The sequence below is a fragment of the Eulemur rufifrons genome, chromosome 20, assembly GCF_041146395.1.
Source record: "Eulemur rufifrons isolate Redbay chromosome 20, OSU_ERuf_1, whole genome shotgun sequence".
NCBI classification, from domain to species: Eukaryota; Metazoa; Chordata; class Mammalia; order Primates; family Lemuridae; genus Eulemur; species Eulemur rufifrons.
The window spans coordinates 24,922,468-25,178,165 of record NC_091002.1 but is presented as its reverse complement, the minus strand read 5'-3'; the positions used below and the strand labels follow the sequence as shown (position 1 = coordinate 25,178,165).

The following is a 255,698-nucleotide window of genomic DNA, read 5'->3' as shown; positions in this document are numbered from 1 at the left end:
CATTAATTCATCCTTTTTATGGGTGAGTAGTACTCCATGGTATATATATACCCCATTTTATTAATCCACTCAAGAATTGATGGATACTTGGGTTAATTTCACATCTTTGCAATTGTGAATTGTGCTGCATTAAACATTCAAGTGCAGGTATCTTTTTGATAGAAATACTTCTTTTCTTTTGGGTAGATACCCAGTAGTGAGATTGCTGGATCACATGGTAGGTCTACTCTTAGTTCTTTGAGGAACCTCTATACTGTTTTCCATGGAGATTGTACTAATTTGCAGTCCCACCAACAGTGTATAAGTGTTCCTGTCTCTCTACACCAATGCCAGCATCTATCATTTTTGGACTTTTTAATAAAAGTGATTCTAACAGGGGTAAGGTGATATCTTATTGTAGTTTTAATTTGCATTTCCCTGATGATTAGTGATATTGAGAATTTTTTCATATGTTGTTGGCCATTTGTCTATTTTCTTTTGAAAAGCTTCTGTTCATGTCTTTTGCCCACTTTTTAATGGGATCGTTTTTTTTTCTTGGTGATTTGCTTGAGTTCTTGTAGATTCTGGTTGTTAGCCCTTTATTGGATGTATAGCTTGCAAATATTTTCTCCCCTTCTATAGGTTGTCTATTTGCTCTGTTGATTGTTTCCTTAGCTGTGCAGAAGCTTTTTGGTTTAATCAAATCCCATTTATTTATTTTTGTTGTTGCTGTGATTGCCTTTGGGTCTTATTCATAAGTTCTTTGCCTAGGCCAATACCTAGAAGAGTTTTTCCTACATTTTCCTCTAGAATTCTTATGGTTTCCTCCTGCCTCAGCCCCCAAGTAGCTGGGACTACATGTCTGTAGCACCACATCTGGCTAATTTTTTAAACAAAATTTTGTCAGATGGGGTCTGTGTTGCTCAGGCTAGTCTTGAACTCCTGGCCTCAAGTGATCCTCCCACTTCAACTCCCCAAAGTGCTGGGATTACAGGTATAAGCCATGACACCTAGCCACTACAAAGGTCATTTTTTATAAGAGTGGTTGAAGTACATCCCAGGGTTTGGGTTTTTTTTTTTTTTTGAGACAGGGTCTTGCTTTGTTTTCCGGGCTAGAGTGCAATGGCACGATCATAGCTCACTGCAACCTCCAACTCCTGGGCTCAAGCAATCCTCCTGCCTCAGCCTCCCCAGTAGCTGGCTCTACAGGTGTGTGCCACCATGTCTGGCTAACATTTTCTATTTTTAGTGAAGATGGGGTCTCACTCTTGTTCAGGCTGGTCTCAAACTCCTGACCTCAAGCAATTCTCCTGCCTTGCCTCCCAGGGTACTAGGATTACAAACGTGAGCCACAATGCCCAGCCTGTTTTTAATTATTAAAAGCGCAGATCATATTTTCCCCTGAGGTGCCAGAAATATGACATTTTGTCCAGGGCCCAGAAAAACTCAGCTGAGTGAGGAAGTCTGCAGGATCCTGCATTGGGGCTGGGGTGATGAACAGTTATGCACATAGATATGTTGTGTGTACCTGAAGAGTGGAGTTAAAGGGAGATAGCATTCCTGGTGAGGAAAAGCCCCGGAACAAAGGTATATGGAGGCTGGTGACCTCACAGCGCCTGATCAGAGAAAAAAGGGCAATAGAGGCAACAATTGGGTAGGCCTGGTGTTGACAGGAGGACCCTCTGGCCTATTCCTCTGGCCAGCGGGAAGCCACTAGGCAGTTGTGAGCAGGGCAGTTCTGCAGGAACAGAGAGGGGTAGCCGAGAACGAGCACGGTTTACAAGGCACTGAACGTGCTGAATGTGCTTCCACAGGGCCCGTCTCAAATCAGTTAGGTGTTTGTGTCTCCTCTCTGCGAGTCTCGGAGCCTCCAGGGAGGAGGAGAATGGGGACTTTTTCATCTTGCTGCCCTAGAGATACACCCAGTATTTGCAGAGGACTTGAAAGAGGGAAGGGACTGAGCTGGAGCCACCAGAGGGGAGGCAGAGGGGAGCGTGTGCTCAACACATGTTCTTTCTGGGATTTTTCAGTTCTCTCAGTGGCCTTCCTCTTGGTGTCCTTACCCTCGGCCACCACACTGTGTCTGTGGATTATCTGTCCCCCTCCAACCCACGTGCTCTCCCTTTCACCCCCTGAGCCCACTTTCCTGTGGGCCAAGAATGTACGTTTGAATTTATTTACTTCTGATGTTCCTTGGAAAAAGCCAGAAGGTCACACCCAGCTGATAAATGGTAGAATCGGGTCTCGAATCCAGGTCAAGTTCGTGAACTTTTATACCGCACTGTGCTCTTTGGGCCACTACTCACCGGCTGTGAGAAATCAAGTTTCTTGGCCAAGGCCTCACGGCTGTGGGTGGCAGACCTGGGAGCCAGCCCTGGTGAATCTCCCCAACCCTGCACTCCCCAGTGTCCACTTTCCCTTTAGGGGAATCACCGTGCTGCTCCCATGTGGCCGTGAAGTACTGGGGCATTCCACTACAGCTCTCCATTATCACCTCCATCACAGACATTCTCTGAGTCGTCCAGCAGGAATCACTCCCAATTCGTGGATGAAGAAATGAAGGCTAAGAGACAGAAAGTGACTTGTCCAAATCCACATAGAATTGGTATGTCCAAGACTCTCCATGCTTCCAGAGTCCTAGCCCACTGCAAACTCTACATTTTAGCCACTTCAAGGTATCTCATTGCTCCTAAAGGCATGTCCTCCACTCAGTTGTTTCAGTAAATGTTTCCTAATGGGTCGGCCCCTCCTGTGTCACATGCCAGCTTCCTGCACAGCCTAAGTCTGGTTGTGCCCAAAGCACTGGAAATGGACTTGCTGTTCTGGGAAGGGAAGGGGAAGTGACCATAACCTGATGGACCATCATGACTCTTCAGTTGGTGACCATCCCAGGGTGATGGTCACCACATCCAAGATGGTGGAGTTACTAATGGTGACCTTCACTAAGACCACAAACAAATACTTTAAAAATACACATAATTCTTGTGTACTATATAAAATTTAGAAAATATGAAAAGGTGTTAAGAAGAAAATAGGAATCAACTACAATCCCTATACCCAAAGATGATGATCACTATAAATATCTGATGTATTTCCCTCTAGTTTTCTTTATGCCAGCACACACGCTCATATGCGTGTGCACACACACACACACACACACACACTCTTCTTTTTAAACCAAATGCATGGTCATGAAGTAACTAGAGTAACATACCTGTGGCAGATGCTGTTGATTGTCTACTCAACACACACACACATCCTTCTTCCCTGTTCACACAACTCCAATTTTGTTTTTAGGAAGCAGTGGAGTGGCCTTACTCTTAATTCAGCCTGTCCTGGGAGATGAATCATGACTGGTGTGGACCAATCATAACAATCTCATTCCCCTTCTAGATTGTTTCACTGCACTGTCCAATATGGTTACCATCACCTACGTGTGGCTTTTTAAATTTAAATTAATTAAAATTAAATCAAATTTAAAATGTAATTCCTCTGTTGCACGAGCCATGTTTCAAATGTTCAAAAGCCACCCATGACTAGTGGCTACTGTATTGGACAAAACAGATATAGGACATTTCTGTCCTGTGCAAAGTTTCATGGGACAGTGCTGGAGGTGTGCATGGTCCAATTCTGGCCAATGAAACACAAGTGGTAAATTTGGGGGAGGGCTCCCCTACATGGATAGAAAGAAGGAGCCTCGTGCTTCTTCCTGTCTCAGATGCTGGTGTGAGTGTGTGATGCCTGGAAGCCATCTTGCAGCCACAAGGTGACAAGTGCAAGGACAAAAGGAGAACTTGCTGAGGATGGTAAGTGGAGTAGGATGAAAAGAACCTGCTTCTTCTTTTTCTTCTTCTTCTTGTTTTACTTATGGTAAAATACACATAACATAAAACTTACCATCTTGGATAACCAATCTCTAGAACTCTTTTCATCTTGCAAAACTGAAACTCTGTACTCATTAAACAACTTCCCATGCTTTCCCCTCCCCAGCCCCTAGCAACCACCATGCTCCTTTCTGTCTCCATGAATTTGACTAGTCTACATACCTCATAAGGTAGAATCATATAGTATTTATCCTTTTGTGACTGACTGGTTTGTTTCATTTAGCAGAATGTCATTAAGATTCATCCATGTTGTATCATGTGTCAGAATTTCCTTCTTTTTTGAATAATATTCCAATGTATGTTTATACCACCTTTTGTTTATCCATTTATCTGTGATGAACACTTAAGTTGCTTCTACCTTTTGGCTATTGTGAACAATGCCACTATGAACATGGCCGTACAGATATCTCTTTGGGACCCTGCTTTCAATTCTTTTGGGTATATACTCAAAAGTGGAATTGCTGGATCGCATGATAATTTATTTTTAGTTTTTTGAGAAACCAACATTTTGGCACCTGTACCATTTTACATTCCCACCAACAGTGCATAAGGGTTCCAATTCTCCACTTCCCTGCTAAAACTTATTTCCTGGCTTTTTTTTTTTTTTTTTGGTAGTAACCATCCTAATGGGTATGAGGTGGTATCTCATTATGGTTTGATTTGCATTTTCCTAATTATTAGTGATGTTGAACATCTTTTCATGTGGTTTTTTTTTGCCATTTGCATATCTTCTTTGGAGAAATATCTATTCAAGGCCTTTGTCCATTTTTTGTTTTGAAACAGGGTGTTGCTGTGTTGCCCAGGCTGGCCTCAGACTCCTGGGCTCAAGCGATCCTTCTGCCTCAGCCTCCTAAATAGTTGGGATTACAGGCGTGCACTGCTGTGCCCAGCTCTGTCCATTGTTTTAACTGGATTGTTTATGTTTTTGTTGTTGAGTTATAGGAGTTCTTTATATAACCTGGATATTAACCCCTTATCAGATGTATGAATTATTTTTCTCCCATTTCTCCCAAATATTTTTCTCCCATTCTGTGTGTTGCCTTTTTCATTCTGTTCATTGTGTAAGAAACTGTTTCTTGGTGACCACCCTGGAGCAGTTAAAAATTTTTCCTAATGGATATAGATATCTACTCTTCCCCTTATTATATTCCCATGAGCGTTTCCTCCTATCACTGGATGCTCTTCAAAAACATCACTTTTGTGGCAGCATAATATTCCCTCTTATGCCGTCTCTTAGTTTATCTGTCCATTTCTCTAACGTTGGGTGTAATATGTCCCTGTTGCAAATGAAGCTGGGGTGAACATGCTTATATCTAAATCTTTTGGAGCACATCTCATTATCTCATTATTTTCTCAAAATTGATTCCTAGAAGTGGAATGGGCTGACTCAAATAGTTTTTAGTCATCATGCTAATTTTCCTTACAATGGGTGCCAGTTTCTCACTACCATTAGCAGTGGGCTGCAAGTACTCTCCTCTCCCTCCTTGCCAACATTGGGTATTACGCCTTTAAAAATAATCTGCTAGTTTGAGAAGTGAATGATGATAATGTATGTTTTTATTTTTATTTATTTATTTTGTTATTCCCATCTAGGTTTTTATTTTGTTTATTTATTTAGAAACAAGAATCTCACTCTGTCACCCCAGCTAGGCTAGAGTGTCGTAGCATGATCATGGCTCACAGCAACCTCAAACTCCTCGGCTCAAGTGACCCTCCTGCCTCAGCCTTCCGAGTAGCTGGGACCACAGGCATGTGCCATCACACCTGGCTAATTTTTCTATTTTTTTGTAGAGACAGGATCTCTCTCTTGCTCAGGCTGGTCTCAAACTCCTGACCTCAAGTGATCCTCCCGCCTCAGCCTCCCGAGTGCTAGAATTACAGGTGTGAGCCTTCTCGCCCAGCCAAATATATGTTTTTAAACAAGTGTGTTATGTGCTGCTATGCACCAGCCACTGTGCTAAGCACGGAGGGTGGAAATAAGTAAGATAAACCCAGTCCTGGGACCTACGTTCTAGTCCTGGTTCTGTCAGGGGCTTTCATGACCTCCTTTTGTCTGTAAAATTTTAATATCACTGTTTTCTTCATCTCTCACCACGTAAGTGCCTTGCAGCTGGGAAATCATTTCACACTCACTCACAGCAACCCTGCAGGAGGCAAATGGGGCAGTGAGGCCCAGGAAGGTGAGCTCACTTGCCCAGGGCTGCACAGCCAGTTAAGTGCCTGAGGAGGAAGCAATTAGCCGCCAACTCCTGTCTGGCTTTCATCAGAAAACATCAAAGATGTGAACTTAGAAGCCATTAGCTTGATTCTCAGCCCTTAGAGCCTCCCTCAGGTCCCAGAGTCCCATCATTCTGAAGCTGGGCACTCAGCCAAGTGACAACCACCAGGCACATCTCAGGTGCTTGGCCTCGGTCCAAGCCTGGCATCTTGCTTCTTCCTGAAAGAGACGCTGGGATGCCACCTCTGTGCATTCTAATAAATTATTCCCTTGCAGTCTTTTTACACAACCCTTTTTCAGCCCTCCTCCCCAAATGGTATTAAATCTCCAAGAAGACTAAACTCTCTTACCAGCATGACTCCTGACATTTACAATTATTGTTTCACTGGAGAACACCATGACCCCACCCAATAAAGGAAGGAAAGAGAGCCACCATTCATGGAGGACCTACTAAGTGCCAGGCATTGTCCCACACTATGTCTTATTTAATCCTCACAACCAACCTCAGCAGTAGCATTTCTAGCTCCATTTTTCAGATGAGGAAACTCAGTCCCAGCGTCTCCAGTAGGCCTTGAGAGCACCAGTCTGGATTAGAGCTGATGTCTTCAGGAGAAAAACACAAAACAAACTCATGGACTATTTGTTGTGTTTAAGCACCTGGAAAAAATCACTGCTAAGTATTTACCTGATTTATTGGACATACAGTGAAATATTACCAATAGCTACAAAGAAAACTAATGAAAATGAAAATAAATTGAGGCAATTGTTAGCCTCAGAAAATACCAAAAGATGTGAAAGATATGAAATATAAATATGATGAAACATAAACATAAATACATACATTACTTGGCTCAGTAGATGATAATATCTGCAGTCATTAAAAGGGAAATATTATTTATTGACTTAATAATTAGAATAATGGTGAGTAGGGGTAGGGTGGGTTACCAGGGGAACGGAAGTAAACTGGGACTCAATAGATGATTCAGAGTTCGGCATCTTAGTTGGGGCCAGCTAACTACTGTAAAAAAAGCCTCCACATCCCAATGGCTTAATCCAGTAAAAGTTTATTTTCTTATCCAACTTGGATGATCCAGGTTGGTTGGTTTTCTGGCCAGTTGTCCTTTAAGGGATATCTGATTGATGTAGGTTCCTCCTATTTTGTAGCTTAGCCATCTCCTGGGGCCTCAGAGTCCTTTAGTTTATTTATTTATTTATTTATTTTGAGACAGAGTCTCCCTCTGTTGCCCTGGCTAGAGTGCCGTGGCGTCAGCCTAGCTCACAGCAACCTCAAACTCCTGGGCTCAAGTCATCCTCCTGCCTCAGCCTCCTGAGTAGCTGGGATTATAGGCAGGAGCCTCCACACCCAACAAAATATTTCACTTTAAAGTAGAGAAAGTGTATACAATTGTATGGGAGGTTTTTATGGGCCAGGCCTGAGAATGGCACACATATTTAATTGGCCAGAACTTGGTCTGAACTGCAAGGAAGGCTGGGGAATATAGTAGAGCTATGTGTCCAGGAGCAAAAAGAAGTTTCCCAGAGCTGGCCGGGCGCGGTGGCTCACGCCTGTAATCCTAGCACTCTGGGAGGCCGAGGTGGGCGGATCGTTTGAGCTCAGGAGTTCGAGACCAGCCTGAGCAAGAGCGAGACCCCACCTCTACTAAAAATAGAAAGAAATTATATGGACAGCTAAAAATATATATATAGAAAAAATTAGCCGGGCATGGTGGCGCATGCCTGTAGTCCCAGCTACTCAGGAGGCTGAGACAGGAGGATCGCTTGAGCTCAGGAGTTTGAGGTTGCTGTGAGCTAGGCTGACGCCACGGCACTCACTCTAGCCTTGGCAACAGAGTGAGACTCTGTCTCAAAAAAAAAAAAAAAAAAAAAAAAAAAGAAGTTTCCCAGAGCAAGCAGCAATAGCTGCCACACCAGGCAAAAAGTAGGGGGGGGGGGGAGGTGGGGAAGAGCAGCCCTGGTATTCATTCATTCAACAAGCAATACATATTTATTGAGCACCTGCTATGGACCAAGCTTGGTTCTAGAAATGGAGGATATAACAGTGAACAAAGGGAGACTCTGATCTCATGGAGTTTCTATTTAGTGGGGAACAACAGGTGTGAGTTCCTATGGGGGATGGAATCTGGCCTTCTAGGCCAGTGTGGCTGGAATAGAGTTTTAACGATTTTGTAGGAAGTGCTAAGGACTTTGACTTTGATTCTAAGAGTGGTGGGACTCCATTAAAGGGTGCTAACCAGGGACTGGCATGATCTGTTTTATGTTTTTAAATCATTACTCTGGCCCTTGGGGAAAACGAATTGCAGGGCAGAGCTGGACAAAAGAATGGAAGCAGAGAGGCCAGATGTTTCAGGTAGGCTAGAGATAGGCGTGGCGTGGCCTGGCCTTGCCCGGTGCGGTGGCGCCGACATGGAGAAGGGTGGATGGACAAGAGCAATTTTGAGAGGTAGACTGAGGGACATGGGGACTGAATGGACGTGAGGGGTGAAGGCCAGGAAAGAGACAAGAATGACTCCTAAGTGTTTGGCCTGAGTCATGGGGTGGCCCCTAAATGAGACCTATCTCGGTAGCGGTTTGAGACACAAGTCAGATAACGATGTGAAATCGCTTTTAGAAAAGGCCAAACGGTGGCTGATGAAATCGCATTGCGCGACCAAGGCAGTGAGTTCCATTTTACAGATGGGAAACTGAGGCACGAAATCTCAGCGGGTGGAGTCAGGCCACAGCGCCCTCGGCTCTCATTCCTTCCGTGGATGAAAAGACCGAGGCGTGTGGGGCACCCATTAAGAACCCTCACCGCCCAGCCAGCCTTCCCCGTCCGCCGCCCCTGTTCCAATAAAGTTATTGAAATTGACACAGGTTGCTAAGGAAGTGGGTCGCCGAGCCAGGTTACTAAGGAAGTGAGCGGCCTCCGTCTCTCCCCATCCGGGGCAACGGGGAATGGCTGAGTCCGGGGTTTGCCGCCCCCGCCGCCGCCGCCGCCGTCGCCGCCGCCGCCGCCCGCTTTCGGCTCTGGCCGCAGGTGAGTCGGGAGGGGCCCGGGCGCCCCCGGGCAGGGCAGATCCTTCTGGCCGCCTGCGATTTTCCCGGCCGTCCGCGCCGCCGTCGCCGCTGCCTGGCTTTGCAGCCCCGCGAGCTGGAGCATCCTCTGCCCTGCCTCCCGGGCATCCTCTGGCTGTCCCGGCGGCCTCGCCCCTCCTCCCCCGGGCGGGGTCGCAGCCCGACCCCCAGACACGACTGCCTGGGGTCGGAGTTCTCCTGGGGGGCCTGGGGCCATGGTCAGGGCCCCTGCTCCGGAGGGGGACACGGAAGCGAGAGCCTGGGGTCCAGACCTTGGCGCTGTCCCTGGGTTGCTGTGTGACCTTGGGCAAGTCCCTTCCCCTCTCTGGCCTCAGTTGACCTGTTTGTCCAATGGAGTCCTAACACTTGCTGCTCAGAGTAGTTAAGATGATGAGGTGTGTGTGTGTGAAAGCGCCTTAGAGGGGAAGAGGGAGAATTCTTAGGAAATGCTAGCATGGGGGGCCAAGAGTCCAGTTGGAAGTCTGAGTGAGTTAGAGACTTGGCATCTCCACTTAGTAACTATGTGGCTTTGGGCAAGTTAATCTCTTTGAACCTTCTTTTTCTTATATATAAAATGGGATAATGGGCTACTGTGGAAATCCAATGAGATTGGGCATGGCAAGTAGCTTGGCACGTAGTAAGTGCTCAGCAAGCTATATTATGAGGCATCTCTGGGGTAGGAGGGCAAGACTTCCAGGAGGAGATGACTTTGGGACAGGTAGGACTTAGGTGTGTAGAGCACCAATTCCTGTGGATAGTTCTATCCCTGTGACATCCCTCCCACCCCCAGTTTTACTTCTCCATTCTGCTCAGAGCAAGGGTGGTGGTGGACTTCTGCAGATAGCCCTAGTGGGTGAAACCTTGGGGTCCACTCCTTGTAGATGGCTGGGGTTATGGTTTTCTTCTCGACCCTTCTAGAAGAAAAAGGGCATCTTTATGTCCTTGGGAAGTGCTTAAAGCAGTAGTAACTATTTACAAGTATATGATTCAGAAGCATTTTTCAGGTATGTTATTTCATTTACTCTTTACATAGACTTTACCAGGTAGCTGGTGGTGTCATCCCCATTTTGCAGTTGAGGCAACTGAGGTTCAGAAAAGTGAATGACTTGCCTAAGAATCTTATACCTATTAAGTGATGGAGCTGGACATATTTCTAGGTAAATCCTGTATTTTATCCCCCATACTCTGCTGCCTCTGATTTTCCAACAGTAGCTGTCATAAGGCCACAAGGGTATTCTTTTGTTACTTCTAACTGCTATGGCTGGAGGCTTTTCTTTCAATGGCAAGGAAACAAGATCACACATAAAGCTTCATTTAAATAGATACCGTCCAAAGTGTGGACCTGAAAAAAGACCTGGAATGTTTAAAAGGGGGCTTGTCTGTCCTTTGTGCCCTCCTCTTTAAAATGAGGGGAGTAGGCAGCTGGGTGGGTGGTTCATGCCTGTAATCCCAGCACTTTGGGAGATCAAGGCAGGGGGATCGCTTGAGCCCAGTAGTTCGAGGTTGCAGTGAGCTGTGATTGAGCTACTGCATGCTAGTCTAGGTGACAGAGCGAGACCCTGCTAATCAATCACTCAATCAGTCAATTAAAAATAAAAATGAAGGGAGTAGGCTAGATGATACTGAAGGCCCTTTCAGTGGTGTTGTGCAATTGTGGTTAAAAGCATGTAGTCAAGCTGCCTGGGTTAAAATCTTGGCTCTGCCACAATTTACTTCACCTTTTTGTGTTGCTCTCTCCTCGTGTATAGAATGGGGATAATAATAGTACTTAGGCCGGCATAGTGGCTCACACCTGTAATCTTAGCACTCTGGGAGGCCAAGGCGGGAGGATTGCTTGAGTTCAGGAGTTCGAGAATAGCCTGAGCAAGAGCGAGACGCCCCCCCCCCCCCATCTCTACAAAAAATAGAAAAATTAGCCAGGTATGATGGTACGAGCCGATAGTCCCAGCTACTTCGGGAGGGTGAGGCAAGAGGATCCCTTGAGCCCAGGAGTTTGAGGTTGCAGCCATTGCACTCTAGTCTGGGCAACAGAGTGAGACCTTGTCTCAAATGAATAAGTTAAAAGGGGCTGGGCACAGTGGCTCATGCCTGTAATCCTAGCACTCTGAGAGGCCAAGGCAGGAGGATCGTTTGAGCTCAGGAGTTCGAGACCAGCCTTAGCAAGAGCGAGACCCCCGTGTCTACTAAACATAGAAAGAAATTATATGGACAGCTAAAAATATGTATAGAAAAAAGTTAGCCAGGCATGGTGGCACATGCCTGTAGTCCCAGCTACTCAGGAGGCTGAGGCAGGAGGATCGCTTGAGCCCAGGAGTTTGAGGTTGCTGTGAGCTAGGCTGACGCCATGGCACTCACTCTAGCCTGGGCAACAGAGTGAGACTCTGTCTCAAAAAAAAATAAAAAAAGGTTAAAAGGATGTGATAATACCAGGTCTCTCAACTTCACAGGGTCATTGCAAGAATGGAACAGTAGCCATCATAGCATTATGTAAATGTTGATATTATTATAGCATTGCCCCAGGAACCTGTAATCCTTTGCCACAATGGGTTGCAAAGAAAGGTGAAAGATGATTACAGGATGCCAGTTTTGGTAGCTCAGCACCCAGTTCAGGAAAATGTGTGTTAAATCCCTCTATGCCAGTCGTATGGAGGATGTAGAGCTCAATCCTATCTCCATATCCTTCAAGAAACCTGAGCTTAATTTGCAAATTACTAGCACTTGACATGATTTGACTTCTTTAAATGAATTTATATGTTGCATTTGCCCCTGGTGCATAAAGCCTCTGATGCAAATCTTTTCTATTGTATCCCTAGGCTTGTTTTAGGTACCTGGATTAGAAGCCTCACATGGCCCCTTAAGCCTTTTCATTCATTAATTTATGGGTCCCCGAGAAAGAGGGTGGTTAACAATACAATACTCTCTGTATAGTGCATAATGGTTTACAAAAATGCTTACACCTGCCTTTACTCACTTGGTCTCATCAATAACCCTTCGAGGAAAGTCAGGTGCAGATTAAGATCCCTATTTTACAGTCAAGGAACCTGAGGGAGGAGAAGCCATGCTGCTAGTAAGTAGCCCATTTCCCATTGGAATCCAGGTCTTCTGACTCCAAGTTCCATGCTCTTGCCACTGTGCTCTCTTGGTTTTATTTATTCAACATTTGCTGAGCATCTGGTATATATCAGTTCTGTTCCAGCTTGGAGATACGATGGTAGAACCATCCTTGCTCTCATGCAGCTTATGTTCCAGTAGTAGCAAACAGAAAAATAAATCAATAAATGAACAAGGTAATTTGGATAGAAATAAGTGATGTGAAGACAATAAAACAGTGATGTCACAGAGAGTAACTTCTCCAGAGGATTGGGGATGCTGCTGCTTTAAGTGGACAGTCAGAAAAGGGCTCTCTAAAGCAGTGACATTTTTACTGAGATTTGCTCCCAGGGAGCGACCAGCCATTTGAAGATGTGTCAGAAGGAAGAGCACAGGGAAAAGCTCTGACGTGGGAACAAGCTTGGTAAGTTCCGGGAACTGCAAGAAGACTTAGGATGGCTGGGGCAGGTGAGTCAGAGGGAGCCGAGAGGTGGGCGGATGTAGGAGGGGTCTCGGATCATATAGGGCCCTATAGGCTGGAGTAAGGAGTTGGGATTTTGTTCTTAAAAGCGGTAGGAACCATTGATAGCTATGAAAGGGGGAGTGACATGATCTATTTTTTGTTTTTTAGAAAAATCACTCTGGCCTCTATGTGGCCAGTGAATTTTAGAGGGCGTAGGAGTGGCAGCCAGGAGACTAGGTCGGAGTTTAGGTGAGAGGTAATGGTGGCCTTCTAGGGTGGTGGCAGTGGAGATAGTAAGAAAGGATGGATTGGGGATGTGTTTTGAAGGTAGAACAAGCAGGATGGTGTGGGGGGCGGCGGTGAGGGAGTGGGAGGAATTAAGGATGACTCCTGGGTTTTGGAGGTGCCATCTGCCTCTGAAATGATGAGGGGACTTCTTGGTAAGGGCCCCTGTGAGGAAGAACTAGCCATAGTTCACTTTGAACCCCTTAGAGGAGAGGCACAAGGTATGAACATCATACTTTATAATCTGTGAGGAGGAAATCGCAGATTATGTGGAAGGAAGTAGCCAGGTACATCTGATTAAAGCATCTACCTTAGACCAACAAAACAAAACAAACAAACCAATAAAACCACACTGCTTTTCCCACAGGCTGACTGTTTGCCGGCTTGTGGAGCAGCAGGTGTGGGCCTTGTCAGGGCAGTGCCCATCTGTCTTGTGCTGTTGGCATCGCTGTTCTGACTCAGGATCTTGGCTGATGGAGGCTGAAGGAGGCTGGCCAGCTCCGGGAGAGGGAGTAGACTCACTAGCGAAGCTCGCTCTCGATGCCTCCAATGGCCACCCTCTCCCTGCCAAAGTAGTTCTTTCCTGGCCACCGAAGGACAGTTCTAAAGTTTCAGAGCTTTTGATTTGGGAATCCCTTGAAAATCTGTTGTGTTCTGCCAGAATTCCTAGAGGATTCTTGAATGGAGTATCTCTTCTGAGCAAGGGAATTCAAGCCTTGTTTTTATATATTGCAATAACTACTCTTGTAAACTTGGGCATTACAATGTTGTAAATTCAACATTGTGAATAGTAAGACTAATAGCCTTGCCACTACCACTTGTATAACTTTGCAGTTTAGAATGCTCTTTCCTGTGCATTCTCATTTACTAATTTTCAGTCAGTTGAGATGTGGAACATGTATTCCCAGTTTACAGATGAAGACATTGAGTTGCAGAGAGTTTGCTTGTTTTGTGGGTGATATTAAGCAGCTGCTAGGAGCTGGGTTAGGCAGATTCGTGCTGCTTGAAGTGTACTCTGCATGACAAAGGTACCTGTGTACCTGGGAGCTTGGTAGAGATGCAAAACCTAGGCCTAGATCTAATAAACCAGAGTGTGCATTATACCAGGATCCCTGGGTGTTTCCTGTGCACGGTAAAGTTTGAGACGTACTCATCTAGGTAATCAGGAGCAAAACTAGGACACGCCAATGGTCATGACAATGAAAATAATAATAATAGCTAACATTTATTGAGCCAAGCACTGTTCTAAGCACCTTACAGATGTTTCATTTAGACATCACAGCAACCCTGTAACAGGTTTCCAGAAGAGGAAAGTAGAGGCATAAAAAAGTCAAATAACTTCCCCACATCTGCTGACTCCAAGTCTGTTGCTCTTTCTACCACTCACTTGTTCATCTGTTTTTCAGGTGGACGGTGACCACATCCCTGGTGTTTTGTCAAAAGCCTTTCTCTTCCATACCTGGGTAACTAATTTAAAAAAAAAAAGTTTTATTGAGACAGGGTCTTGCCCTGTCGCCCAGGCTAGAGTGCAGTAGCGTCATGGTAGGTCACTCGGACTACAGGCATGAGACACGTGGCCCTGCTAAATTTTCTTTTTTTTATAGAGAGGGGTCTTGCTCTTTTCTGGGCTGGTCTCAACTCCTGGCCTCAAGCAATTCCTCCCAAAGTGCTAGGATTGCAGGTGTGAGCCACCAAGCCCTTTAGCTATTTTAGCATAATGATGGGTGTCAAACAGATATCTAATTCGATAAGATAGGCCACCTCTTACAGTTCTTAGTGGTCTAATTCGAGGGCTGAAACAGCTGAAACTGGTAGGAACTGTGAGTTTGTATTCTGAGTCATTTAGCCCAAAACTGTTCTTGGTTCTGGTGATAATATCTACACTGGGTGAGAAGAGGGTGACTAAAGTCCTGTGTAACACCTGCTGACTAATTTTAAAAGATTCAATCTCATAAAGCCTTAGTTTTCCCTCTCTGCCCTATGGGCTCATTTTTTCCCTTTCAACAGCTCCTATCTCTCCAGACTCTTAGAAAGATTTCATGGTCAAGGCCTACGCCATCACAGGAAATTCTGTGGGGAAAAGGCAGTGGGACCTGGGTGTGACTTGCAGCAAGTAACTCAACCTCTCTGCCCCTCTCTCCCCCCATTCTTAGACTTGGGACAGTTTTTTCAAGGCCTTTCAATCCCTGCCCAAAAGACTGAGCCTTGAGTTGGGTGATATTTTCTCCTTCCGTGGTGACTTCATGCTGGGCTTTCACCCAGACCTTCTGGTCGGGCTTTTAACATGTATTTCTTGGCAGTCGGAGAGCATTACAATCAGCCCATCTTATCAGCATCATACATCTGCACTGCACTTGGGATGTTCTTGTTTAAGGCTCAGTTAATCATGGTGACACATTGTGTCTCCTCACTTTGTCACATTGATTGCGGGCATTGAGCTCTTCACACACAGGCAGATCTATCTTTAGTATGCTGATTTATTTAAATCATAATTTGCATTAGAGAGGGAACCAGTGATAATCATGGTGGGTGTGGTTTTATTTTTAAAGTTTTTGGCAAGATATTTGCAGCACTTGCATTTTGTCTTACTTGAACATAGTGTATAAATGGAAGTGGGTCCAAGTGAAATAGAAATTGCCATAGATTATTGGGAGCTTGGGATTTAACATACTGTTTCCCACTCTGGGGTCTTTCATATCACCTTCAGCAGTGGTTTCAGGAAGGGCTTGCTTGGGCTTTTGTGTGTGACATAAATTAGACAGAAACTAAAAGCTCACAGCACAATCTCTGGCAGCTTAGTGGATTGCAGTAATCATTACTTTATAACACATTTCGAGAACCTAAGCAAAAATTCTAGCTGGTAAATCATAAAAGATTCCATCCAGGTAAGATAAAATATCAGCTCAAGTTACTTAAAGATAACCACAAGAAGACAGTCAGTCCTTGGTGGAAATAGTTACTGGTTTTGCAAGATCTGCAATAATAAATTAGGTTCTAGCCTAAGAAATGTATGCAATGTTTTCCCTTCTTTGGTTGTCCAATCATCACCTTTTTAAAATCTATCTATTTATTTAGAGACAGGGTCTTGCTCTGTAGCCTGGGCTCTAGTGAGGTGGTGCAATCATAGTTCACTGCAGCTTCAAACTCCTGGGCTCAAGTGATCCTTCCACCTCAGCCTCCCAAGTAGCTGGGACTACAGGTGTGCACCACCATGCTCAGCTCACTTTTTTTTGGCAGAGATGGGGTCTCACTTTGTTGCCTAGGCTGGTCTCAAATGCCTGTCCTCAAGTGATCCTTTTGCCTCAGCCTCCCTAAGTGCTGGGATTACGTACATGAGCCACTCACCCAGCCTGCTGCTGCTGCTGCTTTTTTTTTTTTTTAATAGAATTTTTTTTCCTGATTATACAAATAATAAATTTCCCATTGAGGAAAACCCTGAAAAGATTAAAGTAAATAGGATTCACCTTCAGTCCCACCACCCAGAAATAACCACCATTTAACATTTTTCTGTCCATATGCACATATATTCCTAGATACATTTTATCTTATAGATGTGCAATTCTTACCTATTTCTCCATTGTCATTTAGGCTATTTTCAGTATTTAAGTGTTATGAATAATGCTACAGAGAACATCTTAATGATTATCTTTGTGTAAACCTCTGTCTGCATTGGTGATTTCTTTAGACTAGATACTTTATTTTTTTTTATTTTTTTATTTTTTTGAGACAGAGTCTCACTTTGTTGCCTGGGCTAGAGTGAGTGCCGTGGCGTCAGCCTAGCTCACTAGCTGAGCCTAGCTCAAACTCCTGGGCTTAAGCGATCCTACTGCCTCAGCCTCCCGAGTGGCTGGGACTACAGACATGCACCACCATGCCCAGCTAATTTTTTCTCTATATATTTTTAGTTGGCCATATAATTTCTTTTTATTTTTAGTAGAGACGGGGTCTCGCTCTTGCTCAGGCTGGTCTCGAACTCCTGACCTCGAGCGATCCACCCGCCTCGGCCTCCCAGAGTGCTAGGATTACAGGCGTGAGCCACCGCGCCCGGCCTAGATACTTTAATTGTTAAAAATTTTTAATTATAAAGGCAGCCCCCTTAAATTTTAACAAGGTAGTGTTTATGCTGAAAAGATAGACATTATAGGGCCAGGCACGATGGCTCACGCCTGTAATCCTAGCACTCTGGGAGGCCGAGGCGGGAGGATTGCTCGAGGTCAGGAGTTCGAGACCAGCCTGAGCAAGAGCGACACGCCGTCTCTACTAAAAATAGAAAGAAATTATATGGACAACTAAAAGCATATATATAGAAAAAATTAGCCAGGCATGGTGGCGCATGCCTGTAGTCCCAGCCACTCGGGAGGCTGAGGCAGAAGGATCGCTTGAGCCCAGGAGTTTGAGGTTGCTGTGAGCTAGGCTGATGCCATGGCACTCACTCTAGCCTGGGCAACAGAGTGAGACTCTGTCTCAAAAAAAAAAAAAAAAAAAAAAAGACATTATTATAATTTTGGGGGGGGAATTATCCATGATGGTATCCAAACTCAGATTTTAGCTTACTTGACCATTCGCAGATATATTTTTAGATAGATGTATTCAAAGTCTGTCTCCCATTTTGTATTTGGAAATGTTCACTTAACATTGTTTCATAACCATTTTCCCATGTGTTGATAACTCCTAAACTTTCCCTAGCATTGGGCATTTAAGTTGTTTCCACCTTTTTATAATCACATATGCTGTTGTAGGGAACATCTGCTTCTCTCTCAGCCTCATAAGAGAACGATTCTAAATAAGTGGTTTGTGAAAAATTAGAACTTTAAAAAATTCTAAAGAACTTGTACATTTCCCTTCTTAGGATTCTCTAAAAGTATCTTTAAAAAAAACCCCAGCTTTATTAAATATAATTCACATGCCCTAAAGTATTCTCCTTAATCCATTTCTCTTGAGACAAGGTCTTGCACTGTTGCCCTGGCTAGAATGCAGTGGCGTCATCATAGCTCACTGCAACCTCAAACTCCTGGTCTCAAGCAATTCTCCTGCCCCAGCATCCTGAGAAGCTGGACCACACGAGGCTAATTTTTCTATTTTTTGTGGAGATGGGGTGTCGCTCTTGCTCAGGCTGGTCTCAAACTCATGACCTCAAACAATCCTCCTGCCTCAGCCTCCCAGAGTGCTAGGATTGCAGGTGTGAGTCACTATACCTGGCCCCATTTTTCTTTCTGATGGAGAATTCCCTGTGAGTAGGACCCTGAATGTGGGCCTTTGGCATTTAAACCCTTCATTATCTGAATAAGCTGTTTGTTGACAACATTAATCAGAAATATTGTATGTACAATATCAGTTATGTGCACTGTGTGAGCTGCATATCGTTATAGAATTGGACAGTGAACCAAGACAGTTCTGATGGACTTTGGAAGAGGAATTTTTTAAAAGTATTTAACTCATTATGTTACTGAAATAAAGTCTATGATTTATAAGAAATTCTGTTTGATCAACTTTGGGAACTGTATACTGTAGAGGTAGCATGTATAGGCATGAATTACCAGGGGTCTTTTTGTTATTTTTTTTAGACAGTGTCTCACTCTGTTGCCTTGAGTAGAGGGGCCATGGCATCAGCCTAGCTCACAGCAACCTCAAACTCCTGGGCTCAAGCGATCGGATCCCCCGCCTCAGCCTCCCGAGTAGCTGAGACCATAGGAATGTGCCACCACGCCTAGCTAATTTTTCTATTTTTAGTATAGATGGGGTCTTGCTCTTGCTCAGGCTGGTCTTGAACTCCTGCCCTGAATTGATCCTCCCACCTCAGCCTCCCAGAGTGCTAGGATTACAGGTGTGAGCCACCGCACCTGGCCCAGGGATCTTGATTAAACACAATTCTGGTTTGGAGGGTCTGTGTGGGGCCTTATATTCTGCAGAGCTGAACCAGGTGGAACAGGAGGAGACTTTAGGTGACACACACAACATCTGGAATTATGTTGAATGCCATGGGGAGAGCTATTCTCTTTTAAGCTCACTTTTGGTTCTTCAGACTATGTCAAGGAGGATACTATATTTGTTTGGTGCCAGTCTATTTCTTAACACTTGCTAACCAATAGAGATCAAATCAAACCCTTTCAAACCAATAGAAATCAAATCTCAGGCCTTAGATAAGCTATAGTATCTAGCTAGAATTTAATAACATTGTTGTGTGTCCTTATATTTGTTTTCACAGTTATCTTCCATTTATAACACATCATACTAATTTTCTATTCACGGTAGTGATATAAGGATTCTTTTTAAAATAAATTTATGGTAAAAGAAAGTAGATTTAGGCATGGCGTGGGGGCTCATAGCTGTGATCCCAGTGCTTTGGGAGGCTGAGGTGGGAGGATTGCTTGAGGCCAGGAGTTCAAGACCAGCCTGGGCAACATAGCAAGACCCTGTCTTTACAAAAAAATAAAAAAAATAGACACATGTGATGTCTCTGAAAAGAAAGAAAGAAAGATTTAAAGAAAAATCTTAAGTAAATAATAGTACAGATGGTGCTGTTATTGTGAAGGGACAATCAGATGACTGACATTTAGGACATGTTGGTGTGGAAAAAAGGCCATGGACTTTGGAGCCAAGACAACCTGGTTTCTGCTTGCTTTGCCACTTATTAACTCAGTGTGCTACGTTACTTCCCTGTCCAGGTCTCAGGTTTTTTTCTTCTATAAATTGGGTCAGAGCAGAAGGCACCTCTTGTGGGCCAGTCACTGGATGCTTATCCTCATCTCCTCCTTACATAGCCCCAAGGAGCAGGGCATTGGTGGTAGTCCCATTTTACAGATGAGGAAATAGGCTCACAAAGGTAAGGAACTTGTGCAGAGTGCCAGAACTAAGAGTGGTAGAGCTGGGCTTCAATCTCAGGTATATGTGAGTCTCTTTTTTGTTATTTAGGCCACTTTTAAACACAGCTTTTGCTACGACTCTCTACCCAGCTGAATGGCAATTTGATTAAAATGGAAAGCCATTGAGCACACCCCTTTTCACTGCAGGGTTATTCACAATAGCCAAGAGGTGGAAGCAGCCCAAATATCCATTGTCAAATAAATGCATAGAGAAAATGTGGTACATACATACAATGGAATATAGTTCAGCCTTAAAAAAAAAAAATGAAGTTCTGATACATACTCCAGTATTGAGGAACCTTGAGGACATTATGCTGAATGAAATAAGCCAGTTGCAAAAGCCATAATGTATATAAATAATAATAAATAAGCCATACACAAATACTGTATGATTCCACTTATTTGAAGTATCGGTAGTAGTCAGAACATGGAAGCATGGTTACCAGGGGCTGGCTGGGGGAAGGGGGAAATGAGGAGTTGTTCAGTGGGTATAAACTTTCAGTGTTTCACAGGAGTTCCATGTGTGAAAAAAGAAAAAAATAAAAGTTTCAGTTTTACAAGATGAAAAAGTTCCAGAGATATTATAAAACAATGTGAATATACTTAACACTCCTCTACTGCACACTTAAAAATGATTAAAAGGGTAAATTTTATACTATATTGGGGTATTCTTTTTACCATACTTAAAAAAAAAAATTGTAATGAAAAGCCGTTGGTCAGAGGGTGATTTTTTTTGTCATTTTTGGGAAATCCCAAGCATACATAAAAGCTGAATAGTACTAGTGAATCATGAACCCATGAACCCAGCTCCAGCAGTTATGAGCACATAGCAATCCTGTTTCACCTGTAACCTTCCATCCACCCCCACCCCTGATTATTTTGAAAGAAATCCCAGGTAGCATATAATTATCTGAAAATACTTTTGTTTATTCTCTAAAAGATAAGAACGTTCTTTTAAAAATAATACCACTTTTATACCTAAAAAAGTCACAGTAATTCCTTAATATCATCTCCTATCCACAGTGTTCTAAATTTTGATTGTCCCGCACATTTTTTCCTTTTTTATTAATATTTTTGAGAGTAAAGTGTTGTAGATTTTTTCACAGTTGGTTGGTTTGAATCAAAATCCAAAAAAAGGGACCCAAACAAGAGCCACATGTTACATTTGGTTGATTAAGGCTCTTAGGGTGTAAATTTTTAGCAGAGAAACAACTTCATTTCTTTGTGAGATTAGTACCTGGAACAAGAAGTTCCTGGCAGAAAGGCTCTTCCAGCTTCATAGCTTAGTGGTGGTTTAGGAGCATGGCTCTGTATGTCGGGATCGTGTGGGAAATGGGGTACACTGATGGTGGAGGATAAATGGTGTAGCCTGGGGAAGGGGGCAAGATGGTGCCTTCTGTCAAAAAGGAGCGTGCTTAGCATTCTCACCTATGGGAATGGATCCTACCAATTACACCCACCTGTCCTAAAGGTATATATGTTCAGGATAATCATTGCAGTGTTGTTTGCGGTAGTGGAAGACCCGAAACAATTAGAAGGTCCCACAGCGGGGGTCTGATCAAATACATTACAAGACAACCTCTAGGAATGGATCCTACCAATTACACCCACCTGTCCTAAAGGTATATATGTTCAGGATAATCATTGCAGTGTTGTTTGCGGTAGTGGAAGACCCGAAACAATTAGAAGGTCCCACAGTGGGGGTCTGATCAAATACATTATAAGACAACCATACTATGGCATTTCGGTAGCTATTTAATAAAAGAGTGAGAAAGGGAGGGAGGTCTCCAAGATCTACAAAGTAAGAAGTACAGTGGTGTATGGCAGCAGTCCCCAACCTTTTTGGCATGAGAGACCGATTTCATGGAAGACAATTTTTCCACGGAAGGGGGTGGGGCTGGAGCTCAGGCGGTGATGTGAGCGCTGCCGCCCGGCTGTCAATACAGATGGCGCTCGCTGGCCCGCCACTCACCTCCTGCTGCCACTCACTCCTGCTGCACGCGGCCCCCGGATTCCTAAGTTTCATGGAAGACAATTTTTCCGCAGAAGTGCGGGGGTGGGGGTGGGGGGGTGAGGGGCAGCAGAGCTCTGCTGCCCGGTCTCTAACAGGCCACGGACCGCTACCAGTCCGCAGCCCAGGGGTTGGGGACCGCAGGTGTATAAGTATACTGCTAATTGAGTTAAAAAGATTAAAAAAAAAAAAGACGGGGAAGCAATGCAGATACGTTAATGCTTGCATGTGCACCAGGTATCTCCCCAAGGGTAGGGGGAAGATTTACTTGTTCATTGTATACTCTCTGTACAGCTTGAATTGTTTAATCTGTATATATTGATATACACACATATATGTACATATGTGTAAATGTGTGTTTTAAAAATATGGTTTATATATGGTTTTAAAATAAGATAAACTTGGTTTTGAATCCTGACTCTTCACTTGATTGTTGTGTGACCTTGGGAAAATTAATATCCCTGAGCCTCCCTTTTTTTTTCTTTTTTGAGACAAGGTCTCACTCTGTCACCCTGCCTAGAGTGCAGTGGCCTCATCTTAGCTCACTGCAACCTTCAACTCCTATGCTCAAGCGATCCTCCTGCCTCAGCCTCCCCAGTAGCTGGAACTACAGGGGCAAACACCACCACGCCCGGCTAATGGCTAATTTTTCTGTTTTTTGTAGAGACAGGGTCTTGATCTTGCTCAGGCTGCTCTCAAACTCCTGAACTCAAGCGATCTTCCCACCTCAGGCTCCCAGAGTGCCAGGATCACAGGCGTGAGCCACTGCACCTGGCCCCATTCTTATTTTTAAAATGGGCTAATGCCTTCCTTCCACATAAGGTGATTTTGAGGATTAAAAGAGGATACACTTAAGCTTTTGATATACTGTGAGTTGTGACTATTGAATACAGTAAAGCCCCAGACCCACAGTGATTCTGAATGGGAGATGTTCTATAGACTTGAATATATTTTATAAATGTTTCACAATTGAATACAAAAAAAGAGTTTCTTTCCCTCTTCCCACCCTAAATAAATGCTTTGTTTGCCTGTTCACATCATCAAATGACAGGGATCGTATGGCACCCATTTGAATTCAGGGCAGGCATTTATTGTTCCTGTTACTTGTTTGTGACCTTTTTAGGTTTCTTTCTGGAGAACTAGCTTATATTTTTAAGACACTTAAGTTAAAATCAAGATGCTAGACCTTTCCCTGAAAGAAAAAATTGCTTTATTGTATCCCCCCACCTTAATTATAAAAAACAAAATACATGCACCCGTCAAAAAGTCCGAAGAAGGCTGGGTGTGGTAGCTCATGGCTGTAATCCTAGCACTTTGGGAGGCTGAGGTGGATCACTTGAGGGGAGGAGTTTGAGACCAGTCTGGGGAATAGCCAGACACCATCTCTACAAAAAACAAACAAACAAAAAAGTCTAAATAAAGCAAAAAATATCACCTGCAAGCTCACCACTCGGAGATCAATATTGCTTGCATTTCCTGACTATTACATACCTTTCACTAGGCTAAGCATTTAACATTTATTAGCTCATTTAATGCTTAAAACAGTTCTTTAAGGGAAGTGTTGTTATTAACCCCATTTTATAAAATTATGTAACTTTCTCAAGACTTTATAACTAGGCTGGGCACAGTGGCTTATGCCTGTAATTACAGCACTTTGGGAGGCCAAGCGGGGAGGATCATTTGAGGTCAGGAGTTCCAGACCAGCCTGGGCAAGCAAGTAAGATCCCCATCTCTACCAAAAAAAAAAAAAAAAATTAGCGAGGCTTGGTGGCACATGCCTGTAGTCCTAGCTACTCAGGACCTGGCTGAGGCAAGAGGATCCTTTTTTTTTTTTTTTTTTTTTTTTTTTTGTTGAGACAGAGTCTCACTTTGTTGCCCAGGCTAGAGTGAGTGCCGTGGTGTCAGCTTAGCTCACAGCAACCTCAGACTCCTCGGCTTAAGCGATCCTACTGCCTCAGCCTCCCGAGTAGCTGGGACTACAGGCATGCGCCACTATGCCCGGCTAATTTTTTCTATATAGATTTTTAGTTGTCCATATAATGTCGTTCTATTTTTAGTAGAGACGGGGTCTCGCTCAGGCTGGTCTCGAACTCCTGACCTTGAGCAATCCACCCGCCTCGGCCTCCCAGAGTGCTAGGATTACAGGCGTGAGCCACCGCGCCCGGCCGGCAAGAGGATCCTTGAGTCCAGGAGTTCAAGGTTTCAGCCTAGGTGACAGAGTGAGACCCTCTTTCTAAAAAAAAATTAAAAGTTAACAACAACAAAAAAAGATTTTATAGCTAGTAAGTGGCAGAGCAGAAATTCAAACCTAGACTTTTTAAACACTAAAACTCATGCTTTTAACAAAGTGACTTTACACAGTGTCCCCAAAATATCTCTCTGCACATGTACACACACAAACATTAATTGCATCATAGTAATTCTTCTGTTTAGTAGCCTGCTTTTTTTTTTTTTTTTTGAGACAGAGTCTTACTCTGTTGCCCAGGCTAGAGTGAGTGCCATGGCGTCAGCCTAGCTCACAGCAACCTCAAACTCCTGAGCTCAAGCGATCCTCCTGTCTCAGCCTCCCGAGTAGCTGGGACTACAGGCATGCACCACCATGCCCGGCTAATTTTTTCTATATATATATATTTTTTAGCTGTCCATATAATTTCTTTCTATTTTTAGTAGAGATGGGGTCTCGCTCTTGCTCAGGCTGGTCTCGAACTCCTGAGCTCAAACGATCCGCCCACCTCGGCCTCCCAGAGTGCTAGGATTACAGGCGTGAGCCACCGCGCCCGGCCTTAGTAGCCTGCTTTTACACTCAGCAATATATCATGAATATCTTCCCATATCTAAATACCTAGAGGTTTATTGACATTTTTAATGACTCCATAGTTTCCTATTGTATAGATGTGCCATAATCTAACCAATCCATTATTGGTGAGTATTTAAGTGTTCAGAGATGGTGCTATGATCAACATAAATATGTACATACATCTTTGCACATGTATTCAGTTACTCAATTATGTCCTTAAAGTAATTGTAAGAGGCCAGTGGTGGCTCACACCTGTAATCCTAACACTTTGGGAGGCAGAGGCAGGAGGATTGCCTGAGGCCAGGATTTCAAGACCAGCCTGGGCAACAGCAAGACCCCTCCTCTACAAAAAATGAGGAAAAAAAAAAAAAGAAAAAACCTTAGTTGGGCATGGTGGCACACACCTATAGTCCCAGCTACTCCAGGGGCTGAGGCAGTAGGGTCACTGGGGCCCGGGAGTTTGAGGTTGTAGTGAGCTATGATGACTCCACTGCACTCCAGCCCTGGCAACAGAGTGAGACCCTGTCTCAAAAAAAAAAAAGAAAAGAAAATCCAAGACATGGAATTTCTATTTCAAGGGAGTATTCACATTTAGTTTTGGTATTGATTGCCCAAGTGCCCTCAAATAAGTTGTACCAATTTGAGATGCCATGGCTCTAATACGTCATGTAAGGCTGGGGTCCCCAACTCCCAGGCTGTGGACAGTACTGCTCTGTGGCCTGTTAGGAACCGGATCACACAGCAGGAGGTGAGGGGAGGGCAAGCAAGTGAAGCTTCATTTGAATTTACAGCCACTCCCCGTTGCTGGCATCACCGCGTAAGCTCTGCCTCCTGTCAGATGAGCAGCTGCGCTAGATTCTCATAGGCGGGGAACTGTGCATGCCAGGGATCTAGGTTGCGTGCTCCTTATGAGGATCTAATGCCTGATGATCTGAGGTGGAGCTGAGGCGGTGATGCTAGTGCTGGGGAGCAGCTGCAAATACAGATTATCATTAGCAGTGAGGTTTGACTGCACAATAAATGTAATGCACTTGAATCATCCCTCTCCCTGGCCCGTGGAAAAATTGTCTTCCATGAAACCGGTCCCTGGTGCCAAAAAAGTTGAGACTGCTGCTGTAAGGGACATTTTGAAACTTTTTAGACACCTCAGACAATTATCTGGCTTACAGAAAAGATGACCTTATGTTTATAAATAGTCCCTTTAACAACAGAATATATCTTGTTAGTCTTATTATTTTGACATCTTTGCTCTTAATGTCTTTGAGAGCCGAGGCTACATGACTTGCTCTATTATTAGAAAGTTAAAAATTCCCTTTCAGTGGACCTCATATAAGCTCTTTTATGAAGCTTCATCATAAATTTGGGATAAGTAGTTTTACTCCTAGATCTCATTCATCAATTAAAATGGTTTTATTACTTTATAGTGGAGAGCAAAAGTGAGTAGATGAAATGGGAAAAGTGACTTTTAATGCTTGGATATTGGTTTACTTAATTTCACAAAACTTTTCCACCTCTTTTTTTCCCCCTTATTTTTTTGACTAGGTAATATATTCACATGGTTCAAAACTCAAGAGATATAAAAGGGCATGCAATGAAAAGTCTCCCTCCTACTCTTGGCCCTTATCCACCCAGCTCTTTTAGGGAAAGCCAGTGTTGCTATCTGGCAATCGTTGTTGTTATTTGGCTCTTGCATACCCCTGCAAATATATTTTATGCACATATAAGTAAATGTAGAAATATTCCCTCAACACAAACATGTCCTTTTGAAAGTTCTGCAGGGCAGTGGTGTTATTTTTCAACTGCAGATGGATAATCTTGTTTTGAAAAGTGTATAACTCCCATTATGATAACTGGCCTTTATAGGAACCCAAGACCCAGAATTGGACTGGCTCTCTTGGTGTGGTTCAGAGATTGCAAACAAGGAGACCTGGTACTTCAAAAACAATTAGACACAATCGTGAAAGAGAGTAGTGTTGATGGTGATGAGGTTGGATACAGAGTAAAAACAGCTGCTTCCCCTGAGAGACTCCTGGGCAGGGAATTAGTTTAGGCTGGTTAATAGGGAGTCGCTTTTGTCTTCTTGCTCAAGTGTTGCAGTGCTTCTCCGATGGCTCATGTGATCTATGGTTCAGGCTGCGTTTCAGATGCTGAGTCCTTGAACTCTGGGCCAGGCAGTTGGCAGGTGGTTGCCTGGTGTGATCTTAGGGGACATTGCTTTGGAATGCATTGATTAGAGATGCATTAGTATGCAAGCTGTGTGCCCGCAGATCACTTCTCCTCACAGGGTTATTCCTGGGGAATTTCCAGACCTTTATTTTTTCCCATTTGGAGATACCACATGCTCAGTAAAGAGAATTTGGAAAATACAGAAATGTTGAAAGAGCGGGGGAAATCACCTATACCCAAAGTGGACCACTTTTGATGTTTTGATGTGTCTTTATATATTTGTGATTGTATGCAATCATTCAATTTTGCGAATTGCTTTTTCATTTATGATAAGCATTTTCCATGTCATTACAGAGCCTTGGTAAATGTCATTTAAAAAGATGGACTAGAATGACAGGCCTCTCTTAATCAGATCATGTATACATGAATTTGGTCCTAAACAAGAGATGCCTACAGGAGCCAGGCAGGAAATATAAATGAGCAAAGCATGCTGGGTGTGAGACAGGAGGGAGTGGAGTTGGGGAGGATTGGAGAACCCAGGCCCAGTAGAAGGGCTAAGCCCCCATTGCTACCACTTGGGGCTCAGATCAAGGGCTGTCAGACATTCCCATTCTTCCAGAAAAGCAGGAAAAAAAATATTTTTTAAGTGTGAAATTAGTTGTTGCTGTTTTTTTAAATTAAAAAAAAATTCAGAGGATAATATAGGAAATAGCCAGAATCCACAGTTGTTAACATTTTCTCCTATGTGCTTCAGACCCTTTTCCCCCATTTTTGTTTTTTAAGAGAAATATTAAAATATTACAGATTAGCTGGATATGGTGGTGTGTACCTGTAGTCTCAGCTACCCAGGAGGCTGAGGCAGGAGGATCTCTTGAGCCCAGGAGTTTGAGGTTGCGGTGAGCTATGATGATACCACTGCACTCTAGCCAAGGTGACAGAGTAAGACTCTGTCTCAAAAAAAAAAAAAAAAGAAAGAAAAAAAAATTACAGATAACGTTGAAATATCCTTCCCATCACTAGTCCCATTTTCCACACTTTCTACTACCCAGTTTGGCAGCCACTATGGTAAATTGTTGTATATCCTTCTTTCTTATTTTTTTATACTTAGACATACATATGAGCACCATATTGTTTTGTAAGTTTCTAATCATAATTATCACTCTGCAGCTTGGTTTTTCACTCAACCTGTAGATATTTATCCATGTTAATATATGTAACTCTAATTCAGGAGTTGGCAGACTTTTTCTATAAAAGGCCAGGATATTTTAGGTGTTTGTTTTGAGACAGGGTCTTGCTCCGTGGCCCAGGCTAGCATGCAGTGGCATGATTATAGCTAACTGCAACCTCAAACTCCTGGGCTCAGGCGATCCTCCCACCTCAGCCTCCCACGTGGTTGAGACTACAGGCATGCACCACCATGCCTGGCTAATCTTTTTAAAAATATTTTTTGTAGAGACAGGGTCCCTGGTGCTTGGGCTGGTCTTGAACTCCTGGGTTCAAGTGATCCTCTTATCTTGGCCTCCCAAAATGCTAGGATTATTGGCGTGAGCCACTGCACTGGCCTTTTTTAGGTTTTGTTGGCCATATTTTCTCTGTTGCAACTACTCAACTCTACAGTTAATGCAGCAATAGATAATACATAAACAAAGGGGTATAACTGTTCCCATAAAGCTTTATTTACAAAACCAGGCTGTGGGCCAGATTTGGATCCTGGGCCGTAGTTTGCTGACCCTTGCTCTCATTTATTTCTTATAACTACTGAATGGTATATATTGTCTGGTATATGATTATACCATATTTTATTTTTCAATTCCCTTGTAAATGGATGTTTAGGTTGTTTTTAGTTTTTCTACTATTTACAGCAATGCTACAGGGAACATCCTTGTCCATGTTTCCTTGTGCAAAGGTTTTCACCAGGACACACATATATATATAGAAGTGGAATTGCTGAGGGGTTGTTGTTGTTATTTTAAATACTGGATGGGCCAAATAAAATGTTTCAGGTAGAATGCGACCAGCTGTGACCTGTCTTAGAATCTCTAGAGGAAGCCAATAGTTACTGAGGATCCAATCCATACCTAGTTCTAGCCTCTAAGGTGAGAGTCCATGACAACTAGCAGGGTAAGGACACATGCATCCAAACATGAAAGAGCTGGAGAATGATCTGGAAGAGTGTGGCTGCCATGAGAAATGTGCAGCTGATTTCCTTAGCGGACAAAAGAAATGAGGTTGGGGGAAACCTCAGTTTTTCATGTGTAATAGCCAAACAGTAGGTGCTAACACTGAATGACACGTCCGAGTAGAAAAGGTATTCAGGATGAAGGTGATGAGCTGCTGACCTGTGGTTTCTTCTTTCCTGGCAACACTGTGAATTCCTTTAAAGATTTATCACTCTGTAATTAGACCCACTAGAAGAAGAATAAGGAAGGTAATAAAGATTATCAGGGCATCCTTCCAAGAAAACTCTTTCCTTTGAGGAGAATAAGATTTTAAGTCTCAGTGGCAGGAGATTAAATTAGTCCTTTTCCTGAAATAACATATATGTCAATAATACTTGACTAGTTCAGTCTAGCTGGATGTGTTCAGAAAAGAAATGGTGTCCTGTGTTCAGAGTTGAGGAGATTTAATTAAGGGCCCTCATGCTTTGGGAATTCCTTTCTTTTTAGAGATTTTTAAGATTCATGTAGGTCATTATCGTTCCTTTGTTTTTATCATATTGGAGAGCTCAAAAAATATACAGAGCTATTAGAAAGCTGAACCTTCGGGTCAGCTTGCTGCTGCTGCTGCTGCTTTTTTTTGTGAAATAGGTTTGAGACCACAACGTTTTGAGAAGTGAAAGTTGGATAGCTCTGCTCTCAGGAGTAGGTAATGCAGAAGAATCAGTACTCTCCCCTAACCTGTCTCCCTGCCCCGCCCTACCCTTACATTTCTCTTAGTCTTCCAAGTCTAGGATCTTGTCTGGCTGTCTCCTGCACTGCAGCAGAGCATCCACAGAGCTGGCTCAGGGCGCTGGGATTTTCACTTTGCACCCAGATCAGCCTTGGCAGGCCTCTTGAAATGGAGGGAGAGACAGGCTGTAGCTGAGGGGCCATTCCCCTTGAAATGAAAAGGAGACACTGTAAACTGGCCATTCTAACATGTTTCTTTCTGCCCGTCTGCAAAATTATAATAGCATCTAGAAGATGAAGAATGAACGGAAGGGCTACCTTTTGCATAACATTCTTTACGTGGCTTGCTCTTTAGGTCTTACTGAACATCAACTAGGTATTTAGATCCCAAATTAATCTGATTTTTTTTAAAAAAAATGATGGCTTCAAATTGAACAATAGAAATCTTATTTTAGTGACGTTTAATGCATAAAATTAGGGCTCACCTGTAATGTCTGGAATGGTCCCTTGACAAGGGTTTTGGATGAATCTATATTATTAATTTTAATCCAGCTTTATATTAGTTTACAAAGTATTTCCATCTTTGTAAGCACCTCTTAGTCTCACAATCAACATAAGGAGGGAGAATTACCCTATTTTTACAGATTTTACAGAAAATAAGTTCAGAGAGGGTAAGAGGTCTTCTAGTCCTTCATTCTAGGCAACAATATTACATGTAACAACTAGAAGAAGTATGAAAAGTTACTTTTTGTGTTTCCATGTGCTGAGCAGCAGGGCAATCTATGATAGATCAATGGGGAACGTATTGACTGGGTATTAACCTGCAGCACATATGCCGAAAGTGGTTCCTCACTGCTTCGCACTCTCCCACCCTTTGGTTGGTAGGGAATGGGTCATTCTCAGGACTAAAAAGAATACTGTTGTCACTGTTCTAAATATCTTTTAAAATTAAAAATTCATATATCCTTTGATTCAGCAATTCTACTTCTAGGAATTTATCCTTACAGACATACTTTCCTGCACATGAAATAATTGTATGGCCTTGGCTTTTTGCAGCAAAATATCAAAAACAGCTGAAGTGCATCAATTATGGTACATCCATACAGTAGAATATTTTGTTCCTGCTGTAAAGAATCAGGCAGCTCTGTGTTTACTGAGGGAACAAACCCTAAGATAGATTGTTTAGTAAGAAAAGGCCAAATACAGGACACTGTGTATTATTGTGTATAATATGCTTGTATAAAAAGGAGGGGGCTAAGTATTATTAAAACATATTTGTTTTTTTTTGAGACAGAGTCTCGCTTTGTTGCCCGGGCTAGAGTGAGTGCCGTGGCATCAGTCTAGCTCACAGCAACCTCAAACTCCTAGACTTAAGTGATCCTACTGCCTCAGCCTCCCGAGTAGCTAGGACTACAGGCATGCGCCACCATGCCCGGCTAATTTTTTGTATATATATTTTAGTTGTCCATATAATTTCTTTCTATTTTTAGTAGAGACGGGGTCTCACTCTTGCTCAGGCTGGTCTCGAACTCCTGACCTTGAGCGATCCACCCGCCTCGGCCTCCCAGAGTGCTAGGATTACAGGCGTGAGCCACCGCGCCCGGCCTAAAACATATTTGTGGCTGGGCACGGTGGCTCACGCCTATAATCCTAGCACTCTGGGAGGCCGAGGCGGGCGGATCGTTTGAGCTCAGGAGTTCGAGACCAGCCTGAGCAAGAGCGAGACCCTGTCTCTACTAAAAATAGAAAGAAATTATATGGACAGGTAAAATATATATATAGAAAAATTAGCCGGGCATGGTGGCGCGTGCCTGTAGTCCCAGCTACTCGGGAGGCTGAGGCAGAAGGATCGCTTGAGCCCAGGAGTTTGAGGTTGCTGTGAGCTAGGCTGATGCCACGGCACTCACTCTAGCCTGGGCAAAAGAGTGAGACTCTGTCTCAAAAAAAAAAAAAAAAAAAAAACACCAAACATATTTATGCTGGGCGAGATGGCTCATGCCTGTAATCCCACCACTCTGGGAGGCCGAGGCGGGAGTATTGTTTGAGTTTGAGACCACCTTGAGCAAGAGAGAAACCCCATCTCTAGAAAAAATAGAAAAAACATTACTCAGGTGGGGTGGCACGCCTGTAGTCCCAGCTACTCGGAAGGCTGAGGCAGGAGGACTATTTGAGCCCAGGAGTTTGAGGTTGCAGTGAGCTATGATGATGCCAACTGTACTCCAGCCCAGGCGACAGAGCAAGACTCTGTCTCAAAAAAAGAAAATAAATCTAATAATGCTTGTTTGTGGGCAGGGAAACAGGGTGGCTGGAGAACGGGTCAAGAAGAGAGACCATAGGGCTATTTGATCAAGAACCATGTGAATTACCTATTTTTAAAAATCCCCATGCTGAGATTTTCAGGAGTTTGAGGTCCTCATATGTACCTCTTTACTCCCACCTGCTCACTCCCTACCCCTTCCCAAAGGACCCATTGAATCCTTTCTTCTGTTCTCTGGCACCTAGTGAAGTTCTCTTTTTTTTGTTCTTACTTTAAAAATGTTAACACCTCTTATTTGCATTCACGTTCTCTCTGTTAAGTTTATTGATTCAATTAGTACTTTCTATGTACTGCATTATACCACATCCTTATTTATTTGAATACATTTTGCAGAAGCTGATTTTTGTTGATGATTTTAGAACTGAAAAGTGTTGTCAGCACAAGCGAGGACATTCAAACAGTACAAATGAGTACACGGTGAAAAATGTTTTTCTCTCTAGACATCCGAGTCCCCTAGGCTCTTAGTTCCCCTGCTGAGGCTGCCACTGCTACCACTTTTACCTGTTTACTTCTAATAATATTATGTGCACAGCAAGCATACAACATGTATACAACCCCCCCTTTTTGTATGTATTTACTTGTTTTTTTTTTAATTTCAGCATATTATGGGGGTATAAAAGTTTGGGTTACATATATTGCCCCCAATCAGAGCTGCGTGTCCATCCCCCAGACAGTGCGCATTGCACTCATTATGTATGTATACACCCATCCCCTCCCACCCCCAACATCTGCCTGACACCTGATTAATGTCACTCCTAAATGTGCTTGTTTTTTTAATAGACTATAGAGCAGTTTTAGGTTCACAGCAAAATTAAGCAGAAAGTACAGAGATTTCCCATATACACCTCCACACATGCACAGCCTCCCCCATTATCAACATCTCCCACCACAGTGGTACAGTTGTTACAAGTGACAAACCTACATTGACACATCATTATCGCCCAACATCCAAAAATTACCTTAAAGTTCACTCTTGGTGTTATAGCCCGCATTTTACACACTGTGTAAACTGTGCTACACGTACTGTTCGTCACCTGCTTTTTTCACTTAATGTATCTTGGTATAGGATTACATTTAGATTACCACATTCTTTTTAATAACTACATAGGATTCCACTGCATATAGATGAAATATATATAATTTAATCAGTCTCCTCTTGATGGGAATTGGGGTTGTCCATAGTCTATAGCTACCACAATAAATATCCATGTATATATGTCTTTGTATGAGACATGTATCTGTAGGATAAATTCTTAGAAATACAATTGCTAGGTCAAAAGGTATGTGCATTTTAAATTTTGATAGATAGTTCCAAATTGCTCTACCTAGAGGCTGTGGTAGTTTAACAGTATATAAGATCACCCAGGCTTTTAAAAGATTTCCAGCTGCCTCAGTTTGGTAGTATGAGATCAAGTATTGATTGAGGGGACAACAGGGTAGTTAACAATATTGGTGGACTGGAGTTTTTTTTTGTTTTTTGGGGTTTTTTTTTTTACCAATGAAGCTGAAGATCCTGTGAGGAAATACCCAGTGTGGTATAGTTATTAAATATGGCTGTCGAAAGGTTAGCAAGATGAGATGACTTGGGTGTGTCAGCTGCTATCAGGCAGCCCCCAGTGACAACTGTACTGTACTTATTTACTTTTGCTTTTTTTCTAGGCCCTTAGCATCCTGAGACATTTGGATTCATAGCCCTTAAGACTGACCCCGTCAGACTTCATCATGTCAAAGCTGAAAAGCTCAGAGTCAGTCAGGGTGGTGGTTCGCTGTCGGCCCATGAATGGCAAGGAAAAGGCTGCTTCATACGACAAGGTGGTGGATGTGGATGTGAAGCTGGGACAGGTGTCTGTGAAGAACCCCAAAGGAACAGCCCATGAAATGCCCAAGACCTTCACCTTTGATGCAGTCTATGACTGGAATGCCAAGCAGTTCGAACTCTATGATGAGACGTTCCGACCACTCGTGGACTCCGTCCTGCAAGGTTTCAATGGGACCATTTTCGCCTATGGACAAACCGGGACTGGGAAGACCTACACGATGGAAGGAGTCCGTGGTGACCCTGAAAAAAGAGGGGTCATTCCTAACTCATTTGACCACATCTTCACCCACATCTCTCGATCCCAGAATCAACAGTACTTGGTCAGGGCTTCCTACTTAGAGATCTACCAGGAGGAGATCCGAGATCTGCTCTCAAAGGATCAGACAAAAAGGCTTGAGCTCAAAGAGAGGCCTGACACTGGAGTGTATGTGAAAGACCTGTCTTCCTTTGTCACCAAGAGTGTGAAGGAGATAGAGCACGTGATGAATGTGGGGAACCAGAACCGTTCTGTCGGTGCTACCAACATGAATGAGCACAGCTCACGTTCTCATGCAATTTTTGTTATTACTATCGAGTGCAGTGAGGTGGGCCTCGATGGTGAAAACCATATCCGTGTAGGGAAATTGAACCTTGTAGATCTTGCGGGCAGTGAACGGCAAGCCAAGACTGGTGCACAAGGGGAAAGATTAAAGGAAGCTACCAAGATCAACCTCTCCCTTTCGGCCTTGGGTAATGTCATCTCTGCCCTGGTGGATGGCAAAAGCACTCACATTCCATATCGGGACTCAAAGCTTACCAGGCTCCTCCAAGATTCCCTCGGTGGCAATGCTAAGACTGTGATGGTGGCCAATGTGGGGCCTGCCTCCTACAATGTAGAAGAGACTCTGACCACTCTGCGATATGCCAACCGTGCCAAAAACATTAAGAACAAACCAAGGGTCAATGAAGACCCTAAGGATGCCCTCCTTCGAGAATTCCAGGAAGAGATTGCTCGGCTCAAGGCCCAGCTGGAAAAACGATCCATTGGCAGAAGGAAGAGACGAGAGAAGCGGAGGGAAGGTGGTGGCAGTGGTGGGGGTGGGGAAGAGGAGGAGGAGGAGGGAGAAGAGGGTGAGGAGGAAGGGGATGATAAGGATGATTACTGGCGGGAACAGCAAGAAAAACTGGAGATTGAGAAGAGGGCCATTGTAGAGGACCATAGTTTGGTTGCAGAGGAGAAGATGAGGCTGCTGAAGGAAAAGGAGAAAAAGATGGAGGACTTGAGGCGGGAGAAGGATGCTGCCGAGATGCTGGGTGCCAAGATCAAGGTACCATACCCTTCCTTACGCCCTTGCCCGATCAGTGCTTTTTCTTTTATCAAAAAGAAATGATACAAGGGATGATGTGTCTCTTGGTTTTGCATTCCCCACTAGCTCCATGATATCCACTGCTCAGTATACCTTTGTCGAATTGACTTGAAATGGTTTTTCAAATTTAAAAAAATAAAAAATAGAATTCATAATAAGGATAATTATTACGTATGTGCAAGGTGTAAAGAACAGCAGTAAAACTGACACCCATGTGCTTTCCACCCAATGTGAGAACTAGAACAGCTCTCATATCTTTAGAAGCTGCTTGTGTTCCCCTCCTCCAGACATAACCATCTTGCTGAATTTGCTGTTTACTGTTTCCCTGCTTTTCTTTATAGTTTTGCCATATATGTATATATCTCTAAATAAAACATAGTTTAGTTTCACATAATTTTTTACTTTTGTATAAATGGAATCCCACTGCTGTAGTTTGCTTTTATCTGGCCAACATTATTATGGATTGTGTTCTTGAGATCCACACTGATGCCTGTAGCTGTTCGTTACTGCTGTTCCGAGTATTCTGTGGTATTCCTTTCTCCTGATGGTATGGGTTGTTTCCACTTTCTGCTGTGAACGTTATTGTACTTGGCTCCAGGAGAACATGAACATGCCAGAGTTTCTTGTCTGGCACCATTAGGTCCTAGGGTATGTGTAGCTTCAACTTCACTAGACAAGGACAAGTTGTTTTCTAAACTGGCCGGGCATGATGGCTCATGCTTATAATCCTAGCATTTTGGGAGGCCAAGGTGGGAGGATCACTTGAGGTCAGGAGTTCAAGACCAGCCTGAGCAACATAGCAAGACCCCACTTCTACAAAAAATAGAAAAATTAGCCAGGTGTGGTGGCACATGCTTGTAGTTCCAGTTACTCGGGAGCCTGAGGCAGGAGGATCACTTGAACCCAGGAGTTTGAGGTTGCATTGAACTATGGTGGTGCCACTGCACTCTAGCCCGGGCAACAGTGAGACCCTGTCTCAAAAAATTAAAAAAAATAAAAATACATAAATAAAAATAAAGTAGCTGTGTAGATTGAAGTGTTTACCAGCAGGGTATAAGTTCTGGATGCCCCTCATCCTTACAAACACTTGTGATTATCAGACTAACATTTGTGTATGGCATGGTATCTCAGTGTGGTTTTAATATTCAGTACCTTGATTATACAAGATACAAAACAGTTCTATCACCCCCAGAATATCCTCGTGCTGCTCCCTTATAGTCAGGCCTCTACCCCAACCTCTAACCCCTGTGTGCCAATATATTTCCTTACATACTCATTTTCCACCAGTGGCTGAGTAGTATTCCAGAGTGTGGAGGCTCCCATTGTTTTGAGTCTTCTTTCTGGCAGTGTACTATTCCCTCAGGTGCCTGGACTCTGGGCTGCCACTGGGCTTTACTGGCAGAGAAGGGTGCAAAGGTGGCCTTGAAGGTGTGTGGATGGCCACTGGCTAGCCACAGGCCAGAATTCCCTGGAAGTGTCCGGTTCTATCTTATTGAATTTATGCAAACTGTGATTTCTACCCTAAAAGGTATCCATGTTTATGAATTAAAAATTGACAAGTTCTCTCTTTCTTGCCTCTGCGTGCCCCACTATATGAAGCTGTGCTGTTTATCTGTGGCTTCACAGTAGCCCTTTCACAGAGCTGGGTGCTATTTGACTTCAGAGGCAGGGGTCGTAAAACCTTGAAAGTTGCTTCCAGGCCTTGTAAGACCTGTTGCGAAAATGGAGTCATATACTATACACAATCAGGCAGTAATTTTGTCCTAGGGAGGGGCTTACTGTGAGATGCCATCGTGTCGGATGCACTTCATCTCTCCACACTGTTGCACTCAATGTATGACTGGGTGTGCCCACCTTTGAATTGCCCACTGTTTTTGGGATCACACCTGTTAATCAAGGCCAGGAGCACCCAAATTCTCTAAATAACCTCTCAGAGGAGGTTAAACTCTCAGAGGCCGAGTATGGCAAGATTCTGCATTACCTCAAGGTCACCGCATCTCCTAGACATTTTGTCTGTGGAGAATGACATTACTTCTGTCTGTCTCAATCCCTGGATGCTGTAAAATTATAGAACAAAAGAATGTTAGAGCTGGAAGGTATGTGTGTCGGGGCTTAGTAATCTAGTCCAGCACCTTCATTTGACAGAAGAGGAACCAGGCTCAAAGGACTTGCTGAAAGATGGCAGCAGGGTTGCAGTGAATGTTTATAAGTTCCTTAAAGGCAAGGTTGTGGAGTTTGGGGTGTAAATCAGTCCCATGGCTTCAGCCCCCGTGTAAATGCTGAAGGCTCCTAATCTGTGTATCTAGTCCAGAGCTGTCTCCTGCCATGCAGGCCCGGTAGCTTCTGCCTACTGGACATCTCCACCGAGATGCTCACAGCCCCCCAGAGCCTGCTCCTGCTTCGTTATCCGTGAAGCCAGACCCCTGGGAGTCATCCTTGCTGGCTGCCCCTCCCTCTCTCTTCAGAGCCCATTCAGCCCCAAGGCCTCTGGATCCTGCCTCATCAGGGTCTCTTAGACCCAGACTTTGCCCTCTCCCACTGGGGAGGAGGCCTAGCCCAGGCCTAGCCCCTGGCAGCAGCCTCCTGTCTGGTCTCCCACCATCCTGCCAGCCCTTTTCCAGTCATTCTTCCCCTTTCAGGGGAGTAATGTTTCTAAAACACAAATCTGATTGTAGACCCTCATGCTCAAAGCACATGCCAGTGGTTCCCCGAGGTCCTCAGAGTCAAGTTTGGTGTCCTTCACAGGGCTTTAGGCCAACTTCGTGTGCCATCACTGCTTACCCTGCCCTCTCAGAAAAACCCTTTTTTGTCTTAAGTAGTTCCCATTTCTTACTTCAGCGCTCTGGGCAGATGGCCCTCAGACAGGAAGCTTTCCCTGACTCCATCCCCAGAGCACCTCTCCCACTGACGACTCTGTGCTTTCCTGCTGCTGGCGCCTGGCGCCATAGGACTAAAGCCCGCTCGTCTCTGTCCCTTTGTGGGGACAGAGCTTTGCGATTCACACTCACAGTGGCCTACCCAGTACCTAACATGTAGGGGTTGCTTAGTATGTTCTAAGCGGGGTTCATACTTTATACCAACAAATAAAAACATATTTTGTTAAAGAAAGGTGAAATACGTGAATGTCTGGCTAAGCTGTATCTTGAGGTTACCAAGGTAGAGACCATAGTGAAGCTGCCCAGCCCCGTGCCAGTGAAGGGACAGTACAGCTGAGCACAACATATTTTTCCCAGAGTTTGTCCCTTTGGCTCAGTCCTGAGCTCTTTGTCTTTCATGGGCCCCTCTATGAGGACCTGGGTTTTGAGGGAGACCGTTCATGAGATGGATTCTGCTCTGCTTCTCACTCAGGCCATGGAGAGTAAGCTGCTTGTTGGAGGAAAAAATATAGTAGATCATACAAATGAACAGCAGAAAATTCTGGAGCAGAAACGGCAGGAAATTGCAGAGCAGGTAAGTTTTCATTCTTTTTGGGGGTGAATGGAGTGGGGCAAGGTGTGTTTATGCCACAGAGTAAATATCTCTTATGTTAGATTCTCATTAAGGGAAATGTTACAAGTTGTGTCAATCTTATCCTAGCTGGAGACTCTGACCTGTATTCTTGTATAGACAGTCTCTAGGGCAAGCTAATGAATTTTGTTATGTTGCTCAGAAACGTCGAGAAAGAGAAATCCAGCAACAGATGGAAAGTCGGGATGAGGAGACTTTGGAGCTTAAAGAGACATACAGTTCATTGCAGCAAGAAGTGGACATCAAGACCAAAAAACTCAAAAAGGTATAAATGAACAAGGCCAATCAGACGTGCCTGGAGACTTGGGGGAAAAGGAGAACTCTATTCTCTGGATGGACACTGTCCTCACCTACCTCTCCCCTCGGTTCTAGCTCTTCTCCAAGCTTCAGGCAGTGAAGGCTGAGATCCACGACCTCCAAGAAGAGCACATCAAGGAGCGCCAAGAGCTGGAGCAGACTCAGAACGAGCTCACCAGGGAGCTGAAACTCAAGTAAGTGCTGGGCCTTCCTTGGCTCCCTCCAGCCACTTGCTGGGACATTGGTCTTGTTTGTTAAGTTAAACACACTCCTGATGACAGGGCCCCTGCCCACTTCTCTCCATCTCATCCCTTACCACCCTGTTCGTCTTCTGTTTCTTCCTGAGAAAGTTACTTTCCGTCTCTGGGTCCCATCTGGTAACTGAATGGCTTCATCAGATGATCTCCAAATTCCCTTCCATCCTACCTTTTGTTTTAAAGGTTCTGGCCTCCTATCTATCTATTGATAAGAGGGAATCTTTTGCTGACTTGACTTCTTATTATGAAAAAATTTTCTGAATGGTATAATGAACACCCAAGTACCCATCACCCAGATTCAATGATTAACAAGTTTTTGTCATCTTTCATAAAAATATTTTAAAGCAAATCTTATCTCATGTTATCTCACTCCTACATACATACATACATACACGACCACAATGCTATTTTTAAAAAAGCTTTTTTGAGACATCATTTACATACTATATAGTTCACCTATTTAAAGTGTACGAATCAGTGTTTTTTTAATACATTCACAGGGTTGTGAAATCATCATTATAATCTAATTTTAGAACATTTTTATCCCCCCCCACAAAAGAAACCCTGTACCAATTAGCAGTTATTCCTCATTACCCCCTCCCCAACCCAAAGTAACCTCTAATCTTTCTATTTCTGTGGATTTGCCTGTTCTGGACATTTCATATAAATGGACTCATAAAATGTGGTCTTTTGTGACTGGCTTCTTTTGCATGATGATTTGAAGGAATTTATGGATCGGTAGATATGTAGTTGTCTCGGCATCATTCATTCTTTTTTGTGGCTGAATAATATTGCATTGTATGGATATGCCACATTTGATTTATTTATTTATCAGCTGATGGACATTTGGGTTTTTTCCAGTCTTTGGCTATATGTATAAAACTGCTATAAGCATTCATGTATAAGTTTTTATATGGATATATGTTTTCATTTCTCTGTGATATATATGTAGGAGTGGGATTGCTGGGTCATATGGTCACTCAGTGTTTAACTGAGGAACTACCAAACTTTTCCACAGTGGCTGCACCATTTTACATTTTCACCACCAATTTCTCCACATCCAAGTTGACATACTTGTTATTGTCTGTCTGTCTTGTAGCCATCCTGAATGGCTGTGATGTAGTACTTCATTAAGGTTTTAATTTGCATTTCCCTAATGACTGACGATGTTGAGCATCTTTTCATGTGCTTATTGGCCATTTGTATATCTTCTTTGGAGCAATGTCTGTTCAAATCCTTTGCCCATTTTTAAATTGGGGTGTCTTTTTGTTATTGAGTGTTAAGAGTCCTTTATATGTTTCTTTATGTGTTCTGGGTATTAGTCCCATATCAGATCCACGATTTGCAGATAACTTTCTCCTATTCTGTGGTATGTCTGTCTTCTTGATGGTATTGCTTGTAGCTCAAAAGATTTCAATTTTGATGTAGCCCAATTTATCTATATTTTCTTTTCTTTCTTATACTTTTGGTATTGTATCTAAATTTGCCTACTCTGAACATTTTATGCAATATAAATTTATAAATGGAATAATGTGGCCTTTTGTGAAACTGGCTTGTTTCACTTGATATAATGTTTTCAAGGTTCATCCATGTTGTAGCATGTACCGATACTCCATTCTTTTTTTCTGGCCAAATAATATTCCATTGTATGAATATACCACATTTTATCCATTCATCATTTGATGGACATTTGGATTGATCCTACTTTTTGGGTGTTATGAATAATGCTGCTATGAACATTCATGTACAAGTTTTTTGTGGACATGTGTTTCAATTCTCTCAGGTCTTCTAAGAGTCTTAGCAATTTTAGGTCTTACATTTAGGTCTAAAATCCATTTTGAGTTAATTTTTGTGTATAGTGTGAGGTAGAGTTCCAAATGCATTCTCTTTCATGCAGATATCTAGTTGTCCCAGCACCTTTTATTGAAAAAACTCTGCTCTCTCCACTTCATTATCTTGGCACCCTTATTGAAAGTCAATTGACCATAGATGTAAGGGTTTATTTCTGGACTTTCAGTACTGTTCCATTGGTCTATATGTCTTTCATTATGCTAATACCATACTGTTTTGATTACTGTAGCTTTGCAGTAAGTTTTGAAATCAAGAGACGTGAGTCCTCCAACCTTATTCTTTTTCAAGATTTTTTTGGCTATCAGGGTTGCTTGCATCTCCATATACAGGCATACCTCATTTTATTACACTTTGCTTTATTGATCTTCAACCCTGTGTCAAGTAAGTCTGTTGGTGCCATTTTTCCAATAGCATATGTTCACTTTGTGTCTCTGTGTAAGCATTTTTTAGCAATAATTTTTTTTTTTTTTTAGACAGAGTCTCGTTCTTTTGCCCTGGCTAGAGTGCCATGGCGTCAGCCTAGCTCACAGCAGCCTCAAACTCCTGGGCTCAAGCGATCCTTCTACCTCAGCCTCCCAGGTAGCTGAGACTACAGGCATGCACCACCATGCCTGGCTAATTTTTTTCTATATATATTTTTAGCTGTCCAGATCATTTCTTTCTATTTTTTTAGTAGAGATGGGGTCTCGCTTTTGCTTAGGCAGGTCTCAAACTCCTGACCTCGAGCGATCCTCCCGCCTCGGCCTTCCAAAGTGATAGGATTATAGGCGTGAGCCACCGCGCCAGGCCTTTTTCTTTTAAAAAAATTTTTTTCATAGTTGACTCATTGAAAAGTCTAGGTCAGATAGCCTGTAGAGTCTGCTACGGCCATACCACCCTGAATGCGCCCAATCTCGTCTGACCTCAGAAGCTAATTAGGGTCAGGCCTGGTTAATACTTGGATCAGAGATAGCCTGTAGAAATAGGCCACATTCTGGATTTGGTAGTCGCTTTCTTCCATTAACTATGTCTCTATCCCATTTATTTCCCTTTAATAGAAAGCTAGATCTGAATCACTGGTTCTCAACCTTGGCTACACACCGAGGAGTTTTGTGATGCCTGGGCCTCACCCCAGAGGTTCTGATTTAATTGATCTAAGGCAGTGGTCCTTAAACTTTAGCAGACATCAGAATCACCCGAAGGGCTTATTAAACAGATCGCTGGGCTTCACACCCAGAGTCTGATTGAGTAAGTCTGGGGCAGGGCCTGAGAATTTTTATTTCCAACAGGTTCCAGGTATTCCTCCTACTGGTTTGGTGAACACACTTTGAGAACTATTGGTCTCCATGAGATCCAAGTAATATATTTTTCAAAACTCTGTAGGTGATATTAATGTGCAGTCTGGCTTGAGAACCACTGAGCTAATGGTTTCAGCCAACAATGATCTTTGTCTGAATCCATTATTTCATTAGGGGTTACAAAATGGTGTTTTTCTATTCTGCATCAGTCCTTCCACATCATGAGCTGGAATTTTTCTTTAAAGAAAAACTTTTAGGCCAGGCACGGTGGCTCACGCCTGTAATCCTAGCACTCTGGGAGGCTGAGGCAGGAGGATCGCTTGAGGTCAGGAGTTCAAGACCAGCCTGAGTAAGAGTGAGACCCCCGTCTCTGCTAAAAATAGAAATTAGCTGGACAACTAAAAATATATAGAAAAAATTAGCCAGGCATGGTGGCACATGCCTGTAGTCCCAGCGACTCGGGAGGCTGAGGCAGAAGAATTGCTTAAGCCCCAGGAGTCTGAGGTTACTGTGAGCTAGGCAGATGCCACGGCACTCTAGCCTGGGCAACAGAGTGAGATGCTGTCTCAAAAAAAAATAAAAATAAAAACTTTTCAAAAGGATTCTTTTAATAACCAAATTTTAAATTTGGAAAGGAACTCTTAAAATTAAATGTGTATGTCATAACTCCTTGTAGGTATGTACATCTAGAAGAAAGATCAGAACAAAATATACCAAAATATTAATAATAGTTATCTCTAGGTAGTGAAATTGTGGGTAATTATGTTTTTTATATTTTCTAATGTAAAAAATAGGACATTTGTAATCAGAAAAAAACCAAATATATGTTATGAAAAATAATTTCTGAGATGGCAAACAAAAATCAAGAGAAAATTTCATCTCCCCAAAAGATTTTTCCTAAGGAAGCCATTTTGATTGTTATAGTTCTTTTTAATATCTTTTGAATAAACAATGAGTCAGCCTGTTTCTCACAGTACCCTACACCTCTGTGGTGTTTGTTCTGCATCCCTCCCACATTAGCAGCCCTTTGGCATTGTTCTGTCCTAAGGTTTTGGAAGAGTAAGGCAGAGCTGTTGTAGGAGACAGTCATCACCATGGAGAGACGCAGCCCAGTGGGTTCCAGTTTCCTTGTTTGACATGTTTCCCGGGCACTTGTCAGGCAGAGACTCTCTCAGGACTGGTCTTCATTCTCAGTGCTCTAAGGGACTGAAATCATTTGGTTCTGCTCTTTGTCCTGATTGATTAGAATGGGAAGTTTTCCAACTTGAACAATAAGCCTTGGGACTAGAGGAAGGCAGTTTAATTTCTAATCTGTTTTCAGCATTTTGTTTGTTTTGAGACAGGGTCTCATTCTGTTGCCCAGGCTATAGAGTGCAGTGGCACAATCATAGCTCTCTACAACCTCAAACTCTTGGGCTCAAGCAATCTTCCTGCCTTAGCCTCCTAAGTAGCTGAGACAACAGGTGCCCACCATCACCCTTGGCTAATTTTTCTATTTTTTGTAGAGACAGAGTCTATGTTGCTCAGGCTGGTCTTGAACTCCTGGGCGCAAGCCATCCTTCCCATCTCAGCCTCCCAAAGTGCTAGGATTGTAGGCATGAGCCACTACACCCAGCCTGCTTTCAGCATTTTAGAAGTTAATGACCTGGGTTAGCAGCACCAGTCAGTGGCTTTCTAAAAGATACCTCAGAGTAGCAAATGTTCACACCAGTGTAGCCCAGCCATTGCTTCCCTCTTCAGCCCATTCATATCCTCAAGCTGCTCCTGCCCAGGCAGAAGTGAGTTCTCCATATTTCTAAAACAGACCACTGTCAGCACCTGTCAAACATAAGAGTGCTACACCTTACCTCTTTGTCTCAAGCAGGGATCAGGTGTCATTCACGTCTGTACCCCAGCTGTTCGTATGATGTTAGGTCCATAGTACCTGCTCAGTAAATGTTTGCTGAGTGCCTTTGACTTTTACCTTATTACTCACTATACATGAGACCAGATAGCCAACACTAGTGTGTGTCTTCATCTGTATTCACCCATGTTATATGTGCTCTTACAGGCATCTTATTATAGAAAACTTCATCCCTCTGGAAGAAAAAAGTAAAATTATGAATAGATCCTTCTTTGATGAAGAGGAAGATCATTGGAAATTACATCCTATAACCAGACTGGAGTAAGTCACTATTGACTTTAGGTAGACTTTCACGTGGGGAGAAGGGCAAGAATGTTGATAAGCTGGACTTGGCCATGGTAAGAACACAGTTTGATTCATTTAAACCAAGAATCAATTGTATTTCTGACTTTGTGGCTGTTGTAGGTCCACCAGGTAAAAGTTTGTTGATGAGTGTGGTGTTAGGAATTAGAAGACTTTGTCACCAGTGAACTAACCTTTCCCAAGCTCCTGCATTTCCATTTCCCCAGCTGTGAAGTGAAGTGTGCTAGGCCAAAAGAGGGGCGGCACTGTGTCAGTCTGACCACAGTGTTGAGGATTCTCAGTCTGAGTCTGGGTCCTGCTGGGAAGGTGGGAGACGTCCGCTAAGGATGCAGGAGTGGGGAATATTGGCAGCTATGCTTTGTGTCTGCCGTCTAAAAACTGGATGATGACTAAGATCCCTTCTGGCTTAAAAGATGAATGACATTCACATCTGAATCAGAAAGCCACTCAAACAGAAAATATAAGCAGCTCCTGCCCCACTTATGTCAGGCTTCGGTCCAGGAAGTTACTTGTGTCAAGCTCTGTCTGGCTCAGAGTTTTCTGAGTGCTTGTTCCACAGGACCAATCCTGGGGCTGGGGCTGTGGAACACGCTCCAGCCAAGCCTTTAACACTGCAGTCCCTTTCCAGGAATCAGCAGATGATGAAGCGGCCAGTCTCAGCCGTAGGATATAAGAGACCATTGAGCCAACATGCAAGAATGTCCATGATGATGCGTCCAGAGGCCCGATACAGGGTGAGAAGATTGTTCTTGGGTTTTTAACTCTTCTCGTTTTTGGAGGACTTTAGATCTATGTAAGCCCTTGAGCACTGTTCTGCCCGGAGTTTGTGCCCTGATGATTTCCAGAGCTACTTGAAGATATTTATAGTAATAACAACAATTACAACAAATAATAAATAAATATAATAACAAATAAAAATAATTAATAATAATAAATAAAAAAGTAAAATAGAATAAGGTTTAGAAAGTCAGGACTAGGGAAAGAAGAGAGTGCAAAACATCCTGTCTGTAGTGGCCAGTAAGCGTTAACAATGAACTTCACAGTGCTCTGTGGGAAGACAGGAAAGAATGCAGATGCCTAGTGACAGGAGATGAACTTGTGCTAAAGAATTTCCAGTGCGTCCATCTCACATAATGCGTGTCAGTCGTGTAGTCATTTAAAGTGATGTAATTGAGGACTACTTAATGACCCCAAAATATTTTACAATAAAAATGCCATGAGAGCTTCTATTTATAAATACTTGCTGTATGCTGGACACTGTACTTACAGTTGACTGCTTTCTGTAATTGAACTCTCCCATCTACTTGATGCAATGAATCAGGTAGCTGGCAAGTAGGTGAACTGGGAGACACAATGTATAGTTATAAAAAAATTTGTACCGGAAGTGTGGATATGAATAAAAAAATCTGGTACAAAATATATCAAAATGTGAACTGGTTGGTGGACGTACACTCAGTTTAAATTCTTTTCTTTTTGCTTATCTGCATTTTATAACTATAAACAGGGAAGCTGTATTATTTTTATAATGGAAAATTTTCACTTAAAATTTTTAAAAATGTGTTTGAGTCTCCCTTGGCAACCGGAGCCAAACAGGAGATTAGGATTAGTTTGTTCCTCAGGTGCTATTCTTCTTGGCATTGCATTATTTAAATTAAAGAAAGCAAAAGCCAAAAGGATTAGGTGAAGTTTTATATGGTGGAAGATGAGTGGTGCGTCAGACAGAATCCTCAGAAGCATTTTTCTAGTAGTTGCCAATGGTGCATAACTTGCCAGTTATTTCATGTGGTAAGCCAAAAATGTGATTTTAAAGCCCCCAAATTAAATAGGTAGGTTTTTAGGGGACTAACCTGATGCAAAAGTAGAATTTAAAGCAGTGACTCTCAAATGTCTTTAGCAATGGACCTGTTTCTTGCAGAGAAATTCTGGGCACTATCTCAATATCTAAAACTGATAAATGGAGCCAGTCTCTCTCTTCACCTTCTCCCTGCAGTGGCTCCACCTGCCCCACCTCTGGAGCCCTGGGGCTGGAACTCCACTGACTGAGAGGAGTCAGAGGAGAAGATGGCCTGTGTAAATTCGTGGGTGCTCTTCCCTCTGTATACTTGTCTCAGGAGTTAGGAAAGGCTCACCACGGGATATCAAATGAAGGAATGGATCAGTCCACAAGGCCAGTTATGAGGTGGGGCCCAATCTGGTTTTTAAAATGCACATACAAGCACATGCACTGTGCAGACCCTCCACATACAACATCATACTGCCTTCTCCCTTCTACGCCTGCAGAGTTCATCAGTGCTAGGTGGTGACTTTATAGGTAATGACTATTTTCTTCTTTATACCTTTTTGTATTTTCAAACAGTCTGCAATAAATGGGTTTTGCTTAATTAATAATTTTTCCTGGATTATTTCCCTTAGAGTATAAGACATGTTCATTATTTAAAAGAAAAAAAAAAAAGGAAAATATAGGAAAGCATAGGGAAGGAAATAATCACCTGTAATCCCACCAGGAAAAAAATTATAAAACCACATCACTTCTTCTAGGCAGGTTCTTTCTTGGTAGGCCCTAAATAGTTCTGTTCTTGGAGGGGGCCTAGACTGCTTGTACTCTCTGTGTCTGAATGGAGGCCAACCTAGCTGGTGATGGCTGTGCTTCTGCAGGCAGAAAACATTGTGCTGTTAGAGCTGGACATGCCCAGCCGGACCACCAGAGACTACGAGGGCCCAGCCATCGCCCCCAAAGTCCAGGCTGCATTGGATGCAGCTCTGCAGGATGAAGATGAGATTCAGGTGGATGCGTCATCCTTTGAAAGCACTGCAAATAAGAAATCCAAGTCCAGGTGAGCGGCTTTGCTGACCTGTGTTTGACCAGAACATGTTTGAACAAGTTCAAACCAAAGTAAAGGGTGACAAGAGTGCTTGTTTATCATGGAACACTTTGCAGAATGTGCTAGAAAATGTTGCCATATTACTCCTATGTTTACTTATTTATTCCAAAAATATTTATGGTTGAGGCACTATGCCAGGTATACTTAATGCACCCAGACCTGTAAGGAGCATGTATTCTGGTGGAATTGGGGTCAGTTCTCCAGTTCCCACCAGGTGTCAGGTGAGACTGTACAATTCTCTTAATGATTTCCTACAAACAAACTTATAAAGTAGATATTATTAGTAGTCCCATTTTATAGATGAGAAAACTGAGATTTAGAGGATTTGAGAAAATAGCCAGGTCCAAGGAAACCCAGCAAGTAAGTGGCAGAGCTAGAGTTTAAACGTCAGTATATAGATGTAGAAATCCACAACCCAGGCCCTAGGCCTCCATGCTAAGTTTACCTCTTCCATTTGGTGCAAAAGTAGAAATTCTGTCTTATTAAATTCTAGATTAGAAGTTTTAGGAAAACAACTAAGTGGAAAGCCAAAAATGGAAGAATTCTACCTGTAAACTTAATACTGTTATATCGATTTGGAGAAGACAACCAAGCTTTGATTTTAATGGAAGAGCAATTGCTGGGCAATAGAGTCCCTTCCCTCAGATTTCACCCCTCTGTCGGGAGGCTGTGTTAGCCATGCACAGACGGTCAGGCTGTACCTGCCTAGTGGTTTTACAGTTGAAAGTATCCTGGTTTTCAGTCCATTGAAGAAAGGCCACCTTGGAATGTTAATTGTACTTGATGTATCAGGGACAAAGATGGGGAATTGCAATGTAAACATGTGTTTGACTTTTGCAGGCCTAAAAGTGGAAGGAAGTCGGGATCCTCCTCTTCTTCCTCAGGAACCCCTGCATCTCAGCTTTATCCACAGTCTCGGGGGCTGGTTCCAAAGTAAAGCCAGCTTCTCCTCTCCCAGGGCGTGAACAGCATTTGCCTTCTGAGAGAAGAGACAAGCAAAAAGCTGCAGAGAGGACCTGAGGCCAAACTCAGAACCGTTCCCCTGAGGAGAAGCAATGGCCTCTTTGCAGATTAACCAACTTAATCTGATCGAATGTGCTGGTCCTAATCTGGCATTGAGCCCCTCTGGGAAACGTCTTTTAATTAGCATCTCAGAAATGCATGGGTAAGGTAAAGTGCGATAGTCCAAGTGGAAAGCAAGAGAATGACCAGTGACCTTGCTTCCCTTCTCCCTTTCCCTCTTCTCCTCCCTGTTTCCCTGCCCTCTCCTCCTTCCCGTCTCCTTTTCTAGCCTGTTCTTCATGGTGGGCTCCCTTCTTGTTGAACAACAGGGCAGAATCAGGAGTCACCTTGGTGGGACCACATCTTTGGAACCTCAAGATAAGATGAGAGTGAGGTTGGAAAGTGAAAGCCCTAAAACTTGAATAGGTTCCTGTGCTTGTAGGGAGAAATGAGAAATGTCATCCGGACCCAGGCTCTAGGTGGGCGCCATAGTGACCTTGCTTCCATGCACCTCTGTGAGAAGTGGATCTGCCTTTGGGATCTGCTCAATGAGGAAATCTCTTCCAGTCTCTGCTCCTGAGGGATTCAATGTTGGAAGCAATAGAAATAACATTCCCTTTGCCTCCTTGGAGCATTTAGGAAACAGCTTCTTTAAAACCTCAAAACCGTGACCATCCTGTCAAAGGCCTAAGTCTATAAGCTGGTGCCATGTCCATACAACACACCATGTCACTTTACTCTTCATTTGTCACCATCTTTTCCCATGCATGCATACTCTGAGCGTCCTTGCATAGGTCCATCCTCTGCCTCCAGAGCGTGCTCTGCAGTGGGCCTGCGTTGTGGGAGAAAGGAGGCTGGCTCTGCCTCCTCTGATGGGACTGGAATTGAGGGAAGGAGACATATAGTGGCACTTTTGAATTGCCCATTTTGTTCCATATTGGCATAAAGAGCAGAAGAGTAACGAGGCAGATGCGAGACTCGGTGCAGTGGGAAGGGAAGACGTACAGGTGGAAGCAAAGGAATCCTGTCTGCCTGTGGCGACAACTCACCGAATTCTAGAACTGTGGCTCCGTCCATGCGGAGCCTGAGATGCTGGTGAGGAGTGGCTGTGTGATCGAATAGGAGGCTCGGAGGAGAGTTCCGCATTCCCGTTTACATATACTAGTTTGGTTTGTAAGTTTTAGTTGCTTGTATTATTGAGATTCGAAGGTTCGTTTTATGTTGGTCATTAGGTGACTGTTACTCATATTCCCCGCAAGAGCAGCTCTTAAGTGTGTTTGGGTGTGTGAGCACAATGATGCTTGTTTTCTGTGAGTGTGTCCATGTGTGTCTGTAAGAGAGAGAGAGACCAAGAACTTGCCCAATTTTAGAAATATACTAATGTGCAGTTATTGCCTTTTGTCTGTATTAAAGGCCCATTGAATGACTAATCCAGGCTGGAAGTGCTCCCACGTGGGTGTCTGAGTCCATGAGCCAAGCCTGAGGGGACGATAGGAGTCCCCAGGTCTGCCACACTGGCGCACCTTGCTGGCACGGTGCCTCAGGAAGGTGGCGACTCAGGTGGGCCTTGAGTTCTAATTTAACTCAGCTGCTCGGTTCCCAGGGCCCAATTCTGGATCAGAGCCTGTGGGAAAGAGGAGGTACCAAGTGCAATGTCTCAGCGTTCTGCAAGATGGAGGTCTGTTGGCCGGCAGCTTATCTCCTGTTTAGTAACCATTCTTTTCAAACCCGGGGCCCTTTTCAGCGGTTCCCAGAGCACAGTGGAGCCTTCCCTCATCTTTTCTCGGAATCAAACCCTGCTTCTTTCTTATCGACTAAGAATTTGCCCGTTTGAATAGGAACCAAGCAATGAGGTGGGTAGCCCAAGATGGTTATCTGCTGGTTACATGTGTCTCTCACACCGTATTTCCTCAAAGCTAGTCTGAATTCTGTAGGCTGAAAATATTCGTGTAGCATATCTGAGAATTGAAAACGACAAATAACACCACACCTTAATACTAATGTCTCGAGGTGGCTCTTCTGACCAAAAGTGGTTAAGTGGCACGTTGAACTGTTCTACAAAAGCAAAAGAAGAAAGCCAAGTTGACAGGCATGATTATTAAAACACGCGCCTGGTACTAGCTGTGTTCGTGTGGTGGTCTCTGGAAGCAGAGTAAAAGAACACCCACTTGGAGTTGAAGCTGTCACTTTCCAAGCAGTCTCTGGTGCTTTTCTTCTCTCAAAATGGATCCGATAAATATTTGAAGAGAACAGATGGCAGGATGTCTTGCTGCCACCAGAAAGCTGCTGCTTTGGGTTCTGAATTGAGCCAAATATGTAGAGGACCTACCAAGCCCACCGAGGGACTGGGTTTTAATCTCTGCAGTCATGCTAGAATGTTCCAGCCATCTGAGGGCCGCCATGCCACCTGCAGCTAGTGAAAGCAAGTCCAACAGGATCTAAGGTGACCATTGGGAGAAGGAGTTTGAGACTGTGTGTGCCACCCTCGTGAGACCCCTGTGTGCTCTGATCAGTAGAATGTATCTGGCTTCATATGTTAAAGTCACATGTCTCTCAGACCCCTGGAGTCAGAAACCAAGGCCACAAAATCATAGGCATGAAGCACTTTCTTAAGACTCTGACCTAAAGTTGGATCGTTCCCCGCCTAAGCCTGCATGCTGCTTGAATTGCTCCACCCACACCTCCATGACCAAGGGAGCCGGAGAGCTGCAGCTCAGGCACGGGCCGCTCTCTGCTTTTCCTGTCTGACTCTTGTTAAGTCCTTCCTCACTGAATGTAGAACCGTTGCCAAGTGTCTGAGAAGTGTCGATTCCCTGTTAACACAGGATGTCAGTTCTGCCTCAGCATTTCCCACTTGAGGTCAAGGCATACTGCTAACACCACCTTGGACCATCTGAACCCCATCAGTGGATGAAAATGGGGCTATTAATATACTCTAAAAGCCATACTAAAATTGCTCAGAGGGAACCGGATAAGAATTGTGGGCCTGGCTGTTGTCTATCGTGCAAGGCTTTGTCTCGTATTGTTCAGAAATCTGTCACCTTTCTGTCTGCCCTCGTTTCTTGAATGAAATGCTTTTGAGGTTATTTATGAAAGGAGTGATCCTGGGGCAGGCAAGAGGTGGTGGGCTTTATGGCTCCTTGGAGTTGTGATTGATCTTGACCTTCTCTTTGGCTACCTTTAGACAAAGAATATGCCAATACTTGGGGCTCTAAGTTTTACAATTGATATTTATTTGTATCATCTCTTTGTTTAGGAATGTAAAAGTGATTCTAAACTAAGATGTGTAATAAAAATCAATCAGATTTATTGTACCTACAAAAAGGTGTCCTCATAAATGACTTTGAAAATGACATGTCCGTGGCTGACACACTGCCATTTTCATTAAACATTTTAATTGGATGGGAGCAGACAATGAAGATTGAATGGGAATGTTGGCATTATAAAAAATATAGCAACAAGGAAAAGGGACATAAAATGAAGAAAGAATGACAAATAAGTACTTTTCACGTTTTTCCGTGGAGGTTCCTGAGATAGGCCTGGGCAACAGGCATGAAATTTCTTTTGACTTTTGTGCTTTGTTTTTTAAATTCCTTTGAATTTATTATTCTACATTATACTTTAAAATATATCTGTATTTTTTAACATAGAAATGTTTTATGTTGTTTGCCATCAGGAAAAAAAGAGATACCAAAATGGGTCACACATTGTCATGGTTTCTCCTGCCCCTGGGCCTGCCAGAGTCTACCTTTGGGGGTTGTGCACCTAGTTGGGAAGGACTGAGTAGAAGGAGCACACACTCTTGACTCTGGGTTTGAATTCTGTTGTCGCCATTGCTTATAAGCTATATGACTATGAGGAATTTAATTTACCTTTCTGCACACTGGGGTCCTTGTCTGTAAAATGGGGTGATTGTCCCCACCTTACAGGGCCATTGCGAGGATTAGCAATACATTTAAAGCAAGAAACACAGTATGGGGACTAGAGCAGACATTTTAAAATGTTGTTGTTATTGCTGTGATAAGGCCTTGTGTTTACAAGATAACCATGAACAATTTGTATCCCAGGAAGCTGGAAGTCAGTATTGGGCATACCATCTTTAGAAAAAATCTGAAGGAAAGCCACTGACCGTTTAAAAAATACATACGGAGTACTTACTATGTGCCAGGCTGTTCTAGGCACTAGCTATACAGCTTGCACTTTAATGGGGAAGGAGGAGGGGTAAATGTTAATTATGAATTGTGACAAATCCCAGGAACTGATATTATAAGAGAATAGTGGAAGCCTAATGTAGAAGGGGTGAGTAAGGGAGGGAAGGGCTTTTTGAAGAAATGGCATTTAAAGTGAGATCTAGAGGACAGAGGTTAGCTGGGTAAGAGGGGAGGGAAGGGCAGTTGTGAAGGGATGGGGGAACAGCATTTGCGAAGGCCTCGCAGAAGTGGAATTTCCCAAGAAGGCATCTGCAGTCCCTTTTTACCCTCACTAGAGGGAAGCATGGAGAACTACTATAGAAAAAATGACAGTATAGGCCTTTAAAGATACCAACAAGAAATTTAAAGAGCACAAAGAGGATGATGGCCTGTGTGACTTAGGCACACATTTTGTAATTGCCTTCTTCATAAGATGCTCTCAAACTATATGTAATGTCTCTTCCCCTCCCTTCCAAGCAGTTAAAAACCGTAGCTTGGCTTAGCCTAAATAATTAGTAGTTTAGAATAGTTGAGAATTCATTACCCAGAAAGCAAGAGTTCAAAGTGTGATGTGAAGAATTGTGACTGCGTTCTTGAGAATGACAGAATTCTGGGTTGGGCCAGAGGCTAATTCATCAGGGCAGATACAGGACAGGGCACCTGGGCGACTTCGACATTCCTGCCAACTCGGTTGTGTTTTCATCTTTTGAATTAATGTTTTTCAAAAATCAAGAAACTATTAAATCTTGGAAACAATAATTTAAGTCTTGGGGCTTGTAATTTTGGCAGGCAGGCCCTGCTATACTAGAGTTGCCATCTGATTGAAGTTTACCCCTAGAATCTGGTCTCCAAGGACCATGTGGTGGTCACATCTGCCAACTGAGTTGTCAGTGGCATTTGTCAAGGACGAAACTGTAGCTCTTGCAGCTGCTCCCATTTCATCCTCAGTTGCTATCGCTAGTCTTGTGGTTAACCGGTCCTGGGTGCTTCCGTTAGGGCAGCCAACTGGGGACGTGCTGTGGAGGTGGGGGCAAGGGCAAGGGAGAGGTCGCTCACTGCATCTCTGGGGACCGAGCAGCCCACAAACACTTGTTAAGTGTCTGTCCTGCACCAGGTGTCTTGCTCTGCCCTGGAGGCAGAGAGTAGCAAAATGTGCTGTGGCCTTTCTGAGGAGAGGGGAGACAGCAATTCTGAGCACTTGGTGCCTATGAGAAGGTCTGGCTCCCCTCACGCCGCCCTCCCAGCCCTCCGAGGCTGGGGCCACACAAGCCGCCATTTGGTTCCTGGGTTATGCCCAGTGCTTTCCTGCCCAGCACCTTCACACCTTCACACGTGCTATGCCCTCTGCCTGGAAAAATTTCCTCCCCATTCTTTGCTTGGCTAACTCCTTCCCATCCATCAGGAACCAGTTTAATGTCACCTCCTCAGAGAAGCCTTCCCCAGCCATCTGCTCTGATTTTCCCACCCACCGTCTCCACCTGGCTGTATGGTGTCTCTCACAGTACCTTGTTTGCTTTTTAGCCCTCGTCCCAATTTGCAACCATGTAGTTCTTTGCTTTGGTCGCCCCCACTAGAAGTAAGTTCCCTGCATGGGGACAGGCATGTTCCGTTGTCTTCTCTGAGCTTGTCACTGAGATGAGTTGGCTGGCTGGATAGGTGCTGACACCTACAGCTCAGAACGAAGTGTTACCTGTCAGAGGAAGGAGTGATGTGTCAGGGGAGGGAGAGGAAGGCTTTGCAAAGGAGGCAACAAAGAATGAGTAGGGTTCCACCCACTTGGGAAGGAGGGAAGAGCATGCCAGACAAAGGGAACAGCATGAACAAGCGCCTGGGGAAGCTGAGAGGCCTGAAGGGACAGAGTGTAGAATGGAGGACAGGGCTGGGAAGTCTGGGCTCCATGGCTCTATCTCCCTATAGATAAGGGGAGAGTGCTTGAAGGCTTGTGTGTGTGAGTGGGGGATGTTAGGGAAGGAAGCACAGGCCTATTTACACGAGCATTTTCTCCTTAAGCCAGCCTGGCATGCTGTTATTTCTCTTTGAGATAACAAAAAGCAACTTCACTAAGTGCTTGCTTTAAGTTTGCCTGCTGGGCTTAGTTGGCAAATTCCATTCTACAAGGAGCTTTCCCTGGCTCAGCTCACTCCCTAAGGAATTCCAAGGCTCACTTGAGCTTGACTTTAAGGTCTTAAGATCCCCAGGAATGGGGCCCAGGAATTTTTCAGAGTACTGGGCTTAAAGGTGGCCCTTTTGCTCTGTTTGGGAGCTGAGAAATTAAACTTCTGCCATTGGTTTTAAAATTTATCTTCCTGTTCCGTCAATAAAAGATTTACATGTGCCTTTCAAGACTGTGTCATGGGTTACAGCTGGTGGACCCTGCCCTTCCAGAGCTCCCGATCCGGTAGGAATTCAAGGTGGGCAGTGGCAGTGGCACAGATATGGCACAGAGGGGGTCACAGATTTTGGTAAGGGGCATGCTAAATGTAGTGATCAGCTTCTTTGTTAGGTTAGCCCAGGGGCAGTGAGGAGCCAGCCTTTGGCTTCAGATTCATTTATTCATTTTTTGAGCATCTACTAAGTACTGGGCATTATTCTAGGTCCTAGGGATACAGGATGCCCAAGGGATGTCGCATTCTAGTGGTGGAGACAGATGGTTAACCAAGATGCATGTACTGTGCTAGGTGGTCAGAAGTGCTCTGAGGTTATTTAAAAACCTGCAGGTCAGGCCGGGTGCGGTGGTGGCTCACGCCTGTAATCCTAGCACTCTGGGAGGCTGAGGTGGGAGGATTGCTCAGGAGTTCGAGACCAGCCTGACCAAGAGCGAGACTCCGTCTCTACTAAAAATACAAAGAAATTAGCTGGACAACTAAAAATATATAGAAAAAATTAGCCAGGCACGGTGGCGCATGCCTGTAGTCCCAGCTATTCGGGAGGCTGAGGCAGAAGGATTGCTTGAGCCCAGGAGTTTGAGGTTGCTGTTAGCTAGGCTGATGCCACGGCACTCTAGCCCAGGCAACAGAGTGAGACTCTGTCTCCAAAATAAAAAAAAATTAAAAAAAAAAAAAACCCTGCAGGTCAGAGGTTAGAGAGTAATGAGCAGGGTGAGGGGGTATCAAAGCGTGACTGGAGGTCAGGGAAGGCATCTCTGGACAGTGAGGTGTACATTTAAGCAGACCCCTGAGTGAAATTCGAGAGCAAGCCGTGTGAGTGTCTGGTACCTGGGGGCTGAGTATTCCCGGGAAAAGGAGCCACAGTGCAGAGGCCTGGGGCTGGGAGTATGTTTGGGGGCAGCGAAGGAGGACGTGTGGCTGGTGGGCGGTAGGTTGGGAAGGTGGACAGGGCCAAATGTGAATTGTAAGGGAATTTTATTTGGGGCCATTGGACACTTCTGAGCCAAAGAGGGAAATAATCTGACAGGAATGCTTTCAAAGGATTGCTCTGGCTGCTCTGCAGAGAACAGACCACAGGGAACAAGGAGGCAGCAAGGGGACCACTTAGGAGGGGTGCGATAGTTCAGATGAGAGGGCGGCGTGGCCCAGGCTGTGGGGGCAGAGAAGCGGGAGCATGCCTCAGATACATTTTGTCTGCTGATAATCAGATGTGGGACATGAAAGGGAAAGAAGAGGTGACGATGGTTCCAAGGTTTTTGATCTGAAGCTTATTGAAATTCCACCTCTGCCACTTCATTCCACGTGGCCCCCCTTTTTAGAAAACAAAACAACTACAAAAACCAGCACAGTTTTATGGAGATATACAGTCATGTGTCACTTAATGGAAGAGATGTTCTAAGAAATGTGTCGCTATGGACTTCGTTATCGTGCCAACATTGTAGGGTGTACTGACACAAACCTAGAGGATGCAGCCTTTGACAATCTAGGCTGTATGGTACTGGGTATTGTTCTTGGGCTACAAAGCTGGACAGCACATTACTGCACCGAATACTGTAGGCAACTGTAACGCAATGCTATTTGTGTATCTAAACATATCCAAACATAGCAAAGGTACAGTAAAAATACAGTATTATAATCCATGGGACCACCATCATACATGGGATCTGTCATTGACCAAAATGTCCTTATGTGGTGCATGACTGTAATGCATTTACCATGTAATTCACCCATTTAAAGTGTACAATTCAGTGGGGTTTTTTTTAGTATATTCACAGTTGTGCAATCATCACCATCATCAATTTTAAAACATTTTCATTTTCATCATCCTCAAAAGTACCCATTAGCAGTCACTTGTCATTTTCTGTCAACCCTGTGGCCGTAGGCAAGCACTAATCTACTTTCTGTCTCTTCTGTCTCCTTCTGGCCCTTATAGGGTCTCTGAATCCGTTTGCTCATCTGTGACTTCATAGGGTGACTGTGAAGCTTAAAAAGATAACATGAAACACAAGAGCTTGTCTAACAGGCCAAGCAGAGTGGCCCTGCCTTTGCCCAACTGTCCTGACCCTTGGTTTGCCATCCTAGAACAGGACAGCTATGACAACGTGTCACTGAGGCAGCATGGGCAGTGGCGAAGAGTGGGCGCAGCCATCCCAGATGGCTGGATTGTGAATTCTGAACTCCCTGGATTATGAATTTCCTAGCTCTGTGATTTTGTCAACATTTTTAAACCTCCCTGGGGCCTCAGATTCTTCAACTGTCAAAAACGGATCATAGCAAGTATAGTCATGCATCGCTTAACGACGGGGATGCTTTCTGAGAAATGCATCATTAGGCGAGTTCGTCATTGTGTGAACATCATAGAGTGTACTCACACAAACCTAGAAGGTATATGTATTTTTCATAGGGGAAACCACATGTCTCAGCACTATTACTGAATATCAGACATTTTCTCTACTTGATCTGCAGTGCCAGTATCAGGTTTGTGTATATGTCACTGTAATCTTATGGGATCGCCATTGTGTATGCTGTCCTTCGTTGACCGAAATGTCGTTATGCCGTGCATGACTGTAATTCCTGTGGTGAGTCAAAACATGTGAAGCACTGGGGACAGTGCTTGGTATGTAGCAGGTGCTCAGTGAATGTTAATTGGTACTGTGTTAGCGTTATTAGTCAATTACTAAGTCCTGCAGACAGGTGGTGGTTCCCAACTTCAAGGCCAGGAGTGGACGTTTCTGAATCCAGACAGTTGCAAGGGTAATGGAGAGAGAGAATACCGATCTATTTTTAGTCTTGGCTGTGCAAGTGACCTTTGCAATGGTCACTTGCCCCTGTGAGCATCAAATTGCTCATCTGTAAAGTGGGGGTTAAAAATCGTCCTTCCTTTAGGGGGCTTTGTGGAGAATTCAGTCACTATTTAGTACTTACTATGTGCCAAGCACTGTTTTGAACACAACAGACAAAAACTCCTGTCCTCCTGGAGCTTGTGTAGAGCTAGTGGAGAGAGACAGAAAGTAAATAATAATCATAATAAATACGTAAATCGGAAAGCAATCTGTAGAGCACCTAGTGCCTGGCATGTTGCCACATGCTCTCTGTAAGTGGTAACAATTAGGATTATTATGTGAAAACATTTTGTGCAGCTGGCTAGCACAGCAGATAGGTAAGGCTAAAGGTGATTGTGCCACGAGCATGTTGCCTTCCCCGAAGCCTCACCTCATCTGCTCAATTAAATTTCGCTTAGTCTCCAAGGCCTCCTTCCTGTTGCCTGGGTGAGATCTTTGTCTCTCATAGTATAGAGCTTTCTTTTTACCTCTCTTCAGAGGCATTTATTGAATGCCACTTTGGGTGATATGTTCTGCTGGGTGCAGGGGCTATTGAGCTGCAAAACCCAGGAGAAGTGTGGTCAGGAGTGTGCACAGAGGGAGCCTCAGGCATTCTGGGAGCCTTGTGACCAGGCACGTGAGAGCTAGACTGTGAAGGTTGGGTTTATTCTGCCCGGGAGAACCTGAAGGCTTCTGAGCCGGGTAATAAAGTTGGCAGATAAACTAAGACTTCACAACATTCTTGTTTAAGTGCTACATGGTAAAAATAAACATTTGCATTATGGCTAAAAGCATAATCTATATTTAAGCACTGCAGTCAAACCCAAGAGCTACAAAATGGAGATGTAAGGACATGTAAAGGAGCAAAGACCTCAGGGCAAATAATGTCTCCAGGTGAAGAGAGTATGCTACTAGATCAGCAGGAAATGTGGCAAAACGGAGCAGGGAGGTTTTGGAGCTGGATAACCCTGGCTTAGCACTTACTACCCACAGCAAACTATTGCACCTCTGTGGGAGGGTAACTACCGACCCGGCAGAGTTGCTAAAAGGACAAAAGAAATATCCACCAAGTGCCTAGCACTTAACAGGCACACAATAAAAGGCATATGTTGTTAGATATTTATAGCAATATTTATTATTAAGTAGCCCAGCATTATGGAAAGAGCTCTTGTGTCCGCCAGACCTATATTCAAATCCTGATACATCCAGAGCAAGTTGCTTAACCTTTCTGAGTTTCGGGTTGTCGCCTCGCCTGTAAAATGAATGAATGATACCTCCCTTGTAGGGTTGAGGTAGGGAATAAATGTGCTAATACAGTTTCTAGGCTGTATAGTAGGTAAGTGCTATTTTAAAATCAAGCCAAGTGTGGTGGTACCTGCTCTTAATCCCAGCTACTTGGGAAGTTGAGGCAGGAGGATCCCTTAAACCCAGGAGTTTCAAGTTGCAGTGTGTCATGATTATGTCCGTGGATAGCCACTGTACTCCAGCCTGGGCTGGAGTGACGTGGCAAAAACCTGTCTCTACTAAAAAAAAAAAAAAAAAAAATCAAAATGCAGTGAGCTTTATTGAATTTTCTGTTTATAAAAATTATATATTCTGATGATAAAAATCCAAATATTACAGGAACATTTAAAGAAGTAATTATAAATCACTGGAAATTCCATCACTCAGAGCTGATGATAATCTTTTAGAGGTCTCTGTATGTAAACTTTTTTAGTTTGACCTTCATGATATGCGTAGGTTCATAGTACTTACCTGTCCTGTTTTCACTCACTAATATGCTGTGAACATACATTCAGTTGATAAATATAAATTTATATTATTATTTTTATGGCTGCCTTTTCTATTGTATTATACCAGAATTTATTTAACACCATTGATGGTCATTGAAGTCATTTCTAGATTTTTACCATTTTATACAATGCTATCTTAAGCAACCTTGGACAAAGATCATTGTTTACTTACTTAATTTCCTTCTGGGATGAATCACTGTAATTTAATTACTAGATCAAAAGGTTTTCCCCCTTAAAATTTTCTTTGTCAGCCAGACCTCTATTCAAATCCTGATATACTCAGAGCAAGTGTGATTTCTGTTACATATTGCTTAAACTGTCTCCTAAAACAACCGTATGAATTTGCATTCCCACTAGTAATGTAGTAGTGCCCCTTTCCCTATATTCTTGCTAAAACTGAATTCTGTCAATCTTTTTAACCTTTGCCAATCTGATCTACTGAGAAATGATATCTCAATTTTGTTTTTATCTGTAGTTCCAAGATTACTAATGAGGCTGAAAATCTCTTCAGGTGTAATATTTGTTTCCATCTGGACCTCTTCTTTTGTTAATAGCCTATTTAGGCCATTGTTATTTGACCAGTTTCCTATTGAAGCGTTTCCTATTAACCTTTAAGAACTCTTTGTTTATTAGGAATCTTAACCCTTGGTCATATATGTGACAAATATTTCCCTGCACTTTATTATTTGTCTTTAACCTTGTATGTGGTCTATTGTTGCCACATAAGAATTTTTAATTTTATGTAGTCAAATCTATTGACTTACTTGATAGATTTTCTTTTAACTTTCATATCATGCTTAGAAAGACATTAAGTTCCAGGATTATAAAAGTATTCACTTTTTTCGTCTTCTAATACTTTATTGTTTCTTTTATCACAAATCTTTGATCTAGGTAGAATTGATTTAGATTTAATAAGGGAGGTGGAGCTCTAACTTAATTTTTCTCCAAATGGCTAGTCTATGGCTAGCACTATTCTATTTAATTTAATTTATTTTATTTAGAAATGGGGTCTTGCTATGTTGCCCAAGCTGGAGTGTAGTGGCTGTTCATAGGCATGATCATAACACACTATAGCCTTGAACTCCTGGGCTCAAGTGATCCTCCTACCTCGGCCTCCTGAGTAGCTGGAACTACAGGCACATGCCACCATGCCTGGCTCCATTCTGTTACTGACATCTACCTTTTCTCCACCAATTTGAAATGTCACCTTTGTCATACACTACAATTCCTTATACACCTGACTCTGTTTCTGCACTCTGTTTGGTTTAATAAGTTTGTCTCTTCCTTTGTCGAAATTTCTGTTTTAGTTGTTGTAGTTACCTAATACATTTTAATATCTGGTAGAATAAGTCCCAGCTCATTAATCCTCTTCAAACTTTTCTTGGCAGTAGAGCAGAGTGGTTAAATTCATGGAGCTTGAGGTCAGCCAGCCTGGAGCTTTAATCCCAGGTCAGCCAGTTACTAGCTGTGTGACCTTGAACAAGTTATTTTTTTCCCTCTGAACCTCTGCTTCCTCATCTGCATAATGTTAATAATACCAGTATGCACCTCATGGTGTTTTTGTGAATATGAGATGAGATGATATATAGCAAGTCCCTGGGATGGGGTCTGGCACCTGGTAAGTGGTCAGTAAATGTTAGGTCTTTTTGTTATGAAAACGATACATCTATTTTTCCAGTTGAATTTTAGGATCATTTTGCCAATAAAATCTCACTGGGATCTTCACTGGGATGATTTTACTTGATGGGCTAATTTTGGGATAATTAATATCCACATTCTCTAGAGTCTTCCAGTCTAAGGCAAGCTCTGGTCACCATTGGTCCAAGATTTTATCCTTCTCCGTAGAGTTTTATAGTTTTCTTCATTTATGACTGGCACATTTTATGTTAACTTTATTTCCAGATGGTGTAATTTTTTTGTTGCTCTTGTGAATAGAATCCTTTGCCCCCATCATTTTCCAATGGGATTATTATTCGTACATAAGAAAGTTATTTACTTTTAAATGTTTATTTTGCACCCAGAGTAACTATAATTGTGGAGCTGGGAAATAATTTCTCCTCTACGTAGTGTCAGCTTTGAGATATCCTCCCTTCTCTCAGCTCTAACAGCACCCCAGACTTCTATCTACTAGGGCATTACTACATCGGCCATCACTTGTTATCCATCGGTGTAATGCAGGGACTGTGTCTAATTAGGCTGTAAGTGCCCAGGGCTGAGCACGGGGCTCACATCCTAATAGGAGGTTATCAGTGCCAATGGAAGAAGGTGCCCCATGCTGTACTCCTGTTGTTTTCTGGAATAGAGGCGTCTCTCCTCTAGGATGGAGGGCAGGGCAGTGAATAAGCCAGCAGTCCCTGACATCATCTGGCTGACAGTCTAGCTTGGAGCAGACATTGAAGTCATCATCAATGTCAAGAGTGAATTATATTTTTCCTCATTATATCTTGAAGGAAGCCTTGGGTGCTGTGGGAGTGTGGAGGGCTTAATGAGTGTAGGGCATCAGGGAAAACCTTGCTGAAGAAATGACATTCAAGGAGGCACGAAGGGTAACTCTGCAACCCTATCTTACTTTCTCTTCCCCACTGCAAACCAGCCATAGCTCCCAGTCCTGCTTGAATGAATCCATTCAGCAAACGATGAACACCTGCTCTGTGTCAGGGCCTATGCTGTTGGGTCTGGGGCCACAGGGGTGGGTAAGAGCCTGTATCTGAGTTCAAATCAGAGCTCTGTTGACTTGGAATCTACCTTCACTTGGGATCTACTAAGCCCATCTTTCTGGCTTTGTCTCCTGTGCCTACCTCACTGGACTGCTGGCCCCTCCCCACGTGAACACACTTGCACTTGCGCACACACAGTGAGGCTGCCCACCGTCATACTGCTGCTTCTACCCATCACCCACCCAAGCCACCCCTCTTTCCTTCGGGCTTTCAAGGCCCAGCTAAAGTATCACCTTCTCTGTGAAGTCTTCCCTTTCAGAGTTTGATGCTGCTTCCTTGTTCAAAAGGACCTAAGATTATAGGTTTTAAAAGTGTGTACAGTTATTTGTTTTCATCTCTAAGATCCCATTCGACTAGGGGCCCTTAGAGTCAGGGACCTTGTCTTTGTGTCTTTGATGGGTTCTAATACACAATGGGTCACTTAAGATTTGCAATTAAAATGGGGCCAGAGAAATGTGACCTATAAGATTAAAGGGGTAGAATGCAGAAGGAAGATGAAGAGGTAAGGATTACTTAGTTTTAGAGCAGTGGCTCTGAACCTAGGACTTCAGGAAGGCAGAATAACAAGGTGGCAGAGTATAAGCTATGTGCAGAGGCAGGTGCGTTGGGTTTGAATCCTGGGCCTGGCATATATTAGCTCCATAAACTGGGACAAGTGTTATCATTTCTCTGGGCCTTAGAAAAAAATGGAGTACTACAACTATTCTTACTACTTTTCCAGTGAAGTGGCTTCAGAGGAGCTGGTAACACCCTTTAACATTACACAGAATTCTGTATAAATATGTATAAGTAAAGTTTTTCTGGAGAGTCCATAGCTTTTTGTTTTTTTTCTTCTTTTTTTTTTCTTTTTCTAATTTCTTTTTTTTTTCAATTTAATTTTACAGAATCAAAGAGTCTAACAGTATATCTTGTTAGATACAGTATGTCCTCATAATGTATACATTACTTCTTGTACAATGATATGAAATAATATGGGAAATATTCATGATAAATTATTAAGTGAACAGTGCAAGTTAAAAACAACAGTTTCATATTTTTTTCCCCACCCCCCCTTTCCCGAGTCAGCACCTTCAAGTGTTACCACTCCCCAAACGGTGCGCAATGCACTCGTTGTGTAGGCATACCCCCATCCCCTCCCCCACCCCCCACCTCAGTCTGATGTCCAATTGGTGTCGTTCCCAGATTTGTATTTAGGTGATGATCAGGGAAACCAATTTTCTGGTGAGTACATGTGATGCTTGTTTTTCCATTCTTGGGATACTTCACTTAATATAATGGGTTCCAACTCTCTCCAGGAGAACCATAGAGATGTCGTATCTTCATCATTCCTTATAGCTGAGTAACATTCCATGGTATACATATACCACAGTTTACTAATCCAATCATGTATTGATGGGCATTTGGGTTGTTTCCACATCTTTGCTATTGTGAATTGTGCTGCTATAAACATTCGGGTACATGTGTCTTTGTTACAGAATGACCTTTTTTCCTTTGGGTATATGCCCAGTAATGGGATTGCTGGGTCAAATGGCAGGTCTACTTGAATCTGTTTAAGATACCTCCATAATGCTTTCCACAGGGGTTGCACTAGTTTGCAGTCCCACCAGCAGTGTATTAGTGTTCCTGTCTGGAGAGTCCATAGCTTTTTAACAGATTTCACAAATAGTAAGAACCACCCAGAAGGGGAGGCACTATGTCTTTATTAGTTATCAATTGCTGTGTAACATATTACCTCAAAACTCAGTGACTTTTTAACATTTATCATCTCACACAGTTTCTGTGGGTCTGGAATCCAGCTTATGTGAATGATTCTGGCTCTGGGTCTTTCATGAGGTTGCAGCCAAGATGTTGGCCAAGGCTGAAGTCATTTGAAAGCTTGTCTGGGGCTACTGTCATGTGGACTCTCCAGAAGGCTGCTTGAGTGTCCTCATGCCATGGTGGCTGGCTTCCCCCAGAGCGTGAGATCCATGGGAACAAGGCAGAGCTGCAATGTTTTTCCTGACCTAGTCCCAGAAGAAGCCACCTGTGGTCATTTCCACAATATCCTATTGCTCACATAGCTCAGCCCTGTTCAAAATGTGAGCGTCAGGTGGTGGAGTCCTTGGGGGCCATTTTAGAGGCTACCACAGTACCTTAGAATTTGGAATGAGGGGCTTGGGGTTTTAAATGTTGTTCCAGCAACAACTAATTGTGTGATCTTGGGAAAGTTCCTTTCTTTTACTGGCCCCAGTTTTCTCACCTAATGTGGTGGTTTTGATATTCAAGAGTTGAAGCCTGTGAAAAGCCATTTATATAGGCCCTCAACTTCACATTTAGACATTAGAATCATTAAAGAAGAGGAGGAAGAAAAGCCCTCCCCCCTTTTTTTTTACCGTGGATTTTTGTAGAGAAGTAAAGAAAAGCCATTTGGGGTGGGGTGTGATTTAATGTTTTATTATATTAATAAAACACTGAAAACAACCCCATTTGCCAATCTTATCACTTTAGCACCACCCTCTTAGCATTTTGATTTTAAAATGCACTTTAAAGATTCTTTTCCTTCTTTGCAGAGAAAAGAATAAAGGAAATGGCTTAAATTGAGGCCAGAAGGATTTATGGTAGATTTGAGTACATCTCTCTGTAGTTAAGAGAGATGAAAAATGGGATGTGCACCTTAGTGAGGTCCTGAAATCTCCACCTGAAAACCTTAAAGAATCAGGCAGGGAGCTGCCATGTTCCACAATTTTCATAAAAACTAGCGTAGGTCATCCTTTGAGGCCATTTTAGGGGGTCCCACAAATCTTTTTAAGCAAAATGAAAGGAACACCTTATTATTAACGATGTTCTCAGGCTGGGCATGGTGGCCCATGCCTGTAATCCTAGCACTCTGGGAGGCCAACTCGGGAGGATCACTTGAACTCAGGAGTTTGAGATCAGCCTGAGCAAGAGCGAGGCCCAGTGTCTACGAAAAATAGAAAAATTAGCTGGGCGTATCCAGCTGCTCGGGAAGCTACGGCAGGAGGATCCCTTGAGCCAGGAGTTTGGGGTTGCAGTGAGTGAGCTGTGATGATGCCACTGCATTCTAGCCCAGGCAACAGAGTGAGACCCTGTCTCCAAAAAAAGAGAGAGAGAGAAAGATGTTCTCACATTGTTGAGCTATATTGCATTGAAAGTTTTTTTTTGCATCATCAGAGTAGCGCATACTCGTTCTAGCTTTGGAAAATACAGACAAGTATAAAGAAGAAAAAAATAATACCCATATCTGTCATTTTAATCTAAATGTTCTATGCTTTGTGGTTGAAATGAAAAATAATTTTTTAAATTAAAAAATGTAATACTTTGTAGGGAAAAAAAAAAGAAAACCAAAATTACCCATACTCCTATAACCCAGTAGTAACCATTATTTTCCCATTTTGGTAGTTTAAACACTTTTCCCAGCCTCCTGGGAGACTGAAAAACAGCAGGATTTAAATGATGGTGAATGACAGATCGGCCGTGAGTTAGGGCCTCTCATTGTATGCCAGATTCTGTGACTTGACAACAACAGACAACGGTGAAGTCATGAAGTCTCTATTTCTGAACATCTTTACACCTTGCATAGATGTGTTTGTGTGAAATCCTTAGTCTTTCCTGATTCTGCCCGCACAGGTTCCAAGTACTGTTTAGGGCTCATTCTATGGGAAAATAGTCCCCAGAGATTTTCTCCAATAAAGTAATTATTGAGATAGGGTCATTCATTTAACAGACTGGGAGCCTACCATGTGCCAAGACTGTGCCAGATGTCGGGGATACGATGATGAACCCAAAGAGATCCTAGCATGAGCACAGTCACTAAACCAAAAGTCAAACAAAGAAATGAAATGTGGGAGGGACCAGGAGAGCTACACATTTATTGATCATCGGCTATGTTGGAAGTTTCTGTCGCAAATATGATCTCATTTAATCATCTGGGATGTGTGTGGCAGGGTAATTTGACTTCTCAGAACCTCAACTTCATTTGGAAATGGGGATAGAGTTATTGAGAGAGAATATTCATTAGAAGGGCAAATGCTGTTCTAAGGCTTGGTTCATTGGAGTATAAAAACGAGGCACTTTTTATACTAAACACTGAAACTTCTCAGAGGCAAAGAGAGCTGGCCTTTAGTGAGTGTCTACTGTGTGCTAGGCGATTTACAAAGATCCCTTTTAATCCCAGTTCCACCTTTGAATTTGCTATGTACCCTGTGTCCAAATGATGGCACTGAGTCAATGAGAGGTTTCATAATTTGCCCAAGGCCACAGAGCTAGAGAAAAGACTGCAAAGAAATTCAAACCCAGGCCTGCTGAAGTACAGAGCTAGTGGTAGTATGTTATCTCATAGTGAGGTTCAGAGGGTATATGTGTCCTTTTGGGAATTCCTGGGTGTCTGCTGGTGGTGTGTTTGTTACTCAGATTCCTGAATATGTGCTTTGCTTAAAGCTGTGCAGTCTGAAAACAGTGACTCGTCCCCAAACCGGGCAGGGTTGAATATCAGTCCTGTTTATCTTATACTACCCCATGGCACCTGTGTTGACTTTCAAAGATAATCTGTAATGAAAGCATTGTGATAAAAACAGAAAAACACACACCAAGGAAATAAACTCATGAGTCTCATTAATTAAAAAAAAAATCACATCTCCTTAAGGTTTAATAATTAAAGCCAACTTTCCAACACATCTGTACAGTCTTCTGAAAATACTCTCTTCACACTTAACTATAATGTTGTCATTAATTTCTGTTTGATTCTGCAAGGGCAAAGACCTTAAAATATTCACATCTGGATTGCCCCATGCATGGTTTGACTCAACTGAGAATCAGGTAGTGTTTGCTGAAAGAAATAACAGCATTTCTACAGTGCCTGTATTAGCGTTCTTGTGTTGCTATAAGAAATTACCACAGATTTAGTGGCTTAAAACAACACATCTCACATTTCCTGTGGGCCAGAAGTCTGGACTCTGTGGCTCAGCTGGTTCTCTGCTTCAAGTCTAACAAGGCTGAAATCGAGGTGCCTATATTCCTTTCTGGAGACTCTGGGGGGTAATCTGTTTCCAAGCTCATTCAGATTGTCAGAATTCAGTTCCATGAGGTTGTAGGACTGAGGTCCTCATTTCCTTGCTGGCTGTTAGCAGGGCTTGTTCTCGGCTTTTAGAGGCTGCCTACATTCGGTGGCTTGTGGCCACCTTCAAAACCAGTGGGTTGTATTCCTCTCAAACTTTCAATCTAATTCTTCTTCTGCCTCATCTCTCTCCAAAACATCTCTTCTGCCTTCCTCTTCTCCTTTTAAGTGTCCATGTGATTACACTGGGCCCACCCAGATACTCTTCCTATTTTAAGGTCCTTATTTCCAATTTGCAAAGTCCCTTTTGCCATGGAATGTAACATATTCACAGGTTCCAGGGACTAGGGTGTGGACAGTTATGGATGAGGGAAGAGGACATTATTCTGCCTACCACAGTGCCTGTACTACGTATAACATGTAAATTTTAGAATGAATCTTTTCTAGGTATTTCTTGTAGGTCAGAGGGGAATGAAGCTACTCAAAAAGACAGTTGAAAAAAGCCAAATGACTTGTCAAAATTTACTGTGTCAGCTACAGATTGAAAAAAAAAAAAAGTAAAAAAACCTCTAAGAAATCAAGTCAATTTTTGGAGGTAGGGTTGTTTATCTTCTCTCTCTCTTTGGGTAATGCTAGAAGGACCGAAGATTTAAAAACATGTCTTATTTCACCTTTACAGTCGTTTTACTTTGCAGGGTTTTGCTTACTGAACTCGAAAGTCTTCTGTGTGGCCCGTATTAGAACACTGAACCCCATGGCATTAGGGGTTGGGCTGCACAGTGATAGTCTTCTCTCAGCACTGGCTTTCTCCTATGTGCTAACACCAGGGAGTGGAGGGTGCGTTTCCACACTCAGGGAAAACTTTCAAATGTGGCCACTGACCCTGCCTTCACAGTTTTTAAGAGCTGGTCATTAACCTCATTCAGGACTGATTCTAGAAATGTTTCTGGACATTGATTCAACAAATAGGGACAAAAAAACTTCTATGTGCTGGGTGCTCTGAACATCGCATCATTTAACTCTCTGCAAATAAGGCTCAAAGAGGCTAAGTACATTGCTGATTGTTTCTCAGTTGGTAACAACAGCTACTATTTATTAAACATTTGCTCTAAGCCAGGAGCCAAATTCTATCGACCTAATATTGTCAAGGTCTTCCTTCACATCCTCTTCCAAACATAAAACACCTATTCTGCCAGGTGTTTTATGTTAATTTTAATTCCAATAGTGCTGTGAGATACTGACATTGACCAGAAAACTGAGACTCAGAGAGGTTGAGCCAACAGCCAGGAGTGATTCAGCCAGGATTCCAGTCTAGGTCTGTTTGACTCCAGCGCTTGAGCTCTCTCCAGGGAACTGTCTCTAAAGATACACACTGGTGCATTCTGGTCAGCATAGCCCCAAAGTCCAAGTTCTTTACACTACTCATCATGGTATCACGAAGTGGTAAGAACGCTCTAGGCTGTAGGCGCAGACTTTGCAAATACATAGCAGCATGAAAGTAGAGGAGGAAACGGAGAACCGTCTAAGTCGACCAATCGTGGAATAACCGTTTTATCGGTATGAGTGTCTTTTTGTCTCATTATTATGCGGCAGTGAGTCATCTAGGGCGGACCAAAAGGGAAAGTCCTGCCTCTCGTCACCTACGAGAAGTGTAGGTAACAACTACTTAAGCAAGCAGAAGCGCAAAGGGGGAGCTGGGAGTCTCGATCCCCACCCTCAACGGCCTAGTGGTGCCAAGGCAAGAAGCGCCGAAGGGGTTAACTGTGGCCTGGGAGCCCAGCCACCGCCCCTTCCCAGCATCGTCTCCCAGAATCCCTCAGGTCCCCAGCCAGTTCCCGTACCTCGCGAGACTCCACCCAGTCCCTTCCCTGAACGACTATCCGTCCCCCTTCTGAACCGATCACTGCGCGAGGCGGAGGATGGGAAAGGGAGGGCGGAAAAAGCTGGCCGCGGGGCACGCCGGGAAGTGTGGTCCAAGCGCTTCACGCAGCCATATTCTTCCGGAGCGGGGGAGGCCAGAGAGGCAGCTGGGACTACGATTCCCAGTCGCCCTTTCGGTTTGTTTTTGTTCAAAAAAAAAAAAACCCACACTCCCCCTCCTCACTCTTCACACACACTCACACACACCCACGGCAGACACGCACTCACCCGGGCGCCGAAGGGAAAGCCGCGTCTCGCCCTCCCGCCCCGCCGCCCGTCCTGTCGCGGTCCTACAGCAGAGCGGGAAAGCGGAGGCCTGAGCTGTGACCTCTGACCCCGTGGTTATGCGGAGCCGCCGCATTCCTTAGCGATCGCGGGGCTGCCGCCGCCGCCGCCGCCGCCGCCGTGGGCGACTGACGCAGCGCGGGCGCGTGGAGCCGCCGCCGCCCCTCCCCCACCGTCGCCCTCGCGCCGGGTCTCGCGCCAGCCGGTCCCCGCGCGCCCGCCCCTTCTCCCCGGCCGCACCCGAGTCCTCGCGCGCCGCCGCCGCCGCCGCCGTCGCCCCAGCCCCGCGCCGCCGCCCCAGCCCGCCCCGCCCGGAGGTCCCGCGTGGAGCCGCAGCCGCCGCCTGGGAGGAGGAGGATGAAGGACAAACAGAAGAGGAAGAAGGAGCGCACGTGGGCCGAGGCCGCGCGCCTGGTGAGGCGGGCCGCCGAGGGGGGCTCAGTGGGGGGTGGGCTCACAGCGCACCCCCTACCGGGAGGGGGAGGGGCGAAGCCCTGCCCGCCGCCGGAGGGGGCGGGGCCACCCTTCTTCTAAGAACGGGACAACCCCACGAGGCGTTGGGTGGGGTGAGGTGCCCCGCCGGCCAGGGATGTGGCGCCTTTTTCTGCACCCCTCCGCCCCGCGCCAAATTCCTGCGGAGGGGCGAGCTGGCAGGCCCGCTCCTCCCCCTCTGGGCGGCGGGGCCCCAGCTTCCCCTCCCCCACTATTTGGCAGCGTCTGGGGGTCTGGGGAAGCTTCGTTTATTCACCCGGGGGAGTTAGGTTTCCGGGAAGGGTCGGAAGCTCCTCCTCCGCTTCCTGGTGGGTAATGGGGTGGTGCGTTTGACTCCGGGGGTGGAAAAGCGACCCCAATTTCAAGGACGCCAGTGACATTTTGAGCTTTCCCAATCTAAACCATGTGTGTGGAGGGAAGCAAGTGATTACTCCCAGCTTGAACCCTTAGCTGTGGTTTTCAAACTTTAGTGTGCTGTGGGAGACACTCGGGAGGTTGTTAGAAATGCTTCTCCTGGGGTCTTTCTGAAGATCTACTGAGTCTGAGATTCTGGAATAGAGCCTGAGAATCTTCATTTTAACCAGCTTCCCTGGTGATTCTAATGCAGGTGGTCCGCGGACCACACTTTGAGAAACGCTGACTAGGGTGTTTTACTTCATAAGCTGGACCGGAGATAGGCACTTTGCAGAGAACTGAAAACACTTTGCAAAGAATGTATGTTGGACAAAGACAAAGTGTCTCTGTTTGAAGATACTGTTCACTGAGGATTTAGCAAAGGAGAGTAATTTGAGTGTTTGAAGCTGCTTGGTAAGGGAGAGTGTGAATTTTCTGTTTGAAGCATCAGAGGATTTGTAAGTGAAATATTTTCCTTTCGGATTTGCAACCACATAGCTAAGACTCTTTGAGGCCTGTTCTTATAAAATTTGCTGATGACGGCAGTAACAGGTTATACTTTTTCCGGAGATGTCACTTTTTCAGAACTGTCATACAGCGAGGTTGTGGTACACATAGTATAAGGGTCTCTTGACACCCCGTAGTTATATATGTAATTGCTATAATTCACTTTTAAGATGAATGAAGCGCAACCTTTTAATTTTCCCTCTTACTGCGAAGTGAGTTTTCTGCTTCAAAGAGGTTGTTCAAAAAAAGATGAATATGTGTTGGGGGCTGTTGCAAACCTGGAGTACACCTTAGTCCACCTTTTTCTTTCTTGGAGTCTCTGGAACCCAGTTATTGATTTATAAGAACTCAAGCTGTTTGGGCTACAGAATTTTTGCTGGTGTTCCGGATCCTCTTCTCTGGGCATTTGTTGCCCAGGGAACAGAAATAGCTGTTGTTTGTATGCTGAAGTTTTGTGCTTCAGTTTATTTGTTTTGGTTTGGCATGTGAAATCTGAAGATTTTCCAGTCCCTAAATATTTTTTGTGATTCAATCAAAATTGGAAACTTTGGTTAGTTTTCAGGATCTTTTGGAAATTTCAGGATTTCTCTAATGTTGCTTCACCTGGAAATAAATTTAGGCCTAAAGTGGAGTCAGAGAGAGCCAAGAGGATGTACTCTTTTTCTTCTGGAGGTTGAGTCTTATGTGTTCATTGAAATTCTCCTCTGAGTTTCTGTTATGCAGGTGTTAATGATTCTGGGCACCTGAAGGAAATTTGCTTGCCAGAGTTTTACTTGTTAGAGGTAGGTGAAAGTACCTTTAAATCCTGGTTATTTATGTCCTGACAGAATTCTGAAGTGTATTTGTCTCAAAGCTCTGTTGGCTTTTACTAGTTGAAAGACTAACAGTTTGGGGTCTACTGTTACGTTAAGCCTCTTTAGGTTCTTGAATTTACTGTGGTCTGAACTCCAATATTGAGCTTGCTATTTCTGTTTTTACCATTGGCTCAACTTCAAGCCAGTTTATCAAAGGTATCAAAGGGAATTATTTCTCTTTTTTTTCTTCTGTGGCTCCTCATTAAAAATAGTAACGTGATTAGGAATTATTTTGTGGTGCAGCTCTACGTGTAAAAGAGGACTCATGAGAGTGTGGTTGTAATTTTGTGTATCTTTTATGTGTTTTTTGTTTTAGAGTTTTCCTTTAGATGGGCCTGGTTGGTAGGTGAAGAAGAGTCCTCTTTCTGCTTAAAATAAAATTGTAACACTGAGTGCTGGAGAGTTTATGAGAGCTTATACTAGACAGAGAAACTTCACTAGGCGTGAGTTGTAACGGTAGTGCAGTTAATTAGATCACCTGCAGTTAATTAGATCACCTGTACGTTTAGTAATCTACTCTTTGGACAGGTGAATTTACAGTGCTTGCAATTGCAATCACATGTACTTGTTTGGGGGCACTTCAGATTGCTCCCACCCTCAGATTGGTGACCAGAGTGATACTGGGAACTCTTTTAAAAACTGTTTTTCTAGAGAAAAGAAGAGACTTCTGGAGAATTTCAGCAGAGTAGTGTACCCAGGGAGATTGACTTTTCAGCTGTTAATTGTGTTGTTGAGAAATAGATAACTCTTCTTTTCAAACATTTTGTAGTATTGTCTTTTCTGGATTTAAAAGTAGACTTTAGGTGGTTGGGTGTGTATAGATCCTTCTGCTTGTTATGAACAATTTGTTTGGGAGAGTAGCCAGGGGGATTTCCCTTTAAATTGAATACCCTTAAATGGATTCTCCCTGGCTTTGAGAAACTCTTCATTGCAAGCTTTATCTTTTGCTTTGATTCAAGACTGACCATTCTTAACATCAAACATTTTTTTCCCTTTGAAGTAGGAGATACTTTTTTCTTTCTTTTTTTAAAAAAAAGACAGACTGAGACTAGAACACTGCTGAATTGTTCTTATACTAAAAGCTGGAGGCATATACAGTTTTAATAAAAGTGAATATTGTGTATCTTTTGATGTAACTTCCCTTTAGAGATTTAGTTTCCTGTCTTAAATTTTCAGGCTGTTACTGACTGTTGTGTAAATAATTGGTAGATAATTTTTCAGTCATGCTTCTTTAAAAAAATTATCCTACAAAAATTCACTAACTCAGCCCACACTTAATTAGTATCAAAGAAATGATATTTGTGACAGTGAACATTAGTAACTTGTACCAGGGTTTATTGTAGGTCTGTCCAAGTCAAGGCTGCCTATCTTGGCACTTAGGTTCACAGAATACAAAGATGGATTAAGGTTTGCCCCTTATCTGGGGATGGAGAAGGTCCAGACACATGAACAGAATTTTACTACAGGCATGATAAGTGTTATCAGAGATGTGTAAATGCTTAAACAGATATCCTGGTTCCTGCCTTTTGTCCAGGCATAATCATGAATAGTTCCTCCTTTCACTGTCAAGTTTGTAAGGTAACTTTTTTTTTTTTTTAAATATATGTGTTGTGAAACAATGGGGACATGGAGAAGAGACACTTAACTCTGTTTGGTGGAGATCAGGGAAGACTTCTGGAGGAATGTACTTTCTGAGCTGAATCTTGAAGGTTAAGTAGGAGTTAGGCCCATCACAGAGGGCATAAGCAGGAGGTGGTGAAATGAATTAATAGAAGAGAGTGAGTGTATGTGAGAGAAAGTATATCTGTATTTGCAAAGTGTGGGAATTGGGTAGAACTGTGAGTAGTTACTGGAACATAAAGTTTGTGGGGTGTCAGTGTGGAAATCAGGTAGAGAGGCAGAGACCAGATTGTGAGGGCCTTGTATGCCATGCCAGTGAGCACCTACTCTGTGCCAGGCACTGTAGGCCTGTGGTCCCCAACCCCAACTGGGCTGCACAGTAAGAGGTGAGTGGCCCCAAGTGAATGAATGAAGCTTCATCTGTGTTTACAGCCGGTCCCCATCGCTTATGTCACCGCATAATCTCCATCTCCTATCAGATCAGCAATGGGCTTTAGATTCTCATAGGAGCGCTAACCCTACTACAGACTGAACATGTGAAAGATCTAGGTTGGATGTTCATGATGAGAATCCAATGCCTGATGATCTGAGGTGGTGATGCTAGCACTGGGGAGCTGCTGCAAATACAGATTATCATTAGCAGAGAGGTTTGACTGCACAATAAATGTGATGCACTTGAATCATCCTGAAACCCCTGGGCTATAGTATGTAAGTTCTGTGGGAGTGGGGATTTCGTTTTGTTTACTGTGAATCCCTAGAATCATGTCTGGCACAAAGTAGGTATTCTGTGTGTTCGTTGACAACAGTAAGAGTGGATTTGAGGAGAGCAGGATTAGATGGAGGGATATTAATGAAGAGGCAGTTTTGCTGGGGTCAGGTAAGAGACTGACTTTGGCTGGAGGGACAGATGATAGAGAAGGATGATGCCTGCGTTTCTGAATTAGGTGACCAGACAGGCTGTTAACCAAGGTAGGGAATATAGGAAGAAGGGGGTCTGGAGAAGAGATGACTTAGAGTTGCTGATTAAATGAATTAGGATGGAGCTGAATTAGAGTAGACCGTCAAGGGGGTAGTATGTCCAGTACAGAATTGAATATTTGAATCTGAAGTTTGGAGAGAAGTTAGAGCTAAAGGTAGAGATTTGGGAGTTACCAGAATTTAGGTAGTAGTTGAAACTGTGAGAGATGACAGTGTTACCCAAGGATAATGTAAAAATTGAAAAGGGAAAGGCTGAGGATGAGACCATGGGAAATAGGGGTTTTATTTTAGTGCCTACTTCTCCAAACCTTGACTTTCTTTAGTGCTAAGGACTTATGTTCTAGCATAGGGAGTACCTTCAGTAGTAGTCCTGTCAGACTTCTTGCTTTACTTTTTGTGATAGCCAGCACTCGGTTGTTACCATTAGTGGTTAAATGGACTGCAAGATGCTAGTTTGATTTGGAGTAACCTCGGTTGCACAGGTGGAGAAAGTACAAAGATAATGATGGTCTTTTTCTTCCCTTAGAAGACTCACATTTCTAAAACAATTCAACTTTTTAAAGTGAGACAGTCCACTTGTGCACTAAGAAAATACTGCCATGACTTTCCACTGTGGAAATGCCACTGACATTCCACTTCTTGTTGTTTGCTTGCACCAGTCACACAGAATCATAGCATCATGTTGCCAAATGGCAAAATGTACTGTGGCAGTTAACACCAGAATTTCACAACACAGTGGCAAAAAACACCATTTAAAAATGAGTACTGGCCGGGCGCGGTGGCTCACGCCTGTAATCCTAGCACTCTGGGAGGCCGAGGCGGGTGGATTGCTCAAGGTCAGGAGTTCGAGACCAGCCTGAGCGAGACCCCGTCTCTACTAAAAAATAGAAAGACATTATATGGACAACTAAAAAAAATCTATATAGAAAAAATTAGCCGGGCATAGTGGCGCATGCCTGTAGTCCCAGCTACTCGGGAGGCTGAGGCAGTAGGATCGCTTAAGCCGAGGAGTCTGAGGTTGCTGTGAGCTAAGCTGACGCCACGGCACTCACTCTAGCCTGGGCAACAAAGTGAGACTCTGTCTCAACAAAAAAAAAAAAAAAAAAAAAAATGAGTACTAATCATACTTCCTTAGGAAATAAAATTTGAACACATTTCTGTGTTAAAATTTATTGTACAGCACTATATATTCTGTAGTTTAGCCATAGTAACAGCATCAAGTTAAAGCAGTAACCATCGTTACTAAGGTCTCACGTACCGTAACATGTATGCCAAGATGTGTGTTCTTAGAATTGTGAATTAGAATATTTCAGCTAATTGCAGTAACTTTCAGTAACTGGGTTTATATGTAATTTGGTTTCTGAAGTAATTTTAACTGTGGAAAAACTAGTCACTAGTACCTCATAGCAGAACTGTAGCCCATAATACAGATTAATGGATATACATGGAAATTACACATTGAAATCAGGACATTTATATTTCTTCAGGTATTAGAAAACTACTCGGATGCTCCAATGACACCAAAACAGATTCTACAGGTCATAGAGGCAGAAGGACTAAAGGAAATGAGGTTTGTATTGCTCTTATTGCTTAACGTGAGGGTTTCATAGGACATGTGTCTTTCCATAGTTGTGTAGTGATATGAGTAAGTCCACCTGTGTCTATATCTGTGCATGTGTGTCTGGTGGTTAGGTTGAACTATCCACCTCCCAGGTTGTGTGTCCTCTGAGTGGAGGGTGGGAGTGGGTGAACATCCATTTGTTTTCATCAGAGGTACGGTGGCTTTCCCCATCTTTGCTCTCCCTTAAATCTTGTCATAGAGCTTGTTTTTGCGTAAAGAGTCAGGGCACATTTTCTCTTGTACTGTTTTGCAAGTTTCAGTAGCAGAGAAGGGACAGACCCTACAAGCTCCCCTGTGCCTATAATTACCCTTTTCTCTATGTCACACCTCTAAAGTCCTTTTAGAATCAAAGAGAGGTGGTCTCAGCATAAAACCCATTGGCTTTTTCCCCCCTCTTACTGATTCTAGCTGTTTATGATATGAATATACTGAATTTTGAGATGACCTTGATTTTCTTTTAATGTAGTTTTCCTAGAGAAGCAACAAGTTAGAAAGACAGAAGGAATTGCAGGCATGGAAACTAGTGACTGTCCTTAATCTTCCTCTTTTCTTACCCTTAACCCAAACTTTTTTTTTTTTTTTTTTTTTATTTTAAATGAGGAAGGTGGAGAGCACAGCACAATTCTTTTCTGGGAACTCAGAACAAATAGCATATGTTGTTGCTGGTCAAGCTTTAGGTGCTTTAATTGACCTTTTAGGGTCAGAAGGTCTTCATTTTCCAATTGTCAGTTTAGTCTCAAATTGATATTTTGTGGGGAGGGAAGATTAGGATTGTCTAGATCACATTTATTTGACTTGTACTTATGCACTGTATAGTCTTATAATTGTGCTTATTTTTGTTTTTATGGGCTATTTCCCATCATGCTGCTGTCTGCGCTGCTGTTGGACCACTATCCGTATAGAAGGTAAATTAGTCCCTTTGGGACAGATGGAATTAAGAACTTTAACTTGCTTCTGCTTCTTGCTCTTATAGGAATTATGAGGCAGTCATGGTGGCTCATGATGAGTGAGCAGCTCTATAATTTGTAGACAGAGGTATAGTGTGTAGGAGTTACAGAAGGACTTTGCCAGCATGCCATTCCCCCTTGTAGCAAAGATGCTAGCACACCCACTTGATACTCCAGATTCTGCACAAAGTTTCTTTTAGAGATTGGTTCTTGGTGAAAAATTTTTTAGCATCCAGTGTGTTCCAAAGCAAAATAAGTAATAGTTTTTTTAATGGCTTTTTTAGACTCAGAATTTATTTTTAACACTGCATAAATTAGGGCCTTTAGTTCTAAAAATTGCCAGGAGCCTTTATTTAAGGTATTTATATTTTTAAGAGAAGATGCACAGGTGAGTCTTAGCACTAACATGCTAGTGCCAATGGGCATTTGTCTATATGTTTGGCAGCTTTTCTATTTTAGATTCAGTAGGTAGGCTCTATCTCACTGAATTGTCACTGTTTAGCGCCCTACTCTTGTGGTAGGGACCAGGAAACAGCTTAATATGCCATCTTTTTAGTTTAATGTTTAAGCATTACTGGATACTAAATTTACTTAACTTACATTTTGCATTCAGATTAAACAATTGTTCCTGGGTAGATGTATTATAAAACTTATTCCCCCACACACAACATAGAAGAAAGCAAATGAAATATTATTCCTTTTGCGTGCTTATCAGAAAATACTTAGCTGCGAAAAAAGGAGTGCTTATTTTATTTGGACAGCACAGTTGATTATGTGGTCTTTGTGATGGTAATAATGTATGGCAGTTTCTGAGCATGATATGTGGGTTGCAATGTAGAGACTAGGAAGCTCTCAATTTTGTTTTTAATAGTAAAATTTTATGAAAATTTAATTTTAAAAATGTTATTAAAATATAACAAAAAATCATTATGTACTTTTTCTAAATTTTGGGGGGGATGTTCATATTGTCAAAAAGCACTAAAAAAGTGTTAGATATGGCTTTTGCGTATCACATAACATATCTTATCTCAGAGCTCTCTGAGTGTGATTTATGAATTTCATTTGGTTATTTTATTACTTTCACAGTGATATTGTTGTCATGAGATCTTTTCTTCTATATTTCTTGCTCTACTTCTCAGTTTGAGAATGAGTTAGAGGGATTAGGTCTTTGAGTAAGTAGGCGTATGGATTTGTATGACCCTCATCCATCCTTTTGTGTTTTATAGCGGAACATCCCCTCTTGCGTGCCTCAATGCCATGCTACATTCCAATTCAAGAGGAGGGGAGGGGCTGTTTTATAAACTGCCTGGCCGAATCAGCCTTTTCACACTCAAGGTAAGTAACATAAACTGTTTTCATGCAGTGATTCTCAAAGTTTTAGTGTGCGTTAGAATCACCTGGTAGATCTGGAATGGGGCCCATGAATTTGCATTTCTACTAAGCAGTCAGGTGACACTGATGCTGTTGGTCCTAAATGGCACTTTGAGATGTTCTGGTGTGAATAGGGTATTAAGAATTATTTAGTCATAGGAGTTCTTGTCTTTGTTCAGCTTTGCTTGTCTATATCTTTGTAGGTTGTACAAAATTGAAGGGTAAGTATGCGTGGGGGTAATTGCAAATGTGCCTTAATTAGGATTTTGTTGTAATAATGATGTGAAGGATAAATTACCAGGCAGCTAAAGTAAGACCTACTCTATGGAAAATAACTGAAATGTGAACATATTTGTGGAAATTCAAAAACTCATTAGCACGCACTAAGTGACACTAATTACAAAAGAAGAGAACCTAAATCAGGTAGAGTTCATAATAAAGCTTAAAAGGGTGAAATTAATAGACTGATTCTTTTCTTAGCATTTGTGATATATGTGGCAGTTATTTAGACCAGAGGTCTGTAAACTTTTTCTATAAAAGTCCAGAAAATAAATATTTTAGGTTTTATGGACCATACTGTTTGTTTCATAACCACTCCAGCTCTGCCACTGTAGCAGGAAAGTAGCCATAGACCATATACAAATGAATGGGCATGGCTGTGTTCCAATCAAAAAAACTTATTTATACATGTTTGTTTTGTTTATGAAAAAAGGCAGCAGGCTACATTTGACTTGGGTCTATATTTTGCCAACCCCTGATTTAGACATAATATGACTTGCTGACTCTGGGGAAACTGAAAATTTGATGCTGACCTTTGTATTCTTCTATAATGTGTTTATAAATTGCAGTAGCCATTATACAAACATTTTCCTTTTAATTTTTTTTCTTGATAGACTGTATTAATTCAAATTTAATTAAAAACCTGAACAAATACCAACTAATAACCTGAAGTCATGAAATTGAGTCTTTTAATAGTTTGGACTTTTTTTTTTCTTTTGGTTTTGCATGTTTTTCTTATAATTGAGCCGTGGGAGAGCCCCTGATTTCGAAACCTAGCTTTATAATCTAGGATGGATTTAACCCCTCTTTTTATGGTGGTGTATGCATCCCTGGCATTGAGTCAGTCCTTAAAAAATGGTAGCCTTTATGTTATTCTTAGGTTCTTCGTCCTTAATTGCCTGTTAATGGCACTTTTCTATTATTGTATATATATTGTATATTATATATATTGTAATTATATGTAATTATATATAGTTATACATGCTATACATAACAAATATGCCTGTTAATGGCATATTTCTGTTACAAGGAGGAAAGAGAATTACTTTTTTCTATGAGTACCTTGAGGGTAAGAACTGAGTTTTGTCTTTGTAATTTGGCTTTGGGGTGAATTCTTGGCAAATAGTTAATAAGTGTTTGAACAGAATTGCATTTCTTCATCTTAATTTTAATATATCATTGAGTAAATACTATTGTATGAACGTGCTGTAGGCTAGGGAGTGTTATATTAGTCTGCAGCCTGTGTCTGAGATGCACTGATTGAATATGTGCTTAGCACATCATCTCATCTGCCTTTGACTTTATGTTGCTTATTCTTCATAGCATCTTATTCATTGGCCTTGTGCAACTGAAAGCATCACCTCTGTGATATTTATTGTGTTCTTTTTGGGTTAATGGTTTGCTTGTCTGGTTCTTCAGTTAGACTGTAAATTCCTTGAGGGCACAATCTATCTTACTCTTATCCGCAGCATCTTATATCTTATCCACAGTACTAGGTACAAAGTTGCCTTCGATAAATGTATATTTAAGCTGGGTGTGGTGGCTTGTGCTTGCAGTCCCAGCTACTTGGGAGGCTGAGATGGGAAAATTGATTGAGCCCAGGAGTTTGAGGATGCAGTGATCTATGATTGTGCCACTGTACTGCGGCTTGGGTGACAGATTGAGATTTTGATGCTATTAAAAAAAACCAAAAAACCCCACCACTAACAAATGGTATTTTTAGTGAATGAATTTAGTGAATCATGGCTACATTTTAGAACTTCATTAATCTTTTGACAGTTGATGATAAATACTGTTCATAATTTTGATGAAAGTATCCCTAGATATGCCTCTGGCTGGCATCTAGTGCATATCTCAGAACCAAAGTGAAGGATGCTGTGGCTTTGGTAGAGTTTTAGCTTGGTTAATTGTGTGTGTCTCTTAATGTTTTTGACCTATTATAAAAGCAATATATGCAAATGCAACAGAGAAACTGAAAGTAACTCGTAAAATTCTACCTGTAACCTAAATAATTTACATAAATATTTGAAAAAATTGGATCATACTTTCCTTATTACATTTGTTACTTGTTTCATTCAGTTAATATTTTTTTTTTTTTTTGAGACAGAGTCTCTGTTGCCTGGGCTACAGTGCCATGGCATCAGCCTAGCTCACAGCAACCTCAAACTCCTGGGCTCAAGAGATCCTCCTGCCTCAACCTCCAGAGTAGCTGGGACTACAGATGTGCACCACCATGCCCAGCTAATTTTTTCTATTTTTAGTTGCCTGGCTAATTTTTTTTCTATTTTCAGTAGAGATGGGTTCTTGCTCTTGGTAAGGCTGGTCTCGAACTCCTGAGCTCAAGCGATTCTCCTGCCTCGGCCTCCCAGAGTGCTAGGATTACAGGTGTGAGCCACCGCTCCCAGCCCCCTTTTTTTTTATTTTGAAAAATTTCAAACCTATAGAAAAATTGGAGTGCCATAGTGTCTTGGTCTGTTTTCAGTTGCTTATAACAGAATGCCTGAAAGTGGGTAATTTGTGAAGGAATTTACAGTTATGGAGGCTGGGAAGTTCAAACTTGGGGGATGTATCTGGTGAGAGCCTTCTTGCTGATGGGGACTCTCTGCAGAGTCCTGAGGCAGCTCTGGGCATCAGATGGTGAGGGGGCAGAGCATACTAGTGTGCTAACTCAGGTCTCTACTTCCTCTTATAAAGTCATCAGTTCCTCTCCCATGATAATGCATTAATCCATTAGCCCATTAATTCATCAGTGGGAATCTTCATGAAGGCAGATCCCTCATGACTCAATCACTTCTTAAGGCCACCCCTCTCAATACTGCCATATTGGGGATTGAGTTTTGGAGGGGGGATGTATATTCAAACCATAGCAGATAGTGAACACCCATCTACATTCATTTAGATTTACTAATTGTTACAGGTTTCTCACATTTGCTTTATTTTTCTCTACATATGTATGCATTTTTTTCAGACAGTTGAGTATGGACATGGCACTTTACCTCTAAATATTTTACAATGTATGTTTTAAGAACAAGGACATTTTCCTACATAACCACAATACCATTATCTCAAGAGACTTAACATTGATACAGTAGTATATAATATATAGTACATGTTGAAATTTTTCTTTAGTTCCAAAATTTCTTTGTGGCTTATTTTTTAAAATCTTGCATCCAATGAAGAATGCATTACACTTTTGTTGTCATGTTTCTTTAATCTCCTTTAATGTAGTTCCCTTGCTTTTGTTTTTCATGGATGGCATTGATATTTTTTAACAGTCCAGGCCAGTTGTTGTTTAGAATCAAGTACATTTTAAAGGATTAATAAAAATGTGGAAACCTTGGTTAATTCCAGAGTCCTTTATGTTTTACTGCCTAGGTCATGTCTACTATTCCAAGTTGTGGACCACAGCTATTCAGTAGTGGAAGATGGAAATGGTGGGATGTTTTGCATAGTGGTCTATCAAGAGCTAGTTTGGTCAGCATCTTGCCTATAATAAAGGACAGGAAGACACCAATTATTTAACTGATATTTCTCATTTTTGCTTTTGAAGGTAGTAGTGACATCTTTGAAATCCTTTGGCTTTTTCTTTGTCTAAGCTTTCCTTTGTGTATTAAGGAAAAGCTTATGTGCAGAATGGCTTGTTAGATTTTTTTGTTTCCTCTTGCAGATCTCTTCTGGTGGGCCATCAAAGTCAGAATTATATTTTATCCAGGTAGTTTGCTACTTACTGAAAATGGTAGCATTTTTTTTCCTTATCTGCAATTACCAAAGATTTACTGATAAGCTGGAGTCTTTCTGTACATGCCACAGGGTTCCTTCTCTGATAAAAGTTGTTCTGGTTAATGTGATGGTACAGATTGGGTATCCCTTATCCAAAATACTGGGGACTAGAAGTTTTATGGATTTTGGATTTTTTGCATATATAATGAGATATCTTGGGATTGGGACCCAAGTCTAAATATGCAATTAATTTGTTTCATGTATACCTTATACACACACTATATATGTGTGTGTGTGTGTTTTTTTTTTTTTTTGAGACAGAATCTCACTCTCTTGCCTGGGCTACAGTGCCATCGCGTCAGCCTAGCTCACAACAACCTCAAACTCCTGGGCTCAAGCAATCCTACTGCCTCAGCCTCCTGAGTAGCTGGGACTACAGGCACCCACCACTGTGCCCGGCTAATTTTTTCTATATAGTTTTAGTTGTCCAGCTAATTGATTTCTATTTTTAGTAGAGATGGGATCTTGTTCTTGCTCGACCTGGTGCACACTATATTTTTAATAATTCTGTGGATGGAACAAAGTTTTGACTGCATTTTAACAGCGACCTGTCACATGAAATCAAGTGTCGAATTTTCCATTTGTGGTGTAATGTCAGCAAAAAAAATGATTTTGGAGCTTTTTGGATTTTTGGATTAGGGATGCTCAACCGCATGTTTGACACTTTATATATAGATGCTTGTGTACCAGTACTCAGAGCTAGTCCTTGGTTAGATGGGATTGATGAAATGTATGTATCTCTGCTTTGAATTCTTGATTTGAATTGCTTTCCTTAAGCTATTCTTGAAGTCATCTGTCATTGCTTGGTTAGAGTTAGGATTTATATTGTTTTTTACACTTGGGATTTCCTGTTGACATAAGACTACTGTGAACTCCTTTGTGGTGTTCTACATTTTTAGGACTTTCATGTTGAAATAGTATGGTTTTGTGACAAGCTGGTTGTGTCACTGGTGAGTTTAAATTGAGTTAGTGGATAATCATTTCAGCACTCACTGTCAGGCATAACTGCAGTCATCTCAACATTATTCAGTTTTGTTGTTGTATGGTGCTCAAATAGTGATGTTACTTATGGCTGTTTGTACTTTATTATACCAAATGTGGTGATACAAAGTTGAGCCTTCAGGGTCTTTTTTCAATTAACAAGCTCAGTGGAACCTTTTTAACGTATAGACCATTTTAAAAGCATAAAAAATATCTTGGTAAAAGAAAGAGATGACTATACTTGAGGTATCCTACCATTAAAATCCATAGTTTGTGCGCTGTGCGTGGTGGATCATGCCTGTAATTGCGGTGTACTTTGGGAGGCTGAGGTGAAAGGATTGCTTGAGGCTAGGAGTTCAAGACCAGCCTGGGCAACACAGCAAGATGCCATGTCTACAAAAAATAAAATTAGCAGAGTGTGGTGGCACACACCTGTAGTCCCAGCTAGTTGGGAGGCTGAGGCAGGAGAATGGCTTGAGCTCGGGAGTTTGAGGTTGCAATGAGCTATGGTCACACCACTGTATTCTAGCCTGGACAACAGAGTGAGACTCTGTCTCAAAAAAATCAACCCACTGTTTGCAAATAAAAGAAAGGAAAAAGCAGTGGAGGAAGAGAGGGACATAATTATTGTATTCTTACACTGTTATTTAAATAACCAGAATTAAAATTTTTGTGTACAACTCCACACTTAACATCAATTTCAAAACTATATTACCAGCCCAGCATGGTGGCTCACACCTGTAATCCTAGCGCTCTGGGAGGCTGAGACAGGAAGATCACTTGAGCTCAGGAGTTCGAGACCAGCCTGAGCAAGAGTGAGACCCTGTCTCTACTAAAAATAGAAAAATTAGCTGGGTGTTGTGGCAGGTGCCTGTAGCAGCTACTAAGGAGGCTGAGGCAAGGAGAATCGTTTAAGTCCAGGAGTTGGAGGTCAATGTGAGGTAGGCTGACACCATGGCACTCTAGCCTGGGCAACAGAGCGAGACTCTGTCCCAAAAAAAAAAAACCAAAACAAAACTATATTACCATTAAATACCAAGAAAAGAACAAGTGGAGTAAGCCTAGATTTAAATACAATAGAATCATAAAGCTTATTTGAAAGACAATATCAGAACCCATTTTGATTTTCAGTAGGTGCATAGCAAAGAGAGTGCTCTTTTTTTCTTTTTCTTTCTTTTTTTTTTTTTTTTTTGGTGACAGAGTCTTGCTCTGTCACCCTTGCTAGAGTGCAGTGGCATCATTGTGGCTCACCGCAATCTCCATCTCCTGGGCTCAAGCGATCCTCCTGCCTCAGTCTCCCAAGTAGCTGGGACTACAGGTGCACGCCACCATGCCCGGCTAATTTTTTCTATTTGTAGTGAAGACAGGGTTGCTCTTTCTTAGGCTGGTCTCAAAACTCCTGAGCTCAAGCAATCCTCGTGCTTGGCCTCCCAGAGTGCTAGGATTATAGGCGTGAGCCACCAGTTCAGCGAGATTGTTTTTTAAAAATGCAAATCAGATCATGTCACTAGCACTCTCCTGCGTGGCCCTTGCTTACCTCTCTGATCTGCTCTCCTAGCACTTTCCACTTCGTCATTCATTATACTTCAGCCACTCTGGCCTTCAGTCTGTTTCTCAAGCATCCCAACTTTGTGTACTCTTTAGGACCCTTATGCTTGCCAGTCTCTGTGCCTGGAAAATTCTGCAGTAGCTTCTTGTCATTTGGTTCTTAGTTCAACAGTATCTTTTTAGTGATGGCTTTCTCCTACTGCCAATCTAATTCTGCAACATTATTATGGTTTTTGTTTGTTTCATATTCCTATCAGTATCCTAAATTACCTTGATTGTTTGGTTACTTGGTTATCATTAGCTTTCCCCGTCTAGAACGTAAGCGCATAGACTTTGTTTTCACTGTATCCCCATATTTGGTACACAATAGGTACTTAATAAATATTGGCTGAATGAAAAGTAAAAGATAGTATTACCAAAATCTTAAGCCAGCTAATTCTCCTTGTATTTCACCTTGATTTCATATCAGTTTTTGTTATAGAATATGCATATTTGGGGTTATTTTTTCTCCTGCTCAGCAAGTTAACTTTTAAGAACTCCTTTTTTCTTGCCCTCTTTGGAGCAGTTCACATAAATCTGTGAAAGAATCTGCTGATGTTAGAAATAAACCTTTCTTTCACAGGCAATGGCTGTAATCTGGTTTTTCTTAATTGCTGAAGGAAGAAACTTGAACCATTAGAAACAGTTTAAATATTTTATGTACTTTTTAGATATCATATTATTCCTTTTGGAGCTTTGAACTTTGATCATCTTGTTAGAAAATAATTTTTCTGTCTCTTGTTCAGGACTGAAAAAAAGAATTTTTACTTTCACTTACAATGGTGGGGTATTCTTAGTGCCTTTTGTAGTCTGTGTGTGTCTTATCAAATATGTGATCTTATCAATGCTTAGGATCCTAGAATTTTAGTGGAGGAGGGGGATCTCAAGTCATCCAGTACATTTTCATTTTTCAGGTAGAAAATTGAGCTTCTCGTAGATTAAATGATTTGTCTGTGACTGTACAGCTGCATGATAAAGGCATATGGCTGAGCTGGGACTAAAACTCAGGTTCCTCACCTTTGAGTTTGATTTCTTGTCATTATGCCAATTTAGAATAAAGAGTTTTCTTCAGGTTTTGTGAACTTTGGGCACTTCATCTTTTCAAGGATCTTGCAAATTCCTTTATTTCTCAAAATGTCAGTTTTATTCTCTTTAATGAAAATGTTTGTAATTGTTAAGCAAAAGTAGCCTTTCATGTTCTTGGATGTGAACCCTTTTGTTATGTCTGGTTGCTTTGAGTTTCTGCGCTCTCCATTAATAATATTGGCATTTCTAATTGTTGGCTTTCTTTTCTGTGCCAGAATGAGTGATATATGGTGGTGCTAAGAACACCAGAATATAGGAGTCAAGGTCTGGGTTATAGCATGGTACCTCATGTATTACTTCTTTTTTTTTTTTTTTTTTTTTTTTTTGAGACAGAGTCTCACTCTGTTGCCCAGGCTAGAGTGAGTGCCGTGGCGTCAGCCTAGCTCACAGCAACCTCAAACTCCTGAGCTCAAGTGATCCTCCTGCCTCAGCCTCCCGAGTAGCTGGGACTACAGGCATGCACCACCATGCCCGGCTAATTTTTTTTTTTTCTATATATTTTTAGCTGTCCATATAATTTCTTTCTATTTTTAGTAGAGATGGGGTCTCGCTCTTGCTCAGGCTGGTCTCGAACTCCTGAGCTCAAACGATCCGCCCACCTCGGCCTCCCAGAGTGCTAGGATTACAGGCGTGAGCCACCGCGCCCGGCCCTCATGTATTACTTCATATTTCCACTTGTACTTTCCTGTCTCTGACACTGAGTAGATAAAATAGATTGAGTGTTTAAAAAACTGCAATTGTAAAACCCTTTTATCTCATGAAAACAGGAAAGTACAAATTGGTCACTGTGAAACTGCTCTAGTTGAAACGAGCTTGAGGGCCCAGTTTCTCCATCTTTTGTGGATTCTACCATCTCTATCCCATACCCCAAGCCTAAGGCATCTTCCCTGGACCCTAGAGCTCTGTTGAAAACCCCTTGGGCGGAAAACCAGTAAAGGTACTAACATTCTAGTATCTAGTCTGTTCTGTGTAAAAGGTAAGTAAGCCGTGGATATTTTTCCTTTCTGGTTTTTTTTTTTTTTTTTTTTTTTTTTTTTTTGCGATGCATTTGAGGAGGCTGACTGATATTGCAAACCCTGTCCCACTCTGTACTGTGTAGAATAGGTCTACACAGAAGGCCCAGTTAGTAGAGACCATTTGCTCTGGTTAATTGCCGAAGCAGTTTGGTTTTGATGGAGGCTTTGATTCCTCAGTTGGTGAAAGGTTCTTTATTTGAATAATTCTCAAGGGACATCTGGATCTGTCTTTGAAAGAAGGAGTATTCCATTGTCAGGATTCCCGGCCAGCTCAGGGAGAAGAGAGAACTTGATTGTTTTCAGATCCCTGGTCAGAGTCTGGTTTTCTGTCTGAGAGATGAACTGCCTTTTGTCCTTCTACCTCCTGAAGTTCAGAGCTCTGTATGAATGAAATGGTAAAGGTCAAGTAACAGTGGTTTGGAAAACACTACCCACTACCACTGGAGTGATTTTGTGGTATCATAGGGGAGTGGGCAGGCTGATAATTTCAGGGTTGTTAAAGGATATATATATTTGAAACAAAAAGGTTATTTCTGTTAAGTATGATTTTAAAGCACCAGGGTTTTGGGAAAATGAGATTGTACATGTTCTAGGCGTCCTTGGGACTTGTTTGGAAAAAAAAAAAAAAAAAAAAAACCTTTTCTTTGCATCAGCCAGTATGAAAACTGTGCACTTGATCTCTTAATCCTTCAGATCAGACTTTTGGGAAGAGTTAGTTGAAGAATTTGTTTAGTCTAAGAAAGTTACTTCTAGCTTAGCTAAATCTAGAAGATAAGATGGCAACGGATGTTTAATTGAGTGCTAACTATATTGCAGCCATACTCCTCATACTGGTGGTCCCTTTGAAGCATAAATATGTTTACAACTCCTATACTAATGAGAAAATGGCCTGAGAGAGTTAAGTAAATGGTACAAAGTAACATTTTTGGCTATTTGAGTGATTTGTATTACACAGAGGACAGGTAAGGAACTTTGAAGCTTCAGCTAAATGAGTCAGTTCTCAGATGTTTGAGAAGCATGCCTCAAGGTTCTAGAAGAATAACTTCAAATTAAAAAATGTTTATTTTCTTCTATTCTGAATGATGCTCTTTTTTGATTCAGTGGTACCAAATGGGCTTTGAAATGTCTGATGCCTCTTAAAAGTATCAGCTGGTCCTTTTGTTTTAGTCTTCTCTTTTGAGATACAGATGACTCTTCATGCCAGTTTTTCATTGGAAAGCTATCTGTCCTAACAATTCTACTTTTAAAACTTCAACTTTTTTTTGGGTCTTCATTTCCACCCTAGCCTAAATTATCCTCTATGTGGGATACTGAAATAGCTACTGCCTGGTCTACTTGCTTTCATTTCATCCCGTTTATAATCCAGTGCTTTGCTCTTTTGTAATCCACATAGCCACCAGAGGGATTTTTTTTTGAAACATAATTTGATCATGACATGTTTTTGTTTGATACATGTTTTTGTTTGTTTGTTTGTTTGTTTTTTGAGACAGAGTCTCACTCTTGCCCAGGCTAGAGTGAGTGCCGTGGCATCAGCCTAGCTCACAGCAACCTCAAACTCCTGAGCTTAAGCGATCCTCCTGCCTCAGCTTCCCGAGTAGCTGAGACTACAGGAATGTACCACCATGCCCGGCTAATTTTTTCTATATATATATATATATATATATATATATTAGTTGGCCAGATAATTTTTTTCTATTTTTAGTAGAGACGGGGTCTCGCTCTTGCTCAATCTGGTCTCGAACTCCTGACCCTGAGCGATCCACCCTCCTCGGCCTCCCAGAGTGCTAGGCTTACATGCGTGAGCCACCGCGCCCGGCCTGTTTGATACTTGTTAATGGTTTCCCATGGCATTTACAGAAAAATCCAAACCTTGCTTGACCACACTGCCCTTCTTTCAGTTCTTTGAATTCCTTAAGCTCTTTCTAGTTTTAGGGTGTCCCATTTTGAACTCTCCTTCCTCTACTTTTTCCTGGCGGTGGGTCTCAAGAACTGACAACTTATGTCAGTTCTTCAGAGGAGCCTTTTCTTACCTCTAAATTGGATTTTCCTGTTGTGTCTGAACTTCTTATCACTTAGACGTTTATAATTATATAATTATTTGGATGATTGTTTGATATGTCTCTCCTGACAAAGCCTTAGGGGCAGAGAATGTGTATTATTTTGTTCTTGGCTATATCCCTAGCACCTGTGTTATAGTAGGTGCTCAATAAATGTTTATTGAATAAATGCAGTGAAAAAACACACAGAAGGAGATTGTTTTAACTTGCCGTGATAGCATTTCTCAATGCCAAGCAGTTGAATTGGTTCAGGATAGTAATTTTTAGTGTCAGAATGGAACTATGTAGTATGGAATGTTTAGCAAGATCTCTTTTTCATGGTATGGAGTGTTTGAAAACCTCCAAAGTATAAGCTTTTTTTCCTCAAAAGAAAAAAGTAGCGTTCAGCATTGCTTTTGAGATCTAATGCTACATTGATTCCTGATCTTTCATGTATGCCCCTCCCCCTTTTTTCTACTGCTTCTCCCTGAAAGCTTTTAGGATCTTTTCCATGATTATGTACCTTGGTATGGGTCTTTTCTCACCCCGTGTGCTATTGGATCTAGAGACTCATGTCTTGCAGGTCTAGGAAATGATTTTACATATTTTCTGGGTGTTCTGATGCTGTCAATATTTAACTTTGTATTAGGAACATTTCATAATACAAACAAAAACTTTTAAATATTATGTATATATTATACAGCCCATGCTTTTACTGTTTCTTGTGCCCTGCTTCTTTCACATCACAGCCTTACCCAGTTGCCTGGTGATCCCTGGTTGAGGGCTGATGCTTGAGAGTCAGGCTCTCAAATACTAGAGGGGAATTCAGTGCCTTGTGGTTTTGTGGCTTCATTTGTCTTCTGCAGAAGTGGGGAAGTGGTTGTCGCTTAGATGCGTGGTGCTGTAGTAGCGGTTTCTATCTCCTAATGCAGACTTTTAACCGTCTCCATGTTTTCAACCCCATACCTCATCCTTGTCTGTCATGGTACGTGCTTTAAGTTCTGAGCCTGTCTGGAGTTTAGGGGATGAATTTGGTTCTTTTCAGTATCTCCCTCTGTAACACTCGGATCTCATCTTCCTTTGCTTTGCTAACTTGTCTCCTTTGCTTCTCCATCTCTCTGTCACTGATGACTTCCAGGTTATAACGCTATCCTGGATATTCCTCTCTGTACACCAGACTTGTGTATTCAGTTACCTGCTCAGTGTCTCCAATGGCATCTCAGATTTAACATGGATAAATCCAATCTCATGATTTTTCCACTCCAAACCTTTCCACCCTTGTCTTGCCTATGTAAATTAATGGGAACTCCATCTTTTAAGTTGCTTAGATCGAAAACCTTGGATTCTTCAACCTTGGAGTCAGCTGTTTTGCTCTCATGGCACATGTAATCATCAGTAAATCCCATTGGTTCTACCTTTAGAATATATCCCGTTTTACCACTCCTTTTGCTACCAGCCTGGTTTATGCCACCAGCATCTCTCCTTGATTATTATAGCAGCTTCCTAACTGGTCTCCTTGCTTCCATTCTTGCCACTTTCCTCCTCAACACTGAAGAGATTTTTTAAAAATGTCAGTCAGATCATGTCACTTGTCTGTTCAAAGCTCTCTAGTTTTACTCCATTCCTCCCTTGCACTCAGAGTGAAGGCCAGAATCCTTTGAGTGGCTTGTGGTGCCCTTATTCGATGTGCCTCCCACCCTCACTTCTTTCTAGCCCTTTTCATGTGACTCTCTCTCTCTGGTTCACTGTGCTCCATAAACGCACTGGCCTGCTTGGTGATCCTTGAACGTGCTGGCACTGTTCCTCTCAGGGCTCTGCCCTTGCTCACGTCTGTCTGAAACCTTGCCCCAAACGCCTGCATGCCTTGCTCCTACGTTTCCTACAAGTCTTTGCTCAAATCCCTCCTTGTCCCCAAAACACCCCCTTAGCATACCCAGGTTACCTGTTCTTTGACTTATGTTTTTCTCTTTGGGTTTTATCACTGTTTGATATACTATATTTTGTATAAATATTTTTTTTTTTATTGTCTGTCTGCCTTGACTAGAACATAAGCTCTTCTAGGGGAGGGATTTTTAATTTTAGTTACTCTTATCTCTCCAGACCCTGGGAAAAAAGTAGGCACTCAATAAATATTTGTGTGAGTAAATGAAATTTTTATTCATTTGGATAAATGGGATTATTTTATTTGTTTCTTTTAGTTTGATGTCACTTTAAGTGGTTTTCTTTTTAAATATACATAGCTGGACTTAGATCATAAATTATTTAGGATTTTTGCATCTGTATTCATCAATGACATATCTGTGATACTCCAGTTTCAAACCTTGTCCAGATTTGGCAACAAAACAAGCTGTGCTGTTTTTTCTCTCTTGATTCTCTGTAGTGGTCTCTTTAAGTAGAGATTATTTGTTCTTTTTGGTAGAGCATGCCTGTAAGACCTACTGGGCATTGTGTGTTTTTATTGTGGGAATATATTGTTTTTACTTTTCTTGTTGTGAAATATATAATTTTTAAAAGAGAGTATGTACAAAGTTTTTCTTTTAACGAATAATAGCTAAAAAATAAATTGCTCACCCTTGTATCCAACAGCCAGCTCAAGAATAGGGCATCCTTTACACTCTTAAAGCCTTTGAAGATATTCCTTCCCTTCCCTGCTGAAGATAACTATCAGTACTATCCAGATTTTCATATTAATGATTCCCTTTCTTTTACCTCACATGTGTGTATTACTGACGTTTAAGGCCTAAATAATATGTTAATTTTCCCTGCTTTAAAAAATATTTTTGGCCGGGCGCGGTGGCTCACGCCTGTAATCCTAGCACTCTGGGAGGCCGAGGTGGGCGGATCGTTTGAGCTCAGGAGTTCAAGACCAGCCTGAGCAAGAGCGAGACCCCATCTCTACTAAAAAAATAGAAAGAAATTATATGGACAGCTAAAAATATATATAGAAAAAATTAGCCGGGCATGGTGGTGCATGCCTGTAGTCCCAACTACTCGGGAGGCTGAGACAGGAGGATCCCTTGAGCTCAGGAGTTTGAGGTTGCTATGAGCTAGGCTGACGCCACGGCACTCACTCTAGCCTGGGCAACAAAGTGAGACTCTGTCTCAAAAAAAAAAAAAAAATTTTTATGTGAGTAGAATCATACTAGATATATTTTTCTCTGACTTGATGCTTTTGCTTATCATTTCTGAGCTTAATCTGTGTTGGTGCATTTAATTAAATTATATTTCCTTTTGTATGCTGTTTTATGAATGTACCGTGATTTGCCTGCTTTGCACTCAGCATGTACTTGGGCTGTTTCTAGTTCTTGCTGTAACCAGACAGTGCCACACTGAGTGCTCATGTACGTGTGTTCTGGTGCATTTGTTCATTAGCTTCTCCTGTGCATTAGGGTGTGTGTTTTGCTGGGAGTGAAACTGAGTAGTAGCATTTTCACCTGATTGTCATTACTAGGTAGTAGCTGTTTTTCAAAGTGATTGTATGAATTTACAGTCCTTCTAACAGTATATGAGAATGTGTTTTTCTACAGAGTGAGAATTGAGTGTAAAATAATATCTTTGTTTTTTTTCTCAGTTTTTAAATTGACATAATTTACATACAGTAAAATTCATCCTTTTTAGTGTATGAGTATACAGTTCTGTGATTTTTAAAAATTCGTTTGACATTATATTTGGTATTTTAACAGTGCTATTTAAATGTATACCACATGTGGGTTGAATGCAATTACCCTAGTACAGATGCTCCTTGACTTATGATGGGGTTATAGTCCAATAAACCAATCATAAATTAAAAATATCATAGCTTGAAAATGCATTTAATATGCTTAGCTTACTAAAAATCCTAGCTTAGCCTAACCTACCTTAAACATGCTCAGAACGCTTATTAGCCTACAGTGGACAAAGTTATCTAACACAAAGCCTATTTTATAATGTAATTTACTGAATACTGTACTGAAAGTGAAAAACAGAATGGTTGTATTGGTATTTGAAGTATGGTTTCTACTGAATGCATATCACTTTCACATCATTGTAAAGTCAAAAAATCCTAAGTTGAGTACTGCCTAGTGATGCTAACATGCTCCTCTCTCCACCTTTAAAATTCGGTTGTATGTTTATTACAGTAAAATTCACACTTTTTAGTGTATAGTCCTGTGACTTTTTTTTGTTTTTACAGATATATAATCATCATAATTAAGGTACAGAGGAGATCCATCACTCCAGAAACTTCCTCCTGTACCCTTTTGTAGTCACCCGCTCTCTCCATCCCCAGCTTCTGGTGACCATTGATTTATTTTCTGTGCTTGCAGTACTGCCTTTTCAGGAATGTCATATAAGTGGAATCATACATTACGTAGTCCGTTCAGTCTGGCTTCCTTCACTCATTGTGAGGTATTTGAGATTTAGTCAGCTGTAACACGTATGGCATGCTGTTCTGTGTATCAGCAGTTCATTTCTTTATATTGCTGAATAGTATCCCATTTTATATGTGTACCACATTTTGCATATCTGTTCCTCGGTTGATGGACATTTGGATTATTTCCTCCTTTTGGCTGTTATGAGTAATGCTGCTGTGAATATTTGCATACAAGTCTCTGTGTGTGGACATACATTTTCATTGTTGTTGGGTAGATATCTTGGATTGGAATCTTGGTGGGTTGTGTGGTAATTTCTGTTTGACTTTTTAAGAAACAGCCAAGCTGTTTTAAGTGGCTTCATCATCTTACATTCAAGGTTTAGTTTTTATTTTTATTTTTTTAGAGAGAGGGGCTCACTGTATCGCTCAGGTCTGAAACTCCTGGCCTCAAGTGATCCTTCTGCCTTGGCCTCCCAAAGTGCTGGGATTACAGGTGTGAGCCACTGCACCCAGACTCAAGTTTTTTTTGTTTTTTAGTAAAATTTCTGCTCTTCCTGGCAATATTATTTTTTCTGAAATCAACTTTGGTATTGATATAGCCAATCTAGCTGTCTTAATGATTAGTTTTTGCATGGTGTATTTTTCTCCATCCTTTTTCTGTTAACCTGTCTGTCTTCGTATTTAAGATTTCTTTATGTTTGTTGGTGGATCTTGACCTTTTTTTTTTATTCCAGTCTAATAAATTTCCCTTTTCATTGGGATGCTTGGACCATGTACATTTAATGTAATTATTGGTATGGTTGGGTTAAGTCTACCATGTAGTTACTTGTTTTTTATTTAGTATTCTCCTTTGTCACCACTATTAGCTTATTGACTGTATCTCTTTATCTTTTTCGGAAGTTACTTTATCTTTTACAAAATGTAACTAATCACAGACTACCTTTAAATAGTATTATATCATCTCACTTCAAATGTTGGATCCTTAGGATAGTATTTTTTCTTTTACCCTCTCTTGGCCTTTGTATTAGCCCTTTCATAGATTTTACTTCTATTCTGGTTATATACTTTATAGAATATTATTACTATTTTTCCTTTGAATAATTCTTTTAAAGAAATTTAAAAACAGGAGGGAAAGTTTTGTTTTTCTTCACATATTTACCATTTCTGATATTCTTCGTTCCTTTGCAGAGATCCAAATTTCTGTCCTTTCCTTCAATAAATAACCTTAAACACTTAGAGTACAGGTCTGCTGTGACAGATTCTCTCAGCTTTTCTGTGTATGAAAAAGTATTTATTTTGCCTTAAGGATATTTTTGCTAAGATGCAGAATTTTAGGTTGAAAGTTATATGTTTTTCTCTTTATCAGCATTTAAAGAATCTTTTATCTTCCGGTTTGCATAGTTTCTGACAAAAAGTCTAGTGATTCTTAATATTTGTTCCTCTTCTTTCTGTGGTAAAAGATTTTTCTCTTTATGTTAGGTTTTGACAGTTTGATTATAATGTACCTTGGTGAACCTTTCTGATCTATGGGTCAAATTTGAAATATTTTCAGCCATTATTATATTTTTTAGAGACAGGGTCTCACTATGTTGCCAGAATGGAGTGTAGTGGCTCTTCACAGGTGCAGTCATAGCGCAGTTACAGCCTCAAACCCCTGGGCTCAAGGCATCCTCCTGCCTCAGCCTCTCAAGGGCAGGTCTAGAATAGCCTTTAGTCTAGGGGTAGTTTAGCTGTAATACTAAGGTATTTCCTTTCTGGAGTCTCTACCAAAATGCCCAAGATGTTCAGCAGTGTCCCTCCACTCTGGCTGGCTACAAACTCTATGCCTTCTGCTCACTCTAGGAATTATTTGTCCATTGATTGCCCAGCCTTGTGGATTTTCACCCTATTCTTATAAAGAGACCCTATACAGATTTCTGGAGGTCTTTTCTGCACAGCCCCCTCCTCTCTGGAACTCGACTTTGCAACTTCCAGCCATCTCAGCCTGGTTCTCTGTCTCAGCTCTGGAAAACCGCTGTGCTCTGCTTAGGATCCCCCCTCCTCTGTAGCCCGATTGTGCCTCCAGGCGGGGCCATGATAGGACTCAGCTTATTTGTTTTTCTTCTCTTCAGGATTACAGTCTTGTTCTGTCTGTTCTCTAATGTTGAAAATAGTTGTTTTATATGTTTTGTCCACTTTCTTAGATGTTTATAGTGGGAGGGTAAATTTGGCAATTATTAATCTATCATGGACACTTTAGGAAGTCTGTATATATTTTTTTAAAGATAAAATACTTATTGACAGATAATTCCAATTCAAAAGTAATACTATAGGGCTTTTTGTATAAATTTGTGGTGTACAAGTGTGATTTTGTTACACGGATATGCTGTGCGGTGGTGAAGTTAGGGCTTTTAGTGTATCTTATCACTGGAATAACACTCATTGTACCTGTTAAGTAATTTTTGATCATTCATTCCCCCTCCCACTCCCACCTTCTGAGTCTCCATAGGGTTTTAACTTGACTTTTTTACAATCTTACATGTGTATACCTCCTTTCTGTCATGTGAAAATTCTGATTCTCATTGTTATCACATAATTACTCATTTGCTTTTTCCAACAGTATACGTACAATAATCTCAGAATAACAATACCAGCGCTGCCCCAACAATATGGTTACTCTAAAGGGTTTTTGTCGTTGTTGACCTTAGGGTATATCTCACTAGGAATTTTTATACTTTATTGCAATTTAAAGTAACTAGAAATAATATGGTTATGCCATCAACTTGATACACAGTTTGGTTCATTCATTTTATTTACTTTTTGGGGGGGATTGCCTTTAGAAATTCTAATATTGCTTCCTAATGATGTAGAATTTATATATGGTTAAATATATAGCACAGGGTTTATTCAGTGGATTCAGGGAATCCAGTCCCTTTTACCTATTCTATCTATTCTCTGTGAGTAAGCATTTTATTGTTTTTATTATTTTCCTTCCTTTTTAGAAATATTTTTGTAACATAATACATTTGTAATTGTATTTTCTTTCTTTTGTTTTCTTTTCCCTTTCCTTTCTCTGTTACTGGCACTGGAGTGCAGTGGTGTCATCATATGTCACTACAACCTCAAACTCCTGGGCCCAAGTGATCCTCCTTCCTTAGTCTCCCAAGCAGCTAGGACTACAGGCATGTGCCACTATGGCCGGCTAATTTTTTAAAAACATTTTTTGTGGAGATGGAGTCTCACTATGCTGCTTAGGCTTATTTTCCTACTTACTTAGAATGGAATCATACGCACTTTCCCCCACTTTTACTTTTTTTTTTTTTTTTTAAGCTTAACAGTATATCCAGGACATCACTACATCGCAGGATGCAGATGCACCTTGACATAATTATGATGGGGTTACTTCCCAGTAAACCCATCGTAAGTTGAAAGTGCATTTTAATACCTTGATAAAGCCATTGTAAGGATGAACCATTGTACGTTGGGGATTGTCTATATTGAGGTATTATTCATTCCTCTTTATAGTGGCAGAGTACTGAATTTTTTGAATTTATCATTGTTCAGTGGTAATCAAAGTGTGATCCACAGACCAGTGTCAGTTCATGAACTATTGTTCCTGTTTGTGATAAGTACAGGAATCGGGAGTGTTTAGAAACTTTTATAGTAATTTAACATTGCCACAACATCTGAGTATGATGAATGGAATCGTTCCTGCTCTAGAGTGTAGATCAGCTTGGGTATTTTGAAACTCACACAGTAAGTCATGTGGTATGTACTGTGTACTAGTCACATGCAGTAGACCACATGTTGGTCTTTGATAGTTTGGGGGAACAGCCCAGAACTGATCCTTTACCCCAGATATATTGAGGACTGCATTTATTCTGTATGTCTATTGGTGGATATGACCCCACAAATTCTGACATGTATACTTTTATATTTCTTCAGTTCTAAATATTTTGAGATTTCTATTATGAAATCTTATTTAATTAATTCATGAATTAAAGTGATTTTTTAAAAAAAGTTACCAAATATACAGTATATTGTGTTCCTTCTTTCCGTTTTACCCGTTTTATTAAATCATTGTCAGAGAGGTGATTTATAAGCTGTTGTTTTTGTTTTTGTTTTTGTTTTGTTTTGTTTTGAGACAGAGTCTCACTTTGTTGCCCAGGCTAGAGTGCCGTGGCGTCAGCCTAGCTCACAGCAACCTCAAACTCCTGGGCTTAAGTGATCCTTCTGTCTCAGCCTCCCAAGTAGCTGGGACTACAGGCATGTGCCACCATGCCGGGCTATTTTTTTTTTTTTCTATATATATTTTTAGCTGTCCAGCTAATTTCTTTGTATTTTTAGTAGAGATGGGGTCTCGCTCTTGCTCAGGTTGGTCTCGAATGCCTGACCTCAAGCTATCTTCCTGCCTTGGCCTCCCAGAGTGCTAGGATTACAGGCGTGAGCCACCGCGATGGGCCATAAGCTATTATTTATAAGCAATAGCAAATGCAATGACAGAGAAAAGTTGAAAATAAAAAAATGTTAAGAGAATAGGGCAACCATATCCTACCCAAAAGACAAAAGAATTTAAAGCACTGGTAGGGATAAAGGAGGACATTATTTAGCAATAAAAGAAACATCCAGAAAGCTGTAACAGTCAAAAAACCTTTTCTGCCTTCTTTTCTGGCTTAATATATGGTCAATTTTTTTTAAATGTTGAAGGTATTCATTAATAGTATATCTGTTCTCTATTTGTCTTTCTGTATCACAGTATTCTATATGCACATTTGTCAATTGAGCTTTTTAATTAAAAATATTCTATACTTCTAATTTTTTAATCTACTTGATGTATCAACTTGAAAAATATCCCCCTTTGAATGTGAATTTGCCAGTTTCTCATGGAGATCAGACAGTTCTTTATATTTTTGAGGCTAAAAGTGTTTTTAGTCACATATTATTGCGTAGTAAACCACCCCAAAGCTAAATGTCTTAAAACCATAACCATTTTGTCATGTCTTAAGAATCTGTGAATTGACTGGGCTCAGTAGGGTGGTTCTTCATCTGGGTTTGCAGGCATTTGCAGCCTGCAGATGACTGAATTAGATTATGTCCAAGACCATTCACATATGTTTGGTATTTTGGCAGAGATGGAGGGAAGGCAGGGCTTTGCTGGGATGCTTGGGCTTTTGTGTCCACATGGTCTTAGGGCTTCTCCTTTTACCGTAGTTTCTCCATCAGGGGTATTCAACTTTCTTATATATGGCAGCTCAGGGTTCTCAAAAGTGCAAAAGCAGAAGCTGTGAGGCATTCTGAATGTTCAGGTGTAGGACTGGCCGTATAACTTTTCCCACAGTATATTGTGTAAAGCAGATCAAGGAATCAGCCCGGATTCAGTAGGGGGGGACTGTACAATGACAGAAATACCAGGAAGGCTTCATTCACTGGGTCCATTTTTGGCAACTAGCTACCACAATGTGTATTCAGTGTTTTGACTGTTACAGCTTTTTGGTTGCTGCTTTTATTGCTAAATAATATCCTCCTTTATCCCTACTAGTGCTTTAAATTCGTTTGTCTTTGGGATAGGATGTGGTTCCCCTATTCTCTTAAAATTTTTTACTTTCAACCTTTCTCTGTCATTGCTTTTGCTGTTGCTTATAAAAAATAGCTGGATTTTTAAAAATATTAAGTCTGGGAGTTTTGGTATTTTAATAAGTGAATTAATTCATTTATATTTATTGTGATTACTAATATTTTTTGTCTTTTTAAATACTTTCAATACTTTTTCTTGTGTTGCCTCTTTTCTGGCTTTTAATTGGACTGATATTTTAACAATCTTTTTTTAAATTGCGGTAAATGTACATAACATAAAATTTACCCTTTTAGCCATTTTTTTAGTGTACACTTGTGGCATTAAGTACATGAATATTGTTGTGCAGCTATCACCACTATCCATCTCCAGAACTTTTCATCTTCCATAGCTGAAACTCTGTACCCGTTAAACACTAACTCCTCATTCCCTGCTTCCTCCGGCCCCTGATAACCATCATTCTACTACTTTTTCCGTGAATTTGACTAACCTAGGTATCTTATATAAGTAGAATCATACAATATTTGTCCCTTTGTGACTGGCTTTTTTCACTTAGCATAATGTCTTCAAGGTTCATCCATGTTGCAACATGGGCTAATTTCTAAAATTCCATTTTCCCCTTCTCAATGTGGGTCAGATTTCCTGGTTCTTTGCATTTCTGATGATTTTTGATTGGATGACATTGTGCATTTTACTTTGGGTTCTGGATATTTTGTATTTATGTCAATATTTTTTGGCTTTGTTTTGGAATGTAAATAAGTTGGCAATGGATCCTTTTGAGGCTTGCTTTTAAGTTAAGTGGGGTATGTCCTTCCTGTTTTATTTTTATAAGGCTATACGGATGCCTTCTTCCATTTCTTTCTTTTACAAAAATAGTCTATGTATGTTCTTTTCATTCATTCTTAATGCTGTAAGTCTTTTTCCTTACAGTTCTAACATTCTTAATCAGGCAGTAATTACCTCTTGCCTAACTATTGCATTAGCCTCTTAATTGGCACTCTTGTTTTCAGACTCTTTCCATCTCTAACGCAGTGTACAAATTGCTGTCAGAATGATTCCAAAGCACAACTCTGATAGTGTCACTGCATTGCTTTCCAGTGCCTTCGGCGGTGGGATTCACTTTTTTAAAAATTATTCCCCTAATGATAATAAAAAAAAAATTTGAACTTGCACCCTCATTCTCACTGTATATTTGCTTATACATTATGTTGCATATTACTGATGTGAGTTTCGCCTATATTCTTTCATATATGTCCGTTGTGAAATATACCCTGAAACATAAATTTAAGAGTATTAAGAAATTATACTATATTTAAATTTAACTAGCTAACACTTGGGGGAAATTATTAAAAGATAGAGGATATGTTTTATTTCAACTGGTCTTATATAATTTCGAATGTTTTGGACTAACTTCTTTTCAGGCATAATTTGATCATTATTGATTTTACCTTGTGACATGTCTGATGAACTTACTTGGTATAAAAAGTCAGCTCTGTTGTTTTCTTAGTGTCCCTTTTAGTTGCATTATCAGTATTAAATCCAAACTGCCTTTTCCTTATGGTAATAGTTTTAAGCCTGGTTAAAACTAGATAATAAAATCTGTTAATCACCTAAGTTGGTATATGAAACATGCTGAAAACAAATGAGTGATTTTCAGAATACTGGCTATGATGTAGAACTGATGTAGGCATTGAGAAAGAGTCCAACTCATATACTAAACGAGTGAAGCTTAGTTTCTTGTTTTATCTTTAGATTAAAAATGTGTATGTATACATTTCATTTTGCATTTATTGGCCCCATCAATACAAATACCTCTGCCTGATCCTTGAGCCTCTCCTGATAGTCCTATGTATGGCTAAGTATTTTATGTGTTTTGTATCAGTTAGCCATTGCTGTGTAACAAACCACCCCCAAACTTGGTGCTTTAAAACAACTCTTGTTTATTTAGCTTGCCATTCCTTGAGTTGGATGAGCTGTTCTTCTGGTCTAGACTGGCTCAAATTATCTGGACTGGGCTCTTTCTGTCGTCAGCTGGTGGCTATATGTGTTAGGCAGATTTCTAAGGTGGTCCCTGTTAACCCACACCCTTGATAATCTTTTTTTCCTGGTGTGGGTGGGAACATGAAGAGATTTTGTAGATGTAATTAAGGTTCCTGTCAGTTGACTGTAAGTTACCTAAATAGAGCTTATCCTGGGTGAGCTTGACCCAGTTAGGTGAGCCCTTTTATCTAGAGGTCAGAGATGGAAGAAGTGAGTAATTCTCTCGCTAGCTGTGAAGAAATAAATTGCCATGTATGAGAGGACCACATAGCAAGAACTGTGAGGATCCCTAGGAGCTGAATGCAGGTGCCAGCTGACAACAAGAAAGTGACCTTGGTCCTAAAACTGCAAGAAATTATTTTCTACCAATAAGCACGTGAGGTTGGGAGAGATTTCTGAGCCTCCAGAAAGGAAAACAGCCCAGTTGACACCTTGATTTGAACTTTTTGAGACCCTGAGCAGGGGACCCAGCCAAATTTGCCTGGACTTCTCGTCCATGGAAGCTTGAGATAATAAATGTATGTTGTTTTAAGCCGCTAAGTTTATGGCATTGTAATTTGTTACGCAGCAGTATAACACTAATACACTGGATAGTCTAGCATGACCTCACTCCCTTATCTGGCAATAGGCAGGTTGTTGGCTAGGATGTTTGGGGAAACTGCCACATGTGTCACATCATCCAGCAGACTAGCTCAGGCCTCTTCACATGGGGTACTGGTGACAAGGTTCTTGTTAGCAAGGTGGCAAACCCCAGTGTGTAGGTGCTTTTCAAGCCTCGGCTTGCATAATTAGAGCAGTGGTTCTCAACCAAGGACTGTTTTGTCCCCAGGACACATTTGGCAGTCTGGTGACTTTAGTTATCACAACTGGTCTGGGGTGGATGCTACTGCCATCTAGTAGGTAGATATGGCCAGGGATGCAGCCAGGTAGATACAGCTACTAAACATCCTACAATGCACAGGATTTCTACAACAAGGAATTAATCTGATTCAAAATATCAAGAGTGTCAAGGTTGAGAAACCTTGCATTAATCCATTGGTCACAAAGCAAGTCCCAAGAGCAGGAGTAAGATTGTTGAGAGGAGCTACAATGTCTTACGACAAGGAGGCACACATGGGAATGGGAGGAATTTGTTGCGGCTATTCTTGCAGTCTACCACCTATATTACGTGATACACATAAGAAATCTGAAAAATGGCTGGTATTCCAGTTTTTCCTATTAACAAGTCTCTAGATTTAGAAAAAAGTTTTATAAATAAAAAAGTACAGATAAATTAATATAACAGATGACTATGAGCCTACCACCCAGGGTTGAGAATGATGGATACATGTTTTCTCAAGTCTTTGATTCTAATTTTATTTTTATCAAAAATTCAGGAAATCAAATGGTGCTTTAATCTTCAGATGAAAAAAGCAGTCCCTTGCACCCCTTCTTCCTACCTTGGTATTCATTCCTGCATACTGTTGCCCTGTCTTTCCCTCCTCTTCCTCTGTAGATAGCAGATACTTTCTCCCAGTGTACTTAGGTCTGACTTTGTCTGTATCAGTATTCAGTATTTTTGTCTTTATTTAAATAAGTGAAATTGAGGTATAATTTACATATAAATACACCGTGTATTTAAAATGTCTAATGTGATGAGTCTTGACATATACGTATATACGTATGTAATTGCCACTTCAGGCAAGATAGCATACATTTCTATCACCTCAAAAAGTTTCCTTGTGCTTCTTTGCAGTCCATTCTGCCCTTCACCGCATCTCCATACAACTATTTGCTTTCTATCATTATGGATTATCTTTGCTTTTTCTATAATTTCACATAGATAGAACAATATAGTATATACTTTTTTTCCTATGTGTGTATGGCTTTTTTCACTCAGTGTGCTGATTTTGAGATTGGTCCATTGCTATTGTGTATATATGGCAGTTCTTTTTCACTACTTAGTAGGGTTCTATTATGTGGACATAACCGTATTTTTTAATCCACTCACCTGTTGAAGGACAGGTGAGTTTTGGTTTTGGGTTTTCCAGTTTTGAATATATATGTACAAGTCTTTGTGTGGGTTTGTTTTCATTTTCCTAGGTAAAATCTGAGATATGGAATGGACAAGTTGTGCAATAGATACATGTTTAACATAAAAACAAAAACAACTTTATTTAGAAACAAATTTACTTTTATAAAAGAGAGTTGCAAAGATAGCACAGAGTTCCTGTATACCTTTTTTTTTTTTTTTTTTTGGAGACAGAGTCTCGCTTTGTTGCCTGGGCTAGAGTGAGTGCCGTGGTGTCAGCCTAGCTCACAGCAACCTCAAACTCCTGGGCTCAAGCAATCCTCCTGCCTCAGCCTCCTGAGTAGCTGGAACTACAGGCATGCACCACCACGCTCGGCTAATTTTTTTCTGTTTTTAGTTGTCCAGCTAATTTTTTCCATTTTTAGTGGAGGGCGAGGTCTTGCTCTTGCTCAGGCTGGTCTCAAACTCCTGAGCTCAAGCGATCCTCCTGCCTTTGTCCTCCCAGAGTGCTAAGATTACAGGCGTGAGCCACCATGCTTGGCTCCTGTATACCCTTTACACAGCTTTCTCCAATGTAAATGTCTTACATAATTGTGGCACATTTATTAATAAAAATCAGAAATTAATATTTATACAACACTATTAACTACAGACTTTGGATTTCATGGGTTTTTCATTGTTATTTTTTTTTTGTTACAATACCCAATGTAGTATACCACATTGTATTTAGTTATCATGTTCCCTTAGATGTGAAACAAATTTGCCAATTTTAGTACAGTATTTATGTATAGATCTTTTTGTTTGTAGCCTTATAGTATCCAGTGAAAGCATTGTTTTCTAAAGTTACTATTATGTAGCCTTTTGGGTCTGGTTTAACTTAGAAAAATACATTTAAAATTCATCCATGTTGGGTGAGTGAATAGTTTGTTTCTTTTTAAAGATTGAGGTGAAATTCACATAACATAAAATTAACCATTTTAAAGTGAACAATTAAGTGACAAGTAGTACCTTAACTGGGTTGGGCAACCACCATCTGGTTCCAAAACATTTTCTTGACCAAGTCAAAAGAAAACCCCATATCCATTAAGCATTTTCTCTCCACTCTTTTACGAGCTTCTGGCAAACATCAGTCTGCTTTCTTTTCTGTGGATTTACCTATTCTGGATATTTCATGTAAATGGAATCATAGAATATGTGAGCTTTTGCATCTGGCTTTGTTTTTGAGAGATGTTTTTGCTGGATTAAGGATACACAGTTGACAGTTTTTTCCCCCCTTCTGTACTTTAAAGATGTTATGCCACTGTCTTTTCACTTGCCTTGTTTCCAACGAGAAATCTGCTCTTTGTTTTTGTATTTAGCATGTCCCTTTTTTTTTTTTTTCCTTTTTTGGTTGCTTTTATTATTTTCTCTTTATTACTGCTTTTGTGCAATTTGATCATGATATTCCTATGATATGTAGTTTTCTTCATATTCCTTGTGCTTATGATTCAGTGACATTCTTGAATATATGGGTTTGTGGTTTGCTTCAAGTTTGGGAAATTTTGGCCATTATTTTTTCAAATTGTTTTCTGTCTTCTGTCTTTTTCCTTTTATTAGATGCTCTGATTATCTATATGTTAGGCTGCTTGAAGTTATCACAGCTCACTGATAGTCTTCATTTTTTGGATTCTTTTTTCTCTTGTTTCTCTTTTCATTTTCTTGGATTCTTATTTTGAAATAAAAATAATTTTCATTTGAAAGCTATTTCTGTGCCTTCAAAAAGTTAGTCAAATCTAGCATTTTAAAATCTCACATATTGTGCTTTAGAATTTTGAGTCCTTTTTTTTTTTATCTTCCATGTCTCTAACTTTTTAAACTTACAGAACACAGTTAGAACTCTTGTGACATTCTAGTCTATTTATTCTAACATCTGTATTATATTCTGCATTGGTTTCAATTGATTATTCTCATCAGTACAAGTAACTTTTTTCCTCCCTCTTTGTATCCTTGGTAATCTTTGGTTCGATGCCAGACATTGTGAATCTTACCTTGTTGGGTGCTAGAGATACTTGTATTTTTATAAATTTCCTTTTACTTTGTTATTGGATGGAGTTAAGTTGCTTGGAAACTGATTCTTTCAGGTCTTGTTTGTAAGATTTGTTAGCTGGGAACAGTGCAGTACTTGGTTTAGAACTAATTTTTTTCTACTACTGAGATAAGATTCTTTGTAAATCTTGAGGTTATTCTTGAGATTTCCTGTCTGTCCGATAGCAATAACCACTATTTTGAGTCTTGGGTAAGGACCATGCACTGTTCTCTAATTCTTTTGGGGGATGTTCTCCTCCCCCTATTGCCCCTGTTCTTGGGTAGTTTCATGATAGTCATGGTCTGGTCAGTACTCAGATGAATACTTAAGAGGTTTCCTCTGTAGATCTCTGCATGTCTCTCTTGTGTGGTATTTTGTGCTGTGAATTCTAGCTTGCCTGCCTTCTGCACACACACTCTGTCTCTTCAACTCAGAGTCCAGAAGTCTCCATAGGGAATCTACCTGTCTGCACAGTGTCCTGGAAACACTCTCCAGGCAGTAAGTTTGTTAATCATAGGACTCATGCCTTTTATTTCCTCTCATTTGGGGATCCCTGTCTCTCATTGCCTGATAGTAGCTATCTTGGAAACTGTGGTTTCTGTTTTGTTAGTTTTTTTGGTTGTTTTAGGTGGGAGGGTAAATCTGGGCCCAATTTTTATGCTTGAAAAGTTTTCAGCTTTTCATTTAGAAATAATTTTAGGTTTACTAAAAGTTGCAAAAATTGTAGAGTTCCTATGTATCTCTTACCCAGCTTCCTTCTATGATAATATATAACCATAGTATAGTTATCAAAACTAGGAAATTGACATTGGTATAGTACTGTTAACTAAACTCCATGGCTTATTTTACATGCACTCTTTTGTGGGGGCAGGGTGAGTGGTCAGTGTATAGTTCTGTGAAATGTTATCATGTGTATAGATTCATGTAATTATCACCACAATTAGGTTAAAGAACTGTTCATCATTTTAATGAAATGCCGTTGTACTACAACTCGTTAGTCATGCTCTGCCCCCAACTCTAATCCTTGGCAACCACTGATTTGTCTTAATTTTATCACTTTCACTGTAATTTTATTCTTTCAGAATGTTATGTACAGTAGTTCCTCCCTTATCCTCAGGGAATACATTCTAAGATCCCCATTGGATTCCTGAGATAGTACTGAACTCTATATATGCTCTGTTTTTTCATATATGTACACACACACGCATTTATATACACATACCCCTATGCTAAAGCTTAATTTATAAATTAGGCACAGTAAGAGATTAACAACAATAACATTAGTTATAAATTTAGTTATAAAACAATTATAACAATGTATTATAATAAAAGTTATGGGAATGTATTCTCTCTTAAAATACTGTAATGTTTTCAGACTGCACTTGACCATGGGTAACTGAAACCGTGGAAAGTAAAACCTCAGAAAAGCAGGACTATTGTAAATAGAATCATATAATGTGTACCTTTTGAGATTGGCTTTTTTTTTTTTTTTTTAAGACAGTCTTGCTCTGTTGCCCGGGCTAGAGTGCTGTAGCATCAGCATAGCTTACAGCAACCTCAAACTCCTGGGCTCAAGTGATCCTCCTGCCTCAGCCTCCCAAGTAGCTGGGACTACAGGTGAGCACCACTGCACCTGGCTAATTTTTCTATTTTTAGTAGAGACAGAGTCTCACTCTTGCTTAGGCTGGTCTTGAACTCCTGAGCTCAAGTGATCCTCCCGCTTTGGCCTCCCAAAGTGCTGGGATTACAGGGATGAGCCACCTTGCTTGGCTGAGATTGGCTTTTTTCACTCAGCATAAAGCTGTTGAAATCTATCCAAGTTGTGTGTATCAACACTGTTCTTTTTTATTACCAATACTCCTTTCTTGGGCATACCACAGTTTGTTTATCCATTCTTCCATTGAAGAATATTTGAGTTCTCAGTTTGGGGCTATTACAAATAAAGCTGCTATGAACTTTTGTATACAATTTGTATACATTATTTAGGATTTCAGTTGCTTTGTTGAATGGGAATGATGAGTGTGGACATCCTCGTCTTGTTCCCAGTCTCAGAGGGAAAGATTTCAGTCTTTCACCGTTAGTATGATGTTATTTATAGTTATTCTGTAGATGCTCTTTATCTGGCTGAGGAAGTTTTCTTCTATTCCCAGTTTACTGATAGTTTTCATTATGTGTATGTATGTTGAATTTTATAATATTGTATGCATTAACAGATATAAATAACCGTGTTTTCTTTTCATATCCCAACATTTTATCTCATCTTATGCATTTCTCTGATAATGAATATTATACCCTAATTGTCCATGTAATGTCCTTTATGCCTAAAGGATCTAGTTCAGAATTACGTATTGAGTGTATTTGTCAAATGTCTTTGGTCTCCTTCAGTTTAGAAAAGTTCTTTCATCTTCCCTTGAGTTTCATAACCTGGACTCTTTTGAGGATTATAGTTATTTTGTAGAATGTTTTTCAGTTTGAGTTTTTTTCATGATTAGATTTAGGTTTTGCATCTTTGTCAGGTGTAACAGAGAAGTGATGCTGTGTTCTTAGTGTATCCTGTCGGGTGGCTCATTATTTCTATTTGTCTCAGTTTGATGATGTTCACTTTGACTACTTGGTTAAGGTAGCGTCTGCCAGACTTCATCACTGTAAAGCCCTTAAGCCCTTTTTATAGTCTTTTTTTTTCTTTTACCCCTTTTTTAATTAATAACTTTTGTGGGTGGGGACTGAAGTTCTTTGACATCCCATTTCCCTTCTAAATTTCAGTTTATTTATATCTGTATGGAATAATGGTTTTCTGTTTTTTTCAGTGTGCTATAATCTATTATTACTTGTTTGGGTGTTCAAATTATCCCTAGTTTGGCTGGTGGTAATTTTGTTTGTCTGGCTTGTGTGTCCCTTTGACACATTGCTCACATTCTTGGAGTGCTGTCTTCTTTCTGACAAAAGATGATCTAAGCTCACTTGTATGCTTTCCTTGCCCTAGCCCTTAGTATTAGCCATTTCTCTATGGAGTCCTTATTTTTTTAATATACTGTGATACTTGGAAGCCAAGGTCTAGGTTCTAGATGTGTTTGCTGTTATAGGGATGTTGCTGATCCCAATTCCTCTCCGTGGGAAGGGGCTAAGGAATATACGGTTGTATTTACATACATATACATATATGCACTTTAATATTTATCATTAGCTTTACCTAAATATGTTGAAAACCACGAGCCTACATCAATAACACAAGCTCTAATCTAATCATTCCAGTTTTTCCATATTTCTAACTCCCTTCTCCAGCAACACTAATAATAATCTGGCTCCTATTTTTCCTGTTATCCCCCTGCCTGCAACACACACACGTGTATGTATTTTTTGTTGCTGTTGCCTGGGCTAGAGTGCAGTGATATCATCATAGCTCACTGCAACCTCAAACTCCTGGGCTCAAGTGGTTCTCTCAGCCTCCGGAATAGCTAGGATTACAGGTGTGTGCCACTATGCCTGGCTAATTTTTATATTTTTTAATAGAGATGAGGTCTTGCTGTATTGCCCAGGCTGGTCTCAACCTCCTTTCCTCAAGCAATCCTCCCACCTCAGCCTCCTAAAGTGCTGGGGTTACAGGTTTGAGGCACTATGCCCAGCCCCTAATATATTTACTTGTTTATCCCCCACCCCCTTTACTTTTGCTACCTCTCCCTCACGCAGATGTCCTCTTTACCCCTCTTCGACTCTGTGGTATGCAATTTTTTTGTCTAAGGATGAAAGGGAAATAAAATGGATGTGTGTATTATCATTTGTGCAAAAAAAAAAAAAAACCCACAAGAAAAATAAACCAGAAACTAACGAGGTTGGTTACCTAACAGGGCATGGGTAGGAATGGGGTAGAGTGTTAGAGGGAGGGGCTGGGAATAGAAGGGAGAGGGTTAGTGTCACTCCCTGAGTATAACCTTTTATATAGTTTTGACTTTTACAACCATGTTATGTTTCATGTACTTCAAAAAAAATAACAAAAATGGAAATAAAAACCCAAATGGGTTACAAACAGAAAAGATGAAGCCTGATGCTAATAGTGGCTGTAAAATTCTTCTTGATATGGTCAACATAATGATTTCATTCTTCTTTCTGAATGTTTGCTCCTGGAGCTGTCCTTTCTGCTGTTCCTAGTATGGAAAGTTTGTAGGGTGGCCTAGTTTGCCCATGACTTAGTGGTTTCCTGGAGCACAGGTCTATCAATGTTAAAACTGAAAAATCTTAGGCAAATTTGGGCCATGTGATTACCCTTTTGACAGGCATATAGCTGTTTTTGTGGGACTTCCATGCATTGTCATCGTGGGAATTCTCTTTGCCTTTCTCCTGTGTTATATCTTGTTGCCTTTCCTAGGTCTCATATGAATTTCATTTTTTTAGTGGTGGTTATTCCTTTACTTATGTATACAATCTCTATATAATACATTTACGTAGAACACATTCATGTAGAGTTGCTTCATGAGAACAGGTACATGGGAGGTAAATGAGACCTTACATAGCTTTATTCTGTGTTCCACACTAGATTATTGCTTTGGCTCAGAATATTCCAGAAGATGTTACTCTGTTACATTCTCTACAACGGCTTTTGAGAAGTGTGATGCCATTCTGATTCCTGGTGTGATGTGTTCTTTCCATCTGGAAGATTTTAGGATTTCTTTTTATCTTGTATTTTAAAATGTCCTGGTGTGATGCTGTGGAATGGGTCTTCTTCTCATTCATTGTGCTGGGTATTTTGCCTTATTAAACCTGGAAACTCAGGGCTTTTTTGGTTGGGGAAATTTTCTTGTATTATTTCTGTCTTTTTCGGTTTTCTCTTTCTGGACCTTCTGTTTGTTGGATGTGGGACTTTCTTAATGAAGCCTATTTATCTTGCCTCCCCCCAAGTCATTTTTCTAGGAGATAATCTATTGCTTTTGGTATCTCATTTTTAATTTCTAGCAGATTGCTCATATTCTCTGATATTCCTTCGTTTTATTTGTAAGAAATAGCACTTGGCTGGGTGTGGTGTCATGCACCTGTAGTCCCGGCTACTCAGGAGGCTGAGGTGGGAGGATTGCTGCTAGAGCCAAGGAATTCAAGACCAATCTGGGCAACATAGTAAGACCCCCATCTCTTTTTTTTTTTTTCCCACCTCTACACCCACCAAGACCCCCATCTCTTAACAAAAAATGTAATACTCTGTATTTGCTTTGGGGCTCTTCGAGAACACTTACTGTTGTGAAATTTTATTTATCTCTGTTTTCTTTCAGTTTCTACTTTTGTTTGTATATTATGGTAATCTTTCATATAACAGATGTGCTCAAATATGTGGTGGTCCTTGATAGGTCATTCATGGTGAGATAGTGGCCACGAACACGGACTTGTTGGTTGTGGTAGAGTGGGAACCCACATGCTTTTCATGGATCCTCTAGCTGTCTATATCTGAAAGTATTTTCTCTTAAGCTAGCCACTCTCCAGGAGGAGAGATCCTCTTATCATTTCCCTGCTAGCTAAGAGTAGGCAGAGGTTAGGGTCATAGGGCTACTACTGTTTGGGGAGCTTTGGGAGCCAAATTTAGGAAACCTGGTGGCATCACCATTTTGTATGTGGTCTTTGACTTTTTGCTCTTGTTTAGAAATATGGCACCTCACTCCATGTCCCAACCTTTGAACTATGCCTTCTGTCTTCTATTCTAGAACTTTTCTGTTTTAGTCTAACCAGAATATAAATCTGTTTTCTTTTGAAGCTGGAGAAGAGTATTGTCTGTGTGGGGACAAGGAGGAGACTTGAGGGGTCTAACTTCTTGTCTAGACTTTGAACCAGTTCTCAGCCCCATGCCTTACCTCTGCCTGCAGTGGTTCCTGATACCTCGAGTCCCTGCCTGCTGTGGGGTTTTGCAGAACTAACTGGCTTGCTTTTTGTGGGCTTTTCCTTCTGCAGTCTTTGACTTCAACTTTGTTTCCTTGCTGAGTTAATTGCTTCTTACCTTCCTACTATCCGTCTTCTGTGTTTCTGTTGATATCCCTCATCTACTGCCTTTTTCCTCCCCCTTTATCTTTGTGTATTTATACCTTTATTATTTCCTTATTGCTATTGTGATGACATTTCAGGAGGATGCAGAGAAGCTGTGTTTGTTTTGCCATGTTTATTGTCCCTCCCAACAAGTCACATTTATAAAAATTTTTAATTGAGGCCAGACATGGTGGCTCACGCCTATAATCCTAGCACTCTGGGAGGCCAAGGCCGGAGGATTGCTTGAGCTCAGTAGTTTGAGACCAGCCTGAGCAAGAACAAGACCCTGTCTTTACTAAAAATAGAAAAAAATAGCTAGGGCATGATGGCAAACTCCTGGGCCTGGAGGATCGCTTGAGCTCAGGAGTTTGAAAGCAGCCTGAGCAATAGTGAGACCCCATCTCTACTAAAAATAGAAAAAATTAGCCAGACATAGTGGCACACGCCTATAGTCCCAGCTACTTGGGAGGCTGAGACAGGAGGATCACTTGAGCCCAGGAGTTTGAGGTTGCTGTGAGCTAGGCTGACGCCACTGCATTCTAGGTGGGGCAACAGAGTGAGCCTCTGTCTCAAAAAAAAAAAAAAAATTTAATTGATATATAACAGTTATACGTATTGTTGGGGTACATGTGATATTTTGATATGTGTATGCAATGTGTGATGATCAAATCAGGGTAATTGGGATATCTATCACCTCAAACATTTATCTTTGTGTTGGGAACATTACAGTTCTTCTAGTTATTTTGAAATATGCAATAAATTATTTTTAACTATGATTTCTCTACTATCAAATACTAGAACTTATTCCTTCTAACTTAATTTTTGTACTCCTTAACCAACTTCTATTTTGCCATGTTTAAATATGGAACCTCAGCCTTTTGCGCAGAGAAAGTGGGAAATACCCTTGACTTCTATGCCAAACCCCACCCTTCTACCCTATCTGCCACCTAGGTCTGTGGTACTTGTTTCTTCCCAGTAGCAACATTGTCATTAATTTAATGTGTATCCTTCCTATTCATATGTGTTCATGAAAAGTGTGTGGCCTGTTTGTTTATATAGGTGTATTTTTATTCTCCTTAATGCTTAAAGTGTGTCATATCAATATATCTCATTTTATTTATCCAGTCCCCTATTAAGGAGATTTTCCAGTCTTTTGCTACTACAGACATTGCTGCAGCAATCATCCTTTTACTTGTAGTCTCCATGCGCAAATATGTGAGAATTCCTCTAGGGAACTATTTCCTTATCTTTTCACATTATGGCATGGTTGGGTGAAATGGAAGTATGATTTGGAGCCTCTCTCTGTGGGGTTTCATGAAAAGATTTCATTAACTTTTATTCTTTACATTTTACAACCATGATGAGAAAAGTGGAATTATAAAACTTCCAAATCTTAAAATTTTTTTTGAGAAATAATGCTTTTGTTATGATCATAATATCAAGTTTATGCTTAAAATGTCTATTTGTGGCCAGGCGCGGTGGCTCACGCCTGTAATCCTAGCACTCTGGGAGGCCGAGGCGGGTGGATCGCTCGAGGTCAGGAGTTCGAGACCAGCCTGAGCAAGAGTGAGACCCCGTCTCTACTAAAAATAGAAAGAAATTATATGGACAACTAAAATATATATATACAAAAAATTAGCCGGGCATGGTGGCACATGCCTGTAGTTCCAGCTACTCGGGAGGCTGAGGCAGTAGGATCGCTTAAGTCCAGGAGTTTGAGGTTGCTGTGAGCTAGGCTGACGCCACGGCACTCACTCTAGCCCGGGCAACAAAGCGAGACTCTGTCTCAAAAAAAAAAAAAAAAAAGTCTATTTGTAATTCTTTGTGTTTTTTCAATGATGAGCTCTTCAGATCCCTCATACAGGTCTTTTGTCCTTTATTAACAATTCTGAAATCCAAAATATTTTGAGAACTGAGATTTTTTTTCCCCTGATTCATTTGATAATAAAACCTGACCTGCCTAAACTCATCTGGTAGCAAAACTCTGATCTAGACTGACGAGGCTAATTTAGCCTGTTTATTGCATTTGGTATGTATATACATTTCATTTAAAAAATATTAATGTGTTTGATTATGGGTTGCTGGTGGTAATATACAATATGTGCACTATATTATCATTCTAAAATTCAAGAAATTCTGCATTCTAAAACATTCTGCCTGGCCCAAGGGTTTCAGATGAGTGATTGTGGGCCTGTGGTCACCATCAGTAGAAACTTTGCTTGCAGATGTAGGTGGCAAATTACAGACAAAAATTTATCTCTGGTTGATGGAAACTCCTTTCTTGTCATTAATGAGACTCGGGCAATTTCTTTTCTTTAAACTATATTCCAAGAGTGTGTTCATTTTTTAAATAACAGTTCTTCCTTTTCTTTTTTGACAGCTGTGATAGTGAAATTGCTTATGATAATGCAAATGGATTTCAAATTCAATAGAACTTTTTTAAATCAAGTTGTTTTTTTTTGTTTGTTTGTTTGTTTTTGAGACAGAGTCTCCCTTTGTTGCCCAGGCTAGAGTGAGGGCCGTGGCATCAGCCTAGCTCACAGCAACCTCAAATTCCTCGGCTTAAGCGATCCTACTGCCTCAGCCTCCCGAATAGCTGGGACTACAGGCATGCACCACCATGCCTGGCTAATTTTTTTTTCTATATATTTTTAGTTGGCCAGATAATTTCTTTCTATTTTTAGTAGAGATGGGGTCTCACTCTTGCTCTGGCTGGTCTCAAACTACTGACCTCGAGCGATCCACCCACCTCGGCCTCTCAGAGTGCTAGGATTACAGATGTGAGCCACTGCGCCTGGCCTAAATCAAGTGTTTTTAAAAATAATGAAGCCTTTTCTCAAGCATACATGAAAGTTGCTTTACTAGTTTTAATTTTTCTTCAGGATTTACATAACAAAATTAAAACATCATTAATGGATCATTTTAACCACAGTTTTCCAAAGTTGAGTTTTGACTTTGAATCTGTAAACTTTCTGTACACTTTAATGTTTTTGTGTTTTTTTCTTTGAGTAAATTCATTCACATTTTTAGAACTGTCAGTTAAATTTAGTAAGCCATTTTTTACCCATTTTTATTGGGATTTAATTTACAAACCGTACAGTTCAATAGCTGTTAGTATATTCGTAATGTTATGCAACTGTCACGATGATCTAATTCCGGAATGTTTTCATCACCCGAAGAAGAAACCCAATACCTTTTAGTAAAGTCCCCAGTCACTCTTCCTCCTATCCCCTAGCAACCGCTAATCTACTAATTTCATTACTAGAGCCTTATAAAAAGCAAGTCTTTCATCTTACTTTTCAACAGTATTTTGGTTATTTGTGGCCTTTTGGTTTTCCATGTAGAGTCAGGTTGTACAAAAAATCATGTTAAGAGTTTTATTAGAATTGAATTGAATCTACAAATCAATTTGGGAAGAATTGACATCTTTGCAATTTTGAATCTTAAGAACATGGCGTAGCTCTCCATTTATTTAGGTTTTAAACCTTTCTCAATAAAGTTTTATGTTTCCTTCATAAAATGATTATATTTCTTTTGTGCAGTGTATCCCCAGGTAACTTACATTCTTTGTTGTTTTACATTTTCTAATTGGTGATGTTATTGCTGTGATGTTAAGATCAGTTGATTTTTAAAATGTGATCTTGAATGTCACAACCTGGCTGGAATTCTCTTATTAGTTCTGAGTCTTTCGGAACTTAGATGTGGATAATTATACTGTCTGAAATTGTGACACTCTTGTCTCTTCTCTTCTAATCTCTTATTTCTTTTTATTATGCATTGGTTAAGAACTCTAGTATACTATCGAATGGTCAGTGTGTTCTTAGTTTTTAATAATTTATATTAAATAGTCTTCAAATCAGCCTTCTAAAAGACCGTAGTCATTTCTTAGGAAGGGTTTATCAGACTCATAAAGGAAAGGCATACCTGAGATTTTGCTTACTTTTTTTGATTTGAGAATGTAATTTTGGGCAGTTTAGACTTTATCAGTTTAAATATTATTCTGTTTTATTCAGATCTGGGGCTTGTTACATTCACAGTGCCTTTTATTTTTTTATATTTATTTTTATTTTTTTTAGAGACAGGGTCTGGCTGTCACCCAGTGGCTACACTGGCAATTCACTGCAGCCTTGAACTGCTGAGCTCAAGCAATTCTCCCGCCTCAACTTCCCTAGAAGGTGGGACTACAGGTGTGCACCACCATGCCTGGCTAATTTTTTTTTATTTTTGAAATTTTTTTTATAGCAATGGGATCTCATTATGTTGCCCAAGCTGGTCTCAGACTCTGGGCCTCAAGCGATCATCCTGCCTTGGCCTCCCAGTACTCTGGGATGACAGGCATAAACCTCCATGCCTGGCCCCTTTTATTTTTTAAAACTTCTGACTTACAGGAGAATATTTTATTTAGGTTTATTTATTACTGATGGTTGCTTTCTATTATTCTTCACGAGCCTCTTTTCCAGTTGCCTTGCCAAACAAATATACTTATGCATTTTAAAGATACTTGCATTAATAGGTGAATATTGGTAAAAAGTACATGGCAAGTATTCTTTGTGCTGTTTTACTCTTGCAGCTTTTCTGTAACTTTGAACTTATTTCCAAATGTTTAAAATGTATTTGTAAAAGTAATACATGCCCATGATCAATATCAAAGAGTCCTGAATAAAGAATTCCTATAACTATAATTTAAAAAGGACAAATAACTCAATTAAAAAATGGGTGAAAGACTTGGATACTTCAAAAGGTAGATATGAGTATGGCCAATAAACACATAAAAATATGCTCTAAGTCTTTAGTCATTAGGCAAATGAAAATTAAAACCACAATGAGATCCCATTACCTTCCCACTAGAATGGCTAAAATAAGACTGACCAAGTATCAGTGAATTAACTGTAACTCTCATACAATGCTGTTGGGAGTGTAAATCTTTGGAAATCTGTTAGGCATTTTTTTTTTTAAATACAGTTAAATTTTGATTCATCTTATGACTCAGCAATTTTACTCCCTAGATATTTACCCAGGAAAAATCAAAGCATGTCTACAAAAGGTCTTGTACAAGAATGTTCATAATAACTTTATTCATAATAGTCAAAATCTGGAAATTACCCAAATGTCCATCAACGAGAGAATAAACAGATGGTTGTATATCAACACTACTCTGTAGTAACAAATAATGAAACTGCTGATGTATGCAGCAACACATATGAGTATCATAAACATTAGGCTGAGCAAAAGAAGCCAGATGCAAAAGAGCATATACGTATGATTCATTTACATGAGCCCAAGAACAGGCAAAAGTAATTTATAGCGATAGAAATCAGAACAGTGATTGCCTTAGTGGAGGGGGAGCGCGGGGGTAGTACAGAGTGGAGATTGACGAGGAAGCGGCACAAGGAAACTTGGGGATGTTGGAAATACTACGCATCTTGATATGTATTTGTCAAAACTCATTAAACTTATTACACTTAAGATCTGTGTATTTCACTGTATATAAATTATGCCTTAATTTTCAAAAAATAAGGGGAAGGGTGTGAGGGAGGTATATATGATCCAGGGTCATTCTCTGACATAAGCAGCATACATTTATACTCTGGAATTTTTTTTTTTTTTTTTCCGAGAGGTCTTGATATGCTGCCCAGACTGGCCTCAAACTCCTGGGCTCAAGTGATTCCCCCCCACCTCAGCCTCCTGAGTACCTGGGACTACAGGCAGGTGCACCTGGCTTGTCACTCAGGAAATTTAACATTAATCCAACACTACCATCTGGTATGCAGTTCACATTCAAATATTCCAATAATGTTTTGAAATTTACCGAGAGTAGATCCTCAAACCACTCCCCACCATGGTAATTGTGTGGTGATGGATGTGTTAATTAATTTGATTAATTATTTCGTACTGTATACATATATCAAATCATCACATTGTCCACTTTGAATATATATAATTTTTGTTTGTCAAATATACCCTAATAAAGCTGGAGAAAAACAAAAAAATAGTAAAAGAAGTCTTTTACAGCATTTTTTAATATTTAGGATTCTGCGAAAGAATCCTTCGCAGAATTACTTATTAATTTTTTTTAAAGCTTCTTGATAAAAAATATCCTTGCAAAAAAATTAAAATCTTGAGTCCTAGGGCATATTTTCTGGCATCTATAGTTTTCTATAACCTATTTTCTTTTTGTCAAACTTCAAGTCAGTGTATGAAAAATTAATGTTATCAAACTTCTGGAGTATATATGGAAAGGTTAAATGATCTTACAAATTGCAGAATTAGAATTGCTTTTGGCCGGGTGCGGTGACTCACGCCCGTAATCCTAGCACTCTGGGAGGCCGAGGCGGGTGGATCGCTCGAGGTCAGGAGTTCGAGACCAGCCTGAGCAAGAGCGAGACCCCCGTCTCTACTAAAAATAGAAAGAAATTATCTGGCCAACTAAATTATATATAGACAAAATTAGCCGGGCATGGTGGCACATGCCTGTAGTCCCAGCTACTCGGGAGGCTGAGGCAGGAGGATCCCTTGAGCTCAGGAGTTTGAGGTTGCTGTGAGCTAGACTGATGCCACGGCACTCACTCTAGCCCGGGCAATGAAGTGAGACTCTGTCTCAAAAAAAAAAAAAAAAAAACTAAAAAGTTGTTTTCTTTTTTTATTAATTTAAGACAGCATGATTTTGGCTAAAATGAATAAAAATAAATTGAAACCTTAATGTAGTAGATCAAGGGACCCATTAAATTTGAGTTACATTGTGTGGGTTCCCCTTTTAAATTTATGGTACATTTTCATGAAAAGAAGACATTCCCTTCTTCCTCCCCAACTTTTCCTTTCTCCAGCAGCCCCCAATATTCATTCATACTTCTTCCTAGTGTTGAGGTGTGAGACGGGTTCTCCTTGGGAATGGGTGTTTAGTTTTGAGACTATCTATATTAATACAACGAGCCTGTTGGAAGAAGCTTTTGTTAGGAGATGAAATTTGGGATGAAGCTCTCCTCTACACTCTAGCCTTGTTGCCACAATTTAAGTTTGGTTAGATCTTCAGCATTTTTCACTGAAGATCTAACTCTTATTCCTGCCTTTAGACTTCCTGTGGTTGCCAGAATGAAATTCCTAAAACTCAGATCATTCCCCTGATAAATATCCTTCAGAGACTCCAGAACAATCAGTCTTAATCCCTCCCCACAGTGTCTTATCATCTGCCTTTTTGTGCTCTCTCTAGCCTCCTACCTGTCCACTTCCCCACATCCCTACTGAAATCACGATTTCGCTGAGTTTGGAATCTTCTTTCACATTTGCTCATCTCACTATCCAGAACTTCCTACTTCCTTACTGCTGACCCGTCTGCTCAGTAGCTAACTTTAAAATAAAACTCAGCTTTTATTTTAAACTCAACTCCAAGCAACACATCCTCTTGGATGGAAGCCTTACCTCCCTGATCCTTATTCATGCCCTATACCCATTCCCTCTTTCCGCCAACTCAGTGAGTTATGTGCCCCTCTTCTGGGCTGCCACAGCTCTGTGTTTACCACTGTTGCTGTTTGTATTGTAATTGATTTTTTTCCCTACTCAGTTGAGCTCTCTGAGGGTAGGGCTCTGATTTCCACTCCTTACTACCCCACTCCTCAGAACTAGCACAGTGTAGCTTATAGGAAGCACCCTGTAAATATTTAATGAATGATTAAATGCAAAATTATATCTTAATGATATGTTTATGAAAAGAACTTATTAAGAAAGATGTTAGTTAGAAAGGGGTAGGAGTTTAACAATATTCTAAACTCCTCTTCTCTGAAGCGTGCATTAGTAATGCTCGCCATGCTTGTAGGATTTGTAGAGTTTTGCTCACCTGAGTTGTGCCTTGCCATCACAGAAGGATGCCCTGCAGTGGTCTCGCAATCCAGCTGCAGCGGAGGGAGAGGAGCCAGAGGACACGGCTGATGTGGAGAGCTGTGGGTCTAATGAAGCCAGCACTGTGAGTGGTGAAAACGATGGTAAGGACCCTTGACCACGTGGGCGAGGGAACCACAGCAGGTGCTAGGAGCTAACCTTTATTTTCTTCTCTCCAGTATCTCTTGATGAAACATCTTCGAATGCATCCTGTTCTACAGAATCTCAGAGCCGGCCTCTTTCCAATCCCAGGGACAGCTACAGAGCTTCCTCACAGGTAGGGAGGCAAGGTGGAGATGAGGCCAAGAGGATGAATGATGGCAGGCACAAGACAGGATTCTTCCTCCTCCTGCAGTTAGCTGTGGCTGTGTTTGAAGAGTGGAGAACAGAAGTTTGGTCTCCACTTGTTAGTGCCATTTAAAAGTGGGCTGTAGGTCTAAGAGCAGAGTGATTCATTTTTTTTCTTTACCATGGCTGGGTGATTCCTTTCAGTCTTGTAATACACATGTGAGCATCCGGGGAGAAGTACAGTACAGTGCAGACTGGAGAGAACATGGGCTTGGGATTCAGCAGTTTGAGTGATAGCCCTGCCACTTACTAGCTCTGAGACTTTGGGCAAATCCCTGACCTGTAAAATGGGGATAATAATACAGTCTTTTTAGCTGGGGGTGATCCTTGGCACAGTGACTGGCAGTCAGTGCTCTTGTCAGCATTACCTGGCAGACCTGGTTGAACACGAACTCTGTTTTACAAGAGAGTTGGTAGAGATAGGATCAACAGGGAGTGCTGTTGTGGCTCTGCAGGTGACTCGGGCTCTCTTTTTATCCCCTCTGGGAACACAGGCAAACAAACAGAAGAAAAAGACTGGGGTGATGCTGCCTCGAGTTGTCCTGACTCCTCTGAAGGTAAACGGGGCCCACGTGGAATCTGCTTCAGGTATGTGTAAACTCATGATTGTGATGCTTTTTTCTCAGGTTCCTTCCTTCTGTCAGCAGTTTCTGACCTAGTAGTGTGACGCCAGTTGGGCCAGAGCTGTTGGGCCAGAGTCAGGAGACCCCAGCCCCTCAGCAGGCAGCAGGCGTGGTGGTGAGGCCTGCGTAGGCTCTCGTACTGGGCTCAGCTCTGTGCCCTCCTCTTCGCCTTCCAGGGCAGTCGTGAGCATCCAATGAATGATTGTGTCAGTGCTTTGTAAAAGGTGTAGTGCTATGCAAATAAAGGCGACCATGGTTTGGCATTCTTAAAGTGATTATTTTAAAGCCAAACTATGAGGTGGTGGTTTCTGTCAGCCCAAGGCTGGGAGACGGCAGCACCCCGGTATCACTGGCAGCATCTCAGGGAGAGCTGGGAGAAGTAAGCTTGTCTGAGAGCCATGGGCGCGGCGTGTGATGCTTTTGACCAGTGGAATGCTGTGCCTTCAGGGTTCTCAGGCCGCCACGCCGATGGCGAGAGCGGCAGCCCGTCCAGCAGCAGCAGCGGCTCTCTGGCCCTGGGCAGCGCTGCTATTCGTGGCCAGGCCGAGGTCGCCCGGGACCCTGCCCCGCTCCTGAGAGGCTTCCGGAAGCCAGCCACAGGTGAGTGGCTTGGCACTCGTTTCTCTGCCTGTAATGGGGGCCCCAGCAGGCCTAGTGAGAAGATGATGTCTTCTATTACAGTTCTTTTACCAGTTTATTTTTACTTCTTGGGTGGCCCTCTATTTTTTGTTTATTTTTACCTTGTAATTTGGTTATTTCATGTGTGTTGATCTTTGCTAGACTGTGAGAGAACTCCTTGCAGGCAGAGATGGTGCCACATTGCTCCTTGTATGTCCCTGTAGGGCCTAGCCTGTGCCCGCCTTGATACTGCTTAGCCAGTGTTTCAGTGAGTGAAAATTGCTTCTGAGCTTCTCAGTGAAGAATTCCAACATCCATTTTCTTTCTTTGGTACCTTCCTGCCATGTTCGTTCTCAACATCTGTAGTCTCTATTGGATTCTCCCTTTTTATCAATATGTTGAGTGGAAGCATATGTTGAATTTTGGGGATGCAAACAAATGTAGTAGTGCTATACTGTGCACCTCTCACTCCTGAGTAGGGTTTTTGCAGTGCTAGTATGCTGTTTGCTATTTCAGGATTTATTTCTTATGGCCCACATGCTGAGGGTTTTTTGTAGATGGGCCACATGAAATCATTAAGACAACTACCCTTTGCTTCTGAAAATGAGAATAAACCATCGCCCAAGTGGGGACTAGGTTTGCTATCTTACTGCTTTTCCAGCTCATCAGCAGTGTTTAATCCATGGTCTCATAGGTCTCTATTCTTAGTGAGTTTTTCAAATAAAATAACGTTTGCTTAGGCTTTTGTGAAAGTATTAACGTCTCAGTTAGCTTTTAACAACACTTAGTTCATTTCTGTGTGGAGATCATACCTCTCCAGCCCATTCACAGAAGACTTTTGCAGATTTTTCTGTAGTACACTAACTAGATTTGCTTTTAGAAAACTTCCATCATTTCTCCAGTTGGGCTTTGTGGAGCCTGTTCTCCAGCTTCGGAGGGAAGCTCAGAACCTGCCCCCTGCCTGGTTTTTCGTGGGAAGAGTGTCCTCTTCAGGCTGTGACACAGCACGGTACAGAGTGTTGTCTGAGGGGATGCGAGCCCAAGTGTTCTCTTAGGTTTGATGGCAACGGCAGGAACCTGGAAAGAACAATTGTAACATACAGGTTAGGATGGACTGGACGGTTGAGCAGATTGTATGCAGATAAGTTCTGGGTAGCTTGGGTGCTGCCACCAAAGTTTTCCCATCAGTTGGATTTATTTTTTTGCTTTAAAAAGCTGAAAATCTATACCTTGCTGCTGCTTGCTTGAAAAACCACAGGTCAGATGAAGCGCAACAGAGGTGAAGAGATAGATTTTGAGACGCCTGGGTCCATTCTTGTCAACACCAACCTCCGAGCCCTGATCAACTCTCGGACCTTCCACGCGTTGCCATCACACTTCCAGCAGCAGCTCCTCTTCCTTCTGCCGGAAGTGGACAGACAGGTGCACACGGGCAGCCTTCTTTGTGCCTCTTTCTGGGCGGGCCTCTGTTCTCTTTTAAGTTCATTTATTGGGGTTTTCTCCCCACCTCGATCCTTGTAGGTGGGGACAGATGGCCTGTTGCGTCTCAGCAGCAGTGCGCTAAATAACGAGTTTTTTACCCATGCGGCTCAGAGTTGGCGGGAACGCCTGGCTGATGGTAAGTAGCCTTCATCATCTCAGATGAATTGAGATGGCATCTTCCTGGTAGCATGTCTCTTGGTATTTAAAACCCAAGCACTCATTTTTCACCAATCTCTTTTTTTCCTCAGGGGATATTTAGTATAAGGCAGGCTTTCCTTATACACTAGTAAGTGTGGTGGGTTTAGTTAAGTGCCACACAGCTCTGAAGAAGTAACAGGATATTTGGACTTTCACTGTATTGCATGTACATATAGTGTACTTGTCACTTGGAGTGATCGTTAGCTTCTCTGAATTGAATTTTGTGTGTAAGCTACAAGGGGAATGTGTTGGGAGGACTCCAAGACCACCCCCAGGTTTGATAATTTGCTGGCAGGACTCAGATAGAGTCATACCCACGGCTGTGATTTATCACAGCAAAAGAAGACAAAGCAAAATTAGCAAAGGGAGAGGCACATGGGGTGAGGTCCAGGGGAAACCAGGTGCAGGCTTCCAGGGTCCTCTCTCAGTGGAGTCACACAGGACACATTGAATTCCCCCAACAACAGGTTGTGACAACACGTGAAATGTCTACCAGGAAAGTCTGTTAAAGACGTGGTGCCCAGGGTTTTTATTGGAGGCTGACCGTGTGGGAAGCCACTGCTTGGCACATACCCAGATTTCCAAAAGCAAAGCAGATGTGTAGCATACACCATATTGTTTGCATAAACAGTTTAGGCACCGTGAGCCACTCCTTTTGGTTGTAGTGGTGGGAACCCTCCTGAAATCCACGTTCCTGGATGTCAGCCAAGGGCCATCCTTGTAAGTAGGCCTAAACGAGGGCAAGTAGGCCTACTGAGCTAACTTGCTTCTACACAGGAAGTGAGAATGGTTCTTTTGTTTGTTCGCTTTTTTGATCAATGTGTTCCTGCCCTTGAATGTGACTGAGTACCTTAAAGAAGAGTAAATTTCCCTTACAGTAGACATGTTAGCTCTGTCCCGAGTGAGAGCATGATGTGAGAGGGCCTGAAAGAGACGGGAGCATGTTCTTTTAAAATCTGTGGTATGGTGGAACTGGAAGATTTGACTGTCCATGATATCCTGAATACATTCTCTAGAAAAGTTGTATTTCTCTCTAGGCGAATTCACTCATGAGATGCAAGTCAGGATACGACAGGAAATGGAGAAGGAAAAGAAGGTGGAACAGTGGAAAGAAAAGTTCTTTGAAGACTACTATGGACAGAAGTAAGGCTCTTGGAGCTGAGTCCTGGTCTGGGCTTTTGAGGGAATGGGGTCAGATGGTTTCAAAATAGTGTGTACTTATTTGTTGGATAAGAATGTGGAGATTGCAATGACTCAAGTCGTTTAACTTAATGTCATTCATAGTGAAGCTAACACATTTTTCTTGTGGTTAGTGTTACACACTGTGCAGGTTTGTTCTGGTATATCTGTGTTTCTGGGTGTTATTCATAGAGATAAAAGAGACATGGTCTCTTTGGCCTGCAATTGATGGTGTGAATCTGGTTTGCAGATTGGGTTTGACCAAAGAAGAGTCATTGCAGCAGAATGTGGGCCAGGAGGAGGCTGAAATCAAGAGTGGTTTGCGTGTCCCAGGAGAATCAGTGCGGCCGCAGCGTGGTCCGGCCACCCGACAGCGGGATGGGCATTATAAGAAACGCTCTCGGCCAGATCTCCGAACCAGAGCCAGAGGGAATCTGTACAAAAAACAGGAGCCAGAACAAGCAGGGGTTGCTAAGGATGCAAAATCTGTAGCACCAGACGTTCCCCTCTACACGGATGGGGAGGCTGAAACTGACTCAGCAGGGAGGCGCAGTCCCCACTTGCCAAGCATGTCCTCTGCAGCACCCAACTCAGAGGCTCCCAAGTTCCCGGTTGAACCTGTGGCTTCCCGGATCCCGGCTGAGCCAGACAACTCGGCACACGCCTCTGCGTCTCCAGACAGAATTCCTAACTTGTCTCCGGAGACTGTAGATCAGGAGCCCAAGGATCAGAAGAGGAAATCCTTTGAGCAGGCGGCCTCTGCGTCCTTTCCCGAAAAGAAGCCCCGGCTTGAAGATCGTCAGTCCTTTCGTAACACAATTGAAAGTGTTCACACCGAAAAGCCACAGCCCACTAAAGAGGAGCCCAAAGTCCCGCCCATCCGGGTAGGAGAGGTTTCCTTTGACGGTCATGAGATTATAGATCCCCTTTGCCCTCGGGCCTTTGAGTTAACCATGTGGGAATGTAGAGCTTCCTATGAGAGAGTCTTTCTTGGGACTTACGTAAAGTTTAGGGAGATGAGGTTCTTTTCTTTCTTTCTTTTTTGTTCACTATGTTGAAGTTATCTCTAGAGGTCAAAATCCTTTTGAGTTTTTAAATCTTTTATTAGGTAGTGTTAGATTTCTTTGCTGTAGTGACTCACACAGTCCCACCAGAAATTAAATTTAGAAATGTGGCATCTAACAGCCCTTGAGCAGAATCTTCTCCGAATGGTGTGGTGTCATGGGCAGCCATTTTACTATGCTAATTTCATTTTTAGGGAAATTGATTCTGTATGCTGTGACTCCCATGCTGTTAGAATACTAGTTTTGCTTTACAGTTCCTAGGTCAGATTACCTAGTCAATTAAAACTGTTTTCCAATTCTTTTCCTGCAGATTCAACTTTCACGTATCAAACCACCCTGGGTGGTTAAAGGTCAGCCCACTTACCAGATATGCCCCCGGATCGTCCCCATCACGGAGCCCTCCTGCCGGGGCTGGACTGGCACCAGGACCCTCGCAGACATTAAAGCCCGTGCTCTGCAAGCCCGAGGGGCGAGAGGTCACCACTGCCATCGAGAGGCGGCCACCACTGCCATCGGAGGGGGGGGTGGCCCGGGTGGAGGTGGCGGCGGGACCACCGATGAGGGAGGTGGCAGAGGCAGCAGCAGCAGTGGTGATGGTAGTGAGGCCTATGGCCACCCTGAGCCCAGGGGAGCCACGAGCACCCCTGGAGAGTGTGCGTCAGATCTACAGCGAACACAACTATTGCCGCCTTGTCCTCTAAATGGGGAGCGTGCCCAGGCTGGAACTGCCATGTCCAGAGCCAGAAGAGAGGAACTGGCTTCTCTCAGACAGGAGGAAAGCTGCCCACTACAGAGGGTTCCAGGTGTATTCACAAGTGGGCTAGAAGATACCTCCCAGCTTCCCATCGCTCCCACTGGGGACCAGCCATGCCAGGCTTTGCCCCCACTGTCCTCCCAAACCCCAGTAGCTGAGAGATTAGTTCAGCAGCCTAAGTTGCATCTAGATGTTAGAACTGAATGTGAGTCTGGTACCACTTCCTGGGAAAGGGATAATGAGGAGCGAGGACCCACTGTCCTCCCAGAGGATGGTCCTGTTCAGTCTCTGGTGGGAGATGTGTTAGAAGAAGGGACTGGCCTGGCTCTTGACAGTAATCCCACTGTGACAGTTCCTGTAGATGTGACTCAGAGTTCCACACCTGAATCGTCATTGGCTCACTGCCTACAAGACAGACCATTTGATGATGAATTAGGACTTGGTGACTCATGCCCTGCCATGAGGGAAAGTGATTCTAGACAAGAAAATTTGAAAACCAAGGCTCTCATTTCCGACAGTGCTACTCCTTGGCTGCCCATCCCGTCAGATGATGACGTAGTGAAACAGCCTGAGCCAGAATCCAGAGAAAACATACCACGTGTTGAGCCCCAGGTTGGGGAAGAGTGGGAAAAAGCTGCTCCCTTTGTTCCTGCATTGCCTGGGGGTTTGACAGCGGAGGAGGGCCTCGATTCCCCTGGCAACCTTCCTTCCCTCTGGACAGTGCTGTCTCGAGCAGGTGTCGACAGCGCTGACAGTGCCTGCAAACAGGTGGACACTGAAAAGCTGAAAATCAATGGAGACTCGGAAGCCCTGAGTCCTCTCAGTGAGTCCACAGACACAGCCTCTGACTTTGAAGGCCACCTCACTGAGGACAGCAATGAGGCCGACACTGGTGAAGCCACAGTGATGAAGGCATCCTTGGTAGACAAGGATGAGAAACACGACTGGAACCGATCTGTCTCACTGTCCAAGGTGAATGGTGACCTGAGCCTGGTTACAAGGACAGATGGTATGATTGCACCCCAGAGCTGGGTGTCTCGAGTATGTGCAGTCCCCCAAAAGATTCCAGACTCCCTGCTGCTGGCCAGTACTGAGTACCTTCCGAAACCCACATGCCTGGCCAGGCCTGGGTCCTCGGTGGAGCCCACTAACCCACTTGTGATACAGTTGCTGCAGGGTAAGTTGGCCCTAGAGAAGGTTCTTCCTCCAGCCCATGGTGGCATCAAGCCAGAATGCCCACAGCTACCACTTACAAAAGAGCAGAGCCATGGTGCCTCCATGAGCGTGGGGCCTTTACGTAATCCTGGGGAAAACAGTCACCTGGTTGTCAGAAGCAGCCCCACTTCTTTAAGGGCTTTGAAGGAGCCTCTTCTGTCCAAGAGCTGTGATGCAGGCACTAGTCTTGCCAGGATAGAGGCCACCCAGGCTCCTGGAGTGCCCCCAAAGATTTCCAAGACAGCCCCAAGTTTTGATTCTCTACATCCAGTGACACATCCGATGACTTCCTCTGGGAAAATGGAAGAATTGGATTCCAAAGAGCAGTTCTCTTCCTTTAGTTTTGAAGATCAGAAGGAAATCCGTGCCATGTCCCAGTGCAGTAATTCAAATGCTTCTCCAGGCAGAAGTCCAGGAGATCTCACTACCTCGAGAGCACCTTGTTTCTCATCTCCCAATGTGATCTCCTTTGGTCCAGAGCAGACAGGCCGGGCTCTGGTTGATCAGAACAATGTTGGAGGACAAGGGAAGAAGCTCTTTGGCTCTGGGAGTGTGACTGCAACCCTTCAATGTCCCAGGCCTGCAGACCCAATGCCACTGCCTGCTGAGGTCCCTCCAGTTTTTCCCAGTGGGAAGTTGGGACCAAGCAAAAACTCTGTGCCTAGTGGGGTACAGACTGCAAGAGAAGACTGGGCTCCTAAGCCACCACCTGCCTCTGTTGGCAGCATTAAGAATGAAAAGACTTTTGTTGGGGGCCCTGTCAAGGCAAATGCAGAGAACAGGAAAGCTGCTGGGCACAGTCCCCTGGAACTGGTAGGTCACTTGCAAGGGATGCCCTTTGTCATGGACCTGCCCTTCTGGAAATTACCCCGAGAGCCAGGGAAGGGGCTCAATGAGCCTCTGGAGCCACCCTCTATCCCTTCCCAACTCAACATCAAGCAGGCATTTTATGGGAAGCTTTCTAAACTCCAACTAAGTTCCACCAGCTTTAATTATTCCTCCAGCTCTCCCTCCTTTCCCAAAGGCCTTGCTGGAAGCGTGGTGCAGCTGAGCCACAAAGCAAACTTCGGTGCGAGCCACAGTGCATCACTCTCCTTGCAAATGTTCACTGACAGCAGCACGGTGGAAAGCATCTCGCTCCAGTGTGCGTGCAGCCTGAAAGCCATGATCATGTGCCAAGGCTGTGGTGCGTTCTGTCATGATGACTGTATTGGACCCTCAAAGCTCTGTGTATTGTGCCTTGTGGTGAGATAATAAATTATGGCCATGGGAAAAATTGTATATTTAGTGTGTGTATTTTGATAATGATTGATCTTAAATCTGTATACAGAATCTCATTGATATAATACTCTGTATTTCTAGGCAAGAGCACTCTTGCTTTCCCCAAAATTTATAGTGCTAAAGCCCTCTGTCACTTGTCGACCCTTCTGGTCTTGCTGGAGGTGTTTCCTGGGGGACCACCCACTGGGCTGCCCAAGGCCAGCCAGCCTGGTGTGGCTTAGGGAGCCTGCCTGACACCCAGAGGGACTTGAAACTGAAGCAGGAAGGTTATGTTCTCCCCCAAGGGAACTAACCTACTGGAACTGAGTAGAAATGTCAGTCTTCCACTGCCCCCTCCTTGCCATCTTTTCTTCTGCTATTTTGGGGAGTTGATGGTGGGGAAGAAGCCAGCACAGGGTTAAAGTAACTCCCAGCATTGCCCACCAGGGGGCTCGAGCACCTGCTGACCTCAGGGTCACAATTATTTGCCAGTTGATGGAGCCAGTTTGACCTTTGGTTCTGTTGCTGAAGGAAATTTGGAACTTTCCTGTCTCAGTGTGATCCACTGGCCCACAGGATCTTTTGAAACCTTGAATAGCCCTGCTTGGACAATGGGGTTGGGGGATAGGGTTGTCTTTCTTATGAAAATGCCATCTGTAGACCTTGTGAGTCAACTGTCCAGACATTTGCAGGTGAATTCCTCTGACACTCTCCCCATCACTTCGGACTCTGTGGGAGTGGGCATCTCCACGTACCTGTGTATGTGAAAGTCATTTTACATTTCAAAGCAGTGTGTGTTTCTTATTTTTATATTTTTAACCCTATATTGGATGTATAAAGTGAACTTTTTGGCTTCTGTAAGTATGCTCTATGCACCTCTAATGTTTTATCATGTATTTATATGTTGTACACAGTACAGGCCGATTCTGTAAATGGATGTTATTGTACAGAGAACATGACTGTCTCCTTATTTTACGTCTTCAGCATCATCGCATTAAAGTGGTGTAATTTACTTCTCCATGCCTATTGTCAGAGCCACTGAGTGCTGTGCTGCTTGACATGAGGGCGAAATGATTGACTTGTGACCTGCCAGGCTGGCGCGGCACCCCGTCACGGGTCACCGGGTGGATCTGCCACAGCCCGCAGAGCCATAGTCAGCCCGTCCACACGCTACTGAGCACATGCATCTTGCTCCTCACATCTCTTCTCCTTCTCCAGCCTTTAGTGGCTGCTCGCTGCCATATGTGACAAGTCACCACCACCAGTGTTAAGTGCTTCTGGATTCATGGGTGAGTTCCCTGGGCATCCCCCAGGCAGGCCTTCCAGATTTGGATCCAGGACCACTACCTGTCACAGCAATACCTGGAACCATGCTCTCCTGGGATCTTGGGGCTCCTTTTCACGTACTTTTAGCAGCAGGCAGGTTTAAGAAGAAGCAAAGCCATGCTTGCTGCCTGCCTCTCTCCCAGCAAGTTTCCCTGTGTTTGTCACCCCTCACCCTGTTTCCTGCCTTACTACTTGTATCTCAGCTTACTCCAGAGTTGAGAGTCCTCATTTAATTTCAGTCTCCGTGTGTGAGTGCTCCTATATGAAGCATAACATTTTTATGACTTCTGGCTAATCTCATTTCATCCAACAGGTTTTTTTTTTCCCATTTAATGTGACATTTTTGTCACCTGAAGAATGAGAAGTTGGCAATGATATGGTGACTTAAAGTGCAGTATTGGCCAAGTCTAAGTTGTCAACTTAAGAGTCTGTTTACCAAAGCCTGGAAGCAGGGGCCCACGAGTGTCTGGTCCTCTTCTTCCCTCTGCTGGGAACTTTGGGGCCACTCAAGGGTGCAGTTTGACACTGGTCTGGTCCACGAGGCTGCCCCAGAGAAAGCACTGCTTTTGTATGTCTCTTGTGGTATTGGAACAATAAACCTGTACACCCTGCAGTTGTAGTCTCAGTCATCTTCTGTGGCTGCCCCGCTGGCGTGGGAAGGTCAGGCCGGAGTGTGGAGCTGGATGGGAAGGAGTTGTGCCAGCTCGCCTCACCTCTGCTCTGGAGCTGCTGTTCTACCCGGAGCTCTTCTTTGGGAGGTTAGTCCAAAAGGAGTGACGTGGCAGCTTCATTGGTCTGTAGCCTCTGGTCGTGACTTGGCAAACCTTTCCACTCTGTGGGCTGCAATAAGATACCTGCTGAAAGCAATGGGAGTCTTTCCCTTTGTGAGTGAAAGTCGTAAACTCTGACATCCCTCTGCAGCTGCTCATCCAAACGGCCTCACTGAGCCTGGTTGACGGTCTTCAGTAGGAGGGTGCCCAGTGCTGGCGTTGAAAAGCCCTAACCATGAGCACCTCTTCTGTGGCCTCGGGCGACAGCGAGGGAGGTGCTGCCTAAGGTGGGGTCTGATGCTCGTTGAACGATCCTGGGTGGGTGACCTGCTGGCAGGGATGGGTTGCTCAGTTAAAGTCCTCAGACTTCTCTCAAGTACTGAATACATGACTCTGCTCATTAGAAATAATTTTATTGGTATATAAATAAGCCAAAAGTAAAAATGATAGAAGTAAAGATCAAATATGTATCCACTAATTTTTTTTACATGAATCATAGAAAAACTGTGGTGAGACACCTTTTGGGCACTTGAAGCTGCCATTTTGCAGTGCTGCTGTTTGGCAGATACGCGGTTTGAGAATACGTGGTTCAGTAGCCCTGTGGTGACTGAGCAGTTCCGTGGTGGCGTTGATGTGTCCTTATGCCTTTGTGTCAGAGAATCCATTTGGCCACTTAGGACTGCGGGAGCTTAGAATGCAGGGTTGGGGCCTTGCGTTGCCAACCGCATCTCAGCAGGGGAGCAGAGTAGTGCAGTGGGTTCTTGGAAGGTGGGCTCTGCTGCCTGCCAGCTCTGGGGGGCTGGGGCATGTTACGTCGCCTCCCTGCCAACTCTCCCGCCTGTGAGTGGGGGTGATAGTTCCTACTTCATCAGATTGTTAGTGACTATTAGCTTGTACCAGCCTAAGACGATGCTTGCTACATGAACTTAATGTAGACAGCTGTATAGCCAAGGCCATTGCTTCACCCTTGCCTGGGGGAAGCTGTCAAGATGTGGTCCCGTGTGTGCTGTGCTGGCGCTGGTGCAGGCTGTGAAGCTGATGGCTGGTTCCTGTTCTCGCTGCAGTCATTGGGTACGGTCCAGAGCTTAGAGTACTTGGTAAGGGAGGCTTACGTTGCTCATGGTCCAAAGAACAAGGAAACATGATGTTTGGGAATAGGGAAAGCACATTATCCTACTGGCCTGACGAGGTATCAATTTGTTTGACACCCAGGCTGCTCTTGAGGAAGTAAGACCATCCTGCTTGAGAGGGGTTTGTGGGTATGTGTGTGAGTTAAATAGAGCAGCCTGCATCCATCAGAGCTCTCAACAGACCAAAGCTTCTGCATCCTGCGCCTCTGAGAGGAAGGGGGCCTTTGCCGGTGTGTGGGTATTATTGGAAGCCATGGAAAGGGTAAGATGTGTGGCCTTGGAGTTTGCTACTTGAAACCAAAACTGGACAGTACCCCATGCTTCCTCTCATCTCTGCATCAATTTGAAAGCCTGGAACAAACATCTCTACTGTGGGACATAGACGGATGCCCTGTGAGAACACCACAGTTGTTAGTGCTGCTTTACCTGGCGTCTGTGGGTTCTCACCTTTCGGTGGACACTGTACCCTCCCCCACCACCCTGCACATACAAAGTTGTTCGTACTATTTCAGAGGGTTTATGAGTTTCTTAGGCACCTGGGGCCTCTCATTTAAGAACCGCTGGCTGATAACAAACCTAATAAAATCTGGGTTTATATAATAGAAAACATCAACCAAAGGAAGATAGGACATTGCACAGATTCTTCTTAGCAGGTTTTGTGTAACTACTGAAACTTCTTTAGTGCATTTTAAGTTATTTTTAAAAAGGCAGCATATGTATGTTCTCCCCTTTCCCTCATTGAGTCAAGGGAGGTTTGCCTGTTTTGTCATTGGGTAAATTTTAGTTCACTGTTCTAAGCAGACATTTCCGTCTGATGATGTCCTGTGTCCACTGTTAACACCAGTGGCCTGGAGCCCCATTTAAAGAAGCCAGACTGGGGGAAGCCTGCACTGTCCTGCCCTCAGGCAGTTTCTCCTGCGGATTCCAGTGCCCTGTGGAACTGCAGCGCTTCCTGTGGAGGGAGGTAAGTGCTTTTTGGGGCTGGTCAGCAGGCCAGTGGGGTCGGTGTGAGGTGGGTCTGTGTTCTGGAGATGTCCCAGATTATGGGGTTTCAGTCGTCTTGATAGTTTTAATAGTCTCAGCAGTGGTAGTTTTGGTAGGACAAGGAACTTTCATGGTAATACTGAGGATTTGCTGTCCCTTGATCCTCACATCCTGGGAAAGGTGAGGTGTCGACGAGGTCCAGCTAGTGCTGCGCCCGAACCTGCTGTCTTTACGTGCGTCTCAGCCCCAAAGTCACACCCCCAGTGCAGGGCTTTCAAACTGCTGGCCCCTCTCCTCTGCTCTACTGCATAGAATTTGGCTACTGCATAGAATTTCTATTAAAAAAAAAAAAAAAAAAAAAAAGATTCTTATACCATTACTAAAAAGTCAAGGTTTTAATAACAACTTTCACGTAGGTGTATGTGTGTATACACGACAGTAAAATGTATGGTTTTAACTCACAAAGTTGTTTTTAAACCCATGAAAATCAAGTTTGTCCCCAGACATATTCACGCAATTTTTCCTTAAATAATATATGTAGGATGAAAAAAAACATGCACACATAAAGGTCTTTTGGGAAAAGTAACCCTTTTGTTTCCTCCCAGGGTGAGGTCCAGGGTTTTACATAGAATGGTGGAGTGTCAAGTACCAAAGGTTCAGAACTAGGGATCTTGTTTGCTTGGTTTCCCAAAGTAGCATTTAGGAATTGTTGTAGGAATTCAGTTTAGGTCATGTGGCCACGTGCTAGGGTGAGAGGTAGGAGAAAAGATTCAAGTTTTTTGCTGCATATCCCCCCTGTGCGTCTGCATCTGCAGGTGGGGTAGGGAGACTGAGACTTTGGTGGGGCACGGAGAGCTCTCTGCCTCTGCTCGACACCTGACTAGCACCGAGGAAAGGCTGTTTCCTTCCCTAACACACAGGCTGCTAAAATTACAGGTTTATTCAGGAAGATTTACTGAGGACCTTGTGTGTGCCAGATTACTGTCTAGGAAAAGGCAGAACCTACCAGTAGCAAGATGCTTCAGTAGCAAACTAGATTGAGAAGGACGAGAGCTGGCTGGCGGTGCCGCTGTTGACGGGAGACAGTGGAAGCAGTGTTCGGTTTGCTGTTCAGTGTTTATTAAGTAGATTCAGTCTTATATATGATATACAGGTTCAAAAGGAAAAGGATTCCACATACTTATGAAATCAGTGCATTTAGCAAGTAATACCATGGAGATAACAGCTCGATTAACAGCTCATTGGTCTTGTTAAGTGAGGGAGAGAGGGAGTCGGCCTGTGCTAGTCATTCCACAAACAAAACAGAATTTAGTCGCATCACGTAGAGAAGACACATTCTAAGAATTAAAATATTAAGCCACATTTACTGGAAAAACTCACTATATAGAACACAAATAATTTTTATAGAGAGCATTGAGGAGGAAGTCCTCACCTGCTTAGAAGAGCCACGTTAAGTTGCATAGGTGCATATCTGTAAAAATATAATTTAGAGGTGAAGCCATTGATTAATAAAGAGTCACCTTTAAAAGTCGGTGCCATCCACTGTTTGCCTTAAGTGCCATCTACTCGCTGTCTGGAGCCCCCGTCCCTCCCCGGAGGTGGTGCCTCATGAATGAGCTGCCCCCAGAGGAGCCCTGAAGAAATACTTGTACCATCTGCACTGAAAGTCCTAAAATCTCATCTCAGATGGGGAACTCACACTCTTGCAAAACATGTCTAAATTATGCCAGAGGATTGATGACCTCTTGGGTTGTCCCTAAGTCCTGGTTGGCTTGATCCTAAAGGCCACGTGAGTCATCTTGACCGTCTCACTCCCAGGCTGCCCAGAGGACTGTCATCCCACAGCTCTGCAGCGTGGTCCTGCCTTCGCTTCTCCTCTGTCCGCGCTGTGGCGCACCAGGGGCTGGCGGGAGGTCTCTGTTCTGACTCCTGGTCCTACATGGACCACATGATGGGAGCACGTGGACCATCTACCAGGTGGAAAGTGTTTTTCAGCAAATCTGAGTTCTACGTGGTGTAGGTTTTTTGTTTTTATTTTTAGGTGGAAACACAGGTAAAAAGTGAGAGGTTTTTGTTTTGTGGCTTTGCTAAGCAGATGAGCTTAGTGAGGTGCATCTTCCTCCTCAAGAGCGAGTCTTGCAGAACACACAGGGACTGGGGGCATCTGTACATGTAAACAGTACACTTTCACTGAGTCCAAAATTAGGAGCAAAAATACAAAGGTTCACATTGGTCTTAGGTAGATACAGGCGAGAAAGGATTGAGCTACTTAGCTCAGAAACAACAAAAACAAAGTTTCTAAAGCACCACTAAATTATATAAAAATCAGACCATGGACGGATTGAAACTGGTATTCTGGTGAAATACTTTACTATCTTGTAAAAAGTTTTACAAAAAAATTACAAATTAAAAGTATCAACCCTCTGAGTTCAAAGCAGCATTTTGAAAATGAACTGGTAGTTAATCCTATAACCACCCCTGGAGTTGTAAGTGGCCCTTGGGAATAGGGACGGATGGGTTGTTTGAAATCCTCTAAAACCCTCCTGGCCCCCTCCCCCTCAACACTGTCCTTGGGAGCAAACTGTCCCTTGTAAGAGCGGTGATGGTAAAATGAAATTCCGATGGGTTACACACACTTCTCACTGGTCTACTCGAGGATCCACCACTAAGACCAAAGGCCCACTTCTCCGATTCTTTTTTGTGGGATTAGCCCCCTGCAAAGACTCTGGAATTGCTACTCTGCATTTCCTTTTTAACTTAGGATCCCAAATGATTACTTTTGTGTCCTGAGGCCCTCCAGAAGATTTTTCAATGGCTGTGGGACAGGGCTTTGGGAGCCCTTTGGGAGAAGGCAGTCCCTTGGGTGAGGGCGAGACAGCAGCGAGCTTGGTTCATCAGAACCAGCTTTTTGGTGCTCTCCAAGTCAGGAGTAGAGGGAAAAGGGGTTGAAGCTGCATCTTTTGAAACAGAAGCAAAATAGAACAAGATCCCTGACTGAACCGGCTAGTGGAATCCTGTTTCCATGCACTAACTTGCTGCCCGTTCTGCCATCTCCAGGGCTTCGGGTGTAGCTTCACTGTGAAGGACCCCACCCAAGAGCTGGGGTCAACATGACAAAGTCCACCATCCTGGAGGGGTCCCCTGGAGTCCCAGTGGACTTCTACCACTGGCATGTCCTCTCCTTTCTCTTTAAAATACACTGACCCCACGCTCTTGCCGCAGTACTAAGGCAGGCTGGCGGTGGTCAGTCACCACAGTTTGAACTTAGAAAAACAACTTCAGATGGTAGCGTGTATGACCTTTAGATCTAATCCCTGGTGTGGGTGGTGGGAGGGAGCCCCTTCCCCGGCCTTTCTCACTTCTGTCTGCCAAGAAATGGACATTGTTCCTGTCCAGCTTGGGTACCGCCTCTGGGAGAAGTGAGTGACACATTAAGCAACTGATATCAGGAATTCTAGGGTGGCGATTGTCTCTGCCAGGTTTTAACATTAAGATTTTCACAAATTGCCTGGGGTAACATTTTCAAAAGATCTACCGATTACTTTGTTGTATTGTTCACACACAAAAATAAATATTTACACAAATTCAAACATCCGGGAGTAGTACTGCGCAGGTGGGACTGGACATGTGGATGCCGGGTGTGGGGGAGGCCTTGGGCGCTGGAGCTTGTGCTGTGCTAAGGGTGAGTCTCGGGTGTCCTGGCCCTGCCCGGAGGCCTGGGGACTGGTCAGGGAAGGCAGAGGTGGTGTGGCTGGGTGAGGTGTTGGAGGCCACTGAGAGAGAAGACCACCCCCAACCTCTAGGGGCTGGAAGCAAGCACGGGGTGGGCACCCTACCTTTCAGAGTTTCTGGATCTGAGGCAGGATGGGGCATCCGCACTTGTGCCCCCTTCCCACTCCTCCTGAGGGGGGTCTGCCACAGTGCCGGGAGGAAGTTGGCTGCAGAAAAGCTGGTTTGGGAAGGGGTGCCTGCTCCGGGTCGAGTGGCTCTCTGCGGCGATCCTAGGGGCCACTCGGCCCTGGCTCCCCTGGGGCCTCTTTGCTCTGAGGGAGGAAAGGCAACAGAGGGCTTCTGCCAGCTCTGGGCAGGGGCGGGCAGCAGAGAGCTGCTGTCATGGCTACGGAGTGTCGCGTGGAGAGGCCCCGCGGGCCTGCTGAGGTCTGGGCGAATCCCTGGTTTTAGCAGCACTGGCAGGTATTGCACTGAGCAAGAGGAAGTGCCTATCAGGGAGGAAGGAAACCAGGCCAGCTTTTTCCTTTTGCCCTTTTTCACACTCCAGGGATTATGGGTTTCTTCCAGGACTGGCCCCTCCAGAAGAAGGGCTGGTCTTAGGAGAGCCCAAGTGGCTTCTCCATTTCCACTGATGATCCCTTTACTCCAAACGTGGGGCGAGGGGGTGGGAACCGCAGTCTGCCCTGGAGCGCACAGCTGCCTGACAGCTGGGGGCGCACCCTGAAGAAACCTGCCCTTCCCGGCAGGTGTCTGAGGGCCAGGCCTGTGCAGGGAAGTATTCAGGCTCCCCGGCACCACAGTGAGGGCAGGGGCCTTGCTGCCACCTCCCAGTGCTCTGTCCCAGTACATAGCTGGGAGGGGCAGGGGCCTGGTTTAAGGAGCAGGACCCTCCTCGCTGGGCTCCAGCTCCTGGACACCCAGTCTGGACTTACCTCCCAGGCAGTCACTGTAGGGGGAGTTGGGGTGACAGCCGTTCAGAACAGGCTCAGGGCACATCCTGGAAAAAGCCCACGCTGGAGTGTGAGGTAGAGTACAGGTGACCATGTGACTGGGGCTTCTGTAGAGTGGGGTAGGGGTGCCTTTTTTGTTTTGCTTTGCAGTGGGTGTGCGTGAGGTCCTCCTGCTTGGTGGGGCCTGGCAGTATCCCTGGGACGGCACTGGGATCTGCTCCAGGACGGCCTGGCCGAGGGGTGGTGGCCTCCCCAGGGGGTGCTGGGCCCTCAGAGGGACAGCCAGCCTGGCACCCGCCCTGCCCCTGCCGGCCCCAGCCCGCGTCAGTGTAGTGATATGGAATGTTAGGTACGGGGATACATCCTTCTGATCAGACAGACACAGACTGGCAATCTGTACAAACACAAAAGAATCCATTTTCAGAAAAATAAATTACTAAAGGGAGAGGAAGAAAGGGTCCACTTTGTTTTTCTCAATAAATATGCAATTCTGCTCACCTAAGACTTGAAAGGTAATTATCTGGGGGTGGGATTCTAACATCAGGGTCCACGAAGGTGATTCTAAATAGAGCTGCAGCCCCGGCGCGTTGGCAGGGGAGCCCCACCCTTCCAGAGCTGCCCCCATTGGCCTCTTCCAAGCAGGTCAGAGCACCCGTGTGGTGAGATTCCAAAAAAAAGTGTCCTTGTGCCCAAAGTCTCAGGTGCTTGGAGTGTGGCTAGAAACAGCTCTTTTGGATCCCACCTCTTTCAAAAACCAAATGTACCAACTGGTGAGGCAGGAAGCCAGGTCCGGGCTGGGACAGCCTCCTTCCCGAGGGCAGTGCACTCCAGGTGCCGGCGGGGTCAGTTCTGCTGTAAGATGAGGTTTTCCAGTTCGTCTGCGGAGCGCAGCAGGAAGGCGGCGGACTCCCGGTAGCCGGCGATGAGCTGCCGCACGGCGCTGATCTCCGTGGGGCTGAGCTGGGCGCTGGGCATGGTCCTGCTGGTGCTGTTGCTGGAGGGGGTGGGCGTGGGGGTGGTGGAGGTGGTCGAGGCCCCGCCTTTCATGCTGAGGTCCGTGGGCCCTGTGGAGAGGGAAACGGGGTAAGGGAAGGAGCAGACACCCTGCCCGGCATCTGGGAGGCGAGGTGTCCTTTACGCGGTCATCACCCTGAGCCTCGGTGCCTGCTGCCAGTCAGGCTGGAGTCTGGGGCCCTGGGCTGTCTCCCTAGTGCCTAGAATGGGGTCTCTGGGCACCGTGTGACAGGTGCAAGCTGCTGCTGAGAGGCTTGCCCTGGATCACAGGGTGAACGCGTGCACCGCAGGTGGCGGGGAGGGTGCCACGTGGCAAGTGCACAGGCAGAACGGCCTCCTGCCCTAGCTCCCTGGCATGGCTTGTGCCCCTGTGCTTTCTGAGCACCCCCAACACACGCAGCCCAAGCTCTGGCCCAGGCGAGGAAGCAGAAGCCTTGGAGGCAAAGGGACTTCCTGAGATCTGCCTCTCCGCAGTGCGCTAAGAGGAGCTTGGGAACGGGGAATAACAGTCCCATAAAGGAACTGTGGGGACAAGCACTGCGAGACAGTCTGTCTGCGTGCGGAGGGGAACAGTACAGACCTGTGTGCTACCCTCCCCACTCGGGGAGGCTGGGAGGGGAGATGGTGTGCGGGTGTCCACGATGGAGCCACAAAAGACCAGTAACAGGAACACCTGCATGTGCACAGAAGGAAGGGGCTCTTCCAGCTGGAGGGAAGCCCGAGAGGCCAGCCTCCCTGCGTGGCTGGGGAAGGAGGCAGCGGCCAAGCCGGGACGGCGCTCCCACCAGAGGGGGCGCGGGCCCTGGGGGTGCAGGGAGGGGCCGGCTGTTCCGCTCTTTCTGCTGGGCCTCAGCACCTGGAGTCCCCCCTTCCTTTGAGGATTCCTTTTGTACCTGAGTGAGGTGGAAACAGGACCCAGACAGGCTGTCTGGGGACATCGCCTGCCCTCTGCCCTGGGATGGTGGCAGCAGAAGAGGGAGCCCCTCTTCTGGGACACAGTAGGGGGGTGTGTGTCCTAGGGGAGGGGCATCAGGCCCGATTTCCTCTCCGCCTTTCCCAAGAAGCTCTGTGGGGTGAGCTGCTGGCTTTGGAGTCGAGTGTGGATTCAAGTCCCACTCTGCTACTTCACTGGCAAAATCTCCAACCCCTCTGAGCCTGAGAGCCCTCGTCTGCAAACTGAGGCAGCTCTCGTGAGCAGGAGCCGGGGCGCCAGTGGGAAGGCTTCTCGGCCCCCGGAGGCCTGACTGCCCAGTCCGGCCCTCTAGGAAAGGGCTCCTAAACTGGAGCTGGAAAAGCATTCTTATGCGGGGTTCAGCAAGAAACAGCCAACGCAGGTGGGAGCTGGGGGTTCCTCAGGAGGCCTTCTCTCATCCAAAGAGGTCAGCCTCCCTGTTTCCTGCCCACAGCCCACAGCCCGGGCTTATCCCACACGGGGTGTGGGGCTGCTCTGGGGGACCCACCACCTCCTCACTACCCTGTAGGTTCTGATGGCCACACGTGCTCATTAGTGTATCTACAGTGGCAGTTTTTATGCTGCTGTAAAGAGAGATGGACAAGTAAGTGCTCGTCACTGGAGACGTCTAGACCAGAAGTAACATCTTGGGAGAAACTATGGAAACTCAACTGCTGCTAAAAGGAAGCTGGTGCAGCCTCCAAATGGGGAAGGAAGTTGGAGTCTAAGATGGGACAGTTTGTCACATGGGGTTATTTCCTCTCTGACCAGAGAACATGGACATCAAGAAGCAGGTCCTAGGAACTGGTTCGCTAAAGAATGTCCTTGGAATTGAGAGTTAAAGGAACTGTTAAGTCTGTTAAAATCAAACGCAGGAGGAAGGAGTTCGGGCTGTGTGTTACCGGAACCAGCAGCCAAGCAGGGGACTGACTCCCAAGTTGGTGGCCAACTGGGCGACCAGGCCAGGCAGACCTGTCAGGTACTGCAGGGGACGGACACCGAGGGATGGGGAGGAGAGGGTTTGGTTCCCTCTGGGGTGGCTCTGGTCCCCTTCAGACAATGCTTGGGGGTGGCTGGAGCCTCCTGCCACGGCCAATGTGAGCAGCATCTGGCAGTGGGCACTGGGCGTCCTCTCTTTCCTCCTTCCGTTCCCAAATCTTACCCTGTTTGTGCCTGTGCTCAGAGCCTTCCTTCCTTCGCCCCTGGGCTGCAGCTAAAGCCTGCAAAGGAGGAGGTCCCTGTTGCCCACAGCCAGTCTGATCTGGAGACATCCCCACGCAGGCTCTGGTTACAGCCGGGCGCTTGCTGGATGGCTGGTGGAGGGGCGGAGGTGCCAGCACCCCAGGCAAGACAGGCAGAGCCCGATTCCATCTAAGCTGATTTGCATCTCCAGATGACAACATAATGAGCAAAGTGAGGAGCTCCGAGCCATTAATACGGCTGCCCAACCGAGGTACCAAACTGACTGAACAATCACTTAAAAGGCCGCGCCTGGGGAGGGAGGGCAGAGGGACTGGGTAGCCCTACAACCACATGGCTGCTGCTCATTTTCCTCCAACTGCTGGGGGGGAAATGTTCTTCAAATGAGGTGCCAGCGCTCACAGGATGGGGGCTGCGCCAGGCAAGGAGGTAAATGACCAGATCTCTGCCTCAGTGACCTCCCACCCACCTCTAAGGATCCAGGGTGCACAGGACGGGGCAGGCAGCAGGCCCAGCACCCCACCAGAGAGGCCCTTGTGAGAAGGGCAGCCCTGAGATAGGACACACTGGGTGGCATCAGGGAGAAGCTTGTCACCATCGTCTACTGCCTGGGAGGGATCAGGGCCTCGGTCGCCCCTACCTGTCCTGCCCACGTCTAGGGGGCAGGGCTGGCGGATGGCTCTTCTTCCTGGAAGGGGGACAACCACTCCACCTCTCGCTGTGCTGGCCACTCTGGCCTTAGCTTCAGGGATTAGGGCCAGGCGGCCTCTTATTTTAGGTTAAGAGGCATTAGGAAGGGATGAGGAGTTAAGCCCAGGCAGGAATCTTCCAGGGACCTGCACATACTTCCTGGTTCTGGGGGGTGTGGCGAGCGTGGGGCAGGGGCTGGCTCCAGGGTGGGGGCGGCCTGGGCTTCCTGCCAGGGGTAGGACTGGCCCCTCCCTTGCTGCCCTTAAGCCGAGGGTAAGGGCTTTTTTTTTTTTTTTTTGAGACAGAGTGTCACTTTGTTGCCCTGGCTAGAGTGAGTGCCGTGGCGTCAGCCTAGCTCACAGCAACCTCAAACTCCTGGGCTCAAGCGATCCTACTGCCTCAGCCTCCCGAGTAGCTGGGACTACAGGCATGAGCCACCATGCCCGGCTAATTTTTTCTATATATATTTTAGTTGTCCATATAATTTCTTTCTATTTTTAGTAGAGACGGGGTCTCACTCTTGCTCAGGCTGGTCTCGAACTCCTGACCTTGAGCAATCCACCCGCCTCGGCCTCCAGAGTGCTAGGATTACAGGCGTGAGCCACCGCGCCCGGCCTAGCGTAAGGGCTTGAGGGATTCTCAGGTGTGTCCAGCCAGGACCTGGCACCAGGCTTCCCCGGCTTGCAGGCGGCACCTTCCTCCGATCTACTCCCCGAGCAGCACCTCGGTGTCCTCAACACTTCCCCTCAACTCCCTGGCCTCGGAACGACCCCCGAAGCACACCCCTGCTGCCTCTGGCCCTCCCCATTCGAACCTTCTCACCACAGGGGCAGACAGAATGATGCAGACAACACAATTCACAGCTCTTCTGTGCTCAAACCCTAGCAGCGGCTCCTCCCCAGAACAGAACAAAACCCACATGCCTGGCCCAGAGCCCCCAGGACGCTCGCCACAGGCTGGCTCCACTCCTGCCCTGCTGCCCTCGGCCTCAGAGCGAAAGGGCCTAAGGGCCTAAGGGCCCCACTCCAGTTCCTGCTCAGGGCAGCACTTAACTCCACGAAACAGTTTCTGTCTCTTCGGGGACTGTTTCTCTAGTAATGGCCTGTGTCCCATCTGCAGCAGAGCTGCCTGGGACGCCACCAGGAAAGCACCTACCGAATCACTCAGCAGCGGGAGTGCAGCCAAGGGAACAGGTGTGTAACCTTCGCCCCACGTGACGTGGATGTGGGCACTGTGAGTGCAGGGACAAGGGCTGAGGCCCAGCTCCTGGGTAAGCGGCCATGCACCGAGGCCTGGGGAGGGAGGTGACCTGCCCAGAGCTGCTCGGCAGGGCCGCCGGGCCACAGCCAAATAGGGCCAGGCCTGGCCCTGCAGGAAGCATCTCCCTGAGCCTCAGTCGTCATGGTGAGACTGGGGCGTGGAGAGGATTCCACTCGGGGAAAGAGCGGAGCCTTGGCTGCCACTCGGTCGTGCTCACGGGGGCCCTGGGGGAGCAGAACCAGCGAGGCACCAGCAGGGCGTGAAGCAGGCTGGGAGCAGCCTCTCCAGTGGTGAGGCGGCGGCGGGAGGTTTTTGTGTTTAACCGGCTGAGTCGTCCTTACCTTCTGATCTAAGGGCCGGCTAAGACGATGCAATGGGAGGGTGCCAGGAGCCGCCCCCTCTGGCTTCCTGAGCCGTGAGGGAGTCCCTTGGCCTTGCCGGCCTCTGCTTTCCCCCTACCCGCCCCTCCCTGGGGCTGTGTGCGGGCTGTGTGCTGGTCAGGGGGCCAGAGCCTGGGCCTCCCCGGACTCACCGTTACTGTGATTTCCTGTCTGGAGGGAAGCAGGGGGCTGCAGGTTGCTGCTCAAGGCCCCATAACCGCGGTAACTGTAGTTGAGGCCGCCGTTGACGTACACAGGGTCCTGGGAGTAGGAGGAGGCTGGCAGTGAGTAGGTGGAGTGGGTGATGGCTGCGGAGTCCCGCGAGTGCTGCTTGTCCAAGGCTATGGGCTCATCCTGCAGAGGGACAAGGTGGCGCTGGAAAACTGGGGACAGCCAGCCCCAGCCTCTGTCCCTGGGCGTGGCCCCAGGTCTCCTGGGACCCAATGCTGCGGCTTGGCCTGTGGGATTCTGTCCCTTCCCCGGTCACCTTGCCCCTAACCCCCCCATCCCCCCATCACCCTATGGGCATATTTGATCTGTCACTGCCCAGATGAAGACCCTCTGGTCCCAGGATGAGGGCCAGACTCTTCCTTAGGAGGCCTGTGATACCTTTGACCGACTCCAGCCACCTCTTGGAGCTGGACGGTGCAGCTAGGAGGGCGAGGACAGGGCCAGGCAGGCACCATCAGGCCACACCCATCCGAGGATGCCCTCCCTGCTCCCTTCGCAGCCGCCCCACCGCCCAGGAGCGGCCCCGGGGGTGACAGGGGAGCAGGTACCTGCGAGGACTGGTAGATCTCCAGGCGCATCCTCTTGGCCGCCTTTCTCGTCTCACTTTCGCAGGCAGCTGCCAGGATGTTCTCTGCCATGGCCGAGGTCAGGTGGGGTGGCGTGGGTCTGGTCTGCAGGCAGAGCAGGGATGCAGCTAGTGTGGGGCTCGTGCAGAGACCCTGCCCTGGAGGTGGGCGGTGCAGAGCTGGGCCTGGGGATCCAGTGCCTTCACCTACAGAGCCGGGTGGCCCTTCTGGGCCCCCGTTCCCTCACTGTCAGAACAGGATTACAGAACCTGCTTCCAGGGCTACTGGGAGGACGATGGGAGACTGCGTGGCTAAGGGTCGCCCAGGAATCCCAGGGGTGCAGCTGGAGGTCGGTGGTGGCACAGGGAGAGGACGGGCCGGGCGGGAGGGCTCACCATCTCCATGCCGTTCTTCTTCATGCGACGGCAGGACTTGAGGTACGTGCGGATGCGCTTGCGGGCCCGCTCCTGGAACTCGGGGAACTGCCGGCTGCAGGACTCGATGATGGCCTGGATCTTCTCCTTGGGCTGCTTGGAGATGGGCACCATGCGGTCCAGGTTCTCGTCCACAAAGAGACGCACAAACATCTGTGGAGACACGGTCACGGGAGGGCTGGCCCTGGCCCGCCCTGGCCCACCACGCCCCACCACGCCCCACCACGCCCCACCGGCGCCTGGCCTGTGCTCACATTGAAGGCCTTGAGACGCTCGGGGTCCATGCCCTCAGAGTCATTCATCTTGTCGTTGTCCTCATGGTCGTCATGGTCATCATCGTCGTCATCTGCTGTGGGGGCCCGGCCCACCGTCAGGTCCTCAGGGCAGCCACTGACCTCAGTCTTGATGGAATCGTAGCTCCCGGAGCTGTACGGGGGCGACTGAGGAGAGGGCAGGAGGCAGAGGTTGGACCGGGCAGCTGCCCGTGGCCTCGCTTGGTCTCCTGCAGGTGGTAAGCTTGGGTGCCAGGGTGGCGAGCCCACCCGGCTGCCACGTGAGTCACAGCTGCAAGGCCCCGAGCGGGTCACCCCGCCTCCTGCTCCCTTCATCTGTGCGAAGGGGACGGCAATGCTGACACCTCCCTCCTGGGCTGCTGTACGGCCCGACCACAGCAGCACATATCAGCTGTTGGCTCGGCAGTGGTGCCCACACCAGGACCTGCCACGCGGTTCGACAAAGGCAGACATGAGGACTCCCACCGCCGGCTGGCTGCTCACTGTGCCAAGATCTACTTAGCTTCGGGGTTTCCCCCCCTGATCCCCAAAGGGCTGCAACCCTGAGCTGACAACTGAGCTGTCACCAAAGCAGCCAGTGCGCTGTCTGTTGGAGACGAGGGACAGATGGGCTGGGAGAGGGAGTCAGCCAAGGTGACAGGTCCATTAGGCAGAGTGTGTCCCCACTGCTCCGGGCCTAGGCTTCTCCCGTCCATTCCCCAAGGGTGATCCTGGGGGCCCCAGTGAGGATGTGAGGGTAGAAAGGGGCAAAGGGGGCCAGAGCCAGCCTGCCCAGGTGGGCGCCCGTCCTACAGCAGAGAAGGGCTCCAAGCCTCTGCCCCGACCCACGAGCTCCTCCTGGACAAGCCCCCCTGCCCATCTCTCCTTGCAACGCAGCTCCCCACTTTCCTCCCTGCTTTCTCCACCTTGTCACCCTTCCTGGCTCAGCTCCCACACCACCTGTCTCCTCCCCTGCGCTCAGGGCGCTGCTCTGGGATGGCTCTCTGAGGACCATCTGCCTTTTACAGAGTCTGCACCTTTGTTGTGTCCTGATTTCGGTCGTTTGGATCCTGACTGGCAGTGGCCCAGGGACGTGGTCCCTGCCCTTAAGGAGGCTGGCATCTAGCAGGTAAGTTGGGCCCAGGGAACAAAGACCCAGTCAGACCTTGTGACGTGGCAGCCTGGCGTGGCACAGCCCGGGAGGCATCACACCAGTCACGGAGGAACGAGTCAATGACGATGCAAGCTGCCCGTGCCTGGTCCCATAGCGCGGCTCCCACCAGGCCTCTCTCCCTGGGACCATGCCCAGGGGCGTCACAGGCTCGGCTCTCCCATGGGCCCTGGCCTGGCACCTGCCTCTTCATCCATAAGGGGCAGGATGCTCAGGCCCCCAAGCTGCCTACCAGCTGGCTATGTGGCCCTCGGCAAGTCACATTCCCAAGCTACTCCTTCGCCAAATTCTCGGCCAGGGCAGACAGACTCAGAGAAAACTACAATGGGAGCTGCTGGTGGCACTCCTGTTCCCATCTCACTTCCTTGGTCCCCCCATGCACCCTGTGGCCATGGTGGCAAAGGCTGGGGTCCTGCTGAGCAAGACTCACTCCCTCCATGGAACACCAGCTCTGTCTGCCCCTGGGACCCCGTCAGAGATTGGCCTGCCAGGCTCCCAGCCAGGCGAGACACGCGGCGACAGCTCGATACCCATGCCTCGGTACAGAGCTCTCTCATGATGCGCTCCATCTCAGGCAAGCACTGGCACCTACCCTCCCCGCTCTGCAGAGAAAACAGGCCCGGGGCGGGGGTGGGAAAGGGCCTATCCAAAGGTACACGGCTGCGGGCCAGGGAGGTGAGGCTCCCAGAAGGCACTTCTGGCCCCCAAGCCCAGGCTGGAGAAATATGCTACTGCAGGCAATCTTAGCGGCCCAGAGGCAGCTGGTGGAAGCACCCACATCAGCCTGGGCAAGAGGGGAGTCCCACCCCCACCTCCCTGGGCCCTCAGCCTGTCTCTGCACCATCTGCAAAACGGGACAGGTGTGCAAGTGGCCAGGAAATGTGAGGCCTGTGCCTGTCTGTGCTGAATGTCGCCACTTGCTGCTGTTATTCACAGCAGACTATTCCAGGGGAGGGGACAGGCCACAGGGACACATATCACCTACCAGCTTCACCAAGGAAGGGGCCCCATCAGCCCCACTTCACAAATGGGGAACCAGGCTCAGAAGTGGGGGGCCTTGCTTGAGGGCACACCCCAAGCCATCTCCCCTTCCAGAGCCTCTACAGGAAAATGGCAGCCACTGCCACTGCCCTGACTTGGTGTCACACACAGGCTGGTTCCAGCTATGCTCCAGACGTATACAGTAGCATCTTAGCCTCACAACAACCCTGCTGTCTACAGAAGGAAATGGACTCTCAGCCGCAGCCGCACACACCTCAGGGGTGCTCTTCACCCCGTACTTGACACGGCTCCGCAGCCCGTCGGCGCTGCAGCCATCCGCGGGGTAGGAGGGGGTGCCGAGCGCCGTGGCAGGTGGGAGCTTGTCACACAGGTTGATGGGCTGATCCTCGGCGGTGGCAGTGAAGTCCATGGGGGCCACGGCGCCGTTGCCATTCATCTCGGGGAAGGCAGGGTCGCCCTGCGTGCTGCTCGACGTGGACGGGTTCAGGGTGGAGGAGCCATTGCCACTGCCACTCTCGGAGGAGGAGTCGTCTGGAACAAGAGGCCTGGGTGTGAGGCCCCATCCCAGCACATGCCACCCCCCCAGACAATCCCTCCCCCTGCAGGGCATCGCACAGAAGCCACTTTGGAGTTCCTGCCCAGAGTACCTGCCTTGTGTCTTCCACGTTGGGGGGCAGGGGGAGAGCGTGGCTCCGAGAGTCCAGCCTCAACTCTAGCCTGAAGCCTCGGCTAAGGCAGCCACAGGGTTCTTCTGCCAGAGTGGTGGGGCCGGCAGGCACAGGGCAGCCATGGCCATTCCTCCTGCACGCCAGACCCTCAAACACAGCCAGGCTCCAGGAAGCCCGGCTTCAAGGGCCTGCGAGTGAGTGGCCTACCAGAGGTCCCTGGACACCCCAGAGGCTGCTTGGGGCTTGGCCAGACTCTCCCTTCTCCCCAGCTGCCAGGACGGCACCTTCCCACCCACCGTGTTCCCCCTGCTCAGAACGGCTTTGCCCTTCACACCCTCAGGGGCCCCTCCCCACACTGGGCCCCTGAATTTTTCCTCCTTTTGCTGGAGGAGGGAGGAGTGGCTCCATAGTGACCCCCCAGTCACCGACTCCCTCCTGCAGGCAGGCACAGCTCCACCTCGGCAGCCTATGTACAAACGCGCTGCGCCCGCTGCCCTCTGGGCACAGCCCCCAGGCTGGGGTCTGGGCACAGCCCTCTGGCACCTGAGCGGCCGGCCGTCGCTGCTTTCCTGCAGTGGGCAGCCCAACAAAGCACTGCCGAGGGCGCCCCCTGCTGTGGAGAGCGCGGCACTGCCCGCCTGCCGAACCTGGGAGAACAAACTTTAACTAGGGAGACTGGATATTGTCAGATGAACTCCAGGCCTCTCTTCCCACCGGGCCCCAGCCGCCTGCTTGATCCGCTGAGACAGCAGAGGCCACTGCCACCCTGGAACTCCCGGGGTCACTCTCAGGTGAGCACCCGCGTGGTTCCCGGTGGCGCCCTGGAGGCTCTGCACCTGCACCCAGCGCGGGTGGGGGAGGGGTGGCCGCAGTGAGCCCTGGCCACATCCCAGGCCGCCCCTTCCCCCAGGCCAGGGTCGCGTGGACCCCACCCCCACCCTCTCAGCCGGCAGATTATGAAGATTTAGTCCCCAGTGCTGGGCACTGGGCACGCGCACCTCCTGAGCGTCCCCATGGCGACCGAGCGGCTCTAGAGCCCCAACCAATCGCCGGGCTCCCGGCTGCCCGGGGGCGGGACCAGGCTGCCCATCAAGCAGCCAGGCCGGGCAGAGGGGGATGGGAAAGGCCGCGGCGCAGTGGCACCCCTCCCCCTCGGCTGCAGCAGGTCCCCTGGGCCTGGCGTCCTGTTCTCCTCCTCCTCCTGGCAGCGGGGCTCCACTGCTCCCTCCATCCTGCAGGGCAGCTCCAGGTTCTGCTCAAAGCCCCCCCCCCAGCTCCCCTACACTAGCCCACATCCCAGAGCAGCCGCGGGGACCTCAGCCTCCCCGCCCCTCCTCCTCCGGCACATACGGGTCTCGTTTTCTCCTGGCAGTATCTCCAGCGACCAGCCTGGACGTTGTGGAATGCACAAATCACCCAGCATCTTTACTGAGCACCTACTGCATGCTGGACCTGTCCCAGGCCAGGAAACAAAGTAATGACTACAACCAAGGTGCCAGCCCTCCTGGGGCGCAGATGCGCGTAACTGAACCTCATGGATAACCCAGAAAGTGAATTGTGGGAGTGGGGGCACCAACCGGCCTCTAACGTGGGGAACCCCCCAGTCTTCCTGCGCTGCCCCCTCCCTGCACTCTACCCCTTTACATTGGGGCCTAATCGGAGCCCCCCTGTTCCATAACCTTCCTGGGCCCCCGCCCCTGTGTGCTCAGCCTCCTGACCGCAGCCACGCCCCGCCCTGTGCTTGGGCTCTCCCGTCCATCTGCTGCCATGATCCTCCTAGCTGAGCAACGTCAGCCAGCCTTTAAGGGCCTGGCTCCACGCTGCCTCCTTGGGGGGGTCCTTCCTCCCCGCCCCTAGGAAGGAGGTACAGCCCCAAACCCAGCCTGCTGCCCACCCTTCCAGGGATACTTCACGCCTCCTTCACCTGGCCCAGGGTCGTCCTGAGGGCTGCCAGCCCCACCAGGGCAGGCCGTGTCACCAAAGAAGCCCCCACAGAGTCCAGGAGCCTCCACTGGGGACAGGGACGGACACCCACGCTGGCTGATTGCCTGAGCTCCCAGGAGCTCTGTAAGAGGCCTGTTCTTAGCCCACCTTGCAGGTGCAACTTCATACCCTGACACCATCCTTGTAGGCCACCTGCTAGACCTCGCAGGGCCTTGGGTTCCTCCGCGGGAAGGAGGGGCCACTCCTCAGCAGGCCCCATGCCTGGCTCACAGCGAGCCAACGGTCACCGTGCTCACCACGGGCATCAAGCCAAGGCCGGCTACAGTGCCACACCCTGCAGGGGGCCAGAGGTGGCATCCCATCATCTGCCTCCCTGGCCAGGTTTCCCCTGGGGGGATGGGCTCGCCCTCCCTGGGTGAGCACACACGAGCCTCAGGTGCTGCCTGGGACACACGGGGTACTCTGGGGCCCCACCCAGGTCAGCAGCCTGGGGGGCCACTCTCTCCCACCGCCAACACCTTCGCTCAGAGCTGTGTACCTGGCCAGGGAGCAGCAGGCACTTGCCCCAGTGGCGGCCCCCCTCCCTGTACTCAGGTGCCACCCGGTCTAGCAAGGGCAGTGGTTGGGCAGATGAGACCCAAGAGGCCATGTATTCCAAGGTTTTTAGAAGAAACTGGAAATCTGTAACATTATGTAAATATCCAGATAGTAAAATACTGGTCACTGATTTACATCGTTTACATTTTGAAAAACCTTGACAAATAAATGGACAGACCAAATGTGGTCTAGCCAGACAATGGACATTATTCAGCCGTAAGTCTGGATACAAGCTACAACGTGGTGAACCTTAAAAACATCACGCGAAGTGAAATGAGCCGGACAGAAGGATAAATATTGAATGATTCCACTTACACGCAATATTCAGACTAGGCACACTCAGGGGCAGAAGGTACATCAGAGGTTACCAGGGGCCGAGGGTCACTGCTCCACGGGGACAGAGATTTTGTTTGCGGTACTGAACAATGGTGCTGAACTGTGTACTTAAACGTGGTAAAAATGGCAAGTTTCATGTTATACATATTTTGTACCAAAAAGCCCCCAAAACAAAACGAAACCTTGAACAGGCCTATGGGCCCCCGTTAACAGGCTCTGATGCCAGCCCAGGCACCCACACACACCTGGGGCAGGGAGGGCCAGCCACACACACAGAGCCCACATCAGAGGGACAAAAAAAAAAAAAAAAAAAAAAAAATCACAGCACCTGTGTTCCCCACTCATGCCGCAGTCTAGCCTACCCTGAGTCTGCGTGCGGGCGGCCCCCGGCCTGGCGTGCTAGCCACCCCCACACCGCCTGCCCTGGTGTGACCCCATCCATGTGGCTGTCTACAACCGGAGTGCCGCAGGTTTTGGCAGAATGCGGCGGGGTGGATGCCAGCTGTGTAGCCTCGAAGAGGCCACTTCACCTCCTTGAGTCTCAATTTCCCTTCAGAACGGGTCTCCCATCAGCAAAACAGGATTTATACGGTGTAGACAACATCTGGTATAGAGGAGGTGCTCAAAAGGGAAAAACCAGTGGGTTCCCAGCACCTGTTCTCTCGCTTCATAACTCGCCTGCTTCCGACGTACAAGGCTGCCCCGAGCCCGGCAGGTGCCGATTCTGGGGTGGGCACAGTGAGGGAAGGAGGGAGGACGAAGGGGCTGGGAGTTGCCGTGCCCGCCCTCGCCACCTCCTCTCCTCAGCACCTACCGCGTGTCAGCTCTGAGCTGGGCATCGGGGACCAGGGGTGACAAGGCAGGGGTGGGTGCTGCCCTTGGGGACTCACGCTCTAGTGAGCAAGAAACCAACCCAACAGTTCTAGAGGAGACTGGGCTCCGAAGAGGGAGTCACCAGCCAGCCCCCTGGCCCAGGACCTCACTCAAATGCTGCCACCTCAGGAAAGCCCCCTCGTGGCACGGCTCTGGCCCACTCCTCAGCAGAACCCACCCCAGGGCACGTGGGCTAGGGCTGGACTTGGGGGGACTCACCCTGGGAAGCCACGTGACCCGGCAGGGGCAGAGGTGCTGCTCGGGGTGGGCTTGGCTCCGTCTGTCCCTCAGCCCCACAGGCAGCGGCTGTGATCCTGGCTGTAACCCCCAGGCCTCCTGGTACACCCCCTGCCACCCCGGCTATGGGCCTCGCACCTGCTGTCCCTCTCCCTGCCTCACTTTGTCCCCAGCTGCCCCTGGCTTCTTCCCTCACTTCCAGGGCTCAGCAAGACCTCCCCTGGCTAGCCCTGCCCGCCTCCGACACACTGACCCCGTTACCTACTTATTCCAGAGCACTTACCATCTTCCCACAAAACTACCATGCTTACCGTGGCTCTGGCCTGTGCCCAGCCCCCACGGAAGCTGCCCCAGCCCTGGAGACCAGGGTTGGCAAATCTGCATCGGGTGGGCCCGGATCGCTCCTGTCTCCCTAGGAGCCACACCCTTCTCTCCGGGAGGGCACCGGAGTCTCCCAGGTTCCCCGGGGCGAGCATGTGCCCCAGGCCTGGCCAGTCAGCGGCACACATCACAGCCATTGGTGATGGCACGTGACCAAGCTGGACTGAGAAAGTCGGTCCCAGGGCTTCTACTGCCATGACAGGGAAGAAGAGCTCCCCCGAAGGGAGGCTCACACTGGGGAAGGCGGGGCTGCCGCGCTGGCACAGACGGGCCCCCTAAATCCATCTGTGCCTAAAACCAAAGAAGGCCCTAGACTCTTTGGTTAGGGAGCCAGTAACTTCCTTATTGCTGAAGCTGGCTGGAGGCAGGTTCGCATCACGTGTCTGGCTTGGTCTGAGTAATCCAGGGTCCTCCCCTTGGCAAGGGCTGAGGGACAGGACCTGGGAGCCGGGTTCTCTCCGCGCTGGGACCCCACCAGCTGGGGCCCTCAGGGAAGCACCGGGGACCCTTCCCCAGCTCAGTCCCGAGGAGGCTGGTACCCACAGGAGGGGCTGGCTGCAGGCCCCTGACCCCTGCCAGTGCCCAGCATGGCACCTGGCCCAGAGAATGCGCCTGCCACCATTTGGAAAAAGAAGGAACAGAGAGACTGGGCCAGCTGGGTTCCAATCCGCTCCGAGCTCTTCCTCATACAACCCTCCCCAAAAATGCAATGTAAGAGAGACACAGACAGGCACCCACACCTGTGCCCAATGCAACACGGTGGGGCCTAGGCCGGGGCAGAGTGGGTGCGGGGCCCCGCTGTCTGCACGACCTTGGGCGCAGCCGCCTCCCCAGCTCGTCTTATCTGCGTCCAGGGAGTTGCCGTGACGCCCTCTGGGGCTCCGACGCTTTATGACTCTGAAAAAACCCAGCTGTCCCGCAGGCACCGAAGGCCCAGCGACAGGCCCTTCCAGGGCGCAGGGTGCAGGCCTCCGGCCGAGGGGATCATGGGCAGGCTGTGTGTTCTGCTTGGACCCCACGGACCTGGAACTAGAAGTGGAATGTTAAAGGTACCCAGGTGACCTCTTGTCCCCACCTGGTCCCCATCTTTCTGCCTTGCCAGGAGGCCCCTCCAGGATGGTCACCCCCTGGAGGCCAGCCTGCTGGAGCCAGAGCCATGCCAGCAGGGTGAGACTGCCCCGGCCTGCGGCTGTGCTCTGAGGGCCCTCAGGGGCAGCGGGGACGCACCCCTTCCGAACATTTCCGCAGAACCAGGCCTCCCTGGCTCTTGCGAAGGGTGAGTCCCCAGTCTGGGCAGGACCCAGAGCCCACCACCTGTGCCCGGAACGCCCACAGGCAGGGCAGGACGGCGTGCCCATGTATTCTAACATGGGGCAATGTGCTGCGATTCCAATGGGGGAATTAGTGATGAATGGGGGAAATTGTTCCTCCCTCTGTCCTGGCTCCAGAAGGAGACAAAAACCCCTTTTACCTCGGCAAACAATGCCCTTATGTGGGCGCCAGCGCCCCGCAGGCTGCACAAGCCCGGCTCTGTGCAAGCTGCCGATGGCCACACCGGGCTCTGGGGCCACAGCCAGGGGCACCCTCTCCCGGTGGGCGAGGCGGGGCTGGGGAAGGCGGGAAGGTCCACCGTCCCTGGGACCAGGGGCCAGGCATGTGGCCACAAGGGCTGCCTCCCGTGGCCAGAGGTATGGCCGCCTCCTCTGCAAGGCTGCCATGACAGCAGCCAGACAGGGGAGAGGAGAGGGCATCAATAATTCACACCCAAGGAGGCAGGCAGGGGTGGAGGAGGGAGGTAGAGTGTGCAGGGCTCTGCGCTGCGGTCGGGGGACATTCCCTAGGCTCTGAATTTGGGGTGCACCTCACCAGGCCTGGCCTCCTGCCTGCTTTGACAAAGGCCAGTGGCCTGGGCCGTGTTTCCATGATGCAGAGTTCCAAGGAGCACCAGGCTCCTGGCGGGCTCCTCGGGTCTCCCTCCTGGAAGGCAAGGCAGGAGGGGCCCAGGGGCAAATGGGGGACACTGGGATCCCACCATCCTGGGTGATGAGCCACACTGGGCGCCTGCCCCACCGCACGAGGGCTGCATTCTCCATTCGGCCTTCGGGCCCCTGCTGCCCGCTGTCCCTCCTGAGCACCCCTGCTCTGTCCCTGTGGTTCAAACAGCCTGGCCTGACCCCGGCAGGGGGCACAGGGAACCCGTGTTCCCGTCAGGGCTGCACTTTTGCCCCCACCGTGCAGCGCTGGGACGCCAGCACCCTCCCCACAGCACCCGCCTTGGTGCTCTCCTGGTGGCCTTCTTGCCGCGCCTTCTGTGACTCCTCCCGTAAGGGCCAACCGAGGGCCCTCAGAGTGTGGCCAGCGCCGCCCGACAGAAATAGAACCCAAGCCACATACGTGCTCTTAAATTTTCTAGTACCGTAGTTTCAAAGAGCAAAAGAAACAGATGAAATTAATTTTAATAATCTACTTTAACCCAATATATCTGAAATGTTATTTCAGTACGTAATCAACACTGCATTCAAACTGAGATATGTCACCACCTTTTTTCAGACGCAGTCCCCGCGCCCCAGCGTGGCTCTCACGCGTGTGCACAGCACACCTCCCCGCCGGCCTCTTCCCGGTGCCGACTACCCGCCCTCGGCTACCGCACTAGGCGGCCCAGACCCACATTTTCCCCTAAAACTGAAATCACTTCTCTCCGTGGGGACCCTGGGGTCCTGGCCCCCAGAGAGGTGTCCAAGCCGCAGTTGAGAGTTCAGGTCTTAGGGCAGGTGGCCTAAGTGGGGGCCCCTGGGGACAGACGCCAGCTTTGGTAGGGGGTAGACGGCAATTTCGCATCAGGCGCTGGGTAACCAGTCATGCCCGATTTACACAACTGCCCTTACCCCGAGGGGGCATCACTGGCCCGTCGCCCCGAGTGGAACAGCACCCAGAGAGCTCCCAGAGGACCCTGACCCAGCCCTGGTGCTCTCGGGCATTCTGGGAGCCTCCAAGGCCAGCTCCCTTCTGTGCCTTGGTTTGCCCATCTGTACTGCGGGACAACGCCCCGACCCCTGCCACCCCCACTTCCTGGAGCCCCTCTCCCAATACCCACTGGCCAGTTAAACCTGGGGGAAACTCCAGTACGAGAGCCTGGGTGTGTCCTCCCGGCCTGGCGGTCTCCAAGGCCCCTCCCTCTAGGCCAAGCACTGGCAGTGAGAAATAAACCAATTCAATGTGCAAAGCTACAGCCGGGATGCCCGGAGCCTGCCCCGCAATCATGTGTTCCGAGAGCAAACAGAACCACTTCAGGCCTCTGTGTGCATGATTCACGGGGCAGGGCCCTGGCCCCAAAGCCTGGGTGGTGTCTGAGGGCCCTGGGAGGCCAGCCCTCCCGGAAGCCTGTCTGGGATCGGTGCATCCCAGTCCTTAGGTCAGGGTGATGACGCCAACAGGGCCCCAGTCACTTCCTGGTTCCTTGGAAAGTCACCCCTGGACAGGCTCAGGGTGCGGGTACCCTGGCCCCCTCCTCAGCCCCTCTCAGCACAGCAGGGCCTGCCCCGACACAGGGTCAATCTGGAGGGGCTCGGTGCGTGTCCCGGGCTGAGGGCAGGCGGGGGGCAGGGCTGTGACCTGCCGGATGGGATGGCCCCACAGGCCCAGCTGATCTTCCAGGTGTTGGGGGGCCGGGTTCTCCCTCTTCCTTTCTTAGCAAGTGAACCTCACCTCAGGCCCCTGGGCTTGTCCTCACCAGGAATCCTGGCCTGTGGGGGCCCAGGGCCGTGCAGCCCTGCCTGCTCCTGTGATAATGGGATCTCTCCGCGCCGTCTCCCAGCCTCTCGCACCCCTCGGCAGGCCGAGGGCCAGCACAGCCCGGCATTGTCTGTGCCGCCTGCAGCCCAGCTGATGATGGACACTTTCCTGTGACCCGGGGCTGCCAGCGTGGCCCACGGCCAATCCCTGGAAGGGCTTGGGCCCCAGCTCTGCGCTCCTGGGGGGAGGGGAGGACAGAAGGCCACTGCCCGTCCATCCCATCCGGTGAGGACGTTTAGAGCCTTGAGAAGGAGCAAACGGCTCTTACTCGGGGGGTGTGACCCACAGCCAGAGCACGGGGCCCCAGCCGGTTGCCAGCCTTGGGCCTCGCACATGTGGCCAGCGGAGAAGCAGGGTCAGGGCAAAGACAGGGCCGAGATCGGCAGGTGGGGGAGAGAAGGCCCCTGGAAGAAAAGCCTTTCCGAGGCCATCCCCCATGTGACAGTGGCAGTGCCCAGCCACGAGTACTGGGTCCACAGGGAACGAGTGCAACAGGCCACGGAGCTCTGTGACGCCGGGGAGAGAGCTGCTCTGACCCAGGGATGGGCCCAGAGGAGGGAGGATGGTACCATCCCAGGAAGACGCTGGAAGTGGCCAAGACACAGGGGTTATGCACCTCTGACCCTGAATGGCCTGGCTCTGACTCCCTCTGGGCCCCTCCCCTGTTCCTCACACTCAGGCTCAGGTCAGCAGGGGATGTCAAGTGCATCAGGGGCCAGGTCAAGAAGCAGAGTCTTAGGGGGAACAGGGTCCCCGGATGGGCCTGGCACATGTGGGTGGGGAGAGGGACAGGAACTCGGGGTGCTAGGACAGGCTGTGGGAGCCTGGGTCCTGTAGGCACCAGGGCCCTTCCAGACCGGCCCTCTTTCCAAAGCAGCAAGACCGGGCAGCTGAGAGGAGGGTGGGGGTGCCGGTCTGAGTGCCGTGAAGTAAGCTATGCTCAGGGTCCGCAGGGCTCAGTGGACAGAGGGGACAAAGAGAGACCTGAGGAGGAAGGACCAGACCGAGTGGGTCCAGTGAGGGGTTCAGAGAATCTGGGAGAGGGGAGCAGGAGGACCCCTAATCTCCCAGCAGCCCCCAGCCTGCGTGCGCCAGGGGCCCCATATGGCCCCACGAACCCCAGCACCAGCCTGGCCACTGATGAGCCTCTGCCCTGCCCACGCATCACCCAATCCTGACTGCCCAGTGGGGAGGGGCAAGACTATCACCCACAGTCCAGCACAGGGACATGAGTTGCCCAAGGCCCCCAGCGGGGAGTAGCTGAGGCAGGATCCCAGCCTGGGGCAGGCAGCCAAGGTGGGGTCTGACACTCGCCCCACACCGCCCTGCAGACCCACCTGCAAAGGCCGGGGAGAGGGGCGCCCAGGGGAGAGGGGCGCCCAGGGGAGAGGGGCACCCAGGGGAGAGGGGCGCCCAGGGGAAGGGGGCACCCAGGGAAGAGGGGCACCCAGGGAAGAGGGGGCACCCAGGGAAGAGGGGGCACCCAGGGAAGAGGGGGCACCCAGGGAAGAGGGGGCACCCAGGGGAGACGGGCACCCAGGGGAGAGGGGCCCAGGCCAGTAAGGAAGGGGGAGCCCTGGGCAGGGGGGTGGTCATGCACTTGCTCCCAGGGTACCACCCTGCTGACTGCTGCCCAGTTTGTTCCTGGGTAGTGGAAGGACCCACCCGAGGACAAGAGCCAAGAGGCCTCAGTCTTCTCAAAATGCTCCTGAGGACACACCAGGATGAATGGCCATAGCCACCAGGTCATGCCACAGAGTACTAAGGCTCAGAGAGGGCAGGCAACTTGCCTAGGCCCACACAGCAGGGCAAGGGCAGGCCAGGACCCATGCAGGAGATCCACAGCAGAGCGCCAGGCCCCACTTACAGGATGCCACGTCCAGTGGAGACCTCAGGCCCACAGAAGCAGCCCCAGTCACTCTCCATCCTCCTGGAACCCCTGGTGTCCCAGACCCTCGCCACGTGGCCTGGCTATGGCCTCCCTGCCCTGTCTCTCCTGGTTGGAGCTTGGGGTCACAGGGAGCTTTTGGAAACCCCCAAGCCTGGCATCCAGCATCTTCCTCCCTTCCCAGCGCCCAGCAGACGCACTGCCACCAGGTCTCCGCCTCGGCCGTCCTGCCCAAACACAGCCTCCTCCCGAAGCCTCTCCCTCTCTGGGGCCCCAGTCTCTGCGTCTAGTCACTCGGTGGCCATTTGCCGAGCTGCTACTCTGTGGCGGGGGCTGAGGATTAAGCCCAGGACAGGAGACTCCGGCCACATGGAGGCCCAGCCCCGAGGATGCTCCCCGGGCACTGCTCGTAGGAAGGAAAACCAGGGACATGAATGTGCTTCCCAGAAGTAGCCAAACTCCGGTCCAGGAGAGACCTGCTCCCAGTGGTCTGGGCAAGTTACTTCCCTCTTGGAGAGGTTTCCTCTTCTGCCAATGGAGAACAGTCACAGCTCTGAGCTCACAGGGCCGGGGCCGCGCAAAGCGGGCTCAGGAATGAGGCCGCCGGTCACTGGGCAACCTTTAACACTGCCACTGATCCACACCAAATGACATTACGTGGGAAGAAAGGTGGCTACAACACCACACGATCCCATCTCCTTGTTAGATGAAAACGAGGCTTTGGTTATATGCAAATAAAAGCTGGAGAAAAATATGTCCCCAAACTTTGGTGTTTTTAATTTTCTTTTGTTCTATTTTTTTTCTAAATTTTCTACGATGAACAGCCTGGCAGGGACCCCACCTCTGTGCCTGTCCCTCTCCAACTGGACCCCAGCCTCCTCCGGGGTGAGGGCAGGGGTGGGAGCATCAACCTCCAGGCCAGGGCGCTCAGCAAGCTCACGGCTCCCCTTAGGACGAGCCCGGAAGAGCTGCAGGACCCTCGGTGCCTCAGTCCCGCCTCAGAGCCTGGACAGAGGGACGCTCCAAGGTCCAGGGGTCCAGGCTGGAGGAGAAGCCTCATCTGGGAGGCGCACACATGAGGCCCTGAGACGTCCCAGTCTCCACACAGCTCCTGCCCCACAACCCCCAAGTCGCCATCCTGCGGAAGGCAGGCGGACGAAGGCCCCGGTGCAGCAGACCCTGTGCTCGCCCCTGGCGCTGGCTTCCTGTCTGCCCGGGAGGTGAGTAATGTCCGCTCCCCACCCCCACGCATCCCTTCCCTTCTGGAGGCCCGGCCTCACATTTTCCGCTCAGGAAGGGGCAGAGGGGCCTGGTAAAGTCCTGCAAGGGGAAACGGAAGGAATGGCCACCCGCGGAGTCGGGACCTGGCCCGGCCTGCACCTGGCCTTGAGGAGGTGCGCAGCCCACCTGCCCGTGTGCTGGTTTGCCTTTGCATCCAAGGTTCACTCCCTGTGCTGGGGGCTCACGGAACAAGGCAAGGAGAGCCCCGCATCTCACGGGTGATCCCAGGGATGAGGCGCAACTACAGGCTGACATGCTGTTCGGCCCCAAGGCAATGCCAGACCAGCGTCTCTGGACAAAGTCTTAAGAGCTGGCTTCTCCCAGGTATCCTCTCTCCACACCCTACGATGCACACGAAGTCCCGTCCAGACCCCAGAGAAAGCCCAAGCCTCGGCCAGGGCTTAGCTGAGGGTCTGGAGGGGACCTGGCCTGTGCGTGGGCAGGAAGCGGTGGCAGGAGTCAGCCTGTGCCACTCTGGGCCCGGAGGAGCCCGTGCTCTGAGCGTGTGGGGGCCTCTGACTGTCTCCTGCTGGCGCACGCCCTGGAGCCAGACCTCAGCTCGTGGCCGCGCCTTGAGCACCTCCTGAGAGGAGCTGGCTGTGCGTTGCGTGGGGGCGGAAGGGGCGAGGGACTCGAGGCCCATCTAAGGCCGGCTGAAACCTGGGAGCTCTGGACAGAGACAGCGGTCACCAACAGGCCGGAGGGCCCAGAAAGCGCAGCAGAGCCCAGACCAGCGCCGGGACCTCCTCAAGGCCTGTGCCACCCAGGGGTCTCAGCCGGCCAGCACGGGGCCCCCGGCCTCCAGACGCAGCCTGAGCGAACAGTTAGATCCACGTGTGACAGTCGGTACTGGCCTCCCCGTCCCAGCTCTGGGGCCCGCCCTGAGAAACACCCCGTCCTCTCAGCAGGCCAGCCCACCTCAGCTCAGCCCATGGCCAGGAGGGGCCCGGATGGGGGGCGAACACCTCCCCCAGGCTGCCCCCCAACCGGCCTCCTGTGGACCAGCCACAAAACCTGCCCACCCCACCAGTCCCTTTGCTTCTCTCAGCCTTGGCTCCATGACTGGCCTCCCGGCAGCGGGGACAACGGACGCTGAGGAGGACCCTGGTGCCCATGGAAACACGGCCTTCTGCTGCCTCACCCTGAAGGCCCTCGAATCTCCAAACCTCCCCAGGAAGCGTGTCTGACAGAGATCGCACTCGCAGAAGGGGGTTGTGAGGAACAACAGCACAACACGGCCTGCTCGGGAGTGAGCAGGGGGACCACGACCCCCGTCAGTCAGTTCTGGATCCTTCAGCGAGGCGCATCTGATGGCCCCAGCTGAGTGTTGCTGGCGCGGCCCTTGGTGCGCCTCTGGGTGTGGCCCCAGTCAGCTCAGGCGAGGCGAGGTCAGCTGCTGGGCACGTCTCCACCCCAGAGCCCCCCAGGCATGTGGCCACCCCCACCCGCGCCCGCCCCCGCCCCCGTGGGAACGCTGGAAGGCGGCACTGGTCTGGGAGGCTTGCAGCACGAGGGGGTCGCGCTGACCTCACGAGGCATCAGGCACAAAAGCCCTTTCTTTCCGCAGCCTTGCACCCCACTCCTCGCACAGCCACTCCCTGGGCTCCCCAGCCCCTGGCCCAGACACCTCCAGCTGCTCGGGCTGGGTCTCCTCCCAGACAAAGCCGGATTCAGGCCTGGGAGGGCAGGCGAGGGCTCTGCCATGGAGACGAACTTTGACCCAAACGGCAAGGCTCCTACCCCTTATTTACTCTTGAAGGCTGACCGTTTCACAGAGTTAACATTACACCCCCTTTTAACCCCACACCTCCCTCCCACATTCCAGGCCCCGACCTTCGACCCCTCCTAATTGCGGCTCCTACACCCCAGTTCTCTGAGGCCCAGCTTCAGCTCATTCCCCGCCCCCAATCACCTCCTCCCCGGAAATAAGAGCCCCACAGGGGTGCTCTGACCACAGGCCACCCCACACCCAAACCCTGTCATCTGGGGCCAGATGCCAGGGCCCCAGAGCCCAACGGCCTGGCAGCTCCACATGGGAGTGGACCTCTGGGGTCTGACCTCTGACCCTAACTCTCCACCCTGAAGAAGGAAGCCCCTAAGTGGAGGTCGTGGCTAGGGAGGAGTCCAGACACCTCCTAGGCCAGCCACATCTCATCCCAAGGGGCTGGAGGGCACATGTGGACAGCTGCACAGGCCAGTCACTCGCCAGGTGACCCCGTCCTCCAGCTTCACACCAAGCTGCAGAAACACGGCTCTTGCTTTCACTGCTGGGCAGCTGAACTGCTCTGGGTCAGGCACGTTGTTAACCTTCCCAGACCTGAACCGTGATAACTTTGAAAGCCATATCCCAGAAGCCCATGAGCATCAGAGCCGACAAACAGGCATGACACCCCCTTGGGCTGCCAGTCCCCAAGGGCTCCATCCACTCATCTTTGGGAGGATGACTTGCCCTCCCCGGGGCCAGGGGCGGAGGCAGAGGGCCCACGCAGATGCTGAGGACACTAGGGGCAGCTGCAAGGTCGGGCTGCGCCACCCCCAGAGGCCACGGCCCAGATCCCGCCACCCTGGGTTTGCCCACACCCTGGAGGACTGGGAGCTGAGCGCAGCACTGCCCTCACCGGCCGCCAGGGCACTCACCGTCGTCTTGGCTGTGGAGGTTCTGCGGGCTCCGCATCCTCTCGTCCTGGCTGGGGCTCAGGCTGGAGGCCAGGTGTGGGTCAGCTGACATCCATGTGGAGTCGTTCATATCAAAATCTTCACTGCTCACAGAAGTCTCATCCTGAGCAGGGACAAAGAAGGCAGGCGTTCAACAGGGACGGGCTCCTGGCAGGTCAGAGGCAGCCTTTCGGGTGGCCCCCAGGGTGTTTGGAGGTGCCCCAGCGGCCACAGGGAGCCCCCAAACCTTGAAGTGAGGGCTGAGGGGTGTGCCCCTGCCCTGTGGAAGTGGCCTGGACTCTGGTTCCTGTTGGAAGCCAGGGCTGGGGGCCGCGCTGCCTGTAATTGAAGACAATTATGAGGTCTCGCATCCTGTAGGGGCGGATAGCAGGGCCTGGCTCTTACCCTTGTGAGCCAAGGTTGAAACACGCTGTAAACAAGGGCCCTGCTCCCTGCTCCCTGTCCGCAGCCTGGGGAAGAGGGCTCACTCCACACAGTGCCAGGCGGCCAGAACGGGGTGGCAGGGGTGGCAGGACTCGCCGGGCCTCTCCGAGCTGACCGCCCCCCAGGCCTGCCGCCCTGACTCCCATGGAGCATGCATGGAATTCCTTTCTCCCACTCCCCCGGCCCAGAGGACATTTCTGTCTTCCTCCTTCCTAACCTTTGCTGTGCTTCAAAGATATGCTCTTGGGTAGCTTCCAGAGCAGAAAAGGCCAGCCCCAGAAGTGCAGAGAAGGAAGGGGGTGGGGCGGGCCAGGGTTCGGATCAGACCGCAAAGGGGGTTCGGCTGGAGGGCCTGGGGGGCCGCCAGGGCCTTCCAAACAGCCGGATGGCCTCCTGGAGAGGACCACGCCTGCTCCTCTCCCCTTGCTGAGGCTTCAGTGAGCCCTTGGCCAGTCATCCGGGAACCCCCGGGGCGGGGCCCCTTCAATCCAGCCCTTCAGCGGGAAGGGCCCCCACCTCCTTCTGGCCCAGCCTCTCCCAGGAGCAGCAAGCAACTGCGTTTGGGAGCCGGCTGTAAACCACCAGAGGGAAATGACCCGGCAGCTCCCACACCCTGGAGCTCTGGCCTCCCCGCAGCAAGACACAATGGCCTCTGTGGGCCCCCAGGAAGGACCTCTGGCAGAGCAGTCCCCCAAGCCTCCCCTCCGGGGCCCCTCACAGACGTCTCTTTATAGCGAGCAAACACACTTAGGTTCGAACTTTCTTAGGCTGCTGTCCCTCTGGCAGACACATCTGCTCCAGGCGCTGGGGAGCCAGCCTGGATTAGCCTCCCCCTCCCCCAGCACCAGGGCTGGCAGGGAGTTTCCTGGGATTTGCAGCTTCTGTGCGGCAGAAGAGTGTGGACCCTCTGTGGCTGAATCCAGAGGACAGGAGTAGGGTCACGGTGCCCGGGGTCCACATGAGGCACACCCAGAGCCTTGAGGGACGGAGCCCACGTGACCTCTGGTGTCCTCCCCACACACGCGTACACACACGCATTCTACCGCCCTCTCTCCAACGCCTGCTCCATAAACACAAGCATACCCACCCACGGCCTTCCCCCGTGCAAACACGGGCATCACATTCACTCAGACTGTGCGTACACACACACACACACATAGTCACACATGCACGCACACACGCTCAAAAGGCTCTCTCTGCACAAAGGGTACAAAGGGACAACAAAACTCTCCCCTATGCTAACTCAATAACTCGATAACTCAATGGGTGGGGGAAGAAGGGAGGCTGGCAGGTTGGGGAAGGTCCCTTGGAGGCAGAGAGCAAGGCCACACGGGGCAGGGAGCTCTCCATCCTCGCAGACGGTCCTGCCATGTGGGCACCGGGAGCGGGTACGGGGCATCCCACCTTGGCCCCTTGCTGCTTCCTGGCTATCCAGGGGGTGCTGTGCTCAGGGTACAACCCGAAGTCATGGCCAAAGGAGAAGACTAGGGGTTGTTGAAACACTCAGGACTTCAAAGACAGGGTGTTCCATTAGCATTTGGAAGCGCCACCTACTCCAAACTCTCCATCCGTTCCTCAAGATTTACTCAACACCTACTACGGGCCACGAACCCTTCTAGGTACAGGGAAACTTAGCTGTGGACAAATCAAACTCCTGGACTGCCTGGCACTCACCATCCTGGGAAAGACACGGACAATAAGCAGAAAAACACATGTTGTCGGGGATCACTAGGACCACAAAGCAAAAGAAAGCAGTGCGAGAGGAGAGTAACTCGCAGAGCTGGCAGGTGGTCAAGGAAGACCCCAGGTCAGGGGACACTGGAGCAGAGGCCTGAAGGAAGCAGGGAAGGGGGTGTTCCAGGCACAGGCATCAGCAAGACGGGCACATGCTGCTGGGTTTGAGGGGCAACAAGGAGGCCGCTGTGGCCCAGAGTGGGTGAGCACACAGGGGCAGCACAGCCACACTCGACTGTCCCTTCCCAAGGTACGTGTAACTGGTAGGGCTGTACCTGCTGCCTCTGGCGCAGAGAAGGGCTCGTGGAGTGTTCCACTACATCCCAGGGGCTCCCTGAGGAGCAGGGAAAGTCAGAATGGCTGGGAACAGCAAGGGAGGCCCCCACACCCTGGCCTCACTCAGCCAATTGGAAAACAAGAACAAGGCGGCAAAGCTCATCGCAAGGCCTCCCCCCACTCCGCCCTCTGCAGGTGCCAGCCCACTTTACAGACGAGGAAACCGAGGCTCCGAGGTTGAGGCACTTGCCCAAGGTCATCAGCTAACCAGCGGCACAGCCAGGTCTGTGCCATTTCAAAGGACCAGACACGCCCCCTTAGCCTCTGCCAAGCCTCTGCTGGAGCTGTCCCTCACCCTGCTGCTGCTGCGCCCCACAGTCCCACTTCCAAGCTGCGTCCCTCGGCTGCAGCATGTCACTCCATTGTGGATCTCTGCCCTGCCCTTCCCCAGAAGACCTTAGGTCCTTCCAAGAGTGGAGACTGGGCTGTATGTCCCCCACAAGGCCAGCGAGACTTGTTGAATCCTTGAATTGCCTGGCATGATGCTGGTGTTTAACGAGGGTGCTGTGTTAATTTGACAATTAAGGACTCGGGTCCCACTGCACACAGTTCTTGAACAGAGGACATATGAAGACTGGGGTGGCGGCTGGCAGGCCGGCAGCAGCAGGCTGTCTTGCAGTGTGCCCTCCTGCAGTCCCCAGCCACCCTTCACACAGCCCAGCGTTCCTCTGGCCCAGATGGCTGAACTGTCCGTCAAAACGCCCCCTCCACTCTTCCCTGCTCTGACACGTCCCACTGGGAAGGTGTGGGCTGCATTTCGCACCAACATCAAAACCACCTGCCAAAGCATCCAGTGCCCAGGAGTGTGGGGCTGCAGGTGAGGCTTGTGTGACAGTTCCTTGCAATGGCCCCGTAACGCGGCCACCCACGGCAGGCCTAGCTCCAGCTCTGCTGGCTGCCGCAGGCGGCCTGCCGCAGCTGCCGGGGTACCAACCCAGGCAGTCTGTGCCCAGAGTTGACACCACAGTGTCACCACACCATGGGCCACCTCCCCATGCTTCCTCCCTTCAATTCAAACAACCAGACTCCTTAACAACAAAGTCTCTCAAGATAAGACTCACAGGGAACTCAACACATTCACACATGCTCACTCTGTCCCCTCAATGAGTTGAGGTGCATTTATTGAGCATCTACTATGTGCTGGCAGTGTGCTGGGAGCAAAGATAACTAAGGGGGGGAGGTTTCCTTTCCTCCAGGCCTTCTTATCTAGGGAAAGGGACCAGCTAAAAATTCTAATCCACTTGTAGGCGCCAAGAGGGGTGGGGAGGAGCCTCGGGACACCATGCCGCCTTACTTAATTGACCCTGCTGCCCTGGGCATTTTCCCACAGCCCCCAGGGTTCTGTCGCACAAACCCCAGTTTTGTGAGAAGTGGTTCCATCTAAGATTTTAACAGCCTGACTGCCACAGCAATTTTTCTAAAGAGAGAAATCAAGTCTATTAAACCTAACTTTTCCAAAAAAAAAAAAAAAAAAAAAAAGGCACACAAATAAGTGTTGGTCAGACTTACACAGACATCTTCAACACCCACACTTTCAGGGCTGGCCTGGAGGAGCCCCTTCCCAAGGCCCCTCTGCTCCCTGCCTGGCACAGCAGAGCCCCCCAGCTACAGAGGGGCAGACTCTAACTCCAGTCACCCCCTCGCACCCTGAGCCAAGGCCGGAGAGGCAGGCTCATCGCACAGGCAATTACCAGCACGCACAGCTCAGGACCCATCAGCGACCAGCGAGCACAGGGAAAATACACACATCCTGTGGACCCGCGGGAGGCGGCCGGTTTGAGAGCAGCCAGGCCTGAGGCCTGCGTGGAGACGCAAGGCTCTCACCGGCTCACCCAGAGGTCACAGTCACTGCTTGCTTTTTCCCTTCTGGAATCTCAAGGAAATTAGGACTACTGATTTCTCCCTTTCTATTAACAAACTTCAACAAAACTTTCATTAGCAAATACAATCGTGTGTGCAATCCGGTATGTCTGGGTCCCCTCTCCCTGGACCCCACGTGAGTGGCCAGCCTACTCCCCATGGTTCCTCTAGCCTCTGCCCTTGGACACCTGAAGCCTGTGGCCTTGCCCACCTGGCAATAAAAGCCCATCATTCATTCGGCACCAAAGAGCCTAAGCCAGGGGTGGGGGACCTGTGGCGCTGGGGCCACATGTGGCCCTCTGGATCCTTCAGTGCGGCCTTTTGACTGAATCCAAATTTTACAGAACAAATCCTCTTAATAAGCCATTGTGGGTCACAAGGCAACAGGGCCAACTGCCCTCGTGGAAAGGGAACTTAAGAGTTGGGCAGGCAAGTGGACACACCCGACCTGGGAGCCCTGCCTCTGGGCAGAGGGAGAGGAGCTGACCAGACCCTCCCTGCTCTTATCTCCAGTCCAAAATTCACGGGCAGGTTCAGTGTTTCTCCACCCAGCGTCTGCGGGCTAACTAGCACGACTGCTGCCCAGCCCAGGAGGAGGAGAAAACGGGAGACTAGAGGGGAAATGGTGGAAACAGGCCTGTATCCATGGCTTGTAACCACGGGCAGGTGCTATCAGTAACCTGATTATTTTACAACTGGGGTCAATTTCTCTGGCACTGGGTTCCTGGTGCCTCTGAAGTTGAGCCATTTGCATCCTCCAGGACTTGGGATCCTGGGGCGTGCCCCACACAATATTTTCCAGGCCTTTCCTCAGAGCTGTAACTCTATCTCTACTGCTTGCTGGAGAAAGAAGAGGAGGAGGATTTGCTAAGAATTTAGTGCAGTTGTAAGCCATAAGCCCTGACCAGGAGCCCGGGTGTGTGTTTGGGGCGGGAGGGGGAAGGGATGTGCAAGGGATGTTTCTGAGCCAGGCAGGAAACAGACCCCTCCTCTGCACAGCCCCAGGTTTGTTCCAGGAGAGGTTGAAGCTCCTGCAGGGAGCAACACCAGGCTCAGGAAGTCGCCCCAGCCCCAGCTCTAGGCCAAGCGGGAGGCACCAAAGTGCAGAGAAGTGGAGCAGCTTCTCAGCTCACCGGTGAGCAACTCCTGCTGGAGCACCTGCAGGCCCCTTCCAGGCGATTCTCCCGTCTCCATGTCAGCAAGCATTACACACACACACAGCCTTCTGAGCATGCCAAGAAGGTGCTGAACCGAGTTTGACCCCAACTTAACCACTTCGCTTCATCAGATGCCTTATTAATGGAAGATGAAAACCCCCAGGATCTAAAGCAGCAAGGGTTCAAATCCCTGCAGGGAAGCGGCTGCACAAATGAAATATGAGGGTGGTCTGAGCCACAGCTCCTGGGGGCTGTGGGGTTCCAAGGCTGTTGCTTTGCTACACCCCAAGCCCACCTGGCCGCCAGGGGAGGGAGGGGAGGAGGCCAGTCTTCCAAGGATACTCCCTGCACAGTTCCACTCCTTCCTGCTGCCATGCCACCTCCGCTTACTGGCCATGCAAGCACAGGCTCTTCTGGGAAGCGTGAGGCTGGGAGGGCTGAGACACGGCAATCACCTGCCACACTCTAGGTATTCTCTCCCTCGCACACAGTGCCTGTCGGGAGCGTATTCACACACACATGTGGACACTCTGTTGTCCTTGCTGTAATGGATGCCTGCTTGCGGGAAGTGAGCATTTTCCACACCTTCCCACTAGTGTATTGAGTGTAAAACGGGCTTTTGTTCCTAAGCAAAGGCAATGGGCTGTTTTCACAGCATTCCTCACCACCAGCGCCTCACGGATACCCCCAGCCCCTGCCACTAATGGGGGTCTCTTTAAAAGCAAGAGACTGGAGAGATGCACTTCAACAGACGGGGTTCTTCCAGCCAAAAGGAGGGCTGGAGGGGAACCACTCTGAGAGAATCCCCTGCGGGGCTGTCCTTCCAAGAAAAGCACCCAGACAAAACAGAGAAAGTTCCTGAGCAACTCAGAGGCTGTCCAGCTCCATAGAGCCCCGGGTAGCAGCCGGGGAGAAGTTCCTCAAAGTCAGCCTTCTCAGCTGGTAGGAAGGCGCTGGGGTGCTGTTCCCACTACTGGGCAGGAAGGTGCTGAATGGGGTCACGTCACCCAGCAGTAGGGCAGTGAGTGCAGGAGGAGTTGCCGTCTTAAAATCAATCCTACTCTGTAAACGAGCCCAGCCCGAGCCTGGATTAGACAGGAGCTTGATATTATTCAAGGCCACATTTAGGCCCTAATGGCTTCCCAATGAAGGGGTAATTTACTACCTGGGGGCTCAACTACCACTGGGGCCTGGGTCATAAACGGGCCTTTTCCCCAAGCTACTCACAGCCCAGAAACTGGTGTGTTTCAGGGGTCAAGCCAGGGGCCTGGTCCCATCACGAAGGCGGCTCTCCCCAAAAGTGTAACGGGAGCCCCTAAACACCTCTCCCCAAACTCCCCCTTGGTATGGTGAGGGGGTCGGGGGCAGGCTGGGGTTGCCAGCTGATTCTGGGATAAGTAGGGCTTTATCTCAAGGGAGAATCTATTTCAAGCCACAATCCTTCTCAGAAGGAGGAGGAAATCACAGAGTCCAAACACCATTTCAGGTGAAACCAGGAGCTTATTCATCTCCCCTCAGAGCAGACAGAAAGAAAAATCAATGTTTTAGAGGGGGAAAAAGGTTCCATTTGAATTAATGGGTTTGTGGCTTCTCCATTGATCTGCGCCTCTTCACACTTTCTTTTTGTGCTTTTGTGCTCTTGGGAAGAGGGGAGGGAGAAGGGAATGGGGAGGAGGGAGTGGGCCTCCCATAAGGAAAAGGACGGTCTAACCTTAACCTTTCTCCAGGAATAATGCTAATTAGCGAGGCTTAATGAGAACTTCCCCCAGGAAGCTCGGCCGGGTAGGGGCGACCGGACTCTGGCGAACGCAGCTCCTGGTGGGAGTAGGGTGACTTCTGAACCCAGAGGCTGCAATAAAAATGCGGATTGCACTCCCCAGCCCCCCAGCCCCCCAGTTCCCGGCCGGAGTGTCGGGCCCTAGAGGACTAGGTGGAGGGAGGAGAGAGCGGACGGAGGTGTAAATCCAACTTAACCCTGGCGTGCGCCCTCGAGCCGGCCAGGTGCCCCCGCCCCATGTGCCCCTTCCCCAGACGCTGCCGACGCCCCCGGCTTCCGCTTGGACCGTACACCTGAGAGGAGCACCGGGTCCCCTCCGGGGAGGGACAGGGGCCTGCCGAAGTGGGCTCAACTCTGCAAACCGCGTCTCAACTCCCCGCGCCGTGGCAGGGCACCCCTCCCTTGCAGTCAACGCTTCCCGTCCTCACATCCCCAAACACAGTCCACTTCCCTTCTCGCGACCGCGGCGGCAACCCGAGCCCGGCCCCCACCCCGCCGCCTGCAAACGCCTTCCTCCCCGGGACGCGGTGCCGAGCCCGCGGCAAACCGTGTGGCCGCCGCACAATACCGCGGCGCGGCGCACACAATCACCGCCCCCCAGGACCGGCGGCGCGCACGGCCCGGGAGTGGGGTGCGCCCCGCGGCCCGGAGTACTCGGGGCCAGGCACACCTCTCGAGTACCCCGCGGCCCCCGGAGTGCAGCCCTCACTGCCCGCCCCCCCACTCACTCTCGGCCACACTCACCAGCCCCCCGCCCCAGCCCACTCCGCCCAGGGCGCAGCCGCTCCCCCGCGCCCCCTTCTCAGCCCCGGCGCAGGAAGCTCCCCCGGCGCCCCCTCCCCGGAACCCCCCCAGCCCCCCGCCCCGCTAACCGCAGCTCAACGGCCGGCGGCAGCGGCGGGAGGAGGGGGGCGGCGGCCAAGGGCCCGGAAACGGCCCGATAGCCGGGATCCGGGCCGGACTCCGTACCTGGGCGGGAGGCGAGGCGGAGACGAGCGGTCGGGATCCGCGAGTGAGCGGGGCGGGCGGCGGTGACAGCCCCACAGCTCCAGCTGCTGCTGCTGCTGCTGCCGCCGCCGCGGCCGCCCGGGGAGAGGGGCTGGCACCGCCGCGGCGCGTCACTGCCCGGCCCGGGGGCGGGGGTGGCCAGGAGGAGGGCCCAGGCGAGCGGCGGCGGCAGCGGCGGCGGCGCCGCGGTCGGGAGGGAGGAAGGGGGAGGGGGGCACCGGGCACGGGGAGGCGGGGGAGGGGGGCGGGACCGGGCACGGGGCGGGGGCCGGGGGGAGGGGAACGCAGGGAGGGCGCACGCAGGAGGAGGTGGAGGGGCGGGTGAGAGGGAGGAGTGGGCACGGGGGGAGGGGGAGAGAGGAAAAGGAGGCACCCAGGGAGAGGGGAGAGGAGAAAGGAGGGAGAGGCGCGGGGGAGGAGGAGGAGGAGGAGGAGGAGGAGGAAGGAGGGGGCGCTGGGCCAGGTAGGGGGGGTGATGAGGGCGCGCTGGACGCGCCGCCGTGCGCTTCGGGGGGAGAGCGCTCTTAAGGGGGAAGCGCTACGAAGAAGCTCCTTGTGGGGGGGCTGAGCCCGGGAAAGAAGGCGGGGGGATCTGTGCCCGCCCCTCGCTCCCGGAGGCCGCGGTCTTCGGTCCGGCGGGGGACGGGGTGGGAGGGAGCGGGCACCCGCGGGCTGTCTGCGTTCAGGCCAGGAGAGGGAGACTTGGCCCGAAGAAAGTGACTCAGGCACCGTCAGGAACTCTCAGCGCCCGGGGGCCTATGGGCTGCCCTCGACCCCCGTGCGTCTCCTCTCGGTTCCTGAGGGACGCGGGTACTCGTTGGGTGGGGCCGCCGGGCCTGGGGGCTCGGCCCCCCGGGCGGTCGGAGCGAGACCCTGGCCTGGGAAAGCCAGGCACGTGGCCGGCTCTCTGCCGGGGCCCCGGCCCCCACCTCAGGGCCCCCCCTTTCCTGATCAAGTTCAAGCTCGAGCTCCTCGGCGCGCTGCCCACCGGCTGCCCCCTCCCCTCCCCCCAATCCGCACCACCTCGCCTCTTCACTCTTCCTTTGTCTCTTTCCCAGCACTTAGTTTACACCCTCCCCTGCTCGCCTCCTCCCCGCCTCCCTGCGGCCGCCCGGGCGTCCAGGCTGCGCTCACCTGTTCGCCCCAAACATCGCGGCGATCCCGAGCGCCCGCCGCCCGCCTCCCCCGCGGTCATTGTGCCCCGCCAGCCCGCTCCGTGCCGGCTCCGCACGGCGCGCAAGCTACAGTTGTAAAGTAATGGGATGGCACCGCGAACGCTGCTCCGTCCCGGACCTGGGCACGCACCGGCCGCCGAGACGGTGTCGCCGGGAAGGAAGACCCACGCGGATCGCAGCCGCGGTCCTCCGGGCGAGCGGACCTTCTCCGCCCCGGTGCACGAGAAGACGGGATGGGGCGCCGCGGGGTCGGGGTGCGGTGGGGTGGGGGGCCTGGACCTCTGAGCAGCTCGGACCGAAAGCCTAACGCGCTTGTCCCCACACGGCAGAATCAGACCCCGGCGGAGAAAATGGGTCAGGGGCACAAGCCCCTGCCCGAGGCCCCGTCACAGCACGTGAGCCTCGGTAAAAGCTTGTGCTTTGACAGGGAGGGGGAGCTACCCTCGTGCAATTCTGTGGGGAAATGGCCAAAAAGGAAAAAAAAAAAAAAAAACAACAACAACCACAAAACCCCGATAACGATCCCACCTCCTGATTTTTCTGGTCGCATCCGAAGAGGAAAGCAATTTCTACTGACTTCTTTACGCTACAATTCATTCACGGTGGAAGCAGCGGAGAAGAGAAAACGAGACAGCCACTGCGATTGTTTGCAATTTTGAAACAGACTGCCTTTAACCCTCCAACTTTTTTTCTGTAAAAAGCCTTTTTCTTTCTTCCTCTGAAAGCTTTGCATTGTGAACAATCCGAGGTAAACGAGGCTCCCCCTACAGGCGCGAGCGGGAAGCACACCGCCGCAGGTTCAGAGGGCTGCTCGCCCGTCAGAGAAATGGAAAGATGACAATACACCCCACTGCCCGCACGCAGACCTCCTTCCGCGCGTGCTAAGCGTCTTGCTGGCAATATCAAACTCACACTTTCCTTTTAAAAGGGTTTAAGCACCATGTTACTCATTAGCACCGTTCATTCCTGAAATCAGTTGTTTTCGATTCACTCCCCTCAGTTTGCTCTATTGGACCTTTACTGATCATCATCTGGGGCGTGGGACAGTTTGAAGGCTTAATTGCCCCAATGTCCACACGTGTTGGTGCCCAAGAATGATTTTTAGAATGAATTAGTGGCCACAACACTTCATCCAGGGAAACGTGTTTCCAGTAGGGGTCCTTGTCCCTCCTCACTCTGAAAATGAGAAAATTCAGTCTCAGGGTTTCCCATCGTTCCCCACCCTCCCCCCCAACTGTTTCCAGAGACTTTTGACTTCTGGCCCGAGTTACTATTTCACAGCAGTGGTGGACATCTGGGCTTGAAATATAAAGCCAAATCCAACTGAAGTTCAAAGGTGGAATTGAACCCAGATAACCCACCTCTTCTCTGACTAATAAAAGAGAGCTAGTGCGGCCCAGGAGGGCAGAGCAGTGATTTTCTCTAGGCATGAAATGTGAACTCATTTACCATCCCTGAGATAAAACAATCTCAGCCCCACTCAACCCGCAGAAAGCTGAGAGCCATGCAGAAACCCGGCTGTGTGGCAGCGCCATGAATTAGGCGAGTTTTCCTGCGAGCCGGAGCCCACAGAAGTCTCCCAGATCCTTATTCCTGCAGGAGCTGCCGCTCAAGTAACCTTGTGTAGAATGTTTTCCATGTCCTTGTGCCACTGAACAACTCCCTCCATCCTTAAAGTGGCCACAGCATGGGGCCCAACAAAGAATTGGGTGACCTATTTTCTTGACCACTAATTCTCCCAGTGATGTGCCCCTTCTTCAGGCCCCAGCCTGGTGGGTGGGAGGTCACAGCAGAGAAAGCTGCTCCCCTATGCTTAAGGGGGGCAATGCTGTCTCATGTCACCTCCAGGCTGTGCAAACAGTGGGTGCTTTTGGAAACAGATGATTGGCATATGCAGCAACCCCCTGCAAGCAGCTTCCCATATGAAATGAGCATGTCCCACAAGTGGGGACCTGGCTGTGGGGCCCAGGGATGTGCTATTATTAGGAATAACAGAACCCTAGTGTGACCAGAGCAGACACTGTCCAAGCATCTCAAAGCATTAAAAATCCCATTTATCCCCACAAATTACTTATTCATGACAGGGAAGTGTACCTGCACAACGGAGCTATAACAGACACCTCCCGTCCATGCGATCAAATTCCGCAGCCCCCAAAGTGGGGCAACCTGACCTGATGTGCGCACCTGCTGGAGGGACACAGCAGAAGACAGAGATTCACCTGTGTTTTGTGCTCCCTCGTGTCATGTTCGCCCTCAACATGCCTCACCTGAATCTGATCAGGAAGAAACAATCAGACAAGAAATCCAGGGAGACTCTCCACAACACAATGGTCCCGGAATCTTCAAAAGATTCATTGTCATTGTCACTAATTTGACTGTTCTAAATAATGACACTAAAGAGAAATAACAACTAAATGCAAAGTGCAACTCTTGGTCGGATCCCAGAGATGAGGAGTGAGGTGGAGATGAGGCAGGGGGAGGCAGGGAGGGGCAGAGGATGGGGATGGGGTGAGGTGGGGTGCCGGGAGGGAATTGAGGGTGGAGGCAAGGGTGGGCCCTGGGCTGAGTGGTCAGGAAAGGTCCCTCCCAGGAACAAGCCAAGATGTGTCCTGACTCCCTGACGGCAGAAGTTGACAGCAAGGTGAAAACCTGGGAGCATTGTCTTCCAAGTAGAGGGGACAGCAGGTGCAAAGGCCCTGAGGAACAGAAAGGTGTGACCAGTGTTGCTAGAGCAAGGTGGGCTGGAAGAGGGTGGGGAGATGCGAGCGGGAGGGCAGCAGGGCCTGCCTTGAACACCAGCTCGAGGTGTGTGGGTTTTATCCTAAGAGCAAAAAGATGATGCAACCCGAATTACGTTTTTAGATCAGAGGAGATGAGATTATAAGAGAGCAAGAGTGGTTGCAGGGAGACCCGTGAGAAGGTCGAATAGAAAGAATCTAGCCAAATGGGACAGGTTCAAGTTCTGGCTCTGACACTAGACAAGTGACTTTGGGCACCACACCTAAACCTCCCTAGGCCTCAGTTTCCTCATCTACATAGTGGATCATAAGAAAGTGTGTTTAATGTAGCATTTGCACCAAATTTTCTCCTTTGAAATTAGAATCTGTAGTAGCCAGCCTCCAAGATGGCCCATCTTACCTCCTGGTGTCACACCCTAGTCCCATCGCTCTGCACAGGGCTGTGGAACCAACAGGGTGTCCTGGAAAAGAGTGTGTGTGACTGCTGAGGCTAGATCATAAAAGGCAGCTTGATCTTTTCCCCAGAGGGAGTACATGGTAAATGGTAGCTTTTATCATCATCGTCATCAGGATTATAAATTTCACAATCGTGTTCCTATCTCTCTCTACAACTGCTGTGCCAGCTCACTCTGCCGGCAGCAATGTCTGGCAATTCTTTGACTGCACACTCGGCAGTGCTTATGGTAGCAGTCTCTTCTCTCTTTGCCAATCTGAGAGGTGAAAAACGGTGTCTGTTACTTTCCTTTGCCCCCCTTCACTTGGGAATGTAAGTATATGTTTCTTTGTAACATGTGTTTATTGGGCACTTTTTTTTTTTTTTGAGAACAACCTGTTCATATCCTTCGCCCATTTCTCTATTTGAATTGTTGATCTTTCTTTTTTGGGGGGGTAAAGAACTTTTTGGGAATGAAGAAAATTAACCTCTTGTCATATATTCTGCAAATAGGTTTTCCTTTTGTTGTCTTTTTGTTTATGACAGGGTTTTTTTTTTTAACCACATGGAAATTTTACATTTTTATATCACCCGATTAATTTTTTTCCCTAATAGGGCTTTGGGGTTTCAGGTCAAAACAAAGTTGTTGTTTTTTTTTCCCACTGTAAGATTATAAATGTGATTCATCTGTATTTTCTTCTGGGACATTTATTTATATCTTCATCACATTTAAATTTTTATTTCATCTGTAATTTATGTCTATATAAGTAGTGAAGTGGGGATCTAGCTTATTTCTTTCTAAATGGCCATCCAAGTTGTCTCAGTATTATTATCTTTTAAATAAAAATAACTTGTCTTTATCCACGGATTGGAAAGGCCATCTTATCTTACTTTCCCATTATTTTTGGAATCATTTATTCTATTGATCTATCTATTCCTGTCTCAATATTATAGCTTTAGAATATGTTTTCATATCTGGCAGGGCCAGCACCCATCTCTACCCCCACCCCCATGAACTGTCCCTGCTCACACCGTAACAAAGACAATTAAACCAGTGTTACAGCAATCAGGGGTGGGGACCTGTGGCCTCGGGGCCACAGGTGGCCTTTGGATCCTTGAGAGCAGCCTTTTGACTGAATCCAAATTTGGATTCAGTCGAGGGGCTGCACTTGGGGATCTGGAGGCCACATGTGGCCTTAGGCCGCAGGTTCCTAGGTGCAGCACAGGTATGGAGAAAGGAGATGTTTCTCCTGAGGGGGGTGGAGGGGAAGGTTTCCGGAAGAGGTGACATCTACTCGGAAACAAAGAAGGTGGGAGGAATGCCACAGGTGGAAAGAGGGAGGGCACCCGGCAGGGAAAGGATGACAGGGAGAGCTTCACACACGCCTGGATTCAAAATGCTTCATCTGTGGGTTGGGTAGTAGCTCAGCTTATCCATTTATTCTTCGTATTAGCTGGTTTTTGCACAGCCGGCTGCAACCTCACAGTCAGTTTGACACCTTTGCTGAAATCTAGGAGAAACAGTCCAATTCTATTTCCTCATTCCTTCTCTATTTAGATAAATTTCCCATTATGAACATAACTAAATGAGCCTGACTTGTTGAAATACACTCTCCTAAAAACCATGACAAAAGGTAAAAATGACAATTTCATTATTCTCATTTTTGGAAATGTCTTACTTTAAAATGTCATTAAATTAATCTCTGGTAATGTCACTCTCTTAATCCAAAACCTTCAGTAGCACCCAGTTACCGGCAGAATCAAGTTATAGCTCCCTGCGGCCTGGCGTCTGAGGCTTTCCACAGCCCCGAGGGCCTCATCTCCTGTTCCTCTCTGAGAACTCTGCTGCAGACAGACTCACCGTCTTCTGTCCCCCTGTCACCCACGCGTGACCACTCCATGCCTTTGATCATGCGTGCTTTTAGACATGTGTTCCTTCCACAAATATGTACAGAGCCCCTACCACGTGCCAGGTACCTTGATAAGGGCGGGTGACACAGCGATGAACAATACAGACACAGGTCTGCCCACACGGAGCTGCAGGCCAGCAGAGGACAGCGAGGGATTAAACAAATGACCACACGGGTTCTTGATCCGCATGCTGGTCACAGGAGGGATATTCAGTTTGTACTTGACAGTTGTGAGACCTGCTAGGTAGGAAGTACCCAGGGTACCAGAAGGACCTAGTGGACCTGGGAGGACTCCACTGAGGAGGTGGCATTTACGCTGGGCACTGAAGGACGCATGGGTGTTCACTGGGTGGAAAGGTGCGTGGGCTGTAAACAAAGACACCTTCCACCCCAGCGGAATCAAGGCCCCTCTGTACTCAGTGCCAGACTGGCAGCCTACCGTCTGGTGGCAGGTCTAATTAGTCTTCTGTCATTTAATGTGCTTGTGGTACTTCCTGTTTCCTGCATTATGCTTCATTTCCCCAGCTGGACCCTACACTCTCAGGACTGGAACGGGCCCTTAGATAGCGGAGTCCCTGGCGTCCCACCCTCCATAGGGACTCACGGCCAGCATGGCCCTGAAGTCTTTGACAGAGCTCTGAGTTAAACACGCCGCCCTGAGCACAGGCCACACTTCGTAGCGCCTGCAGGCCGTGCACCTGCCTCTTCTCGCTCCCTTCTTTCCAGCACCTTTGGACAGGCTCGGCCAAAACACCAAGGCGGGCGAGAGCTCAGCGCTCTCCCACTCCTAGGTGTGCACGCGACAGAATGGATACAGATGTTCCCTGGGGAACACACACCAGCCTGGGCCTGGCAGCACTATTCCCAATGGCCCCCAGTGGACGCCACCCAACTGCCCACCAGAGAAGGGTGGAAAAACTGTGGCTCCTCTATACCACGAAATACCACTCAGCAAGAAAAGGAACTTGCCGCTGACTCATGCCGCACGCGGATGATGCTCACGAACCTAGGTTTGTGGGCAAAAGAGCACGCGCTGTACATTCCATTTATATAAAGTTCTAGAACAGGCAAAACCAACCTATGCTACTACACATCCCGACAGCGGTCACCCTTGCTGGGGGCAGGGACTGGAAGCGTCACCGGGGGTCTTTGGGTGGGGACAGTGTGTTGTTTCTTGATCTGGATATTACAGGAGGGGGGTCAGTTTGTGGAAGGGGACTGAGCCGTCCACGTAACGACACGTGCTCTTTGCTGTATGAGTGTGACAGTTCAGTAAAAGTTTCAAACAGGAAAAAAGCCAGGCCAGCGCCAATGGCGGAGCAGCCCGGTCGGGGGCCGCAACCCACTCTGCACCAGGAAGGCGTGCTGGGTGGCGTGTTTGTTATCTTATTTAATCAGCCAAATAACAAAGCTGATATTAATTGCCACTGTGCACATGAAGACTGGGGGCTTCTGGGAGGAAGACTAAGTGACTCACCCAGTCACCCAGTAGCGAGGAAAGTGGCACTCAGAGACTGGGACATGCCCACAGTCACAGAGCTAGAAGCCAGTGGCCGTGCCGGGGTCTGAACCAAGGTGTGTGGGTCTCCAGAGTGCAGGTGGGCCCTGCTACAGTGGGGCCACTGGGCCAGGACACGCGGTACTGCGCTTCACCAACCTCCAGAAAGAGGAACTGGGCGGGGCGAGTCTGGGCCGGGCACGAAGCCAGAGAGTTCCCTTGGGCTGGAGGTGTCCCAGGCAGCCTTGAGTGGACCCCCAGGCCTTCCTGATACAAATGCTGAGGGAGGCTGGGCCTTGGCAGCCCAATGGGGAGAAACTAGCTGGCTCCCCAGCTGGCGAGGAGAGGTGAGGGCCCCTCTGCAGGCTGTAAGACACTCACCCCTGTTCCAAGGAAACCACGCTGGGAAATCGGGGCAGGTCATCAAGAGAAAGGGGCAGGCAGCATCTCCTGCTTCGGCCCTAAATCTCTTCGTGACAGAGCCCACAGGTGTGGGCGTGAGGGCAGGTAAGAGGCTCTGAAGCCGCAGCTGCTGCACAGAGACCTTTCTCGTGTCTACATTCAGGTGTCTGGAGGTCAGCATCCAGGGTGGGGCAGAGCAGGGGAGCAGAGGACTGGGGACAGGTTCTGCTTGCATTCAGGCCCTTCTTCCGCCTGGTCTTAGGTGACTTACTTAACCTCTTGAAGCCTCAGTTTTCTCATCTTTAAAATGGGGGAACAACAACAGGGACTTATTTTTGAAAGCTGCCATGAGGCTTCCATGCAGTGGTGCCTGGAGAGGGCTGGACGGGTGCCTGGCACAGAGCACCTGCCCAAACCCGAGTTACGGTCAATGACACTGATGTGAAACCTAAGTAGTGATACAGCCATCAGTCAGCGAGTAGATATCAGCCCCTACTGCATTCCCAGGCCTGATCCAGGTACAGATCTGGCCCTGGTGCTGGTGCCCTGTGGCCACCACCTCCCCCTTCCCTGCCTGTCCCTCTCTTCTCCCTTCTCTTCTCCAACCCTTCCCTTGGGAAATAACAGCGTTCATGTAGGAGGCGACAGGGTTCTCTTGCTCACTAATTCTATGACTTCAGACAAATTGCTTAAGTTCTCTGAAACGGAGCCTCGGTCTCCCGTGCCGTGGAGTTGAGATCTGTGTCTGGGGGCATCCTGCACACAGAAGGCCCCCAGCAATGGTTGTCCCTGCTGTCCTCTCGCCTCCTGCTCCTCGCTGCTCCTTGCCCCCCATTTTCCCTGTTTCCTTTCCTTCCTATTCTTTTTCCCTGCCCAAGTCTGTGGCATCTTAACACCCAAAGAGAGGGTCAAGTTCAGTTGATGACGCCCAGGCCATGGCAGATACTGTGGACTAGTTTACTACCCAAAACCAACATTTTTCCCTTGTCTTTCTCAACTACAGAGGGTGGAAAAATGAAATTCTTTCTTTCCCAGCCTCCCCTACAGGTGGGAGGGGGCCAGCATGACTCTGCTGTGGCCAATGAGATGTCAAGAAAAGTCTTTTGGCCACTTTCTGGGAAAGCTGTTGCTTTGCTGGACTAGGCTTGCACCACCCCTTCCCATCTTTTCCTTGCCTGGAATGTGGATAAGATGGTTGGAGCAATAACAGCCAACTTGCGACCATGAGGAAAAGGTCAACATCAAGAAGATTCCAACTCAAGTCGCAGATTTTAGCGGCTCCTCTGCTATTCTTGTGTTGGGAGTGAAATAACTTCATGTTTTTCTATACAGACGGCTGGGTTTTAGCACTTGTGGTCAAAAGCATTCCTGACTGATTCACAGGGCTCCTCTCTGTGGATGGACTAGGGCAAGGCCCCCACCAGTCCAGTGTGGCCTTTTCTCTAGAGTGTTGACTCCTTCAAGAGGACACAGGGGTGCTGTGTTCAGATACCTGTGCATCTTGTGGTGCTTGGGGGACAGACAAGCATTTAGTCCCCTCACCTATAGGCTCTGCAGGGAGGGAAAGTGTCGCGGCTGCTGCATGGGTGTGCCCAGGCACTCCCTCAGCCACGACAGCGTCCCAGCTAAAGAATATCTTCCGTTTCTATCTTATTTTTTCTCAAGGCCCTTTAAGTCATTCTAAATACCCAAGCTTTCAAATGACCGGGGGCCTGGCAAGGCACGGGCTCTGTGACTCCGTTCTACCGAGAAGGCTGCTCGTGGCTGCAGTGAGGTAAGCCCCTCTCCTGACTGTCCTGGGCACCCGGGCCCGGCTACTGGGATAGTACAGGAGGGACGAGAGGGGCAGGTGGCACGCTCTGCTATACAGTCAGCAACATGCCCATTGCTCCTCACCCCGACACACTCTTCCTCCCCAGAAAAGAGTCCCCTGGAGGAAGGGGTTCTTCTGTCAAAAAGCAAGTTTTGAAAACCATGGAAGTCTGACCCAAACCTGCTACTCCAGTAACAGGGAAGCTGCAGCCCAGAGAAGTGGAAGTTAGGCAGCTGGTCAGGGGCAGGGCCACACCTAGAACCAGCGTCACTGGACTCTCTCTCGAGTGCTCATCTCCACTTGCTATTACCCACGGTTAAGCCCCCGCTGTCCTCCGGCAGAGGAAGATGCTCTACAAGCTGTCACATTGCACCCCACAAACTTTGTGCCCAGCCGCCAGGCCCTGTGAGAGCTGTCCTCTGCAGAGTGCCCAGTCTCGTCCCAGGCATATCTCCCCCTTGCTCCCCTGTCCTGACCCTTTGCTGTTCCTACCCCAGGGCCTTTGCACTTGCTTTCTCCTCTGCCTGGAAGGCCCTTCCCTCTTCACCTCCACAGGGCCAGCCACTGCTCATCGTTTCAGGTCTTGGCTCAGATGCCACCTCAGAGAGGCCTTCTCACCCAGAGGCACAGTCTAGCATCTTGCCCTATTTTAATTCTCTGCCCCAAACTTCTCACTTTTGCATATTTTTTCATACTGATTTGCTTGTCATCTCCACTGCTTGTGAGCTCCCGACAGTGGGCGCTTTGTCTCATTCACTGCTGTGTCCTCGGTGCTCGGAATGGCATCCAGCACATAGTAGGAGCCTAATAAATGATTTTCAAATGAAGGAAGGAGGAAGTTTCTTTAAAACTATGCAACACAGCGTCACAGTGTCACAGGGAGGGCCGGGGTCTGGTGGGCAGAAGCTGTGGGCCTCTGTCTCTCAGTCTGAATGGGGGTGGGGGAGCTACCCGCCCCCACGGGTCCACACCCAGTCACCCTGAGCAAAACAAAGCAGCAGGCACAGATTCACAGCGCAACACTGTGCCCTCCCACCCTCAAAAAAAAAAAAAAAAAAAGCCTGTTAATGAGGTAAACACAATCACAACCAGGAAAAAGCTTGGCCATGCTTCCTCGAGTCCACCCAAAGCCATTATCTCTAATTGATCTCCAGACATCAGCTGCTGAAGCGTCTGAAACCCTCCTGCATCCTCCAGGTCTGGTTACAAAGCCCTGGCCCACCCAGCCACCCACCCACCCGCCCAGTGGAGTCGGGTCTCCCGGAGCGGAGCCGGAGCCACTCTGTGCTGGACCTATCGGGGGCCCCTCAGGCCGACAAGAGTTGTGGTGGGTCAGGAACCTGCCTAAAACGCACAACCACCAAATGCTCAGCTGCCCGGGGCTGAGCTGCCTGCGTTTCAGAGCCTTAAGTGGGAGGCTTCACAAAGCCACCAGGGGACTCACCCTCGAAAGGAAAAGAGTGACAAAACCCAGTGAGGGCTGGAGAAAGCACCCTGCCCAAAACATCCACTAGCTCTGGGTGAAAGAGGTGCCCAAAAGCTGGAGTTAGGAGTTTAGTTGTAAAAATAACAAAACAAAACACGGCTTAGCCACAAGACCACAAATCCTCTCTGGGTCTCAGGCAGGCTGGGCCCACAGTCTCGGCGGGTCACAAGGTCGGCCATCGGTTCAGTGACCATCTGGATGTTTCAAGCCGCTTCTTCCTGGCCCAGCCCAGGAAAGACACCTCCTTTCCTGTCGGATCTCTCTTGTCCTTAGAGACAGAGCCGGAGTCGGCTGCCCAGGCTGCCTTGCAGGGGCGCGGTTGACAGGGCTCTGAGAGGACAGGGCTGCCGCCTCCCTCATTCATGGCGGCCGGGCGGCGGCTCCTGACCTCTGTCCTGGCTTCTCCCTTGACACAGACAAGGCATCCCGGGCACCAGGCACCTCCCCTGCCTGCGCCAGTAAATTACGGGTGCTGCCTGCATTTTCCCCTCAGATAATGAAGTTGAAAGGCCACTTGCATTTGTGGGGGTGGATGTCTGCAGCCAGCCGGAAGGGGACTGTGCCTTGAGGCCCCGCGGGGGACAATGAGCCCTTGAGGTTCGGGGTATCTACGGACTGTATCAGGGCTCTGGCTCTCAAGACAGGACGTTGCTTGTTTTCCACTTCTTTCCCACACTGCTTCGGGGGGCAGGAGGGAAGAGGAGACACAGACCTCTCTGAACCCAGGCTGCCCTTGCAGAAGAAAGGAAGTGCTCATTTTCTTTGGGTATTTGGAAACTGCATCAAGTTTCTAGAAAGCACCCGAGGATGTTCGATAACATATATTGATCACAAAAACAATGCCCCATAGCAAAATGAGCTTTTCCTGCCTCTCTCTGTCTTCTCAAAAAAGAGGTTTCTGAGAACTCATTCCCTCTCGAGTTTAGAAATGGCCTATTTTGCTTGACACCATTTGAGGAGGGTGGGGAATGCTGGGCTATGTTTACAGCCCCAGGTTCCATCACTGGGATGGTGGTGCTCCTGGCGCCCCGTCCACCTCTGTTGGTGAACAAAGAACCCCAGGGTAAAGGCGGCTCAGCTTAATGCGCATGTGGTCAGGTAGGCAGGGCCTCTGCAGTACTCTTCCCCCACCGAGAAGGGGAGGCAAAAATATGTAAGGCCAGGACCTGTGACTCATGCCTATAATTCCAGCTACTTGGGAGGCTGAGGTGGGAGGATCGCTTGAGCCCAGGAGTTCAAGACCAGCCTGGGCAACATAGCAAGACCCCATCTCTAAAATAAATGAATAAGTGAAAATAAAAATATTTAGTCATTAGAGAAAGAAATTTCTTTTCAAAGTAACTCTTTTCTTTTTCAAGCCAGTGAAACTTTTTATAAAAAGGCCAACAAGGGGGAGCCATTCCTACTAGATACTAAAACATATTAGAAGGTCTTTATACTTAAAACAGTGTGGTGCTGCTTTATAGACAGTCAAAGAGACCAATGGACTGAATAGAAGTAGATTCTGTTGTGGATGGAAATGTAGTTAAGTTGTAGAGGTGGCATCTCAAATCAGTGTAAAAAATGGATTATTTAATACATGATGCTGAGACAAAGGTTAAGCAGGATCCACATCTCAGAATACACTAGAATAAGCTCCAAATGGATCAGAGATTAAATATAAAAAACAGCAATGAAAATATGTATGTTTTCTGCTCCAACAGCTGCAATGAGCATACAGAGAGCCTAGTTCTTGGTTTTTAATATGATTCTCCAGTAAAAGGAATCCTTGAAGAAACGGCTGATTCTAGGATTGGGGCAGGAAATATACAAGATCAGCCTGGAGCGTCTCATAGTGCCAGGAAGTAAGGAAGCACACACACACACACACACACACACACAAAACCCACAAGAAACAAAAACACCCAAAACACTGATAGAAGTATGTCAAAAGAGCACAGGAGCCAGCTGGAAAAGTTCCCAATGGCCAAAGCTAGGACAATTTGAGCAACCAAATAAAGTAGTATTGAATTATAACCCAAAGGATAAAATAAATAGCCATGAGTCCATACTTAACATAAATGACTTAATAAATAAATTAAGGAGGGGAGGGGACACAACTCCGGTGCACAAGAATTGTAAATAACTTATGTGGACAATTCACTCTCCCCTTCCGAGGGCTAGGTGTGGGCTTCCTTCCAAAGAGGACGGTATGGAAAGGGGGAAAGAGAGGAACTTTACAGTGGAGAGACCTGACAAACATCATCCCAGCCAGGTGTGGTCAAGGCCAATATCAACAGTCATAAATCATGTTGATGGCGTGCACCCTTGATGTGATGTGATGAAAATGGTCTTCCTCCTAACAACCCATAACCCCAGTTTTATACGGAGAAAAACATCAAATTCCAAAATCCTACAAAATACATGATCAGTACTCTGTCAAGGCGATCAAGAACAAGGAAAGTCTGAGAAACTGTCACAACCACGAGGAGCCTAGAGAGACAGGACAACAAAACACAATGTCGTCTCCTGGAGGAAATCTTGGAACAGAAAAGGACATTAGGCAAAAACTAACGAAATCTAAATAGACTTCAGTTGACACACTGTATCAACATTGGTTTGTTAATTATAACAAAGGTAGCCTACTCGGGTAAGATGTTGCCAGTAAGGAAACTGTGTGTGTGTGGGGGGGGGGGTAATGTGGAAACTACGTATCATCTTCCCAATTTTTCTGTAAATCTAAAACTCTTCTCAAAAATAGTCTATCAAAAAAAATGGAAACATGAAAGTACAAAAAGAAAACACGGGGGTGGAGTGGAGTTAGCCTTTTTAAGCCAAATGCAAAAGTCACTGAAGAAAAAATGGATAAATCCGAGTATGTACAAATAAAAATGACCAAAGATAGACAGCATAAGCAAGATCAAAGCATAAAGGGCTGAGGATGGGGAAAAAAGAAGCAAGGGCTAAGTCTGGGGAATCAAAAGGAAAGAAACCCGATCATAGTGTGCAAATTAGGTCAGCTAGGAATAATACGCACACAGTCCTAATAATATAAATAATGAGCAGCGATGATTTATCTAAATAGGTATAGATATACTGAGGGGTGGAGGAAATAATAAGTGTGTTTACAAGAGGGTGTAAATACTTATCTCCTACAGCGAGAAATTAGCAACAACCACAACAAAAGCCCCAACTGAAAAATCAAGAACTGACGGTATGAGCAGGTTATTCAGAAGCAGGAGTTAAATACCAGAAGAGATAGCTAAGAGATAAGAAAGAAAAGGGGCCTCTCTGGGGAGCAGAAACTGAAGTGGGGAGGCTGGGGCACAGTCTGCTGTTTTTCTATATGATTTTTTTAAAAATATGTCATATCAATAAAAATAAAAATGAATACACTCTGGGAGGCTGAGGTGGGAGGATCGCTTGAGCTCAGGAGTTCAAGACCAGACTGAGCAAGAGCAAGACCCCACCTCTACCAAAAATAGAAAAACTTAGCCGGGCATGGTGCTGGGTGCCTGTAGTCCCAGCAACTTGGGAGGCTGAGGCAGGAGGATCACTTGAGCCCAGGAGCTTGAGGTTGCTGTGAGCTATGATGACGCCACTGTACTCTAGCCTGGGCGACACAAGCAAGACTCTGTCACCAAAAAAAAAAAAAAAGGAATACACATAAAGAAAAATTTAAAAAAAGATAAAGGGCCACCTGAGAAGCTATTTCTGAGGGTGAGCTGCCCTAGGGTTATGGTGGAAAGTCTTAGGAGCACAGGATAGAACCTCATAGCAGCCACCCCAACTGCACATCCTCTCACAGCAGAAAAGCTCCAAGGATCATTCTCTGCCTGGAGAGATCCGAACATCAGCCTTGGTCAAGGTCAGTATTTCAGTTGCTTTTGTTTTCTTGCTGCAGCGCAGACCTTCCACAGTGCCAGGGATTTACTGAGACAGGAAGGGGTTTGGGCTATAGATTCTCAGATCTCGAAAATGTGGCTGGTGGAGTTTCAGGCCGTTCCTGTGCTCTCCGGTGGCAAGCCGGGCCCTCGAGGCTCGGCTACGTAACAAGTCCCAGATGGGCTGATCCTGGAGGCCTGGTGAGGGTGTGTGAGAAGCGGCCAGAGAGTCGAGCAGGCAGTCAGTGGGACAGGCAGTAGGAGGCTGGGAACTTAGAAGACAGCGTTCACCTCAGCAGGCGAGCCCAGTGGCAAGAGAAGGAGGGGGACTAAAATCGAGGTGGCTGAGGCAGCAGACCCCACATCCTCACAAACATGGGGTACCAGGTATTGCTCCACACACATTGCCAGAGAGTAGACACAAGTGCTCAAAGTTTGAAGACACTGGTCTGGCGAAGTGGCTACTGCAAGACAGTAGCAAAATGTGCAAAACAGCGAAAAGAAACTAAAGATAGCAAAGATATGCCGAGGGCTGCAAAAGAAAGATGCTGCCTCTCAGGGTGAACTCTAAGGTGCTCTTTATGTTCAACCAGACCGGCCAACCTCCTCAACCTCCTCAACCTCCCCGCCAAGGGCAGACCTCCAAGGTTAAGAGGCTCTGAAGTCCTACCGGGAAACTGGGCCTTTGATAATTATAAAATATCCCACTTTGCCCTATTAAATGCTTTTTTTCCCCTTGAACATTTATTTGTTTGACATTAGTAGCATTGCTCCCTCTTTTTCTTTTTTGTTTTTGGTTTCATTTTCCTTTTTGTGTCATTTTTAAAAAATGTCTTTTGTAAATCCCAGTGGTTGGCTTTTGCCATTTAAGAAAGCCCATCTGAGCCTTTTGGACTCTGTGTAGTAGAATTTAACCCATTCACATTTATTGTGATTTACTAATGTTTGGTCTTGCTCCTGTTAGCTTACTTTATGTTTTTCTATTTATTATACCTCTTTTTGGTGGTTTCTTCTTTTATGCCCCATTTAACCACTCTTGCTGGACTGATTAAGTTTTGTTGCTTTTATTTTCTTTACTGGTTTAGACATTCTACATTGTATTGCTATTCTATGGAGATTACTCTTTAACTTAAAAAAAAAAAACTCCTGCTTCTTTAAGAGACCATCGAAGGTTGCGCACACTGAGCCTCATGGCGACATTTCCATTCTGCTTTTTCTCCCCTGAACTGTCACCTCACCTGGGCTACAGGACAGCCTGAGGAGAGAAGGAGGAAATCATCACTGCTACGAGGCTCCTAAACCTGGTTGTCCAAGTCAGCACTCGGGTCCTCCATGGATCTCACTGTAACCCATTACATCTGCCCATGTTTGGGGGGCGTCTTTCTTGGCAGGGGGAAGGTTCAGAGTGTTCAAGAGAAAGGAAAGAGAAAAGACAATGATTGAAAAGTGAATGTGGTTAGCTTAAAAAAAAAGTGGAAACAACCCAAATGTCCATGGACAGGTGAACCGATTGACAAAATGTGGTTTAGATCCAACGGTGGAGTATCATTTGGTCATAAAAAGGAAGGAAGTTTGACACGCTATGACATAGATGAACTTTGAAGACATCATGCTGCGTGAAAGCAGCCAGACACAAAAGGACAGATATTATATGATTCCACTTCTATAAGGTGCCTAGAATAGCCAAATTCATAGAAATAGAAAGTCGAATGGAGGTTACTGGGGTCTGGGGAAGGGAGGAACGGGGAGTTATTGCTTAATGGGTACAGAGTTTCTGTTAGGGTGATGACAAACTTTGGGAAACAGATAGTTGGTGAGGTGGTTGTGAGACATCGTGAATATACTCAATGCCACTAAATTACATATTTAAAAATGGTTATAGTGTCAAATATATTTATCACAATGTTTTCAAAAAGTAAATGTGGGGCGTTTTTCAAGGTGGGCTTGTTTCCTTCTCCATTTAGGGAGCAGAAGCCTTGGAAAGTTCCTGCTCAAAATCCTTTCCGGCTCTGCAGTGCTGACCGAGGACGGCGCCCTCTCCTGGGCCTGGCTTCCAAGAAGGCCCTCCCTCTGGGTCTGCTGCTCCTCCCGTCCCCAAACTGGCTCTGGCCTCCCCAGCCCCAGGTCCTGTCCGAGCTGTTACCTCTCAGCTTCCCTCACCCGAGCCCCCTCTGCTTGTCCAAATCCCATTTTAAAAATAAGCCAGTGCCCCCTGAACTGCCTGGCAGGTTTCTAGCCCCTTCTGTTTTCTGTGCTGGGTTACAGCTCCGTGGCTGCTGTCTGTCCTCTCTAAGAAGAGCTCCTTGAGAGCAGCCACACCGTCCTGTCTGTCTTTATGGCCCTGGTCTCTTGTACGAGGTCATTCCATGTGTCTACTAAACAAACGTTGTAGAATAGTACCATCGGTACAGTGTGGTCATTGAGATTTCCTCTGTGCTTCTGACGTCCAGCATGGTGCTAAGCACTTACCTTGCTTGGTGTCATTTAATTCTTGGGAAAACTCTAGGAGGTAGGTGTACTAGTGTTGCTCTCAAGAAACTGATGAGGAAAAAGAAGCACAGAGAGGTGAAGCAACTTGCCCCAAGTCACACAGCTTGTAGGTGGTAGAGCTGGTACTGTTAGCCCGACTCCAAGGTCCTTGGCTTAACAAAGTGAGCTGAGAACAGTGCCAGCTGCTGCTCCACCCTGGCCTGTTTTCAGGAGCAAGAGGACCAATAATGTGGGGACCCCGGGGCCTTGCACAGGGGCTACTGACCCTGCAGGTCCCACATGTGTGCCCTGGGGGAAGGGGATCTGCCCCTCCTTCCCAGCCCTCTAGGACCCTAGGAAATCTCTGGGCCAGGACAAAACGTAGAGGAGAGGGAGGCACGGGTTAATGGAGGCCAGTAAGAGCCTCGTCACAGAGGCTTAAACAATGGAGCCCTCCCCACTTCCCACCCTGCCTGCCTGCAGCACCATTAAAACCATTAGCCGGACATTAGTGCTGCTCCCGCACTGGCGCAGGGCGGGGAGGAAGGTGCTGACAATCTTCCCTTCTGGACGAGCTCAGAGCCGGTGATACTATAAAAAAAGGAGCTGAGCCGGGGGCTGGGCCTCTCTGGGTTGCAGCCTCCACTCCTACAAAATCAAAGTCTGTGTGGGGGGTGAGGAGCACAGAGGAGCTGTCTCTCTGCTTCCACATCTGGTTTCTACAACAGGGTCTTGGTTCAGATACTGTGATCTCGGCAAAGATCAGGATAATGTGGACATCAAATTATAAATGTACCCCTCTAGATAACTTAGCATTCACAAGGCAGGGAGTGCCACCCCGTAACCTCCCTGCCAAGTTTCTCTCCCAATATTCCCTTATTTTCCTTATATGTAAGGTGGCTCCCAGGTCCCAGGCCAAACAAAGCCCCTAGGCCTGTACTTGCCTCCTCTGGCACACCACCTGCATCTCTGCCGAGGCGCTCTCCCTCTCCAAACCCCACGGTACCCGCGCTCACCACGACCTTTGCAGCCCCACGCGGCTTCGGATTCTAATGAGCACTTTCTTATCCAGTCCGCGTGGGGAGAAACAGGGTGTGGCGTGTTGGCAGGTGCACAGGTTTGGGGATGGAAGAGAACTGGGTTTCAACTCATATTAGCGGCTGTGTGACCTTGAACAAGTGCTAAACCTTTCTGAGCCTCGGCTATCAAATCTGTGAAATGGGGACAGTAACCCTGGACACAGAACAGTTACCTGATTGATAAGCCACCTGCCTGAAGCAGCGCCCGCCCCACTTGCTCTCTCACTGAACTGTGAGAGCCAGGCGGGCAAAGACGCGGCCCTTTCACCACTGTCTCCTGGGTGCCTGGAACAGTGCCTGGCTCAGAGTGCACAGACGGACAGACGGACAGAGGAGTGAGTGAATGACTGAACGAATGATAGGAAAATTACAGAACCAGCTCCTTTGATGGACGGAAACATCAAGACCTAGAGGGTAAAGAGACTCAGAACAACACGGAAAGCACAGCAGGTCATAACACTGCACGGGTAGGATAAGCCCCCTTTACACAACAGTCTGGAAGGGCGGACGCCAAAATATTCACAGCGATCTCACTGGTGGGATTATGGGGATTTTCATCACCATGTAGCTTTTTGGCTACTGATTTTTCTACTGAGGCTGTGTGTTACTTGAGTAATTAAAAAAAAAAAAAAAAAGAATGCAAGAAAACCAAATGAGACAGAAAACAAAACCAGTGGCTGTGTGAAGCAGAGACCCCAGCACACCCCGTGGCCTCTTGTGCACGTCCCTGCAAGCGGATCTGAGCGATCACAGCTCAGGATGGGGCTGGCTGGATCTGGCCTTGAGCACGCGGGCTGTGGCCTGCTGGGACCTCATTTTATCAGGGAATGTCATGACCATCCTCTAAGACAGTCCACATTTCATGAAATCTCCCTGCCCTTCCCGTTTCAAGAAGATGTATTCATCATCTGTACAACTAAATGTGATTCCAGTTTCATATCTTTACAAGAGTTATCCTGAATAAGAAAAAGCAAAAAAACCTCTTTTATCAGGCCACACTCGCCTATTTTCAGCTCAATGTGGCCACCTCGATGACAGCCCCAGGGGTCTGCGTCTTACGATGGAGGTCTCTGGAGGGTGGAGTCTGACCCCACAGTGCTTTGCATGTTGAGGACACTGTAAATATTTGCTGCCTTGAACGAGACCTCAAGAAGAATCTTTTTTCTTTGTGTGAACGTTGTTATTGGGTTTTCATTTTATCTAATACCCGCTGTGGAGAAGGGCTCATTTCCCAGCATATTAATCCAGTACAACGAGATGACAAGTAACGTGATTCTGTCCAGCCCTCGAGAAAATCCCACCACCTGTACGTTTTCTGATCAGAGCAAATGCCTTACCATTTGTCTCCTGGATGTGTAACGTTTGAAAACAATGAATTATTGGGATTTTTTTCACCCAAAGGTTTTAGATGTAGAGCTTTGTTCAGCATTAATAAAATATCATTTATCCTGGTTCCTAGTTACTTTCGAATTGGGTCTATTTTCCATGTAGCCTGCATTAGTGATTTGCAAACACTACAGGTGTCCTCTGCTGGCATTTTGGGGTCGGAGTGATGGAATGAAACCACCTTCAAAGCCTTGTCTTGGGACATGGGATTTGACAGCAGCAGAACCTGTCCCGTGGCTGTGTTTGGACTGGGGGAGGGGTCATTCCCCCACCCAGGGGAGCCTTGCTCTGCTTCTGCTGCACAGGAAAGAAGCTACTGGGTGCCAAGGGCTAGGCGCTGCCTGAACACCGTCCTGCTACGTCACCACGAAGCTGGCCAGGGAGCCATCACCCCCTGAGAGCACACATGCTGGGTTGTGGAGGAGACCAGTGGCACCAGATACCCAGGGTGGGAAGTCAGACTCCAGTTCTGACTCCGGAACGGAGCAGAAAGAACTTATTCCCCTAGTCAGGCCATAAGGACATAGTAGATTCAGATGTCACAAGAGGTGAGAACACTTGAAGCCAGAGGGGAGACATTATTACCACGGTTTTAGACAGCAGCAGGGGCAGGAAGGACTCACTTTGTCCTTCTTTGAAAAACAGGCCATTCGCTTGGCAAAGGGTTAGAGGTGGGCTGTGTGGGGAGACAGGCGAGGGGCATTTTCTTTTCATAGCCCGTTTCCACGGATGGCCCTTGGCAAACCCCAGCTGGGGAGTTTGGGATGGCCAGGGGGCCCCAGGGCCACCCTCCAAGGCCCATCCTCTTGGCCTGTCTGGGCCCCAAGAGAGTGAGAGAGGCCATAGGCAGGCAGTCAGGGCCTCTCTCCTGCCTCCCTGGGGAAGCCAGGCAGCGACAAAGGGCAGAGCAAAGAGAGCCGACCCCAGAGTCCAGGTCTGCAGCTCCTGCCTCCCCCCTGCCGGGCCCTGCCCCTGGGGAAAGCTTTGCAAGGCTGGAGCTTCCGGAGTTCACCAAAGACCTGCAAGGCTGCCTGCCCCGCAGACCCTCTAACGAGGAACACATTCTTTCCTCCCTCTCCCCTCTCAGCCTGCACTGCACAGCCCAGATAGCCAGATAAGGGCCTCTTTGATTTCCAGTGTGTTTACACAGGCTGTGGCCCCAAATCTTGGAAAGAATCAACCGCAACCAGGCAAGTTTTGGGACACCTGCGGGCAGGGTGGGGGGAGACCGCCACCTTACCTGCTCCTGGGAGTTCATCACGCGCAGCTTCATCTGCTTCAGGTACGTGGAGGTGAGGGGCATGTTGTAATCGATGATCCCCGAGACCAGAGGAGATGGAGGCTCGTTTTCTGGCAGAAAGAACAAAAGGAAACCCCTTTCAGTCTGTGCTGGGGGCCTGTCACCCACGTGGAGAATTCAGCCGGAGCGTGGGGAGGAGGAAGCTCCCTCTGAGAAGGGACAGGTTCGCTCACCACATCTGGCCCATAGATGTGGACTGTGCGGCGTGGAAAATGAGGCACCAGCCTTTTAGAGATTTCACATGCTAAAAAATATGAATTTTTGGTTTCTTTGAAAAATGGATGATCTGGCCACATGGGCCCCCCGGTCCCAATGGCAACCGCTACAGCTGAGCAGCGGCACTGCGTTTAGGTGGGGGTGTGCTCTCCACTTTGCCACAGTCCCCACCACTCCTTATCGCAGTGCACACCTTTGCTCAATCGGGACACTTGCCAGGCCCTTGAAGGCATTTACGTTTCCAACCCAGGTCTAAGTCAGCTCACTTCCTGGTGAACACGAGCCACCCCCGGCCCCCCCCCCAGAATCACAGCATCGCCCCAGAGCACCCTCAGGGGCCATGCAGTTCACAGGTTGCAGCCAGGCCTCCAGGACCACCTCCCGCTCACATGCTCCTCCTGTCACTGCTCTGTTGGCCTGAAGATCAAAGTAATGCACATTCTTTTTATAGAGAATTTGCAAAGTACAGAAAGATGCAAAGAAAAAATTTAAAAACCATAATTGCACCAAGCAGCTTGGCATATGCTTCTATTTACTTTTTCCCTGTGATTTCTCTTCTTTACATACTTGGTATTACAATGTGTACATAGAATTATAGTCTGCTTTTAAAAAAGGTTTTGGGGGGGGGGTTCTTGCTTAACATTTTGTCATAGGCATTTCCCCCACCATCGAAAACCTTGTTTTGCTTTACAAAGATAATTTTTATAGCTGTGTAATATTTTACCATAATACTGAAGTCATTCCCTTATGATTGGCTATTTAGGTTGTTTCCTGTGGGAGCTATTGTAAACAACACCGCAGGGAACATCTTTGTGCATAAATACTGGCCTGTGTTTCTGATCTTTTCCTTTTTTGAACAGATTCCAAGAAATGGAATTTGTGGAGTAAAAAGTAAGAATACTGGATAACTCTTAAAATCTCTGGCCACGCTGCTGGGAGAATAGTCTCGATCACCTGCTCCCAGGCCTCCTGCAGGCCAGGTCCATCACCCCAGGCCTTTGCCCAAAAAGGTCCCCCAGTGCCTAGTTCCATGGATGGGCTGGGATTTGAGCAGTGTGGGATGTGGGAGTAACTCCAGACTAGCCAGAGCCTGCCCGCCACCGCTGCCACATGGCCTAGAGACAGGATGAAGGGGAGGCAGGTGACAGGGTTGGGGAAATGTGAGGACATCTGAGGGTGAGGAGCTCTGCTTGCTCCTCCAGAGCTGAACCCAAACCAAAACGGCCCCGGCCACCTTGAAAACGCCATGCCAGGTGACGGAAGCCAGGCAAAAAAGGACAAACACGGTGTGATCCCACCTGCGTGAAATCTCTACAACTGGCAGATTCATAGAGGCAGAAAGTAGAATAGCGATTACTAGGGACTGGGTGGGAATGGGAAGTTATTGCTTAACGGGCGCAGACTTTCTGTTTGGGGTGATGAAAAAGTTTTGGAAATAGATAGTGGTGATGTTTGCTCAATAGCGTGAAATAATTAATACCTTAAAAATGGTAAGATTAAAATTTATCAAAAAGGCAAGTTTTTTTGTTGCAAATATTTTATAATTGAAAAAATAGCCTCTGCAAACGAGGGGGCAAAGTTACCCCAAGAGGACAAGGGAGACTCCTGCTTGGCAAGGATGGGACAGCCCTGCAGAAAGGGGAGCACAAAACAGACGGGGCCGGAGGACTGGGGTCCCTCTGAGGATGTGGACTGCTGGGGGACTTTCCAGATGGAATGAGATATTTTATCAAGTTTTATAGAAATGCAGAACTTAGTTTGGCTTTTTAAAGCTATGTTGTCACCCACAGAATGTTTCATTTTTGTTCTTTGAGGAAGAGGTAAATGTCCCTAATAGAATGTCTCAGAAACTGGATAGAAATGGAACATCTCCCAACCCACCCCCCTTTCTTTTTTACAGGGAATTCCTCTTGGTTCAACGGCAGATTCTCCGACGTCACCACACATCAGCCTCTTTGGTGCATGTCTGGTGCGTATGCAGAAACTAAGATGTGTTTTGAGGGCCAGGCGCGGTGGCTCACACCTGTAATCCCAGCACTCTTGGAGGCCGAGGCAGGAGGATCGCTTGAGGTCAGGAGTTCAAGACCAGCCTGAGCAAGAGCGAGACCCCCGTCTCTACTAAAAATAGAAAAATTAGCTGGGCATGGTGGTGTACACCTCTAGTCCCAGCTACTCGGGAGGCTGAGGTAGGAGGATCGCTTGAGCCTAGGAGTTTGAGGCTGCAGTGAGCTATGATGATGCCACTGCACTCTGTCCGGGGCAACAGAGCGAGACCCTGTCTCAAAAAACAAAAACAAATACACACATACAAAAACCCCAAAAATAAAATGCGTTTTGGGGCCTTCTTCTCGTTGCCACCCCACCGTCAACCCAGACTTGACTTCCTTAACCCCAGGGTGATTTTAGGGCCTGCCCCCCCCCCAAATCGATCGAGTCAGATACAGTGAGTCAGGCAGGCGTCCTAATGCCGACATGGATCCTGTTTTCGGACCATGGACTCTCGGACAGAATTCTGCTGTTTCTGTTTCATTTCCTCACAGATGAGGCTGTCTGGTGAGAAGCTGTGGAACAACACGGACCGTGGGAAGGCCCCTCACTCTGTGGCCCCCGGTTAGACCTCACCGGGTGACGCAGCAGCGATTCTCTGGGCTTGTAGCCCACGGGGGCAGGAGCTGTGTCCTTTTACTGATGGTCACCCATGTCCTGACTGAAACGGCGTGATTGCTTATGAGAAAGGAGCTTTAATACAGCCAGTCACACAGTTTGGCTCAGGAAAAATAAAGCAATGGTGAGGATGGCACCCTTGGGAGGCGGGAGAAGCGGTCTTCCTTGGTCTGCTCCCTCCCCGGCACCTCCACAGATCAAAAAATGCTTCCGGGGCGGGGGGAGGGGGGGGTCAGCTTCAAGAGTCCAGGGAAGAGGAAGGCAGGATGCCCTTGTCTTGGGGAAGCTGTGACAGCCTGAGCAGATGTGCAGGGAAATGCTTGACCCTACAGTTCCAGAAGTGAGAGTTCTGTCGGGGAGGCAGGACCGGGTAGGCAGGGGACATTCTAGGTGAAGAAATGCGCCATGGCGCCAATGGCAGGAGGAGAAAGGCAGGCAGGTTTCTGGCCGGGAGCTCCCTGCGTGCTGATCAGCTCAGTGGGAAAGAGAAGGAGCAGAGCAGAGGCCCCTGGAGGCTGCACGGAGTCGGATGCTCACGGGTGGGACCAATGCCAGGGCGGGGACAGGCTCAGGTGGAGATGTGAACAAGGAAGAAGGAAGAAGTGGCTTCCTCGGGCTCTGCTGAGGCACAGGCCAGGCCCCCGCTGTGCTCGACACATGTGGTAGCCAAGCTCAAGCCACCACAAATAACCTGACACGGATGCACCACCAGACATGGTTACCATGGAGAGGTGAGCTAGATGCTAGCACGGGCCGTGGAGCCGAAATAATCTGGCAGGTTGCTGGTAAGACAAGCAGAGGAAGTGCCCAAAGAAAAGTTTCAACGCTTCTTTGCCAAGGAAAATTGAAACCAGCCCAAGTGCTAGACTTAGTTTCACGCAGCCTTGGGAATAATCAACGACCCAGACGCTCTGCCCACGCCGGCCACACGCTGGCCCCCGCACCAAGGACACTCACCACCCAAGGCAAATTCCAGCGGAGGTAGCGGCCCTCATTTGCCCAGGTGGAAGATAAGGTGGCAATTCTCACGCACTTTCACCCCCAGAATGGAAGCACTCTCAGTCCAGAGACAAGGGTGGCTTCCGGGCGCCAGGGGCAAGGGTGAGAAAGATCCCCCGGGAAGGGCTGGGTGTCGAAGGATGTGTGGAGGGCCCGGCACGGAGAGAGGGCTCAAGACCAGCCGGCCTCGTGGGGTTCAGACTTGGAAACAGAGATCCCAGGCCTGGGGCCAGCTCAGAAGGTGACGAAAAATCTCCTTCCTGGGGAAGTGAATCAATGGATCGGCAAGTCTTCAAGGAGCACTGATGTGAGTGATGTGAGTGTGCTCAGGGTGGGGAAGGCGAGGAAACCGTGCACAGCCCTGAGCTCAGGACACAAGAGCGAGGAGTGGGCAGGGTGGGGCTGACTCAAGTCCATTAGAGGTGGCGGGTTGGAGGAAAGAGCTAAGAGGCCCTGGAGTAGCTTGAGAAAGCTTTGTGGGGCTCTGAACAGGATTCCCCATCAATCTCCCCAGCAGCTAACTGGGTACCTGCTGAGCGCTCCATGCAGCCCCTCTTGTCTGATGCTTCCAAGAACCCCATGATGAAGTGGGCTGGTATTAATACCCCCATTTTACAGACGAGGCCGCAGCACACAGAGGGGCCATATAACCTTCCCGCAGTCCCCCGGCCAGCGAGTATGAGAGCAGGGAGAGGACGGGCCAGCGAGCACGGCAGGGCCAGCACATAACCGGCTCTGCAGGGCAAGTGAATGGCCTGGCACAGGGTCACGTTAGGAAGGATGGAAGGAGGGATCGGTGGGGCCAGGCACAGACGAGGGCCAGAGCCTCGGAAACCACATGGAGGAGTCTGGGCCTGCTTGCAAAGGAACTGAGACCAGAGCAGACAACCTGTTTGCTGAGGAAGGGTAACTATTGTTGCCCGGTGCCAACTCCTAGTCCACAAACATGCAACAACGTTTTGTCACAAAGAAGACAGAAACAAACATGCCCCCAGAGGTCCCTCTCCCCAAGAGTCAGGCTGGTCTGAGGGCACACCCAGTTCTTAGGCTCATTCCTCTCTGCCGCCTGGACTCAGTCGGGGGCTGGAGGAAGAGGAGCGTGGAGTCGGGAGGCCCTGGAATTTCCCATCCTCGGACTTCCTGATCCTCTGCAGCCTCCTTTGTTTATGCTCCTGGCGCTGGGGGAGGGTGTGGGGCTGTCCAGGCCCCCACACTCTGCTGGGGACAAACGGCTGAGCAAGGGAGGCCACTCTGCTTCCTTTCTTTCTTGTTAACATGAGGCCAGGAAGCAAGGCGTTCTCTCAGCAGCCCTCGAGAATCTCCATCCTGTTCCCTGTCCCCCCTCCGTCCCCACCTTCCTGGGACAGGAACACTGGGCCTGCCCTGGGGCTGGAGCCGGTGAGAGGGAGAAGGGAAGGCTGGTGTTGGGGCAGGAGAGGGGAAGGCTGGCGTGGCGGTGGCAGGGGTGCCGGGGAAGGAGCTGGCTGCGGCCGGGGCCAGCGTGGCGGCAGAGATAGCGTCTCCAGGCTCTCCACTGGGGCAGGAGGGAGACGTGCCAGCTGGCACGGACGGCCCAGGAGGCTGATGCCTCTGGCCGGTTAGCAGACAGGGGAGCCTTTCAGACTCTAAAGCTCTCCACTGGCAGCTTCCAGAAACCAAACCCTTCCCTGTCACCCTGTGTCCAGGACGTGGACCCAGCATGCCAGCTGGGAGGGCTTGGGGGGCACGTCACTGACCCCACCTTGAGGGAAGCTGTCTCTCTCTGTGGGGCCACCTGGACGTGGGCAGCTTGTGTCTGGGCGCTGTGGTGCGACACACATGCAGGAGACAGGCTGAGGGGTTCCCCAGGCACCCACGTGTACCAGGCAGGTATGCTGCACAATGGCCCATTTAATTCAACTGGATCCCACAGCCCCGAGAGGAAGGCGTTACTTCTGTTTTGCTGATGAGAAAATCAATTCTCTTGCCTTCACGTCTGTCTCCTGGGAGAACTTGGATGAGGGATTTCACCTCAATACTTCTCTGTGCCTCAGTTTCCTCAGCTGTAAACCAGGACTAATAGGGCTGTAGTAGCTGTTACGATCAGGAGATGCTCAGAGAGGCTCCCTAACCTGCTGAGGGACACACAGCAGTGAACAGGCTGCACACGGCCTGACCCCCAGCCCACGTGCTTCCACGGGTCACGCTGCCGCCTGCTCCCTCAGAGGCTTCTCCTCTCCCTGGAACGGAAAGGTGTGCTACCCTGTGCCTGAGGACGGGAAAGGATGGGCCCGGCTCCTGTCTTCTGTCCTGCCCGGAGCAAGCCCCAGGGGGAGTCAGGCTGAGCACAGAGCCCACCCAGCTGCGCCGGGCTGTGTGCTCCCCTCTCCCCATTCTCCTCCTTCCTCCTCCCTGGGGCTGGAGGCATGGGGGTCATAGGCTGCTACTGTGCCTGGCCTTGCCCTCCCAGCCACACAGAAGCCCACGGATGAGGCGTGGAGCCTGCAGCCCTGGGAGACCTTCCGCCTGCAGTGAGGAGTGCAGGGGAGGTGAGGAATGGCCTCCACACTGCTGATGTGCAGCAGGGGAGCGGAGTAGGTGGAGCCTGGAGACACCCCAGAGCAGCCTACAAACGCAGCCCCTCTTGGCCTCGCCTCTGTTCCTCTAGGCGAGCAGTTCTGTCTGACCCTGCCTGTTGTTGCTATGGAAACAATGAGGCCAGGAATGAGGCGGGGGCAGGCGGATGGGTGGGCAGGAACTGGGCAGCCACCACCAGGGTACACGCCGCTGGCAGGGTGGGGAGGGCGGCAGGGAAAGCTCCCGCCCATCTGCAGGTACCAAAAGCTCCCTCAGCCCAGGGGTTGCAGCCACTCAGCCGAGGCCAGGCCACGTGGGGCAGCAAAGCTCAGGATCACTCCCTCAGGCACCCAGCGTTGTCACAGTAACTGCGACAGCCGCAGCTCACCCTTCCTGCACATTAGCCCTGTGCCAGGTACAGGGACCAACACTCAAATCTCAGCAGCCCTCTGAGGCAGGTACCAAGATGGACCCCATTTCACAGATGAGGAAACTGAGGCTCAGAGGATGAAGTCACTTGCCCGGGACGCGCAACAGTGAGTGGCAGAACTGTGATTCAAACCCACGAGGTGCAGCCCTGGAACCCCGTTCTCAGCACCGGAGCCAGCACTTATGAGGGACCAACTAGATCGGTTCCTGTCCCCCGTGATTTGGGAGCTGTCCCATGTGCCCTGATGAGGCAGCCGTGGCCCAACGGCTCCCACAGGCAAGAAGGCCTCTGGATTTGGTGAGTGAGCTGGTGTCAGGGACAACTGGGACGAGAGGGAAGCCGCGCTCGACGCCCATGCTCCCATCCCTCTGCCATCACCTGCTCGGGCTTTGCTGTTGATTTTTCCTCCCCGGGGTCCGTGGATGCCACGTGAGCACCCCCCAGATAAACAGCTCACCCTACGTCCCGAGCCTGTTTCCGACCTCAGCAACTCCCCCAGGCCTGATCCCGGGAGCTGGCACAGTACGCCGGGAAGGCCTAGAAACCCGGTGACTGCCCACTGGGCACCATCTCCCAGAGCAGAGGCAGGATCACATCGGCCCCGTGCTGGCCTGTCTCTCTGTGCCAAAGCTGCCTGTGAGCAGAGGGGCCCCAGATTTCCTGGAGGTCTCCGGGGATGTTCAGTTTGAGGGGCATGGAGGTGGGGGCCGTTGCTGAAGTGGGGTGCTGCTGCTCTCACTGGGCAGGACAGAGCCAGAGAGCATGGGCTTTGGTCCAGGGCACTGACTGTGGCTGGCCACAGCACTCTGGGCATTTAAAATTCTGATCAGTCCCCATGGGTTTTCTTTTTTTTTTTTGAAACAGAGTCTCACTCTCTTGCCCTGGCTAGAGTGCCATGGCATCAGCCCAGCTCACAGCAATCTTAAACTCCTGGGCTCAAGCCATCCTCCTGCCTCAGCCTCCCGAGTAGCTGGGACTACAGGCATGCGCCACCATGCCCAGCTAATTTTTTCTATATATATGTTTTTTAGCTGTCCTTATAATTTCTTTCCATTTTTAGTAGAGACGGGGTCTCGCTCTTGCTCAGGCTGGTCTCAAACTCCTGAGCTCAAACGATCCACCAGCCTCGGCCTCGCAGAGTGCTAGGATTACAGGCCTGAGCCATCACGCCTGGCCCCCCATGGGTTTTCGACAAGAGGCCATGTGGGTGTGCTCAGGGAGGGAGGAGGCACACGGGATGCAGGAGGCACACGTCCAGGGGTGTGCTCCTGTCCCCAGGGACCACACAGGCCAGACCACGGGCTCAGGCTTGTGTAACAAGAAACAGGAGAAAGAGTCGAGTGTGAGACCTGGGTGGAGCTTTGAGAATGAGGCAGGGTGGCAGAGAATCAGGGGAGAGGGGCTGGCCTGGACTTTGAGGAGCAAGAGAGACTTGTTGGTTTGTGTGTATATGTGAGTGTGTGTGTGTGTATTGTTGGTTTTTAAATGAAACTTGAGTTTTAAAAATGTTAAAACAAAATGAGGCTCTCTGGGCAGAGCCATAGACCCACGCTGGCCCCTAGGACTGGTCACAACTGCTGGACCGGCACCTTTGTGTCTGTGCCAGCAAAGGCCGGCCGCGCCCAGCTGAGCCCCCAGCGCACCGCCTCCCCCTACCTTTGGGCTCCAGGCCGTTGGAATTAAAGTGCATCCTCTTCTGACACTCTGTGCAGCTCATCAGGAACCGGGTCACGGCCTCTCTCGGGAGGAAGGCGTAGGTCTCCGCGATCTGGGGGAGAGAAGAGCTTCGCTTGTTATGTGGATCCACGGGGAGGTGACTTGGCCACGAGGTCACCAAGGTCTGTACTTTGGTGGCAGGCGCTTTGGCCCTCGTGAGGACAGCCAGGGATCTGCAGAGCAAGGGGCAGGTGTCCTTGACTCTCAGCAGTGGAAATAACTCAGTGCTTTTGTGGAAAGACATTTGTTTTAAAAATCTGAATAAAGGAGGCTAAAAATCAAAAAAGCAAAGCCTTTAAGCATTGTCTAGCCTTCAACCTACGTTCTAATAAGTAACATTCCTCCCAGAACATTGTATTGCTGCTACTAAACATGAGCTTACAAACATTGCTCTAGGGTGGGGCGAACAACTTCCTCAAAGATGGATAAACTGAGACCCGCTTATAAATTCATTGGCTCTCAGCCGATAAGCACAACCCAAGGTTCTATGAGTTATTTCCTGTGATTACTCACAGATCAAGAACCTTCTTCGGGAGAGCTGTGAAGGGCTGGTGCCAGGGCATTGGGTTTTTCAAACTGGACAGGCTCTAGGGACCGCCGTGTTCCGGGTGACTGAGGCCCAGAGAGATGAACCAACTCACCAAGGTCACACAGTCTTTTGAGGCAGTGCCAGATGGAAGCCCATGCCGTGGGTCACACCACCCCAGAGCTGCCCCCAGAGGCCCTCCCCTGGGCAGGGAGAGGGGAGAGGCGGTCGGAGGTAGAGGGAGGAGGGAGGGGACACGAGCGAAAGGCTGGGCAGGGGGGGAGGAGGTGGGTGTGGGCTCGAAGTCCAGCCCTCTCCTCTTGCTCTGGGTTTTGGAAAGCTGCTGGCCCTGATGTGGCTGACTGTAGGGGCCACAGGGTCCCCTCAGTTCCCATTCCCTGGGCTGAGGCTGCCCAGTCACTGGTTTTCACACGAGCTTCCCAGAGCCTGGGTCCTCCCGCTCCTCTCCACTAAGGGGCAGCATCGCCCAAGCGTTCCAGCTTCCTCACTGCAGCCTGGCTGGGAGAGGTGGCCGCGGTGGAGGGGCTGCTCTGGGCCCTGCCTTCCCTCTGGGATAGCACCAGTCTGCTCCTTCCGGGATGCTCGAAGGTCCTGCTGCACCTCTGCAACAGCTGGGAGGTAGGGGCGGGGCAGGGCGGGGCTGCGCAGAAGACCTGGGGTGCCCCACGCTGTGGCCAGGTCCTCACAGAACAGCTCAGGCCGACTCCCAGCTCAGTCCTCCTGCAGAGTTCCAGGGGCTAGTCCTGCCGGCTGCAAACGTGGAGTTAATTTTGGTGACACAGTTGTTATTTCTCAGCTGATTTGATGCTCTGCGGAGCAGAGAGGCTCCTTGATGAGTTATCTCCCTTCCAAATTCCCTGTCTGATTGCCTTCCTCTGGAGGTCAGGGACAAGGGCAAACTCCAGTGTCTCTGACTGGAGCCGGTGGATGGGAGGGTGACAGTCAGAGGTGCAGCCAAGGGATGGGGGCTTTTCTGCCAGGCACATGGAGATCATCCGGGGCCTGGAGCTGCCCGGAAGGCTTGGGGACAGTGTGTTCCTCTCGGGCCTGCTGGGTCAGGAGGGATGTGCCCGACTGCAGGAGCAAGCGGGCAGCAGGGCAGGGCACGTGCTGGGCAGAGCGGAGGGCTGTGGCTGACGTGGGCCGGCAGACAACCCCTTGGCTCCCCTGAGACACGGCACCCCAGGTCAGGCCTCAGGAGAGCTGAGCAGAGGACTTGGGGGAGGAGGGTTGCACAGTCGGCTGGGAAAAGGAAGGACAGGTCCATACCGTCGGGGCAGCCCTACAGCTTGCTTGCTCACCTGCCGCTGGGCAGAGAAATATTTTTTAAAGGTTTAGGGAGGGCCTCACAGCCTGGCTGCTCTGGGAAGCGCAGCACACAGGGTGGGCAGGGGATCTTTTTGCCCTCTGGCCTGCTGAGGGCACAGGGACAGTTCCCTCTTCAGGGGTGGGAGTGGTGGCTGCAGATCCCGGCCTTATTAGGTGGCCAGTGGTATGCAAAGGCTGGCTGGCGTGTCTGGGGAGGGGGAGGTCTGGGCATACACTTTCTGGCCCTGGGTACCACAGAAGGGTGGGAGAGGTGGACTGAAGGCCAGTAGGTGAGAAGTCCTTAGAGCTGTCAGATGGCCAGGGAGGGAAGCCCTGACCCGCACAGCTGTAGCAGCTGCGGCTTTGCTTAGAGCTCCCCGGGGAGTCAGTAAAGTGCCCAGTCCAGCCCAGCTCTGCGCTGCCGTAGGGACCCGTGTGGACGAGGACATCCGCCCACCCCCACCCCAACCTTCTGCCGGCATCTTCTGGTTCATCTTCCTGGCTTGCCCAGGACCAGAAATGGGACCTCCCTTTCTGCTTGCGTGCATAGATGCCCAAGGCCACAGGACCACAAGATGAGCTAGGACAATCCTAGCAGATGCTCTAGTCAATACGATCGTGGTTTTCAGATGGTTTCAGAGCTACAGACCCTGTTCTAGAAATAGACTCTTACGCTGCTGCCCCAAACGTGAAACAGATAAAGGTGGAGCTGCTGTGTTTAAGGAGTGGAGCTTCAGACTCCTGTCCCCACCCAGTTTCCCTCGGCTGCCCTGGCCTGCCTGCTGCCTTGCTCTCAGCACCTCCTGCCCGGACATCGAGACCTATATGTGAATTCGCCTTTTACTTTTCTAGTGGTAGAAACAGATTTCACTGGCAGGGAGAGCAGGAGCTATTTGCAGAGTCGCTGACTTGCAAGGCCCCATTTTCGCTCCCCAACTCAGAGGCCGACAAAGACAGATGAGGCCAATTGGGGGGATTTGCACCACTTTACAAGATCCTCCTTCTGCCCTGCGGGTGGATTAGCACGTGGTGGGCCTGGAGCAGCTGCTGACCACATCTGGCTCCAGCTCCAAAGTGGCCTGGGCAGCCAGATCCAGACCCTGGAAACCGCGCTAGCCTACCAGCACCCTGGGAGACAGAAAGGAAGCAAAAGGGCTGACTCCGACCCAGGCGGGTGCAGGAACCAGAATAGCCGGAAAGCCCCTTGCAAGAAGGACCAGACCTCTAGATGGGTTCAGGGAACTTTGCAGAGCCACCCAGAACCTTCCCCGCACCCCGGCACTGGTGAGACCCCCATGATCCTCCGGACTTGGGTCACGCTGCACCAGAGGTAAGGCAGGGGCTTCCCACTCAAAATGGGAGTGCCCTGCACTGCCCATTGTAAATGGTCATCTGCCGCTGGTCCAAACACCTCCAGTTTCAGAAAGCTCCTTACCGGCCCTCCCTGACCCACTGCTGGACAGCGGTAGAAGCTAGAAAGTCCTTTTTTTCCACCAAAGAATGTGGCTCCTTTGGGTCACTGAACAAGTCTGCCCACTGTCCTACCAGCGCCCCGACTCCAGCAGCACCCCAGGCCTGTAAGAATTCAGAAAGCCCCGTGCCCTAGAGAGGTGGGGCTGTTCCAGGATTCGGCTTTGGCAAACGCACAGAGGCAGATCCAAGAGTCCTCAGCCAACGGCCTGACGCGTGCCCCACAGTGCCAGGCTGTGCCTCTTTGCCGCCATTGGGGCGGGGCTTCCTTGGGGGCTCTTCCCACAGGCACAGACACAGGCCTCACGTCCGCAGAGCGGGGCTGCAGAGCTGGGCTCGGGTCAAGGGAAATGGGGGCGGATGAAGGGGGGACGAAGGCATCCAGGCACCACCCTGTGCCCCCCAAAAGGAAGGGGGTGGCATGAGAAGGGTGACAGATGGGGAGAAGGAGGGGGAGGGAGAGGAGGGGCACAGGGGAAGAGGGAGGTGTGCCGGCCCCCTCAGCCTCACACCCACTGCAGGAGGGCCCTGGCCTGCTCGCTCAGCCTTGGCCCTGCTGCTGAAATTCCAGCTCTGTGTGCAGCCCAGCTGGCTTGACGCCAGTCATGTGCCAGCTCCAGGCTGGGCAGCGGGAAGTGGGGCACGCGGCGGGCATATGGACGAGAAGCCAGGAAGTGCAGAGCAAAGGGCTGGAAGTCTGCTTGGCCAGGGACACGAGCGCTGGCAGGACCAGCCCAGCCCTGCCCTCTCCGCAGCATGGAGGCCGTAGACCCCCCACCCTCATAAATACCCAAGGAGAGCCTGTGGCAAGGCTTGGTGCTGGGCGCCGAAGGGGCCAGGGAGATCACGTGGCCCAGCTGGCCCGAGCCCATCCACCTGGACAACAGCAAGCCCTTGGAGCTACTAGCTGACCGCAGGAGGTTTGTGGTCAGGGGACGGGTTCTGGGGCCAGTGGCCTGGCTCTCAATGTCAGCTGAATGACCTCAGGCAGGTTACAAGTCTCTCTGAGCCTCAGTCTCCGCATCTTGAAATGGGAGTAACAACAGCACCAGCCTCAGACATACAACTGTCACACACACGAAGGCTCAGGTGGGGCACAGTGGTGCCGTGTGCAGAGCCTGGCACGTGCTCGCTGCCTGCACAGTGGTAAATTGAACGCTGAGAAGAGGGGATGGGTCTCCTGGGCACCGAGGGGCCTCTCTGCACCCACGCTGGCCCCAGCCTGGGCGTCTCTCCCTTCTTCCAGGACCCTCTGGTGGAAATACCCTCAGCGTTCCCTCCCACAAGCCACTTCTCGAAGCCCGGGGGGTGGGGGGATGGAAAGATCGCCTTGCCTCTCTGAGGCCCTCGGTGCTCGGGTCTACCCTTAAGATCCATTTAGGGCAAAGGCCATTTTCTAAGGACAAGGACAAATCAGACTGCTGGATTTTTAAAGAATCAGGCCATAAGGGGGAATGATAGACATACACAGCCACCTCCACTGTAGTCCAAGGCTATATATACAAAGAGCCTGGGGGAGGGAGTTTCACATCTGCCTTGGGTGGGAAAGCCCGGGCACAGAAGGGCACATCTCTAGGAAGCGGCAGAGAAAGTCACCGCAGAGGGGGCACGAGGACACTGGCTGACTGCAACTCAGGTGCTGTGTGACCTTGCCCAGGTTGCTCAACTCTCTGGGTCTCAGTTTCCATAACTGTGAAATGGGACTTCAGCGCTGTAGTCACAGGACTGCTGTGAGGCTTGAACGAGCATCAGGTGCTGGCTTCACTGGCCTAGTGGTGGACATTGGACCAATGGTTCAGAGCTGTGAGTGACACGGCGACAGACTCAGATATGGGAGTCAACAGGGGACAGGAGTGGACGATGGGCAGGCCCCTCCCGCGGGCCCTGGTCACAGTCCCCTCTACCTCTGCCTTCCTCCTACCCCTAGATTGCTGTCTCTGCTCCCTCCTGCCCACCCAAAGATTACACGTCATCCTCCCCAGGAAGTCCCCAGGCCTCAGCACTGAGAGTCTGTGTCTGGTGGTGCCTTTGCGGAACACCCAGGTACCTGGGTTCTTGCTCTCTCAAAGCTGGTCGTGGAGACACTTCTGCTTCTACGTGTCTAGGCTTTGCTCTCGGCCTCCCCACCCCAGTCCCACTGTGACCTCCTGGAGGGCGGGGAACAGGTCCTCAAACTTCCCCTGGGGGACTCCCAGTCCCGACTTCCCAGGGCTGTGGGGGAAGTGACCGAGCTCACCCGCGGGAGGCTCTCAGGGCCCTGGCACACAGTGAATGCCAGGCCAGGAGCACTTGCCATCACTCTTACCTGCACCCACCCACAGCCCCAGAACAGGCTGCAAGGGGCCGGGGGCAGAGCGAAGCTGCCCTTGTCCCTTCCCTCCTCCTCCCTGCTTCAACCTGCTTCTCCTTTGTGCTCAGGCCACAGAGCCTGCCCCGTCCTCTGAGCCATCTCTGGCTGCCTTGCCCTTGCCCTGTGCCCCCCTGGGTCCCCAAAGGCCGCTTCATCACGCCTCAGCTCCCTGCCCCACCCCCCAGCCCAACATGTGCGGAGCCCGTGGCCTCCTGCCAAGGCCTGGGGCTGCCAGCGGAGGCACAGAGACAGAAATCTCACCGCTCGGTAGGTTTTCTTCTGCCCGGCGTGCTTGGGGGCTTTGCCCGGCTCTGCTGAGCTCTCCACATGCATCGAGTAGATGATGTCAAAGAAATCTTCCACCACAGCGACCCGCTTCAGAGAGATGCCCTCCGGCTCCGACAGGCCATCTGCCCCCTGCGACAGGGTGGACAAGCTGTGTTAGTGTCAGGGATGATGGCGGGGTGAGAGCTGGGCCCTGAGGCCAGGGCACCAGGTCGGGACCTCAGTGCCTCCAATGGTGGGTCTGGGGGTGGGAGGGGAGGGAGCCCACCGAGAGGGCTCCCGGGAGGGGTCTCAGAGTCGGGGTGGCTGCTGCTGCTAAATCTACCAGCAACAATGGGCAGAGAACAACGACAACGAAAATACAAATTAAAAAACCAAGAGGCTCCATGTTCACAATTTCAGACAGATTGTGCCAGACTCGGGCGGGGAGCTCTCGCATCGCACGCTGTGCCAAGACCATCCTGGAAGTCTCTGGGGAGGGGGAGTGCTAAATAGATGCGGCCCCATCAGGAGCTCGCCAATTAGCAGTAACCTTTCACTGTGGTCCTGGGCTGGGGTCCCGAGGGAATGGCTCCGATCACCTGGGTGACTCCTGCCTCTGCCCCGCCCCGGCCTTTCGGAAAAGCTTTTTACCGCAGCCAGCCCTCCCCACCCCAGCAGCTGAGCGCCAGCAACAGCACCCGGGCTCTTTGTGTGTGGAGATGTACAGAATAACAGGCACGAGGCCATGCGGAGGTGGCAGGGCTGGGTGAGCGAGGTGGCCGTGGGCCCCCCGAGCCTCTTATCAGGCTGGCACGAGTGCTGTCAGCTGGCCCGACAAGGTGTGCCCAAATCAAGACGGGGTCCTTCGACAGCAAACAGCTGCTGGGCTGACGCCTGCCCTCACTCCAGCAGGGGAGACTCCAGGGCAAGAGGCTGGGGAGCGAGACCAGGGCCTGGAGGGGACAGCTCGGTGCACACTGTTCTTGATTCACAGGCATGGGACACACGCAGACTCGGGGACACCCGGCTCTCAGCTGGCATCTCCCTAATCGAGAATGTGAGGACTTTACGGGGTTTCAAAGATCAAAGGCAAGCAGTACTGAGGGAATTTCGGGGAAACGAGGCAGGCTTTTCTCTAAAAGTGCCCAAAAGACACATCTCCAAGAGAATTCTTCCCCAAAAGACCCCAACTCAAGGACGTCAGCAGCGAGTGGGCGTCATCTGTCCTTTCGGGCTCTCTCTGCAGCACCTAGAGCAGCACCTGACGCGTAGTAGGTGCTCAGTAAACTACTACTGGATGACCCATTGGCTCTAAGTGGCAGCTGGGCAGGCCAGCTTGGTCACACTCTGCACTGGTTTGAGTACGGCCCCGTCATTTAAGTGGCTGCGTGACCCTGGGGAGTTATTTTGCTTCAAGCCTCAGGCCCTTTATCTCTAAAATGGGGATACAGAAGCACCTTTCCCATGAGCTACTGCGGGGAATAAATGGGATCTGCGTGTGGCACCTATCATGGAGCCTACAGGGACTGCTCAGTAAATACTGTTGTTACGAAGTGCTTTGCAGTTTGCCAAGCTTCCTCCAGGTGTGACAGAGCCCAGTGTCGTGACAACCCTGGGAGGCTGTTGGGGTCGGGACCTGTCCGTGGTGTGGTGGCTGGGAAGCGGCAGAGCTGGCTTCAGACCTCGGACTTTGTAGTCCGAGTAGAATACAGGCCGTGCTGGCATGGGACGCCCGCTCACAACACATTCTGGCCACAGACAGGTTTGGGTTTTACCCGGCAGCTTTCTCGACGTGCCACGAAGGGCCAGCAGGGCTGTCTCATTGCCAGCAGCCCACTTGAGAGCAGAGAGCAGATGGGGGAAGAAGGGCAGCTTGGGCATCTGGGATGTGGGGTACCGAGCCCTAGAGCTAGCGGGCAGCGTCCCTGGGAGGTGACCTCACCAGCCCTGATCAGTCTCTCTCGCCAATGGCTTCCTTCCTGGTCAGGATCCATTTCAGGGGCGACTTCTCAGATTGTGCATGTGTGTGTGTGTGTGTGTGTGTGTGTGTGTGTAACTGTAAAAGAAGCCACTTACTGGTCTGGCTTCCTTGCTGTGAGATTGTGGGCAAACTCTTCAATCTCCCCGAGCTTCACCTATGAGATGAGCTATAAAATTCCATGACTTTTCTGTTTTTAAATTCTCAGGAGTTACTTTAAATCTTTCCTGGGGTTATCCCACCTCCTCTGAAGTCCTGGGCCGTCTGTAAGTGCTCATTAGGGACTAATTTGTAACTACCCAGTAGTTTGGTGATCTTTGAATACTGCTAGGCGACAGGGTCAGGGCGGGACAAATGTTACGACAGGTTGGTTATACTTCTGACCAGAGGTTCACAATGGCAAAAATAAACAAAACGAACCTTAAGAATGAATGTAATTGGATGGTGGTTATACAGGTGTGTTCAGTTTATGAAACATCATTAAACTTGAACACTTAGAATCTGTATACTTTGTTTTTAAACTTTAATTTTAAAAATGTTGGTTTTTTAAAAAGTATAATGAGGTAATTCCACCACATTTCGATAATAATCTGAATCCAGAGGCATAATGATGGGTTTAGCTGCTTAGAAGCGAATAGACCTCCCTGCTCATAAAATTGTTTCAGGCCAGAACACAGATATTTCTGGAAAAAGAAGGAGATATAATTTGGTGGGGAGGCATGGGGAAAGAAAACAATCTGATGAAGAGACAATATTTTAGACAGGTGAGATGGAAGCCCCCACAAGCTCAGTGACATTGGGCAGGTCATGTCCCTTCTTTACCTCTTGAAACTCAGTTTCCTCATCTGTAAAATGGGCCTAAAAAGTTCTTGGATGTTCCAGGGATCAAGCATCTGGCACATACAGTCTTGGTAAAAGTTAATCTCTTTGCTGAGTTTGGACTTTTTGTGTTTGGGAATCTGCTTTTATCTCCTGTCCCTCTGATCCATTCAGGTTACAAAATAGGTCCCCCTTGGTAATATCTGCCATCAGAACAGAGTCACAGTCTTATTTAATTTCTAAATAATATGCTAAGGCTGTCCCACAAACTTGGAATAAGCTTTCCTAAAGTCAAAGTGTAACTAACCGACCCAGATAAGACAGCAAAACACACTGCCTAGAGCCCGGCCTGCCTCTATCCCAGCCTCCCACCTCCAATCTTAGGCAGACTTGGGTAAACAACAGCTTTGCACCTGGTCCAATGTGACCATAAAATTATCCCAGAGAGATTTTTCAGGAAAGCAATTTTCAGTAGCTCCCTCTTTAAAAACTGATCGCTGTCTCCCCTGATGTTCAGACTTGGGTCCTGTAACTCTGCAGTCCCCAAACTTTTCGGCACCAGGGACTGGTTTCATGGAAGACAGTTTTTCCATAGACTAAAGGTTGGGGGATGGCGGGGGTGGGGAGGTAGGTGGTGCAGAGCTTCCTAGTGGGCCATGGACTGGTACTGGGCCGTGGCTCCAGGGGTTGGGGACCACAACGGTGACCCACTTATCTCTATGGCAGAGATTTACACAGGAAAGGAGAGGTCCTGTAGCAACCAAAATTCAAGCCATACAAGGTCTGCAGAGCCACACCTTGAACTGTCCTCTGGTGAGCTGTGACCACCTGGACTCCACGTGTGTTACACTCTAAGGGAAGAACACCAGGATATCTGTGTGGCCTTCAAGGAGAGCCCTGAGAAGACAGTAACAAAGGGATCCGACGGTAGTCACGTGCCACAGACAGCTCTGCCATCCCCTGCATCCACAGAGGTAATAACCTTCATGCTAAACGCTGCATAGGAGTCATGCCTGCCCTAGCTGAGAATCCAGACACAGTGCTACAAGGCGAGAGCTGCCAATTAAGGGAGCCAAACGCACCTTTCCAAAGCCTTGGGATGCCCCTGCCAACCCCCTTCTGCCCGGTACCTAAATTAGCTTAATCTAATCCATTGCCTTAAGCAAGCTGGGCGCTGGATTGACAAAGGAAGTTCACTTCATCTATAAACTGGATCAAGAAGAGACCTAGAGTCTCCTGACTATCCCAGCTTCCTGGAAACGCTTAGCAGGAGTGCTGGATTGAAACCCTGCAGCACCCCATGGGAAAAGCCATGAAAAACACATGGTCAGTTGTACAGGATCAACCTCTGAGGCCTTCCTGCATGGGGAGAACATTGCCATGGTAACACACTCTATCCACTCGAATCACCCAACCCTCAAACAGCCGGCCAGATCCAGGCCAACAAAACCAGGCATGGAAATGGTTTTAAAAATTTATGGAGCTACTAACTTTCCTGGACATCACCAACTCCCTTAAAACTTGCCCATTTGGGTTCTAAGCTAAAAGCTGGTTTGCAAGTCATTGACAAAATTGCCAAATGTCTACTTAAATACTGCTGATATTTCAAAATATATAGAGCAATGCTCTTCAAAGTCTGGTCCCTAGACTAGCAGCATCAGCATCACCTGGGAACTTATTCGAAAAGCAAAATTTCAGGCCCCACCTCAAACCTACCAAAGCTGATGCTCTGGAGGTTTTCACAGGCCCCCAGATGATTGTGATGCATGACAGAGTTTGAGAACTGCTGATTAGAATGTCTCCATCATTGAGCCAGGGAGGTAACTGTAGGCGAACTGGCATTGGCTCATTAAGTATAGACAAGCTCTGTGCTTCCAGGCCTAATATATTAATATTTTCATCTCCAATGAAGGCCAATTTTCCTAATGGTGGGAACAAAAGAATCTTATTGGGCAACATTAGTATAAATTCAAGACATCTTCCCAGAGATTTGTGGATTATGTACAGAAAGGGCAGGAGTACCCAACATCTTGACATAGGATTTTAAGTCCTCCCTGGCAAAATTAATTAATACTTAAGCAGGGCATTCCTTCATAGGTCTTTAGTGGCTTCCTCAGTTTCCTCAAATTATCCGAATGCTCAGCACAAGAAGATTGCTAGGTACAAGACTGCAGACCTAAGGGGGGACTGGCATGTCTTACCAGGCCATTAGGCAGGCTCCTGTCGGGGTGGCCTCATGAGCCACTGTCATCAGGAGTCATCCCTCAGGTAAGCTCCTGAATTGGACTGAATCTTGCCTGTCTCCCCACATAAGCCAATTAAATGGACCCCTGCCCTTGATGGCAAGTGAGGTCCAATGGCTAATGGACTGCAGTACTGTCATCTCCATTAGAACTTCGAAGTCACCTGCTGGTAATAAGTTACATACTTATCAAGGTGGGATCACCGTTTTAGGCCACCAGGGTGCCATTTAGTGTACCATCATCACTCCATTAGCGGAGTATGCCTTCCAGCAAGGACGAGACCATGGTTGAGAGGATGTGGCTAAATAGGTGGGGACATTTCTCAATTGGGTTCCCGCTATAGGAGAGGAATAAAGTCCTTAGGTGCATATCAGATCCAGCTCTTGACAAGGCGTAAAAATCAACAAGACTGCTGTTAGAGGAGAAAGTCAACCGGCAGAGCCCACCCCAGGAGAAACAACCTTTGGCTACACTTGTGTGGGAGCCTGGGACTTCAGGGGGCTAAATGCACAGGCCACTCCATCCCTCCGAGGCCAGCCGGCCAAGTGGCTGAGATTACAGGCAAAAGCTGCTGTGCATATTATCTGCATGCTCCTCCCAACTTCTGCAACTATGGCTGTTCCTCCTGTCCCCCAAACCCAGCTTTAATAAATTCAGCAAGGACTGGCGTTTTGGAGGTTTTTAAGGGGGTTCCTGCAAAGTCTCACTCCAACTCCTGGTGGGGCTGAAAGAAGAACCAAGGGGGAGGAGTCAGCCCCCTGTAAAGGGGCCCCAGAGGAAAAGGAAAGAGGTGGACAGGAAATTAAAAACCACACTAAACCAAGAGATCGAAAAGAAAAGAAAACCAGAATGAAGACCATCACCCAAACATCCAGAAATTCTCTCCTGAGAATTCCCAAGAGAAGCTGGTCATAAATTGTAAAGGGTGATCGGATAATTGAGGAGAGGGTACTGCTTAAATGGGACAAGGACAACATTTTAATTTCTCTCAGTTGTGAATACCACCTACCGTGGACTGGAAACCAAAACCCCTCCAAAATGATTCACACCAAAATTTTAGGACCCATTGATCTCTGTAGACCTGAATGGGGCAGCGGGATGAGACCATACTCCCTCCATAAATAAATAAATGCATAAACAAGCACCGAGGACTCAATGTAGCACCTGCCTCTTCTCCGCCCTTGTGCACAATCTCCAACTGTTAGTGTGGAGCCGCCGCCGCCACCGAGTCGCACCTGCCATCTGGAACAGGCCTCACATATTCCAAGACCTCCTTTCTGCTTCGCTGAACCTCCATCTTCTTTCAAATCACGCCGGGAACCGAAATGCACACCCCGGGCCACAGAGAGAGATGCCTGGGATCAGTCCCCCAACAACAGTGCTACCTTTGAGGAATGTCATCTCTTCCAAGCAGCTCCAAATAGGTCTCTTTCTTTCTTTCTTTTCCCCCCTGGTTTTGTTAACTCTGGGATGTCTGGATGGGTGTGGGGGGAAGGGATGGGAAGAGAAAGGGGTGCAGTGGGCCAAAGTGTCCCCCTGTTGGAAGGAGAGGGGCTGGGGAAATGCAAACCTGCTTGACAATGACCTGGTGTAAGGGGTGGAGGGAAGGAGGCCCTCTCCAGCCTCCCTGGCAGACAGGACAGGATCCGGGCCTGGCTGAGAAATTCTGCCCTGGCCGGGCCAGGAGAGTGCTCCAGAGGTGAAGTCACAGGCCTGAAGATAATCCAGCCCTGACCCCAGGCAAGGAGCCATCCTGCCTGGGCCTCAGTTTCCTCCAGTGTGAGGTGCCACTATATGCACAATGGCTTTCTCCACCTCACAGGGCGGCTGTGGGAAACCAAATGATGCACAAATATCACCCAGCTTCGAAGACACCCATGAAAGACCGCTGTCACCACTACTCCGGAGGGCTCCAGGACTCTGGGGACCCGCCTCCCTGGGCACTGCAGCCTAGGACAGGGAATCGGCGGGGCCACTGAAGGGGGAGGTTCTAGGCGGAAGGGGGCGGCCCTAAGCCAGATAGGCCCCGCGGGCGGGTCCCTCCAGGGCCGAGGCGGCGGCCAGGGCGCGCTAACGAGCCGGGGGCCCCAGGTGCGGGCCCCACCCCGGGCTGGGGAGAAGAGGTGGGGCTGGAGGGGGAGGGGAGCGGCCCGCGCGCTAATGACTGTTGACAGCGCGCGCTGGGGCTGGCCTGGCCGCGCGCGCCGCTGACAGCTGCTCGGGCCGGGGGGAGGGCGCGGGCGGGGTAAGGCGGCTCGCGCTGTCCCCTCGGCGCAGGCGCGTGCGCCAGGCCGGGCGGGGCGGGGAGGCGCGCGCGCGCCGGCCCGGGTTCGGAGGGCCTGCTGGAGCGGCTCGCGCGGGCTCCTCGCGGGCAGGCAGGTAATGAGAGTAACCATGGCAACCCACCAGAGGAAGTGTATTCTGCAGGAGACGTTAATCCCCTCTCCCCGGAGCTGGGACAGCCTGACTTTCCATTCTCACACAGTAATTAGATACCAGCTGTCAGTGCAGGGGGGACGGCTCCACGGCTGCAGCCCGGCTAGGGGGGGCGCACAAAGAGGGCGGGGGGACACGCAGGGAGGAGGGCGTTAAAGACACAGGGACGCTTTGCGGGGCGGTACCTAGTCTCCGGCCACCGGGCGCGCGCCCGCTCACCTGGAGGCCCCGCCCGCGCGGGGCCCCGCCCACCCCACGCGCACCTGCTGCGCGCGCGCCCGCCGCCTTCTCGTTCTCCCTTCCGGCCCCGCCTCCCTACTCCTGGTGCACCTGCCCTGCTCCGCCTCCCCGGGACGCTGCCCACCTGTCCTTTGTGCGGGGCGGTACCATTCGATCTTGCCAGCTCTCCTTCAGGGAGCGCCCGCTATGTGCCAGGCGCCGTGCCAAGCCTGAGCCCGTGTAATCCTCGCAGACCCTCTGCGGTAGGCGCCTCTGCTGCTCCCCGCCCAAGGCGCAGCGGGGTGTGGCCATTCGCCCAGGGTCACGCAGACTTGAGCCCCCATCCCGAGGCCCATTTAACCACCGAGCTACGGCGCCTCCCCACCGCGTCCACATCCACATCCTTGACAGCCCCGCGGGCCTCCTAGCCACCCTGGGAGGCAAAACAATCACACTGGTGGCTGGCATCGTGGTGCACCTACTGTGTGCCAAGCATTCACTGCCTCATTTCACTTTCCCAACAGCCCTGGGATATTTATTACCCCCGTCTTAAGGGTGAGGAAACGGAGGCACAGACAGCTGCAGCGACCTGACCACAATCAGGAGGTACAGAGTGGCAGAGCTGGGATTCAAACCCAGGTAGTCAGACTCTAGGATCCCAACTACTGGGCTTTAATAACCCCACCCCTGGATTCGTGATGGCTGAAATCAGCTGGGTCTTTTCCTCCTTTCCACTGTTCAGCCCACCCAGGTCTTGTCCCAGCATCATTGAGAAGCTGCTTCTCCTAGCTGTACCTAAGAAATCTAAGAAGTTTCCAGGCCTAAAGCCACTGCCCCACCCCTAATTTCTGTCAGGCCTCCTAGAAACCCTTGCTCTCAGTGCAGGCAGCGGCTTGGAAGTCATTCTAGGCCTACCTCTCCATCTCTCAGGTGGGGAAACCAAGACCACCAAGGTGAGAGTTTGGCCCAAGGAGGAGATGGCCTGGTAGAGCCCTCTGGGGGGAGTTCAGGTCCCTCAGGCCCAGCTCTTCCTCCTGCCCCCCACCCCACAGTCAAACTCCAGGTAGGGTGGGGGCAAACCAAGGAGGGGCAGGAAGTACCCAAGAAGCAGAGCCGGCTCTGTGTCCCCAGTGGCAGCGGGTGTCTGGGGCAGGAGGAGGCTATCTGATCCCTTCCCCACTGCCCCGGCCATGACCTCCTCCCTCCCTCCCTCCCTCCTCCCTCATGGCGGAGTAGCCAGCACCCTGGGCTGCAGCTGAGAACCCAGCGTTCCCCAACCCTGCCAGCATTCCAGTGGGAAGGAGGGGTGTTGGGGGCTTGGCCCTGAGGTTTAGGGGCAGGGGCACCCCTGGGGCTGCCCCACCCTGCACGGGCCAAGGCCAGGCTGCCTCCAACCTCATTTTTTCCTGCCTCCGCTCTCTCCATCTCCCAGTAGCAGAGCTGCCTAAATTTGGCTCGAGGAGGGAATGGGGGAGGCAGCGGCAGGCGGGTGCTGTCAGAGGCCAGGGTGTAGCTCCCCGTCTAGCCGGCTGGCATTTTTGCTGTCTGGAGGAGGGCAGGGCCACCCCCCCTCAGCAGCCCTCTCCCTGAAAGGGAGATATTCGTACCTTCTGACATGCACTGAGTAATGTGCAAACGACATGCAAACCGAGCTTCAAATCAGCATCTCAGCCAGGGAACAGCTTGGGTGCTGCTTTTGGGATAAGAGCAGAAGGACCAGAGGCCCAGTGCCCAGGGGCTCCAGTGGGGGAGGAGAGGGAGTGCAGGGTATCCAGGGCTGAGTGTTGGGAGACTTAATTTCTAGCCAGCTGTGGGCCTTCATTCTAGTGGCTGGACCCTTTGGGTCCCAGCCCAAGGGCAGGGCCATGGCTTTCTCTGCCTGCTCGGCATATGCTGGGCACACCCTGTCACATGGTTAAGCACGAGAGTCCTGCAGTCACCCTGCCCAGGTTTGAACCCTGGCTGTCACTAGCCAGCGGGGTGAATTCCTAACAGAGCACCCAGGCAACCAGCTAGTGGAAATGAGCATCCCTCCTAGGACAGCCACTTCCCTCCCCTAGAACCTGGGCACAGGGGAATGACCTGAAAGAACCTAGGCTTTGGAATCAGACCTGGATTCCGGGCCTGGCTCAGCAAGCGAGAGTGAGTCTCACTCCCCTCATCTGGGAAATGGGTTCAGGACCTCAAGATCATCTGTAATGCCCATGTGATGGCCTTGTACACAGTGGACACAACACAAGTCTGCCCAGTGGCACAGCCTCATTGCTCTCTGCGTTCATGTGACTACTGTCTCTGTCCCATCCCCATCTCTCCTCTTCTCTTTGCTCTTCTGTCCTGGCTTTTCTCTTGTTTCTAGATAGTTGTGAATTTCTTGCAGTTTCTCCTCCCTGTCTCTCCACCTGTCTCAGTGATCATGGACAACTCACTGCCTTTCAGAGTCTCAGTCTGCACATCTGCTAAACGGGGTATTGAGAGGTAGATGATGCGCCTGTCTGAGGGCTGGGGCCCAGTAGGCACTTGATGGGTGGCAGCTCTGCTCCACAAAGCCCCCCCCCGGCCATCATCCCAAATGGCCAGGAGAAGTGGGAAGTGCCCTCAACTCTATCTGGTATGGGGTGTTGGGGCCCCGCTTCTCAGTAACTCTGTTTAACCCCAGATAACTGCTCTCCTGCCCCTCGGCCGGGGCTGATACGAGCTGAATCCAACTTCCTGCCACTCAAAAGCCACTTCCTGTCAAACTCGAGCTGATACAAGAAGAACTTGTTTTCTGTGCACAGAGCAGTCCCTGGTGGGGCAGCCACTGACCTGCTCTGGGTGTGAACATTGTTTCCATTTGCCCATCTGCCTGGTGGGGCTGGGCAGGGGAGGCTGGGGACTCTGCCCCCTTCACCTCTGCACCTGCCTGTCCTGCCCTGAGGTAGCCTCCTGGCCTGCCAGCCATCCCAGGAATGGTGCCAAGTGTCCCTCTGGGCTCAGACAGACGTGTGTAGGCCGTGGTACACAGTCTGACACAGCCACACATACACAGTCAGTCTGACAGAGCCCCTGAGGCCAACAGGCACTTGGGCAAGGACGCAGGGAGACAATGTGTGACTGTCACACACAGTTAAGGTCACAGTCACATACACAACCATATGCACTCATCAGACAGTCTCACACACAGTGACATGCAGGCACACGCAAGGCTTCACAGGCTGGAGGTCATGCTCAGAGTCCCACACAATTACACACCGTCTCACACATGCACACACACAGGAACCCTCCACCCAGCTCCCCACGCTCGCCCAGCAGCCCCTCCATATGGACTCACTGATTCAGCAAATACCCTTTGAGGATCTGCTCTGTGCAGACTTTGGGCTCACCCATAAGAATTATTAGAATATTGACAAATAGTTAGCTGACCTGTGCTGTTTCCTCAGTTTCCTCATCTGTGAAATGGGGACAATAGCCCTACTCCATGGGGCACGGAAGGGTTAGCAGCTAACGCGTGTGATCCCCAGGTGCATGTTTGCCCATAGAGCACGTCTTCTAAGTTAGGCTGTCTTAGTTAGCCAGGAGCATCCTGTGCCTGGCCCCATGCTGAATATCTGACACACATCTCCCTGAGTCCTTGCCCAAACCTCCAGCAGCTGGGGTCATCACACCCATTTCACAGATGAGGAAAGTGAGGCTCAGAGAAGAGGCCCACAGAGTCCACAGGGTGCCCCGTTGACCTCATCTCCCCCCACACTTTCACTTTGCTGCTGCCGCCTGCCCCACTACCTCCTCCACACACACACACACACACACACACACGCACACGCTGTTCCCTCTGCCTGGAACGCCGTCCCGCTGGCTTTTGGCATGGCCGGCCCCTCTGAGCTCCTTGCACAGCTCCCCCGCAAAGCCCATGTCGGCCCTGGTTCATTGTCCTCAGAGCACTGGACTTCAAGGGTCAAGAGTAAGGACCGTTTTGTCCTGTTCTCTGGCACACAGTAGGTGCTAACAACTATTCAGAACTATAGGAATAAACAAGTGGCCTCGTCCGGAATTGAACTCAGGACACTCCAAAGCCGGAGCTCATTTCCAAGCTACTGCCCTTCTCATACCAGCAGCAGGCACGTAACGTGTAAATGAATGGATGAGTGAATGAACGGAACCAAGATCTCAGGTCCCAGTCGAGTGCTCCCTGGGCCAACCTCCTTCATTCCTGGCAGGGTGGACATGAGCCAAGCTCCAGCCACCTTGGATGGTGGCGGGGCTGACGGGCCGCCTGAAGCCGGCTGTCAGGAGCTCGTCTGGCCACAGCCGCCAGCAGGGGAGACCAGCTGGCGGTGCACGTCCATCGGCCCAGCCCTGGAATCTGAGCTGCCCTCAGAGGCCCAGCTTCTCTTTGGGCCCCCACAAACTGGCCTTTGTTCCCCGGCCGGCCAAGACCCGGCAGCTCGGGCTTTCTCTGCCCGCGGCACCCGCGCTGAGCTGGTGGGGTAAACGGGCCAGCCTCCCCTCTGTCCATGCCCAGGACGCCGCTTTAGGACTAAATGGAGATGTAATTTTCTATACAAATCCATGACAATTTAGATGGAGTGATTGTAATTGGCTTTTCAATGGGGGTTTTGTCCAGCGCTGGTGGCTAGAACTGGGTGGCCTGTTTGAGGCAGGCTCCATTTAAATGACAATAAAGCAATAATATTGAGGACTTGTACAGTGCCCAGTGCCCCTCCGGGGCTGAGTGGAGCCTCATGTTTATGGATCTGGTCCTTCCCGGGGGCTGTCTGGACAACCAGGTGGTGGGGGGCACTGAGCCTGGGAGAGGGGTGGCCACATCTTTGGGCTTCTGGACACAGGGCTTCAGAATGGCTGGGGCAGGGTCCCACGTCCACCGGCTTACCTGCTGCCTCGTTCCTGACACACTCCCTGACCAGTGCCCCTGAGGGCTGCCTGCCGGTGCAGGTGTGGGGGTGCCAGACGATGCGCCCCACCCAGCAGGTCAGAGGGAGAAGGCCTCAACGCCCAGTGCAGCACGTTTCAGACCATGATCAGGAGCCGGACAGCACGGGCTCAACTCCACTCCACTTCTGACTAGACTCCTGAGCTTCAGCAAGTTATTAACCTCTCCGTGCCTCAGTTTCCCCAGCCATAGAACGGAGTTGCAATAAAAGTTATTGCGAAGATGAAACACTGTAATAGCGCTGGGCATATGGAAGGTGCGAGGTATAAGTTATTGCTGTTATTCATTAAAAACCTCTTTAAACCTCCATTAGCTTCTCTTTAAAATGGGGCTTTTAGGAGAAGCAACCGCACAAAGTTGTGAGGATTTGAGGAGGATGCACAGAAGCGCTCAGCATGGAGTTGCCCTCACTCCCTGGGCCGCGAGGAGCCCTCCATGCAGTGAAAATTACCGTGTCAGGTGTGGGAAGAAAGGAGGAGCTTGCCATGGGAGGGAAGGATCTGGAGGGGCCTTGGGAACAGGGCAGGTGTGGGGCTGTGTGAAGGACGGCTTCGCAGAGGAGGTGACATCTGGGCTGGGCCTTGAAGGATGAGTGGCATTTTTGCCAACAGAAAGGGGCGATACCCATGGCTGACGCTGTGGCTCCTGAGTCAACAGGCAGACTCCGTGGCGCTGCCTCCTGAACGAGTGACCTGTCCCTGGGACAAGGGCGTGGGGTCAGGGAGGCTCTGTAGGCCAAGGCGAGTGCACAGCAGGGAAGCTGTACTCCATGTGGCTGGAGGGACAGACGGGACAGGGGTGGTGGCTGTGTTCACAGTGAAATGGGCAGCCACAGAGGGGCTTTAAGCAGTCGGGCGACACCATCCAGATGATACTTTTTACGGATCCCTCTGGCTGCTTGTGGGGAAGAGGGGATAAGAGTGAAAGCAGGGGCACGGGGAAGCGGGGAGGGGGGTCCAAGAAGTATTACCGCTTGCTGGATGGGTGACGGAGGGCGAGGCAGGGCAGGCAGAGGCGGGGCATGAGGAGGGGCTGTGCGCAGGGTGTTGAGCAGGGCTGGTGGAGGGAGATGGGAGAAGAGGTGAAGGCCGCCCCCCACCTCCCTACGCCAGGCTAAGGCACGTGGGCTTTGTCCTGAAGGCAGTGGGGTGCCAACAACGTTTTTTTCTCCAGGCAGGGAAAGACCACGCTGAGATTTGTGCTTTTGAAAGATCGTTTTGGCTGCAGGGTGGAGGGGTGGGAGGTGGCAGGTGGGAGAGGCTGGAAGGAGAGAGGCAGGGAGGGAGGGTGGTTGGTGGGGGCTCCAAGGCCTCAGCAGGCATCCGGGCCATCTCCCAACCCCAAGAGCAACAAACTGCTTTCTCAGAGATGTTTAAAACCAGTCCAAGGTCACACAGCTTGTCAATGGCAGAGGTGGGGTCTCACCCCAGGGTGAACTCAAACTCCAGTGCTCTTTTCCCTTTTGGCACCACGTGCCTTGATCACTAATAAAATCCATCATGAGTAGTTCTTCATCGTAACTGTCAGCCATGGAACCTGTACTACGACACCAGGAGGTGGGTACTAATATTGTTCTTATTTTAGAGAGGAGAAAAGTGAAGCTCCGAGAGGCGAAGTCACTCCCCTAAGAGCGCACAGCTGGGAACTCAGAGCCAGGGTCAGATCCAGGCAGTGTGACCCCAGACCCACACCCGAGGTCCTAACCCGGAGGCCGTGGGCCAAATGGGATCTATGGACGTATTTTGGAAGGCCTGCAGAGGCTTATTACAACTTTAAATTTATTGCTAGTATTTAAAAGTTGGGACACTTCATGGAAGAAGAAAACTTGAACTTTGGACAGGACCTCTTGATGTTGGCAGCCCCGGGGCCCAGTCCTGGAACCTCGTCCATCTTGGGGCCACCCACACTTGGGAAACCCCAGGTTCACACCTCCAGCGTGGGCCTCTCCTCTGCCTCCAGGCTGCCAACTGGACATATCTGACAGCAAGTGTGCGTCCAGGGCCCCACTGGAGGGCCAGAGAAACACATCCATCCATTCATCCAACCAGCCTTTGGACCCCTCTCCCCCTGCCCACGGCCAAACATCCTCCACCGAGGCCTCCTCCATCTCCGCTTGCTCCGGGCCAAACACCCCAGAGTGATCCTGACTGCTCACTCCTCTCTCGCACCCACATCCCATTCATCTGCAGATGCTGGTGGCTCCACCTTTAAACTATGTCCAGAATCCGCCTGCATTCTACCACTTCCGCTGCTCCTGACCTCTTGTCCCAGGGGCTACGGGCACCGAGGAGAGACATGCCGGCTGTCCAGTGTCCTGGGGCTCCCACCCTCCCTCTCTGGGTCTCAGCTTCCTCATCTGTGAGAAGGGCGGGACGGGGCAGGTCATATGGATTCTAATTATCCTTGTGTCCAGACTTCGGAGCTGGGAAGACCCTGGTTCACCAGGCACTTATGTTGTGATTCTAATTCCCTTCTGACCTGGGCAGGACAAGGGGGATGCAAGAGTAGAGTGTGTGTGTCTGAGGCAATGACAGTCTTGACTTTCAACACCCTGGGGGCAGGTCAGGAGCTCCTGGAATGGAGACTGTCTTGTTCACCACTGGATTCCCCAATGTCTGTCATAGCCTTGCCCAGAGTAGGTGCTCAGGAAACATTTATTGAAAGAGTAAGTGATGAATGAACCCTCCTCGTCCTCTAAAGGGACCCTGAGGGCGTTCACTCACTTTCAGAGGGCCTTGATATTCCCACCTGAGAAATGGGTGGCTCGATCTAATGCCATTGCTTTCCTCCTCTGTAACAACTAACATTTCCTGAACACTTACTGTGTAACAGGATCTGGCCTAAATGCTTTACATATGTTAACTCATTTGCTCTTCACTGTAACCCCTGGAAGTAGGAACAACTCCCTTTTATGGGTGAAGAAACTACAGCCCAGGGAAGTAAGTGACATGCATGCCCAAGGTCACATAGCTCAAAAGTGGTCAAGCCAGAGACCCGCCCTGGCAGTCTGGCCCCAGAACTCTCATTCTTACACACTGTCCCAGGTTGCCCCTCAAGAAGAAATCAGGTCTGGAGAAGCCCACCCCACAGAGGCAGCCCGAGTTGAAGATGGGCATGTGCGGGGCAGGGCTGCCCACTCAACAGTCCCTCCTTGGCTCCGTACTGCCTGTCAAATACCATCCGAACACTCATGCTTGGATTTGAGGTCCCTGGGAGCAGCTCCAGCCCCAGCACAAACCTGACATTCCAGCCTCCCTGGCTAAATCTCTTCCCCACGAGCTCAGGGGCCATCCTGCCTCTGTGCCCAGACACACACTGTGCCCTCTGCCTGGCAGGCCATCTCCTGGCTCCTGAGCCATCCCTCATCCAAGGTCACTCAAATGCCCCTCCTGTCCCTGGGAAACCTTCCCTGACCCCCAGCCATATTTCTTGCCTTCAATTTCCTATAGCACTTTACCAACAAGGATGATAACTAATATGTACTGGACACTCTTGATATGCAGTAGGTGCTATTAACAATACCGTTTAACGGATGAGGAAACTGAGGCACTGAGAAGGAAAATGAATTGCCCAAAGGCACATGGGATGGAGTCAGGACTGAACCCACATTTGCCTGACCCCAAGCTAGACTTCCAAGTCCCTAGGCCAGACTACATCTCGCGGAGTCTGTCTGAGAGTCTCGGCTGCCTCTCTAGGAGGGACGCAGGCTGATGGCAGAGGCCACTTCTCAGTCACCGTGGCACCCGCAGCTCCCAGCGCAGTGGAAGGCACAGGTGCTCATTCAAGAGTCCCCATGACTGACTGCCTTTGCCTCCTGCACTTACCTGCCTTCTGCACACGTAAGTGTGATCTGAGATGTTCTCCAGGCATCACCTGCCCAGCCTGCATTCTTCTCGTAGGTATTTCCGAAGTGGTTTGAGGCACTCTGAAGGCCTTGGTGCCGAATTGGATAGTGGGAAATGAACAGGGTCAGGAGTAGGACAGATCATGTGACCGGAGATCACTGTACAGTGGGGATTCTAATTCTGACCTTCGGGGTCACTGTGAGGAGATGCACAGTGCCAGTCTACACTGAGCGTTCAATACATTGCAACCACAGTTATTAATGAAGGGCTCACATTCTAGACATCGTTGCCAAGACTGAAAACTGGTATCCCAGCTATAGAAGGCAATCTGGCATCATCTCCAAAAGCACAGGCCCTCAGACCCAGCAGTCTACTCCTTGGCATAAACTCACTCATGTGTGAAATGGCCAAGGATGTTCACCAAAGTCTCGCTGTGAGAGCAGAATATTGGAAAAACTCTGACTGTCCATCAACAGGGGACTGAGTAAATAAATTACGGTACATCCATAAAATTGAATACTACGCAGCTGTAAAAAAGAATGAGAGAGTTCTTTATGATCTGACACACTTAAGCACTGACAGTGCACAGATTTACTGTTTAGTGGAAAAGACAATTTGAAGACTGTAAGAACTAAACCCATAAAACTCAGAACAAAACACAGGACTAAATCTTTGTGACCTTGGATTAGGCAATAATTTCTTAGATATGACACCAAAAGTACAAGCAACAAAAGAAAAATTAGACAAATTGGACCTCATCAACATTAAAAACTTCTGAGCTTCAACGGGCACCATCAAGAAAGTGAATAGACAACGCACAGGCTGGAAGAAAATATTTGCGAATCATACATCTGATAAGGGACCTGTATCTAGAATACATAGAGGATTCTTACAACTCAATAGTAAGATGACAAATAACAACATTTGTAAAATAGGTGAAGGCTCTGAACAGACATTTCTCTAAGTACGACATACAAATGGCCAAAAAGCTCATGAAAAGATGCTCAACATCATTAGCCATCAGGGAAATGCAAACCCAAAGCACAGTGAGATACCACTTCACACGCGCTAGGATGGCTCTCGTCAAAAAGACAATTAATATCGAGTGTAGGCAAGGATGTAGAGACTGTGCAACCCTCGTATGCTATTGGCGGCAACATAAAACAGAGTATTGATTTGGAAAACAGGGAGTTTCTCAAAAGGCTGAAGAGTTACCATATGACGCAGAACTTCCACTCCTGGGTGGAAGAGAATCAGAAATATCCATGCGCACAAAAACTTATACATGACTGTTCATAGCTATGTCTTCAAAGTAGCCAAACCGTAGAAACAACCCAAATGTTCATCAACTATTGAACAGGTCAATACAATGTGGTATGTCCATTCAATGGAATATTATCTGGCAATGAAAAGGAATGAAGTACAGTCATGTGTCACTAAGGACAGGGATATGTTCTGAGAAATGCATCATTGGTCAATTTCATTGTTGTGGGACCACAGAGTGTACTTACCCAGAGGGCAGAGCCTGCCACACACCTCAGCTATAAGGAACAGCCTCCCGCTCCTGGGCTACACACCCGGACAGCAGGTCACTGTGCTGAATGCTGTAGGCAACACAGTGGTAAGTATCTGTGTATCTAAACATATGTAAACACAGAAAAGGTACAGTAAAAATGCGTTATTATAGTCTTATGGGACCACCTTTGTATATGTGGTCCATCATTGACCAATGTCCTTGTGTGGCACGTGACTGTACTGATAGATGTTATAACACAGATGAACCTTGAAAACATAGTAAGTCAAAGAAGTGCATCCCAAAAGACCACATACTGTGTGACTGCACTTATAGGAAATGTCCAGACAAGACCAAGCTATAGAGACAGAAAACACATTCGTGGTTGCCTTAAGCTGGCGGAGGGGGTCTGGGGAGAGGAGAAGTGACTGCTTATGGGTACAGGGGTTCTTTTTGGGGTGATAAAAATGTTCTAAAATTGATTGTGGTAATGGTTTCACAACTCTGAATATAACAAAATCCACTGAATTGTTTTTTAAATGGGTGAATTGTGTGGGCTGTGAATTACATCTTAAAAAAGCCATTCTATTAGAAAAAGCAACCTATGGAACAGTGTACAATATATTTTGTGTAAAACTAGAAAGAGAACCCAGGAATAGATGTGCATATGTGCTTGTGTGTGTACACATATATATGTATAAAATATCTCCGAAGGATTCCCAAGGAATGACGGGGTTGCACCTGGGGAGGGGACCTGGGAGGCTTGGCAGGCAGGGCCAGAAAGAAGACATTTTTTTTTCCACTGACACTGGTACCTGATGAATTGTTTTCTAAAAAATAATGAGAGTCTATTACCTTTCAAAATGTTAATCTTAAAAAAAAACAACAAACCAGTGGTTTGTTACTCACTGGCCCTTGGCCAGAGGATGGGTTGGGCTCAGTGGCTCTAAAAACACAGAGGATCACAGAGGAATCCCGTGTTACAGTTTGCCAAGCCTCGCTAACATCCATCCTGTCTTTTGTTCCTCACACAGGCCCCGCCAGAGGGTTTCCACCAGCAAATCCTGTGGCTCCCCCTCCAAAAAGGCCTGGAACCTGCCTACTTCTCACCCCTCCCTGGGCACCTTCTGGTCCAGGCCGCCATCCTCTCTCACCTGGCTCACCTGGATCATTGCACCAGCCTCCTCCCAGCTTCCAGACCCCGCCCCCGCCCCACTGCCGAGTCTCCACCACTCACCTCCAACAGGTCTCCGTTCCAATGTCTCCTTGGAAAGAGGCCTCCCAGCATGTACTAACTCAAACAGCAGCCCCTCAGCCCATCCGCTTTTCCTGCTTTCTTTTACTATATAGCACCTGACATATTTGATATCTACATTTACTTGTTGGTGGTCTGTCTCCCAGCCCCCGAATGCAGCTCCATGGAAGGCAGGACCGTTTCTTTCCCCAGCACCAAGAACGATGCACATTATGTAGGTGCTCAAAAATATTTGCCAAAATAAAAGTGGGTCTTAAGAAACTGTCACAGACCAGAGGAGGTTAAGGAAACATGATGACTAAATGTAATGTGCTATCATGTTTGGGATCCTGGAACAGAAAATGAACATTCAGGAAAAACTAGTGAAATCCAAAGAAAGTGTGAGTTAATAGTAACGTTCCTGTGTCGGTTCCTTAGTAATATCAAATGTTAGCCATAGGGGGAACTGGGTGAGGGGTGTACAGGAACTCTCTAGACCATCTTTGCAGCTTTTCTGTAAATCTAAAATCATCCTAAAACAAACCATTTATTCAAATTTGCAGAATGTATTGGATATAAGCACAAATGAGCAGACAGGCTCAGAGTTGAAGCCGCTTGCCACAGGTTACACAACCAATTAGAAACAGTGGCTCGTAGGCAGAAAGACCCAGCAAACATCTCCCAAGAGAAGGAGGCCCCTGTCACTGGGGACCCATCTATTTTGCAGTGAAGGGCAATGTGGTATTGTGGGAGGGTGGAGCCTTTCTTCCCAAATATCACAAGAGGCTGAGATGCTTTACTGAGAATCCACACCTGGTCCTATGCAGTTCAGGAGTCAGGCACACTCTCCCAGCAACTCCCCAGGAAGTTCTCCTTTTCTCCCTGGCTCCCAGGAAGCCCAAATGGCCTCTCTGAGTCCCAATACTGTTTGCCAAGGGTTCTTGGCCCTGAGGCTCAGGATCTCAAGCCAGGACATACGAATCAGGGTAGGGGACAAGGAAGGGGGCTAGGGAGACCAAGGGTGGTCCAGAAAGGGAAGAGAAAAGGGACAACTCATCCTGAACACCTACCAGGAGCTGGTACAGGGCAAGACATTTTAGACCAATGCGACCTCATTCCAGCTCCCAGCCCCAAAGGCTGGTTTGATTATTCCCATTTCACCGATGAGGAAACCAATGACTGGGAAAGAATGCAGTGACATGGCGACAAAGCTGCCAAAGTGGGACTCGATGTCCTCAGCCTCAGAGTGAAGTCCTCTCCACATGCCCCCTACCCTGGTCACGCTGGCTTCTCTCTACACCATGGGCTCCCTGCTGCCACCTGGCCTTTGCCCGTGCCATGCCCTCTGCCTGAACCACCCTTTCTTTCCTATTGCTGAGTTAACTCCTCCTTGACCTTCAGGCCTCAGCTCAAGTGTTACTGCCTGTCATGGGCTGGACTGTGCTCCCCTCCCCCATTCACATGTTGAAGTTCTAACCCCAGCACTACCCAGTGTGACTGTAGTGACTGTATGTGGAGACAGAGCTTTTAAAGCAGTGACTAACACCTGAGCCCAGGAGTTCGAGGTTGCAGTGAGCTATGATTGTGCCACTGCATTCCAGCCTGGGTGAGAGGGTGAGACCCTATCTCTAAAAAAAAACAAAAGTGGTTAAGTTAAATGAGGTCCTTAGGGAGGGCCCTGGTCCAGTATGACTGGTGTCCTTATAGGAAGGGAAGATAAAGACACAGACGTTCACAGAAGACCACGAGAAGACACAGAGAAGGTGGCCATCTGCAAGGCATCTGAGAGAAGCCTCAGAAGAAACCAATCCTGCCCACACCTTGATCTTGAACTTCCAGCCTCCAGAACTGAGAAAACAAGTGTCTGTGGTTTGAGCCACCCAGTCTGCGGTACTTGTTATGGCAGCCTGACAGACTAATAGGTGGCCTCAGAGAAGCCCTCCCGACCCCCAGGCCTGGGTCGGGACCTCGTGAGCCCCATTTCCTCTCGCGATCCCAATATTCTGCTTATCTGTGCGACTATGTGACTAACGGCTGTGTCTCCCATAGATGGTGAGCCTCGTGAGGGCACAGACAGGGACTGCCCTGGGCTCCGCCAGGGCCTCGCATGGCGCCTGGCGCGCAGTAGGTGTCCCCTACGTGTGCGCTGAGTGAGATGCCAGAAGAAGCCCACAAAGCTCTCGGGCCTGGGGACTCTCTGGCCTCGCTCTGTGCCTCCGTTCCCTGACCACAACACAGCCAATCCAAGGCTTCTGGAACTTTTAAACTTCATTCCTCTTCTTTAGCTGAGGCTTCCCCGGGGCCCCGCGGCTCTGTCAGGCTTGGTTTCGCCCAGCAACTTTAAATCACATTCGAACGTAAAATTCATTCCTGGAGTCAGCAAAAGAAAAGGTGCCTCAGCCTGGACTACGTGTCTCTGTCTCTCCTCGAACCCTGTTCTGCTCCCCAGTTCATGCCGGCCGTGCCCAAACCCTGCCAACTCCCAGGGGCTACATCCCAACGCTTCCCTCCTCAGAAGCTCACCCCCGGGGGGGCCTAGAGACACGAGGCGAGGCTCAGAAAGGGAAAGAGAGTGGCCCACGGTCACACAGCCAGGCAGAGGCTGGCGCGCTGAGAATCTCAGCTCCAGCCTGGTCCCGTCTGGGAGCAGCCGCATGGCCTCTGCCCACACAAGTGTCCTCGGCCCCAGGGGAAACTGCCCCAGCCAGCAGATCTGATCTGAACTGAGGAGGAACCGGCAGGAGCTGACCTCGGGCCCAGCAGAGGTCCTGGGGCACAGGGAGCATGTGACCTGCCCAAGGCCACACAGCTGGTAAACAGTGGAGCCGGAGCTGAAGTGCTGCAGCCAGAGCCACTCGGCACACGGCCACCTTGTCCCTTCTGAATCAGCGACATGATTTTGCAGGAGCTGACGCAAAGCAGGGTAGGAAATGTTGGGAATCTGAATTCAAATCCAGCCACGTGACCTCAGGCAAGGAACTCTATCTCTCAGGCCTGTTTCCTCAACTATGACAGGGGGTTAAGGGTGTCCACCTGGTGGCGGATACAGTGAGGGTTAAATGAAACAATGTTTGTGAAGCCCTTAACATACAGCGGGGTCCACCTCGCATACACCCCACCCCGGCCATGGATCCCTGTCCTTGCTACTGCCCTGCCCTGTGGTCCCACTGCCGGGTCGCAGAACCAACATTCCTTATCACTCGCTCTGTGGTGGTGCTGAAGGTTCTCAGTGCAGCTGATCGGAACTTTCTCAACATCTCCTCGGGCTCCGCTTAGGACGTACACAGAGCAGACACACGCTGGAAGCAGGATCCTCGGCCTCCTCTGCAGGGAAGTCAGAGGACACCGGATGGCTCGGTCGGGCATGCCCGGTGCTCGGGCAGGGAGAGCATGGCAGGGGGCTCCACTCCCTACCGAACTCTGCCACCTCACGCGAGCCCTTAACAGTGGGCAGGAGGCAAACTCAGAGGCTGACCAGTTCCCCCGAGCTCTAGAAGAGAATTCCGTGCGTTAGCATTTGCCTACACATGCATCAGATGTCTCTGAAAGGACAGGCAAGAAGCTGGTCACAGAGGCACCTTCCGGGGAGGGAGCTGAATGGCGGGGCGGCGGGAATGGGGGGAAGAAAAGAGGTGGGAAGGAGATTTTTTTATCGTATCTTTTTAAACTTTTGCATTTTGAATAATGTGAATGCACGTTATTAAACAAAGTTGAAATTAAAATAATAAAATTAAAAATAATAGCAAAATCCGGATTCCAGGTGAGGGGAACGACCCGTCCTGCGGCCTTCCCTGCGCTGCTGCCTGCGTCTTTCCTGCCGGTAACTGACCCCCGGCCACGCGGGGCTTGAGGAAAGACAGTGAGCTGAGGAAGAGTCGCTGCACCCTGCGGACCTCAGTGTCCCCTCCAGACCAGGACAGCTGCGGAAATCCACATCATAATTTAACCCCAACTTGCTAGTCTCAGATCAGGGGAGGGCATGAAACATTCTATCACAGGAGCCCCAGGGTGTGTGTAGGGCGGTGAGCTCGTGAAAACCCAAGGGGCCTTGCGCTCTGAATGAGATTATTGGGGCATCACCTGGGCAGCTCCCTTGTTTTACTGATGGGGAAACTGAGGCACGGAGCGGGAAAGGGACCGTGCACCAAGATCACACAGCTGCACTGGGTCCACAGCTTCCCCACCGCCCTGCACTACTCATCCTCCAACAGCGACAGTGGGGGGCTCCATCTGCACTCAGCTGGTCCCTGCACCCTCCAGAGGCTACACTGGCAGGTGGAGAATCTGGCCTGGACGTGGCCCCTTCCTCTGTCCGCGAGGCTGGAGGATCGGCGGTGCTGGGCCAGGCCCGGCCTCACAGGCTACGGTATGGAGTCTGGTCTTTGTCCTAAGGGCCCCTGGGGAGCCACTGAAGGGTTTTAGGCTAGGAAGTGATGTTGTCTGATTTATGTTTCGGAAGATTGCGCTGGCTGCTGGGTGGAGTACGGCCTGGAGAGGCGAGGAGGGAGCAGGCGGCTGAAGCCAGAGCAGGGCAGCAGGAGGGGCCCTGAGAAGGCTCCACGGGAAGGTCAGCTGATTGCAAATGGAAAAAGTACGTTCCTCCTTGGGTAGTGAGTCCCCTGTCCCCAGACGTGTGTAAACCCAGGCCCGACCACAACATTATGGAGCTATTGCAGAGGGGAGTTGACGAGTGTGACCACAACGCCAAGATTCCAGATCACCTCCTCCAGGAAGCCTTCCCTGACCCCCAAGGCTGTGTTGGCAGCCCCCTGTGTGTTCCCCATCAGATTATCCTGGGTCATAATCATCGAGTTCTGGGTTTCTGTGTCCTTCCCCATCACAAGGACAGGGGCCACTTCTCTCCTCTCTGGACTCCCAAGGCTCAGCAAATAGCCTGGCACATAGTAGGCCCTCATATGTCACCTTCTTTCCCTTCCTTTTCCTTCTCTCCCCAACACCCGTGGCCTCAGGGCTTTCATCTGGGTATCCCCAAAGCCCAGCCCAGACGCTGGCACACAGTAGGCACTCCGTAGATGTTTCTTGAATTGGATTCTCTCCAGGGCAGGGATCTAACACACAGTAGGAACTCAACACATGTTCAGCCCTTTCTTCTCAAGAACAGAGTCAACAGTAACGACAGCGGGGAGATTTCCTGGGAGCCTTCTTTGTTCCCGGCACTGCTGGAAGCACTTGAGGCAGGACTGTGATTAAGTTTATTCTGCAGACCAGCAAATGGAGGCCTATGCGGGGGTGTCTGCTTGGCCACACAGCTGTCACAGTGGAGCCAGAGCTTGAACCCAGGACCCCGGCTCCGGGACTCGAATTTGTGGCCTAGCTCTGAGAGCCCAACAGTGGCCACTGCTCCTGGCACGTAGTAGGTACTGAGGAGTGTCTGTATCAGGCCCCAGAAGGTCACAGTCACCCCCACGCTGGCTGCCACAGGAAGCTGCAGCACGATCCTACTCTCCTCCCAGGCATGGGCCTTCCTCTCGCCGAGCGGGCCAGGCCGTCCCAGGGGGCCGATGCCAGCCCAGGCCTGCCCAGGCCCTGCCGCCCACGCGGCCTCGCTCAGCCGCCAGCAGGCCGGCAGCGTGGCCTGCCCCAGGGGACCCAGCCTCCCTCGGCTGCTGAGGGGCCCAGACAAAGGCCGGTGGTGTGCCCAGCCCCCTGGCACTCGGGTTGCCTTCTCAGCCTCCTCCTCTGGCTCCAGGGCACTCAGAGGTTGTTTTCACAAGGAGGTGGAGGGCAGGATGAGGGGAGGGCAGAGGCTGAGCAGTTGGAAGGATAGGCCAGGTTCACGGGGCAGGAAGCAGGGCAGCCCTGCAAAGCCGAGAGGCCCAGAAATCTGGCGGGTGCGGGGCTGGCGAGGGGCTGGCGAGGGCATGCCCTGGCAGGTCTGGCTCCTCTCCCTGTCCGCACACTGGCACCCAGTGGGTGCCAATCACGGTCTGCTCGATATTGACCCTTCTGGGTACTGAGTGCTGCCAGGGTGGGGCCCTGGCGCACGACATCACTAAGCCTCCCCACGAGAGAGGGCTTCACACTCACACCGGGGAGGGCAGGGTATCCAGGCAGCTATTCATCATCTCCCCAATTTAGTCCAGAGGAAACTGAGGCTCAGAGAGGCAGAGCAACTTGCCTAAGGTCATGCAATTAAAAGCAAGGCGGATGTGTCCTCCTCCCAGGTCTATCTGATTGCAATAGATGGTAGCTTCCCACTGCCCTGTCTCTTTACAAACAATTAAAAATAAAAATAGAAACAACTAACATTTCTCCAGCATTTAATATGTGTCAGGCACCATGCCTGGGGCATTACCTATATTAAGTCATTGAATCCTCACGACAACCCTGTGAAGTAAGAACTATTACTACATCCATTTTGCAGATGAAGAAACTGAGGCTGGGCAAGGTAGAGCAATGTGCCTAGGGACAAAAAGCAAGTACGTGGTGGAATAGGGTTTCAACCCAGCCGCCCGGAGCCTGCGTACTAAACCACCGTTCTATCCCAGGCAGACGGACGGACAGATGGACAGACCGACGGAAGGGACTGAGGGACGGGAGCTCTGCCCTGTAGTGCAGCAGGCCTGAGGCTGGGCACCTAGGAAGTACTGGCCCAGCAGTAGCCGTGATGACTCTGTGCTTTCTAACACAGCCCCCGCAGGAGGGGCCCCCCGTCCCCCGCAGGGCTGGGGCGAGGGGGCCGTGGGCAGTGTGCCTGGCTGCTGGGCGGCCGAGCTCCCTCGCCGAGCCGAGCCGAGGCATGACGGATGTGCCCGCCGCCGCAGGGAGCCCAGGGTAGAGCAGTTGCCTGGAAACAGGCTGCTCTTGCGGCCCACACTCAGACCTTTGTCACCATCTCAAGGACCTTTTTTTCCTCTTCCTCCTTTTTTGCTGGAGCCAGACCCGGCACGCAGGTGAGAAAATGCAGCCAGCCCCACCAGCAGCCCCCGTCACAGGGGACCTCGGGGGCTGGTGGCGCCAGGTGGAGGAGAGGGAGGCGGTGCTGGGAGAGAGGAGGGAGCCTGCAGGGAGGGTGAGGGGGGAGACAGTGCTCCACGGGCGGCCCAGCCAAGGCTTGGAAAAATCCTGACGCTGGGATGTGTCTCTCACTGGCTTTATGTTCTCCCACCTTCTCTGACAAAAAATGAGCCTTAGTCCTTTTTCTCAATGGCGCAATACTGGGACCATCAGTTTCTAGAGCTGAGGGTGGTACCCAAAGCATCTGGGCAGGGCTGGGCCTCTGGGGGGCCCAGAGCAGGGGGACAGGTGTGGTGCCCCCAGCACGGCAGGCACTAATTGGCTCTTGCGCTGGGGGGCCCTGAGAGGGGATTAACTGGGCCCTGGGGAACTGGCTGGGGACGGGGCCACGCCCCAGCCAGGGCTGAGCATGGGGACAGCAGTGTGGAAGGGATAACAGCACGGGCTCTAGTGTCAGACCAGCCTGGGCTCAAGTCCCCACTCTGCCCCTTGGGCAAGTCACTTTGCTTCTCCATGCCTCGGTTTCCTCCTCGATGAATGGGGGGGATTAAAAAGGTGGTTATAAGAGCGAAGTGATATAACCCGTGTAAAATACCCAGCACACAGCGAGTGCTCAATGAGAATCACCGATCGTCTTTCCCTGAGCTGCCACGAGGTGCCTGGGCCCAGGGGTGTCATTAGGATGATTTTGTTCTCGTCCCTAAGCACTCAGAGAGCAGGAGGTCCACAGCCCCTCACTGGATACATGCAGCAGCTGGGACTCCAGGAGGGATGGGGCCTGCCCAGGTCGGACAAGGGGAGGGTGAGGTGTCAAGTTGACTTCCACGCCCCAGTCAGGCTTCCGATTTCACTCTCAACCTCCCCGACTAACAGTGCTGTAGCTGACCCTGAAAGTCAGACCACAATGCCACCTGCCCCAAACCCTCCTTGGCTCCCCAGTGCCTAGATAAAATCCAGGCTGATTTGCCAGGCTTTAGAGGCCTGTGTGATGCAGCCCTGCTCACCCCAGGGTTAAATGACAACTCCGTGCCTCTGCCTGGAACGCCCACCCTCTGCTTAGCCCCTTGGTGAGCCTCAGCCCAGCACTCCCCAGGTCAGGCGGGGGACTCCTTCTCCTGTGCTCCATGACACTCTGTCCACACCCGCTCCGTAGCCCAGGAGCCCACCTCCTGGAGTCACCGGCCTGGCCAGCATGGAGAAGGCAGCCTGGCCTGGCCTCGAGGTCCTGCAGGCAGGCCCTGTCTCCCAAATCTCTGCCCCCCCTCGACCTGCGCAGCTTCTAGACTCATACCCTCCTGGGCCCACCGCAGACTGACCGTCCGTCTGCGCCTCCTCTCCTTTGCTCAACATCCCCTCTCCTTAGCCCTCTGCGGGGGGCTGCGGGGGGCCTTTCCCTGACCACCCAAGCCACAGGCAGGCAGCCCTGCCCTCGCTGTCCTGCAGGAGCTGCTGTGTCCCAGGGCAGGGAGAGGGGGTGAGGAGGGGAGGCAGGGCCAGAGCTCCCCTTTACCGAACACCTACTAAGGGTCAGGCCCTGTTCTAGGCACATGGCCACGCGGTATTGCAACGACTCCATTCTAGCAGAGGAGCAAAAGGAGGCTCAGGCTCAGAGAGAGTAAGCCTCCCTCTCGCTGAGGGCCTGAGGCCTGGCTGGGCTTTCCCTGCTGCCTGTGCTGCTAATGTGGCATTTCAGGGTCCCCAAGGGCTATTGCTGGGCTTACATTCCTCATGTTCTCCCGCCTGAGCCAGCACAGGCCCAAGACAGTATCAGTGGTGACACTAAGAGTAGTAATAATAATACCTGCTGATTATGGCCACCATTTAGGTGCCAGGCTGCAAAATCCACAATTCTAAAGTTGAAGATGAGGAAACTGTGGCCCAGAGAGGCAAAGTGACTTACTAAGGTCACACAGCTGAAAAGTCATACAGCCAGGACTTAAACCCCATGATAGAAAAGCATCATGTCCTGGAGCCCAGGATGTTGCCTCGTCTCCCAGCCACGCTGGCACCAGCCCCTAGACAGCTGTGGCCCCAATTCTGGCCACTAGGCCCTAAGTTTGTCCCCAGTGGCCACCCGCTAATTAGCCAGGCGGCTTCTGCTTGCTCCGTGGCTGTTTTGGAGCAATTCTCCCAGGAAAGGCCGAGCTTACAGAAGCAGGAAAGGTAACTGCTAATTTGTATGAGAGGAGACAAAGGGGACAAAGGCGCCCTGGCCTGCCCAGGTGCAGCCTGAGCCCGCGTCACATCCAGAACCACCCGCTGCTCGCCACCCGCCAAGCCGGCTCCGAGACGTCTGTCTGTCCCCACAACACAGCCACACACAGTCTCTGTCCAGTTTGGGCTACCCGGCCACGCCCCAGGAAGAGCAAAAGAGAGCATTACGATGGCCCTGTCACCCTTCAGAGCACCGCAGGGGAGGTGGACAAGGAGCTAACGATTTCAAAAACTGAAATGACTCCTATGAGGGCTCCACCATTTTCTGAGCACTCTGAACCTCACAGTCGCTCGTGGGTCGATGTTGCTCTCAGCCCCCTTAGCGGTGAGAACACTGAGGCACAGAGAGACGAAGTGACCAGCCAGGCCTCCCGGCGGGGAAGTCAGGAAGCCAGCGTTAGAATTCAGCCGTCTCGCTGCTGACTCTGTGCTGTGTCCACTGTGCTCTGAACTGAGATTATCCAGGTCAAGTCTCCCATTTCGCAGCTGAAGAAACTGAGGGCAGAAGGCTATAGAATCGAAAAAGCTGGGCTTTGGAGTCCCAGCTCTGCCTCTTATGTCCTATATGCTTCAAGATATCATCTTTCCTCTTTGTGCCTCAGTGTTCTTCGTCTGTAAAATGGGCCTAGAAATCCCTGAGTCGTGTAGGCACTGGGGAAAGGACGTCTGGGGGCTTCAGGTGCTGCACAAGGGTGGGCTGCCTGATCTCTCGTTCAGAGAAGTCAGTCAGTCCAGTGCCCGATGGAGGCTGATCCAGGGTGGGGCTGGGAGCTGGGGCCAGGAGCCCCATGAGACGAAGGTTCCGGCTGAGCAAGAAAGGAGCAGAGACTGGAGGGCAGGGCCTGCCGTCAAGGGCTGGAGACCAGACCGTGGCCAGGAAGGCAGCCGAGGGAGGAAGGGGTCAGTCTTCTGCACAAAGCCTGCCTGCCAGCACCGTCGGAGCTGCACCAGCTCCCCGGGACTGCGGACCAGGCAGACCGGTCCACATCCCGGCTCCCCCAGCCCTGCCAGGCATGCTGTTCCGCCTCCTAACGCAGGGCTGTCCTGAGGCTCAGAGAAGCTGACAGGGATGGGCATCTGCATGACAAGGAGCCGGGGGCCAGCTGTTGGGAGAGCAGTCTGGAGACCCAGCCCTCCCTGCCCAAAAAGCCAGACACCGGATGGACAAACAGGCCGAGTGGACGATCACATGAGGCACCTCTTCCTCTTCTCGCCAAGACCTGCCCCCGATGCCGCCTGCCCGCGGCCTGGGCTTCCCCACACTCTGGGCCTTTCAACATCCTTACGACAGACCTCCCGACCCACCAAGCCAAGCCTTACAAAACCTGCTCGGGGACCACAAATCTGAAAGTCACTACTATTGCATGGTGCACGCGTGCAGGTGGTGTGGGGGGCATGTACATGCGCAGTCTCCACTCACCCTCCGCCCGGGGGCTCTCTGAGCCAGGAGCCCTCAGTCCACCCTGCCTCGCTGCCACCCTCGCCAAGTCACTCACCCTCTCCAGTCTCAGTTTGCCCTTCTGTAAGTGGGGGCTATTCTGTCTTGCCCTCTCTTCCTCATGGAGTTCTTAGAAGACTCAAGTGATACGACAAACTTTCAACAGGAATGAAAACGATTCAAAGTCGTGCCAGGGTGCCAGGTCTCGGCTTTCAGCATTTACTGAGCACCTTCTGCAGGGCAGGCCTGCGGCTGGGCACTTAAGTACTCACTTCCTGGAGGGTTCCCTGTAAGGCCCATCTCAACCCTGATCTACAGCCATCCTACCCCTGCTTTGTAGTTGAGGACCCTGAAGCTCAGAGAATAATTTGGCTGAGATCACAGAGCCGGAAGGTGGTGGCCCCAGGATTCGAATCCAGGGCCCTGGAAGAATAGGCTGCTTGGAGTGAGGAGCTGGAGGATGGTGTTCCCTTTTCCAAGTCCCCATGGGTCTTAAAACCCCTACAGTGGCCAGGCATGGCGGCTCACGGCTGTAATCCTAGCACTCTGGGAGTCAGAGGCAGAAGGATTGCTTGAGGTCAGGAGTTCAAGACCAGCCTGAGCAAGAGACCCTGTCTCTACTAAAAATAGAAAAATTACCTGGGCGTGGTGGTGGGCTACTAGGGAGGCTGAGGCAGGAGGATCGCTTGAGCCCAGGAGTTTGAGGTTGCTGTGAGCTAGGCTGATGCCACGGCACCCTAGCCCGAGCAACAGAGTGAGACTATCTCAAAAAAAAGAAAACAAACCCACTCTACAACTAGAAGATACAGGCAGCAAGGCCGCTGCCCTGGCCCCACCTGGGAGGCTGACATCACCTGCTCTCACCGCGATGGGCTGTGAGGGTTCAGGAATTGTTTTGTCCTAAGGCTCAAGGTCCCGAAGGGTAAAATGTGGGCATTTGATTCCCAAACACAGGGGGCGAGGGGAGCTGACCACAACGCCTCCTTGCAATTCCTTGAACCCGGCAGACACACTCCTGCCTCGAGGCCTTTGCACTTGCTGTTCTGTCAACCTGGAATGCTTTTCCACCACATACCTGCATAACTTGCTCCTGCACCTCCTTCAGGGCTTTGCTCAAAATGCCACCTTCTCACCAAGGCTCTCTCTGCTACCCTGTTTTAAATTCCGATACCTCCCCTCCCACCCCTCCAATTCCCCTCACTCTGCTTTATTTTTCTTTGCAGCATTAACCAGCATGTGACAAACTGGGTGTTTTCCTTGTTTGTTGTGCAGTGCCAGCCCCCACTAGCATGTCAGCTCTCAGGCAGGGATTTCTGTTTACGCCTCCTCCGGAGCAGAGTGCCTAGCACAGAGCAGATGCTCAGCAAATATTTGAAGAAGTCAATAAAACTGAGACCCAGAGAAGGAAAGGGGTGGGCCCCAGGGCCACACAGGAAGTACTGAGGCAGCATTTGTGTCCTGGTCTTCTGCCCCAGCCCCTGGCTTCTGTGTCCTCTCTTTATTGGAGTGGGATCTTCTTGGGTTTGCTAGAACTGGGGGTGCAGAAGCCTGAGTCCCTGCTTCCCTGCCCTCCCCAGAGATATGGGAGTCCACAACGGGTGGGAGAAGAGCCCCTTCTCCTGGGCCTGTGGCCGGGGGTGGGGGGTGTGTGGCGTGTGTCCACCCCAGAGACCCTGGCCTCCCACCTGCCCCACTCCCCATCCCAGATCCCAGGGGCAGGGCTGAGGACAGAGTCTTCTCTTTTTTGCCTGCTAATTTAGGGAATGGGGTCTCCCCCTGGAAATGTTAGCTGCCACGGCGTGGGTGGCGGTTTCTTGCCTTCTTGTTCGGCCCTTTCACAGACAGAGTGCTGCGGGCAGAGGAGTGAGCGCACCATTTGCACAACCCTGCTGGGCAAAGCCAGGCCTCAAACCCCGCTCAGGCAAGTCAGACGCATGTGATTCCCCCTGTGCTGGGCCCCGTGTTGGGTCCAGGAGGCAAGGATGGGACCTGCCTGCGACTGAGGGAGGGAGCTGCTTGCTGGAAGTGGCAGGTGGCCCTAGCTGGGAGCAGCTGCTGGTCAGTCATCCTGCCTGAGCTCACATCCGGGTGCCACCCTTTGTCAAAGGGGTCCTTGGGCAAGTTGTGTAAGATGTCGGTGCCTCTCGAGTTGTTGCAGAAGCCCAGCATGCAAACACGTAGGAAGCACTTAGAACACGCCGGCCCCCGATGAGTGCTCAACAAATGTCAGCTGACACCCTTCTACCATCACTATTGCCACCATCATCATCACCGTCATCACTGCCACCACCCTCACCACCATCAGCATCACCGTAACCACGTCACATCGTGTCTGTCCCCCACAACGTGTTCCAAACTCTGCCAGGGCAGGAACCACATCTGTGGGGCCCAACACTGCACCCCAGGAAGCCCTTTCCATGTTGTTAAACGAAGAAATGAGTGAGTGAGTGAGTGAATGGCAAGAGGCCTTTACGGAGAGCAAAGCAGCTGATAGAAAGAGTTGAAGGAGACTTAGATCCACTCTTTCAGCCCCCCCCCCCCAGGGCTTCCTCCCCTCATTTCTGCAGCTTCGGCCCCCACTCAGGGCATTTCCTCCTAGAATCTAGAGCCCCCCGGGCCTCAGACCCTAGTCTCTGCCCTGCACACACTGGGCCAGACTCAAGTCCCTAAACACCTCCCTCCCATGTCCCCCCCCCCCCTGCAATGCAACAGCTCCCAGTGCCCGAGATCTGACTCTCTGGGGCCCCATTATGGGGCCACCCAGTCACATCTCCCCAACCCTGGACCTCCCTTCAAGCCAGTGTCCCTCCCTCCTTCCCACAGCCTGTGTCCCTGCCCCACCTGGGCTTCCCACATGGCCAAGAGAGAGTCCAAATGCCTCCTCGGGGGCTTGAGGCCCTCAACGACCCATCCCAGCCCACCCTGCCAGCCTCCCAACTCTCTCAGCCCTGGGACCGGAGGAGCCCGCGTGCTGGGTAGGTCGCGTCACCCTTGTTGGGGCTGCAGGCGGTGTGCACGCAGGACCTCACACCAGCCCTCGCGTCAGCCCACAGCAGCTCTGGTCCTCCATTTTGCAGAGGAGAAAACTGAGGCACAAAGAGGAGAAATAAAAGGCTTGAGGCCTTCATTTAACAAATAACCACCGAGTGCCTCCCATGCACTAAGTGCTGGGGACACAGCAGCCAACAGGACAGAGAATATCCCTGTCTTCACAGAGCCCAAGAGGCACACACAAAAAGACAGCATTTGTCAGACGTTGATAACGGCTCCAAAGTTAGAGTAAGGGACTCAAGAGTGATGGGGACAAAGGGCATTTTGAAAAGGCAGTCAGGGAGGGCCTCTGTGAGGAGGTGACATTTCAGCAGAGCCCAGTGAGGTACGGGGGAGCAGCCAGGAGGCCAGTGTGGCTGAAGGGTGGTGAGCAAGGGCCAGAGCTGGGCCTTGTGGGCACAGTGACTTTTGCAAGGAGAGTGATGGGGGCGCTACGGAGCATTTTGAACAAACGTGGTCAGGCTTCTAATTCTAACACAGCACAGCGGGCGAGGCCAGTGTGACGAGGAGAGGATATAAGAGGAAGGACAAGAAGTGCTACTGCTGGGAGGAAGTGACAGGAACTGGGGTGGGAGTGATGGAAAAGGCCCTGCACTCCCCACACCCTCCGGAGGGCTACTTCCCTGGGAAAGGGGGGCTCAGAGGAGCCAGACATGGGGGCAACAGGGCTGGCATTGGGGACTCTGGGCAGAAGTGGCTTCTGGGGTTCCACAAGCTTGATACAACCAGGACAGGGGCTGGCTGCCTGAGCTGACGAGCTGGACAGCTCGCCAGCCCCTAGGCTGCCCCCCGACCTCTAGCCAGTGGGGTACCTGGTCCTCCTAGCTCTGGGAGGGCAGAGGTCAAGCCTGCCCTGTGCACTGCCACTGGGGCAGCCCCTAGCATGGCTCTTGGCACTTACTAGGTGCTCTGCAAATCTTTGTGGAATGAATGAACAGGACTCAGTAGATGGCGGGCACCAACCAAACTTTGCTGAGCAGATCAATAAATGAATGGATTGCCTGCAGCCCTGCACTGTTTGCGGGTGGTTTCTCACGTCAGTCTGAGTTCCTTAAAGTAACTGCAGCTGCGGCAACTGCAGAGCCTTACCCTGAGTCAGGCCCTGGGCTAAGTCTTGCTCCCATGTGCAATAACCCTGAATGGCAGGTTCTATTGCTGTGCCCATTTTACAGACGAGGAAACTGAGGCCCAGAGAGATTCATTAATTTCCCCAAGGTCACTGTTACTAAGCAGCACAGCCAAGATTCGAACGCAGGACTGGGTTCTTCTCAGCTATGCTTTGAATCCTCCCCAACTGGGATCTTGTCAATGACACATCATTCTCAACTCAACTGTAAATCCTCCCGAGGGCAGGGAGCTGCAGGTGGGGTCCCGGGTGAACAACTCCCATCCTCCATCTCATCCCATGCATTACCTTGGCTCCTCACGGCAGCCTGGTACCACCTGCCCGATAAGGAGCCCGAGGCTTGGAGCTTGGGAACTTGTCCAAGAACAGTGAAGCTGAGGAGCGCAGGGGAAGGTCTTGAGCCCCCACGTCCGGGGGCCTGGCCAAGGGCTCTTTCCACAGCCCCTCCCCACTCTTGTTCGCACCGCCACCCTGTGGACCCAGCACACGGGCAGGGATCGAGTCCCCACACCACCAGCCCTGCATGCAGCAGTGGGTCTGGGGCCATTGGGTTGACCTCGGGCTGACCTCTGACCTCTGCCTCTTCCCTGACTAGGCAGAAAACACTAAAACTGAGCTTCGGGGGAGCCGGGCATTGCAAACCCCCTGCACAGTGCGCGCAGCTGTCCATGCGCAATAGCAATGCCAACAGCAGCAGCAGTGATGACAGCCAGCGCCCACCACGCACCCAGCCAGGCGTTAGAGGCCCTCCGTTCTCACGCTGGCCCTCCAGTGAAGCAGGCCCTATTACTACCCCCATGTTTTAGTTATAGAAACCGAGGCACAGAGAAGTTAAGCAAGTTGCATGAGTCACACAGCAAGTATATGGTGGATTCAGGATTCAACCCAAGGTAGCCCAGCTCCAGAGCCGCGTATACTGGGGAGGACACACAAGGGACTGCAGCCCTCTGGGCAGGGGAACTAGGTGAGGGGAATGGGGTGGGCTGGACACTTCTCACTCCCTTAGGGACTGCTGGGGTTTTCTTTTTTTCCTTTTTTTTTTTTTTAATTTTAGACTGTGTGCATGTACTCCCTTTAAAACAAACCTCTCTTGTGTACCTTTGTCCACAGTGCCCCTTGCCCCCTCTGGGAGGCCCTGCCCTCCCCTCTCTCCACGTCATGGCTCACTTCCTCACAAGAGCCTTCTCTGCTTCCTCCCCAGCCCCTGCAGCACTGGCTCCCTGTCCTGTCCTGGCTTCCCGCGGCCACCCAGACCATGCCCTGGCCATCCGTCTCCTCTGGGGGCTGCTGGCAGCTGGCCATGGCCTGGGTGTGGGCTGCACCTTCCCATTTAGGCCCCACCTCTGAGGGCAGAGGCCTCGTCGCACACGGATTGGCCTCAGCTGATGTGGAGCGGCCGGCTGCGGGCTCCACAGCGCGCCCTGCCCGCCCTGAACCGCAGAGTCCCCCGAGGGTGAACCCTACCGGTAGCTCCTGTCTGTGCCTAAGCAGCATGTCCCAGGGTCGGCACACTCTGCCAGACACACTCACGCCTGACTCCCCATCCTGGAACCAGCCACCGTCCAAGCCCGTGTAATACTACAGGGGACCCCACGATCTAAGCTTTGCTGTCAACAGGATGGGTGATTTAGGGAGCTGAGGACACAACACTTCTCCAGTATTCGAGCTCAAGTAGGGACTTGAGCCTCTTACCAGCTGTGTGGCCTTGGGCATGTTACTTAACCTCTCTGAGCCTCAGAAGCCTCAGAAGCCAGATGAGGATCATAATGGTAGCCAGTCTGGACAATCTCATGGAGTCAGGTGCATAGTGTTTAGCACAGGGCCTGACACTTTGTAAGCACTCGGCAAATACTGGCTGTGTCATAACTGCCATTGTTTTTACTCTAGCAGACATTGATGGGGTACTTTCTGTACTCCAGATTATCCCCACAACAACCTTAAGAAGCAGTTGACATCACTATCCCCATGTGGAAATGGGGACTTAGAGAAGTTAAGATGTATCCATCTTACAGCTGCACGCTGGCTGCCGAGTCAGGATTTGAACCCAGGGCTCTCAGACCCTGTGGAGCATGCCTGCTCCTAGCCCCGCATGGAGCCCACTGCCTCCCTCCCCTCTGCGGCCGGCAGGACTCCTGGTCTCTGCTTCCCACCTCCTTGGCTCGGTGCCTTCCCTCTGCCCTCTGGCTTCCACCAAGGCCTTCTCGCCTCCAGATCTGGGGGTGGGGCCCTGCCAATCCAGGAAACAAACCCAGCTGACCTCCCCCTCCTCCTGAAAGCGCCCCCCACCCCCGGGTTCCGTGCACACACTCTCACTTCATTCTCTTCTACCTCTGCCCACTGCCAGTGTTCCCTGCCTCTGCCCCAGACCCCATGTCCTTAGGTCTAACTGCCTCTGGCCACACCACAGGCGTAAACAGAGAACAGCTCCTGTTTCCTGTGCTGAGCGCTTGACAAAGAGTCTCTCTTCACCTCCTCACAGCAACCCCGGGAGACAGGCAATGCTCTTGAATCCATTTCCCAGATAAGGAAACTGAGGCTCAGAGAGGGGCAGGGACTTATTTCAAGGTTATTCAGCTATTATCACCCCATTTCATAGATGAGGAAACTGAGGCTGGAAGGAGGGAGGTGGCTTGCCCAAGATTGCACAGCAGTAAGTGGCAGAGCCTGGACCCGCCCCTGCCTCACATTTCCACTGCTCTGCTGACCTGCAGGGGCCTCGAATCAACAAAAACCTGTCACCCCCCAGCCTGCTGCGTGCGGTCCAGCCTCCAGGACAGCCAGAGAGGCCCCATCCCCGAGGAGCGGCCCAGCCTGAACTCTCTGAGCCGCCTCCCTCTCCTCTTCCCCATCCAGGCTTTCCTGTCACTCTACAAAGGGCCGCACAAGCCCCTTGGGAGGCTAGCAGCTTTGAGAGCTTGGGGAGATGGCTCCTCCACGGTCCCCAGACGGAGCAGCAGACTCTACTCCGCGGCCTGCCCCGGCAGGCTGGGTTTTACGCCATCTTCCCAACTCCCCCACAGGGTGTGGGTTTTATCACCTGCGTATACAGAAGGGGTTGGGGCTCAGAGCGGACAAGCCATTTGCCCAGAACCACACAGTGGGTGGCAGGGCTGGGATCCAAACGCAGGTATGTCCTTGGCCATTTTGCCTTCTGGACTCCACTGTGGTTGCTCTGCCAGCCGTGAGCCCCTGCTGCCTGGGCAGACCCGTCCTCCCCTCCCCATGACAGTGACAATCCACTACGTAAGATTTCACGTGGATTCTCTCCTTTGGTTTTCCCAGCAACCCTGCAGGGGAGGGGCGAGCATCGGACCTATTTTTCAGACGAAGAAACTGAAGCACCAAGTGGTTCCTTAGCTGGGCGGCCAGCAGGGGCTGTGCCTTGGTTTGCTCACCTGTACAACGGGGTCATAACAGCCTCTCGGGGCGGCTGAGGCCTGTGCAAGACTGTGGAAACCAGGGGCTCTTGGAGACGCCCCGTGGGGTGTCCTCGGACAAGGCCCGAGGCCCGAGTGCCTTTCTCCTGACCGGCCGGCACCCAGGCAGGGCCCAGCCCGCCGAAGGAAGGGCCCCACGTCTCCTCGAACATTCCCTCAGCCGGGGATGCCGAGAAAACGATGAGTCATCCACCCAAGCACAGGCCTCCCAGGAGCCTGCGTCGGGTCCCAGCCAGGTGGGGAAGGTTCCAAGCTGGAAAGGGGGCCCGTGAACACGATGACGCCCGAGCTGGCCCCACTGTGGCCTGAATCACCATGTCGCCATGGCCTCCCACCGCCACTGGCTGCCAGCCTTGAGGACACCTCCTGGATTCCGCCCCCAGACCTGTCCCGAGTCTTCACCCCAGATCCGCACGTCTGCCTAAGCAGAGGTCCCGGTTTCCTAAGCTCCCCTCTTTCCACCCGAGAATCCCGGGGTCAACGGTGACCCCCAAGGCTCCCTCGCCCCCACCTCCCACTCACCCAGGCCCAGACACTCAACCTCTTGTCCTTTGAGGAAATCAGCCAGGCCTTCTCTCCCCTCACCTCGCTATTTTTTGGCCTCCTGTTCTTCCTTCTTCGGAGCACACGGCCTTCTTGCCAGAGCACCCAAGGGTTCCTTCTAAAACCCAAATCTGACCTCGTCTCCCTCCCTCACACACCTTCTGCGAGCTCCCTGCTGTCCCCGATGGTGACACACTGAGTGGCCTCCCAGAGCCTTCTCTTCCACCTGGCCCCAATTTCCCCAGCTCATCCCCTCAGGACCTCACAGCGGTTCTCAAGCTGATTTGGCCATTTACACATCCTCACCCCACCTGGAACGTTCTTCCGAATACCCTGCTCCAGAAAAGTCTGCTCGCGGTTCCGTCACACACGCCGGCACCGACTCTGCCAAAACAGGTCCCACTCCCGGGGATGAGCTTCCCTGTGCTCTGCTCTAGCTGAAAAATTCTTTTTGGCCCTCGAGGTCCAGCTCAAATGTCACCTCCCCGAGGACTTCCTAGACACTCTTGGGCAGGAGGATGGGTCTGTGCCTTGGGGCTCCCGAGGGCCCCAGAATACAGAGCTGGATGCACAGTCCTCAGACTCCTGCAGGGGGGGTCTGCTGTACCCCCCTTCCCAGTGGGGAGCCCCTTAGAGGTAGGGGCTATTCTGGGCCCTGGGGATACAGCAGTGAACAAAACAGATGCGGTCTGCTCTGTGGGGAGACAGATCCTAAACATATAAACTAGTAAAATATATACAATGTCAGGGGCAATATGGCTATAGAGGAAAAATTAAGTAGAAAAGAGAGATGGGGAGAGGGTCCAAGGGATCTAAGGTGGTTCTCACTGGGGGATCAGAGAGAGCCTCTCTGAGGAAGTGACATCCAGGCAAAGACCCCAAGAAGGAGCAAGAACTGGCCAAGCAGAGATCTGAAGGAACAGCCAGTGCAAGAGCCCTGGGGCAGGACTGTTTGGCTGTTTGCAGAACGGCAAGGAGGCCCATGTGGCTGAGGCCGAATGAATAGGGAGAGAGGAGGGAGGTGGGGGCCTGGTCACGCAGGTCTCTGCAGGCTACAGGGAAGACTCTTGCTCTTGCTTCCAGTGAGACGAGAGTCTTGGAGGGTTCGAGTGAGAAGTGAGTGTTGGAGGGTTCTGAGCAGAGGAGGGAGAGAATCCGACTTGATTTTTGCAAAGTTTGCTCCAGCAGTGTGTGTGAAGGAGGGATTATGGCCGCGGAGGGTAGAGTGGACACAGGGCGCCCAGTGGGGAGGGTAGAGTGGACACAGGGCGCCCAGTGGGGAGGGTAGAGTGGACACAGGGCGCCCAGTGGGGAGGGTAGAGTGGACACAGGGCGCCCAGTGAGGAGGGTAGAGTGGACACAGGGCGCCCAGTGGGGAGGCGGACGCCTCTCCAGGCTTGGACCAGGCTGGGGCAGTGGAGGTGTGAGGAGTGGCAGAATTTGAGATGTGCTTTGAAGGTGGAGCCAACAGGATTTGCAAATGGATTGGACGGGGAGGGAGAGGAGGTATGAGAAAGAGGAGTCAAAAATGAGGCCCAGGGGTGGCCCCGGGAAGGGGAAGGATGGAGCGGGGGGATGCCGAGGGCAATGCAAGGTAAGAATGAGGGAGGGAGGGAGTGAATGAATGACTCAGGCTTGGGAACCAGACTGTGGCTCACACCCAGCTCTGGGGTTTGGTGGGACCTTGAGTGAGTTCCCTCCACCCTGCCTTAGTTTCCCCATCTGCAGCTGAGGGGCTCCATGTCCCAGGGTGGCCAAGAGACTGAATGCTGAGGGACTGATGACCTTGAGGCTGCGAGGACAGGCCCAGCCTCCCACCTGCTCTGCTCTGTCTCCCCAGGCCAGGCCAGGCCTGCAGCTGCAGAGACGGGAGGGGCAGGGGGTGGGCCAGAGGGAGGGGTGGCATCTGTCTCCCACCAGGCTGGGTCTGGGCAGGTGGGAGGGCTGCCTGGGGCTCTGGGCTGCTAGTGTGGAGGGCCCTCAGGCGAGGATGCACCGTGAGCCTGGGGTGGAGAGCTAGGGCACCCCGCAGCCAGCCCTCCTGTGGACCCCTGCGCCCACGCCTGGGGCTCAGAGGGCCAGACAGAGCCCTGGACCCCAAGCCTTGTCTTGTGCTCACTGTGGGCCTTGGGGAAGTTCCCTGGGCTCTCTGGCACCAAGTTCTCATCCACCTCACAGGATCCAGGGGAGAGTAAATGAAATAAAGTGTCTGGTGCATGGCAGGGGTGTGAAAAATTGGGAGATGTGCTCAGACCCCTGGCTGAGGGAGGCAGTCATTATGTCAACCACTACACAGACGGCATCATGTCTCCCAGAGAACCCAGGACCCAGTAACCCGGATTCCCAGCCAGGGAGCTGGGTCGGGGTGGGAAGGTGGGGGGAGGGGGTGGTGAGAGGCTCCTCCTTTTACTCGGCAGGTGCCCCCCAGCCCTGGGTAAAGCCCTCCAGCACCCTACCTTGACCTCAGGGATCTGGCACCCAGGAGGGACTCTGAGGCGGGAGGGGCCCCTGGAGGCCCCCCTCCATGGTAACTAGGGACACTGAGGCTCAGAGCAGGGCAGAGGCCAGTCAGGACAGCAAGGGATCCTGAGCCTTCAAGCTCCCAGCTCCGGGGGCTCACGCCACACCTACGTCCCTCACCAAGACTTCTCTGGAGTTCTGTTCAATTTCATGCAATACTTCCCAGGCCCCGGATGGCACTGGAGACACAGAAATGACTCCGAGACAATCTCTAGGGAACTAGTTGCTGCCTACCTACAATGTGCCAGGAACTTCGCTGGGTGCTTCATGGCCACTGTCCCATTTAATTCCCACAACATCTTTCATCATCATCCCCATTTTCCAGATGAGGAAACGGAGGCTCAGCAAGATCCACAGAGCAGCTAACATTTTCTAAGACTTGTCACACTTGGGGAGCTCTCCATGCATTAAGGCAGTAATTTTCCCACCAGAGCTATGTGGGGATTATGGTTACCAGCTCCATTTCACTGATGAGAAAATTAAGGCCAGATTGATAAAAGGACAGAGCCGGGATTTGTACCCAGGGTCCTGTGGCTCGAAAGCCCAGGCCCTTCACCTCCCCTCTGTGTCCAGGTGGACTCGGGAGGCCATGTTCTAATGAGCCACTGGCCTTGGTGGGCTGTCACCAGCTTCCTCCTGCTCCTTTGGCTGCTTTTGGGGCCCTGGGGCCAGGCCTGGCTTTGACACAGGTTATCAGGGTGACCCTGACCGCATTACTTAGCCCCCATCCTCAAATCCAGTTTTCCATGAAGTGGAGCTTTGGAGCCTGTTTTCTAGACAAGGAAGCAGACTCAGAGAGGCCCGGCAGGCTACCTGCCCAGGGACACATGGCAAGGAAGCGGTTAGGTGGGGACCCCATCGGTCCTGGCCCTGTCACTTCAAGTTCAGAGCCCTCTATCCCAGAAGGACCCACTCCACTCCCAACAGTGCTTGGCTTTGCGCTTTGTTACGTGACCACAGCAAAGGTCACAAGCTCTGTGGGGGGCGAGAAGGCTGGACCAGAGATGCCTTGGCCCCTGTCATGGGGATGGGGAGATGGCACTGCCTCTTCTGCCCACTCCCTCCCTCACACTTGGCTTCAGCCGGCTGCTGAGGCCCCAGGGACAGCAGGGGCCAGGGCTGCAGTTGAGGCTGACTTGGTGATGATGAAGGACACCCCTGCCAGCACCACACTGCCGGAGAGACAGGGTTTTCCAACCCAGACCTCGCACATGTGAGCGCGCACACACAGTCACACCCGTGGTCTGCCAACGCCCACAGCCTGGGTGCTCACACAGACGCTCACAGCCACACACTGACAAGTGCACAGAGGAGCCGCTCCACCTGTGCGCCTGCAGGCTGCCCCGGGCACACACGTCCACACGGGCATCCCCAGCCTGCACACGGAGGGGCACAGGCACAGTCACACCCACACAGTCGCGCTTCCGCACACGCACACACATGCACACGCATGGTCTACCCCATGAGCACATGCGCACATGCAGAGTACTCAATCCAACAACCTCTAAGGTAACAGCCAGCTTGGAGAAGCTCGGGTTTGTCTGATGCCCTTGACCTTCAACCCTAGACAGCCCCAGCCACAGGCTCCCTGTCCCCCAATCCTCCCAGCAGCATTTCAGAGTTCCAGATGGGCCTCCCAGGCACTCAGGGAAGGGAAGGCAGCCTGTAGGGGCCATAAAGAAGAGATTTTCATGCCAGGTCTTACCCAAGGAAGAAGAGTGCATGCTGTCCCCACTCCTTAGCAGAGACTGACCCAGGACCTAGAGGGGAGGCCCCAGGAAGGCAGAGCCTGACCTTCCAGAATGACCCTACTCCAAAATGCAGTGTCCCCAGAGCCCAGGACCATGTTACCCAAATCATGGAGGCTTAATTAACAAAAGGGCTCATTTCTGCCACTCATGAGAAACTCAAATGGCATCTATGCCAGGTATCACTGTTAACCTTCTTCCCAAAGTCCCCCAGGGCCCAGGACAACAGAGTCCTCCTCCCTTCTCCCCATCGCATACCCATTCTAGTGAGCCCCAGGAAAGCACCCAGACATCTTCCACTGTACCAATCCTGCCCCAGGCACCAGCCTGTGAATACAGACATCTTGACCAGAGGGATGCTTCTAAACTAATTCAGACTAAAGTGTAATGGACTGAAAGCTTGTCATGAGGGGCCTATGTTTTCAAATTGGATCAGGTTGCAAGACACCTCAGGGGCAAAAGGGAGATGCGCATAAGGCAGTACTGAGCTCAGGGCCTGCCCTGGTCAGCAGCGTGGCCTAGGGGAAGTACTTAACCTCCCTCAGCCTCAGTATACTCATCTGAAGGATAGCAATAACCACAGCACTGACCTCTAGGCTCCTGTGAGAATCCCGTAAACTGATGTGTTATCTATCAGTGCCTCAGCACAGTGACAGGCACACAGTAGGTGATCAAAATAGTAGCTGTGCTGATAATTTGGAGAAAACCAGGAAACACTGAGGTATTCAACCGAAGGTCACAGCATCTATTAGGCGGCGTTAAGTCAGAGGCCATTTCCCGCCCAGACCAGTGGCCGCAGGTGCCAAAGGTTTACACAAAAGCTCTGGGGAGAAAGACTTAAGACTGAAAATGCTTTCCACTAAATGAACGTTGTCACAAACTGGGAAAAGACCACCATTAGTCAATTTGGCCAGCGGAACACCTGGGGTCCGGCTCGCAAAAGCCTGGTGTTGAGAGTGGAGTTTGGCAATTGTAGGGCTTCCCCTTGGGAAACGGAGCTCTAATGGTGGGATTCCTGGCATGTGACAGGCCCGTGAGGAAGCCACGGTGGAGCACAGAGATCTAAGTCCAGTCCTGGCTCCCTGCCAGTGGAAACCTCCCCTCTCTGGAGGCCTCAGTTTTACCATCTGGAAGATGGTACTGTTGGGCTGAGAACACTGATCTCCAAGGAGCCTTGGGGCTCTCTGATCCTGGAATTGACAAACGGCCCCGGGCACCACCTCAGCCATAACCTGTGGCCCTCACTGGCTCTGGGGACAGCCCCACTCTGAGAGGCCAGAGGAAAAGGAAGGGGGTTGTTTCACTTTGTGGCTGACACTGGAACGGAATTGGAGGGTCTTGCCTCCCAGGGGTTCTCTTCCCCTGCTTGGCAGCCCACAGTGGCTGGAGCAGGCCAAACACAAGAAATAATAAATCCTAACCAGGCTTTGCCCAGCCAGGAGGCCCCGGCTGGCTCTTGTCATAAAAAGATCTTATCCCCATGAGCACCCGTGCAGCCTGTGGAGGACTCCGCCCTCCTCCCCTCAGTCCTCTGCCTCCACTTTCTATTTCCTGTGACAACCTGCAAACTGAAGACCAACTTGCCTCTCCCAGGCTTCGACTGGAACCCCCCCTGCCCCACCCCCCACCCGGGCCCCAGCTGCAGGAGGCCCTGCAGAGTGTAATTCCCCTCGCCCTCCTCTCTGCCCTGGGCCCGTCCGGACAGATTAAGCCTTTGTCACACACACCCAGAAAAGCTCAGGGCCAGATGGGACAGGACAAGTGGTGTCAGATCATCGACCCGAGGCTGGCCGGGACTAGGAAAGGGGCCCGACCGCAGCACTGCATATGGCTGTGGGAGGGGGTGGGGGCCCAGGGTGGGAGCAGCCAGAGAGCAGCATGGAAGAGAGATGACACACCACGGCCATCCTGGGGACAGAGACCGTACAGGGGCCCTTGCTGCTGACCCAACTCCTACATCTCCTCTTTGAAATTTTTCTGCCTGCTTGCCCTCCCTCGAAGTCCCAGGGGCTTCCCCATCATATCCTCAGCTATGTCCACCACCCCTACCAGCTGGGTGACCAAGGGGCAGGCAGAGTCCCCCCCACCCCATTACCCCGGCGCCCACCACGAGGCCTATGGGTACTAGACCAATGCCTTGGACAAAGGTCTATGGCCCAATGACCTTCACAAAAACCCACCCATGACAAAACTAGAGGATCTCTCCTAACTGATGCCAGAGGCAATAACTTTGTGTGTGTGTGAGCATGTGTGTGTGTGCGCGTGCGCAGGCCAGTGACCATAGGGATTGTCCTTTGCACCTTTCAAAGAAGGTCCCATTCAGCCTCTCCCAGGAAGAGGCCATGGTTGCCCCAGAATTCCCAGCAGGATTTGTTCCTCTTAGATCAGTGAAAAGGAAAATGGAAATATAAAAATAATAACCAGGCCCCAGGAAGGTACTTGGAGATGGGGGTGGCAGGACTCGGGCATCTCCCGTGCTGGCTCCGGCTGGCTGGGCTAGTGGCAGGTAACTAACGGGCTCTCTAGGGACCAGCAGGCCAGGCAGGCAGGCGTGGGGAGCTCGAGGGGCGGGCTGTCGAGGGAGGGCACGTCTGTGGTGTTTGTCTCCTCCTGGCAGCCTGGACTGGGAGGCCTGGGTCCCCTTTCTCTGCCTCCCAGGCAGGTGGTCCCTTGGGGAGGGCTTATTATTGGTCCGAGAGCCAGGGTGGAGACTGGTGAGGTCCTTGCAGCCAGGGACAGGCAGGGCAGGTCAGCGTAGGCCTCAAAAAGTATCTGAAGCGACCAGCTGGGCTGGCAAGACCTGGGGCCCAGGCCTAGCACCCAGTTTCTGCCTGTGGCCTGGATAGGGAGAGGGGGTGCTGCTCCTCCTTGACAGCTGTGTGGTTAAGGGGGTAGACGCTGCTCCAGATGCCCACTCCTAGGGGAGAGGTCGACCCACACAGAGAACCAGTGAGCCAGCTGCCAGGTCTGGGGCGTGGTCACCTCCCCAACTCCAAGAGTGGGTATGGGGGGAGGAGGCTTCTACCCTAGACTAAGAAGGCGGTTGGGCCAAGACTTCCAGCTCTTGGGGAAAGAGAGCAGGATAAGGGGTGGGGTGGAACACACCTGGAGAGCCCTGAAGGTGGATGGCACTGACCCCAGGGAGGGGGCACAGACCCAGCCAACCATCTGGTGGGTCACTGACCTCAGGAAAATCACACTCAGGCTGGGGGCACTGACCCAATATGGGCAAACCCAGGGGGGCTACAGAATGGCAGGGTGGGAAGAACTGACCTAGGCTGGGGAGAGGCAATGACCCGCACCCCCATACGGAAAAGTGGGCACTGATTTGGGCTGGGGGAGGGGTCCTTCACTGGATTGGGGAGGGGACAATGACCCAGCCTCCCTGGGTTTGGGGGAAAGTACTGATTTAGGCTGGGGGGATCCCTGACTCGCGTGGGTCGGGACACTGCCATAGCCTCCCCCTCCGAGAATCCGGCCCTGGCGCGCCCCTCGACCCGGCCCCCTGTTCCCCGTCCGGCCGGAGGCGGCAGCGGCGCAGATGGGCTGCTGGCGGCCGCAGCGCGGTTATCAGCGCTCCTCGCAGATGGGCCGCCCGCCCTCCGCGCTCACGGCTCCCCACTCCCCGCGGCCTGCAGCCCCGTCCCCTGGGCGCGGGGGGAGGCGCCTCCGGATCCGCTCCCTGGCTCCCGCCTCCCTCCCTCGCGGCCCCGTCACCCCGCGGGCCCGGCCCGGGCGGCCGCCGGAGGGGGAGGGGGAGGGGACAAGTGCACTTTTCGTAACGACCGAATCAATTGTGTGTGAAGAGCCAGCTCGGGCCGGGGACAGGGCTGAGCGCGGGGCGGGCGGGCCGGACGGGGGAGGAGCGCGGAGGGGGGAGCGGGGGAGCCAGGGAGGGAGGGAGGCCGGCGCGGGGCGGCCCCGCTCTCTCGATCGGGCCGGGCGAGGCCGGGGAGGGATGGGGGGGCCGGGGAGGGAGGCCGGCCCGGCCCGGCCGGGCCGGGGGCGGAACGCACTAATGGAGGGTCTCGGCGACGGAAAGTTCAAAGCTCCGCAGCGCCCCGGGAACGGCCGCCCCCCCAGCCCCCACCCTCTGCAGAACAATGAGGTCCCGGCGGGGGAGCCGCGGGGCCCGCGCCGCACGCCCTCTCCAGGGCGCCCCGGGCCAGAGGGGACGCCCCCGCCCGGCCGCCTGCCTCCTCCCTCTGGCGGCTGCGGTTCTCCGCCCCCTCCCCCACGCCACCCCGCCCGGACCGGGCCGGCCCGGGGGACGGGGGAGGGGAGGGGATGGATAGGTCAGGCCGCCCCCGTCCCAGGGAGGGGGGAGCGAGGGGCCCGGGAGGCTGAGGGGGCGCCCCACCCACCCGCGGGAGGCTGCTCCTGCGCCAGGCTGCGGCTCCGGGCGCCCCTCCCCGGGCCAGCCCCGGGTGGGGTCGGGGCGACAGCGCCCGGGCTGGCCCCCTCCCCTGGCGCTGGGAGGCCCAGCGGACTCCCCGTCCCGTGGCTGCCCCTGCCTCCCTCTCCCCCCAACCCCCCGCGGCACCACCCTCCACACACACACATGCACACACACACACCGCCCAGCCGGCCCGGGGGCGGGAGCGCGAGGCGCCCGGGACAGGCAGCCCCGGGGCGGGCGGGGGGGAGGCTAGGGCTTCGGAGCAGCCGCCTGCTGGCGGGGGGGAGGGGACGGGAGGACGGAACATGCTAGGGTTAGCAGCCCGGGACAGCCCCCCCCACCGACACGGCCACGGCCCGGGCAGCGGCGCGGAGGGGGGCAGGGACGCCCCGAACCCGGAGCGCTGCCCAGGCGAGCTGGGGAGGGCGGGTGAGCAGGGACGAGTGCGCCTCCGGCGGGCCCGACACACGGACAACCTCAGGGACACACGTTCGGACACACATCCACACCCCCACCCCGCCCGCCCGCCCCGAGCCCAGCGGCGGGACCGGCCCGTGGCCGCCGCGCGCGCACTCACCGAGCCCGTCTTGACCGGCACATACACCACTTGGCCCATCTTGGGTTCCCGGCCGCTGCCCAGGCGGAAGCCCTTGGAGCGCACCCAGAACTGGAACTTGCCTTTCTCACCGGCCGCGGGGCCGCTGCCCGCGCCGGTCCCGCCGCCGCCCTGCAGGACCTCAGCGATCCGCTGGTATTTGCTGCGTGTCACCGTCTTGGTTTTGGCCGAGTCGCCGTAGGTGCGCAGGCACCAGTCCCGGAACTGGCGGCCCAGCTCCGAGTCCCCGGGGCTGCGCTCGCGCTCCCAGCCCCCGCGTAGCAGCAGCGTCGGCTTCGGCATCCTCCCGCCGCGCCCGGCGCCCTCGGGGGCGGGCCGGCCGCCGGGCCGCCCGGTGCCGGGACTGGGCTGGGCCGGGCTGGGCCGGGCCGGGGCGCGCCGCGGCCGGGGCTGTCCCGCGGTGTGGCTCCGGCGCGGCTGCTTGATGGGCGCGGGCGGCGGCCGGACGCGCGGGGCTGCGGCGCGCTCTGTCCTGCTCGGGCGGCGGCGGCGGCGTTGGCGGCGGCGGCTCCGGCTCGCCTCCTGCTCCGCCTCCTCCTCCCCCCGGCCGGGATGCAGGAGCGATGGAGGCAGCTCCGGGCCCGGAGGTGCAGAGGGGGCGGGCCGCCCCGCGGGCGGCCGGGGGAGGCGGGAGGCGGGGAGCGGCCCCGAGCGCGGGGAGCGAGACCGAGCCTGGGCGCGGGCGGCAGCAGTGGCTGTCAGCTTGCGCGGCTCATCCTGCTCCTGCTCAGGCTCCCGCTGCCGCGGCTCTTCCTCCTCCTCCTCCTCCCGCGCCCGCCTCCACCACGCCGCGGGATCCCACCTGTTAGAGCGGCGCAGCCTTCGCCGCCGCCCGCCCCCCTTCCTCCTGCGCCCGCCCGCCGGGCCCAGCCCCCGCCTGGCCCGGCCCCTGAGGGCGCGGGGGCCGCCGCGCCCGCAGCCGCCGAGAGGGCAGGAGCCGCAGGCGCGCAGTGCCCAGTCCAGGGACGCGTTCCATCTGGCCGGGCCGGGCCCGTAGCCTCGCAGGCCGCACTCCGCCCGGACACCAACGTCCCGTCGGGAGTAGGGCGCAGACCCCGGCCCAGCCACCCGCATCCCTGCCTCCCAGGCTGCCCTGCCCGACTTAGCCCGGCCCAGGCGGTATAGTGCAGATTCCCCTCCCTCCTTTCCTCCCTCCCTCAACTGGCCTGACCTCTCTCATGTGAGTCCGAAGCGAGAAGAGCAATGTTCCCCTGAGGAACCCCAAATCGCCACCCTTCGGGGCCCTCAAACTTCCTCTCTTTTTGCCTCACCTCGAGTTCCCCGAAGTTTGGCCAGCCTTGCCTCTCCCGGCCACACTGCTCTGGGGCAGCCCCAGACCCTAGGGAAGTCGCGGGAGGCCTCACACAGTCCAGCCCCATCAGGGCTTCAGAAGACCCTTAGCACACCCACTAACTCGTCCTGAGAGACCCTGCCTTCCTGGGTGCACCTTGACCTAGAATCTCTTGCTGAATAAACTCAGGTGGCCCCACCATCCCCCTCCTACCTGGGCAGATCTGACCTTGGGTAGAGCTGGTCCCCTCCCTCTTAATGAAATTCCCAACATGAATAAAAGCACAGGCCAACTTCTGAGGATTTCTGCCCTCCTTTCTTAACAGGTCATGACAAATTGCTACACTTCCCTCCCTGTTGTCCCCTGGGGTCCACGCTCATGTCCCCATGACACTCCTGCAGGCAAGTCACCACCCAAAGCCTGAGGCCCGGATTTTGGCTAGTGCAGGACCATTTTCTGCCTAGGAACTACTGGCTAGTCCCGCACCCTGGGACCTACTGTGTGCCACGTCCTGGCAACTTGAAGGCAGAGGAGACAGCCCCATTTTATAGATGCAGGCCTGTGGCTTGGAGAGGTGGTCTGCCCTGCTCAAGGTCATGCAGGAAGGAGGGCTGGGTTTCAGCTTATGTTTGTCTGGCTCCTGCTGCCATGTAACCCACGAAGTCTTCCCCATTCACCCCACTGGGAGGGGCCCCAACATTCTATGTACCTGGCTCACTGCCCCCAGTAGACAGGGAGCTCCAGATGCTCAGGGCCATATCTGACCCATCCCTGTATGCCCAGGCCCTAGCACAGCACCTGGCACATAGTAGGTGCCAACAAATGCTGAAAGAACCCAAGAGGTCTTCCAAGTCCCAACCTCTCTCTGCATTTCACATAGGAGATTATTTTTAGATAATTTACATTTCCATGTTACTTTATATACACCAACAACTCCACAGTCATTTTTCCTCTTTATCTTCCCAAGAGCTCTTTTTGGATCCATGCTGGCATGCATGCCCATTTTTAAGAGGTGACCACTCAGAGAGGAGAAGGCAGTACCGAAAGACCAGCCCCAGGGGTGCGGGGCCTTCCGCATGATTTGGAAGCCCATGCCCTGACTTTTTTCAGTGTGTCCCTTGACAGTTATCCCTCCAGCTGACTCCCTTCCTGAGAGCAAAGATGCTCTAGCCGGGCAATGCTAGTGCTCACTTTCAGCAAGAGCACCCTGTTGCCTAGGTAGTGGGGTCCCTGTGTGAGCCCGGGTCTCGCTACCCAGTTCCAAGACCCACTTCAAAAACCACTAAGCCAGATCACTTCTCCATCCAATCTGGGTCTTTGCCGGCTTCTCAGAACCTAAAATCTTGGTTGTCTATCTTCGGCTGAGTTCTGGCATGGCAGAAGGTATCATATAAAGAAAAGAACATAGGCTTCGAGTAGAGACAAACAGACTTGGAACTGAATCCTGACTGCTATTTGCCATGGTAGTCTTCATGTTCATAGGTCCCACTTGGCTGCTTCTCAACTGAATTTGGGTGACCAGAGCAAGGTCACTGAGTGACCACAGTAGGTCACTTAGCTCTGACTTCATCATTCGTATAACGGGAAGGATATTATGGACATAAAGATTCAATGGGATGAAGAGTGCTTGGCCTACACCAGGTGCCCAATAAATGCCATTTTCTCCTTCATAAGGGCTGCAAAGTATTCAAGGAGGAAGATGAGCATTGTTGATCCTTTTTGTGTTTCACTCATTCAACAAGCATTTGTTAAGCAGCCATTATGCAGCAGGGGCTGGGAATATGGTCATGGGATCCCCAAGTTCCCAGAAGACAGCCACTGAGCAACCACCTATCGATCCCTACAGCTTGGGGAGCAGGCCACGGTGGAAAGAGGGAGCTGTGATACGAATAATGTGCGGGGTGCTGCTTTGCTTAGGGGGGTCAGGGATGCCCCTTCTGAGGAGGTAGCATTTGAGCAGTGACTTAAATGACAGGTGCCAAGGAGTTAGCCGTGCTAAGTTCCGAGCAAAGAGCATTCCAGGCAGAGGCAACAGCAAGAGCAAAAGCCCTGAGGTGGGAAAGAGCTTGGCATTTTCCAGAAGCTGGAAGGAAGCCAGTGTGGTCAGCCTGAAGTGTGTGAGGAAGAGTTGGAAGGCAGGAGTCGTGAAGACCTTGGGAAGAACTTTGGATTGCATTCTAGATGCTG

The 255,698-nt window shown here is 49.3% G+C and overlaps 3 protein-coding genes across 5 annotated transcripts; 2 read left to right on the top strand and 1 right to left on the bottom strand.

Annotated features, from left to right (window-relative positions):
* The first annotated feature begins 9,053 nt into the window (after positions 1–9,053).
* On the top strand, positions 9,054–51,681 carry KIF3B (kinesin family member 3B). The gene is made up of 9 exons (XM_069495719.1): positions 9,054–9,118; positions 33,696–35,162; positions 38,550–38,651; positions 38,851–38,973; positions 39,081–39,199; positions 44,441–44,554; positions 45,225–45,330; positions 47,252–47,430; positions 48,319–51,681. Exons 2-9 carry the CDS (start codon positions 33,759–33,761, stop codon positions 48,413–48,415), a joined length of 2,244 nt encoding a protein of 747 aa, XP_069351820.1. The 5' UTR covers positions 9,054–9,118; positions 33,696–33,758; the 3' UTR covers positions 48,416–51,681.
* Positions 51,682–69,551: 17,870 nt separating this feature from the next.
* On the top strand, positions 69,552–129,765 carry ASXL1 (ASXL transcriptional regulator 1). 2 transcript variants are annotated; one of them, XM_069496420.1, is made up of 13 exons: positions 69,552–70,061; positions 75,979–76,061; positions 76,817–76,819; positions 78,286–78,394; positions 119,069–119,189; positions 119,265–119,362; positions 119,928–120,021; positions 120,504–120,656; positions 121,933–122,096; positions 122,196–122,292; positions 123,392–123,497; positions 123,784–124,417; positions 124,908–129,765. In XM_069496420.1, the coding sequence occupies exons 1-13, from the start codon at positions 70,005–70,007 to the stop codon at positions 127,818–127,820; spliced, it is 4,632 nt and encodes a 1,543-aa protein (XP_069352521.1). In that variant the 5' UTR covers positions 69,552–70,004; the 3' UTR covers positions 127,821–129,765. The 2 variants fall into 2 exon arrangements, with proteins under 2 accessions (XP_069352521.1, XP_069352522.1); XM_069496421.1 differs by lacking the exons at positions 69,552–70,061; positions 120,504–120,656 and adding an exon at positions 70,274–70,544.
* Positions 129,766–133,133: 3,368 nt separating this feature from the next.
* On the bottom strand, positions 133,134–252,943 carry NOL4L (nucleolar protein 4 like). Of its 2 annotated transcripts, XM_069495395.1 has the most exons (11): positions 252,182–252,943; positions 204,928–205,083; positions 198,932–199,043; positions 190,351–190,460; positions 160,525–160,666; positions 146,144–146,421; positions 143,700–143,885; positions 143,407–143,598; positions 142,994–143,116; positions 142,367–142,568; positions 133,134–137,782 (listed from the first exon to the last, which is right to left on the bottom strand). In XM_069495395.1, the coding sequence occupies exons 1-11, from the start codon at positions 252,500–252,502 to the stop codon at positions 137,562–137,564; spliced, it is 2,043 nt and encodes a 680-aa protein (XP_069351496.1). In that variant the 5' UTR covers positions 252,503–252,943; the 3' UTR covers positions 133,134–137,561. The 2 variants fall into 2 exon arrangements, with proteins under 2 accessions (XP_069351496.1, XP_069351497.1); XM_069495396.1 differs by lacking the exons at positions 190,351–190,460; positions 198,932–199,043; positions 204,928–205,083; positions 252,182–252,943 and adding an exon at positions 168,820–168,951.
* Between the last annotated feature and the right edge of the window lie 2,755 nt (positions 252,944–255,698).

What these genes read in the sequence shown, in the direction of transcription:
- KIF3B (XM_069495719.1), top strand. Translation starts at nt 33,759, where the DNA reads ATGTCAAAGCTGAAAAGCTCAGAGTCAGTCAGGGTGGTGGTTCGCTGT. An exon ending in TGCTGGGTGCCAAGATCAAG is followed by an intron (nt 35,163 to 38,549) that starts GTACCATACCCT and finishes CTTCTCACTCAG; the next exon opens with GCCATGGAGAGTAAGCTGCT. An exon ending in GTCCAGAGGCCCGATACAGG is followed by an intron (nt 45,331 to 47,251) that starts GTGAGAAGATTG and finishes GTGCTTCTGCAG; the next exon opens with GCAGAAAACATTGTGCTGTT.
- ASXL1 (XM_069496420.1), top strand. Translation starts at nt 70,005, where the DNA reads ATGAAGGACAAACAGAAGAGGAAGAAGGAGCGCACGTGGGCCGAGGCC. An exon ending in TCAGCCTTTTCACACTCAAG is followed by an intron (nt 78,395 to 119,068) that starts GTAAGTAACATA and finishes TTGCCATCACAG; the next exon opens with AAGGATGCCCTGCAGTGGTC. An exon ending in CCAAAGTCCCGCCCATCCGG is followed by an intron (nt 124,418 to 124,907) that starts GTAGGAGAGGTT and finishes CTTTTCCTGCAG; the next exon opens with ATTCAACTTTCACGTATCAA.
- NOL4L (XM_069495395.1), bottom strand. Translation starts at nt 252,502, where the DNA reads ATGCCGAAGCCGACGCTGCTGCTACGCGGGGGCTGGGAGCGCGAGCGC. An exon ending in AGAAGAAAACCTACCGAGCG is followed by an intron (nt 199,044 to 204,927) that starts GTGAGATTTCTG and finishes TCTCTCCCCCAG; the next exon opens with ATCGCGGAGACCTACGCCTT. An exon ending in AGCGTCTCAAGGCCTTCAAT is followed by an intron (nt 143,599 to 143,699) that starts GTGAGCACAGGC and finishes GTGTCTCCACAG; the next exon opens with ATGTTTGTGCGTCTCTTTGT.